Source organism: Ciconia boyciana, chromosome 7, assembly GCF_034638445.1.
Source record: "Ciconia boyciana chromosome 7, ASM3463844v1, whole genome shotgun sequence".
Lineage (NCBI taxonomy): Eukaryota > Metazoa > Chordata > Aves > Ciconiiformes > Ciconiidae > Ciconia > Ciconia boyciana.
Genome location: NC_132940.1, coordinates 46,287,325 through 46,575,682, shown reverse-complemented (window position 1 = coordinate 46,575,682; position 288,358 = coordinate 46,287,325). Strand labels below are relative to the sequence as shown.

General features: G+C 41.1%; 1 protein-coding gene across 2 annotated transcripts; it reads left to right on the top strand.

Annotated features, from left to right (window-relative positions):
- The first annotated feature begins 79,718 nt into the window (after positions 1-79,718).
- On the top strand, positions 79,719-197,974 carry EPHA4 (EPH receptor A4). 2 transcript variants are annotated; one of them, XM_072867810.1, is made up of 19 exons: positions 79,719-79,840; positions 80,841-80,908; positions 85,314-85,977; positions 122,507-122,662; positions 148,808-149,146; positions 169,669-169,793; positions 170,979-171,138; positions 172,201-172,312; positions 177,600-177,658; positions 178,446-178,559; positions 178,741-178,926; positions 182,975-183,036; positions 183,574-183,783; positions 186,331-186,480; positions 188,911-189,104; positions 191,656-191,811; positions 192,099-192,984; positions 195,558-196,161; positions 196,747-197,974. In XM_072867810.1, exons 1-17 carry the CDS (start codon positions 79,750-79,752, stop codon positions 192,211-192,213), a joined length of 2,961 nt encoding a protein of 986 aa, XP_072723911.1. In that variant the 5' UTR covers positions 79,719-79,749; the 3' UTR covers positions 192,214-192,984; positions 195,558-196,161; positions 196,747-197,974. The 2 variants fall into 2 exon arrangements, with proteins under 2 accessions (XP_072723911.1, XP_072723910.1); XM_072867809.1 differs by having other exon boundaries at positions 195,558-197,974.
- Positions 197,975-288,358: the final 90,384 nt, after the last annotated feature.

Genomic DNA, 288,358 nt, shown 5'->3' with positions numbered 1-288,358 from the left:
GCAAGCTGGGGTGTGATCAGCAAACACAGCGCTACAACAAAGCCCAAACCAAAAAAACAACCATGACAATAAAAGGAGATAGAAGAATAAAAAGTGTCTATGATTTGGCAGACAGCTAAATGCAGGGCAGCCATCATGCTGCCATGAGCATGGGAACAAATCTAATTCGCAGGGCACTGATAAACTCTAACTGTATGTTTGTCTCTAGAAGACAGTGGGGGCAATGGCCGTGATTAACTTAGAACTGCCTTAAAGCATTAGCATTTTTTATTTTTGTATCTAATGTTAATTGTGTTAAGGGTGCCAAGGGTTGATTTATGTTTTACGAGAATTGGAGGCACAAAGGGAATAAGAAACTTTTATTTCTCAGAGCCTAAAAGGAATCCTGTCACAGAACTGGAGGTCTCATGAGTATCATCCTCTTGCATTGACTATAAAGGATTTTTTTTTTTACATTTAATGCTTTGAAGGCAAGTATTGGAAATTAAATAATTAGCTTTCTTGTTGCAAATATCAGTGTTATTTTTAGGATGGGAACCTTTCTTTTATTTCATTGTGGGATAACCAGTATGTGTCAACAATCTTCCTGCTGAAACCCAAATGAAAACAAGGCACTGTCATTTTAGTGTAAAGAGGAGGGTGCAGAAAAGACACTGATGATATCACTTAACTATTTTGTTTTGTCTCCCCAAAAGCATCTTGCCGTACGTGCCTGTTTTAAATTAATCATCTCGTGCTAAAAACGTTCTACCATTGTAGTAAAGGCATTGATGTTCATCTGGTGTAAACCATACCTGGGATGGTGGTGGATCCGTGAATTGATGGGCATTTTTGGTACACTTTTTGGCCTATGATTTATCCAGCTGACAAGGAACATTGGGCACCCTGCAGTTGGAAGCAGCCTGCTAGGCATATATATGGAGATAGTGCTCAGTACCACACAACTCGGATCCCTGTGATCTCGGGCTCCTTTCCTAACTGAATTAGTGCAGTGCAAATCTCCCTTTCCTTCTTCTTGGTGGTTACCCTTTCTCTGCTATCCAAACAGTAATCCTTGTCCTCTCACTGAATCTGCAGTGACTGGTTTATTTGAAAAGGGTGTCTTTTGTTCTCTTTCCCTTTTGCTCTTCTCCCAGTATTTTTCAAGCAGATCTTATAACCTTGGACAGAGTTTGGGGGTGTCTAGTGTAATCCTTCTTTGACACATCCCATGATGGGTACAGGGTCTGGCAACAATTTGCTCTGCCTTTAACAACATTCACACTAGAGAAAGGTCCAAAGTCAACATGTGGCATTTCAGAAGGTAAAAGATGCTCTGAGTCCCCAAATCAAAAGCAATCTTTTTGCTTAAACTTCAGTTCTAAGTAGAAAATATTCTTTCCCACAGGTCTGACCTAAACTGCTGGACTTGTATGCAGCTGTGCAGATGTATTTCATTGCATTTTAACCATGCCCTTCCTTGTAATCAAAAAGAGGTCCCTTTAGTTTGAAAGAAAAATCTTAGAAGAGAAGCCAGAGGCAGCAGGTTTATAGCTGCAGAATCACTGTCTGTATCTCTGCTATTTAAAGCTCACCAAGCCCCATGCATGCAGAGGACGCTCTAGCCTGACCTTCCACTGGGGGAGACTCCAGTGTTTTCTGCTCTGTGTTTACATTTGTAAGCATTGCTCTGGAATAATTTATTTTGCTGGGTTTGTCTGGCCAAACCATACATTTGTGCCCTGTGGCATTGGAGTGTTGACATGAAGACACTGTTGCAAATTACACACCATGGGTCGAAGACTTCAGACTAGGCATGCTTTGACCTGAAGTAAATTACTGTAGAAATGAGGTGGGAATATACAAAATCTGTACATTTCTACTACTTCAGAAACATTTTGTTGATATAGGAAGACATGTGCTGAGCCTCCTAATGAAATGCTGTATTGCAGTTTATCACCTTTGGAGGAGGATGAGGAGGGCTAAACCTTCATATGTCTTTTCAGTCTGTGTGCAGGTATTTTCAATGTTATCTGATCTATGGATAGAAAAAAAAAAAGGACTAATCAGGATAAGGACTGCTTAGCATATGTGAAAGCTGATGTGCCTTTCAGACATGCCAGTCAAAAGGGAGTTCTTACTAAAGAGCAGCAGTGATTATTACAAAATATGTGCATGTAAGGGATTTTTTTGTGTATATAACTACAAGGGAGTTGTCAGTACCTGCAAAGGGAAAAGTGTGTTTGCTAGAGGAATCTTCATCTTTTTCTGCCTTTCTCTGTAATCTCATCTCCTGGGACAATCATGTGCTTAGCTGGGTAAATTCTGTGGGCACTGTATGGCCCGGTCAGACTTGGTGTAGTTTTTCCCCTTTGTTCAAACAGTTTTGTACCATGTGCTACTGTCAGCAGTGAAGGTCAGGTCCTACTGTCAGGAGGAGCAGTGGTGGCAATTCTCACCTCTAGTCGTGGGGTTCACGCTCCTGGCTCTGCTGGGATGCAAACCACGATGAAGTGCTCTGCATATGGGTTGTAGTTCAGGTCCTACAGCTTGGGAAGCCCTGCCGTACCCTGCAGAAGCTTTTGTTTTCTCTTTGGCCCTCTTTAAGCTGAGCGTAGGGCAAAGCTTCTGCAACCTCTTCAGATGGGGAATGGGAGATCAAATGCTCTACCTGCAGAAAAGAAAGGTGGGACCACTCATAGTGAGTCCAATACTGATTCAAATAATAGAGACTTTTATTAAAATGTAACTCTAGCCACTCTGGTGCTATTAACTACAATAAAAATGTTTTATTTATTCTATCTGCAATATTTCCACTTTATGATACATCCTAGGAACTCTGATAGGTTCATTTATTTGTCATTTGAGCAGTGAAATATGAAGGAAAGGTTGGAATCTGTAGTGTTATTATGTGGGAGTTATTTGTGCCTTGTGTTCAATATTGCAGATCATAATGACTCTTCTTTGGTTCCAGTCTTTCATCTGGCATGAAGGTTGCTGAGCTTCGCAGTCATTTTCTGAATGAAAGAAGGGAAAGGGAGGAGTGCTGGCGTGTCATGTTTAATGTGGCCATGAGATAATAATACCTGTGCTAAGCAAGTGTTACAAAGTAAAAATAAATGGTTAATTTCAGCTGCATAAGAACCTTTATTTTAGTTTCATGTGCCCCATTGTATAAGCTAGACTTCTTGCTCAGTCACAACTAGTTTAAACAGCTGACTATTGGGGACCAAACCACAGAGTTAAGGCAGCTTACAAAACTGTTAGCTGAATTCTCTCCTAGCAGGGAAAAAAATCCCAAAACTAAATTTGCTAGATAAATTATTCATTGTGAATCATTCACTTAATTCTCATAATAAATGGTTTCCTACCCTTGGTTCTATTGACTAATTACTGTGTTTAATGTTTTTACTGGCTTTTGTTTTCTATGCAATTTAATTTTGCTGGATGAGATAGTCTAGGAAAGTCAAAGTGAGGGAATGGAAGCTCTTTGTCTGTGCAGCTCCCACTGAGAACCAGGAATTCAGCCACAGGTTCTGCTGCAGCCATTCACAGCTAAATTATGCTCACTAAAGACAGAAGAAGAATTGTGTCCTGCGTAGTGCAGCCTCTCCTTAGGCTTCTTGCTATGGAGAAGACCATGTTACTATGCATTAGCTGGTACTATTTTCTGCTGTCTTTGATTGACCAGCTTCACTGGATTGCTGAAGCAGCTTAGAGCTGCAGCCCTGCTCCCTTTTTGCTTCTCTTTCAAAGCTCTGTAGTGCATATGCTAATGTATATGCAGAGCCTCTGCCTCCATGGGACTCCTGGCTACCTCTCTTCTGCTTCCAGACTCTGGCAGGGGTTGTCCTAGGGACTGCCCAAATAGATTGGTTTGGAGCTGAGAAGAGAGATGGCGGAGTGTGGCTGGAACAGCCTCTTACATGCTTCATGCCCCCTGCCTCCCATAACTGTTGTGTTCACTGTATAAAAGTTGCTATCTCTGAGGCTAACAGCAATACAGTTTTCTCAGCACAGACAAGGATTAGCAGATTGAGGTTAGTTTATGGTTACGAGAATATACTTTGGAATTTTTCTACAAGCTGTTTTATCAGAAGAACTTCAATTCTACTGATTTTTCGTTATCAAAATTATCACCAGGATTGGCATACCTGGGTAGCATCAAAATGCCCTAGTCAGGATCCTGGATATTTCCTCTGCCGTGCAGTCACAAAGCAGAGCCGTGTCCTGTCCCAGAGGCTATGGCAAAGCAGTTCTCAAGCGCAGCATTAGAGGTCTTTAAGGAGAGATTCAATCCTGAACTGGGTGCCTACACTCTGTAGTTGATAATATTGGCGAATGAGCTAAAAAAGCTTGAAGGAAACTCCTCAAGTGTGAACTCACAGTCTGACACTTGAACAGCTGAAGGTGATGCTACAGCAAAGTTATAGCTGTCTCCCTCAGGAGCCATAAGGAGGATGGGTAGAAGAGGAGGGTACGTATTACAGTTGCATTCAGTGTTGCGTTTGTGCCTATAGATACTGTACAGATGGATCTATTCAAATGAACACATGATGTGACTGATAATTGTCCAGTAATGAATATTAAAAAAGAATTCCTGTTTCTCTCTAAATGCTGATAATGCTGCTTTACATCACGAAGCAGTGAAGCTCTAACTGGTGTTACTGAAAGAATACTGAATTTGAAGAATTTAAAGGAATGTGAAACTGGAAGTGCAGTTTGAATAAACCTTATCAAGTGCTCTTCTCACAAAAACACCTTTGACTTTTGTTGCACACAGATTATTTGCATGACCTGAGGAAAAATCTGGAGATTATTTACTATCTAGGTTACAGAGTTTTGTTTGAGTTTCCAGCAACATGTGCCAAAATAAGGCAGATACAAAGTAACATAGTAACAGAGATTTTCTTTTTTAACTGATTAAAAGAAGCCTTTGTAGCTTGTTACAAGCCAACTCTAGCCCACTCCCATGAATTTTATTAGCTTTTTTGATAATTTATCATATTTTGATGATTTTTTTTGGTAAGGTTTTTTTTTATGCCAACCTTACAATTTGATGTTGAAATCTTCATTTTTGAAGTGTGGTGTTTCCTTTCTCCTTCTCCCTCTCCCTCTCCTCCTCCCTCTCTCTTTCTGTTTCGTCTCTAAATTGTAACATGATCCAAGTTAAACCTTTTAAATACCATTTTACACATTTTATGGCATGTGGACAAGCACTGAAGCTGGCCTTACCTTCTGGAAGTGTTTGAGGATGGGCTCTGGAGAGTAACCAACTCCTGCTTCTGCAGTAGTAGGGTTAGTTTGAGTAACTGTGTCCCCACATGGTGATGAGAGCAGGAGCTGGCAACACTGGACTATGCTCCCATCTGAACTGATGACTCCATGTCATGGGAACAAAGCTGACACTCTCTCTGTCCTTGGTAGTTTAGGCCTCAGGAGCTCTTTGGAACACCTGGAGAGCTGTCCACACTCCCTGGGGAGAAGAGACTTGAATTCTCCATTGTTAGCGGGGCCTGGTTTCTGGCATAGCTTTCTGTCCTCTGTGACCCAAAAAGCTAAATCCCAGCAGTGGTGCTGATTTACTTCATTTTTATGTTGATTTTAATAGATCTGTTTCCTGGGTGAAGTACTGCTTAACATCAGAATGGCAGCAGGATTGGGTGTTTCCAGTTTTTGGTGTTTATGAGGGTACAATGAAGCCAATAATAGTAATTTAACACAAGGGGGCATTGGGAAGCTCATCAGGTAGAGCACTTTCCAGCTGTTAGCAACAAGCTATTAGGAAATATCCATGTAGTTAACTCCTAAGACTGGAGGGTTTAGGCAAATTCCAAGAGAAAGAGTTACTGGTTAATTATAATAACAAGCAGAACAGTATTGCCAATATTGCACCAAATCAGAACTATTTTAAAAGCATGCTCTGGTATATCTATAAATCATGAAAAGAGAGAAAAGCAGTGCAAACCTTGCGAGAATTTTCCTAACATCCCTTTACTGTCTTCCCCTTCTTGTCTCAGGCTCTATTTGCAGTGATTCATGGAAAAAGCCCTGAAGAGCTGACATTCGGGCTTTGGTCCTTGGCACTTAAGTAAAATACTTTAAAGTGTAGTTTGGGAGCTTTAGACTCCTTCCTTCCACTCACTCTCTCAAACACTTTTGAAATGAAAAAAGCACTAACGGATGTTGGTTTTCAGTTTTCCTTTCTTCTGACTTAATCGGTTCTCTGGGGTGCTTGCGGAAAGTGAATCATTTCAAGGCAGCATTGCCAGCCCACTTGTAGGTTGTAAACCCGAGGGGTTCAGGACTGTGGCAAACACTGCAACTTTGTTTGTTCAGCTATTTGAGGAAAGTCAGCGAATACAAGGGCAGTGTGAAAAGCTATGTTACCATGAGGAAAAAACAGGAGTGAAGAGTTAACGTGCAGGAATGGAAAATAAAATTATTAGGGCTTTCTACTGCAGACCTGCCTAAGAAACTAATAAAGATAGCACTTAGCACCTATGCAGGCCTTTGTTTTCAAAGATCCCTGCAAACATTACCTAATTCCCTTCTGAAACAGCTGTGGGAGTAGTTCAAAATAATTCAAAGTCTTTGCGCTTCATATATGGGGAAGAAAAGCCTTTGAATCCATAAGCAAAGACTGTTATGCTATTTCCATGTGGCTCTACGCTGAATGAGTAGCAGAGCCAGAAGCTCCCAGGCTTTCATTCAGCCTTTCTGTTTGTTTCTGTGCTTCTCTGAGAGATCTAACTATGTGCACTGCACACAAAGTCAGAGCAAATAGAAAGCTGTGTTCAGTAATGTATTCATACACACAAACCAATCTTACTGGAAATAATTAATAATAATGGACCAGACCATGATCTTGGTTATACTGATGTAACTCTTTCGTAACTCTATTGACTGCACTATATACATTTCTCAATTAGCATATTTTTTCGTTTCACCATAAAATAGCATGATATGTTGTAAGGGTCAATAATGTCTCATGCTGACAAAGTACTTTTTCAGCCCATTTCATCCGTAAGGTTGTGGGTACCAAGTTTCAACATGTGCATACTTCAAAAACCTTTGGGAGGCTGCATCTCAGCAGGAGCTCTGGGGAATAGCCCTTGATCCTAAGAGCATTAAACAAGAAATACACAAGGGGTAATTAGGTGGCAGCAGCTCAAGTTTATATTAAGCAGCCTGCAGCTGTATCAACCAAATTCTCTTGTCAGTGTTGGCTACTGTAGCTGTCTAAGCTATTCACAATACAGCTTTTTACTGAAGTCATCTGTAGTTCTTGTGGAAATGACAAGTGGTCCATAGTGCTGAGATGCATCCAGCTCTGTCTTCTGCAGCCCAGCATGACTCGGGCTTCTCCCAGGGAGAAGGGATTTTTTGCTTATGATGATTCCTGAATTTCAACACTGAACAGTTGTAGGCAGAAAGAGAGAAGTGTCCTGTCTGATGCTTGGAATTAATGTTTTGTTAACGCCAAATCCACTTACCTTTCCCGGGCAGAACCCAGAACTTTATTCTCACTGATCTGTTTCTGCAGAGAAAATAACTTTTCATTGTAGATTTAAAGAGTTAGGAAGTAAAATTGAAGTCCCCTCAAAGGGCCATGAAGCTATTCAGAGGTGAAATGACTAGTCCTAGGTGAGGCAAGAAATGAAACCTGCTTTGTCAACATTTCTGAGGTGTCATTTTTGAGTGATATTGCTGAAAATAAGCTTAAGAGAATACATCAAAGTAAAGTGATCTGCTTGGATCACATCTGCTTGCATGCTTGCTTGCAGTCATTATCTTTCCATCAAAGATGTGAGTAATGTGAACCTCAAAAGAAATATCAGAACAGAATATTCCAAATACTTTTCAACCAAATTCTTCTGTTTTCTGCAGTTTCTTTCTGGTGTGACTTTCCTTTTGCTACTCAGAGGTTTTGTTTGGTTCATTTTGTTGCTAAAGACAGATGAGACAAAGATGTACATGGATTTTTCTATTTGTAAATGAGCACTACAAAGGAGAAGATATGACATAAAATAACATCTCTGTCTTACACTAAACAAAACAAGCTACTATACAATGAAGAGAATGACAGGAGCACGTTGTATGTGTCAAAATGAAATAGGACATCCGTGTAGTAAAAAGTGCTGCTAAGAAAGCCTTTCAAGTGTTTAATGAGGGAAAACAGATCGTTAAAGTATGGATTTGATTTTTGGAAAGAACAATGCCCGTTGCTTTTGACAATGGCTCTTGGATTGTTTATAATCAATATATTATCACACAGTTCTTTCAGGCCATTCTGCAGTGTGCTGTTGTGTCGGTACCTGATTCGGAAAGAAGCTGAACTGATTTATCAATTAACTGCATTGTAGTGAAATCATCACCTATCAAACTCCAGCATCTAGAGGTCATCAGATAAATAATGTGCTGGGAGACCTTGGCTATGCCTGGGGCCTGTTTGCAGGAGCGAAAAGAGAAAGGAGGGCCAATTCTCCAATACAGGATCCTGCAAGTGCCTCTTAGGACTAGTGTGAATGAGAAGAAATCTGCAGCCAGTGGTAAAGCAGAGACAGGACTGGAGTTTAATTTTTTTTAGTGTGTATATTTGGATGGGCAGGAGCTGCACATGTGTTTGAATTACTTAAATTTTAAGAGGGTGATGCCTCTTTTAAGTTCACTGTCTGTCTGCAAGCTGACACTGCTATTACAGCAGGAGAGTGGTGTATCTGGGAATGAATGCAGATAAATAAAGTTCACCCAGTTACAATCTGGGCAGCAGAGGATTTACCAGCATCTCCCCACTGAGCCCAGAAAACCAGGCTCTCGGCTGAGCTGTGCAGTCCAGCCCTCTCTGGCGGTCGGCCTCGCTGCCCAGCTCTGCGCCCAGTGACCTGCAGCTGCTTCCAGCTGATGCTGCAGACCGACATGGCCATTTTGCCACTTTGAAGGAAATTCTTCTTCCTTTTAAACAAGATTATTTTGTGCCTTTCAGTTGGTTTTTGTGGCATGCAGTACATCTCTAGCTAATACCCCTCATTATGGATTTCCTTAATTATTTGGTTTCCCAGCGGCTTAGTAATCTAATATGACTCTAGGGACAAATCCTTGCCTGAGATCACAGCCTGAATATCTAATGTTATATGGGATCCAGAGATTAGCAGAACTAAATCTTAAATCCTCTGGGGCTAGAGTGCCAGTGAAACTGATGGGGAACTGTCAGTATATGGCTGAAACCACAGGGAACAGAAGTCAAATAATGGTGTATCTGGGTAAGTGGGAATGCACCAGCTTGCCCACCACTCCAGCCTCCTCCATCCCCAAGTCTTATTTGTTATTATAGGGTCACAGGGATTTGAAACAGGGGACAAATCAGAGTGAGGTTTGTTAGAGCATCATCACAGGTCACTTGTAAAGGCTGGAAAGGGATGTCTGTTGCGATACACAAAGCATTAGTACTGAGGGTGTGGGAGAGGGGGAGGAAGAGCCTCTTTTTTGCTATGCTATGTTGCTATTCCCTCTGTTTTCTGGCTGCTGAAACACGCCCATTATCTCAGGAACTGTTACTGTTATTTGTCTGATACAGAGTAGTGAATCACATCCCAGTTGAAGGGAGGGTCCCAGGTTTTGATTGAATCCCAAACCAGACAGGTCCTATTATCCTTCTTTTTGTCTCTTATTCAAATGTGCCTGAATCATTATAGATTTTAACATAAGGTACTGAAGAATATGCAAATTTCTGTATCATTTCAGGCTTCTGAGATTTAAATTTTGCAAAACCAGCTAGTAGATTTCAACATCTTACCTTAATGCAAAACTGTACCTGGAAATCTGGTCACTAAAATGTGCCTTTTTTTTTTTCCTAGATCAGTTCCAATTATAGTTTTATTATTCCGGGTCTGCTAACCTTTATTTTTATTTGTACATATGCAGTCTATTTTATTTTTTTTATCCCATTCCATTTGATAATGTGGGAAAAAAATTGTTTATGGATTTCAAAATTTTCATCACAGTAGTTCTGAGGTTAGAGCTCTGTCACCCTGCGTGTATATGCAATAGTTACAGACGTGCACTGTATGTGTATACATGCTAATCCAGTACGGCCCTTGCCATGAATTTTACCATTTTAACCGTACCAACTATTGTTGGTTTTAGTGGTCACTTGGGTCCCTCCAACTCCTCGTAATACGGAGTCATCCTCACGTTGGTGCAGTGTGTATGCAGCTTTGTCCCATATAAATTGCTTTGTATTGGAATTATCATTATAGCAACACTATTATTTTTAGGAGTATAATAAGGTGCAAAAGAATGAAAAAAATAGTCTCCCTCCCACTTTGGTTATTAGTGTAACTTTTCACAGCTCATTCTAGCAAACTTTGCAGCTATCTTAAGGTTTCTTCTATGGCAAAAAGAGAATAAAGCATTAGGCACATCAAACAGTATAAGAGCTACTGAAGTGTTACCCTTTGCTCTTGCGTTAAAGGCTTGTTGTTACTACCTGTTTTGAGAAAATACAAGTGTTCAGTTCTTCAAACCTAATGAATACCAGCTGGGACACATTTCCGTTTATATAAAGGAAAGTAGATTTAACCTTTGTACAGTGGTGTTCACCCAAATTATTCAGCCTGGGGGATATTCTGCTGAGTGGCAGGATCTTGCCAAGCTGTGCATTGCTTATTTCTGCCCCATTTGTCATTGCAGCGCAAGGATGTCTCAATAAACAACATCTGGAAAGTGACTTGAGAAGTTCCTTGTTAATCATTTATTGGTTATAGGCTGAAGAGCATTTGGTAAACAGGGGCTGATGCCAATTACCTGGCAAGAGTTTTGGTTTGCTCAGAAGATCTAAAGGATGCTGTGATCATTAAATTCTTTCAGTCTCTGCACTGGGAAAATATTAACTTGAGAGAGGCAGAACTGTTAAGTGAGAAATTTTAACAATTGAAAAATGTATGTGGCAGCCTCTTCACAAACTTGTCTGCTGAATAAAATGTTTGCACTTTTTATCATTGGTATTGAAAGCCTACTTTGTAGAGTTGTTTGCTTACTTTCAATTCTTATATTGTACTCTGCGCACCACCTCAGAAATGTTACTGATGTCTAACCAGCGGTGTGGATAAGAATAAAAAATCTGGGTGACATTCTACAAAGGCTGTGTTCATACTGTGTTAGGAGCATTCCTCTTTGGCTTCCCATGATAACGCTAATGTTACATGTTGTTTTTAATAACAGTATGACATTACTCTCTGAATCTTAATATTTCTTAGAAAAAGCAATGATGCAAATGGATTTTCACTGTGTCACAGCAGCTACCTATGGCAGGGTGAACATCAGCTGGAAAGCTCTTAGATAACCGTAACAAAGTGGTTTCCTTTTGGGGTCTGCACTTGTCTGCTTGCTGCTGGGAGCTTGGGTGTGGTGGAGCACAGACACACTCGAACTAGGGGCAAACATTTTCTTACATGACAACTGTCCATGTTTTTTTAAAAAAGAGAAAATATTCAGAAAATATAAACAAAGCTGCAGAACTGCTGCAGTTTTAATTTGATAGAAGTGCAGACAGGATAATCCTGATAATGGTGAATTCATTTAAGCTCTTTGAATCGACAGTTTTCTTAATGTGTGATTTTTATCACAAGCAATGCTGTGTCTCCATTGGCCTCTAAGGACTACTGTAATACAAATAATCACTCAGAGTTAATTGATAACTTTCACCTTTTTGTAATCTTTGACCTTTACTCTTCTCCTTTATACCAGCGTATAAATTAGACATTTATACCACTGATTCTGGTGGACTAGCTCTTGATCTACACTGAGCAAAGACAGGTCACTGTTGATTTCTGAGAACTGCTCTGTCCTCTCTTTCCTAAAACTGGTAGGTGGGAAAATATCATCAGCAGGGCTTGTTAGTCCATTGCTGGGCTTAACAGAAGATCTCAGTGGAACTGATTGCAGAAAAACTGCATTAAAGGAAATAAGAAAATATTTAAAGATTACAGATGTTTTGGGGGGTTTTAGTGTTATGTTTATGAGTGTTCTGTAAGTCTTTACCATGGAACTATAATTATCCATTCAAAAAATAGCAAATTGATTAGTGTCTCTTTAAGATTAAATGAAGAATTGGGCTCAATAATTATTTAAATCCCTTCCCAGTCCTTTCTCTCTTCAGAAATTATATTCAACTGTATATGGATGCTCCAAGGTTATAGCTTAGGTCTTCAAATTACAGGAAGAGGAAAAGAGGGCGGGTGGCTAAAAACCAGGAACTTAAGATAGCCAGTTTAGCATGGAGTTAGTCCAGCTGAATACCCAAGTAACACAATTAGGACTCTATGCTGTCCACACTTAAGCTATGCAGATGTCTCATTTTTCTATAAATAGAATGAAATGCAAAGCTATGTGACTCTCTCACCTACATTATGCAAAGTCATTTTTTTTCTCTCTCCTATAATTAAGTGCACAGCTTAAGACACTGCCAAGTGGTGAGAGCAGCTTTAGCTTACATGGTAGTGCTTGCCAAGAAGATCACATGGACTTTGGTTTCAATTTGAAAGTATGTTGTGGAGATAGGAAGGTGATTTGGAAATCAAGCATAATTTAGAAGTTTTAGTGACAGCAGAAACTCTGAGAAATTTGCACACAGAACTTTTCTATTTCTATGGATTTTTCAAACAAGGAAAGGATTTTAAGTAAAACTGTAGAGATTCTACCAGTTCCTGAATTTAGCAGCAATTCAGGAGCTGACTTGGTAAGTCAGACTTTCCTAATGTTGTAGCACCATTCTAGCTGCTTTCATTTTTGTGGCTTGCTTTTGTAATTTCCCAGATAAATCATTTTGCAGTAAGACTCCACACAACAGTTTTGGAAGAATATCAGTTTAACCAGACCTGCCAAATCTACTGTTGTAAGCAACAGAGTATGGTTTTAATGGTGTCAGTTAATCATCTGCCTTTTCCCTACATTTCCACCAGCCTGGGATGTTCAGAGGACTAGATACCGCTCATGTGCACATTACTAATGCGTAAGTCATGAATCCATGGTGTGCTTTGAGCCCAGTGCACCCACCCCGTTGATCACTCCACCTGGGAGGTGGCTGTGCTGAAGTGAGGGGGGGGCTGTGTCTCTTTGGCCTCTGGGCGCCCAGTGGTGTATTTCTGGGGTGGGTGCAAAGAGGGGACGGAGAAGGCTGTGCATCCTTTGCCTTTGGTGGAGTTCATGCTGCCTTTGGAGTGTGCTGAAATGTTCTTGTCAGAGAGTGCTTATGGTACTTCCTTTCAGAAGCAACATGTTTGCCTTTGGAAAGGCCCAAAAGGCACCAAAAGGCACTTATTTTCAAAGCGTTCCTAGGGGAAGATATAACAATTCTTCTGTGTTTTCTTCCTTATTCAAGTCAGAGTCTCCATCCCACAAAAACAAACAGACAGACTGACTGACAAGTTGCCTGTATTCAGCATTTGGCAAAGCTTGATCAGTTTGCCAAATGGCAGTGGCTCTTTTCATAGATGACCTTGCAGGGGAGAGGGGTTTTTAGTTATTTCAAATGACTAGACCTCTTTATCCCTTGTGGCCCCAAACCTATGTAGCTATTTGCAGTAAATCACAAGATTTTCCACAGGAAATAGACACAAGATTTTGGTGTTTTTGATTTAAGCATTGGCTTCTTATAATAGCGTTTTACTCTATTTGACTGTGGTTTGAGGTGCTCTGCTCGGACATGGAGAGCACCCAGCTCTGGGAGAGGACACCTCTCAAAGGGACACCACTGCTCACGAAGGGAAAGTGAGTTCAGCTAACGGGGGGACGGGAAGCTTCAGGTTTGCATCCTGGTGATTCTTCCAGTGAGAGGAAGGTGTCCAGAAGAGGAATGCTCTTCTGTGCCTCAGTGTAAATACCGAGCGAAGGGAGAGATGAAGTGTAGATGTGGGCTTTTTAATAGAAAACTGGGAGAGGGGAGGCTGTAGTGACAGACCCCACTGGGCATCCTCTCCTTGACAGGCCCTGGCTGGAGCAGACAGGAGTTGCTTGTGTGTCACAGTCAGGCTGTGTTTGAGCGAAAGCAGCTCAGTCATTCGGGAGAACCTTGCCATGATGTGCAACGCGGGAGGTGCGAACGGAAAAGGGTAAGCTGGTTGACAAAGAACGGTGTGACAGGAGGCGCCTCCTGTTTCTAGCTGCAGTCTATATAGATGACTAGATTTCTCTTGTATGTCTTTGCTTGTAAGTCCTCACTGGGCAGTGACAAGGCCTATATGTCTTGGTTGTGCAAGGGAAAAAGCAAGAACCAGAACTCCCCGTGCTGTGTTCTCTCCCTACAAACAAGAATCATGTGTGTGGGTATATAAAGATTTCTCAGGCCTCTGGTAGCCACCTCTGCAATGAAAAATCTTCACGTGAGGTGCAACTAAACAAGATGTGTGTGTCTGTGACAGTGACCCAGCTGTCTACCAGCCAGAGCGAGTTTGCTGATTGAGATTTCACGGGTCTGCACAGCTTGCAACAGCTGCAAAATCGCTTTATGTGGTCAGCAGATGTTGCCTGCTAGAATTCAAGCCCCCTTTCCCTACTGTCTTACCTACTAAGGTGACTTGTATAGCTGAAGTACTGAATGTGAGTGCTGTATTGATGATCAAGGCTCAAGATCGTTATTGCCAGGCTGCAAACAGAATAGCCTATTGCCCTGGGTGCAGCACGTCCTCTGAGCCTGCTGCAGCTGGACAGACTTCCCAAGGACCAAAGTCAGATCAATAAAGTACCTGCCTTGATTCTGCCAATTCAAAGTGTCTTCCCATTTTGTGATTCAGGTTCTCTGTGCATGCTGTCCTTTTGCCTCTGTCAGGAAAGGGAAGAATTATGTCCTCTGTAAAGTTAAGGTTTTTCCACTGAGTTCAAGGGAACTGTAGTAAATTTGGACAATTAAGAGTCTGTCCTAAAACTTAATGTGTAATAAGATAGTGGCGGTAATTTAGTAATCTCAGAGAGCATAAACGTCCCCAGTATCATCATATTTGGGGCAATTTCAGTATCTCCAAAGCTCGGGATTCTGGAAACAGCTGATGTCCTTCTGCGTGGGGGAGAGGAGGGATACCAAAGTCTTTCTCTCTTATTTTTGAGTGCAAGGCACAGTCCCACAAAACCCAACGTGTTTCTTCCCCTGTGTGCCTAAACTTACCAGTAGCTTTCCAGTGCTTTTTTGTGGACATGTTATCTTGAGAAACCCACTGTGATCTGTGAGATTTACAGTGTCTGAGCCTGGTGGCTATCGCCACAAATGGTGGTGGTGATGAAGGAAGGGATGGGAGGTTTTATCCTGTTCATTTCTCTGAAGTCCTCCACAGGTTGTACGCTGATGGGAAGCTGCTCACAGGCACAGCCCATTCTTTAGGTAAACTAGTGTCAATCCAAAGTGAATCCAGCAAGCGGGAGTCAAGGGTGTTGTGGCAAACTCACATGGGAAGACCTGAGAGCAGAATCTGTCTCACAAGCAGATATCCAAAGGTAAATAAAGTTTACCTCTGCACTTCTTTATGGTAACGTAAGCCATTAGACAGAAAAGTGACAGTCTCTCCATCATTCCCGGGCAGACGCACCAGGTGCATCAGTGTTAGCGTGTTGAAAAACAATATCCAGTAATGCTTTCCTATAAAGGAGAGTCAGTCGTCAGAGTAAATGCGAGGAAATCATCAGACTCGGAGTGCGGTATTGTGTTTAACCACTGTAGGCAGGTACTGGAGGTGTGAAACTGAAAAAGTCATGAATGCTTCCTACCTTATTCTTTCTGGACAGGTTTCTTGTACTTACTTAAAGGCTGAGAGTCCCAAGGGACAGTGTTACTACCTTTATTACTTTCTTTCTAATGACATTTTTCAGATTCGTTGCAAAGCCACATCCCATATCACAAATGAGATACCAGCCTTTGCTGCATTGATCAACTTGCCTTACAGTGAAGAAGAAGCTGTAAGTCTTGCCATTCTATATTTTCTCAGCTTTCTTTAATGCATTTAAAACTTAACACAGAGATGCTGCCCCTTCTGAAGGGGAAAAATTAATCTTTGACAAAACTGTTACATCAGTCAGGTCCTCAGTAAGAGGGAATTTTGCTCAGAAATGGGTTTTAGATAAGACTTAGGACTAGTCTGGGCAAACAAAAGCAAACTCTGCTTGCAAACAAAAGCCCATTAAAATAAGCAGAACTACTCTTTTAAGTCAGTACTTACATCAGACTGCCCTTAAAGGCTTTAATTCACTATTACTTAATCTCCCAAACATTTATATATTACAGTACTTCACTTACAGCTTCATACAGTAGAACTTCATACACCTGCAGCCTTTGGTGCCACTGTTTTATTTTAAAGAAAAGTTTAACTTTTAAAGAAAAATTTTATTTTAAAGAAAAATAGAGTCAAGTGAAGCCAACTGGAACTTACTTCTACAAGGTACAATAAAGTTAGATGGGCATGACGGCCACTTAATATTCTTGGAGGTATTTAGCATGGGGTAGAATGACAACTTGAAATACTAGAGCCAGGAAAAACATAAATTTGGTAAGTCCATTTTTTTTCCTTTCAGAGCTGTGTATTTTAGGAATCAATGGTGACTTCTACAAAGCCAGCCTGGGTCATTTATATATTAAATCTACTTTAGTTTTTGAAGTCCAATTTTGCCTGGCAGATTTTCCCATGGAATATCCAAATGGCCAGTGGTTTATTTTCCTTGTGACTCTGTGTTTCTCAAGTGTATATGCCTCTCACTCTAGGAAATGTTACTGCATTAAAAAACCCATAATGACTTTTACCTCCTGGCATTATTCTGGACAATAGAACAGTCTTGCTGTTTTCCAAGACCCTCTTTGCCTTGCTGCTGGTGAAACTGTGAGAAATCAGATTGTCTAAGAGCTCAGTTATGGGGATCTCGAAGGCAGTGCTTCTATCCTGCAGTATATGCGAACACTGCAGAAGAAAAATTCCAGCCTAACAACCCTGAATAAACTTGCCCTGTCAGGTAGACAAACAACAAATGTGGGAGGGGAGGGGAGAGGAGGGAAGGAGAGTAAAATAATATGTGAGTGAAAATCCTGGAGGCAGTACAATTTGTCATTTTTTTGTCATATATGTCAGATGTGAGGTGGACTGATGAAGATTTTAGAGGGAACACTGCCACAGCACTTCCTGGGGTCTTGCAGAGGTGATTTTGGGAGTGAAGAGGGTTTTTTTTCCCCCACAAGATGTAAACATGACCGAAGTAGGTTGTAACTCACTTCCTCAGCCAGGGAAGATGCCTCTCTGGAAGTCAGTTGCTGCATCTGATGTTCCTTCTGTTCTCTGGCTTCCCTCGCTGGCACAAGAGCTGGCACCTCCATCACCCTGCTCCCACCAGGTGGGTCCACGGAGAACACTGGCTGCTTCTGGGGCCACATCTGTGAGGTCTGGGAGCCCCTGCCCCTGGGCTCCTCAGTCAGGGTTAGATCTTGTACTGACTTGGAGGTACTGTCAGTGTAACAGGGAGGCAGTTAGCAGACTGACTGCTTAATTGGTGCTGTAAATGCATGAGTAAGTCTTTTAGTGTCCATGAAATAAAAAAAAAAGCCACAAGAGGAACATTTGTTTTTAACAGCCACTTGACTGGGGAGACATCTTGCATTGATCCAGGGCTATTGGACTGCTAGACCTTTTTTCCAGTGTAGTTATCAGTAATGAACTCGTGGTAAGGAGGAGTTAGAAGGGCTGAAAAGACTGCAGCCCTCTAATGTTAACCTCCCCAACAGAGAGAAGGGATGACTCCATCACCCATAAATATAGGAAAAGCATGATCTGAAAACAAGGTCTTGTCGCTTGAAAGGCTGCTCTCAGAGACTTCATCTCTGTTTGTTCTGGCAAGGTCCCAGTACAGAAGTCTTGCTAGCAAGTGTCACACTGTAATCCTCTGAGCTGAGAGGGGAATCTTTCACAAGAAAGATGAAAAGTTAAAAAACCAGAAAGATTCCATGACTGAAAGAAGAGCAGACAATTGCAATTTGTCTCTCTGAGCTTTTGTGAGCAGATATTGAATAGAAAATGGTTCATATAATTGTATTTTTGGGAACTTAGTTGCAGCCAAAGATTTATAGTTTTTTTGCCTGCAAAACCCCTGCTCTTTTCTATTTTAAAAGAGGGACTATCACCAAGTGTCACCCTGAAGAATTGGACCCACTACAGTATTTTGTTACACATCAGAAAACAAAGTGCAAGGCTGGTACACTATTAAGCAACAGCAGTGGAGCTGCCACTCTCAACCTCATTATTCAAGTCTCTCTTTAGTTCAATTATACACCTCTACAGCTAAGGAAGATAGATGAAGGTCATTTGGGAGCTGTAAACCACAACGCATTGAATGCAGAACTATGTTCTTAAGCTGATTTACACCTTGTTCTCCAGTGTTGTACAGCATGGGGCTTCGATTGAAATGCAGAGGCAGTGATTGAAAAGCCTTCTTCCTCTTCTTAGCTCCAGATCCACTGCCTGTAATTATTACCTTGATTAGATGGTGAGAGAATGGCTTCTGCTTTCCGTACCTGGGTGGTGACTAAACCCAAAATCTCGGCACTTGGGCAGAGAACCCACTGGGGATGCACAATGGTGTTTACATCTGCAATAAGTTAATTCTTGGTTGTGTGTATTGGTCCAGCGAGGGAGAAAAACTGTAACTGAGAGAAGCAATTTGCCTTTCCAGGAGAGACAAAGAACTGCCATCTTGTACTGATTTACCTCCCATATATCTCACAGCATGAGGAATGTTGTGTATATTGAAGAAAGTTAATTAAACAATGCAAATGCACACAAAAAAGAACCCTTTCATGCTATTGACAGATGACTGTAGGCTTTACTCATAGGAAACAGAGACATTTTAAAAATAACTTAGTCCGAAGTATACCGTACAAAAACATCTGGGACCAGGTTCTTAAGGCAGTGAATCTGTGGGTACAAATGATAACCATCAAACATCTGGTTACCCAGTAATGCCCCAGGGGGAGACCAGTTTGGGTTCTCTGGTGTTTTGTTTAACTGTAAATCAGCCTCACCGTCTCTAAACATTGTTCCAGAGCTTACGCAATGCAAGCACCTTGCTTTGTATGTTAAGGTTAAATTGCACATTAGTTAGCACTTGTGCTAAAGTCAATGGAAGCAGATGCCATCTCTGATGGAGATAGATCTAACTAAATACCACCTTGTATTCCAGTGTTGTCTTGGGAAATGTTTTGTCAGTCTAAGCTAACTTAAGAGGGGAAAAAAGGCAATAAAACCGAAGTGATTTGAATTCTTTTCTGAAATGTGGTTTGCTGAGCATCCTGCATCTCTAGCAGCCTATCTTTATTTAGAAATAAATTCTAACAACAATCATGCTTTTGTTCGTTTAACAGGGAGAACAGGAATTAGCACAGAGCCACATGTATTTTTGATAGAGAAATGAAGACTACTTTAGCAAGATTGTGTTTTTATGGGTAGACCAGAACTTGCTTCATTAGCGTTTCCTCTCTTTTTAGATTAAGGTAGAACATTACGCACCATGAATGCATTTTTATTTATGATGTTTCAGAACTTGTTTCAGGTGGACACATTTTTTCTGGTATTTTTATTTAGTGGAAATAATCACAGAAGACTTTTTTAAACATTAATATTATATGAAAAGGTTTTACTCTGAAATATTTAAAGTTTTTTAATAATTGATACATACATTTAATTTTTAGAATTAGTTGTTTCAAGTTAAAAAACCCCAACTGTTTTCTACTTTGTTGTCATTTGACCCTCATTTTAGTTCCAGGGAGTCCATTCATGAGTCCTTCATGATTTCAGTATTGTGGCACTGTAAAAAAACCCAATTCTGTCCACAGATGTGCTCATGTGGTGCCCACTAGTTTCAGAGTACCTTCACCTGAAGGCCAGCATTCAGTCTGTGCTGTTTACCTGGGCTTTTATTATTTGCAACACCTGCTATCCTTAAGAAGAGCTTTCTGTCCACGTGCGCATGAGGTTCCCCCTGCTGAATTTGGGCTAGGGACAAACATGCAGCTCCCACTTCTAGCTGTTTTTTTCTGGCCCTGTTGCGTTGTTATATCTAATTATACGTGAATCCAGTCCTGCTGTTGTTAGAGTGAATGGAAGCACTGAAAGGGCTTGAGGTTGCTGGAAATTGGAATCTCTAAGAGTCCACCAGGGATAAATGTAATGATAGATATGTCCAAAGACAATAAAATTGTAATTATATATAATTTGCTACTAACTTAATTATAGATATTCTAAATGAAGATCTGGAATCCCCTTTTCTCACAGGAGAAATCCTACTTTTGTCAATAAGGCTGTTGTGTAAAAGCAAGAGGGACTTGGCCCTGATGCATGACTGCTATTTGCAGACCTTATCTGAGATTTTGCATTGATTCTTTCCCGCACTGAAGGTTTGTGCTCCATTATTTGTAATGTTTTATCTTCCTATTAAAACAAATGTCTTTTTAAAGGGGAAAACAAGTCTCCCAGAACTACCTCCTAACTTCAGTGTACTTTTGCTATGGAGATGCATGCTCTGGTTTTGGTGGATGTGCTTCCCAGTAATAATATCAAATGTAATGACCTGGAATTGTTAATATGAAACTTCTTTAGTATTCATTAAAAACTTTCAACATAAACATTTAATAAAAAATTTGGGCAGCAATTCCCTCACGTAAAACGAGGGTTGTTCCCTGGTATCTGTTTGTTTGTTTGTTTCCCCCACAAATAATAATTTAGTTGTCTTGTTTATCCCCCTTGATTGTACTGATGCAACTGTTTGCAGGGCTGCCTGGTGAAGCAGATGAGGGTATGATCTGGATTAAAAATATCTTGCCCTGTACTGCATCATCAAAGCGCTCCAAAACCTGTGGCAGTGTGGCAGCTGTGAGGATAGTGATGGGGTGGGAACGCCTGGCCAAGGACAAAGAGGAGAACTGCTTATGCCAGTACAGATGCTGACATTTTTTAACCTCAAACTATGTATCAGCTGACCCAAATGCCAGACCAGGTATTGGCATAGGCATTCTAATCGTGAGGGTGGAAACTACCCACATGTTTCAGGCTGATAATAATTGATTTTCTTTCACTCTGTTCTTCCCCTCCCCCAGTAATTAGTAATTGTACTCATGAGGCAAAATTAATAACGGTGAATAATCTTGTCTTTTTCATTTTTTCCTTCTTCTGGCAGTGAATTTCAAATCTACCATACGTCCTATTCTGGCTGAAATACTGTTCTGAGTCTGTACTGGCATCCTGCAAACTCTCTTGGAAAGGGCAAGGCATGGCTGTGCTCCTAAAAGAGGGGAGCAGGGAAGAGAAGAATTGCTCTTGGGTGCATGTTCTGTACCCTGCGTGTAGAAATTCCCTGCGGATAGCACTTCTGGGGGAACCTGGTCCACCTCATCTGCATGAGTTGGCTCATATTTCAGGTCCTTCCTTCAGAGGAACTTTGGAAACGCCAGGATGTTGCTCTGTCTCAGATGCTGCCATTCACATTTATGCTCTTAAAAGTAATTGCCATTTTTATTTGCCAGGTAAGATGACAAATAAAAGATGACAGGCCTTAATGTCAGGGATTGGGAATGCAAGATGTCATAGAGATTTCTACCATTTCTGCAAACTGTGGATAGACCAAGTCTTTTGCGTCTTATCTTCCTTTTTTTTTTTCCCTTCTTTTTTTACACACCATGAATCCCAGCAATGTCAGGTCCAGAAATTATTGCAAGCCTTGTAGAGAAGGCACTGAGTGCATTGCACAACTGGTAAGCAATGGTTTCTAGAAGACGTGCTGGTCCTAACAGCACCATATGTGGATCACTATAATGCTTTCACCTTCCTGCTGCACCTCTCTTACAAGTGCATTGTAGACAGGGCAAATTGTGTGTCCTGTCTTCTGCTCTGTCTTTTCCTTCTGTAAAAATCCTTGGGTTTTTTGTGTTGAGAAGGGACCAAAGACCAAAATCACCCTGCCAGTTTACTGGAACACATGGCAGGGAGGAGAACATTTTCCGCTTGTATATTTGGACCTTGAATACACTGTGCATGCCAAGATCATAGAATCATAGAATGGTTTGGGTTGGAAGGGACCTTAAAGATCATCTAGTTCCAACCCAACTGCCATAGGCAGGGACACCTTCCACTAGACCAAGTTGCTCAAAGCCCCATCCAGCTTGGCCTTGAAGATGGGATACCCACTAGCTCTTAGCTGGAACCTCCGAAGTAGATGATATGGCAGTATCAGCTAGTTCCAAGAACTATTGGAAATAACAATCTCATGCAGGTGTCTAAGCGCTTAAACAGAATAGTTAGGTTTTTATTTCATTTTTTTATGCAATAATCTTCTTCAGGAGCAACATCTGATGGCTTTATACAAAATCATAATAATGTACTCAAGCAGATTATCCAGGCGAACTCTCAATTAGCTAAGATGTCTTGACCTATGAATCTGAATAAAAGGTGCTGAGCTTATTGGTGTGACCTTTCTAATAAGCATGAAACTGCAATGGGTAGAGGAGTTACTGAAATAGCCATAATGTGGGGCAGTAATTCTGAAAGACGGTTACACCTACTCAGTTTTGTTTTTTGCTCCCTATACTCTCCTCTCAGAGAGTTTCTGAACTTTGTTTGTGATCCCAGCTGTTCCCAAGGAATTCAGAGACTCAGATGCAGATAGGCTTGGACTAAGGCATGTATCATAAACAAGGAGTAGCCCTGTGTATCTGTTCATTTCTTAATCAAACTGACTGTAAGGCATTTTATGAGCATATGCTGTACGCATCACTGAAATGCAGTGCCTTGTAGGCACTAAAAAAGCAGTGAATGAGCCCAATTAGTGAGAGACAACATATTATTAACCAAAGACATCAATGTAAACTTACTCTCTAATCAAAAGTACAGCAAGAGGTTAAGTTGAAAGGGTCTGCCTTTTGTAGTCTTCTCAGGTCTCATCCAAGAGATTTGTATGCACTGTATTGTTTGGTACTCCATTTATTTTTCTTGGAAGATGCTGAGCTGATCCTTCCAAGGCCTCAGTCTGTTCTCAACAACTACTCTGTACTAGTGAGGATCTGTTAACTTGAACATGTATGCCTCCTTGCAGACACCTCCATCCAAAACAGAGCCTGCTCTGATCAGAATACCTGGTGCTACCTAGTGTTTTTAATGTAAGGTAGACTAAGACTCAGACTTTTTCTGGCTTTTGGACTCCTGCTGTCCTGTCTAGAGCCAGTTATCTTAGAAATGACAGACTTCTGTGACAGAGATTTATTAGATGTCCTTGCAATAGAGCCAGAACAACCAGGGTTGTTTTTGCATGTGTCCTGGCCCTGGTTCCTCTTTCCTCTTTGTGCCAACCATTCACATCCAAGCATCAAAATGTGTGATTCTGCCCCAAGTAATTGAGGACCCTGATAACAGGACTCTGCTCCATCCTGCACATCCTCTAACACGATGAACTGCACCCTCTCCTTCTGCACAGTGCCGCAGCCTCTGGGGTGGGAATGAAGCCTTCTCAGCCTGTCATTCGGGGATTACAGTGCTCTCCTAGGAGACGTGAGATTTTGGCTTAACATCCCAGTCCTGCAAGTCCTCTAACTACTCACCTGCCGTATAAACTACAGATGGCAGCAATACTACCTCTCCTCTGACCATGTTTGTTTTTAAAACAAAGGCATTACAGATACATTTTGTGAAGGCTTCATTCCTTAGACTTGCTCCGTCTGTGGCTAGTGGAAGGGGCACCTTCTAGAGGACTGGCATGCTGCTGTTTGCCTTTGGATCTTGACCAGATTTTATCCGGGGATAAGTACTTAGCTGTTTGGGTTAGGTCAGTTTTGAAAAAAAGCAGAAGTAAAACTGTGGAGAGTGGTATCACTTTCAGGTGAAAAAGAGTAGTATATACTTCACTTAGCTGCTCCTGTGCTGAGGTGTCGGTTGATATATTTAGAAAAATGCAGGTGGAAGGAGCTCATCTAGTCCAATCCCCTGCACAAAGCAGGGCTAACATCAGAGGGTCCTGAGGTTAAGTGCTTATAGCCCACAGATCCTTGTATCAGTTTCCAGAGTCTTTGCTGGACCTTTATTTTAAGCAGCTGGGAGGTCCAAGCCCAGCTGTTGGGACCATTGTGTTACCTATGTACCAGCAAATAGATGGAGTGGGGTATTAACAATTCTGTAGGATGAGCTTTGTGTAACAGAGAAAAGGAAAAATCCTTACCGAGTTACATGAACACAGAACTGCAGCAGCATATAGTCTGAGTGGTTTTAATAAAGTCATAGGTTTTGAGGCCAGAAGGGAACATTATGATCATCTGTTTTGACCCTCTTCATGATGATACAGGGCCATTGGATAGTCCTAATGCTGGAATAAAAGTGTCTGCTTAGCACTACCTTTCTAAAATGATTTCTAACTATTATAACATTTTTCTGAGTTATTCTCTAACCCCTGAATTACTCTTTTTCATATAAGGCTGTCTGTCAATCTGTTCACTACTCCTTCTCTGACAGCCTCGTCCCCACCTTCCAGTGTCTTAGGTGCCTTTTTTTCTCCTGTCAAACTCAGGCTAATTCATTTTCAGCTCCCTTAAGAGACCTGTCTGAGCACTGAAAGATCTGGACTCTTGCTATTTCATTAACCCTCATTATTTTTCAGTTAATGGTTAGCTGGCAGCATTGGTTTTGATTTTTTGTAATAGAAATTAAGCAGGTTTGTATTTTATAGTCATTTCTCATCAGTCTCAGGGAGAAAAATATATCTGTCTGTAAAGACATTACAGTCTCCCTGAATGCAAGCTTTATTGTTATTTGCATCACTTTCAGTTATGCACAATTTTAGTGGGAAAAGTATATGAAGTTAGAGTGCACGCAGCTGTTCATGAGTGCTAGCAAATCCTGCCATTGATGGTCCCTTGCCTTCTTTGTTACAGGACCTTAATTTTATCAAGACACTGAAAGGGAGGCTACTGGCAGAGACAGAGAAACAGCACTTAGTTTTCTCACACTGCTGTATGTTTTCTGATACTTTAAAGATACAGCACAGCTTTTAGGAGTAACATGATTAATTTTGCTACTCTGGAATAGAGCACAGAGAGTTATCGACTTCAAAGTGTCATTGTTCAATCTGGCTCTGCAGTCAGCCAACGCTGAACTGCAATTTTCAGAGAGGGGAGGGGGAGTAGCATACTTCCCTGATTACCCTTTACTGGGGTTATTAATTAATCAAGCACAAGCTTGTTACAATGACTGACTCAAGAACAATCATACCAGCTTTTTTTGTGGAAGAAGGATGAGAGAGATGTAAAAAATGTAACAGTAGCATGTGAAAATATTTTCCTGAAGATGACAGATTCACGAGGAAGGAAAGATTTGAAATATTCAGGTCATTAGCCTGAAGTTTTCAAAATGAATTGGGGTGTTGGATCCCTACGTTTTCTCAGCAGCTTTGGTAATCTCAGCTCACACAAAGTCCATCAGAAAACCAGCTAAGCATATCTTAATTCAGAGCAGACTTAATAGTCCCGTTGAATTTACCTGCATAAAATTATGCATACAGGGTGACTTGCAGTTGCTGGTCCAGTGAGAAACAGAGCTTTGGAGTCTGAAATTTGAGAAGCGCAAGTGATAGCTGTGGTCTTGAGCAGCAATTGCATATGAGCAGCTCCACTCAGATCAAGGTGGTTGTCACTTGTGATCATTTTGTCAATAAACTGAGTGGTTTTCTGTAAAAATACATATTTTACTCTCTTCCATCCTGGCCTGTCCCAGAATGTATATGAACTCTCTATTTTTTATTCATTCTCTTATTATATATCATCTGTTAACCTACCATCGACAAACCATCTTCTCCATAACGGAGTTTACATGGAACGTAAAACCTATGCAATTAACATTAGTTATAATTATGCTTCAGTGCTGATGGAGGAAATGGCAATAAATTTATACTTAATGGAGAAAGGAGGAGATGGAGAAAGGATTACAAAAAGTAGTGTTTGGTAATGCAGTTAGCAACATAAAAGAGTTATCCAGAATTAGCAGCTGGATCAGCATTTGCTTTCCTGTTTTTCCCAGAAATGGTTCTGCTAATAAAACAAACACAGATGTGGAATGGTTTTATAGCTCATCCTTAAGTATCCTCGTGTAGTGTCTGAAACCTAATCATTACAATGTTTTGCATGAAAGCCAGAAAGTGAGCAGGTCATTATGTTGCTACGTGTTGACATGGTTCCTCAGTATCTTCTCCTGAAATAAATACAGCCTCTCTGTAGATTTGCTATAATTGGATTCTACTGCACTGTAATATGTAAATCATAAACTCCAATTACCAGTGCATTAAAATAGAAAATCATGTAAGTGTCTCAGGGAAAAGTATATAAGCAACTAAGAATGTTTAGGATAACCAAAAATATATGTTCTTTTGTTACAGTCATTGTCATGACCCTGAATCTTTAGGGTTTTTTGTTTGTTTGTTTCCAAACAATTTTACAGTTCTTGGTTGGGTCAACTGTGGTAGTTAGCTACGATTCACCCACCTTGTACCATACTGCCGACTGGAAGTGCATTGGCTCTTTAGTCTGTCTGGGATACTTTGATCATGAAATACCTACCTTAAAACAAATAAGCAAGAAGGTGTTTTAATTTGCTGTGTTTTAAATTGCACTTAGGGCACCGTTATAATCTGAGTGTTTAGCTTGCCTGTTGCTGTTCCTGTATAGTCTGTGATGAGTGACTTCAGCAGTTTGTAAGTCTTGCTTTTTAAAGGTATGAGAGTGAGGATGGCTAATGCAGCACCTCCTGAAAGGGACGTCGGTACAGTGAGGCAGATCCCCAAGAGGACACTCATGCTTATTTTTCCCAGAGGTGATATTCCACAGGTGGGTTCCCACAACAGAGCAGAGACAGTCACACGATGAGTAAGGGACCATGATGAGAAATAAGGAGACTGGTTTTCTTTCATATGGCATTTCATAGCCCAGAAGTGCTGGGTTTCACCACCACGCAGCGTGGTGGCTCTTGGCAGACCACTGCTTATGCCAGTGAAAAGGCTGTTGTCTCATGGACCCTTAGCAAGGAGCAGATGGGAACAAAACCTGCAGCAGCTGTGCTGGATCAAATGATGGAGCCTCATGCACAAGGCATGAGATTTGATTTGCTGACGTAATTTGTCAAGTACAGTTGTTTAGAGGCAGCCAGCAGGAAAATGGGAGAGGGGTGAGTTCATTGGTGCCAGCTGAGTTAATAGAACAAAAGAAGCAGTCTCTGCTTCTTTCCTCTTCTATTTGCTTTTGTCACTGAAGCTCACTTGCTTTGGTCCCTTAAATAAGGAAGACCAAACCTAAACTCCATTTTCATCTTTTGCACCAGCTCCACTCCCTTTATTTTCCTCAGGCCTTTCTGTTCCAAACTGTTCCTGCTGCCTGAAGCTAGCTACCGGTAGAAACGTGTTCCACATTTACATTGCGCTGACACTATATCAACATGCAGGATTTGAACAAATGGGCTGTTAGAATATGTCTTAAGGTGAGCTTTACAACTAGTGTCCATCACCATGTTCCAGAGAGATCGTTCCATTACTGTCAAAATGCATTTACTTTACTGATGTAAGTAACATCACCATTCATTAATATTATCACCAAGTCTTCTGTGGAATACATTATTCTACATGGAAATGTCTCAGAAACTTGCAATTTATTTTCTCACCTGCCTAAAGGATTTCAGTAACAAAGAGATCAAGGAGGAAATGTGAATTTCTTCTACCTGCTATTTAATTGTAGACTTGCTATTTTTATCTTAATGCAATTTAATGTTATGACAAAGAAATCCAGTATTCCCTTGGTATAGAAAATGTGTCAATTAAACTGTTGTCCTTCATTCACCTTATACTCAGTGTATAGGTCCAAGAAAGTATTAAGGCAGAAACTTCCAAAGATACCTTGAAAGTGTAATTGCTTAATTTTTGTTGAATTCTAGTGTGATATTGGTGTCTGGTTCTTAAAGACTCTATGAAGCCTATGAGCCTAAACAAACCTGTATTACATTCAGGGCAATGCAAGTTCAAATAACTTCAGCAAACTACTATATTTATCCATTATTCATTAATGTTAGATGGTACTGAAGTTTGCACTTGAGATGATGAAGTGCAATACTTTAAAAAAACCTCACACTACTAGAAACCTTGCATCCTCAGTAAGAAAACAGGCCAGAAAAGCTTTCTTAAAAACACTACTGATTTCAAGATACTTTTTTACTGAAGTGAAAGAATGAAAAGCCTGCAGCTAGCTTCAGCAGGGCTTACAGATATGTTTAAAGAGGAATGCTTTTATTGTTAAGAATTACATTTCCAGGGAAAGGCCTTTGATACTAAAAAAGTAAAAAAAAAATCGGTTGTGCAATGCTGGAAAAATCCCATCACTGCTCTCCAGCTAGACCTGAGCCTATAATACAATGGGATCCTATCATGATCTTTCATTCACTGAGCCCACTATATTTTTTCTTGACACAGCAATTACTACTTAATCTCATTAGGATAGATGGTAATGGAGCCTAGTTGTAAAATATCCCTTTGTATTTTTTCTTTTATTTTGTTTTGAATATAGTGCCTTGATTTTTATCACATTTATGTGCACATCAAAGCACAATTATTCATTGTTAAAGCCAATCCGCAATCAATGTCATTTTCTGTATTTTGTTTACCCAGATTAGTGGTTTGATCCTGCTCATTGACTTCAATAAGAGCTTGACTTACCCTCTCGTCCCTCTCCCCTTGGTCTCCATTTCACAAAGAAGCAGTTTGTCCTTGGCCCTGGCCTTGGTGCACAATGAAAAGAGCCCGTGATATGGACTCATACGTGCTCTGAGGAAAGACCGGTGATATTTACCTATGCAGTTGCTGGGGCAGGGCAAAGTGTTACCCCTTCAAGTCTCCCTGGCTTCCAGTAAAGGATAGCTGGAGGACAGGGGCTGGAAAAGGGTGGAAGAAGAAATGTAGGAAGGAGGAGGGTGGCAGAAAATCGCTAGCAAATGCATTAGAAAGAGACCAAGCCATGGCATCCCAGGGCAAAGGGTTTATCATGCAAAGAGCTGGGACTGGACTCCGCTCACCTGCGAGTATGAGGAATAACAGGGCTCCTCTGAGCTGTCCTCCTTCACCCAGGGAAGAGCCTGTGGCTAAAGGGTACAAGATTGTCCAGTGAGCTCTCAGGACAGAGGACTGTGCGTATGGGGAAGTTCAGTTAATGAAGACAACTAGATGGCGGAAAATGAAATGTTCTCAGTGCTTTGAGGTGCAGTCTAGAAGAAGGGGCAAAAGCAATCCTTTCTGACCTTCAGATATGTCTCTGCTTCAGAGTGGTTCCAGTTTCGAGCAATTTTCTATGCATTCACTAGAAACTTTCCTCTCTTCAATTGATGGGATATTTGTGCTCTCCACCCTTTCCTGTGACTTTACCACTTGTCATATATCCCCTTCCTTAAGTTACGAATAAGTAGTTTTTTCCCCTATGAGCTGCATTCCTGTTCTGATGAACAAGAAACTTAATGTAATATTAAGCAAAGAAAGAAACTCATTTTCCTCTCTCTCTAACTTGACTCAGGCTATCAGTTACCCTGGAGTAAAGTGGAGATTAATCTACCCTGTATGTACTTGCTGTATTTAACAATAACAGTCCGCTTGCCTTATCAGTCTCTCTGTGGAAGTTTTGATCACAGAACTGAAAGAAGAATAAGCCTGTGTTGACTCTTCCTGAGGATCTTGACATTTGGCAGAGTGTTTACTGTGCTGGTTCTGTGCCAAAGCATTATGGCCCCGGTTGACTGTGCAAGGGAGGGGGAAGACAAGTAGGAGAAAAGCCCCATTAGGGAATGCTGGAGAAAAACCTGTAGAGGTCTTAGTGTAGTTTTGCTACCCACATTTAGTAGGGATGTTAGCTGCATGGGCAAAGTAGGGTTATCCCTAAGACAGTGAACCATGCCTGCCACAGGGACCATGACACCTTAGTCACCATAACCAGGCTGTGATTTTTTTTTGTTAATAGAATTATGTTACTTTTACTGCTCTTGTTTTTCTCTAAAGACAGACTGCTTTCTGGTGCTCCAGGTGAAATCACATCCTCCCACCATGTATTTCAGTGTGAGGAATATCCAGTTAACTTGGTTCTTGCCAATCTGTCCATACCAAAAGGAATGCTCTTCCTTGGGTGATCTGAAAAGTCAGAATCGTCTCCATCTTTAAATCCTGCCTCAAGAAACCTCTGTAATGTGCTGTGCACAAGAGGTCAGCTGGTTAACTCTGTGTAGATTAGTGGCACTTGGGATAGAACATGTTTCATAGAGAGTTTTTGTTTAATAAATTATAGTGAGAAGTGTCCTAGAGTATTGCAACTGCTAACTTTGCACTTCCTCTATCATTGCCCCAATTTAATTTCCTTAAAAAATACATTTTAAACATTTCAAGGCACTGAAAGTGCCTGACTGCAGGTATGTGGAGTGTATAGCATTGTGGGGCCCTAATTTCGACCTGGACCTTGTAATATTATTTCACATAAATAACAGTTAATAACCTTTGGAGAGGAAGAGAATATTCTCAATCTCAGATGTATGACCAGAAATCTGGGCTCAGCCTGTCAGGTGTTACTGTGATTTTGCATACATAAAGGGAAACTATTCCCCCCACCCCCACTCTGCCTTCTGTACCAGTTCTGTGGTCAAGATAATCTCTTCTCCATGGATCATCTGTGGAGGGGCATGTACCATGTCCTGTTTGGGAAGGGAGGAGTGCAGTGCAGACCTGCCAGGCTCCTGGGTCTCATGGGACCCCAGTCTCATAACAAGAAGGGAAACAGGGTGACCAGCAGAGATGCTGCCTGCTGCTTTGGCACTTCCGGGAGGAACCCTCGTCTGACAACTCAAGTCAAAGAAGCTGCTTGCACTAGTTTGCAAAGTTGTTTTTTTTTTTTTAGGAGGATAAGGACAAAGGACACTTTTTAAAAAGAATATATTATTGTTCATACTTTTTCAATGCGTGACAGTAGATTTCTAATCCTTTTTTTAATTAATCCTTACCCTAAAATTCAACATTACAAATATATCATTTTCATTTCAAGCTCCAGCTATTTTGCCAAGTTCTACTTTTTCCCCCTATTGATTTTATTCCTGTCTAAAACCTCTTTCTGTCATTCTGTAATAGAATAAAAATGGGCTAAATCAAGCACTTTATCCAATCGATGACTCTTCATACTTGACCAAGAATCTCTGTGCCAGAAATAACATTCCACAGTCTGGAAGCGATAAGGATGAAAAGGTCCATTACAACATATTAATCATTGTTCTTTCATTTTTCTTTAGGCAGGAAAAGTTCCATTGCTGTTTATTCTGTGACTTGTGATGGGTATCTTTGAAGCTTGCTTTACAACAGCAATGACCTTAGGCTCTACGTGCTTTCTTTGACTTTTAAAACTACTGTGCCAAAATATATGCCCATCGGTATGCATAATTCACCCGTGCAATTGCTAGGACTGAACACAGTACTGACTGGAAGCCTGCCATAGGGAGCTTGGTAGTTTTTCTGTGCCTCATCTGAAAGAATAGATGTGGTAAGTGTGTGGTGAAATCCGGTGCGTAACTGTGCATGGAAATATTCAGATGGTAGATATTGCCCATACAGTGAGAGAAGTCAGGAGGCTAGCTCTGGGGCTGAGTAAGAAGGCTGCTAAAATCCATCTTCCTCTACTTGTTGTAGGAGAAAGGAAATAGGCAGAAAGGGTTAGAGGTCTAGGGGTGGTGAGAGCTCATCAAAGAAACATGGTCCATCTGCTTCTGTATCAGACAGGAGAAGTAAAACTTGTGCTTGATTTGGAGTAGGGGTGCTATAAAAGAAAATTACAAAGAAACAGTAAAAGAAAATATTTTTATTTTAAGCTGAGTGTTCATCTCCTACCATGCTACTTAGAACTCTTCATATCATGGTCTATGCTAACTAGGACCTGCAAAATCAAGTGTTTATAATACATGTTTGCAGCGGTCAGTTTGATTCTCACAAACACTGGCATAGCTTTGCTCAGCTCGGGAATAGACCTAGGAAAATGCTTCAGAGCGGCTACAATGACTTGGGCTCCCTGACAGTTCATGGGGAAAAGTATGGTGCTGCTTCAGAATGGGCTCTAAACCATGCAACATGTTGAGCATGGTTGTTTAAACCAGCCAGCAGGAAAATGGGAGAGAGGTGAGTCTTCAGTAATTTTCTTCAGTTGTAGAGAGGCTCTGTGCAATGTATTATCCAGAGCTTGGAAACCTCTCCTGAAGGTAGAGGCCTCTTCTCAGATAAGCAAGCAGGTCTCTCTCTCTCTCTTTGTCTTCTAAAAAAGCGATCAGAAGAGGAAAAGGAAGAGTGATGCTGCTCACTCTTTAGTAGTTTAACAGACTAACCATGATCAATTCCTTCTTCTGCCAGAATAACTTCAGCTGCACATCTTCTGGAAGGATGCTCTGTAGACAATTGTGGAGGAAGGTATGGTATCATGAAGAAAAGAAATTGAGGTTGCTGGGATCAGGGAGACAGGCTAGACAAGGTTCTGCAGCTGTGATCTGGTGTGGATTATGCAGGGTGGGATCCCTGCTCTCTGGATTTTCCCAGCTACTCTGATTCAGTGAACCCCCCAGTTTTTGCCCTTGAATTTATTTTTACAGGGAAGGGTGAGCAGTCCCATTTCTCTTGTCCCATCCCAATCATACACATTTGGGATACTTCCAGAAGTATAACCCTGACCCTGGGGGAAGGATGTTTACCCAGGGTTAGGAATTTCTGAGCAGAAGGCGGGTATGGCGTGGAATCCCCTCATGCAAAAGCAGATACGCAGTTGAGGCAAGGCTGTGGAAGAGGCACTTCCTATCCACGTCTGTCCTCAAAGTAACTACCATCAAGATTCATTTATATTTGAACAAAGGCTTTCAGGACAGAAATTTTGGCATCACCTGAAATGGAATTTTGGTACTGAAGTCCAAAGTCCTTTATTCAGTAGGTGGCTCATGATCAGTGCAGAATTAATGTGTCTTGCAACTGAAGTTGGATCTTTAGAAAAAGCAAAGTTCTGCTGCATGTGCTGAGTAGAGAATTTGGTCCACAATTATTTTTAAGCGTGCAGAACCTGGCACCTTACTTCAAATGTTCATTCTCTCCCTCTTTCCTCCTCAAAAATGGTTAGACTTAAAATAGCTTGCACTTGACTTCCTCTTTATGAAGCAGTACTTACAAAGTAGGTAAAATTGAAAATTACATGGTACATAACTGAGATCAATAATTAGAGCTACTTTACATAATCTCAGACTAAGTGCATGACTGTTGGGTGTTTCTCATTAGAAGTTTGTGGAATATTCTTGCTTCCTTTTGCTTTATGTTACCTGTTTCTTGGTGTTTCCTGCACAGACTTGTTGAAATAATTTTTTGTGTATTCTGCCATTTCCCCATTGATGTGGATCCACATTTCTTGTCCATTTAGTTAATCAGAAGTTTTGCAATGACATGCTGCACTCAAAATCCGGGTTGAAAATATTTTCAAGGGTTTGCCATTTTAAAATGGTATGGATTTTTTAAAAAGCCAACATTCTTGATATTGAATCACATGTTATGAAATGGAGATACATAATGTGGTGGCACTTCTATTATTCATGACAGATCAATTTTGTATGGAAGGTTATGGCAAAAAATGTAAAACAGACTGCCACAAGAGGTTATAACAGAGGTAGATCACAGGTGACATTGGTTTCTGTAGAAACTACAGGCAGATAAAAACAAATAAATTAGCAGGAGAATGTTTCTCTTCTGGTGTTGTTGGCAGAAGTTGGATAAGTTATTTACTTGTTATTTTACAAATAAAGGAACACACAAAGAAAATGTCGTCAGAAAATATTTTGGACTCTAGATCATGTCCAAGCACTTCTGTAATCCTTAGGAGGAAAACAAGCAGCAATATTCTTAGTTTAAAATTATGACTTATTAAAATAAAACATTCATGCCTGGATTCTTCCACACTTCTTGTGTTGAGCAGAATCTCTAAGGAGTCCTCATCCCTCCAAAACCAAGTCTATGTGTGGAGTATAGTGCTGATCAAAGACGGAAAAGTCGGAGATTCTGTCCCTTAAAAGCGAATCCCCCACCCCATCTGTCAGTCAGCCTCATGCAGGAACAAACCCGTGGATTCTTACAAATAAGCAGTTTGAGTCTGTCCATGCTTAGCATCAGCTACCTGCCAGGCTGGTGTTACAGCATCACTTTCACTGAGGCAAGGGGTTGGTACATGCTTTTCTTGACTGGGAAAAGAGAGAGTGAGGAAAGGGAAAGCAAGCCCCAGGTGAGGAGGTGAGTTGGGGTGCAGAGTTGTCGGGGAGAGCGATGCTGCTGGGAGGAGCAGTATCTGCACGGCAATCTCCCTGGCCTCCTCAGCCCCGGAGCACTTCCCACCTTCGCACCCTCACGCTTTCCCTGAAGACCGTGTGTAGTGGCTGGCTGGGGAGTGCCATGCCTGCAGGCTTTAGACGATAGCTGTGACTGTCCATTGTTGTTGGGGATGACAATCAACAATTTCTCCTCCACATTACTTTTGATTATCAGTTCTCCTATGACTAGAGGGTCCAGGTTTTGTGAAGGATGTTTCTTCACACATAGTAAAACAGATATCAAATTGACCTAAAGGTTATTTCCTCTAAATTTCCTTTGGGTTCTGTTTTCTTCGGCTGGCTGAAAACAGGTTCTTTCAAATGAAATTAGCCTACCATAAATCTTCTTTCACTTCCTTTTCTGCCACAGGCTCTTACTTCCATGTCAGTGGTCTTCGATTTTTTAAAAATATATTTATTTTAAGATAGACTTAGAGGAATTTTTGTAGATCTTAAGCTGGTCGCCACAAGAGTGTAAATTCAGCTTCACATTACTGAAGAATCTTTCCTGGAATGGCTAGCACCAGGGGTTGCAGCCTACACCTAAAAAGTATGTTTGCTGTGTTGCTTCTATTTTGGTGTGAATAGTCATTTTTAGGATGTCAGTATGGGGTACCTTTGCCACTATCAAATTTTCATGATCTTTCTGAAGTAAGTCAGAAGGAAATGATTAAGTTTTGTAATACAATGTCTTTTAAATGAGCCAGCTATCCATGAGTTAAGTGAAGATATTACAGCTGTTGCTTCATAGGTCATAAGTGCTTGGTTTTCATCAAAGCCTTAAATGTTAGCCTATTCCAAGGGGTCAACCTTTATATTAGGTATCATTTATCAAGGATTAACACAAAATTAAGTTTTAATTGTGCAGTATGATGGAAAGTTGGATTCGTTTAAAAGAGGTAATAAAAGGAAATTTATGTGTTTAACTGAATAGCAGAGTGGGATTGGGTGACTAGAGAACGCTGAATGTTTTTTCGAGGAAAAGTAAGGAGGTGAAGGCAGAGAGGGGAGACAGGCACTCTGCTTGCTGATAACCTTCCCAGCCAGTGGAATTGTGCTGGAGTCTCATGCTTGACTGTTGGAGGATGACACTGCCATACGTTTTCATTTAAGCCAAACCTCCCAAAGATTAAAGCCACTTAGGGAAAGGCCAGCTAGCCAGTCTCTTTTATATTTTCGTTCGGGAGTAAAGCTCACTCTTCACTTGTATTCTCAGCAATTTGGGGCTTGATTGAGATTGAGTTTGACAGTAAAAGAGACAAAACTTATCATTTGGTGTCATGATTCAGTACATAGCCCAGAAGATAAATGACTCATTTCAGAGGTTGATAAAAATGTATTTGTTCATTTGCCATTATATGATCTGTTATATTTTCAAGCAGTCTTACAATAGAAGTAACATCCATTAGCTCAAAACAGCTGTGTGCTGTCTGTAGAGTTAAAAGGAATTAAAGCACAGTTGTGTTTAAAAAACATATGTGTATTTTCAGATTTCAGCTACAGCTTGATGAAGTGCCATTAGATACTTGGGTGGCCAGAAGAATAGTCACCGCTGAAATGGACACCCAGGCTAATGACAGGGCGCTTAGTAAAGTTCCTCTGGGAAATTATTCAGCATGTGCCACTGGCAGGCCAGTGCCCAGCCCCACAGTGCAGGTTAGCAGCTAAAGCTCTGCCTTCAAGGAACACAACTGTAATCCTGCTGGAGCTGGCCGCTGCCTGCCAGCCTGCGCATCTGGTACTCAGCCCCTTGGGAAAGATGTCAAAAAGCCCATGCAAATATGCAGGGATTACATGAGGATGGATCTCTGTGAGTGACAGTTAAGTGATCTTAATGGGGCTATGCATTACAAACATCAAGGATTTGAAGCATAATTTTAAACCAAAGGGAAAATATTCCTTCCAACAGGGCTGGAGAAAATGGCATCTTTTCTGTCAAAGAGCTCTGGGCCAATTTCTTCATCTTTTATGCACTCCCTTTCTTCCTGTGCAGTTTCCCAGGCTACCTTCCTTAATGGGCTTTTGCAAATCCTGCCTTTGCAGAGGAAAGCAGTCTGGTACTCTGGCTCTTGTGCTGGTTTCCACAACTAATAGAATGGAGGATAAGCTGTTCTCTCTCTCTCTTACTGATTGACCAGCTTTAGCATCATTTGCACAGTTTCTGAATCGGGACCTAGCATTGCTCTGCTAAAACCAGCTCTGACCAGTAGTAACCCTGGCCGAAGGACCTACTTATATCTCTTTGGAGTTAGCGACATTGCACGGTTACAGAAGTGCTAACTTAAGTCATTGAGAGATTTATCACCAGTAAGACCTTGTGTTTCAGTCTGCAGAAGCAAAAGTTATCTTAAATCCAGAATGAATCTTGCATGCTTTACATAGGTCCCACAACAATATGCAATTCCTTCAACAAAGAAAGTTAAACTTAAAGTCCCAATTCAGAAACACAGTTAAGGCAGTGCTTACATTTTTTTCTGGTCCATGTCCAAACTCAGTATTTTCTTCCCCTTTCCAACGTACTTATGCTAGTAACGTGATGGGAGAATGTTTCACAGTATATATTTTTGTACCTGAAAATAATTTTCCTGTAGCCTGTGAGATGCAATATGATGCATTGTTCCTGTTGCAGAGAGGTTTTTCCTGAATGTGCTTAATGAAATTATTATTACAAATGTAACTCCTTGAAACAAAATGAGATGACAAATGAGTGGAAATTTTATAGGTTCCACAGAAAATAAAAACCAACATTTCCACGAGCACATTATTTATCAGTCCCATGTCTTTGTATTTATACAGTACTTCTCATCATGAGCTGCTTTAATTATCCTTTCAAATACTGTTCTCTAAGTCAGGAAGTACTGTATTTTTTCTTAGAAGAAATCTGCGGAGGATTCACTCTGTTTCAGTTAGTTCTTGAGACCATATATATTTTTGTTCATTTTAAATATCCTTTCCATAGCACAGAAGAATGTTCAATTTGTTTTTCTTGGTTTATTTACAAGTCAGCACTGTTTTCACTTTCTGATCAATGTTTTGTAATTTGATTTTTATCTTCTTCCTCTCCCTCTTATTCTTTCATAATCGACCCCCCAAATATATACAATTAATTATTGATGACAGCCCTCCATTCACCTGATTGTCACCTTTCTGTGCTAAGCAGTTCAGCCACTGTCTCATTACTAATATAATGAACAACTTTATTACAGAATATCATAATAAATAGTTTAAATTTTCTTGTACATAGGTCTCAGAGTTATACAGCATTATTTTCCCATAATGGTTGATTTAGACACTGGCAAATGATTGTTATTTGTCATTGGAATATGCAAAGTTGGGGAGAAAACACTGGTGTGTATTTGATGGTCATGTTTGCAGTCTGGAGTGTGTCCCCGGTGCAGCAATGCCTGAATCCTGCTAAGCAGGGACTGTGCATTTCTGGGCTGCTCTTCTGGCAAAAGCCCTGTCCGTACTCTCCCTCTTCCCTTAAAGCAGGCTGGCTGCAGTTTCCTGCCAGGATTTCTGATGCCTTTTCTCTTTTCATGCATTGTGCCACCTCTTTCTTTACGATACAAAACAGGGGTGACAGCACTGAGGTAAGATTGGCCTTTTGTTCAGCTGCGCTTCTCCTGGATGATTTCTAACCTATTTTTGGATGAAGAGGGATTTTCGTCTACCAGGAAAGGCCTCTTTCAAAACTGGAGAGAATTTTTCTGAGCCATCACCGAATGTTTAAATTAACTTTCCAATAGTTCTTAACTTTTCTGTCTGTCCCAGATTTATCCAGGCAATTACCTAGATGCATAATGAAGATCTGTACTTAATAAAAAGCAGATTTTTTGCTAGTGGGAGAGAGGCAAACCATTTACTGCAAACTCATTTTTTGTTATTTTTTCGGTTTACACCAATCTGCTGATTCCTGGTGGATATTCTGTAATATTCAGTACACAATACATTTGTGCCTTTCTCATCTATGCAAAACATGCTCTCTTGAATGCTTTGCCATCTAGCTCCCAGCCTGTTTGTTACGTTCACCTGCGGTACGTCTATTGGGGAGGGATCTACCGATTACAAGGTCATTTAGGCATTAGCACAGTTTAAATAATACTTAGCAGTCAGCTAGCTGTTTAATTAACTGTGAGCGTCTGACCTCGTCTTACCTGTATACTTCATAGAAGATGGACACAAGAAAGAGGATGTTAGTCAGATGAAGCTTTAATCAACAAAACCCCCATTAATTAAGGAAAACAGGACATGATTCCTGTGATGCATTTTCCCGTTATGTCTTATGTATCGTGCCTGATGAGACATAAGTCCCTGCAACACAGTTCACCTCCAGCACCTTACCAGAAAACCAGAACAAAACTTGTTAGGTGTACCACATCCATTAACCCAGGAAAAAATGTACTTTCATTGATTGTGGCTTGCTTACTGAGTTAAGGCATAGTATAGCCATCCTCGAGAAAGCACCTATAAATACCCCGTGCAGAGATTTGTGCTGTCAGGAGGGACAGTGCAGACAGAGGAAAAAGACAGATCAAGATTAAATCTGTCCAAGTGCAGCAGCTAATGTCTCAGTGACTTACTGGAATGATGGTGGGGTTGTTCGTTATTCAAAACACAAGCAGGTTCAGGAGCATTTCCCCCCAACAAGGTAACGATTCTCAATTAAAATTAGTATAGAGAGTTAGTAGTCTTGTGTCAGTCATCCAGTCTGGACCTAGCTACTTGTTTCATTAAAAGCCGTGGTTGACTGTCATAGATCTTATTCGTACCTCAATCTCTTCCCTGTTAAAATAAAATAAAAAATAAAGTAAAAACAGTTCCATGACATTTACAGACTACTACTTAGCATGTTGTGATTTCCTCCAGAGTACAACAAATTTCAGAAATATGTTTCAGTCCCAGTCTGTTGCTGTGCTTGGTACCGTTTCTGTCAGATTTTTCTGCAACTGTAAAATGTGGATTTGTGGCAAAAGGTTGAATCTATTTTGATAATGTGGAGACTGAAGAAATGGTTATTGTGATTCTGTTCCATTATATTATTTCTGAATAGGCAGCAATAATCCCCCCCTCTCAAAATATAGCATATAGACTCCATACTTTAATAAAAACATGCAATCCCCCCTTCTTAATTACTGTCTTCAAAAATTGAAAAGAAATGAAAAAGTAGATCACTCAGGAGCTCATGGTTATTTGCCATGGATTTGCTAACTAGATGCAGCAGGGCAAGCTCTTGGGTCATAGGCATCTGCCTGCTGTGTGCACGTAAGAGCTTCAGCAGCAACTGAAAACAGGGAAGCGCCCGCTCAGGATTATTTGCATCCCCCAAGCCTCCCTGGTCCTTTACTCTGCCCTCATTTTAACAATTTGTTTTTCTCTGTCATACTGTTGATTGCAGAGTCATTGATCAGAACTTATCAATAATTGGCAGCCTAGATTTTAGCATATACTCCAAATTTTAAAAAAGTAATTTTGGGCATCCACAAAGTGAAAAAATGTAATTTCAGAAAAGCCCCGCCTTCCCCCAGTCAGACCTTGGTTTTCACAAAAGGTCCACCTCAGACCCTCTTCTTGGCTGTGAGCCTCAAATTCCTGCTGAAGTTGATGGGAGCTGCAGATGCAACTTTCAGAAGCACATCCTTAAAAGAGACTTGGAGGGTCCCTCAGGGAAAAGTGCTTTTCCCTCTTCCTCCCCTGCCCCCTACTACTTCAACATGATGTACAAAGAGATCTTGAAAAGATGGAGCAGGGAAATTTTCAAACTTAAGCCTTCTGGGTCATCTTTTTGTATCCTAAAATAAGCTCAAGAGCAGAGACCTTTAAAGGCCTTTCTTTTTGTTAGAATGCTTTAATGAGAAGTGTATAAACTGACATTGATCTCTTCATGTTCGAGTTTATTACGCTGAGACACTAGAGGTGTTTTTAGGTGATAAAGTTCTGCTCAAGTACTCTGTAAATAAATGCAGTAATAGAGAGATTTGGCTTATGTCAAGAAGAGATGAGCTGAACAGAATAGACTATAATAGGCAACCTTTTCATGAAAACATTGGAGTATTACAAGAACAATGGGGTTTGTCGGTGTCCTTTGAACTCAATGAGAGTGAGTTGTGTGTGGTCTTACTTTACGGATGGGGGAAATTGGATCAGCTCTAAGAGTGGCTTTCTAAATTCTCCTCTTGGCTCTGCTGTCATCTTTACTAGATGCTGCTAACGCAGATCAATGTTTCTGTTGATGTAAAGTAATCTTGCCATTGGAAGAAGTCTAATTTAGACGCAGTTTAATTTAATTTGCTCTGTTTGGACATGCTGTATAATCTGGAGTTGAAAACCAAATCTTAGAACAGCTTTTCTTGACTGTACTGACAATTACACAAGTTAAGTGGTTGTGCCTTTTGGGACAGCATGTTCACATCTTTGTGGCAGGTTTATATTTGTTTTATTTAGGTGCTATTTCAAGTCAGGGTTTATGTGATAACCACTTGGGCAGATAAATTAGCTGTTTCTGTTCTAATTAATCTCAAATATCTTTTATTGGAAGCTTTCAGGAATATTACTAATGAACATATTCAAGATAGATTACTCATAAACAAATACTTATGTCTTTATTCCTAAACCATCATTTAAGTCTGAAAATATTATCACACGATTTCAGAAAGTTGTGCTCTATCCAGTGTAAATGCAATGATTACATTACCATCACATTCACAAGCTGTCAGCTGTCAGATTTTACTGGTAAATATATTGAAGTAAATAGCGAAGCAGCATTGCAATTTCTTATGTTAATATGGTTCTGTAGCTATTAAAACAGTCTAAATACATAATAAGTAAATAAAACTCAACTTTATATAAAATGCTGACATGGGAGATGATTTGTTTGCCTCTCCAGCAGTTTGTGGCATTAATGGAAGTGTGAGGTCAGGACACTCCACCGGTGGTTACGGGATTAGTCGTCCTCTGACGCGTTATGCACCAGCGGGGGATCCGCCTCGCTGGCTCACAGACCTTACATAATATTTTGGGTGCAATTTGCCTTACGCTTGCCTCTCAGAGGGGGTGCATTTCTCTCTTGCAGAGTTTCTTGGGAGAGATGGGAGATAGAAAAGCTTGCATTGCAGAAATGAGAGAACAAAAAGGCCATTGGTTTTGTGTTTGTCTAACAAAGAGGAGGGGAAAGTCAGGCTAGCAGGGTACTTGGGTGAACGTAACTCCTGGCTCTCTCTTTCAGTGCATAAGGAAAACGACCCGTCCTTCCCCCCCAGGCAGACCCTTTCCTTGCTACAGGGCTGAGAATAACACTGAAGTGAACAGTAAAATATAAAGTGCACTATCTTACAGTGTGACATATCATTTTTCCTTGACATCTCATAACTTACCCTTTTCTACAGCTTTTTGTTCTGAGCCAAATGTCACAAGTTAATGCATGAATAAATGAGGACGGTTCTCACCACTTTCATGATATGTTGCAAAATATACACAGGTGGTACTTTAAAGCTTGCCATTTGCCTCAATAACTAACTACCTTTTGCATTTTACTGGCTTCTATGTGTGTCAGATCCCGCACCTGTTCAAGACTGATTTCAGTAGGCATTATACCAGAGCCTGTATTTTACTTCTTTCCAGTGGTAAATAGGTCAGTATTTCAAGACAGAAATCTATTAAAGAGAAAGTAAGTGTTCTGTCTGAAAGGAAATATGGCATATATGAAGTTAAATTAAGAATAAATTGGGTAATAATCAGTCAAAAATGATAGAAGTGCTGAAGAAATCAGTCCAAACAGGAGGAGTAAAAAAACCCAAACAAACCCCAACCTCAAACTCTCCTGCATTAAATTAATGTTTCCATGAAGCCTTTAAGTATGTATGTACTTAAATATATTACTTGCCCAGCTGCAATCAGGGGTAAAGCACATATGCTTGAAGTTATACATGTTCTTATGTACCTTGCTGATCTCTGGCTAAAGTGGTCAAGCTTATTAAGTATCTCTGGAAAACATATTTCTGATTACATGTAGACAAAAACCAGTTATGTTCACAATATTTGTTACATTGGATATTCCTTAAAATACAGCAAGTTTGATCATTATTAGAGGCATTGTGACACTAGATGCTGTGACGCTTGATGAACAATACCAAGATTTGCTTAAGGGTTATTCTGAATGCATAAATGATGCAAAGGACTAGTGGCTTTGGGAAGAGGTGATTTTTAATATTCCTGTCAACACAAGATGCTGCACATAAGAAAAACTCCATGATCTTTCAAGTCATTATAACCTATCTGATTGCTGATGGTTTTCAGCTTGCTGTACTCTAGTAAGGTGCTAGGAGTGGTTCCAGTGCAAATTTGAGCAACCCCTGCCTAAAGCCGTCCATCATCATTTGCAGACATTTTATCTTGTGCCTCTCGGCCCCAGCTAAGAACTTTGAATCAGTCTGAATGAGAGTGTTCGTGATGTTTACAGTTTACATTAAGTGGCTTTTAGAAAGGAAGAAAAGCTTTTACTTCATGAATTAATCGTTCTGTATATATTATTATGATGGTACTAATAGAAGCTAGTATACACAATAAAAGCAGAATCAAAACACATCAGCTCTGGTTGTCAGGAAAATCAGAGTTTTTAAGAGTTGCATGTACGCAAATTAAATTGTGTTAAGAAATTTGTAATGCTATTAGGTGGCCTTTACAGGCTTTAGATTTATGAACCAGGGCTTCAGTTTTCCCATTTCTCATTGTCAGTGGATGTGCATATGCACTGAGAGCTGGAACAGGTGAGAGCTAGAGCCCAAGAACTTAAGAATGTACACGAGCCCAAGAACATAATTCGGCACATGGCTAGAAAAATGAACTACCAGGGGCTTGAATGGAAAAGTGCTTATGCTTGTGTATCCAGAATTAATTATAGGCGCCTGCCATATAGGCATTTAGATCTCCAACTGTCCTGTTCAGGGGGTGGTTCTGCACCCAAAGGAAGCAGTTAGCTGCGAGGGCAGATTCGATGTTGATCTCAGCGAAGCTGAGTGGGAGATGGAGTGCTGGCAACAGCAGGAGGGCTTGTGCTGTGTCAGCCCTGGAGGAGCTGTGGAGATCCCTCTAACCTTCTCTTCCTCCATAAAATGCTTGGCTGATTTGATGTATTTGTGTTTTTGATGACTTATTTTCCCCTGGCTGTTTTGGAGGGAGAAAAGGACTCAGACCCTCACTAGCAAAAGCCCTAGTGTAGAAGTGGGCATTTTGTCCAAACTGTGCTTTCCTGAAGTAGCTTGTACAGAGTTTCCTGGGGGAATCTTAATTTGCTGATATTCCTATCGCAGGGAGACAGGTTTCCCCAGAACCTGCTCTTACTGTGGATGTTGGTATGACCAGAGGCCCTTTAAATGAGTGTCAGAATACAAATGTTACAGAAAGGAATTTGTATATAGTGACCATGGAAAAATAGTTATTAACCTTGAAACTGAGGTGGACTACTCTGAGACCAATCCTTCACTTTCACCGATAGCTTTATAATAGATGTCCAGAAGAGTCCTCAGGAACATCTGAGCCATAGTGCTCTATCCATACTTGTCCTCAAGGCACAATAAGCCAATATATTTGTTCAGACAAAAAAGTGGAAACAATATGACTTTTGCTTGGATGTCTGCTGTTTGTTTTTCAGCACTAAAAAAATGTATTTTAGAAATTTGTAGCTTTTTCTGCAGCAAAGTGTGGAAGTTGTATCTCAATTAAAATGACAGTATTTATAAAGTAAAGGCAATGCGAGCACTTTCACAGTATAACATTTTGGCTTTTCTTTCCTAAGCCATTACAAGAAATACAAATATTCATCTGGGACTGTTGAAAAATACCATTTATTGAAATAAAATTACTCCATCTTGGCTGGCTGAAGCAACATCTTAACTGCTGAAGTACATTTACTCCTACTACAAGCGGAAGGGTGTTTTCTACCTGTAAAAAAAAAAATTGCCAGTGTAGAGTTAAACTACTTTTTTCCCATTTCCCTGTAGTAGGAGGCAGCACACAGCTACGCTGCCCCAAAAGCAGACCCAGGAGATGCATACTCCTAGAGAAAAATCAGGGTTATGTGAAAGTTGTGACCATTTTTGTCACTTAGTGGTGGTGATGTTTTAACAGGTGGGTTCCTGCTGCTGGTTGCTACTGGATGGCTATTAATGGCAGACATAGTTTCCCTCTGCTCTGGGTTAGCCCCTTTGGACTCACTGTGCGTGACCCTCTGTGTGTAAACTGTAGACGGAGGTCCCAACTCTGCCTTTCTCGCTGAGGTTGGTGCCCCAATGCAACCCTCACCATCACCTCCTTGGTACAATAAATTAATAAAGAAAAGCACCTATACAAATAAAATATGTGGCGCTGAGCTGTTATTCCGAAATATACTGTTTGCTAACCCAAGCCCACGTGCTGGCACCATCTAGATGGAGGTGTGTGGCTGAGGGTCACTGTGACCCATGGTGTGCCTTTTCAGTGGGTCTGAAAGAGTTGAGCTGTGTGTCTCCCGTTGCTGGTGATGGAAACGGCACAACTGATGCGCCAGTCACTCCAACAAAGTTTTTCCTTTAGAAATATCATAGAGCGAGCCACAAAGTGCACATCAATCACAGCTGCACCCTGGCTTGATGCCTGCCTGCTGCTCCATTCAGAGAGCTGCAGTGTGCAGTCTCTCTCAGAAAGTATCTGCTCTTATCTGGGTGGAGGAGTTACAGCCTGTGTTATACAGCATGTGGAGTTGTTGGTGGTGAGTCTTCCTGAGAGCCCAGGCTATGTGCAGTGTTTTCGAAACACTGGGAATGAGGTGGAAATGAATTCCCTCTTTGGGTGCTTTGAGTCGGGAAAAATGTGTCACTGCACAGCAGAAATTCCAGATAACTTTTCTGTCCATAGGCCATGTTACTGTGAAGTATGCATTGCTCATTGTAGCATCTTAAACCCACCATCCTGTGCTGTTCTTTGCTGGTTTATACCTCCAAAAGACACACCTCTTTGTGGAAAACAGCATGTGCCGCATTTCTGATTCAGCCGACTTGCATTCCTGCATGCACCCCTCAGGCCATCCCTGAGGAGTCAGTGCCTGCAAGTCACTGCTCAAACACAAGCATTTTCCAATCCATATTTCAGCAGCTTTAAAAACAACTGGCTTTTTGGCAAGTAAGCTCACCTGTAACTTCTGTTGGCTTTGAAAGGATGAGTTCTTGATGTTCCTTAATGGACTAGTTTTTGATTCCTGAGCTTTGGCCAATATTTTCAAACCTAATGTTGTGAAATGTTTCTCATGTCTGTTGACCATAAAATAGGAAAGCTATTGGGTAGAAGCTGAATTCTGACTACGTCTTGTTTTAATCATGGATATAACTGAGCCTGTTCGGAACTGTCCTCCTTTCTAAAAGAGCAAATTCTTTAAGTATTCTTTAAAAAGCAGCTAAAATTAATGTGTATTTTCCTTTGCAAAGTTTGGCTTTTGGTGACTTTCCATTTTCCAAATTAAGTCCTGTTTGACTCTTCCCCCTGCAGATTACGGTGTAAATTTTCCACGAGCATAATGATTCTTTGGGCTGCCATGTGTGCCTCCTCGTGTGTAATGATCATTTGGTGGTACCATCATGTGTACTAGACCTCAGCATCTTCAAAGATTCCTATCATACCAACATACCTGTTCGCACAAATGCTCTCAGAATTTGGAGGTGCTAAAATCCTTTTGGGTATTTTCCTATTCTTATATTTATGAGGCTTTTCACTAAACACACAACATTTCTTGTTTGTTTGTTTGTTTTGAACAGTAGCTATTGTTTTATAAACACTGAGTGCTACACCGTAAAGTATTGGCATGATTCCCATAGGACTTAAGTCATGGTTTTGCTACCAAGATTTATTATCTACATTTCTGCATCAGACTTGGAAACTATGTAACGATAAGCCCTTTTAGATTGGCTATTACAGACTCAGTATAGTGGAATGTGGAACAAACTTTTATATATGCCATTAATTGAGGATTTCTACAGAACTTCAGGCTAGCAGGCAGTTGATGGCTGGTGCGAGCACACTCAGCTCTGTGGATTGTGCTCAAAAGTGCCCTCCTGCTCCAGCCATGAATCTGGCTTGTAGACTTGTGTTTGTTTGAGTTGTGTGCTAAAGGAATGTGTAGGGATATGGGCATTGTTCTGTTGGCACGGAAGTTACCTAGACTTATGTATGTTTATTTTTCTGAACCTATGGAATGAAGTACTTGATATGGTTAATTTATTATGAGACATAAATTCAGTAACACGGTAAAGAACTTACTGTGAAATGATGGACAACTTGTATTAGAATTCCTTTACTAATGCTGTGCAACACTCATTTATTATTATTATACATCCAAAAGTGCTTTTGGCACAGTTTTGACACACTCTACTAACAGACATCCAGTCCAAATTTATTGCCAAAGATAGATCCCCATAGGAATGGCAAACTATCCACACTGTTCCTGTACTGTCAGATACCACGGTCTGCCAGCTATCCAAACAACTACAGGCAGGGGGCCAGGGAAAACATATAACATATTATAAAAGTCTATTTTGACTTGCACCTTTGTTAGAAAAATAAGAGGCTGAATTTTAAAGTAATAATAATAGAAGAAATGCTTTTGAATTTGGGACCTGGTAATCTGAAGGCAATTCAGTGACCCATCAGACTAATCACATATAAAGACTAGGCATAAGCATTCAGTACAATTCTGCAGTCAGTGCGGGGAAGTGAAGTGCTAACTCCTACACCTCACCATTCATTTTTTTCTTCCCTTTATGATTTAATATTGAACAACGATGAAATATGTCATCCATAATGGGAGAATTGGCTGAAGTTATTTTCCAGTAATTAAAAAAAATGTATGGAATCTGGGTCAGTCTCCCAGCAAAATACCCAATATAAATTGATTCAGAGAGTCTAATCCATGAAATATATGATTTCAGTTCATTATCTGATTTCTGAAATGTACCTGAGGATCTTGTTTTCATTATCTAGGTGGATGGAGAGTAATCCAAAGTTCCTTTAAAATCAGAGGGTGCATTGTAGCTTCCCCATGATGGAAAGCGTACTGGACATGATTGAAGTGAGTGTCAAAACTTCAGCAAGTTCAATATGTAGGTAGGGAAAAAGTGTGTTAAATCTCTTCCCTGCCCCTTCCCTTGGAGCAATTTTCTTAGTTGCTGTGGTGTTCCCTAGGTCTCTCCAGCAGTGATGGCCCAAATCATGCTTGCTGTAGCCATGCAGTTAGTTTGCTTGAAGCCAACAGAATTATTTTTCTAAGTAAGAAGAATAATCTTTAGCTGCATTAATTGCGCTCATTTTTTCTATATTCATCCAAAAGACTGCCCACTGGTTTCAGTGAGCATGAGATGTAGGTTTTATAGCTTATTTCTTTTTTGCTATGGTAAACTCCTCTTGGCTTCTGAGATGCTTTTCTGGCAGGAAGTCTGCAAGATCATCTAGACTGCAAGTAACTCTCTGGTAGGATATTTAGATCTTTTTTTTTTTTGGTGGCATCAGGAACTATAATCTTATTTGAGGCCAGACTGTTCCCCTGTTCCATCATCAGTAATTTCAGCAAAGTAGATTTTGAGATTTTGTTGTTTTAAAATTAGAACCTCTGTATTCCTATTTCATTAGAAGAAGTTCAACAGATTTGTAATAAAGGATTTGAAATCACTCTAATTTAATGGAAGCTCTTTCCTAATATGAATGATAGAACTGGTACATGACTAATCAAATATATTAGTGCACAGAATGGAGATTGCATAGGCTCGTTTGTCTTTTTGTCCATGTTTTATATTGTCTATATTTTACTTTTTTTTTTCCATTTTCCCTTTACCTTTTCTCTGAGCTTCAACTGGACAAATTCACTTAGGGTTCATTGTAAGATGGTCCTGGAGTAGATTACATAGTGCTTAATGGATTGTATTTCTGCAAGACCATTTAAATTATATTTATTAGGGAGTTTAGGTTTATAGAAAATTAATAAAAATATCAAAAGATTTGTAACATTATATATGTTTCTGGGTTCTGTAATTTTAACAATCTTGTATGGAGGTCTACCATCTTTGTAGACCTAGCAAGTGGTATGTAAAAGAAACACATTTGTCCCTTTCTGTAGAGTTTTGATGTTACACTCCGTTCACTTAAGATATTTTAAAAATCAAGGAGTCTTATAAAAGTTAATTAGGTCTTTAAAAACGTGAAGTGTAATCAAAGAGTTTTGCTTCATGTCTGGATTTCGGTGCTAGACTATTGGCATCATATTGCATGATTAAGAGTCACTCTCCTAATTTAGCTATTAGACAATCATTAGCCTGATTACTACATATTGACTGCTGTACTTAGCTCTCAGATCATACTACAGGAGGGAAAAAAAATACACCAGCAGAAAGGAATAATTTACTGATGACAGCTTTGCTTAACAGTTCTCAGAGCTGTTTTGGTTTTTAAAACGTTTTCCCTTTCAAAGTAAATGCTCACCTTGGCATATAGCAATGTAAAAGCTGTCAGGTTGTTACAGCAGACTGCGTGACCAGGGCCGGGTTTCATGCTCTGAATGAGCCCAAATGCTCCCTTTGTATCTCGGGCTCTGAAGGTCACTCCAAAGTCAAGCGGTATTTTCGTAGTAGGAGAAGATAGAGTGTTATTCTGCTTCTGAGACCCAGAAAGCTTGAAAGTCGTATTTTAGAAACGTTTAGGTTCCCAACTCCTGTTGAAATCCTTCTATGTCACAGCGTCCTATTTGGAAAGTAGGTCTGTTTAGTCTAGTTAGCCGTTAAACCGTCGGGGAGAGGGGCTGTCTCTAACCATATGCCTGTGCAGTGCCTGGCACAGTGGGGACCTGACTTCACCCAAGGCCTCTGAGGACAATGGCAATACAAACAGCAATGATATGAAGTCAAAGAGGAATTTTCAACTCATACAAAGTTAAAGTGATACTGTATGATCCGGAGCCCTCCGCTTTGCTTTCCACTAGAAGTGTCGTCACAAGCGGTCACAAGTGGTGTCAAGCGGTCACAAGCTGGTCACAAGCGGTGTTCCCCAGGGCTCTGTGTTGGGGCCAGTCCTGTTTAATATCTTTATCAATGATCTGGATGAAGGGATCGAGTGCACCCTCAGTAAGTTTGCAGATGACACCAAGTTGTGCGGGAGTGTTGATCTGCTTGAGGGTAGGAAGGCTCTACAGAGGGACCTGGACAGGTGGATCGATGGGCCGAGGTCAACTGTATGACGTTTAACAAGGCCAAGGGCAAGGTCCTGCACTTGGGCCACAGCAACCCCATGCAATGCTACAGGCTTGGGGAAGAGTGGCTGGAAAGCTGCCTGGCAGAAAAGGACCTGGGGGTGTTGGTTGACAGCCGCCTGAATATGAGCCAGCAGTGTGCCCAGGTGGCCAAGAAAGCCAACGGCATCCTGGCTTGTATCAGGAGTAGTGTGGCCAGCAGGACTAGGGAAGTGATCGTGCCCCTGTACTCAGCGCTGGTGAGGCCACACCTCGAATACTGTGTTCAGTTTTGGGCCCCCCACTACAAGAGAGACATTGAGGTGCTGGAGCGTGTCCAGAGAAGGGCAATGAGGCTGGTGAAGGGTCTAGAGCAGAAGTCTGATGAGGAGCGGCTGAGGAAACTGGGGTTGTTTAGCCTGGAGAGGCGGAGGCTGAGGGGAGACCTTATTGCTCTCTACAACTCCCTGAAAGGAGGCTGTAGAGAGGTGGGGGTCGGTCTCTTCTCCCAGGTAACTAGTGATAGGACAAGAGGAAATGGCCTCAAGTTGCACCAGGGGAGGTTTAGACTGGATATTAGGAGATTTTACTTCACTGAAAGGGTTGTCAAGCATTGGAACAGGCTGCCCAGGGAAGTGGTTGAGTCGCCATCCCTGGAGGTATTTAAAAGACGTTTGGATGAGGTGCTTAGGGACATGGTGTAGTGGTAGTCTTGGTAGTGTTAGGTTTGCAGTTGAACTCGATGATTTTAAAGGTCTTTTCCAACCTACACGATTCTGTGATTCTGTGATTCTGTGGTGGCAGTGGACAGCCAGCCTGCTCTCCTGAGCTGTAGACCCAGGGACTGGTGTCCTACCTGCCTGCTGCCTGGCATGAGGCTTCTCAGGGACTCCTCCTCTGCCCGAGTGTTTAAGGCATCTCCTCCCTGCGTATGAAGTCAGCCCGCACAGGACATGAGTGAAGGGGAGTCTTTGCTGAAAGGGAGGAGTGAGAAATCTTTTATTTCCCTTTTTCCTGTGTGCCTAAGCATCCTCCTCCAGGCTGCTCCAAGCTTATCAAAGTCCTCTCTTGCCTGGGACACCTCACCAGGGCACAGACATGGTTTGTCAGTGGGAACATGTGGTCTTCCTGGAGCTAGGGCAATCCTGGGAAGAGCTCTGCTGTCTTTGCATCCCTTAAAACTATTGTGGAAATGAGCCTTAACTGGGCCTAGTGATGGACAGCAAAACCAGGACTGTTGTTAGTGTAAAAATGGGTTCCAGTGAAATCTAATCAATGCCTTGATTTAATTTTGGGCAAATTTCTCCCTTCTGAGTTTGTTTTGGCATAACCATGCTTTTTGAAGATGAAGTCCTTGGAACATTGCTCTGTATCACCTGCATTAGGGCTGATAGCTGTTGGTAACGATACTTTCATTCTTCCTCAGCCCAGCCCCATGACCACCTTTTGTGCCAGCCTGTTTGGTGCTGAAATGGAGCTCATCACACCTAGGATGAGCACAGAAATCATTATCATCCACTGCTTCTGTGAGGCTTGCTCCGTGGCTGTGCTCAGCAGCATAGTGAATATCATCCATAGTAAGTAGCTAATTTAGCATCTCCTATCTGAAAATGTGGTAGTGATGAATAATCAGCGAAGATTTAAATGATCAGGAGCTTAGATACTTTTTGAAAGACTGAAAGATAAAACTGAGATCTTCTGTTATGATATTCTATGTGTATTATATAATGCTAAGTGCCTATACAGACACTTACGTTAAAAGATAACATGAACGTTGTTGGGACTTAACCCCATGTAATGCATTTTTATTCTCTCACCAAGTAATCTTAAATTATTTTCCTTGTCAGGATGATTGACTGATCTTGATTGAAGAAGCTTTCATTGTTAGAGAATACTTTTTTGTTTTATAATTTCCCTAATTAGCTCTAAATCCTGCTACTCCTCTCTGTAAAGAACTGACGTCTGCCAGAAGTAACTGCCCACATAAATGCAGACCCCTTTGAATATCGCCTCACAAAAGTTTCTTTTCCATATCAAAAGACATATGTGCCACACAATAAAGCTCAATCGCCTCAGCTAGAAAAATGAAATTAAGCATAGAAATGCTGCTTCAGATAAAATACCAACCTGTGCAAGCCTCCTTGGCATACACAAGCCAGCCCTGGACTGCTGGTGCTTGAATGCATTCTGCTGGCTTTTGAGGATGAACCCCAGCTGCAGGGACCCTGGTGTGCAGCCTCCCTCTATGGCTTTGGTGGGAAAATAGCCCTGATTTGCTTTCTGGCCTGCAGAGATTGTGGGTTAAGGCTGCTGGCTGCTACTGGTGCCTATTCTTACATCTCAATCCCAAAGCATCTCACTTCTTTTCTACTTCCTTCTAGTTCCCTTCAGCTTCCTACTGGGCTCCTGAAGGGGTTTTCCCTTTAGGTGTGCAGTTTATAGCTTCAGAGAAGGTGCACGCAAAAGAGAGGAAGAAAGCAGAAGCAGTTGGTGTTAAGAGGCAATGCCACAGTCAGACGTGGCTGGGCGCTGGAGCAAGCTGCCCGCAGAGCCCTGCCAGGCGGCAGGGTGCAGCTGAGCCACCCAGTCCCCCCTGGCACAGCGCTGGGCTTCTCTAGGTCATGTCACCAATTAGGACTGCTCCTGTGATGGGGAGGTGACCTGCCTGCAACCAGAAAATAGGACCAGTCTTGGTTTTCTGAGGCTTTCAGCTGTATAAAGGGTTTAGATCAGCTTTGGACAAGTTTCTGAGCTTAAGCTTTTGTGGAGCATGAATCTTTTTTCTACTCACGTCAATGTGTTTTGAATCAGGCCCCTTGTTGGGATAGGCTGACTCTTTTGATATATTAGCCTGTTGCTGATTAAATGTATATTTCACTTTTTAATTTTCACTTTTAGGGGTAGCCATTGCTCTAATGGAGACCCATTTAGCCATTGCTATAGATCAAAAAAGCCAAGCTTCCTCTGCACTGCTATGGATTTTCCATGGAGCTGCCCATAAGAGCCTTGAAGTTATTAAATCCTTTTGTTTTGCTGTCAATTAAAGACGGGTAAACATCAGTCAAGGAAGGGTGGGTTGGGTTTTTTTTGCTTGGTAATTAATCAGTGAGCCCCTTCTCTCTTTCCTCACCGCTTTCCCTCTCCTTTCTGTGCTTTATTTTATGTCTGTCCTGGTTTCTTTCTAATAGTAGCAGACAGCTGTACAGCGTGGACTTCAGTGCTTTAGTAGCAGAACTCTGTGCCTGGATCAGTCACAGCCTTACAAATTAGAACAATCCCTGGTACGCATGTCGAAGTATGAAAGAGAATGGTCCCTATTTAATTTTATTTTATTTTATTTTACAGTGCTGCTTTGCACACAGCATACACAATGTCCTTTTACATTAAGAAATTAGTTACATTTCCTTGATGGCTCACTTTCTTATTAGGTCACATTTGGCATAACTGTTCAGGGCTACTTCTAATTATTCGTATAATATCATCTTACGTATGAGGATGGCCCATTTTCCACTAATTTCTCAACCCTGTTTTTCTTTCTCTAATGGCATATGACCAGCTCCTAATGTAAAAAAGAAAGGAGGGTGAATAAAAGGATAGCAAAAGAAAAAGGACTCTGCTGTACAACCGAAACGGGTAATTATGCTCCTCTAAGCACATCGCTAGAGCCCAGCTGGCACAATTAAAGAAATAGCTGATCAGTTCCAGTTATTGATTCTGCTAACATGTTTGTTCACGGTTGCTTCTTGTCTAATTAGTTTTTTCTGCTTTCTTAGTCTGAAAGCATACCTTTTCAGTCAAATCTGTTTTCAGGCATCAGATAGCAATGCTTTATTTAGACCACTTGCTAGCCATTTATTTTAATGCAACAGTACTTCTGTTCACATTTTTTTTAACCCAATGTGGGGCTGATTCTTTGGAATGGTGTTGAATTTCCTAGAGCTGTTTGAGATAGTCTGAAATTTAAGATGATGCTTCGTAACAGTGAAATGAACAGATCTGAAAGTCGGGGGTAGGAGATCTCTTGGGAGCTCCTAAAAACATGAGGATATCTCTTGCAGGTTGTAAGAAGTTACTGGCCGTACTTGGCAATTAGGGAAAAGCGAATATTAAGGCCCTGTGCTTGCATTTTAATTGTGCAGATAAACAAATTTAACTGTTCAGAGACTCTTCTGTTTACCTGAATCTGGTCTCTTTTTTGCTCTTCTGAAAAAACAGCTCCTATGTAGAAAATAGTACTTTGACAAAATGGCCCTTCTTCACAAAATGGGGACTGGACAAAGAAAAAGGGAGTGGGAACTTAGTGGGAATCGAAGTGTACTGGGTTTTGTCATTTCTGAAGTGCAAATGTGTAGCTATAAAATGCTTTTGGTTTCAAATATGCATTTTACATAGAAATGAGGAGGATTGATATATCAAACAGAAAATAATTTCCCTCCCCTAGAATTGCACCAACATTTAGAAATGTAGCTTTTTGCCCTGATTCAGAACAGCAACAACAAAGAAGAAGAAATCTTGGACTGTTTGCAGGACAGAAAATCTATTTTCTAACCAGCTCTAGTTCTGGTGCCACTGAGCAGCTCTCTCACTGCACCTCAAACACGAATGCATTGCAGTAGCAGATAAAGCTTTATATATTTCAATAAAGAGTAAATAGATCATTGCAGTGCGAATAACTTTTATTTTATATTTAAAAACAGCAAACAGGAAAGAACGTGCTGCAGTCTCCGTGACACAATGTGTGTGTCTGCACACATGAATGAACACAATAAGTCTAAAATGGATAGTAGTAGTCTGACAGATTTAAAGGTGCAGAACATAGAAAAAACATCATAATTCTCTAACTTAAAAATGTTGTTCAGGCAATGATTTCTTCAGGAAAGAGAATTGCTTATTGCTTTGTTCAAAGAGATTTGAAGGAGTGCATTATCTGGACTGAGAGAATAAAAATTACTTTTATGTCTGTTTGAATCATGCTGTTCTTAAGATTTCTTTTTGGGTTGTTAGAGCTGTATAAATACAGGTTGCTATTAACTGCTTTCAGCACCCAAAGATGTATACATGTTTTAGATATTGCAGTAGTCCTTGTCTTTGTGATTGACATCACTCTTTCCTGATTTCCCATTTTCCACTGAGAGGGGGAAGCCAAGAAGTACTGCAGCTGTTAGCATATGAAACCTGTACCCTACAACCTGGTTATCATTCCAGGAGCATCCAGCACAAACATCCAAATGTTTTTGACACATCTGGGCTCCATCACTTCTTCCCTGGCCAGAATATTCAGTGCAGCTGAATCCCAGGTCTTGTCCCAGCCTCCCTCCCTCTGCTCCCTGGGACACTGTGTCCCTCCTGCTACCCAAGACTACCTTCTGTGGGTACAGCCCTGCAGCTACACTGCTCTCCAAATGTGGAGAAAGTGTGTGGAAGAGAGGAAGAGGTGTTAAATGTACCTCGGATAGGTGCTGGAAAAGTCTAGGGAGCCACTGCTGCCAACTGGGGATGTGCTGGTAAGGGACCTGGGGGATGTGGGGACCTGCAGAAGGTGGCTGAGCTGGGTACAGCATGTAGGACAGCATTACCCACCACTGGGGGATTTCCAAAATTTGGCCTGCCCGGGGCACAGGTGAGATGCTGGGGCAGACCAGCAGAGAGGCCGGGAATGCCCCCCTTGCCCCCCACCCCTCTTAAACAAGGGATTTGAGACGCTGAGGTTCAGCTCCCAGCCCTGTCATAGACTTCCTGGGTGACTTTGAGCAGGTAATCTTATTTCAGTCTGCCTCAGTTTACTGTCTGTAAAATACAGAAAGTAGAGCAAATGTGCTTCCCTCTGCCCAAGGGCGTTTACGACAGTGAAAGCTGTAGGGGTGCCATGGCGCGATGGGCAGCGCAGCTTGGGGAGGCGAGGAAGAAGGGGCTGCCTTTGGCAGAGGGCTCTGGTGCTGCCGTGGCTGCGACTGTGCGGCAGTGCACAGCCAGACGTGGGGGCTGTCTGATCTGTCTTTATTGAAGCTGCAGCTCATTGTGGTGAAGCTTTCTCCGCTTCCTACCATAAAAAAGATGTAAATTGGAAGGGTACAGCACTTCTCATAAAAACTCTGTGCATTTGTATTTAAACACTGAAGTCACACCACTCCCTATTGAAAAGCCCTCGGCTCTATTGTTGCACATGACTAGTGCAGAAAGAGACCATTATACTCGGCAAAAATGTATTTTCCTTGCTCATTTTCCTGGAAACAAAACCTTCCGAGCCCTGGTGGCACAAACCTCACCAAATGGTATTAATAAAGAGGGAGAAACTGCACATGGCACCGAATCACCGGCTCTGTCTGAGAGGGAAGGAATAAAGCTCCAAAATATGGCAACAGATGCCTGTGTGAAATGGTGAGATTGCCTTTGTGGCAATGCAGAACAGTTTACCAATAAAGCGCTCTCTGGCTGTTATAGTTGTGTTCAATAGCAATGACAGCTGTCAAGGAGCTCAGGGACTCGCTGTGATGCCTTCAACATTTTAATCACTCTAGCAAAGGCACGGAAAAACTGTTTGTGTTTGGAGCACTGTTATTGCCATATGATATTTAAAAGGAATCGGTAATTGTTATTTACTGAAAAATTAGAATGGGCTTTTGATTGTTGCGATACAGCTCTCATTTCTGTAAACAGAAAGGACAGGTCCTCTTGCATTTTAATTCTGAGCAGTTAATTGGTGATTTACATAGCCCCTTTTACCATCATGCTCTCAATCCTCAGACGATGAACTATTTTTCCCCGAGAAGCTCAACTGACAGATTTTAATATTCCATTAACCTTACAGTTTTACTATAACATTGCATCTTGAGACACTGGGGCACTTTGATTCAAACTACAGGAAATTAATTTTCTCTCTTTTATTATACGACCAGTAACTACCTTAAAAAAAGAAACTTTAAAACTACTGATGACATGAGTGTAATATGTAAAAATGACAGGAAGAATTATGAATTTTATTTCCGTAAGAAAAGGAAAGGGGGGGTAATTATAGTGCTGAACCATTGTATTCAATCTGAAATTAAGATACTTTTCTAAGACATGAAATTCGCATAGTGAAGAAATGATCGTGATGTAAATCTTTGCAGTTGAAAGGCATTAACAGTTGTTAACCCCTTTCGTTGCAGCCAAAATGTTTTGACTGAATATTTCTGCAAAGGAGAAAAAAATCACAAAATTTGGTATTGAGAAGACTGAACTTTTTAAACTTGTCTAAAATGACCACAACTCTTCCTGGGGAGAAAAAAAGTATAGCTTCTTCACTTAAATTTTCTCTCTCATTTGAATGAGTTCAGTTTCTTGGTAATATTCTCCTATGGCAACAGTCTAAAATTATGTTGAAATACTTGCAAGTTATGACAGTCTATTCATCAATATTTTATAGGTGAATATAGCATATAGAGCTGAATATAGATTCATCTATATTATACAGACAAATATATATTTTAATATATGAGTAATCTATATATTCCCTGAGCACAGACAAACAATGGTTAAAAGTTAAAATATGTTCAACTGGAAGAGCATGTTGTTCTTCACACACACAAAAAAGTAAAAAAAAAAATTAAATTGTGTTTTATGTAATTTCCCCAAACGGCAGAAATGCTATGAAGTCAAGAGGGTTTCTGGCAGTTTTCCACACTCCCAGCCGCTCTTATCTCTGCTGCCACGCTCCGACCCCCGTACCCTCCTGAAGCCGCCCGCTGTTCCCTGCCCCTGGCGCCAGGAATTCCCATCGGCATCACTTCTCCCTCGGTGCGACCCAGGCACGGACGCAGTGGTGCGTTATTTCCACTACTAGACCCAAAACGCCTCATTTTTCCACATCGAATGCTACTGACTTCAGGAAATGTTATAGCTGGGAGTTTTACGACCTGATTGTATTGTCTAAGCCCTTTCTCTAACCGTGATTATTGAGGCTGCCAAAGGCAGATTAAAAGAGGGGTTTAGGCCCAGCACCCCAGGCTGAAGAGGGTCCCTGGCGCTGGCAGCCCCTGCCCCACTCAGCCTGTGGGGAGCTGGGGGCACCCTGCACAGCTTCACCCCAGGGGACCGGGCACCCTGCCTGGGGGAGGCAGCTGCTTGGGTTATCTCTGCTGTCAAAGCCCCGATAAAAGAGTGGGGTCTGCAGAAAGGCAAGGAAAGCTCGTGTGGAGCTGGGAGGTGTTTTGTCCCAGCTGCTGGGGAGAGATGTGGGACGGAGGCCAGGTGGAGAATACGAACCCATACGCGATGGGCAGGTGTCAGTATGGAGGGGAGAGGAAATGGCAGGGGTATTAAAACAACACTTCACAAGGGTGGTGCAGCTCTTCTTGAGAAAAGATTAGCAAATGTCTGTCTGGAGTGATAGCCTGCTTTAGGACAGGGGTCTCAGTTTAGACCTCTTGAGATCCCATTTGTCCTATTTATTTTTAAAGATTCAGTAATTAAAATGGGGCAAGAGGGATGGATTTAGGGAAACCTGTCTGACCAAGCAATGACTGAGAATATGAAATAGTTTCTGAAATGTGGTAGTGTAACCCCTATTACTGGCATCGTGGAAGAACATGTATGGGAGGATTTAAAACACCTTTGTTCTATTTGTTTTTTAATTTCAACTCAAACAAAGGTTTGCAGGCTCCCATGCCATAGAATTATTTTTTAAATGGGATTACCCACATGGAGGTTTCTTTCCATTTATCTCAGATTTAAACAGAAAGGATTTTCCCGTAGAGTATTGTGTTGGGTTGCAAAAGACCTGGGATGTCTGCACATCATCAAAGACAGCGAATGATATAATTGCTGCACAATTCGCAGCTCAGGTTGAGAAGGCACATCAATTGCAGGGGGAGGGAGCCTGCCAGCAGAAAGGTGTTGGTTGCAAAGCATTCACTGGTTCTGCTTTAAAAAAAGATGAGAGTAGCCTGGAAAATGCTCGTCCACAATAAGAAAGTGAGATTTCTGATACGCTTTTGGAAGGCAGGAGAAAATAAGAGCACTGCTTCTGAGGTGGTCAGGATGAATTCCAGCACAAAGCAAACATGCACTTGCTCTGTGTTGCTGGAATTAAGGCAATCAAATAGACTGACATTACTTGAAGCTTCTGTCTTCTCTTTTTCAAAACAGTAATATTCTAATAACATTGTATCTTCTTAGCTCTATCCTTATGAAATTTTTGTCCACCATCTTAATCTTTTAATTAATTCCTATTTATATATAATTTTTAAAAATGAAGAACATTTTTTACTTATACTTTTTGTGACACTTGTATTGGATTAGGGATGACCTGGGAGTTACAGTTTCTGCCTGCTGTTTTCACAGGGCTTTTAGCAACCAAAACCTGCACCTTTGTATCCACGGGTGAAGGATTAGTCACATGGAGACGAACCTGTGCAAAGTAAGCAATGTGACACTATATTCCCTGCTGAGATAATAACTCCACTTTCACGACAGGATGAGTAGAGAGGTAATTGAGATCTCAAAGAAATTAATTACGTGTGCATTGCAAGCAGAGACTATGGCACTAGTAGCTTTATGTTACCATAACATAGTAGCTTTACCATAACTTCCATGTACTTCAGAGGAAGCCAAGCAGGGATTTATGAGCTTTTCAGTGCTAGAACATAGTATGAACATATGTGGCTGCTTGAGAATTGCACTGAGATTTGGTAAATAGACTTTGGCATTTAGAAACAACTTTTCCGATGAACTCTTCTGCCCCTCATCCACATGTTTCCCATAGCTTGAGAAATTCTAGTGCAAAAGCGTTGATTAATCTATATAAATTCTCAGATGGAAACTGTCATTCATCCTTAACCAGCCCTGTAGCCTCCTGTGATGATTCTGCATTTATTATTGATATAAGATTTTGTCTGTGAGGTGATAAAGGAGAGCAGAGGATACTCGTTATGGTTCTGTCACATAGATCTGCTCTGTCAGTCCTCTGCAGTTTTAGCCAAGCTAGCACAGTGGAGGGGAATGATAAATGCCAATTGTTTCACATTAGAGAAGTGCTTGTGAGTTTTGACTGAATGTGGGATTTGAGGCAGTTGTTTAATGTAGCTCTTACCTACCAATGCTTTTTCTCTCATAACTGGAGATCCCTCTAGTCTTTCAGCTTAATTCCCATGAAACACTGTAGAAATGTAGGTCATCTTACTATAGAGATTCTGAGCCCTGGAAATTTTACTCCTCTGTTCTGCTTTGATACCTTGAGAAGAATGAGTTTTAGCAAAACAGTATTACATTTTTACTCTCAACCATAAATCCAAATCCTGTTGACTTCAAGTGCTAGAGCTGGCACATGCTTATGTGCCCACTGAGGAGCTCCTTGCTAAGCACCAGCACCAGCACCACCCAGGATGCCAGCAGGGCAACTGTGATGCTTTTAGTATTTTAGTATTAACAGTACAAGCACCTGAGAAGTCGCAAATATTTATTGCTTCCTTTGATTTATTTGTAGATGCCTGTTGTGGGGCAAGTCTACTGTAAAGGTGCTTTGGACGCTGAAGCTTTCCATCATCGACACAGCTGTGAAGCCTGGCCGGGGCAGTGGGGAGGGCTGTGGGACGGTGTGCCCCTGCTCGGCACAGGGCTCCTGCCACGCTCTCCCCCTGCCACTTGCCTGTTGCCATGGAGAGCAGGTTTTGTCATGCACACTAGTGGGTCCCGCGCGTCTCCCCTCTGGAAGGGTAATCTGCTGTCACTGCGGTCATCATAATAACCGGGCTTTTTTTTTTTTTTTTTAATATACTCTTCTCAGTACCACATATTACTTTCAGCTGCCTAGGTGCATTCTTGACATCAGCAGCATGATGTGCTACTGCTCGTTTAAACTGAGAGACAAAACCCAGATGCGCTCTGCTCAAAAGATTGCTCAGTACTACTGTATATTCTGCAAGGTTACTCGGGATACATGCACCAATGTTTCACCTTTTGTCTTTAAAGTGATGTAGGATGAATGCCTTTCAAATGAAAAGACAGGCGACTGGAAAAAAAAAGGGGGAAAAACAAGTAACAAGATCAAAGACATAAATAGAACAAAATATGCACAAGAGATCTCATCTGAGATCAAAGATGTGAGCGTAATTACCATGAATAAGACGTGCAGAGCTCACCAGAACAGAATGGTTTGTGCGCCTGGAGAATTCTGCAGAAATAAACCATTCTGTGGGAAATCGAGCGCTCCACAGAGTGAGGAAAGGACATTTATTCTGCATTGGAGGGGGAATAGCGGAATGCCCACCATTACGGCAGGGTTGCTTATTGCTGGCTGACCCCGTGTAGGGCTGCAGCCATCGAAGTAGCTCAAAGAAAACCTCTGAACCTTTTATGTTAAGAAGATTCTGATCTGGGGGGAAAAAACCCCAAACCCAGCTCTTTAACCCTGGGAGACGTGTAGTTTTCAGGCAGACATTTTCAAGGGCGAATGTAGTGATTGTGTTACAGATGCAGTTGGAAGAAAAACAATTGCTTCTGTTAAAGTAGCTTAATGCATAGAGGAATGGTACAGAACATGAAGAATTTCTTTTCACTAACTCTGTTCAGTCAGGGATTGCGAATGTGTTTGTGATTTTTATGGCTGTTATGTACACGTGTCCGCAGGTCCTAACAGAACATCCTTGTAAATGGAATAAATAAATAAGTTGTCTAGAAGAGTATGTAAGGAAAGTTACAGTGACTGAGCTGAAATTGCAAAATGCTGATTCTTCCTAGGGAAAGATTTTATGATCTGTATGCCGGTCATATATACCATAATATTGTTTGATTTTTAGTGGAGTAACTCCAGATTTATTCTTCTTTCCCTGAGAACACACTCTGGACACTGATCAATCCTTGCTATGCTTCCAGATAAGATGTGCCTTTTCCATTAATATCTCAAATATGGCAGGAGTGTGGAAACCCAGGAAGTTTTAAGAGTGATTTTTATTTTAATACCTCTCCCTTTCTGTCAGCATGAACCAGAAATTCAGACACAGGTCCACATGTCAGGCTTATCTCCACTTGGAAGAGGGGACAGAAAGGAAAGCATGTATGCTCAGCCTACTGTCAAGGCTTATTTTCACAGAAACTTTACTAGAACTGTGTTTAGCATGTAGATTTTTTTTTTAACAGTAGCTTACTCCATCTTTGTGTAGAAACAGCAGCTGTAGGGAACCTGGAAAGCATGTGCAGTCTAGAAATGAATATTTCCACTCCCTTCATTCTTCTGACTGCTTTTTTCGGAAGAGCCCACCCCTGCCCATGGGTTCTGTTGACCGTGACTTTGAGTCAAACACTGAAAGTACAAGCGCTGTCTGTGTCAGATCTCATATTGATCTGCGAACTGTATGAACTGTATGACCTGTAGTGGCAATCCTGCTTTCCATGACAATAGACTGTCTCCATTGCAAAATCGCTATCAACAGTCATGGTGCAATACTATGCCAGATAATACCTCCAAAGAGTCATTTCTGCGTAAAGCACATTTCCTCATTTCATGATAAAGGTATAGATTGATTCTGCTGCATACAAGCATTTTGCAGGTACTGTAGAATTTTTATGGTATAATAATAAAATTTTAAATGTATAATTTTCAGCAGGCAAAAAATTAGTTTACTTAGAAAAAAAAGTTGCACAGTTTCTTCTGTTTGGAATAGTAGATCCCATTCTATCTTCTGTCATGTCCCCACAATCTTTCTGAAATAGAGGTATACAGATTAAATTGAGAGATTTTGTCCTTTTGCAGGAGATATTACTTCACAAAAAGAGCACTGTCAAGTCTTTAGGCCAAGATGATTTATGATTTATCATCTTAAGATCATCAGACACTATCATATTAGAGACTGGGGAGAGTTTATTCTGTGATACCCACTACTGTTTCTGTTCTGTGAGCCTTCGCTTGGACTTCAGTGCTATCAGGAATCTGTAAACTCACTCATAGAATGAATAATACCTTTTTTTAGCTTGAAGGTTTTGCTAGTATTCACAAATGCTTTCAAAATAACAAGTATGCCTATGGTCCTGGGCAGCCTGCTGTAGGTGACTCTGCCTGAGTAGGGGGATTGGATAAGATGATCTCCAGAGGTCCCTCCCAACCTCACCCAGTCTGGGACTCTGTATTTGTAACTCCTCAGTCTCTTCATTTTGATTCAGATGATATAACAATAGAAACCTCTGTCCCGTTTTATTCTATAAATGGGATCCATTCTACAAAGTGGGGTCCACAGCAATGGTGATCACAAATTTTGTATGTGTCTAATATAGTTAGTTATTTTCATTAGATAATGCTATGGGCTTTGGTTCAACTAAGTGCTTAAATGCCGAAGGCAGGCAAACGAATAATCCTGAGAAAGTCAAGAGAGGTGCTTTTATAGTGAATACATAAGCTTAAATGCTTGGCTGAATAGGAGCCATACTTGTGATTTTCATTAAAACAATACTGAGAAGAGCATGTAGTTTGTGCAGCAGAGAGAAGAAGGGCACTCATTGCATGTGAGTCTCTACCTTTTACGTAGTCTTTGAAATTTTGATGCTTAGCATTGGTGGAAGATTCAGAGTTGTCTTTGAAAACACAGTTCACCATTGCTTAGCAATGAAGTAAACTGGAATTTGGGCAAACATCGTCCTGCCCAATAACCAAACAGCTATTTGGTCTTTTTGCTGGTAAGAGTGGGCTGTCGAACCTATTTTCTGGGCCAATAGCAACTGAAGAAAGGCTCCCCTCCCCATCGCCTCATGCAGCTATGCAAGTATTCGGTCAGTTCAAATAATTTACCATTACCTGAGAGTTGCTGTAGCTCATGACAACTGTCAGAAGGCAGCTAAAAGGCAATAAGGCAAAAGAAAGCCATAGATATATTCTCTAAATACATCTCCTTTTTTCTTGATTCATTTAACCCAAGTTATATTGAATTTATCTAAATTGTAAGATTAAGATTATTGTGCCAAAGAGCTGGGTCACTACGGCATGTCGTGAGGCAATGAGGGCTTGTTCCTCCCCTGCAAAAGGGTGGCCAGGACTGCAACTGCTCACCATGGCAGGGTGCACGGGCTCATCTGCTTTCTTTTGGAAACACCTTCTCTGTCTTTACTTGCATTTGAGAAGTTCTACACATCCATAGCATTTAAGTAAAGTAATCCAATGAGAGCTGGGTTTCAGTACAGCAGGGTCAATGCAGGGCTTTGATACAAGATAGGGTCAAGCCTTTAATTTTGTGGGTGGCACTGCTGTCTCTGCAGCATGGTACCTCCCGTTTGAATTGGCAATGTCAAGTATGTTCCTCCCCTCTAAAAATATTTTGGTCTGCCTTCTCCCTAAGACTAAAGCCTTCCTTGCGATTACAGCAGTGAAAACAGTTTTACAGTGGGTGTAAAGATAATGCAAACCTTAGTTTAAGTCGGAATCAGGCCCAGAGTGTGTGTATCAAGGACTATTTGAATTACATTCAGCACTGCTTTCAGTTTCTGAGGAGTTGTAGAGCCTGTTAAAAATGAAATACTGCTTATGGAAAGGGGCTTATGTTTTCTATTCTGCTGAAAAAAGAAATAAGGAGGAAAACATATTTGTGCCTGTTCAAAAGCTGCCCAAGGACAGCTTTCATTCTTTGTGACCCACTTACATTAAATGCTTTCACAGGAACTCCTCAGATACTTACTAAAAAAAAAAAAAAGGAAAAAAAAAGGAAAAACACAGATCAGTGTTTCTAATCTTCACTCTGAGGACACATCCAGGCTTGGAGCCACTGATAGATATCTTGCATCCCTAGTTACCTGTACAAAAATTAAACAAAGCAAGAGATGAGCAGCACTGGAAATGAGAAATTAACTCTGTCCTTGTAAATATTAAATGACATAGTTTAAGATCATTTTGGTTTTAAGAAATAGGACAATCAGTTGTAACTTCAGCTGGCACAAGCTGACCTATTGCTCTTGTCCTCTTTCTCCAGTCAATTTTTTTTTTGGCACAATGTGAGTACTTTGAGTATTTTGTCTGGTATTACCAGACCTCCTGGAGTCCAGCTGGAAGCAGTGCTTTCACTGGCTTTTGATGCTCATGCTGTAGACACTGCCATGGTGCATGTATGGTGAAAGGGGTGCTTACTGGACTCTTATCAGACAGGAACCCAATAACTTTGAAACCCCTTTGCATGGCAGGTGAACAGCACTGATGGGCCTCAGCCAGCCCTACATCTTGAATCCTTACTAGATTTACATAGGAGCTGATCACTCTACATATTTGACTCAGAACAGATATTGTTGATAAATGAAATGTTACAGACTGTTATATCCTACTTAAAAACCAAATCAGTATGTGCTTTGAGGGAAGATAAACAAAGCTTTTTCTGATACTTCTTAATACTGTATCTGAGTAATGGTGTTTGATGCTGTTTGAGAAACGTGCAACTGGAAGGATTTCTTGGGGCTTGTAGTATATCCCTTTGTACCTCCCAGGGCTTCCAGAAGGGGAAGAGAGAGTGCACAGAGCTCCAGAGAGCACTGGGCAGCAGTACTGCATGTATGCAGGGACAGAAAAAGCCTTTTGTGGAAACTCAGAGAGTCAAAGGGATAAGTGTGGTAAAACATGTGCACTTGGAGTCCTTTTAGGTATCTTGTTGTCAGTGACTAAAGTAGTAGCCAATACGTTCTTCTTGGTGTTGTTGCTTCCTAATGAAGAAGAAAATAGAAACTAATAAAGTCTGTTGTGGTTGCTTGTTGTGATTTGAAAAGTTAAGATATTCACTATCCACTATACTGATTCCCCCGATACTATGTCATTTTAGATCCACCAAAATAAAAAAGATATTAAAAAAGTCAGTGTTTTCTTGATATGAGCCCTGAATACTTGTTTTTCCCATCATATGAATATTAAGTCATTGATATTTTAAGTGTCACACAGAATGGTTGAGATATCAGAGAAAACTGATGATTTGCATAAGCATCCCAGAGGCATTTTTGGCTTTCCAGCATGCAGAAGCCTTAGCCTGTTGCCTTTACACTGAGTCTGCTGTAATGCTGTATGCCAGAGATGATAATTCATTTTGTGAAACATGATCAGAAGAACCTTTATGGAGGTGTGACAGATGCAGCTGTAGCCATCACTTGAAGCACTTTCCCATAACCTGAAAAATGTATCTCCTCCTGATTTTCTTTCTTGATGCCTTTTTTAGGCATTGTTGAGTTGCAACTGTTGTACGCAATGAAATTCCTGAAAGAGCAAGGGGATAAAAAGGTTAAAGTGCCTGCAGCCACAGTTTCAGGACTTAATTGGACACTAGCTACTCCACTATGAGCATTCCCCCAAAGAATGGTGGAGTTCTTGTAGGCTTCAAACAATGGAGATGCGTGGGTTGATGCCATCTGCAGCCTAGGGCTTGTGGAACAAAAAGATGTTTGAAGAAGAGGGAAATTCTCAGAGATATGGTAGAATGGGAATGATCTGAAAGTAATCAATCATTATGGTGACATAAATCACAACACACAACAGCCCACAGCCAGAAGATGTCAAATACCGCCCGCAGCACGTCAGTCTCTCTGGCATCATCACTTTTGTGTGTTGTGCCACTGCCCTTTTGTGGACCATCAATTTTGTTGGGTGATGAAACTCAAGAATGCCGCTATTCCTCCTTCCTCGCTAATGCAAGCTTTATGATTGCGCACCCTAACGTGCACTTAAGGCGCATTCATCCTTTGACCCGAACTAACAATCGATTGTGAGCTGGGTGCCAAATCCACCAGATGTTGCTTGATCTCATAATTACGTTAGTGCTATTGCTCCAGCGCAACAGCATCAAAACAATACCAGCCAATCTGGGGCACAAAAAGAGTCTGCAACTCTCATGTGGTCATCTGGTCCACGCCTGACATTTTTGCCTAAAGCTCTCAGATGTTAAACTTAATTTCCCTTCCTTGATTATAAGCAAAGTGATCTGTGCACAATATTAAAAAAACATTTATCAGCTGGAAAACAGTAAAAGGCATGGCATAAACTCATATAAATGTTAATGAAAGGCAGACAAAATTAAGCAATAGTATAGTGTTCCTCAGGCTCTTACACACTTTTACTTAAAAGAAGATCTAGTAGGGGAGGTCAGAACAGGGTTGGAGTATAAGCACAAAAACCATTGTTTTGAAATTTACTCCAATTCTTCTTGTGGTTCAAAACACTGGTCTGGAAGTACTGTTAAATGGAGCAAGCATAATCCTCCTTTAACTTACTCCAATATTGATCATCAGATCAATATAAATCATAAATCCCTTAATTTCAATAGAAAGGCTCCATCTTTCTGCTGTTGCCTATAAAACGAAACATGAGCTACCGGCTGCATACCTTCTACCAAGAAACTGTGCAAAGTAGTAAAGCAATGACTGTGGTGGTTGTCTAATGGGGTCTATTCCTCTGAGTTAGAGTGATGCCATATCGATGATCTATAGGGCAGTCTGAGCGCAATGCTCCAAATCCCAGTACAGAAATACCTGAATGCAAACGACTCAAGCTACGTTATCCTTCATCTTGTCATACTGAGCTGTAATTTGCTAACCTAGAGCTGAAATATAGCAAGGACATTTTCATCCCATTTTTTTCAGCCCTCACACCCCCCAGATTGCCAATGGGCATAGTGCCCCTCTCTCCTTCACCTGCCTTCCAGTCTACAGAGCTCTGAGACCTATGCTGGAGTTCTTCAGTGCTGGTGGTGCACGTGGGAGCAGAGGTTCAGAGTGCACTAGGGCACTGCGTAGCCCACTGTAATTTTCTGCTTTTTAAAAAAAATGTGGGTGAGTTCTCATCAGCAGCAACTGCAAAATTACAGCATTTTCCTTCCTTCTTGATTGTGAGCTACAACACGTATCTCAAACTAGGCACAAGAAAAATTGTAGCACAGGACAGTAACTATCAGCTAAAAAGGATTTCTAAACAATACAAGTTGGCTTCAACATGCCCTACTACTATTCTCCATCTTACAGTATTTTCATTTCAAATAAGAATATAAAGTTGTACCACATATAACAGAAATTTTATTTCCTGTACTACTACAGTTTTTAAGCATAATGGCCCATGTAGACCAGTGGGCAAATATTATATCCTAAAGTTTCAAATAATTGCCATCTTTATGCTTCATATCTGATCTTTAACAAATGTTATTTTACACAGTGCAATTAGACTTCAGGATGTAAAACTCTGAGAGTAATCCTGAACCTTTTAGCAGAGCTGGGTATTTTCAGGGTGCACTGACGTCTAGATTCTGATATAACTAATGGCACAAATCTGAAGCAATTTCCTTTAAATCAGTACAATTACATCAGCATAAACCCCATAAAAGTGGGATGAGGGTCAGACCTTTATTTCTTTTCCAGTCAGCTCTAGAGATATAATATTTTCCATTTAGTCAACTGAAAAGAACTGTAAAGGGATAGAAAGAAATGATAGAACTAAATTTTATTATTTAACATATGGGAAACTTGGTTATTATTTTACCATAAGCATACACAGGAAAAAGAGCCTGCTGAAGTAAAATGGAAAAAATTCACCTCAGGTGTTGTATCATGAAATCCAAGGAAGTGACATCAAAGATTAAACCTGGTCCATTTATTTTTAAGCTATTTTGTTTAAGTATCAGATTTTCTGTCTGGAGTTTTTCTCTACTCTGTGAATTTTAAAGTCTTTTTTTTTTTTTTGTAAGCATAAAACTGAATAAGGATAAAAAAAAAATTGTTTTGTCACCTCAGTCCTGACATAAGACTCTCATATTGGGCACTCAAATTCTTTTGACAGTTTTGGGTGTTGTGCATGGAAAAGCTGCAAACTGGGGTCAGTGTACACACCAAATGTGGTGCACTGGTGGTTTTAGCCAAGCAGAAGGCAGTCATTTGCCCATGGAGAAGCCATGGCTCACCAACTGCCAGAGAAGCCTTTTTATTCAAAGGACAATCTTCTGGACTACTCGGTCACGCTGAGACAATCTTAATTTTGTGTTAGATAACACTACCCTCTTTCTTGAAAGAGGTCATTCCTCTTTCTTGAAAGGAGAAGTGGGAGTGCCAGCATCTCCCGGGCAGTCAGAGTTGCCGTTGTGTCTCGCCTTACCCCGTGAAGCTGCAGCCTGTTGCACTGGCTGGGGAAGAGGCATGATGGCCAGGGCTGCTGCGTTCTCCAGGCTGCTAGTCGTTTCATTTGATTCATTTCACGAGTTCAGAAGAGCGAGAGAAGACCACTTGGGAAACCACAGGAAAACTTCCAAACTCTTATGGGAAAAAGAATTAAATGGACACAAAAGGCCTTGTTTTGGTTAATGGGAGCCAATAGGGAAAACCTATCAGGAAGAGGCAAGGCAGTGACAGTGGGAGAGATGGCTCCAGGCTGACCCATTCCCTGCAGGCAGCAAGGTGCCCTGGAAGTCCTGGGCACACGGAGGTCTCTTTTGGGGCTCTCCGGCATGGGCCAGCTCTCATCCCTGGGCTGGTGTGCTCTGGAGTATTTACCTGGACTTTCTGGAGCCAGGGAAGTTCAGAAGAGTGGGGAAAGCTCGGTACGGCTAAGACGTCTATCCGTCCTGCTAAATTTTGTTCCAAGTCCAAAACTGAAAACCTTTTTGTGGGAAGAAGTTAACTGGAACTGCTGAAGTTTCTTTTCATGGATTATTTAAACAGTACAAGATGTTGTTAATTCTGAGTTTCTTCCATGTTATTCAGGAAAGTATGTCTGATTATGTAAATTAAAAGTTGCTGCTTAAAAATATTTTGCTTCAGAGATTGCAAAGGCAACACAGTAAATGAATTAAGATCAGAGAGTCTTGCTCAAGTGAGAAGATTGCATAAGTAACCACATGTGTTATTGAAAAATACATATTGTTTACAACGTATTCTTGCAAGATCCTTAAATATTTCACTTTGAGGTTTGCTTGATATAAAATATTGCATTTGTCCAAGTTGTCACACAGGCTGGGCTCTAAGCTGATTTGCAGCTACATGCAGATTAAAACCACTATGCTGTCCCACTGCAATTTTGATTTAATTTGGTTACTTTCCATCTTTTTAAGAGAAACAAGAGAGTTTTCAAACCAAAAGGCATTGACTGCATACCTAATTAAATATGTATCCATCTGCTGGTTTGGTGGCTGACTTGTTATTCAAAGCATGCAGATCTAAGTAGGTTGATTTATTTATGAAGACCTTATGACACTGAGAGATATGCACTCAAAAACATGTAAAAATAAATGTGGCTGCAGATGGGTAGGCACACACAGATCTTTATGGGGTTCGAAATAACAGATAGAGAGAATTTGGAAAATGCGCTTTTCAGGAAAGATCCTTTTACGTTGCTTCCACGTGTTTAACATTTAGAGCTCAAATAACAAAGCAGCCAGCTAACATGTTGTGAGATAATTCTAGTCTAAATATCCTATAGTGCCTTGAATTTGCAATGATTCTGAAAGCTTCATGTAAGTGATAGACTCTTAAGGAGATGCTACATTTTAAGCAATGTTTTATTTAGAGAACACTTCAAAGTGAGTTTTAATTAAAGGAGAAAAAATCATTATCACTCACAAACATCATGCGTTGGAATCAGGGTAAATGCTGTTTTCTTATGTTTAATTTCATTGATGTATTGGTAAATCTCTCCCGAATTAAGTTTCTTAGTAACTATGCTCAGGCTTTGGAAACATCAAGTTCTAATGGATTTGTTCTCAATGCTATAAATATTGTTGCAATCCTCAGGTAAAGTTTATTCATCAGTTTATGGGCTCTAGGAAATTCCCAGTGAAATGAAACCATCATGGTATTTCCACATGGGGTGTGGAGCCGCTGGTGTTAAACCTCACATCATTACTGGTGCAATTCCACTGGTGTGAGCTGGCTTCTTAAACTAATACAAATGGAATAATACCCATGTCTTGCATATAACGCTCTCCGTGAGACTGAGTTTGTAGGTGGTCTGCGTAGGCCACCTGAGAGGTATGAGGAAAATGGAGAATGACGTGGCTGGGAACAACTTTGGAGTAGCTTTATGGCCTCTGTTTCTGTTTACAGCACGGTTTCTAGTGGGTCCTTCTCGGTTTTTCTTCCATCCATGTGCCTGGCAGCATGTTTATTCAGGTTTTGTACACGTTTGCATGTGTGTTCATGTTCATAGGTAAAACAAGTCATTTTATCCAAAACAGACGGAAATTATACCTTTCTAGACCACCTGATCATGCTGGTATCCTCTTAAACTGAAACTGTCTTGCACCAAATGATAAAGTTGTTTTCAGCAGAAATGTATTTTTTACTGAACCATGCATTGACAATTGTGTTCAGCTTCACAAAAAGATATTTCTCTAATACCAAGGTCAGTTTAAATGGGTTCCCCAGTATATACATTTTCAGATTCCCTGTGAATCTCTTTTTATTTCCATGTCAAGACAAGTATGTGGGTTTCTTATGCCAACAAAATATAGAAACTCGGTTTGTATGTAGATTTAGCCAAGGAGGATATTAGACTGAGCTGCCTTTTGGTAGGAAGCCATCCTGGCATTTCTTTGGAAAACTCTAGAGATGTTTGAATAATCCTTATACTAACAGATGTCACCACTGGGAATCTGCTTTACTTTTACAGCTCTTTATTTGAGTATCTTGCTGGCATTTTTTGATATTTTGGAATGGTGGGGGAAACTCAAACAAATCTACATTGTCTTTTACTTTGATCTCCCCAAAAGATATATTTGATGACAGTTTCAGATAGTAATCAAGGGAAGAAAAACCATAAATTTTACTATGCATGTTCCTTTTGTGCAGAAGGGAGTGGACAAAAAAATGACCAGTAATCCTTTCCTTTTGTTTCCAACACACTGCAAATGGCTGTTTTCTGGTGCTGTGCAAGCCCTTGAAATGGGGGACAAGGGATCGCAATGGGTCAAGGCAAATAGTCACACTCTTCCTTAGAATTGAACCCATTGTTCAAGTAGGGTAAGCAAGTTTCACACTACTAATTTTAGTCCGTGTTAGAAACTGTGGCCAGTGTGGTAATGTGAATAAGGATTAGTAATGGTGATGGGCAGGGGAGATAGCTGAGGGGAAGGGTGGTATTTTTGTGCCCATAAAAGCTGTAGTGGTTGCACATTTCTCCCTGAACATAATATTTTTGCTGTTTACCTCAGGTTACTGCAAGAGGAAATGTTTGGGAAAGAATATTGTTGGAAATATCAGCTGCATATGTGTTAGGAAAGTCTTACAATTGACTGTCTCAGTAAAGAGACAGTCTCAATACCAATGAGTCATTTCTAATGGAAACCTTGCCTTAAGGTAGAATTCAGAGAGATGTGTTCCTGCTCTTTACTGCTGTTATGGACCTGTGTACAAGAAAATACACTCAGGGTTTGGGGCTGACTTCCATTAAAGGAATTAGATGGTTACTGCTGAAGGAAAACTCAGAGGGGAGTGGGACTTGACAAAGAGTGGTTGCAACCAAAGAAAAATTGTTTGTTGATGCCATCAGTGTATGAAATAAGAGGAACTAATTTGTATGTCATAAATTAAAAAAATTCTTAAATGAGGTTCATGCCCACGTAATGCAGGATGCAGGTACAGACCTGAGCACATCTTTTGTTCTAATGCTACAGTGATGCTCAGATCCTTGAGAGTGGATTTGAGATCTGGTTGTGCTAGAAGCTATACAAGAATATCTCAGTATATGACAAGACCCAGCAGATGCGTATAAATAAAAAGAGAACAAGGAAATATAGTGGCAGTGTTGCCCAGCAAAACAAACTACCTTATTCTCTAAACTCTTCCAAGATTAGTGACAGTACTGAGGAAAATAATGGCTGCCACTTTTCTAACATAAAAGCAAGGGGTGGTTTTTTGCCGTTGTCCTTCTTGCAGGTTTTCATTTCTGCACCTACTGTTTTGCTTATATGAAGTTAATCCAGAATTTGCAATATTCTGCTATAAAATCAGTGCAAATACTGAGCTAGAACACACGCATATGCATATGCTCACTTTCCGCAGTTAGTGGTTCCCCTAAAATAGGATGAATAATTTCTTCGATAATAAACAATCATTCTTTGGTATCTATAGCTTCTCTGAAATCAGGACAGAGAAACACAGGCAATGCTTCAGATTCTGAGGTAAGCTCATCATTATTACTTTAAGGCTGGCCAACCTATAGACCACAAGTCCCACGGTGCCTTATAGATGTTACCAAATGAAACTGTATGTCTCCATGTTCTTTGCAAGAATGGAGCAACAGGCACTGGATGCCTACAGATCTCTCCGACTTGGTATTTATTTAGCATCGCTGTTTTAAGGTGGGCGTTTAAGGTAATCACCTACATCCAACTTTGAAAGTTTTGCTGCAGTGGCTGTTTAAGGTCCCTAAGGAAGTCTGTGCAGAACTCAGAGCGGAGCCCTTCTCCCAGATGTAAATTCCCAGTCTTAATCTTTCTCCTGTCCTGTGAATGTATCGGTCCTGCCTGCATGCACAGAAAAAATGCACAAATGCTTTCCACTTTTTAGAAAAAAAGCAAGGATTTTATATTTAATTCTAAAGAAAGGCAAAGAGTCTTCCTCTGCCCTACTATTAAAAAAATAGCACACATGAAAAGAAAGGAGGGGTTGGTTTTGTTTCTTACTTTAAACACAAACAGTTTTTTTCTATATGGTTGCAAATATTTTGTTCATAATAATGGGTGGACTATCTCAGATAGGACAGTTTAATCTGAGTTAATTAGGATTTACACTCTATTAGAAGTGCCAGAAATCTTCAGTGCTCTGGTGCAGTTTGATTGGTACCATCATTGCATAAATAATAGCTGAAAAGATTGCTGTCTCTGAACACACAGAATAAAAATTAATTAGAGCTCTGACACTCTGTTCTTTCAATTATGTTACCAAAAAGAGAATTCGGAGACTTTGGACAAAAATTATCTTTATTTATACAGAACATTTAGTGGTGCTATAAAAGTAATCCCGTATCTTTTTTTTTTTTAAAATAATACCTGCAGTAAATTATGGTAGAAAACCTAAAATTCCAGTATGAAAACAAATCTGGGAAACTTTTTTTTTTCATTTATATTAATTTTAGTTTTATTCTATTTCACATGAAGGGCCCAATTCTGCCTACCTATTAAAGCGTAGTAGCTAATCTGCTACTAAAATTCAACTTTACCTTAGTACAGGCCAGAATCTAGTTCAGAAATCTTAAACTGTGACCCTGTTCTTGAAAGAGGAAAACTAAGTCTGTCTGACTAAATATTTTTTCCCACTGCAGAAAAATGTGTGTGTCCTTTTAAAGAAATCTGGATGTTGTTTGCAATTCTCTGCACTTAGACTTTAGCTTTACCCTTCAAATTCAACTAAGGCTTCTCTGAAATTGCTACAAACAGATTCCCTACAATTTTTGGCAGAGGGTATTTCACTTACATTTGTTTCGTTATTAATTGAGCACGCTCTCTCGCAGCCGCTCCAAGGTGCACTTAGGAGGAGCCTGCCTGTGCAGCCTCCCCTCTGGCTGGTGGCCCTGGCCGCTGCCAGCAGCAATCCTCCCACGAACACCGCTTGCCAGCGCGCGCCAGTCCTACATCTTCATCCCAGTAACTTTTATTTTCTGGAAGCTGACGCTACTCCCAAATGATCATGAATGAGTAAGAAGCACAGCTGCTAAGGACTGGCAGTACAAAGCCAGCGATACTCGAAAGCAGTTTGTAATAATTAAGGTGCCTGTTAACCTCCACAGCTTTAAATAACCTTTCAATGAAACGTAGGCAGGCACATTCCTCTCTGGGTTGCCAAGCATCTGTGCTAGCACCGCAAACAACCTGCAGCCTTATACAGTTATTTGCACTGGTTTATTGGTCACACTTTCACGTGAAAAAACCTGCAGGTTGCTGCTTACCCCCCAGTCTATATGAGGGTGAGAGCCGCAATGAGCTAAGCTGACACCTACGCTGCAGAAGTGGGCCCTTGTATTTATTGCATTTGATCTGCTTATTAGGTGAAAAGCGGTAGTTAATACCTGGTTTGACATCCTGGCGCATTTATTTCTCTTTTCTTTGCTCCATCTGTACTGCTTTTCAGATTTTACCTTTTGCCAGTGCCCTTCAATGCTTGTTTATTTTAGGAAGCATAAACTGCATCGTAAACGCTTCTGGCTTTGTAAATAGTTTTGGTGACAGGATTTCCTTTCAGGGACTTGCCAATGGCATATTATAAATTTTAGACTATCTATGAGATTTGAGTTGTGCTGTCAGGAGCAATGTAATAAAAGGTACTACTTCAATTGTCATTAAAACCCTGTTACATTTCACTTACGATTATCTAGTTTTCCTTAGCACTGTTGGTTAGAAAAGGCAAAAAATCTATGCATGTCTGTCTGTACATTGTCAAGTCGCCACATGTGCCTAGTCCGAATAAAGACACTGTCACAGGTCCTGTAATCAGCATCAAGGCAGTAATAATAAGAAACTCTTGTGATGATGATCACGATTAAGAAAAGGAAGTGTAAATAATCTGCAGTGCCTAAAGCTCACTTTTTTTGCAGAGTGGATTTGCAAATGAGCTCTAAACCTGATCCTTTTCTTATTGAGGTCAGCAGCAAAACTCCTGCTAATCCCAGTTGAAACAAAATCATTCTGCCAGCTTGATGTTTATAGAAATGCATATTAACTTCACATAGATGTTCTCCCACTATGGCTTTTCGTATTACAGACTGCAAGTTCATCTAATGTAAACATGACCTGAGGACCGAAATCTTACTCATATCAAATAAAAAGCTGTTATTCTCAAATAGCTAACAATAAATTTTGTCAAGTAATTTATTGGCAAATGTTTAATACTCACAGGTCCATTAAGAATCAGTAAATCCAGGGAGAGAAAGGCTAGGCACATCTGAGCAGTTGTACTGGGAAGGAGCCGGCAGTTACTCTGGTGCCAAGCCTGATAAAGGTGCACCTTTGGGGCATTATTCCCTTTGACAATGAGAGTCTGTGTGTGTGCGTTAAACTTCCTGGGGTTATTTTACACTCCTTTGCAAATAGCCAAGTAGTGTGGAAGTTGTGTGGGAGTGGAATAAGTGGGATTGCATTTTTGTGGGAAAAGGCTTTTCAGAGGAGCCGGGTGAATTTTTTCCTGCAGGCTGTGGAATTGCATACTAAAGGAAGAGCTTGTGCTTCCTCCCCCCCGCTTTCTTCTTTTCCCTTTTTTTTTTCCACCATCTAAATGTAGTGCTGGGCCTCAGGAGGCCCATGAACACATAGAGCTTCCTACTGAGGTTGTCACTTGACTGACAGCAAAAAGCTTCTGGGGAGATGGACGAGCACGAGTAGGTGGACGTAGAAAAATGGAGAATGGAAAGATAAAGTAAAAATAGAACAGAATGTTCATCCAAAATCATAGCCCTTTCAGGGTCTGTAATGTATTTAACTTATGAACGTTGTGTTTGTGATTGGGCAAAACGTAAAACAACTACATGTCTGTAAGTGTATGTGTGTGTGAGACACGCTTAATATCTATTCAGAAAGCTCTCTTAGAAATGGTATTAACTACAGAAATGCATCCAAGGCAAACCACATGTGCCAATGCCCAACTATTTGTACACTCATATATTCCCTTGGTGTTTTAAAATAAGAGGAAAACAAATTGTGAATGAGCAGGAAATACACAGTCTTCCAGCCCTTACCTTTCAAGATGATTTACAGTTTCTCAAAAACTCCGTGTTTGTGTGTTCATGTGCCTGTTTGTCTATACCGTTTGAGTCCTATAAACAGTTTCCTAAATAATTCAGCTGGGGTTGACCTCTGTGAAGCAGACAGGATCAAACATTTAACACATTGTCATAATTATTACAGTGTGTGCTGCAAGTGAATATAGTTTCACTAAGGAGCTGAGACAAATACAAGATCTGAGGCAAATGTAAGCGACTCTGGCTGTGCTTTTTCGAGCTGCATTAAATTGACTGTTTAAATGGTGTAAACTCGATTATGGTGCAAACATGATTAGTTCCCATCAAAGCCGAATCACTCCTGATAGTGAGTTACAATAATATAAGCCGGCAGGTTGGCAGCAGTGCAGGCTGCTCAGCTAATAGGCAGTTAAGAAAAATGTAACAGATCCAATGGCTGTAACAAAATTTTAAGGAATAAATTCTGATGTCAGGTACTTTGTTGTGAGGTGGAGTTACTTGCTGAAGCTGAGAATAGAATTTAGTCCAAGTATCGATGACATCTGTTAAAACCAAGCTGGGCTTTTACGATCCATTGAAATGACACAAAGTAAGGAAATTGTGATTATTTTGGCAAGGCTTCTTAAAAAAACTTTTCTTGGAGCCAAAATGTAGTGGATTTGGTAGAATTGCGAACATTTTAGTTTATGACATTTGCAGGCCCTTTTTACATTGTCTATGTTTATTTTATGTGAAATATTTTAACAAATTAAAATTGCATTAATATAAAAGAAATATTTTTAAGGTTTCGAAGTATTTAGTATTTTTTATGACAACTGACTTTTCTGGCATTGCAACAAAAATAACTTCAATTAAAAAAGAAGATGTTTTGATGCTCCACCATTCCCATAAAGTTTATCCTGACTTATAGTAGATCTGTCAGATGGATCAAAGATGTGAAAACAAGAACACTCAGATTGCTTCAATTGAGGACTGCCTATATTTTTGTGTAAATAATAAAAAAGGAACTAATCCTTTTCTTCCTTCTCATTAGGCCAAGAATTCTTGTAGATAATTAAAGTCAGGAAGTACAAGTTTTAACAGTTGCATTGACTGTGCTGCACTGTTTTCTAACTCCCATTATCCAAGCAGCTGCTTAAAAGATTTATTTTCTACAGAAAGAAAAAAATACACCAGCTATCTTTGCAGAGTTATCTTTAAGGTTCTGCCAGTGGGCGCTCCAAAATAAATGTTCAAGGCAAAGGAAAACAATCTGAGCCTCAGACTATAGAAACCTCATTGTAAAGACTGTGTTAATAAACCTTTTTAAAGCTGTTTTAAAAACCAAAAAATGCATCCTACGTAGATCTTGGCCTAAAGTTAAAACAGGTGAAAGATACTCTGTATTTTGAAGGAAGAAGTACTAGTAAGAGTGTGTTTATAAGTATTATGTTTTACAGATACTTGAATTTGGGAAAAAGTAGAGTGATTTGAAGAGAAAACAGCCGATTCACGACAGGCGTGTTTCCTGTTGCACAAAACTGTTAGTCAAACTTCAAGATGTATTCAAAATATTTTTTTAACTAATCGAGCTTCTGTAGGGGTTCTGTGCTTAAACTAAACTTAACGTGGCAATAATTCGTTTTACCCCAGACAGAAGAAAAATCTTTAGAGGGTCTGGGGCGATCCCCTGAAGCCGGGGTGCTGGGATGAAGCCGCGGTGTGGGGACGCAGGCGGGAGGGATTCGTGTCCTGCGCGGGGCGGAGGGAGCCCGCTCCGCCTGCGGGGCAGATCCGCGTCGCCGGGGGGCTACCGGCGCGTTGCCGGGGGGACACGGGGCGATGCCGCGGCTGCCCGGGCACACGCACCGCTCCCGGCTTTGCTCCAGCGGGGTTTTGTCCCCAGCCGAGGGCACAGCGTGCTCAGGCGCAGAGCGTGAGGGAGCTGCACCCGCAGGTGACGGGGTTTATCACTGCCCTGCTAATCCGGGGGAAACTGAGGCAGCGCCTCCGCCACGTACCTCAGGTGAAAACTAAGGGCGGCTTTGGCGCCCGGGAGCAGTAGGCGCCTCACCAACCGCCGCTTGTGAAGCTTCTCGAAGCAAAAGCAGCGCAGGCTGTTGCTAGCGGCGTTACCGGTAAAGGTAGTGCCGAACCGCCCGCAAGCCGTGGCCAGGCAGAGCTTCGGGGGGTCGGGCACCAGGGGCGGCTGCAGCTGGTCCCGCCGGCGCTCGGTCAGCCCTCGGTGCTGCTCTGGGAGGCGGCCGCTGACAGCCGGGCCTCGGGGCAGCTTCGTAAATACGGGCTGTTTAAGGGCAGCGTTTGCCACACTGACACTGCCTGATAGACCGAGGGCTTAGCGGACTCTTAAAAACTACGGATTTACTGTAAACACGCACTTGGAGAGTATTTTTAAAAAAAGCCTCATGGTCGAAGCGTCCAAAGCAAAGCAGGGATGTAGCTACGTACCTCCTGGTTAAAAGGAATATCCTCTGCATTGCCTTAAAGACATCAGCCAATACAGGTGTTCTTTGGTACACGGCTGCTTTGAACCGTGGGGATCTTTATGCCTTCCATATATAGGCGTGGAACAGGGGTGCATGCATGAGTGTATGCGTCCTTATGGGTCTCAGCGTTCAGAGGGAATCGCTCCTAACCCTGGCTTTTTCCTAAGCCCCCCGGCTGCTGCCCTTGTGCATAAAAGCAGTAACGATTTGCGTGTTCGCGGTAAACGGGGGGGCTCGTCCTCCGCCGCTGTGGCCGGGGAAGCTCCGCCGGGAGTTGCGGCGGGTCCGCCTGAGCTGCCCGCTTCTCCCCCGGCGTTGGTGGGAAAACCGTTTCCCGGCGGTGACCGCCGCCGCCCGCCGAGCGCAGCGGCCTCCCGCCCTCCCCGCCCCCGGGGCCCCGGGCACCGGGCACCGGGCACGGAGGGGCGCGCCGGCCGCGCCTCCGCCAGGTGGCGCTGTTGCTCAACGGTGGCCCCGGGCCGGGCCGGGCCGGGCCGGGGCGGGGCGGCGGGAGGCTCCCGGGACCCGGGGCCGGCGCGGGGAAGGTCCTCTGCGCGGCGCGCCTGCGGCTCCCCCCGCCGCTCCGCGGCACCGGGGGAGAGCGTGAGGGCTGCTCCTAACTTTGTTTTGCCTTTTTTTTCCTTTTTCTGTCATTGTTTTGTGTTCAGACACTGTCAATGTTAAAGACCCCCGCGGAGCGCCCTCCTCCCGGCGGGACCGCGGCCGCTCGCTACGCTCTGCCCAGCTCGGGGCAGCAAGCCCCTCAACCCCCGCCGCCGCCCGCCGGGCGCAGCGCCCGGCCCCGCTCCCCGGTCCGCGCCGCCGAGCGGCGGGGGCGGGGCGGGCGGCGCGGGGCGGACGGCGATTGGCGGCGGGGTCTGACGGGCAGGCGGCGCCCCGCCCCCTTGGCAATGTCTATCGCCCGCCGCGCGCCCCATGTAGGCAGTTATTCCACTGGGATAGAGCAGCCGGAGCGGCGGCGGCATGGCCGGGGTCCCGTTCTGCGCCCTCCTCCCGCTCCTCGTCGGCGTCTGCGGGGCCGTCACCGGCTCCCGGGTCTATCCCGCCAACGAAGGTGAGGCGCCGCGCGCGTCCCGCGGCCGGGCTCCGCGTTCCCTCGGCGGGGCGCCGGGGGAAAGTTCGGCGCCCCCCGGGCGGGCGGCGCGCGACGGTCCCCTCACCGCCTCGCCTCTCCCCTCGCCGCCAGGACCGCGCTGCCCCGGCCGGTGGGTGGGCGTCCGGCAGCCGCTGACCCGCCCGGGCGGCGCTCCGGGGGGCCGTCCGCGGCGGCGGCACAGGTGTCGGGGGGCGGAGCGGCCCCCGCCTTCCCCGCGCCGCCGCCGGTCCCCTCGGCCGGGCCGGCCCGCAGGGGCGCATCGCTCCCGCGAGCGGCGCCGCCGCGCCGGGGCGGCCCCGAGCCGGGAGGGCGGCTTATGAAACCGGTTCTCCCGGGAGCTCTCGGCGGCTCCGCGCCGTTCCCCGGGGCCGTGCCGCAGCCCGTCCCGCGGGAAGGTTCGGCGGCGCGGAGCGGGGGAAGCTCGCGGCCGTCCCGCGGTGCAGCCGAGGGGGCGCCGGGCGCTCGCCCCGTCGGGGAGCCCCCCCGTGAGGTCTCTCGGTGCCCGGCCGGGGCTGGGCGAGCTCCCGAGGTCCCCATAGGTACCAGTTTTCCACTCGTCGCTAGCGTGTACCAGGCGGCGGAAAACGCAGTGTACCCAGCGCTGCGCTGCGGGAGCGCTCCCTTTCCCGGCTAGCCGGCACGCTGCCGCTTCTTCCTTCAAAGTAGGAGCGCGCTTCTGCGTCTTCTACCAGATGTGTCGGGGGAATTCACTGTTCGCTCCGCGCCCTGTGAGCGGCTCTAACGCGCGGAGGCATAAACGTGCGATTCCTCAGATCTAAACCAAAGAGAGTTTCGAATTATTTATGGTATTGGCGCGCTCGGAAATAACATTTCATTTCAAGTTGAAGGTGGATGCGATCGTGCTCCACACATATGGAAACGCTCAGGTAAACGATTTATTTCAATATTGCCTTTTGGCAGCTGGAATTTAATCTGTTTTATTTGTACCTTTCTGCAGTTACCTTGCTGGATTCCAGATCAGTTCAGGGAGAACTGGGGTGGATAGCAAGTCCCCTGGAAGGAGGGGTAAGTTTTAAACCTCTATCTGATCAAAAGGGTAAAGGGGGTGATTAGTAACTTTCAGAGAGTCCTAATGGCTCGATTATTGTTGATTGTGGTGAGGAGTTCAGATTTCTTCCCTGGCTTATGAAGTGAATTACTCTTTGTTGGAGAAACTCTATACTCCCTTTGGATAGTTCTGTCATGGAAGAAGTGGAAACCAAAAGGGCAGAAAAGAGGTTTCAGAATTAGGAGATTCATTGAGGCATGGGTTTAGATGCCTATTTAAAACTGAAATACCAACACGAAATGTGATCTGTCGACTAAACTGGCATTCTTGACTGTAATTATTATATCTATGGGCTGTCTCGGCTGGTAGATGTGCAGGGCAATTGCTGTTCTATTTCTGGATGAAGGAGTACAGATCAATATACAAGATAGGACAACTGTCCCGTCACGCCAAAAAGTCTGTTTCAGGGTGTAAACATTGTATGTTTTGGTCTCTGAACAGATAAACTGAAGCACCCAGTGCTCGATGGTGATTCCTTGGAGTTTCTTTTTATGTACTTTTCAAAGAAGAGACAATTGTAAGAGAAGGCTGCTTGAATTCATTGCCCGATGGATGTGATGACATTAAAAGATTCACACATCCATTGCTGGGGCTTAGAGCCCCTTTGCTTAGTGAGCTGCAGGCAAGGTATCTCTACTAGGCTACACAGATGAGGCTCCCTCATCTGTGCCCTATCCTGCAGAGTGCCCAGGGCCTCTGTGGGAAACTTCTGAGAACTCTGGACTTTGCAGTTGGTGGGATCTGGTGGAGACTGTACTTCATGGGATCTCTTGGGATTTTTTTTAATAAGCAGTTAGAAGGGCTTTTTCTTTCTGAAAGTGAACAATTTAAGAAAAATGCCAGCAATGCACACTAAACATTGATATAAAAAACCCCACCTCAAATCCTTTTAATATTAAATGAGTAAAACAGCTTACTATGCTTAAGCAGAAGTAACTAAGTCAAGCTCATTGAAAACTAAAACTGCTGAAAGATCAGGACCTGTGCACAACAAAGCACTGGATTCTTCAGGAAACCTACAAATTTACTTTTTTTGTGTGCATTCCCACTTGTAATTAGAAGAAGCAGAGCTAAGGAAACAGCAGTGAGTGGAAGGAATCTGAGGTTGCGTTGGCTGGTGATGCATTATGCATAAGCTCTGAATAACCATAACATGGGAGAATGGGGGATTGTTTTGCTCCCCCACTGTTGTTCTGGGTGAACTTGACTACAGTCATGGCTTGTGCTCTGCCTGAGCACACTGTGCTGTCCCCGAACTCGGGTTTTTCAAAGAGTGGGGAAGTGATTGGCAGGCCTCTGGCAGTGCCGGTGCACATTCACTGCTGATTGCAGGCAATTGCCCTCATCTTTTGACAGCGTGGAAAGGTACAGCTCTGTCTCGGTGAGAGTCAGGCTTCCTTGTTAATCCTGTACCCGGGAAGGGTCAGTTAATGAGACGGGGTCTTTTATATGGCTCTCCAAGGGATATCTATGCTGTATGTTAAAACAGGACCTAAAATGCAAGTTTTAGTAAGTCGGTAGTAGAATTGATGATCAGAGGACAGCTCTATATTATTAACGGCTGTTGGATTCCCCCTTTCCCCCCATGTTTTCTCTGAAAGCGCCATGCAAGCTTGAGAAGGAAATGTGTGCTCTTATTGTGGACGTGACTTGTTTCACTAAACCTACATACGTGTGTTCTATTTTTAAGCCAGTAGTGAAAAATTTAAGAGTACATGGTCTGTCTCTGTATCTCAGAGATACAGTGCTTGGAAAGCATTTATTTTAAGTTCATATGCTGCAGATTTATTTCAAGCAGCAGAAATGAACTCCTCTATCTTCCTGGGAAGATTCTGTCCTTCAGTGCTAGTTTTTCTTTAACTGTGTGCACCTTATTGTCTATTACAAAAGATATTTTTCTAGATCTATACCACGCAGATCTATACCACACAGTTCCTGAGGTGTGAGGGTTGTGTGGGTAAGAAGGGCTGGAGATAAACATAGTCATTTAGCAGTGACTAGCAATAAGCAAATATATAGTAGCCCTGGAGGAATTAATGAATTGCATTATAAATGTAATTAATTATTTACTCTTGTATTTCACAGTTGAAAAGCAGGTTTTGTGCCCAGAATGTTTTACTCTGCATCATTAAACCGTGGGAAGAGTTAAATTATAAAAGTTAATTCCAGCTTGAAAGCAAAAAGTTACAACTTTGACCACATACTTAGAGTTACAAATCATTACAGTGTCTGGAAATTTGGGGCTGTAGTTATCTTCAGCTCTGTCAGCAAGACACCTTAGGTTTGTTTTGTGTACGTGTATTTATGAAATAAGAAACCCAGCTCTATATATTTGTGTGTCTGTCAAGAGCCAGAGGCGTGTTCAGAATCTGATCCGAAACTTGCTGAATTTAGTTGCAGTCTGTCCATTGACCTCAGCGGTCTCTTTATTGAATCCTGTAGCAGCATCCTCCATTGTATAAATGTACTAAAGGAAATCCCATCAACAAGTATTACTTCCTTCTGCTTCTTCCTTTCTCTTGTGCCACACACAATATAGGTAGCGTAGACAGTCTGAAGATAAGCAGAATGGAAAGTGATGGATCATAAAGACAATATTGTAACAGTAAACTAGCTCTGTGGCAGCTATAAATTAAAAAACTCTGTCTTCTTACCAATACCATATTACACTTTACATTGATAGATGACTTTTTAAGATTTATTTTTTCCTTTTCTGTGAAAAGGAGTGACATGCTGAGTATTGATTTCCTCCCCTCCTTCATTTTAATTTGCAGTTATCTCTAGGCAGCAAATAAAATATTATTCTTTCTGCTCCTAGTGACTCATGGTGCTAACTACTGTCATGCTGTAAACGGATTCAGCTAAGCTGGAATCTTTTTAAGTAAAAATCACTTGCATGAGAACAATCCTTGTGAGAAGAATGCGGGATATTATATAAGAAGCCCCTTAACGTTAAGAAGGCTTCTGTTTATCAAAGCCACAGCTTCAGTAGTTCTGAAAAGCACTTCTGGGAAGTCTCTTTAAAGTTATTACTGTTTTCCAAGGATAATTTTATATGCTTCATCATATCGCCTACAAACCCAGACAGCATATCATTATCTAATATATTATTTTTCAAGAATAATTTTTCTGATACTGAAGTGCTATGGGGCTTTTGCTGGAAAGATATCTCTCCCTAATGCCCCTACTTCCCCCTCTCTCCTTACCAGGAAAGCACTGTGATAAACTTTCTTCTGTCTATGATAATCCTTAAAACAATTTTTTTCAAAACTGTTGGTTATGCGTGCTTTCCTTTTATAAGTTCATCATGGTGAACTACTGAATTAGGGCCAAATCTCTTCTTTCCATACCTTCCTTGGATTGCACGTATTGTTGTTTTGTAATTATGGTGCCTGTTAGTTTGGCACTTCTGAAGATGCCTGAACTTTATTTGAGGGATGTAAGAGTTTTGGAGCATGTTGCTACCCTGATCTTTCAGCACTTACGCTCTCTGCTGACCTTTTTGGGTTTTTGAGAATATGAATTTAGTTATTTCGTGACATTTCTTCTAGGATAAGATGTGTGATATTCCTTCTTTTCCCACCTTCCCACTAATAAGAAACTTTGGATAGCAAAGTTGTGGCAGCGTTGCTGGTAGACTGATGTTGTCTCCTTCCATCTCTAAGTGCCACCCAAGTCAAGGACCCAGTTCTCTGTAGACACCTATTTCTGCCCAGCTCCAAAGCAAAGACTATTTGCTGAGTGTGACTGGGATATTGCTAGCCCAGGAGGGTCGTTGGCAGCTTAGAGAAATAATGAGGGGTGGTTTAAAAGTTTAAAATAGGTGGTAGTGATGCCCGAAATGTGGATGTTGCTCTGTCTCTGCCCTGTGCTTTTTGTGCGACTAAGTCATGCGATCTCACTGTTTGATATTCCCATGTACAAAGTGGGGTCCATGAGTTTCCTGCCCTGTCTGCTACAGGGGAAACACTGTAGTGTCAGTGATGTACTATGAGTTTGTAAAGTGCTGCGTGTAGCCCTGATCTAGGCAGGGTCCTGTGGGCTGAACTGTAGAGCAAATAAACATAGTCAGTTGACAGAGTATTCTCGAATTGGTTCAGAGGGCCTTTAAAACACATGCCTGCTCCTTGAGGTGTTACTTGATTTGGAGCTTTTTCTCCTGAACAGATTCTTCCTTTAATGTCCAAGTAGTTGAGGTCCTGGCTATGGCTTGGTCTGCTGGGGTTTTTTTTCGTTTATTTTCCTGTAATGGAAAAAATGCAATCTCCACATTTGTTGTGGAAGTGCAGATTGAGTTTGCTGTGAAGCTCTGTAGTTCCTTTTAATACTGATGCATTTTTCTCCCCGTTTCCCTTTTCACAGTGGGAGGAGGTAAGCATTATGGATGAGAAGAACACTCCGATCCGCACCTATCAAGTCTGCAATGTGATGGAGCCCAGTCAGAATAATTGGTTACGAACTGATTGGATTCCCCGTGAGGGGGCTCAAAGGGTATATATTGAAATCAAGTTCACGCTAAGAGACTGCAACAGCCTGCCAGGTGTCATGGGAACTTGCAAAGAGACTTTCAACCTTTATTACTATGAATCAAACAATGATAAGGAGCGTTTTATTCGAGAGAGCCAGTTTGCCAAGATTGACACCATTGCTGCTGATGAGAGCTTCACCCAGGTGGACATTGGTGACAGGATCATGAAGCTGAATACAGAGATACGGGATGTGGGACCGCTCAGCAAGAAAGGGTTTTACTTGGCTTTTCAGGATGTCGGTGCCTGCATTGCTTTGGTGTCTGTTCGTGTCTTCTATAAGAAGTGCCCATTGACAGTTCGAAACCTGGCACAGTTTCCAGACACCATTACCGGGGCTGATACATCCTCTCTGGTGGAGGTTCGCGGCTCCTGCGTCAACAACTCGGAAGAGAAGGATGTGCCAAAAATGTACTGTGGGGCAGATGGCGAATGGCTGGTGCCCATTGGCAACTGTCTGTGCAATGCTGGCTATGAAGAACGTAATGGTGAATGCCAAGGTAGGATGAGCCATATTGTACTCTTCATTAGGGCTTAGTGGAATGCATAATTGAATCGGAGATGAGAGTAAATGGAGTAAAGCCAGTAATTAGCAGCCCCTGTGGGATGCAGTGGGACAGAGGGGTTTAATGAAGAAGTCCAATAGCTCCAGGTGGCAAGGCTAAGAATTGTATAATGCAAAACAAATTATACTGCTGTAATAGGCAGAAGGCGAAACACATTTTCTAGCAGGCGCTTAAACTTGAATTGGCTCATGATAGCCACCAAAATGTGAATGACTGCAAAACAGTGCAGTTGAGCTACCATCGTTTAAAGAGACACATCTTTCGCGTTTTATCTGAAGTGAACTTTGTTAAGCACAGGAAATGCTGGCAAAGTCTCCTGGATAATGCGATGGGGTAAGAACCAGTTGGGGAGGTGGGGAGCAGGAGTTTTAACTGGATTACTTTCCCTCTTTGGGAAGGGGAAGTCTTTGGTGTTTTACTTGTTGCAAATTTTTAGCACTAAATAACCCTTTGATATTTGACACTGCTGCCTTTGTTAAATATTTTCATTTCTCAGAGGGTCTCTATTGTCAGCTTAATAATAGAGGTGCTAGGATACTCTTAGAAATGCTAGAAGTCTCCACCCCACCCTCCCACACACACCATCCTGTGTGCTGCAGAATTAGGGATTAAAGTTTGTATAAAAGAGAGATTATCCTAAAAAGAAAAAAACCTCAAAACCTGTGTTCTCTTCACCTCCCCTTTCTGGAAAAAGAAGTTGTAAAAGGTTAGGGAAGGAGAGAAGGGAGTTTATAAATAAAATATCTTTAGCCTCAGCTTCTAAACTCTTGCTCACATAAGCATAAACTAAGATCAAACTAGAATGGATTCTTGCACGGGTCAGTGGGCTTAATTTTACTAGGTGCTGAATTGAAGGTGCTCAACTCCTTAGTGGATTTGGACCCATGTTTTTGGAAAAGCTTCTTTGGAGCCAGATGACTTTGCTTCACATCTTCTTGGTGTGTTTTTCACTAGGTCATTTTTTTCATCTTGAGACTGAGAACAAGATAGCAGAGCAAGTAACTACTTTTGTGCTAGACTCCTTAGAGAGCAGTGTCTTTTGAATGTCCTACTTGATTTCTTTTAAATGATAATTTATAGTCAATATTAAGTTCATTATTATGCATTAAAATTATACTTAGTGCTTCTTTCCTGCCAAAGCTTAAACTTTGGCCTTAATTTCTAGTGTTTTTGCTATATGGAAAAAGCCTAAGTGTGCCGTGTTGGCAACAAAATCACCATGGGCTGTAGAGAGAACTGAAAGACGAGCAGCACGATGACAGGACATCCTGTCTGGGGTAAATTACACTGTTTTTTTGGAATCCTGTGAGAACTTGAAAACCTGTGTATCGTTAAACATGTGAACCTGTGGTTGTGGTACTGCCTAGGTGTTGCTGGGGAGAGCAGTTGGTGGATGGGGAGATGCTGTTACTTTGTAATAGCTCAATAACTTCTGGGCAAAGCTTCTTGACAGCTTTACAGCCTGGGTTGTGAGAGGAGGAAGTGAGTGGGGGGGAAAAAGCATCTTGGTTCATTGGAGGTTCTTCCGCCTTCTCCTAAAGGCTTATTAGGCCAATACTAGGTCACTCTGGATGCAGATCTACCATTTTTCGGTGTCAGTGGCCCAGACGTGATGAGCTAATTGCCTAACAAATCCTGTGTTGTTCAAGGGAAATCTTTTGAGGTTTTGCTGGTGGGCAGTGGTGATAGTGGGATGCTTTTTTTTTTTTTTATTTGTGGTGTTGGACTAGACCTTGGGGATGAATGTCAGCTTACCTACTAGCTTTTAGCTGCACCCAGGGAAGCTTGGGCTCAGGAAACCCAATTCTCTGTTTCCCAAGTAAAAGGAGGGTCAGGCAATCCATATTTACAAAGGAGATAGAAACGTTCTGTCTCTTGGGCTCTCCAAAGTGAAGTTGGCCTGTACTAGTAATTTTGAGAGGATTTGAGCCAGCATGTAATTTGAAAGTGCTAAACCCATTTCATCAGTAGTTATGTGTGGTTTCCTTTTCTCACATTTGCCATTCTCCTGCCAGAAGAGTTTACCGGGAGGCTCCTCTTCATGAATTCATGAAGTTTACCAGAACTGTGGAGCTTGCTTTCTGGTTTCCAGTGAGGCTGTTAAAGCAGTTTGGCCTTTGACACTGCTGAATGAGGTTTCCCCTTTTCTTACCCACTTCACTTCATAGTTCAGCAAATGTTCTGCTCCAGCAGGTTTTTGGAGGGGAGGAGGAGGATGAAGTGAGGAGGATTCCCATGGTTTTGGTACAGAGGACTGGGGGCAGGGGGAGAGACTTTGAGTTTGGGAAAGGCTGTAAAAGGGTGCTGGGCTGGGACTGGAGCTGGTGAGCAGGTTCCACCTCAATTGTTTTTCAATAGGTTGACTGTGGCAGGACAAATACAAGGAAAGGTCAGAGGTTGTCAGTTTCCTCATCCATCTTCCCCTGTGATCCTAGGGTCAGAGCTAGGATTGATTAAGATCTTAAATGTTTGACAAAAGCTCGGTAGGCAGAAATAGTTTAAGGCCAGTGGATTGGGGCTTTGCACTTGCAGGGAGATCCATGGGAGATGTCTGAGCTCTCTGTCCTCTCCTGGGACCTGTCCCCTGCCGCACAGTGCTAGGATGGACCAGCTGGCACTTGGGTTGCCCTAAAAGATGCTTCAGGTTCTCTCAACCTTCTGATTTTTAAATAATACATTTTCCTTGTGCTGCTTTTGCTTAATTTCTTATGTGTGTGTGGGAAGCGTGATGGGAAGCCACTTCACATCTAAAGTGGTTCCTGTAGTGGGAGTTAATGACTCCCTGACCTTGAACAGGATTTTTAAAAAATTGTGTTGGTGGTATGGAGGTGTCTGAATATGATGACAAAAAACTGTCCTTCCTCTGACTGCTATTTTTTTTCCAGCTGACTTTATTGATGTTAATTGTCTTACTGAACATCTGTATATGTGTGTGTATATATATGTGTGTGTATATGCAAAAACCCAGGGCAGAAAGGGAAAGGAGCCAAGTATTTAATCCATATTTATTTGGGAAGCTTCACAGGTGTGTCACAGGAGTGTTTCCACAAAACTGGTCCTGATTAGTAGAAATATTAGGTGAGCAATGATTCTTTTCTTACAGGTGAATTTGTAGCTGTGAACTTGATGATTAAAAAAACCCAAACAACTTGCTGTTGATTTTTTTTTTTCTTGTTATTATTTATTCTCCCCCAAACTTGTTGCATTAATGGCTGTCCATTTAGGAGAGCATAAATGTGCAATATTGTTGACGGAACTTGAAACTATCCTAACTAGTGGTGCATCTCAAGGCTAAGGTAATTAGTGCTTTAGGGCAAAGTTGAGACATAAAGTAATTTTAAACTTCGCTTGTGTGCATCATTGTTATGTAAATTGTTTTGTTACACATTAATATAATGTGGTTTCGATTTAGTTATGATTTCCTTATGATAAAATGCATATCTTTTTAACTCAAAGGAGGAGGGGGGAAAACAAGCAGGAAGGGAGAAAAGACAGATTAAAGAAGCAATAGACTGTAGCCATCTGTGATGATTTTGATGCTGTGAAATTGCAAATCTCAATTTTAGACCTGCCACTTAGTATAAATATGTGAGACAGTTGAGATTTTTACTGTGATATTGTAAAGGTTATGAGAGCCAACAGCTTTGTCTTCATCTACACTTGCTTTTTTGAGTTGTGAATTGGCCAATTGGCAGAAAATCCAGTGTCATTTAAAATACGGCTCAGTCCTGGTTTCATATCACTGCTGTTTTTAGAATTTTCCTTCGAACTTTGATAAGAGCATCCCTAAGAAGTAATAATTTGAATGATAAGATTCTTTTTATCTCGGAAGCTTTGAAGAGTGGCTGTGATCATTGAGAGCAGCAGTTCAGTTTACATCAGAAGGGTACAGTTTAATTATATTTTTTCTGTGATAAGATTTCTTGGATAGTAGGTTTTGTAGGGGCAGGAAAGTGAAGTAATTTGTGTGTACTTTTCCCATTTTAGTAGTCATAGACAACTTTTTTTTGTCAGAATAACACTGATGAACAGTCTGGCTGCACAAAAGGGTAATCAGAAGGGTGACTAAGACTGCGCAGATTTGAGATTTCAGAAGGATTTTTTTTCAGGTTGATTATTTTTGGCAGGGGAAAAATGCACAGACTCAACATGGTACGTTTTAAAAGGAGCTGAGAAGACGGAAGCTACCAGGAGGGGCAGGGGAACGATACCAAAACACAGTCTGTCTGAACCAAATTTAGTTGGTTTCTCTTCTCTGCTGAAGGAGTGATTTGGTTATGTTGTGTTCTTATGTAGCTCAATAGATCTTCCAAGGGTTGCTCCCTCTGATTTTTTTGTACCACCTAGTGCATTTCAAAATCTCCATTTAAACGTTATTGCAGGCTCTGTGTAATGCTTTCCTCCTCCCTGCCCCCCTCAGAAGTCAAGCTACAGTTGTCAAGCAATTGTCCCTTCATGTATCCCTTGAAGAAACGTTGGGATTGCTTCCTTCTGAATTCCTGACAAAATTTCTGCTGGTACACAGGGCAGCAATATCCGGTCCTTTTTCTGCATGTTACTAGTAAAAAGCACGGTCCTCAGAATCAAAGCCAGATGAGCTGTTGTGGTATGACTTTCATGGCAGGTCTGGGTAGTCTTTTGTGGGGCATATAGACTGTCTTCTGGGTTTTTGTGTGTTTTCACAAAAAACTTTCCAGACAACTCCTCTTGTGTGATGACTTCAGTATTTAGATCTTGGCTGGGTAAGTGTTATTATCTGTCTAATAACATGCTCCACTGAGCTTGGTCTTTATTGTGCTTGTGAGAAGTGATTAAAGAAATGCTCAGCAGTACACTTCAGTCTTTTGAGACTGCATCAAAAAGCCCCCCAAACTTGTGAGATAAATATCTTATCTGGTTTCATTCCATTATGCCACATCCTTTTGATATGTTTTGGGGAGCAGGTGAGGTCACACAGTTTTGTGAATCAGAGACAATTAACACTCCCATGACTAAATGGCCATTTTATGAATATTCAGAGCCTGCTTCACCTCCCTGGGAAGCAAACATGTTGGTTCCCTTCTCTTTCCTCCTGCTGGAGACTAAGGAAGCTCTCCCCGTGAATGGGGATTGGCAGCTGTCGGCAGCTTTGCCTTTTGCATGCAGCAAATTCCTCATTTACATCTTTTGTATACACCCTCATGCAAAGTAGCACACCCATTTCCCCATTTCACAAAGGAGATAAGAGCTTCCTTTGGAAACACCAGCCAAAATCTCCTTCTGTTTATGCTGAGCTCGAAGATTTGGATTTTATGCAAATAGCTTCTGTTTTGATTTTTTTGATCTCTTTGTTTAAGAGATAGTGTAATATTTGCACAGTGTGTTCCTTGTGTCTCAGGTCTCCTCTTGACTATGACTGAGTGTCACTCTTTCCCCAGTCTCTGCAGCCTGCTTGCTCGCTTCAAGCTGGTGTGTGGGAAAGTGCTATGCTCTGAAACCCTGGCCTTGTTTGTAGAACGATGGCTTGAGGTGCAGGGAGCACCATTTCTCGTGCCTGGTGGGGCTGCAGCCCTTGGGTGTCATCTACTCTAGATGTTCACTGGTGACCAGGAAGCCCTTCTGTAGCTATGTCCTCAACTGGGGGGATGACCAGTTTCAGGACGTGGGATCACCTGTATGCTGTAAGCATGCACACACACATGTGCATGAAAAAGCATTAAATTATATGACATTTTCTATGTGTTGAATCAAGGACCTGCTCAGCCCTGGTGTAGTGCCCCTCACTTTGCTGGCCTGGCCACAGAAATGGGCTTGGTGGCCCACAGTTATGGTTTGGTGCAAAGGGGAAAAGGGGCTGGTAGCACTTGGGTAAATATGCACAAATGAACTGCTGTCTTTATTTATCAAAATAAAATAATCTGTGAGAGAAGTTCTGCTTCTTAAGCCTCATGATTACACAAGAACCCATATTTTATTTTATTTTTGGTTTTAGTAGCTTTCTTTTCTTTTTAACTTTTCTTTATTTCAACTTTACTTAAAATTGCCTTTGGCTTGAAATAAAGCTGAGGCTCATTAAATGCTCCCAAAACACAGGCTTGCTCAGAACGGATTTGTTGAAAGGTTTATTGATATAAGTTAGAACACATGCTGCACAAATGTACTGTATTTCTTTAAAGTACTGTTTTTCACTTTGTGTCTTTATAAAACAGTGGTATGAAATTGGGACCCTGATCATGTTGGGGCTACATCCTATAAGAAACCAGAAGGAAAAACAAGGTTGGGGGGGGGTTTCGTTTTTGTTGGATGTCCAATTAGTGTTTAACTTGAAGGTAATTTCACAGGGGTAGTAAACTGCACAGTGTGAAACCTGGTGGCGTAATTAAATGGAGGAAAGGTTCTTTAAAACAACAAAGGAACGTGCAAAAACTTTGCTTTTGTCGTAATAGTCACCCAGAAGGGGAGGTCATGCTGTTTAAAGTACAATATGGATGGGCTATTAAGGTCGGGGGCGGGGGGAAGCTATACTGTACAGTTGGTATGTGCTTTGGCTCATTTAGTTTTCTCTAGGTATCTATGACTCAGTTTGCTGGTCTACTTTTTTTTTTTTCTTAGATGAATGGGTTTAAATCTCACTAAAGGAATCTGTAAAATTAAGTTCACGTATACAAACCCACTGAAAGAGGTGTGCTTGGAAACAGGCCTTGTATTTACTGGGGGCCTGGTGCAGCACTGCACAGGCTGCAGAGAGGCTGCTGTTTCAGCAGGCTGGGCAAAGGTGGGGCTCCTGGGCAGGAGGAGGAGGAGGGATGCTCTTGTGCTGCAGTGGCTGCTGGAGGGAGGAAGACTAGGTAACTTTCCCAGAGGCACACAGGATGTCTGTGGCTGAGATGAGACCAGAGGGAAGACAGTCTGGTGTCCTAGCTGCAAGATAGCTTCTACCCCCTCCATGCTTGTCAAAAGGCATCGGTCACCTTTCTCTAATGAGTCACCCATCTTTCATGCTGAAACTCCTTAAAACATCATTTGAACTAAGGAGATCGATAACTATTGCTTCTGCGTGTATATGTGAATACTTTGTACAGCCACAGTACAAAGCTGCAGTACAGTGTCTTAATTACCCAGATAATCCTGTTTGCTTGTATTTTTAAACTATGGAGCGCTGGGTAATTATTCAATTCTTAATAGAAGGCAAATGGCAATGTAAACAATAATTAGGATGTTAGACTAATGCGCTTCAAAGCAAATTGGATTTTTTTCATACTGTTCAGCATGAAGTCCCATAAAGCTAACAATTTAGTGGCAAGGAAACAAGTTCCATTTTGTTCATATTTTCTGGTGTTATCTCTTCATGCCTTGTTTCTGTGAATATATTTGCTCCGATGATGCTGCCTGCTCCAGAGCCAACGTCGGGTTGACAGTCAGCTCCCTACTGTTTGCCTGCGGTCTCCCACGGCTTCCGATGGGCTTTTTGTCTGCTGCGGCCAGGGGTTAGAGGCCAGCAGCATCCCCAATTCCCTCCTGCCATGTGGGCAGGTGAGCGTGGAGGGGGGTGGCTGGTGCTGCAGGTGCAGCCGGGGCTCAGCTCGGTGGGTCGCGGCTGCCCTGGCCTGGGGTCCGGAGGAGCAGGCTGAGCTCGGTGGCTGAGGCTCTTCCTTCATCTGGGTTCAGCTGTTCTTGCTTGCCAACCAAGGCTGACTTTAGCCTTGGAAATAGAGACGTACTTGAAGGGAAATTCAAGTTTTCGGTTCTTTAATCTTTGAAAGCAGGGTAATGTGCTGTGGGTCAGAGCTACAACTCATTATCTCCCTTAGCTTGGAGAGCACTCCTGGTTTTCACAGCTCATCTCCGGTTTTACTAGAAGCATGATGTGAGCCACAAACACAGATGCAAAACACTCTGATTTCTGTTCTGTCTGCAAATCTTGCGTATGTAACATATTTCAATACTTCCACAGACGGTTAATTAAATCCTGTCATTGTATCCGTTCCTCACATTGTATTTAGCCAGTGATCGCAGACCGTGTGTTGGTAGCAAAGGCGTTAGTCAATAATGCTGCTGCTTTCCAAAATATTTTAATAATGCCTCTGTCACACTGAGGGTTTTGTCTGGCCTTCACTGTGTGTTCTCAGCAGTCTGAAGGGATTGAACAATCGGCTTTATTTTCCCTGTTATCAATGCTAAGAAAGGCCAAAATGTTCTCCAGTGTTGATGCTGAATTACAGAAATTGAATTACAGAAATTTAATTTTAACTACATTTTACTTCTGAGAAGTGGTGGTGGGGGAAATCAGTGGAACACTTCAAGTGGTTATGGCTGAATTTTTTTGATACTAATACAGGCTATCTTTATATTAAAGTGTGCACTGAAAGGGTGTGGATTTTCTTATTTTAAATCCCAGAGGCTTCTTGCCAGGCCACATTTTAATAGCATTAATTAACAAGTCTGTCTTTCCGTACATCAAACATCTGTCTGGGGAGCAGAAGAATACCGACCAGTGCTTCTGTGAACTTGGTGCTTGAATTCATTTGTTTTCAGTTTTAAGTGTTTTCTGCAGTAGAAAAAGACATCGCTGCTTTGAAAACAGTTTCCTTTTGAAGTGTCCAGCCTGGCAGTGACTGAAGCAGCCACTGGGCAAATTAGCATGTTAAAAGGACCGGATCAATACCTTCCCCTCGCCTGCTCTCCTCCAGGGCTGGGGCTGGGTCCGGGCAACCCTTGCTCGGGTCGGCTGGCTGCACCCGTCCCGTTTCAGGGGAGCCATCAATAGCAGCGTGGGTTGCATCAAGCTGAGATAGCTTGATCCAGTACCCAGGCTCTTTCAAGGATGGCCATTTGAAAATGGACTCGGGGGAATTGACAGCTTTGGGAAGATCAGGCAGCTCATGTAATTATGGAGAGGATTAGAAGGAAAGTGTAGGGAGAAATAGGAGATGAATTGTAGGGCACAAGTTGCCTGAACTCCTCTTCAGATGCTGGAGTATTTGGTTTTGTTGTACTTAGCTGGTGTGTGTAAAAGATTTCTTTGGGCTTTTTCAAGAGACAAGTAAACACAAATTAAAAAGAAGGTGTGTGGGTAGTCCCTGCTGTTTCACAGAAATGCTTGGGGGCAGTGGTTGCTGTGTAAGTATAGGGGGAGATGTTTAGATACAACTGTGTTTGCCGACAAACTGAAGAAGATGGTTCTGGTTTCCCCAGTGCGCGGTCTGCAGCCCCAGCCTATGTGCCTTCAAACCTGCAGCGGCACCCTCCAGGAGCTCCGGGTGGGATGCTCTTCCATGCCCTTGACTTTCTGGTTGCCAAACTCCTGCACTCTGACAAAGGCCCCCCCTGGGGCCTTTGAGCAGTGCTCAATGTCTATGCCCTGGTGTGAGAGACAGCCCCTCCACCCCTCCTTGGGAGTGGGATGAGCATTGAAGGTTCCTCCTGTGTCCGTCAGTGTTAAAACAATGGACAAACAATTGCAGCAGTCAAAATTGCACTGCAGCCATTCTGAAGTAGAGACTATTTCTTGAGAGGCTTCCTGTGGTCTCACGCACCAGAGATGCTAGAAGATAGCTGAATTCTGTTGCTGTTTCTTTTTAGTGGCTTCTGTGTTTGCATCTTGCACATCTGCCAACCTCCCCTTAATCTCTGATGTACTGTAACACAGATATTAGGTTGACACATTTTGTCCACTCATAATTAGTTCTTGGATTTCCTCATTTATTTTTGTGGTGATCAGAAGTGTCCAGGGTAGAGCTAATAAGACAGCTGAAATCAGGACCAGGTCCCTATACGCACTCTACCTGCTCGTTAATCAAGGACTCTGAAGTTAATGAGAGTACTTTCCAGGTAATATTTAATCTCAGAGTACCAATAGTTACACTTAATGTGAAATAACTTTTTTTGCAGTTTGTTGCTGAAGTCATTCCCATGGTGCATTAGAAACTGTCCTCCTGTGCTAATTCCAGGCTCGGTTCTGTCACGCTGACCCAAATTTGGACTACTTCTGAAAATCCATACAAGATTAAAGTACTGGATCCAATACTTTAGGCTGGACATGACAATTTAGAGAGTGCTGGGTACACATGCATACATACAGACATCGCTGATAGTGTACATTGTTTTGTAATGCTTTGAGGTTCAAAGGCTTGTCTGTGTGGGGAGGAAAGTTGAAAAGAATCAACTGAAGAGTTGACATCAGTGTGTATAACTTAAGGTGCATTGCTGATCACCTGTTAGACTATTTTCATCTTTTTTGGCTGAATCTACCTATGTGCAGATCCTTTATCCATTTAGTTGACTCACCTTAAAGTTCTTGGTGGCTCTTTGAAGACATGCACTTGGTACCCAGTTTTAATGGACCCAGAATTAATGTACTTGGTAGCCTTGAATTCAACACACCCAATAGCTTGAAAGTGAGCTCAAAGGGTTGTGGGCACTGTGAAAGCACCCATTATAGCTTTAAGATATATAGAGCACATTAATCTGTGAGAGAAAGGAGAACAAAATCCACCTACAGTCACTTGGGAGAGCATGGAGTGGCAGCAGAAGGGCACGGAGCATTGAGCATGGCCACAGCATTGCCAAGGAGGGCAGCTGGCTGGTTCCAGAAAGGGGCAGGAGACCTTGTCCACTGTGAAAGAGCAGCGCTGGCTCTGACGGAGGGTGAAGGAGATGCACTGTGGGTCTGATCCAGCGCTGCAGGGAACTGCCCTTGCCTTAACAGGAATGGTACAGTCCCAAGAGCAGTATGAGATCTTATTAAGTATCGTGTCTCCTTCCCGTTAAACTGCACTGGAATCGTGACTGCAGAGCTGGTCCTTTTAGTTCAAGATGAACTGTAATTGGGGTATGAAAGTGTGAGAAAGGAGGTCTCTCTCTCTCCTGTTTGGTTGGATATTGGTTTGTCCTTCCATGCAATCAGAGGAAGCCTAACTCGCTCTGTAGTTCTAACTTGCACTGAGTTTTTAGCTCACTGTGGGGATACTGGGGAGAAGGAGCTCTGCTTCTTTAAAGGTCACTATTAACACCTCTTTCTTGTGGTTGTGCATTTTAGCTCGCCTTCTGCAGGGATCATGGTAATTTGACCTCTCCGTAGACCTGCATTAAAGTTTGAGTTAAAAATGCACTGTAGCAGAGTAAAGGAGAGACATTTTTCCGTGAGATTGTTGAGCTCTTTGAGAATGCCAAATGGCTAAGTTAACTCTTGTGCAAACCCTGCCTTTTATTTGACTTTGTAGTTTGCCCTTTGAAATACAAACATGTTTGTGTCAATCAGTAAGTCTCCCTTCCGGAGTTCTGGTTGACCCTGTGCAAAGAAATGTGACTGTGCAATTATTAAAGGTGAGGCCTTCGTTTTAACAAATGCTGAGTAATTGCTATTCACTTGTCTGTGCCTCCGTCATAAATGACAGTCAACTGCCCTTCAGCCCAGCTAAATAACAAGGAAGATACTTGTTTGGAAGGAATAACTCTTCAGAAATTTGCAATATGTGAGAAGTATTGTGTCACAGGGACTTGTGGGTAGGGCAAAGAAAAAAGTTGCCTGTCTCAGCTTAGAATGCAAGAACCTTATTTGGGCTTTAAAATGCAATTAGGTCAATAGTATATACCTATGTCACTCAGACAGTTGGTAGGGGTTGTCGAAGTCTAGTGGTGGGTGGAATTTGCCCATTATAAAACAATGTGAAGCGAATATGGAAATGTGATACTCTGGCAATTTACCTGGCGCTTTTTATGATGACAAAGATGAAAGATCCTCCTCTCCCCTGCCATAGTGTTGGCAGGTATTGGAAAAAGACGCTTAATGTTTCCCAGGAGTGTTTCCACAGTTTGGAGACTTGGACCTGGTTGGTGCCACTGCCCTGACTGATTCTGTACAGGGAAGTTGTCAGCCGTGGTAGTGAGGCTATGGATGAGTCGTGCCAAAGAAATAGAAAATTGGCCCTTACAACTGTTTGTGGAGAATAACCCCTGACCTCTTCCAGATACTTTTTTTTTTAATTGTTGTTTTTTAGTAAAAACCTTCTGAGGAACCAGAAGCCTGGTATAAAATTAATTTTATTAAGCATTACTGATGCTCTGTGGAGATGCTACCAAGATAGCCCAGTGCTGATTTGACTTGCTGCTTCTTTCTGTATTAGCTTGTAATTTCTATATCTTCATTCCATCTGTATGTGATTTCTCAAAATAAATTGTTTATTGCCCTGAACTCAGCATCATGAATCTTGCAAGCAGACCTTCGATAACAAATAAGTACATGTGATAAGGGGAAATAAATTTTGAGAGCACTCTTCAATTTGTTCCTCAAAGAGGTTTTTCAGAAAGTAGTGGATTCTGTTTTACCTACGCACATCAGCTAGTGTATTTTGGCCTTATTCCAGAAGGAAGTAATTGAAATACTAGGTGGTGTCTTTTTAACTAGTCCGGATCTTGATTGATGGATTTGTAGTCCTCATGCAGGCTTAAGAGACTAAGGCATCCCTTCTGCCTATGTTAGCACTTACTGTCTAGCTCACTTCAAGGAATTCAAAGTTTGCACTTGCTTAGAGTTGGAGATATATTTAAATGTCTTTCACCTTTCTTCTTTAAGCAGAGGTGTGTAGAAGTTGGCTGTAAAGATGGAGCTGGTAACAGAGCAGGAAATAATGGGCTTAAATCGCAAAAAGAGAAGGTTAGGCTAGACCCGAGGGGAAGAAAAAAATTCATAATCACATAGATCTGTAGTGCCAGTGCAGATTGCCTGGGGATGTGGGGGAATCTCTGCACTGGAGGATTTTCAGAATAAGTTAGTTAGACATCTAGTAGCATGGTTTAAGTACAGGTTATCCTCCTGTGGGGCAGGGGAATAGACTAACTGGGGTTGTCTCCAGCCTCATCTCTTGTGGTGAATGCTCTTGCACAGTTGCTGTGGGATCACCATCGTCTTACAGCTGAAAGGTAGCTCTCAAGGTCTGACCTAGAAATAGAGACTTGATCATGCTGTCTCCTGACCTCTTTCTCCCCAAGAGGTCTCTTGGCTGCTAGAGCTCTTTCCCTGCATTTGAGTTTTCCAGTTAACTAACCAGCCAATTTCAGCTAACCACAACCTTCTTTAGGCATCCTAGATACCTCGCTATCAGTTTGTTCCAGTCCCCTGCAGAGCCAGGGTGACACTGAACAGGCCCTGGCTTTTCCAAAGGATCGTGGCTTTACATATGAGGTTCATAGCTTGATTTTACTGGCCTTAGTCTCCCCTCCTTATCTGAGGCTGTGGTAATGATACGGTATGCCAGGGATGCTGCGAAGCAGCCACGAGGAGCTCTGCCTGTTACTGGCTCGTCTGGAAAGACAAGCAGAAATGTTGCTTCCGTCTGGGTCCTTCCTCCACCCCCGTTTGCAGCAGTACTGCTTTCATGGCTCCAAAACAACACGCCATCTCTTAACACTTCAAGAAGCCCAGAGTAGATGCGTGTAGCAGATGTGGTGCTGTGCGCCTTGCTTTGTGAGTCTGTGCTGTGTTTTGGCTTAATTCCGCATTCCCTCCCACACACCTCAGATATTTGGCAAATTTATGTCGGCTTGTTGAAAGATTACCTCCCTCATGCAGATGGAAACCTTCTCTTTGCATCCAGGTTGGTTTTAATGTGCAGCACATGTGCTCACTTACAAGTTGAATGAACAGGTACCTACTGAGGAGATATTGGCTGCTCAGGTGCAGTCCTATATCTGTTAGGATGTGGAGAAGGGATATTAAAATTGTTTACGAGGTCAGAGCTATAGCGAGCCTTGCACCACCTTTGAGTTACGATATCATTACCTGAGCTGCGGGAACCAAGGAATAAAACCTTTTACCATGAAATATGAGGAGTGCTTATGACTTTGAAGTATAGAGAGGAAGAAAAATGTACACTATGTCCTAGTACATTTTTTTTGTTCTATTGCAGTGGGTTTGATTTTGCTTACTGGTGACACATATAGAATAGATATGGCATTTGTTAATAATGTTTGTGCTAGAGAAATGCTCCTTTTACTAGCTCATTTCTTTTTGGGTCATGCCAGGAAAAATGTTCCTTTCCAAAAGGAATTATTCAAGCTTATTTAAATAAACTTGCCTTTATTTCTCTACCTGGTACCTGCACTGTTGCAAATCCAGATCACTTGTTTTCTTTTACCGCATTGTGCTTCCCTTACTTTACGTGAACATGTTTTTTCTGGTCTGTGTAGAAGGCATTATTATGTTTAGGCCAAATGAAGAGTTGCACTAAAACATTGATGGAATAGAACAGAGATTGCTGAAGCAATATTGATTGAGCTGATTATTCTCAAATAGATGAGAGCAGCTAGCAGTTTACTTCTGTTATGAGAACCACTAGCAGTTTTTTGAAGTCTGAAAGCAGTTGATCTCTGTATGCTCTATAGGTAACGATCTATCAAAACATATTTTGGCGGTTCTTATATTGTCCTTTATAGGTACTTGTCTCATAAGTCACTTTTGTGGAATTAAATAATACTATTACAAAATTAAGTATCTACAGAGTGAGAATTTAAAAGCCATCAACAAGAGAGAAGAATGTGTAGGTGTAAAAACTGGAATGAGTGTGGGGTATGGGAACAGACAGATGCACTGCAGACAGCGGGAGAGGCAGCAAACTGTCCCAGAGAAGCTGAGAGACAACCGCTATGACGAAAAGCAGTAAATCAGTATTTAGCGAAGTTAACTTCTGGTTTCTTCAGAAAGTGGATTTTGTGGTCTTGCTGGTCTACTGTTATGACAATAACTTGAATCAAAACTTCCTCGAGTCAGAACATCTGTTGCGGCCAATGGAAAGACTCCCCTTGACTTTAATGTGCTTTGGATCAGGCCCAAAATGCAAATAGTTTTTCTCTCATTCTTTGAAGTCTTTTAACATTTCATGGGCTCCCTTATGTTATTGGTAATTTGCACCAGGGGTATTTTGCATGCAAATGAAATTTTGGCAGTAACAACAACTGCATTTGTGAATATGCATGTAAGTGCGCACACACAAATATCAGTAAAGCAAATTTTACTTTTCAGTATACCAAACTAGAAATTTCTTTGTAATAGTAGGTTGATCATAGTAACTAGAACTGCCATCAAATGTATTTACAAATACATGTAAAGACTGTATAAAACTGCCAAAGTACATTTTGATACATCTGTATAGAGCCAATTGATTTTTCTTTTTTGTAGCTGGTGCATGTTAATGCATGTTTTCTATATGAAACTGGCATTTGTCACTAACCTGTTACAGCACTGTAGATGTCATAAATTTAAATACTGTATTTGAACCTGAATTCGCTATGGTTTTATTTACCAGATCAAAGAGTAAGTTCAACCTACAACACTCATTTTGTTTGCTAGTGTAAACTCATGAGCTTAGTGAAGTGCCAGAGAAGGATTATTCCTTTGAATTATGTGAGTGTTAGCAAATCACAGGGTTTTAATTTTTAATAAACGGGAAGTGTATTTTTTTTAGCTGAGAGATCCTACTGATTTTAGTATTAACATTTTAAAGTTTCCTAACTTTAAAGTTTCTTACTTATTGTAGTGCTCTCATGGGAGTCTGAATGTGTTATTCTGCAATACCATGGCAATAAAATATGACAAGTTTACTGTGACCCCATTTACCTGATGTTAGGACCTCACTCTATCAGATGAGGGGGGTGAAGGTGCGTTGCCCCCAGTCTGAAAAACACCCTGAAAAACCCTGTCTGAAAAACACCAAACACTTACGGGGACAGCACACTAACATCTCAAGTTGTCACTTGCCCTGACCCCTGGGATGCTCTTCTCCATTTAACAGTCAGTCTTTCTTGCTTATCTGTTTAGTTTCATCTTTTTTCTGATCCAGCCATTTCTGCCTGAGCTCTCATTTGCAGGGCAATCCTGCCGAATCCCAGCAGGTTCAGCTAAAGTCGCATCCCCTGGGGACTGCTGCAAGGTCCTTCAGCCCTTCCTGCTTCCTTGCTCCCCGGGGCAGCTGGCCCTACCTGTCCCGCTGCATGGCGGCTGGGTCGGCTTTACTTCAAGGGCACAGCCCTCTTGTGACCGGGAGGAGAAAGGGAAAAATAATTTGGGTTTCTTATTGCCCTAAGATACCATTAGGAACACCTTTGCACAGAAAAACGTCTGCTAAATAGAGTATTGCAGGAAGGGCTTGTCAGTGCCGTTGCCTGTTAGGAGATGGCCATGTATGACTGGAAATGTAAAGAATTAGTCACTCTTTTCGTACCCCAGGCTGTTATTTACAGCTCTTGCTGGGAATGTCATTGCAACAGGGAGGGAGTAGCAGGAAATAAGGGCTGGGGTCAACAGTGACAGTGCTGAGCGGTGAGAAAGGATGGGTCAGAGGAGCGGAGGTGCCAGGGCCGAAAGCCCTCACCTGAGCTGCGGCGGCAGTGCTCTCCCGCTGGGCGAGTGCCAGGCGAGCAGGGAGCTGGCGGCCCAACGAGGTGTCGGCTTTGATCGAGTGGGAGCTTCTGTCTGAATTTCTGTACATCTATTTCTGTGTATAGGAAAGAAGCACATAAATAATCAAAAACTGAAAGTGGTCTTTTGTAGACTGACATGTGATTGCTCAACTCTTAAAAAGATAAGTCACCAAAAACATTTGTCCGTTGTCAGTGGAAAGCATTTAAAGGAGTGAAGTGTCTTTCTGGTTCTCTGCATTTATTTTGTGGTGATTTAACAAAGTTTCATTTTGAGAAAGAGGAAAGACAACGTAAGGGTGAATATATGAGGGGAGGTAATGTTGCAAGCCATATTATGTAGCTGCTGGCAGTACTGGGACAAGAAAAGCTGGGCAAATTGAGGTATTTAAACTCTTAAGGATAGCAAAGGTATTTGACTAACATTGATCCTGGTCTGGAAAATACCGAAGGGAAGGAAAGGAGTGGGGCTGTGGACCAGGCTTTGCTAAAACATGGATTTGGAAGCACTATGAAACCCTGCCTCTTCTCACGAGTTTGCCCTCAGCCTGAAGCGCCCCGAGCCTTGCTGAGTCAACACCTGCAGTCCCAAGAGTAACGAAGGAGGCAGAGGGCCTCGGTAGGTTTTATGGTCCTGAGAAGCCAGTGCCAATGAGCACACATCAGAAGAAGCCTGAGGCTGCCTCGTTTAATCCTGGAGCCGTGGGCTCCTTGAGCAACCTCAGACTTCAGAGGGGTACCGCTCTGCTTCCTTCAGTTGCTTGTACTGCAGGGTGGTCCTTGAGCCATGCTCGACTTTCCCTCCTCAGCCTTCCTCCAGGCACTGCTCAGGGCACAGCCTCAGAGAGGGCTTCAGGTGAGCGGGAGGGAAGGGCGCAGTGGCATTCATGCAAATCCTCGGCTGCTTTGAGCTCCTCTCTTCAAACCCAAGCTGTGGAGGTTTCTGATTCATGGGCTGTTCCATTTGATTAAACCTCCTGCTTTCATTTTCTGAAGGCAGGTGGTGTCCCAAATTACTACATAGCGTGGACTCTTTAATATCATGAGTTCGAGGGCTAACTTTGATATGAGCTGCATAAGCAATGAATAATAGCTGCTTCATTCCTGGCAGAGGCTTGGTGACGGATATTGGCAGGGAGTATCTAGTTAATTTTTGAACTCTCTTCCTCCATCCTAACGATGATGACAGCTGATCCCAAACTATCGATGACATCTGGCACATAAACTAGATTGTTAAATCTCAGCCCATAAGATTTTGCGGCTCGGGGCACTGCTCAAGCCATACTGTGACACCTGAGCATGCTTGAAATTCACCTTGCAAACGTGCTGTGGTGTTCCTAATTCACTGCCACCCCTCTAGAGAGTCAGCAAGTGACCAGTCAGCGCATCGAGAGCCGGGGTCAGTCCGAATTAGCGTTCCAAAATAAGTGTGAGGTATTGCCCAATTAATATACTCTGCATTACCAAAGACCATGAACAGCCTCTTTTGTGAGGGCCAAAGTTGTCTTTATAAAGAAATGATACAAAGATGTCTTTAAATATGCATGGAATGCATATTGATTATTTTACACACTAAAAAAGCCTTGCTTGTTACGTGGGAGACCAAGGACAGTTGTTTTATTGTATTGAGTCTTACAACATCTTTGAAACTTTTCAGCTGGGTACAAGTCTAGAATGAGAATGATCTTCTAAGTCTGAATCACATACAAGTTGTAAGCAGTATTACTATTGCCAATGCAGAAGGGGGGGTGGAGGGAGGAGGTCTGACCTCCCAGTAATGAGACAGGTTTAAAATGCAGAAATTGGGAGTTTACATGCTGTTGTTTCCCTTCTGCGGTTTGGTTGTTTTTTTTTAAAACCACTGGACAATATTTAGGCTGTCATTCTAGGCTTTTTTCATTGCCAGCGAGGATGTGCTTTAACTGTAGGATGAGAGTGACAGTGCCCATTTAATTGTCTTTAGAGAATGAGATTTTTATAAAACAACATATACTGCGCTGCTCGTGCAGCAAACTGCTGATAACTGGCCTCTGGCCCATCAAGTGACACCTAACGTAACCGCACTGAGATTTAGTGCGGTGCACAAATCTGGTTTCTTGTGAGTCTTCTCAGTGCATAGCCCTTGGGTCTGCTTCTTCCGCCTTACAACTTTATATCGGTGAAACTCCACTAATGATGAGAATTTCAATTTGCTACTTAAATTTATGTTGATGTCAATGTGAGGAGACTCAGACCATGTGTTATTAGGCTGGTTTTATGAGCATAGTGATCCGGCTGTTGAGTCATTACATCTACTTTACACTTTGGATTTTAATTGCTTTATGGAGCTTGTTAATTTTTGTTTAGTTCACCAGTAGCTTATGAATGATAGTTGTCTCTATCAAAACCTGCCACCAGCTCTTTCTTCACTACTTCTATATAGTACCACAGTTCTTAGAAACATGCAGGTAGGATTTTATCGTAGGTAACTATTACATTGTAGCTTCAAAAATGCCATTATGTTTTGTTTTGGCTTGTTTTCTTCTCTTTGTTACTAGGAACAGATATAATGCTCAGAACAATGTAAGCGATAATCGGAACTTCTTAAAGATCAACTAATGTGGGAGATAAAACTACCCAGGTGACGTATTTGTAAGTGCAAGCAGTAATAAAGCCATATGAGAATTCCGTATCTCCACGTTTTTAAATAATTTGTTGAGAAGTATATTACTGTTTATTTAAAATATCCTTAGTATAACGATCCTGGGAATACACAGCTAGAACACGGTGTGCAAGTCTCTCTGCGTGGGGTTTTCCATAGACAGCTGTTCTTTGACCTTGCCCTACACGAGGAGTTTTAGACTTTCATTTCTGGATTACTGACTGCCCTCTCTTGGTATCACACATTCACCTTAGCTTTCTAAAAATGCAGTGGCAAATCAGATTGCATTAATGGAAAGTGCCGTGGCCTAGAAAACAGCTTTTACTGCTGACAGAATGGGCTGATGAAATCTGGGCTGGTAAGGTATGCTATTTTTGACTGTGAAAAGTAGCATTTTCTGAAGGTTTGCTGAACGCAGTAATGCGATTTCATGTTCTTTGTTAGTCATCTCTAGCTGCTGGTGATGGTAATGGATGTTGTTAATGTTAAACATTTAATCAGCTAAAGTATATGTCTGTCTACTTTTCTTTCTCAAAATTTGCGGGAATTGTTATCAGTTCCATATATTTTCTAAAAAGTCAAAAGCAGCTCAGAGAAGGTGAACAGAGATCTGATAAATCCATTTTAGAAGGCCGTGAGTGCAAATGAATGATTAAGTGAAAAGAATTCAGTCTCCTCACCAGCTAAAGAGCTGCTTGCAGTAACCATTGGCTTGTACTGTCTTTCTCCAACCTTGCTGTGACCATTTAATGAGGTCTGATTCAGACTAATTCCCACAATCTGTAGGTTTTATTCCCTGCTGAGGCTGGAATATTTGGATGTCTGTTCAGACATACAGTTTTCTTTTTAATTAGCACATCTGATTTTTTTTTTTTTTCTGAAGGCCACAACCTCTGTCCCAATCCGGGCAGGTGAAATTTCACAAGCACTTTATCATGGCTCATACCTCAAGCATCCGGACACACCTTTCTAATTGTCATTTGTATCTGCCTGTCATTGCCTCTGGCATTTGCTGAGTTCACATTTCCATGTGATTTACTGCACAACATTTTGTTTAACAAGTCGCTAACACACACTGACAGGGAAGTCCCCCTCAAGAAGCTGAAATAATGATTGCCTTCATCTTTGCTTTCTTGAGGTAGATGCTAAAAAAATCAATCTGTTGGTATCAGTGCTTTAGACTTTGCACATACGAAGAATTCTTGAAACTGGAAGACTCTGACCTTGAATCCGTGAGTGTTTTGAATTGCAAATGCTTTTTGTCATGGGCTCTGTGTGTAACAAGGAGGATGAGCTCTGAGGCAGCGCATTTAATCCCCAGTTGCAGAATTTCGAGTGCAGTTGGCTTATGAGTCAGCGGCAGCTCTGCAAGTGTTCAGGTAACTATTAAAGTATTTGGATGTTGAGGGTGCTCCTTTAACAGCAGTTCTGGGAAACTTCTTAATATACTAGGGCAGCTGCTCTGTCTTCTGGTCTTGGCTTCTTCGGTCCCTGTCCGAGGGTCCCGTGCGCAGTGGGGAAGGAGCCCTGCTGAGTGCCCCTTGCCCGTGGCCTCTCGCCGGGGCACGCTGCAGCAGCAGCGTGGTGCGGGCACAGCTGGGGCAGGGAGGCTCCTGTTTCACCTCCATGGACCCTGGAGGCCTTCAGCCAGGGGTCTTGGTGAGCTGGTTTTTAAGGCCATGGAAGAGAGCAGTGTAACTGTTCCCATGTGGGAGCGACTTTCCTTCTTTCCTTGTTGCTTTAAGGCAATCTGGGTAGGCGACATCTAATTTAGGCCTAGAATTTGCTTTCCTTTAGTTAAATATTCAAACCCCATACTCCTGGGGTTTGGAGCCCTAAAATTACTGTGTAGATGAACGGTTCTGTTTGTGTATTTCAGAATAAAGTCACTAAACATTTGCAATGTCAAAACCCACTTAATGTTGACAAAGGTGATTCATACAGGTCGTTCAGAAGATTGCCTATGGCCCAGGATGAGTTGGGTACCATCTAAAAAAATAGCTTTAAGTGGCACATTCACAAAATGTAAGTAAATGCATAAAAATAAAATATAGCGAAATAACCATCTCCCTTCTTCCCCCAGCTGGTTGCTGATCTCATGTATTTGGGGCTCTGCCTGGCACAGTGCAAATTTACTGACCCATTAGTGGCTGCTGTTTGGCTGCACCTTCACAAAGGAAAAATACGTCTAGAAAATAAACTTGACACATCAGATGCGCCGTAACTAATTCATTGCAGCCAGCACTTTTCCTCCTGCTCTGCTTAACTGCATCAAGTTTTGATTAGGTACAAATTTTGTGTTTTGGTTCTGCTAGAAAATCCTCGGTTTTGTTATTTGAGTGTATATTTCTTAATGAATGAATGCAGGCAAGAAAAAGTGGTAATTGCAAGTAAGGAACATGGAAAACTAATAATGCTGATCTGAGCATTAGTTTTCAAAAGAACAGGTTCTCCTATTTTTTTTTGATAGGCTAATAAAAATATTGGTAATCAAGTGATGAAGTGCTTGAAATTTCAAGCAAACGGTGGTCCTCGAAGGACTTCTGGCTGGGGCAACCTAACAAATTCACAGTGAACTTGGTTTTGGTGGTCAAAGGCAGAGTGCAAGTAACCCTTCTGTGGGGCAGGTGCAGGGGAGAAGTCTCTGGTGGCCATAGATGGCTGCTGGGGCTGCTCTTGAGGATCATCCATCTGTAGTTGTAAGGTGCCTTACTGTATGGAACTTTACAGTCACAGGAACACCAGGAAGGCAGTGAAGTTTTGCAGGGTGGTTTCCTCTAATTTGGGATGAATCCACTGATAGTTGACAAAGGCAGAGAGAGAAAGGGGAACATTTCTGCCTCAGGTCTGTTTGGCTGAAGTTTGGAAGTGGAGGTTACTCTGTGTGAATTTGGGATCTCTTGAAAAGTGAAAGATATGTGCTGAAAATATATGGTGTTGCATACCCAAGTATATTTATTTAACTGGTGTAAGACCACCTTGTTGACGGTACTTTAAAACCTCACTTTCCTAAGCTATCTTAGATGCAATTTGGATGCTGCTGATAGCGTTCTCTTAATGGTTGAGGCAAAATTAGGCCTTGATATGGTTTAGTGAGAGTAGATAAAAGTAGCGCTCATAAGAACTATGAACTGATAACTTATCGTATCAGGAAGAGCATGGGGCGATCGAGGCAGACGTGAGTCACACGCCAGCTCCACAGCGTGTGAAGCCTCGGTGAGACTTACTGCCAGGTTTCTTTGCTAGAGTAAATTTTTGTGGCCTGGACTGAAGTCAGTGGTGCTTTTGGCCATTTCTAAAGAGCTCCATGGTTACCACAATTAATTTCTCTGTTTATTATCTTGCACTAATTTACGTATCATGTAGATATTCGAATAAATAGCTCTATCATGTCAGCTATGAGGGCCTCTGAGCCAAAAATAGGATGTTATTGTTAGGTTTATTTGCCAATAGTGTTGTCGGAGAGGGATGCTTTTCTAGATTAGAAGCAAAATTGTGTTTGTTTTGTCACTTTCTCCTAATTAGAAGCTGTGCGACATCCAGCAGGAATTTGAAAGGAAGCTTTTCTTCTTGTGCGTTGCCACTGCCGGGGTAAAGGCTCTGCAGCCTGGGCTGTGTCCTGACCTGTATCCCAGCCCGCGGGCTGTGCCCTCTGGGTACCTGCTCTGGTGACCAGGGGTGCAGGAGGCTCAGGGCGATGTGGAAAAGCCCCACCGGGGATGGCTAATCAGCTGACCCCGCCGGGGATGGGATGGGGCGGGCCTCCAGTGATCTGCATGGAGAGAGGGAAGAAGCTGGTCATTTTTTCATCAGTGCTGGCTAGCATTAACCCAGCCACCTGAGAAGTCTTAATTTGCTTTAGCAATTGGGTCAGCTGTGGGCTTGTTCCTCATGCTGGAGTTAGTCTTGTCTTGAAACTGCATTATCATGCCTTAGTTTGTGTGCTTCCTGCAGCACCCAGAGTGCGAGCTCCATCTCCCACAGGAGCAGTACGCATCTCCACTGTGTAAGCTTTCAGACAGTGCAGTTTTGCTCCTGTACGAATGGCTTCATACTCTGGATGCTTCACCTGGAGTGAGCCAGAGGGCCCCTGCCACCCCTCTCCTAATTCATCACTTCCAGCGGCTCCCTGGTGTGTCCGCTGAGAGCCTCCCTGGAGTTGCCTGGCAAAAGCTAAGCTGAGGGAGAAGAGACCTATCACAACTATTTTTGTTCATGCCTAACATCAGTTTCTGCAATTATTTTCCCTAGGATTTTATTTAATTTTATATATTTTTTTATGTACCTTCTCACACAAAGGGAGACTTTCTGCAGAACTCTTGAAGAAAAGCTTGGCTGAAAGCATTCATGAAATGGCTGCCTGCATAAACAACCTACTTTCAAATTTTACCAGGTGATATGCCCATTGCACAACTGGGCCAAATCCTGTACTCTTAGAGCAGCAGCTGTGTTGTAAATCTGTGGGTTATCTGGACCTCGAAGATGGATGGGCAGAGCTGTGATGTAAAGATACCATACATCAGCTAAAAGGAATTAGTGCATGATGTGTCTTGTGAATTCAGGATAGGAGAGGATTTAAAAGCTAAGTCTGGCTCAAATTGTAATTCTTCTTATCCAGAACTCTCAGCAGCTACTCATAAAACTGGTATCTCTCTGGCTATTCTTTTTCTGAACCTCTTGCTTTCTGGGGCTGATAAAACAGGTCCCCCAAACCAGCCTTGGTACATCCCGTGCCTTTCCTTCACTCTGCAGGGAGGTGTGATGATGAGAAGAGGCACTGAGTGCAGGCTTGGGGGAGACATCTGCTCCCTAGGGAGCAAGCGCTGATGCACCAGCATGGTGGAAACCATTCTGAGCACACCCGAACAGGGTCAGCAGTGCAGCCTGGACAGCAAATGTGCTGCTTTCCTACTCCTTCTAGATTGGCACAGTGCCGCTGCTAGCATCTCCCTCAGGATGTCGTGATATGCAACTTAACAGGGGTTCTGCTGCACCTGTGTTTCCGTTCGTGACCCAACAGATTGTGCTTCAGTGCTACAAGCGATACGCTTCTCCCCAGATAATTCCCTCTCTTGCTTTTTATTGGTGATAAAAGACTGTCACAGATAAATAAGCGTGTTCTCACTTGACTTGATAATTTACATGGCATTGCTGAAGGTGATTTATAATTTATACATGGGTAGGATTTGCTGATCTCATTAATAACTTTCCAAACATCTAGATAAACATGCTATCGCTCAGAATCAAGTGAGCTTGAAACAGCCAGGGTATTCACCTGCAAGGGCTTCTGGCACTCCACTCTTTCCCAGACAACAGAAGTTTGACAAAAGAATGTGGGAACTGCCAAAACGCGTTTCTCCTCACAACCACCCAGATCACCCTAAGGTGGGAGATTTCATCTATTCTTGCTAAATTATTCTTCTCTGTTGAAAGGCTTGTTGACAGGAGCAGATTCCCAGCTCTTTGATTTTTAAACAGGGACTGTATTTCACAGCTCTGAGCGCTCAGCCCATGCAGGCATTTCTCTGCATCCTCTCGAACATCCTGCCAAAGCCTGTGATGCAAAAGAGCAGGTAAACAATCTCCGCAAGCTTCCTCTACCGAAGCTGTAAAAGGAGAGTTGAGACAGCCCTGGATATTCCCTGCTGAGTATGCCAGGTTGTTGCCATGAGGTTTTGTTTGTCAGAAGTAATCACCTCCTCTCTTGTAAGGCGCCTTGTTATCTGGAGATCTCCAAGTGCTTATATGCACTTATTGCTTAATTAAACCTCACAACAGCTTTTAGATGTATCTATTGTGAATTTTATTGCCACTTTGTAAGTGGATAAACTGAGGCAGGGATATTGGAGTTTATGCTCTGGGTGTCTGTGTAGTTACACCCTTGAAATTAGGGGGCCCAAAGGAAAAACCCTGCTTTCTCTTCCACTGCTCCCTGCTTCTTTCTTGCCATTAACTCCTGTGAGAAAGGGTTATCCACGCCCGGGAACCTCCTGTGATCTGCAGGAAGATGACCTGGAAGTTACTGAGCAGAAGGTGAGGCCAGACCAGCTGAGAAGGAATGAATGATTTTTCCTCTTAATACTGTGATACACACCATGTCTACACACCATGTCTGTGAATGCCAGAGGAAGCTCAGCTTCTGTGACAGAGCCAGGAATTAGACCTGGGTGACTGTCTGGGTCTCTCCTGTAGCCATGAGATCGCACCTCATTGTGAGGCATCAGGCTGTGAGAACAAATGTAGAAGGATGGCTTCCAGATGCCTCCCTTGCATGTTTGGGGTTTTGTAAGTTAGCCCAATGAAGAGCAAATTTTCAGCCTGATTATCACATCTAGGAATCAGGAAAAAAGTGTATCTAGAGAAATTCTGGGTGGTTTGAGTCTTTCTCTTCCACTTTCAGAATGTCTTTGTCTAAACAAGGGTGCACCTGCACGTGCCCCATGTCCGACACTTCTGAAAAGGTGTGATCCGTGTAGAATACAGCTTGAGCAAATTTAAGGAGAAAAGGACAAACAATTGAGCTGCTGTTTTCCTCTTGTTGAAATTTGTGCTAAACTTTGCATTGGTAATGAACGAAAAGTGGTCATGCGCTCCAAATAGCAAAGGGCAAAGAAGAGAGAAGCAACTCATCAATGTGTGACCCTCTCCAAAATGTCATGGGTAATCAAGTGTGAAGTACTTAATGGATCATGATTTGCACGCCACTATTTTGATTGATGTACTACTTAGTAGAGGATTGATAGTTTTTTACAGTGATGTTGATGGGAGTCTCTCAGAAGCACCTCCGTCTGTTTTCTGTAGTGCTGGGGAGAGCCAAAGCAGTGTTTGTTTGAAGCCATTGTGTTCCCAGCATCTTTGTTAAACGGTCAAAAATAGTGCAGAGTCGTTATCTTGCATAGACCCGGATCTCACCAGAACTGTCTATATTTAGGCATCTTCCAAAACCTTTGTGTCAAGCAATTCTCCGGGGAGACCAAAACAGCTTTTCTCTTTTTTTTTTTTTTTTTTTTTTTTTTTTAAAAATGTCATACAGGCATTTAGAGAGGATGTGATGATTAAACCATATTAAGGCATCTTGCTATAGCTCCGGAGATTAGAGCTTGAACTCTGTTCCGGGCTGTTCACAGTTAACCCAAAAATAAAAAAGCCCAGAAAAACACTGTAGTTTTCAGTTTGCTGGCATGATGTGGCTCCATCACAGCCATGATACAAGTTCAAACAGTAGCAGAAAACATTACAGCTATGCTGAGTTCTGCTGCGGAGTGAAATTCCACTTGCACAAAGGAGACAGCATTAAAGGATTTATGTGCAGGATCAATCCACAAATTCTTGACAATAGAAAATTCGTTAAAAGGGTATTATTGTAATAATTATTTCAGCCAACTTGCAATGTCTCATTAGCATGTATAAAATACAAGCAATTTTAAAATAACTGAAAATAACATGTTAGATGCTCTTTAATATCTTACAAGTACACTCTTTTTCTAAGTCCAAGACCCTCAGTTGATGTCAGCTGATGCTTGTGTGAGGAGCAAATAGACCTTTCAAACAGTAATGTCGGAGCTATGTTAGGCTTTCCATGTCAAACTGCTCAAGCTGCTACTGTGCTCTATCACAGGCTTCATCTAACTTTGGAAGTTTAATTGCCTTTCTACAGAGCTGTTAAGATTTAGAAGATGAGAGATAATCCCAGGCTGGCTGGACAGTGCTTTGAGATACAGATCTGTGTTCCCATCAGTGCTTTTACACTGACTGGGGAGAGAAGCTTGTAAGCAGGTCTCCTGACAAGAGGATTAGGGCTTGTTAATGTGGAGATTCAGGCCAATTAATCAGCTTTCGCTGGAGTATATTGTAAAACTTTAGTAATGATTTTTTTTCCTGTAAAATTTAGTTGCTTAAAGAACAAAAATCACATTTTTCTATGTTTGTTTTTATTTTATTTTATATTAAAAAACCCTTAACTTCTTAGGTTTGCTTAAAAATCTGTTAGTTTTGTGATTCTCGTCGTGCTGCTTCTGTTCAAGGGAAACCATCAACTTGTTTTTCTAATTGAGTAATTATTTGAAACTGATTAGTTGACTCATCTCTTAAATCTCACAGCTTGTATAAAGGTGATTAAACTTTCAAAGTTAGATGAAGTCTGTGATAGAACACAGTGACAGCTTGAGCACTCTGAAATGGAGAACATCCGAACACTTGACTCAGTAATATTTTAAAGATCCTCTTAGCACTTGCACAAGCGTGATAGCAATGTTAGTACTCTCTGCACTGAAAAAGGACACAGCCACTCAATTGCTGTTTCTGAGAAAAGGAGTCGTTACCATACCAGGATATCTGTTTATTGTTTAAATATTTAAAAAAAAAAAAAAAAAAAAAGGCAAACCATTGAGCCAAGTCCCCAGTTCAGCAGTATGTCCATCCCTCTTCATTAAGGCACTTAAATGTGAAGTTATGTGTACTTTTAATACTCTGCTGAATTGGATCCTACAGCTGCCTGGAAAGGAAGGGACCCCTCCTGCAGACATTGCAAGGACAAACAGTCCTTTCCATTTCCCGTTGGTGGAGTGCTGGCCACTTCACTTGCGATTGCCAGTCCTAGCAAATATCTTCCTGTAGAGAGCAGAGCAGGTTGGGATTTTCATTCCTTGTGGAAAGTGCTGACTTCTCACTGAGAAAGGTTTTTGGTCTGGGTTTTTTTCTTAGTCAGGAATTGTTTCACCCAGACCCTGAATTTTTAGCTTTCTAATTTTTGTTTTAATTTCAGGCAAAACCCCAATGCAGCAAATATTCTGTCCGGGGACTGTTTTTCCTTTTACAATGTCTTGATGAGACTTTTCAGCTGACTGTCCGAGCACGGGGCTAGAAGCAGCTTATGCAGGCGGTGTTGACAGTGCTAATGCAAGATCAGGGCACTACCAAAGATCAGTAGCAATCATGATGTGGAAAATGTTGAACTCACCCCCAACTATTTCCCCCCAATACCACAGCTATAGCAAAGATGTGTGTTGCATATGTAAGCTATTATTATTAATTCATAGAAATATGATTTTTTTTCATATTTCTAGTTTCTATATCTAAATAAAGTTTTTATATTTTTGAGAGGTTCTTTTTTAGCAGTTGTGATCTATCAGCTGTGTAGCAAAGTTCAGAATAATTCTTAATAGTTTTTAAGCATAAAAACTAATTTTTCAGTTTTTGGGCTTTTCCATGTATGTGCCTATTGAACTTATTTAACATATGAATTGTATATGTATTTAATTTTTTCTTTTATGCTTTTCACTGCCTAGTTTCCTTAGAAAAGGGCGATTGATAAAGTAGGTTTCAGCTTTTGAAATGATTGGGTTATCAGCATAATTATGTTTCTTTCATATGAGATAAAAGTTAGTTTGAAAAGTTTCTGTAGAAGACAAGCATAGCATTTCTCTGTGTAAAACCCAGGAGAACTGATACTGCTTAGGAGTGGCACTCCAAAAATACAAACTCTGTCCCTACAGAGAGGATTTGGAAGTGTAAGGATGCCAGCGGTGCTGTGGGTCTGTGCCCACAGTATGTGGTCTCCAAGTGCACGGCTGCTCGGTAAAAATGTCTGGCAATTGATTCTGAAGGCTGTATCAAGAAAATGATACCCGGGTGAACAAGACCTCCTTGGCTGGGATTAATAGGCCGTTCTGGTTCTTGTATCATACACCTGGCAGTTTTGTTTGTGCCTGTAGTGCTCTCTTGAACAGATTGCTGTATCAGATGTCCTGTCCTGTTGCTGAGCTAGTGACTTCGTCATTTCTCCTGTTTTATTTCACTGTATATTAAAAAAAAATTAAAGCCCTGGGCTTTGAGAGAGCAGATTTTGGCTTGTTCAAGAATTTGCTTGTCAGGAGGGCAGTGAAGAAGCCCACATGACCTGGTGGGTTGTAAAGGACAAGCTGCTGAAAGCACACAAACAGCCCATTGCAGCTGCAGAAGGCAAAGCAGGTGTAGCAGAAGGCTGGGGTGGATGGGCAGGGAGCCCCAGGCACAGCTCAGACACACAAGGGAAGGACTGGAGGACTGTGCCCAGGAGGACTGTATAACCTAGCCATTGCCTGAGGATGCAGTGGAGGATTTAGGAAAGCCAAAGCTTGGCTGGAATTGGACCTAGTGAGGGATATGAAGGACACCAAGGACACCTGCTTCTGCAGGTACCAAAAGGAAGGCTGAGGAAAATATGGTCCCACTGCTTGGTGGGGCAGGAGACCTAGTGACCAAGGACATGGAAAAGGCTGAGGTACTGAATGCTTTTTTGCCTTGGTTTTCACTGGTAAGGTTGGCCACCTGGCCTTCTGGGTCCAGCAGAGTCTGTGGAAGTGTTACAGGAGAGCACTGAGTTAAGGGGCAGTTAAGTGAAGTGGACATATACAAGTCTGTGCGACTTGATGGGATGCGTCTGAGGGTGCAGAGGGATTTGTCTGATGTCAGCGTATGGCCACTCCCAGCCGTCTTTGACAGGCTGTGGCAGTCAGTGCCTTGCAGTTAGCAGTGAGCGCCTCATCCCTTTACCTCCTGAGGATTCAAGAAGAGACTTTGGATGGTGACTGGGATTTATTTCCACACCAAAGATCTCTCTAGCTCCTTGGTCCTGACTCCTTTTAACTTCTGAAACGGAAGTAGACAGCTGACTTGTCTCTTAGGAACCAAAAAAAAAAAAAAAAAAAAAATCTAGCCACCTATCAGTGAGGTGATCATTATCTCACCATGGATGCACACCAGGCAGCGCACTGTTAGATTGCCAAAGGTTTCTGAGTACTGCTGTGACTATGTACAGCCACTGCCTTGGGATGCTATCCTCTTCTTCCTTGTCCTGCTGTCTGCAGCTGAGCCTTTCCTGATGGCTAAAAGGGCTGCAACAGTCATCCACAGAAGAGCCACCATCGTTTGGTCCGGCATGGCTGAGTCCTCCCACAGTGGCTGCTGTAGGTGCTTGGGTGGGTGCAGGTGGCTGATGGAGAGATGCCTCTGTGGTGCTGTGCAGCTGGAGACCACGTGCCTGGTGTCTGTCTTCTAACGTTTAGAATTATTGCATTGGGAAAAATCCGCCCAGATGAGGTCTCCTTTGGAGGATGTGGACCTTGGCCTTGCAAGGGTCACTCTCCTCTCACCGCGTTGGGTGCCTGGGGGATGGAGGAAGGTGAGCCTCTTGGCAGCTGAGCAGAAGCCGCCTGGTGCACAGGCTGGGCTTGTCCAGGGCGGTGGGGGAGAGGGACCGCACTCTGCTTGCAGCCAGCTCTGGGAGGGATGTGGGTGCGAGGTGAGCAGCAGCAGCAGGGTCACATCACCCACAGTGACTGGCTGCCAGACCTCTGGTCCCCGCTGTAGGAACCGTCAGAGGAAGCCCGGTGCAGCCCAGCAGAGGAGCGCGCCTGTGGGCTGTCTGGGATGGCTGCGCTTTCCTCTGCTTCTGCCAGGACTGCAGCTCTCCTGTCATCGCGGGGTCAGTCCCTGGTGTTTAAAAACAAACAAAAAAACCAAACCACAGTGCAAGCTGCAGCCTTGTAGCCAAGGTTGCTACACTGGGAAAAAAAATAACCAAAGATGAGGGGATTTTTTAAGGTTGTTTTTAAGGTTGGCTGTGTGAAAAGCTTCTCCACTCAGTTTATGCGGTAGCTTTGCGCAGGAGGTCTGTGTGTGTGCCTGCAAGTGTACCTGCGTGCACAGTCTGAGTGGCTTAAACAGAGTTTGGATTTTGCATCATAGTACATTTGTGCTCCAAGGTCCCTTTATTTCTGTTTTGAACTTCCCAGATTTGTACCCAATCATGGAGTAAAAGTACTCTGAAGTCAAACAGTCTAGGCTCTTTCCCTAGTGGGATTGTGTTTGTGTTTCCTTGTGTCATTCCTGCAACAGAAATATATGCTTAGTGTGTAGAAATAGTGGTTTTCTTATCAGAGATAGGAGTGAAAGATGAGGAACTTGTTTTCATTTGTAGCAATGGTACAGTCATTATTAACAGGAGGCAAAGATCTTACAATGTGAACATCAAAGGAATCTGACGTTATTTGGAAACAGCATTTGGTATATCGCATCAAATTCTACAACTTGACTGTTAAGAAAGGCTCAAGAGAAAGCTTTTCCTTCCCCCCCCCCAGCTTCTAAGGATCTTTATTTATCACCCTCAGGGGCATTACAGTGAGTAATTAGATTGGACCAGGAGAACGACTTAATTTTACAAGAAACTCATTAATTCATCCTATTTAAAATCTTCTCATTTCACCCAAAACCCAATTATGCTTGTAGTGGCAATGATCTGGAAAGGCATTGTCTTGTAGGTATTAGGGGGGCCACTGGGACTCCTGTGGTATTCATGTCGGGGAGGCAAGGGTGACTCTCTTTCTTTGACTTTTAGGTCAAAAGAACTAGTCGCTGGGACAGCTTGACAATTAGAAAACCCTGATGAGCATTTGGAAGTAAAACAGCTGTACAATAACGGAGGGGTTCATGGTGCAGGGCAGAAAGCTCATCAAAAGAGACTATCCAAACAATTGAGTTCTATAATTAACACACAAAAATCTGTTCAGAAATGGTAATAACAGTAAAAGAGAGCTGAGGAGATGCTGCCTACTTATGTGGCAGATGTGGTTTTGTTACAATCCGAGAGAGAAAATTCAGCCTCTTAAAGAATAAGAACAACATTAGAGGGGAAAAATAAAAGTAACTTTTTATTCCTAAGGGTGCAGTTAAAACATGAGCTTAAAATATTTCCAGACAGGGAAGAGCTGGAGAAAAAGTAACCAGTGATGAAAGACAAGAAAAAATACTTTGATAGCGTATTTCAAGTCTTTAAACACAAATTTATTTTCTCACTGAAATTTATAAGACTGACACTGCAATATCTTTTCTTAAATTATTTGCTTTGTCCTTCATTCCATCAATAATATTATTTTAGGGTTTTTCATTAAAGTTGGCTACAATCACTGACATAAAAAAAGTTTCCCCTCTTCTGTTGTGCGTGGAGGGAGATTTGATTCAAAATTGCATCTCAAGAAATTTCGAAATTTTCATGACTGTGTAGCTGATGCATTTTTCTGCTTCAGAAAATGGAAAGTATTAAATGCATCGCTTCTGAAATTTCAGCTAACCCACAGGTTTTTAGCTATATTACTCACTAGCCTGTGATAATAAATGTTCTTAGTGGTGCGCTGGTCCCTTTTGGGAAGGAGGGGTCCAGCGAGAGTGTGGTTTGTGTTCGGTTGCTGAGCCTGTCCCGGTTGAGGGCCGTTTCCTTGCAGAACTCATTTGGAGATCTCAGCCTTTAGCATGGTGATCTATAGGGTGATGGTTCTGCAGTCCTGCATTCCTGTGCCTCTTCAGCAGAGGCTGAGGCAGCAGGTAGAAACTGTTTCTTCTGGCATTGGGCCATGGTTGCTGCAGGAGCTCCTGCCCAGCGGCTGTCAGCTTAGGGCTGGCTTGCTTGGACCTTCCCCGCCCTGTCTTCTGCTCAGAGCTCAGCCAGCTCCACCTGGCTCTGGGGCCTCTTCCCTCCCCAGTTCAGAGTCCCACTTAGCCTTCTTGACCAGAGCGCTGCCTCCATGGCACTACCAAAGCCTTGAACTGGAGCTCGCTGAGATTTTTATGATATGCACTGCATTTTTAATGATTTAGGAACTTGCCAACAAAGAGATTGGGATAGTTTCTTTATCCAAGCCTTTGCAAGATATTATCGTCTTTTTTTTTTTTTTTTTTTTTAAAAGAACTATTAAGCATGTCAAGCCTTTTCCAAACTATGATGGAAATATTCATTGCCATTTCAACAAGGACAAAGGAATAATTTAAGAGCAAGCACTGGGGGAATTTTTTAACAATTTTAAATTTGCAAAAGTAATTTTTTAAAAGATTTTTCTTTCCCCCAAATAAAAAAAAGCATAGCTTATTTAAAAATAGTTTAAAAAAATTTAATACATATATTTTATTGTAGCTGTGACTAAAAAGAATGTGACTAGAACCCCATCCACTATAAGTTGAGTTTTTAAATTCTGAAATTGCTGGCTGAAATTTTCTGATAGAAGATTCAGCATTTGGAGAGACCAAGCAAGCAGACTTTCCAGCCCACACATGCATTCTTTTTTTTTTTTTTGAGAAAGCCATAAGAGTCTGAAAATCAGGTCTTAATGAGAAAATGGAGTTTGAAAAACAGATTGAGAAAATTTACATCTAGACTTGACTGAAGTTCCACAATTTTTCAGAGCAGTTTTTGCAGTTTTAACATGTAACACACTGGTAAATTAAAAAAAAAAAAAAAAAAAAGGGCACATAGTGATGACAGCAATGTTTGACAAATCCTGTCTCACTTTAAGAGAAATATAAATTAAAAAGATTTTAACATTGCAACTCAAAGATATCAACATAATTATTTCAAGCTGATGTCCATTTAAAAGTGATGTGATTTGTTCTGAGAAAAAACTGTGAGCTTTTTCATACTGAAAATATTTTTGTTTAAGAACTTTCCTTGGATCTAGTGCAGGTGATTGTAACCTTGTTATGTTTGTGGGTGATCTGAGTGCGAGAAAAGATTTTTCTCTTTAAAAAAAAAAAACAAAACAAAACCCACAACCTAACAGAAAGAAGTAATTAAGGCAAGGCTAAGGAATTGAATTCAAAGTTTGCATTGCACATGTGAACTAATCTTTTTACAATGGTATCTTTCGAAAGCTGTGTAAGAACGCCATTCATGCCGGGTCTCACCCAGCAAATCCTTCCTAGAAAAGCAGCCGCATGAAGATTTGTCATGAGCAAGCAATAAAGACTTTCAGGGAACAGGTTCTGTACAGGCTTCTTGTTTGCCTGCTAAATCATTAACCTTCAAAAAAAGCCCATCCGTAGCCTTAACATGCCCTGGTTTTAATAGGTGTGTCAGCAGTACTTCATGCTAAGAACAGCTTTTACAGGATTAGATTCAAGTTTTTAAGTGACGGTACCATGGAGCTCTTAGGGGCAAAGAACTACTGGTTTAATGCAACACGTTCTTTTAATGTCATTTTATGCCACGTGCTGAGACGTGGTGAATCTCTGAGCATGGTAAAATGAAGAAAACTTAACTGTTCAGGAGTAGGTGATTTTTGAAGCAAAATGGCTGTGTGTGCTTTAGGAGCAGCCACTGCGTTTGGAGAGCTTTCTTCGGGTCTTGCAATATTAATGATCTTGGCTTAATATAGTAGAAAACAAAATACACTGCATGAAACGGGGGAAAAAAATCCTTGAATTACAGACTGTTGACCTTGCAGTACCCACTGTATCCATCTATTCTGAGTCTGAAAAGACAGTGAGGAGGAGGAATGGTCGCAAAAACCTTTACCTGTGACATTTTCCTACCTTTCCAACAGCATGTTACAGCCCAAGCAGGATCTTCAGCCTTGTACTAGATTGTTTATCTTCTAAGTATTTTAATACTAGGAAGATGCAAAAGACAGCTCTTTATTTAATAATAACTTCTGTGAACTATGATGTTCATATTAACAGTAATGTTAGAGTTTACATGTTTTATTTTAACAACCTTGAATAATAGGGGGAATTTTGTGGATAAGAGCAGTCAGCCTGGTCTCCTCTTGTATTCTGTTTTTCCATGCCTTATCTTTATATATGGCAGCAAGATTCCTCCTGTTAGTGTCTGTCCTGGTCATATACAGGCTCAGGCCTATTTCTGATCTGAGCTGTGGCAGTGAAAACCGGGAATAATATCTCAGATGAGAATCTGCCACTTGACTGCTGCTGTTGTTAAACCAGGCACAAGAGGACATGTAGTGATAGTACAACTCACTCATCAGATATTGCAAATCACATCAAAAAATGAAACGTAATTTTCCATGGTGTTTTTTTTTTTTTCCTGGGCAATTCACATCACAAGCAGAATAAGCTATTTTGCATGAGTTGCCTTTGTGTACTGCAACTTCCTGGCTGATAGGCCGTACCCAGTGGGTTTGTATTTGTGCTCAGGGACTAATTGTGCCTGACGTTGGGAGGCTGGGTTTGACCCCCATGATTCTTCCTGCCAAAGCTGTGGTTTCTGATTTTAATCGAAACCCCAAGGCTGTTTGAAGCATGGCCAAAAAGCACCGTGCAAGTTGAACCTTATCTAATAACATGATGCATGTAAACTCTGAAAGCATAAATCTTAGCCACTTGAGCAATGTGTTTTTGTAAGATCCTCTGGTCCAGTGACAGCCACAGTGAGCGAAAGCGGACTGATCTCCCAGTGCTCTTACAGATGATGCACGGCACGTCGTAAAGTAAGGACTTGTTAAGGAAATTCCATAAATGGCTTTGGTTAATAAGAATGAAGTAACTTGCTGTTTTATAAATGTGTTACTAAAAGCCCTCTCCACTTCCCATTGGAGGGAGGGATTCATAAGAGAAAGAGGGAAAGAATGAGGGGGACTAGGGGAAGGGTAAAACAGAAAGAGCGAGCCCTGGCTGTGTGCGGGGCTGCGCCCTGTGTTCTGGAGCCTGAGCAGAGCAGAGGAACCCTAAAGGTAGTGTAGGTGATAAATGACGAGATGCGAGAGTGAGTCACATGGTAAATACTGGGAGCAACCTTTGCTTTTTACGCATTTGTGTGCCTGGGTATTTTCTCTTTTCTCTGTAGCGCTGAAAGACAGTGGTGATGGTGGGCTTTTATCTCTAGCCAAGGGAGAATTTTCTAGGATGACATACTTGTTAGCCACTATTAAAATGTGTTATTAATGATGCTAATGAGTTTTTTCCAAGTGATGTAAAAGTAGCCATCCGTGTAAGCATTGCATTTATGAAGATGATGTCACCGAAAGCTTGCCAACTGCACGTGGGACCTGGTGGCAGTGGAGCAGTTACTGCTGTGCCCTGGCTTCGAGGATGGGAGAGCATTGCTGATTTCCTCCCTTGGGGAGAAAGAGCAAAATGAATTCTGCCTTGCCAGGAGGGAGACGTGCCATTTCCGGGCATGTTAGGCTGAGGGCCTCGCTGCCGATCCCAGTGGGTTCTTGTCCCGCTCCCTCTTAAAAATTGGCAGTGTCTGACTGTCAGCTGCCATTCCTTAAGTGGTCACAGAATAAACCAATTGCACCCCTTTTGTCGTGCTCTCTGTGTGTGTGCGAATGCAGGTGGACATGGCTTAAGCAACATACAACTCCACAGTAAGCACAAAGAGGCAGCTGATTCTCTGGCAGTGTCAACAGAAGAGTATAATTTTGTTTTTTACCATCTCCAAGCCAGCGTTTAAAATGGCTCTTGTTGGAATTAGAAATCAGTGTCCCCTGACATAGGATTACTCATTAAGAGTGTGACAGTTGTTAATTCTTCACCTGGGCCTAAGAGGACATCATGAGATCTCTTTCAAATGTCTCCTGCCTTGATTTTGAATAAGTAAGCTAGCAATTTATGATCACAGCCTGGGCAAGTAACACTCTCCCTTCCTGTTCCTCCATCTAGCTTGCAAAATCGGATACTACAAGGCTCTCTCGACAGATGTTGCTTGTGCCAAATGCCCGCCTCACAGCTACTCCATCTGGGAAGGCTCTACCTCCTGCACCTGCGATCGGGGCTTTTTCCGAGCTGAAAATGATGCTGCCTCCATGCCCTGCACTCGTAAGTTGGTCTTTGAACAGTCTCTTCCCCTTTTATAATCTGTTTCTTCTCCTGTCTTTCTTTCACTCTGTATGTAGAAAATATTGCCCTGAGATCTGTGTCTAAGAAGTGTCCAGCTTCTGAGAGCAGCATGCAGTAGCTCTTACAGCCCTTTGCAGATGCAGTTTGCATTTTGGATCACAGTTCTGGGAGAGAAAGTGTTAGTTCTCAGCCCTGAATTCATAACAGTGACATGGTTGCACTGACCGTTGAGAGATTACAGTCTAAATAAATCAGGAGACTGGGAGGAGACAAAGCCGCAAAAGAGGAGTGACTTGTACACCTCAGTAACAGAGTTGGAAATGAAATACTGGTCTAAGTTCCAGTCTGAGGACCTGTCTGCAGTAGATCACATCACCTTTCATCTCTTTAAATATTGATATTTGTAGAAATTGTGGAAGCTTTTCTCATAATTGTGTGAGCTAGGGTAAATAGGTAATATTTATAATCTCATCATATATCTAATTTGCTCAAAATATAGCTGGTGACCCTTAGTAACATAAAAGTGTTCCTCTGAAAGGGGTGGTAATAATAAATCTTAAACCTTAATGAAACAAACACCCAAAATATGGTTTATTTTATCCTTTGTAGATAAATGCATCATGTACAGCAAATGGAATTTGCTTTAGTTCCACCAAAATGCCTTCAGCAGGGAGAACAAGAGGTGTAGTGCACTGAGCACACCCACAGAGTTGCTGGAACGACTCCTTGTCCTACATGTTGGTTAATGGCTCATGCAGCTAAAGACCTGGGATTCCAGGCATGCCCTGGTGTTAAATTGTGATCATCTAGTTCTTTGGTTTTCACTTCTATAGGAGCAGAGCAGTTTGAAACAATAAGTGAAAGGGCTGTATTTTACCAGGGGATATCCATGTGTGGCTTTCCCTGAACGCTATTGGAAATGCTTCCAGATTTTAGGAGTTCAGCTGTATATTTATGTAGAGAGTGTGTGTGTGTCTATGAGTGAGGGAAGGCTGAGATATTTCTTTTGTAGCATTTTAATATATTCCAAATTAATTTTGGAGAGATGACTCACATTTATTTAAATCTTAATTTCTCCCTTACAAGGCAGAAACAAAGTATGTCCGTAACTAAGCGAGCACTCATCCCTTCCCCACACCCCCTTGATTCCAGCTCTTCTTCAGTGATCTCCTTTTCAGCTGTGAGTTTTGCTGCGTGGTGGTTAAGCAGATCTGGGCACAGCCAGGAGCAGCTGCTTTTGCTTAGTAGGAAAGCAGAGAGGTCTGTATATCCTTTGCCAAATGTTGACTGGGGATGGAGGTCTTAACTGTATTGTGAAACCTTGCTGAAGTGGGTAGGAACATGCTTTTTATAATATAATATAATTTACACTAGGAGATATAAAGCTTGACCATTTTGATAGGAAAAATGTCTTTTTGCAACAATAAAACTATTGTTTGGAAGGTACACCCTAAATAACATTATACCAGCAAAAGTTTCTCATAAAGCCCTGGTCCTAGTGAGTGATATCCTGACCAAATTGAAATCAAATTAGTAATCAAATGGTTGAATTTAAATAGGCATGTGCAGTGAGTGAAGTATGAGGAGAGAGCAAAACACTTCCAGATGGGGGAATTATGAGCAAATGGTATGTATGTTTGCTTGTATTGCAAAATGTGCCCCTGCAAGCTTAATCCTTTTTTGTCAAGTCTTGGGCCTACTTCTGGCACCCTTCCCCAATCCTGTCTTCAGAGGTCAGTCAAAGTTGAAGTCCCTGATCTTGGTCTTTTACCCTGAAAATATGAAGAGGGAAGAAGAGCAGGCAAGGGCCATGGTGCTGGCCTCAGTCTTCATCTCTGCAGCAGTCTAGGGGGAGTTGGCATGCAGAGGCAAGCCAACACCACAATCCACGGACATCTGGTCTTGGGAAACAGGCCTGTCTCTGGAAGTCCCATTTCATAGCTTTGAATTTTCCTGTAGCTTAAGGGCTTCTTTTTCTGTGATCCAAGGTGAAGGAAGACACAGAGGTTATTTCTGAGCTGGCTTGTGAGGCAGCTTTGCTCCCCCTGCCCCCACTGCTGTGCTTGCTAATATCCCTGCTTTGAGGTCTGCCTTAGCAGTTTTTGAACATTGCTATGATGGTGGTACCTGCACAGGCACAAAATGCAGCCCTGTGTCTGTGGTGCACTGTTGCGCAAGGAGTGGGGTGCAAGGGGCTCCTGGGGGAGCAGTTCGTTTGCTGTGCTCCCCACACCGAGTAGCCTTCTGCCCACACGTTTGAGGCAAGTGACAGCATTTCAAGGGCCTCTGCTGAAGGAAGCCCCTCTGGAAGAAGCTCCCCATATGTCTGCCTTTCCTGACAAGATGTGGAGACAGAAGGGGGTGTAAACATCAAAGGTTCTTTCAGACAGAGTCAGACTCTAATCAGTTCTTACCAGTTGGTTAAACCAGGTGACAAACCCAATTCCCTTGTGCTGACAGCCATAATAATCAGGCACCTTCTTTGTTCATTATGCTCTCTTTAACCCTGGTATTCTCATTCAGCCCTGCATTTAGTAATCGCTCAGTGTGACGGCACGCTAATGAAGAAATAAAACACAGTATCTGAGATCCATTCTTCTAGCAAAAAGATAGACTCTGCTCCACTGGCTTGTAAAATCAGGTTTCTGTCCACTTGGAGAACTATTAGACCAGGTGAATAAAAGTAACATTGGGTAATTTGGAGAGAACACCTGGAATGGATTGATCCTTTCTTTGTTATTTCTAAACAGTTTTTAAGATTAAGAACTTCAGCCTTCTTAGGATGTGTTTTCGTAAAGCTTTGACCCTTGGCTATTGATTTCCTTTAGCAATAAACTGGCTGGCCTCGTCACTTATCTCACCTTCTAGGTTGGGGGAGGAAGACTGTTATGACTTTCCATTAGCCTGATTGTGCTAAATTGGAGAATTCCCCTTCCTTTTCCTTTCTTGCAATTCCCATGATAAGTAATAAAAGCAACACCTACTTCCTCATGCGCTGGTCAGCAGAGATGTTCCAGTTTTCTCATTCCATAACGCCACTGTCTGATATCTCCGTCCATTGTTGAGTTGTAAAAACTGTGCCTTCAGGTAAGCTAGGCATCCAATCTAAACAAATAACTCAAACTCTAGCTTTAGTATTCTGCTCTGTTTTAGGTCTGCTAGAGTGAATAGTTATGTCTGGCTTAAATCTCACACAAATCTCACGCAAGTAAGAGCAGAATGTGGAGGGACGTGAGCGTAGGAGACGGTGGAGTGGGCTGTATCGGAAGGCCAGGTGTAGACACCCTGACATACATGTGTTTACTGATGCATCTTTTCCCTCAAGCTTGCCTCATGGGGATAATCATCAACATGTCTGTCACTACTGAGGAGCAGAGCCGCCCTGGATCTGCCGCTTTGACCTAACTCAGGCTTTTAGAGTTTCAACTCTGAAGCACAGTGGGCTTGTCAGCTGTGTGCTTGGGCATGGAGATGGTGTGATTGACCTGTAATACTCTTGAGCACAAACTGTGGAAAACACGGACGCCTTTCCCTTTTGGAAGCATTGCAAAAATAATGTTAAGGCAACTATTCAGACCTTCATTATATTTCAGTACTTGCTGAGAGGATGGGTCTTTCATAAGGTTAGCAATCTAATGGAGAATAAATTGCCTTACTAAAACACAAATCCATGAGGCTGGAAAACAATCAGTTTCAATCATGGTCCTCATCCCTGAATTTCCTTCTCCATAAGGAGATACTCTGTGAATTGCAGTCTGGTGCAGGCAGGTGCAGTTCCCACCCAAGTTAATGGGCATTGGTCCTGCGTCCCTATCGTTAATGAATCGGGATCTCTAACTGTTTCTTAACAAACAATGCTCACATTATGAGTGAGTATGGAACGGTTTTGTATTGTTTATATTGTCTGTTCGATTCAGATTATTAATGATTTTTAATTGGGAGCCCTTTACAAAAGAGAGATTACCAGCATAGACTGTCCAGCTTGAAATTTGTCTCAGTAAATGACCCTGAATAATTTAGTCCGTTGTGCCACCCAAACAGTGACTGATTGATTGATATTTTGGCGTGGTCTCAAATATTTCTAAAACAGTTGCATTTGAGACAGTTTACACCAGAGAAGCTTAGAGATAATGAGAGCAAATTTAGTGAGATGCAAGAGGATAGTGCCTGCTTTAAAAGGGCTTTCTCCAGTTTAAGTTATCAAGAAATTGAAGAACCTGACTTCAAACAGCAAACATCACTTACTTGTCTTTACATTCGCCTCTTCTAATTGAATTTAGTGCACTGCTGTATTTCCTCCAGAAAGTATATTGTTTTTAAATTACCATTTCAGTGCTATTACTCAAGGCTCCTGCTTCTAATGCTTTCTGACAGTTATCAGCATAATGAACCATAATGAAATGATGAGCAATCTACAGTGGAAACTCAATGTGGATTCCACTAGAGCTGTGTGACTGTGTTGTTAAAATTTGAATGCACATTAAAATAACACTGTCCTTATTTGTTTCCAAGGTCAAGGCTTTAAAAAAGGTCTGAAAGGTCTAAACACTTCAATTTTGTAAATGCTACAGTTTAATACACACCCTTAGTGCAATCTTGTGTTGCTTTTAATATATCTCAGAGATAAATATTTGACCTGCATTTTCAAAAAAGAGTGAATTTACCTACCTAATAACTGTGCTTGCAAATGAGTAATTACAGAGGAGCTGATTATTAGAGGATATGTTTATTATGATTGCTTAGACTTCTAAATAAACAAATGCTCTCTTTTTCCTTCACCTTAACTTGTGCCTCTTCTAAATTTCCAGACAGACGCCGATTATCACTGTTCTAGCTTTTAGAAGAATAAGACAGTAGGGTACAACGCGCAGTCATGCTGGCTAGTGTGTTGTAGGTAGCTTTGCATTGGCTTTGCCATGCTCCTTCCCAGAGTTTGCATACTTGTTCTGGCACTACTTCAGTCTAACCTCTGCTGTTGGAGCCCGTTCTCTATAATATGAAGTATATGCCAATACAGCCTCTGATCTTCAGCAGTTAAATTTATGACATAATAATTCTTCCATGTCTTTATATGTGTCCATAGCTTAAGTAAATTATTTTGTTCTTAAAACATCATATAAGGTTGTTCATTATGTAAACAGTGTGTCAAAAAGCCTTTTAAGGTGCAGTATGGCAGTTGCAAGAGCAGAGGGAACAGTGGGTAGGCAGTTTGGAGAGGATGATTTTTCTTCTCCATGTGGGCTGGGAAAATAGACCATCAATTGCTGCCAGACTGAGAGAATGGGTTTGTGAGTGATGGGAATCTCAAAGGAGAAGGCTGTCTCCCCTTGTCTGTGGTGACGGGCTGAAGGAATTGAGAAAACGTTAAATAAGAAGGGGAGTGGTTATGGCTTGAAGAGAAGAGACAGGACTAATTTGACAATGTGTCTTTATAATCAGTAGACTTAAAATCATCACTCCTTTAAATACAGATACTGTTTATTAGCTGTCTTCTGATTTTCTGGCCAGAGCCTTAATTTAACAGAGACATTTACTCAGTTAAGTGGGGGCTTTGATTTGGTTAGTCAGGACCCAGTTCTGTAGAGTCGTTGAAGTAAATTAGAGGGCTAAGAGAATAAGAAATTCAGCAGTTGGGCCAATGACAGAACAACTTATTTTTCTGGTTGGATTTCTTTCCTGTCACACTGTCAGATAACTTTCTGGTTATCCGCAGTGGAATTCTTCTTTCTTCTTTTGAAAGATTTGAGTGAACACAGGTAGTATTGTCTGCAGCACAGCGTATTAGAGTAGATGTGATAACGTGTCTTAGCATACGTGGCAATGCAAAATGTTCTTATGTGGTGGTTTTTGGAAGAGAAACCCAGAGGCCACAGGGGTGGCACCTGCAAGCATCAGTTTTCCCACACCTCTGCTAGTGGTAACTGGACCTCTTTGCTTAACTCCCTTAGCTGGGAGAGAAGAGGAAATATCGGTTGGATTGTTCTCCAGGTGAAAGGAACAAAGTCTATTATGAAGGCGGTAACCAGGGTTCTTTTGGCAAGTCAATAGGAAATTGTACATGCCAGTAAAATGGGCATTTTATCATTGGCGCTGGTCCAAGATCCCTAGCTTGGCAGAACTCCCACTGAAGTCAAAGGAGTCTTGCCCGAGTAAATAAATTAAGAATTGTTTACCAAAACAATTGCCTTATTAAAACCCAGTTGTAATGCTAACTGTGCACAGAAAGGAGAAGGGGGTTGGAAATAGAGCACATGACCGATACTTCAAGTGGTTGCTGCATCTTGCGGACTGTTGACTTTGGTCTCACCAGTTGTAAAAACACATAATCTATAATGATAAATGGTCAGGAATAGCCAGGCAGACAAGAAGTGAGGGTTGTCCGAACTGTCAGTGCTGGTGTAAATTAGCCCACAGCAACAAGAGACCTGTCCACAACTGCTGAAAGAAGCTATTAGTGGCAGCAACATATACAACTGTCACAGGAAAGTGTGAGCTTTATTTCTGAGCCTAAACTTACGCCGCCCAGGTGTTTACTCTGCATTATAACTTGTCTTTCAGATGGTTAAAGATCAACAACAAAGGCTTATCTGAAGGGCTTCACAGGTCACATGCTGAAACATTATTGACAGCTCCACAGTTGTACATGTTTAATGAAGCTTTATGAGATGGGGAGAGGAGGCCAAGGTGCTTTTTCTTGATGGCTGTACCTGTCACCACTTTGCCAGACGTTTTAGTGAGGGAACTAAGAGTTTAAAGACATTGGTTATTTAATAATTACTTTCTTTGCATCCACTCTGAAAACTCGCTATTTCACACTCAGCCCTGCCTCCAGGGAGATGAATTTTAGGATCATGATTAAGTTAAAGAGTATTGATGAGAATTGTTAAAGGCTATCCATACAATAAGGGCATTGTGAGGCCTTGTTGAGAGAGTAGCAGTGTGGTCACACTGGCGAGGCTGGCAACACGACTAAAAGCCTTAGCAGAGTCGTGCTGCCTCTTAAGGCTTGAGCTAGCCCCTTCAAAGGTACTTGATGTACTTCCAGTGACATTTCATTGCTCTCTGTAGATACGCTCCAAAGATCTTTGGGGTTGTTCATTGTATGGATCTTTTCTTTTTTACACCTCTTTATTTGTTCTCTTTATTCTTGCTGTGTTGTACACAAAAGCTGGCTTTCGGGTCTTGTATAGCAGAAGATGTGCTAAACTTTCCACTGCTTCTGATACTGCCTTTCTAGTTACGTTTTCTTGCTATTAGACAGTTGGATGCTTACTTCCCAGGTGCCTGCTGCTCCTGTAACCTATCAAAGACTTAACTGCTCCTCTGTAGTATAGCCAAGGCCAAGTTGCCAATTCAAAACAGGCCGGTTCATACTAGGCTCCTTTTAAATGACAGTGATTCATAGCAACCTTCCCTGTCATATGAATCTTGTTTATTATGTAGCAAATTAGCTCAAGATTTCTGAATACCCTGAGTTTCCTTTGAAAACACTGGAGATGAAGAATGTCAGTGTCTCTGGAGCAGGCTCCTAAAGAGGATCCTTTTGTCGGTCCTGGTCCAAAGCCCATTGAAGCCTGCTAGTCTGCCTGATTGATTAACAAACACCCATAGTTGGCACTCTGCTGCATTTAACAGTATGTTTATAGGGTTTTCTCAGCTTGCAGGTGAAGTTAGAAAGCTTCGAACTGCAGCAGGTTATCATATTATTTTTACTGTTTGTTAGAACAATATTTAATACTTATCAAGCTAAGGTCTACTTTTTCTGCCTCAAAAAAGAGAGGTGATATTTTCCTCAAGGAGAGTACGGGAATGGTTAAAGAAGATTAAAGTCTTTTCTACATGCTTGAGGTTTTCTGATGTCTGGTGGGAATTGCCAATGAAGCTTCCTTCCGATTTCACACTGTCAGGCGAATGCAGACTGAATGCAGGGTGACAACCCACTTGAAAATAATTATCCATTGCCCTGGCTGCAGAGACATCTGTTACCTGATAGAGAAATGTGCTTTTACACACGTGCACATACAGACTGAGTAAATTATTTTTTCAATCATGTTCTCCTTCCAGGGCTCAAAAGCCTCATCCTGCTTGTTACTTAGCCACATACATATCTTTTGAAAGCATCTTTCTTTTAAAGGAAGGTACATTTTAAAAGCACTGATCTGGTGACTGACAGGATGCTCATAACGAAGGCTTGCCTTCTTGAGGGTATATGTTTGAAATATCTCCATAGCACTTCCATGGAGAGTGTGGGTTTCACCGTGCGTTTTTAATAGATCTCCTCCCACAGATAGATCTTTCAAGGTAATAAATATTAACCATACCATAGGTTAGTAGTAAACAGCTGCGGTTACAGTCCAAATACTGATAATATCAGTTTAGTCCTTGATGGGTAATATTGCTGCCAAAATAATCCACTACCACTGTTAATGGCTGAGGACTAAGCTGGCACAAAAAAAGGAGCTTCTGGTAAGGAGCCCTCTGCCAGGGGACACACTAAGACAGAGGAGTGTGGGCAGGTGGCTGTTCGTGGCTAGAGCGTGCTTTTTTTTGGGTGCCATCAGAGTGAGTTTCTCATAAGTGCTAAATTCACTTTAAAGGCATTAAGTGTCAGAACCTTGTGCTGAGGTGCTTTTTGGTTTGTTTTGTGATGTTTTTGTTTTTCAATCTAAGAAATAGTATAATGGCTACTCAAGTCTGATAAAATTGGCCAAGCCAAAGCCCAGAACTTTATCTTCAGTGCTTTGTCCATGGGACCGCTTAGAAAAGGAAAAAGAATTTTTTTACTCACCTACACAAAAGCTGCTTGCCCAAAATTTGGAGCTTCTAGTTGTCTAAAAGTGGGATTCTGGCATCCTATCAACCTGGGGCAGCAGAGAACCAAGCTGCAAGGTCCTACTTATTTCTTGTAAGTTTATGGGACAACAAAGACACTCAGGAGCTGTTTTGCTGGGAATAATTTCTTTCTCTTCTCCTTTCACTGTCCTTTAATTCATGCCTCCTAACCATACACTGTTGCTGAACTAAATGAACTGGTTTAGTGAAGGCAATATTCTTTATGTCCAACAAGTCTGTCTGGTCCAGTTGTAGAAAACTGTAATTGAATTTACTGCGTACACCCACAGAGACTTTCAGAGGAGCACCGTGCTGGGCAGATCAGTAATAAAAAAGGAAGATGTAAAACCAAGGATATTAAAACCTTTGTCATAACCATTTAAATACAGTTCCCCAGCACAGTACACTTACAGTTCTGTTGTAATAATCAAATGTACGTATACAGTTCGCATAATGGTTATGCTGCTATAGAAATCCATTGTAGAGCCCTACCCTATCTCCACAGGAACTTAGACAATGTACCTTTGTCTAATAAGCAGGATGTGGCTGTCAAAAGCAGAAGTTTAACTGATGTATTACTAGTCTAGTTAGTAAACCATGAAGAACTGCTTAGATCTGCCAAAAAAGTAGGAAACTAGGGGAAAGGTAGTTCCTTCGGGGGGAGATCGCAACCACCGACTCACGAACCACCTACCCCAATTAGACCACCAACTCAAATGATGAAGTTAAAGAAGAACAACTAAGCATGCGTACTAATTTACATGCTGGGCGAAGAGATTTTAACCAATCATTTAATAGAAGAATATTGCATATGTATTAGGAAGTTGAGTATGTTAATGCTTTGTGTATAAATAACTTAATTTGAAAGCTTGGTGTGCTGTTTTGAGACAGGCACCCATATCTGTGCAAATATGCAATAAAATACCTCTGCTCTGTGTGTATATTGGCATTTTGCACACTGGGTAAACGAACCCCAATTTTTGGGACAACATTTTGGCGACCCAGATGGGACTGTGCTGACAGCCTTGCCCAGTTCGTCTTGCCATACCTGCTGTGGGGAAGAGAACTGAGTGGACTCCAGCACGCACTGACCTGTTGATCAGGGACTCCATCGGCTCCTCTCCTGCAGTCGGGCATTAGGCGACAACAGTGCAACGCTATTGGAAAAGACGTATTTTCTGATCAAAGGAAAAGGGAGAAGTCTTTTTGGGAAGTAACATACTTATACTGCGTAAGGCGTATTAAAGAGAGATATGCAACAGAAGAATACTGCGTAAGATGTATGCGGCAGAAGAGTACCGCATAAGAGGTATCATGGAAAGATACACGGCAGTAGAATAGGCTTTTTCGGTACCGATATGGGTAGTGCTACTTCTCAGGAGACTCCCCCTTGTTCTCTCTTAGGATGCATCCTGAAAAATTGGAATAAGTTTGGAGGGGAGCCCATGACAAAAGACATATTAAAACAGTATTGTAATCAATGGTGGCCACAATATCAATTGGATGATGGTGAAAAATGGCCCAGAAATGGATCTATTAGGTACAATATTATATTACAATTAATGTTGTTTTGTCGAAGGACTGAAAAATGGAATTAAATACCTGATGTAGATTTGTTCTTTGCCTTAAGAAACAATTGGGAAGTTAGAAAAATTGTGGACTTGTGGGTTCTAAATATGAAAATGGTGTCTATTTGGTCAAGAAAAAGAATAGCAATTCCTGTTGTACAAGCTGTAAAACAAAAAGGAATGCTACAGAGGAAAATGATGAGGAATCCTAATTGGGTGGCATTCAAGCTCTTTTGAAGTATTTGTTTACTACAGAGGAAAGAACAGTTGTAGCAAAGGCTAAAGAAGGAGTAACCCAGGAACATGGGGGAGTGCCAAACATGGATACCTATCTCCCAAGGAGGGGATCCTGGATGGGATCCAAACACAGGTGGAGGGTTACAGTGAATAAAAGAATACAAAAAATTTATTCTATATGGAATCCAGCATGGAATCCAGAAACCACAGAATTGGGCAAAACTCTATGAAATACGACAGGGAGATAAAGAACCTCCATCGGTCTTTTACGAAAAATTATGTGAAGCAGCTCGGAAGTGGACTAATTTGGACCCCGAGGATGAGAATAATTCTAGACTTCTTAATGTGTTGTTCATGGGTCAGGCAGAACCCGACATTAGAAAGAAATTACAGAAAGTGGATGGTGCTGATGGTATGACAATATCTCAATTGTTATCAATTGCCTACAAAGTTTATAATAACTGGGATGAAGTAGAGAAAAAGGAAAAACAAAAGAAATCAAAGTTACAAGCTTCCTTGTTGGCCACCTTGTCAGAAGGACAAGGAAGAGGCAGAGGAAATTTTAGAGGAGGATTTTGACGTAGAGGCGGAAATTGTGGAAATACTGGAGAAAGTCATAGTAATATTCCTCTAGTAGCAAGTCAGTGTGCATATAGTAAGCAAGAGGGCCACTGAAAAAGGCTTGCCCACGCCTTTCAAATAATCAGGAAATAGGAACAGACACAGCTGCCGAGGTATTGGCAGAGATAGGATTAGATTGAAGGGGACTGGAGGAATTTATTAAAGTTTCCCCAGCTGGTCCTCTGGTGCCAGTAAAGCTGGGGAATGAAACAATAGATTTTTTAATAGATAGTGGAGCAACTCACTCGGTACTTACTGATTGTAAAGGACCTTTAAATAAAATTAAGATTAGTGTAATTGGTGCCACCGGGAAAAAAACCTCTAAGGTGATTCTTACAACCAATGGAGTGTACAATTGGAAATGCTACTGTAACTCATTCATTTCTTCATATGCCAGAGTGCCCCTTGCCATTGTTGGAGCGAGATTTGCTATGCAAATTAAATGCACAAATAACTTTTTCTGGAAATTCGGTACAGCTACACATTCCCCCAGAAAATGCCTTGAAAGCACAAACATGTCTGCTTACTCAAAGTGAAAAGGATGAAAATGCAGACATTCCAGAAGAAGTATTGAATGCAGTGATCCCACTAGTATGGGCATCAGGGAAACCAGGATGAGCAAAAAGCATTACGCCAGTCAAAATTGAGTTGAAATCTGGAGCCCAACTGGTAAGAAAGAAACAATACCCTATCAGATTAGAGGTGCAAAAAGGACTGGAACTGCTCATTAATTCCTTTTTAGAATATGGACTATTATGGGAATGTCAATTGGAATTTAATACTCTCATTTTGCCGGTAAAAAAGCCTAATTCTCAATAATATAGGTTGGAACAGGACTTGTGGGAAATTAACATTTGAACAGTCGATGTCCACCCTGTGGTGCCAAACCCGTATATTTTACTTGCTTCCATCCCTGAAAATAATATGTGTTTTACAGTTCTAGATTAAAAAGATGCTTTCTTTTGCATTCCGGTGGATGAACAGAGTCAGCTCATCTTTGCTTTCAAATGTGAAAGCCTGACCACCGGACGAAAGACTCAATTATGTTGGACTGTACTACCACAAGGATTCAAAAATAGCCCAATGTTATTTGGTAATGTATTGGCAAAAGAATTGGAACAATGGCAAGGTAATATTGGACACGTAACCTTGTTGCAATATGTTGATGATTTATTAATTGGCTCAAGCAATTACAGTGAATGTTTTGAAGCTACAATTAGTTTGCTGAATTTTTTAGGACTTGCAGGACATCACGTCTCCAAAAAAAAGGCACACACAGCAAAAGATAGAGTTCGATACCTGGGATTTGAAATCATGTAGGGACAGATGAAATTGAGCGCAGAGCGGAAGGAGGCAATTTGTAGAATTGCTGTACCTACATAAAAAAACCCCAAAAAACAACTAAGAGGATTCTTGAGTATGGCTGCATGGTGTTGGTTGTGGATTCCTAAGTTTGGACTGATCGCTAAACCACTATATGCTGCCAGCAAGGGTCCGGAGGGTCTATTTGAATGGACTGCTGAGTGTCGAAAGGGCTTTAATGAAATCAAGAAAAGACTTATGGAAGCTCCTGCATTAGGACTTCCAAATTTAGAAAAACCCTTTCAGCTATATGTGCATGAGAGGCCACAGGTGGCTTTAGGACTCCTAACTCAAATATTTGGAAGCTGGAAGAGACCTGTGGGGTATTTCTCTAAACAATTAGATGAAGTCAGTAAAGGATGGCCTGCTTGTCAGGGAGCTGTTGCTGCAGCAGTGATTTTAATTGAAGAGGCCAGGAAACTGACCTTGGGACAACCCATAACCGTGTTTGCACCCCATGCTGTGATCTCTCTCCTAGAAAACAAGGGACACCATTGGATTTCTCCTAGCAGACTGGCTAAATATAGGCTGTTTTGCTGGAGCAGGATGATGTTACCCTTTCAATATCTGCCACTTTAAATCCTGCGACTTTGCTGCCGATCTCAGGACAAGATTAATTACAACATGATTGTCTGACAGCAATTGAACAAGTTTATTCCAGCCGACTGGATTTACAAGACACTCCTCTTTCTGATTTTGATTTAGAATTATATACAAATGGAAGTAGTTTCATGTCCGGAGGAAAGCGATGTGCTGGATAAGCAATAGTGACCAGAGACCATGTTTTGGAAGCTGAATCTTTGCCTTATAATAAATACTTCAGCCCAGAAGGCGGAATTGATTGCTTTAACTCAAGCTCTAGAAATAAGTTCCGGGAAAAAGGTTAATATTTTCACAGATTCAAAATATGCTTTTGGAGTTGCCCATTATCACAGGGCAATTTGGAAAGAAAGGGGACTTTTCAACTCACAAGGAAATAAATTACACCAAGAAACGCCTATGTGCTCTGATGTATTGGTCCTTACTGCAAAAAAAAATGTTATGGGACCAAAAATGCAAAGCATTGCAGACATAGTGTTAAAAGATGTCCAATATGTTGTGCTAACAATCTAAAGGTGGAAAAGAAAACAATAGGAAGAAATGTAAAATGAGGAATAACGCCCGGGGAGCACTGGCAAATAGATTTTTCAGAGTTACCTAGATGTAACCAGTATAAATATTTATTAGTCCTGGTAGGTACTTTTTCTGGTTGGCCTGAAGCTTTCCCCTGTCGCACCAATAAGACAAGCGAGGTAATTAAAGCAATGTTAAAAGAAATAATTCCTAGATTTGGTATTCCAGAAGGAATATCTTCTGATAATAGCCCTCGTTTCATAGCAGACGTAGTACAGGGAGTATCAAAAATTTTGAAGGTAAAATGGGATCTCCATACGCCATGGAGACCTCAAACCAGTGGAAAGACAGACCGAATGAGTCAGGCTCTTAAGAGGCAAATTTCAAAATTATGTCAGGAAGCTCACCTCAAATGGGTAGAAGCCCTACCTTTGGCCCTATTGAGAGTTAGGGTAACCCCAAGAATCAGAGAAAGAGTAAGCCCTTTTGAGATAATGTGTGGAAAACCATGTCCTAATAATGCAGTCACAATAAAAGAGGATCAAATGTACATTAAAGGACAGGAACCAGTTAAAGAGTATTTAATCACTCTTTCACAGATCTTATCTTTGTTATGTAGGTACTTAAATCAGAGGACACCTTTGCCTTTGGATACCTCTGTCCATCCTTTTCAGCTTGGAGACCTTGTCTACATTTGAACTTGGAAAGATGAGCCACTAAAGGAAAAGTGGAAACAGGATGGCTTAATAAGATTTTACATGGTTTAGGATTCTCCCTGACAGGATGGTTACAAAGTCTATTACAGAATTTAATTATCTTCGTAATAATTATAATAATTGTTTGTGTCATGTTTGGATGTTTTAAAAAGTCTAATCATTAGACAAACATCTCAATCCTATGTGTTAGTTGTACAAAATGGAGGTGAGACTTGTTGAAAAATTGGATTTTGATAAGTCTCAAAGGGGGGAATTGTTGTAATAATCAAATGTAAGCATACAATTCACATGACTGTAGAGCCCTACCCTATCTCCATAGGAACTTAGACAATGTACCTTTGTCTAATAAGCAGGATGTGGCTGTTGAAAGCAGAAGTTTAACTGATGTATTACTAGTCTAGTTAGTAAACCATGAAGAACTGCTTAGATCTGCCAAAAAAGTAGGAAACTAGGGGAAAGGTAATTCCTTCGGGGGGAGATCGCAACCACCGACTCACGAACCACCTACCCCAATTAGACCACCAACTCAAATGATGAAGTTAAAGAAGAACAACTAAGCATGCGTACTAATTTACATGCTGGGCGAAGAGATTTTAACCAATCATTTAATAGAATAATATTGCATATGTATTAGGAAGTTGAGTATGTTAATGCTTTGTGTATAAATAACTGTTAATTTGAAAGCTTGGTGTGCTGTTTTGAGACAGGCACCCATATCTGTGCAAATATGCAATAAAATACCTCTGCTCTGTGTGTATATTGGCATTTTGCACACTGGGTAAACGAACCCCGATTTTTGGGACAACAGTTCTACCCTCAGATCCAAGGGTTAGTTTCCAGAGGTATTTTTGTGTAGATCGGTCACATTTACAGCTGTAGGGAGAAAGGGTGGGCTGATTTGGTTGGAGTCTATCTGCACGCCCAACAAATCATGCCTGTCTGCCTGTCTCGCTGGAGTCCCTCCAGCTCTGGGAGCCCAGCTACAGCACGCCCTTTGACATGGGTTTGTAGTGTGTGGAGTTTGTCAAGGGAGAGGTGCTCTCCTTGGGCTTGGCAGCGGTGCTGAACTTGCAGTCCTGGTGCAGCCTGCTTAGACCCCGTCCTTGGGCATGCCGAGGGTCCTGGTGTCTGTACTTCCCTTTGGCATGCATGAAGGGCTGGGTGCGATAGATCCCTGAGGGCAGCAGGAATATTCACTCAGTTGTAGCTAATCGTCTTTGTGCTATTTGCCTTTGAAATTGTTCATTGTGTTCAGAATAGACTTTCTGTTTCATTGGCGGAATGATTTTGCCAGTTCCACTAGGCTGAACTTCCTACAGTTGTACTGTTATCCTTTAGTGGCAGGAAGAAAGGGGCTTTGGGATAACTTTCTCAGCAGGATGGTATCCAAACAGCAGGCAAACTTTGAGCCAATACCTCTGCTGGTCCCTTAGTGTGTAGGGCAGCTGCTTTAAATGCAAAATATTATTTTCCTTGCAAATAAACAGTTTACTGATGAAATGTCGTTATGCCCAGTGTTAGTCTGCAGCCTGCTTCACTTCACAGCTGTGGCCCCTTGCCATCTGCACCCCACAGGTGCTAGTTCAGGCCCAGATAGCGAGTTCATCACAGAATCTTCACTGTGGAAGCTGTACGTGAGTCACTTTGGTGCTCAGAACCGACTTGATCCCTGGTATGAATCACAGAGGCTCCTTAACTATGCCCACAGAGACCTATAATCCACAGAGAGCTGGCACACAGGTAATGTAGCACACAGAGCTGTCCTGTGGTCTGGAAGGTAGGAGGGAGCCCGTCAGGTGTTGATACCATGCCCTTGTCATGGTTTTCATCAAGCCTCTTACCAGAATTGCAGTGGCGTGCGGGAGGATTCTGACTGGAGAGGGACTTGAGTATTTTGTAGGAAGGGAGGGAGAGAAATATTGAGGGATAAAAAGTTAAAATGCAGCCTGAGATTGTGGTAAGAGTGCTGAAATGCATCAGTCCTTTTAGTACAAGTAGTGCTCATGCTATTAACCCCTTCAACGCTCTAGTTTTCCTGAATATTCATTTGACATAGGATACAACCTTGTCCTTAAGATTGACAGATCTGCCTGTCTGTGTGTTAAAGAGACAGATAGATGTAATGGCTGTAGCTTATTGCAGCAAGAGAAAGCCAAACAATCTGCATTGCCCAATACATTTAAGTAAATCTAATAGGAGGGTTGAGGAAGATAGCAAGATTAGCTTGACAAAGATTATTTGTTGCTAAACAGACTCTTCAGCGTTGCCCTCAGTCCTGACACACACAATGAACTGCTCCACCCAGGGTCTTTCCATTTGCTTCATGGCTCAGTAGATTTTGATGGATTTATTGTGAAGCAAGATTTATGGAGCCCCAGGAAGGAATGAAATTAAAAACTTCCGTTCCCTGTGGTCCCACAGAGGAGTCCCCTGTGTCTGCTCATGGTGCTGGTAAATGGGCTGGGTGACGGATCTGGCTGTCAGGCCCCATGATCAAGTCGTGTCCTCTTTGCAGTCCCCTGACGGGAGATGTGCGAGTGGCTCTGCAGATCTGTCTCTCAGGCTCTGTTGTCTTAGGCAAGGAAAGCGAGAGCACTTGGCTTCCTAACATAATAAAATCAACTTTGAAATTAGTTGTTGTACAAAATAAAAATGTCTAGATTTTTTTTTCTTCTGTAGGGACTGTCACGTTTTTAAGCTCTTCTGGGCTGTGTGGCACTATTAGCTCTATGCTTCCAGAGCGCCGAATGGCTCATGCAATAGCATGCTTCCATTAGCAGGAGTTTTAAGAAAAATTGCTGTAAATCATGGGGTTTGGGACAAAATCACAGACGTTGGCACCAGTTTCAGTGGTGCAGCTTGTTGTCTCCCCTCTCATCTGCCCTGTAGCTAGATCTTTCTGCAGGAGGACAGAGGGTTTGTGTGAGGGCGGTGGTCTGGCCGGCAGGACACTGTTCCTGTGGGATCCTGCTAGCTGGGTTCATCTTGAAACAATGCTGGCTTTTCTAGCCTGCCAAGGCCCTGAAAGGGTTATCCTCTCATCTATCGGCAGCAGCTCCCTTGTCAGAAACAAAGCAAATCCTGATCACCATTGAAGGAGCAGATACGCCCTGTGTTGCAAAATCTGAAACCAGGCCCATCAATCTGAAACTCCCCCCACTCCCAGTGCCAACAGCTCCATTGATGACTATGCTCCAGAAAGAAAAGAAATTGCTTTTCCCCTCACTGCAATGTCAGCCCACCATTTGGAGACTCCCCCGCATCTTCCTTTTCATGCTGGAGGTGGTGCACTCATCTCTGTGACCTGCAAGCATCTGCTTCCCTGGTTTTCCGCTTCATTGCGTCTCTGTTTAGACACTGCAATGCCCTGTCCCACATACTAATTACTGACTTTTTGCTTCTGAGGAGCTTGATTCATTCTGGCACATTTTCCCACGTGAAAGTGGACCTAGAGCCTTGGAAAATGTCTTAATGGACATCAGAGTAAGTCTGAGTTTAACCCCAAACTGGCTGCTGTATCTGAGCTAAAAGGCACCTCTTTCAGACCGTAACTGTGGCAGTATGAACCTTCCTCATGTGGAGTACTTTGCTTCACGAATATCCCCCTGAAATGAGGGCAGCCCTGGCAGAGCCAGGTGTTGCTCAGGGCAGGGAGGTGTTTGCGCTGGCACCACCTTATCTCAGCTCTCCTGGCTGTGCTCCAAGACAATGCTCTCGCTTGTGTGATTGCAGCAAGTGAACGCTCTGTAAGAAAATGCCAGTTGTGGTTATTTGCTGTGATGCTCTTGCTGTTTCCCACAGGAGCAGTTTCTGTTCAGGGCTTGCTGCTGCCAGGTACTGAACGGCCTCTGGGAGGACAGACGTCCTGAGCTCCCACTGGCTCCAGCAGCTGCTCTGGCAAGGTCAGACCTTTGCTGCACAGCATGGACTTGGGTTTGCAGTCTACTGAGGCTGCTGGTTTCCTCCAGAGGCTTTTGTTTGTTCTCCTGCCTCCTTCACAGTGTAGAGGGACAAATGTTGTCACCCTGTGCGCCTGCCTGCCCTGAAGAGAGAGCCCTGGTGCGAGGCAGTTTGGGGAGTTTTGGGGTACATGGCGTTTAGATCCTGCTCAGCAGTTCTTGCTCTGCCGCTTGAGTTCATGATTTCAGGAGTGTCTTCCACCTCATTGCACTTGGAGTCTATATTTGAAAAGGAGGCTTGTGTACTTGCAGGCTAAGCAGAGGCCACTTGCTCCTGCCCAGGGAAGCTGGCAAACCCAGCTTTTTGGGGAAGGAGAGCTGGTTACGGGGCAGAGGCACCGGGCTGAGACTTGGGGGAGTTGCGACCGATGCCCAGATGTGCGAGGCACGTCTTGTGTGCCCTTGTTGTCTCACCATATCTCTCTCTACCTCAGTTTCCACATGATGAACAGCGATTAAAAACAGTTTCTTTCCTTTTCTTTCTCTGCTAGTTCCTAAGCATTTTTGGAGCAGGAAACGTCTCTTACTGTGTTTGGTAACTGATCCTTGAGTAAAAGGGTTTTGTCCTTAGGAGTCCTAAATGCTGCCAGTGTATAAATAAAAGTCATGAATGGCAGCCTGGTGGTGCAGCAGGCAGGAAGGCTCCCTGTCACAGGGGCTGGCATGGGCTTTCTCTTCTCCTTGCAGTAACTCTCCCTGTCAGCCCTGATTAACTTGGGAGACGGTTTCAAAGGTCTGGCAGGAAGGGAGGATTTCCCTTTTTTCAGCGAAGCCACTGAGGCGAGGGGCGCTGGGATAGAGGACCGCATCGGAGGACCATTGCTGAAACGGCTAAACCACGGCAAAACCGCGCAGGGAAGGGGAAGAAAAGGGCATGGAGAGAGAGGGTTACCTCAGCCACCCCCCGGCCCTGAGCAGGAAGGAGGGAGCTCCTGATGAGGGCCCGGCTCTGACTCAGTGTGGTCGGGGACAAGAGTGATGGCGGCAATTCCCCTCCCGTGCAAGAGCAGCCCGCAGGGAGCGCGAGCAACCAGGAGCGCAGCGACCAGGACGGGCAAACAGGGTGTGGTGCGTCAGAAGGGCGTGGCGCAGCAGTTTGCATGGCAGTTCGTGCAGGGAAGGCGAAGTCACCCTACCAGCTCAAGAGGTGAGTTCAGTCGGTAGTCCTCATCCTTTCAGAAGAAACTTAGCTATGGTACTCACTCAGCAGGAAGTGATGCCCTCTGTGCTCGCCAGAATGGATGTGGCTACCCAGACGGAGCTCCCACAAAAACATGCAGCCACCCAGGTCTCAGGCTGCAGGGAGTGCCAGAGCCTCTCACTGTTCACAGATGGCAGCCGTGAGGACAGCTGTGTGAGGTGTGACCAGGTGGATGATTTGCTCTGCATGGTGGCAGAGCTGCGGGAGGAGGTAGAAAGGTTAAGGAGCATCAGGGAGGCTGAGAAAGAGATAGACTGGTGGTGCCATGCTCTGCCCCCCCCCGAGACAGGAACAGGAGCAGCAGCAGCCACCAGTAAGAACCCATGATCAAGGGGATCTTGTATCCCCCCCACTGGGCTGAAGGCAGCAGCTCAAAGGAAAAGAGTGAATGGAGGCAAGTCCATGCTCGTGGCAGCAGGTGAACACCCTCCTTGCCCACCTCGCCTTCCCAGGTGCCTCTGTACAACAGGTATGAGGCCCTGGAGGTGGAAGGCCAGTCAATGGATGATGGGGATGATGGTCCATCTACACCAGAGGTGTTACCTAGGTCAGAAAAGTGTACCTCTCGTATCAACACCACCTCCACAAGGAAGAGAAGACAGGTTATAGTTGTGGACAACTCCCTTCTAAGGGGAACTGACGGTCCGACATGCCGGACAGACCCTCCTCTTAGGGAACTCTGCTACCTTCCTGGGGCCTGGGTGAAGGATATCACTAGGATACTCCCTAGCCTGGTACGGCCCTCGGACTATTACCCTCTACTGCTCTTCCATGCAGGGGGTGATGAAGCCGCAACACAAAGTCCTAGGGCAATCAGAAGAGACTTCAGGGCCTTGGGACAGCTAGTAAGGGACTCCGGAGCACACGTTATTTTCTCCTCTCTCCTTCCAGTTGTGGGCAGTGACACTAGAAGGAACAGAGGTACCCAATCTGTTAACTCATGGCTCCATGGCTGGTGTCATCACCACAAGTTTGTTTTTTTTTGATAACGGGATGGCCTACACAGCACCAGGCTTGCTGGCATCTGATGGGATTCATCTTTCTCAAAGGGGAAAGAGAATCTTTGCTCAGGAACTTGTGGGGCTCATCGACAGAGCTTTAAACTAGACTCGAAGGGGGAGGGGGATAATATCAGGCTTGCCCGTGAGAAACTGAGGGATGACGTGCCACAGTTAGAGGGAGCGGGTGCCAGTGAGGGCACTCAGCCTGTGTCTCTGAGATGTGTGGGTTACGCTGGTGCACAGCTGAAGTTGAACAGAGTTGAGCTAGGGGATACTGAGGCAATAGGAGCCAAGAGGGAAGCGCCAGTGAAACACCTCAAAGCACATAAGGGGTGTTCCTCTATGAAGGAGACATGGATAACAGCCCAGCTGAAGTGCCTCTACACCAATGCACGCAGCATGGGCAACAAGCAGGAGGAACTGGAAGCCATTGTACATCAGGAAAACTATGATATGGGTGCCATCACGGAAACATGGTGGGATGACTCGCACAACTGGATTGCGGCGATGGATGGCTATAAACTCTTCAGGAGGGATAGGTGAGGCAGGAGAGGTGGTGGGGTAGCCCTATACGTCAGGGAGTGTCTGGATAGTTTAGAGCTTAATGATGGCGACGATAGGGTTGAGTGTCTATGGGTAAGAATCAGGGGGAAGGCCAACAAGGCAGATATTGTGGTGGGAGTCTGTTACAGACCACCCAACCAGGATGATGAGGCAGACGAACTATTCTATAAGCAGCTGGGAGAAGCCTCACGATCGCTAGCCCTTGTTCTTGTGGGGGACTTCAACCTACCGGATGTCTGCTGGAAATACAATACAGCAGAGAGGAAACAGTCTAGGAGGTTCCTGGAGTGTGTGGCAGATAACTTCCTGACACAGCTGGTGAGTGAGCCAACTAGGGAAGGTGCCCCGCTGGACCTCTTGTTCACGAACAGAGAAGGACTTGTGAGCCATGTGATGGTTGGAGACCATCTTGGGCAGAGTGATCATGAAATGATAGAGGTTTTGGTTCTTGGAGAAGTGAGGAGGGGGGTCAGCAGGACTGCCACCTTAGACTTCCGGAGGGCAGACTTCGGCCTATTCAGGAGACTGGTTGACAGAGTCCCCTGGGAGGCAGCCCTAAAGGGCAAAGGAGTCCAGGAAGGCTGGACATTCTTTAAGGAGGAAGTCCTAAAGGCACAAGAGCAGGCTGTCCCCAGGTGTCAAAAGACGAGCTGGCAGGGAAGAAGACTGGCCTGGGAATAGGGAATAGGGAGAATAGGGAGAATAGAATAGAATAGGGAGCTTTGGCTAGAACTCAGGAAAAAGAGGAGAGTCTACGACCTCTGGACGAAGGGGCAGGCAACTCAGGAGGACTACAAAGGTGTAGTGAGGTTGTGCAGGGAGAAAATTAGAAGGGCCAAAGCCAAGCTAGAGCTCAATCTGGCTGCTGCTGTAAAAGACAACAAAAAATACTTCTTCAAATACATTAGCAGCAAAAGGAGAGCTAAGGAGAATCTCGAGCCCTTAGTAGATGGGGGAGGGAACACAGTGACTAAGGATGAGGAAAAGGCTGAGGTACTTGATGCCTTCTTTGCCTCAATCTTTGATAGCAGGGCCAATTGTTCTCTGGGTACCCAGCCCCCCAAGTCGGAAGATAGGGACAGGGACAGAATGGAGCCCCCATAATCCAGGGGGAAATGGTTAGTGACCTGCTGCACCACTTAGACACTCACAAGTCTATGGGGCCTGAGGAGATCCACCCGAGAGTACTGAAGGAACTGGCAGAAGTGCTCACCAAGCCCCTTTCCATCATTTACCAGCAGTCCTGGCTAACTGGGGAGGTCCCAGTTGACTGGAGATTAGCAAATGTGACACCCATCTACAAGAAGGGCTGGAAGGAGGACCTGGGGAACTACAGGCCTGTCAGCCTGGCCTCGGTACTGGGAACGCTGATGGAGCAGATCATCCTGAGTGCCATCAAATGGCATGTAGAGGATAACCAAGGGATCAAGCCCAGCCAGCGTGGGTTTAGGAAAGGCAGGTCCTGCTTGAGCAACCTGATCTCCTTCTACGACAAGGTGACCTGCCTAATGGATGAGGGAAAGGCTGTAGATGTTGTCTATCTAGACTTCAGTAAAGCCTTTGACATGGTTTCCCACAGCATTCTCCTGGAGAAACTGGCTGCTCATGGCTTGGACGGGTGTACTCTTCGCTGGGTAAAGAACTGGCTGGATGGCCAGGCCCAAAGAGTGGTGGTGAATGGAGTTGACTCCAGTTGGCGGCCGGTCACAAGCGGTGTTCCCCAGGGCTCTGTGTTGGGGCCAGTCCTGTTTAATATCTTTATCAATGTTCTGGACGAAGGGATTGAGTGCACCCTCAGTAAGTTTGCAGATGACACCAAGTTGTGCGGGAGTGTTGATCTGCTTGAGGGTAGGAAGGCTCTGCAGAGGGATCTGGACAGGTGGATCGATGGGCTGGGGACAGTTGTATGAGGTTCAATAAGGCTAAGTGCAAGGTCCTGCACTTGGGCCACAGCAACCCCATGCAATGCTACAGGCTTGGGGAAGAGTGGCTGGAAAGCTGCCAGGCAGAAAAGGACCTGGGGGTGTTGGTTGACAGCCGCCTGAATATGAGCCAGCAGTGTGCCCAGGTGGCCAAGAAAGCCAACGGCATCCTGGCTTGTATCAGGAATAGTGTGGCCAGCAGGACTAGGGAAGTGATCATCCCCCTGTACTTGGCACTGGTGAGGCCGCACCTCGAACACTGTGTTCAGTTTTGGGCCCCTCACTACAAGAGAGACATTGAGGTGCTGGAGCGTGTCCAGAGAAGGGCAACGAAGCTGGTGAAGGGTCTAGAGCAGAAGTCTGATGAGGAACGGCTGAGGGAACTGGGGTTGTTTAGCCTGGAGAGGCGGAGGCTGAGGGGAGACCTTATTGCTCTGTACAACTCCCTGAAAGGAGGTTGTAGAGAGGGGAGGGTTGGTCTCTTCTCCCAGGTAACTAGTGATAGGCAAGAGGCCTCAAGTTGCACCAGGGGAGGTTTAGACTGGATATTAGGAGATTTTACTTCACTGAAAGGGTTGTCAAGCATTGGAACAGGCTGCCCAGGGAAATGGTTGAGTCGCCATCCCTGGAGGTATTTAAAAGACATTTGGATGAGGTGCTTAGGGACATGGTGTAGTGGTGGTCTGGGTAGTGTTAGGTTTACGGTTGGACTGGATGATCTTAAAGGTCTTTTCCAACCTGTACGATTCTGCGATTCTGTGAAATGAATATATTAATTTTGTATTTCTGAAGTGAGCAGAGAGAAACAGTCCTTGCTCAGCTGCTCTTGCAGCAGAGGCCTTTCATTTAGCTACTGATGATAAGTAGATACATTTGATGTCTATGTAATTTAAGACTCTTTTCTTAACCTACCTGCCTTTCCTAAAATAAAAGTCCTGTCTCCTGTTGAACATGTGTTACATCCTGGCGGCTTCACGCACAGACCCAAGGACGTGATGCAGCCCTCAAAACCTTGTCCTCCACGTTATGCTCAGGTCTCAGGCTTCCTTTTAGATGCATCTGATGAATAGAGGCAGGCAGAATTAATCTTCACCATAGTCACCTCTTAACGGCTTAATCTCTTCGCTGCTACACTTGAGTCACTTTGTAATTTCAGCAGAATTTCACCATGATGTATTCAGTTCCCATCTTACCCTGATGGCTGTTTTTGTACCTTTGGCATATGAGAGATTATGATTGATTTATTTATACGCTTAATGAAACTATTGGTGCTGGCTGAGTTTTTTTCTGGTTTCATAACATTTGGCAAATAAGAGGAATGGAAAACCTGGAATTAAACTTGCCAGAGCTTTCTCTTTCTCTTCCTTTTCTGCCAGGAGATCTGGTTGAACTTTTTTTGAATTCAACCATCAAATGTATTTTGATAAAATTTAAGAAGCTTTCACAAGTTTTCCTGTGTCTTGAATAAAAATTGAATTTGTGACTTTCTACAAAATTATTTCCAGTATTTTTCTGGTAATAATATTTGTATTTAGAGCTCTAACTATGAGTAATTACTAACGCCTGCTATTTTTACTGTATTCCGGTTTGGATCATTACATGTAGCGAGCTTCATTCTCACTCTCTGTTTCATTTCTATTGGATACAGTATTTACCTTATGTCCTGTCCCAAAATATTGTGTGCGTAGTCAGAGCGCCCTCGTGCTCTACCCCAGAATAGGCTGCTTTTTGATGATCAGTGAAGCTTTTTGTGATGTATAAAATACCCATCTGTTTCATGGGGTTGCTCTGAATCATGCTTGTTAAATTTAAGGGTACAAAAAGTGTGTCTCACCTCAACTGTATTGAAATTAGATTAAGAGTCACAGGATTAGCTCTTCGGCATTTTCAGTGTGCTTATTGGTTTTGGGCCTGTGGGGATTTAGGCATATAAATAAGATTTCTGCCTGTGCGTTGGTTACAGAGCGAGGCAGGGCACTGCTGGAGGCAGTTTGCCCAGTTGGGCAGAACCGACCATTACAGTCCCAGCGGGTTGCTGAAGGTGCTGGGAGGAGCTGCTTCCTGCGGGCTCTGTGCTGCTCCTGCCGCCCCTTCCCTGCACCCGGCTCTGCCCCTCTCCTGCCCAGGGAGGTCCTCCCCAGCCTGCCTTTGGCTCTGTCCCCAAATCCCATAGTCCCCATGCTGGAACCAGATGGGAACTGTTTGGCTGCCTGTTTACGAGTCTTAAAGTTTCCTGTCCCTGTGGTGCAAGAGCTGACCTTATGTCTCTGATTCAGCCTTATTTCCAAGCTTTCTGTATGGTTTCTTGTTCCTGACCAGTTTTCTTGTATCGGCTCTTCTTTCAGGTGCTCACTGTATTTTCCTCCCCAATTCTTTCACATTCTCCAGCACTCTCCTATTGTAACCTTTTTTTTTCTGTCCTTCAAAGCCTTAGTTCTGTGTCCAGTTTTCTACTCAAATCTCCTTCCTGCATCCCAAAGTGTCATGTCTAGCTCGCTGCTTGATGGGCTTCAGTGAATGCGATCTGACATAAACTTTTCTGAAATATATTGCCCTTCTATTCTTAAGAAAAAAATATCGGGAGATCAATGATTTCAATGAGAGTCTGCCTGTAGGTAATGGAGAACCTTGAAAATTTCAAGTGAAGCAGGAGTTTGTGCATTTGATGCTTTGCTCGGGAGATCATGGAAAAATGAATGTAAAATATGTAATTTTTAAGTTTTTCATAACAAGTATAAATAGCGAAAGTGAAAAAAACCCACTCTTGTTTAGTTGCAATAATGGGCTTTCAGGCTCATTTAGAGCTGGAAAATAGTGTTAATTCATCAAATGAAGAGATCAGAGTTTGACTTACTGGTTAATTTTTCACCTTCATTAGGAACATGGAGAAGTAAAATTCTGTGTCGTCTCCGCTGTCCTTGACTTAACTGGGAGTTGCACACACACAGTATCACCCAGAATCCTAAGTCTGAAAATACTATGTAAGGTTTTTCCAGTTTCTAAAAACATGTGGACTTTTTCTTTCTAGGCCCTCCATCTGCTCCCCAGAACCTGATTTCCAATGTCAATGAGACGTCGGTGAACTTGGAGTGGAGCCCCCCCCAGAACAAAGGTGGTCGGGAAGACATCTCCTACAATGTGGTATGCAAGAGGTGCGGTGCTGGCGACCTCAGCCGCTGCCGGTCCTGTGGCAGTGGTGTGCACTTCAGCCCCCAGCAGAACAGCTTGAAAACCACCAAAGTCTCCATTACTGACCTCCTGGCACACACTAACTACACCTTTGAAGTCTGGGCGGTGAATGGAGTGTCCAAGCAAAATCCCAGCCAGGACCAAGCTGTGTCAGTCACTGTGACAACTAACCAAGCGGGTAGGAACCTAAACACAAATTCTCTTCCTCTCTCTTCTGCCTGTTTTTTAGGAAAGCTGTGATTTCCATTACATTTAGCATTAGCAAATGAATGCAAGGAGCCCTAAGATGCAGAACTGGGCCAAACCCTTATTTTCTGGTTATTTATATGGATAGTTTAAATTCTTTAGAGCTAGAAAAACAGAGGAGGGTTTGACTCCTGTAGCTGGGAGCAGAGCTCTGCTGCAGCACGCTGTGAAGACACTGGGAGGCATTCTGCAGAAGCAGAACAGCACAGCTGCCCTGGGTGATGTGAGGGGACAGAGCCAGGGCCGCCAGCAGCTCAGCCCTTTGTAGGGGAGAGCCTGCACATGGACACGAATATGCCCTTGGTGTTTACAGAGGGTAAAATACGCACTCAGGAAGCACAGGATTGTGCTTCTGCCTCCTTCCAAAAAGGGCTGTGTAAGAGTCAAAAAGAAGAATGGGCTGGTGCTCCCTTGCCTGCCTGCTCTCTCTTCTCTCCCTGCAAAGTCAATTAGATTCTGTCCTTTTGTTAAATAAATGCCTCCTTAACCTGCTGCTAACAATTGATCAGAGCTGGCATTACTTTAGAAATCCTAAATGAGCTTTTATCTTCATGCTGGCTGAGTTTTGCATTTCACTCATCTGGGAGAGTGAAGTACCATTTCTGTTTATACCTGATTGTTTCAGATACCATAGCCAGTTCTACTTTTTTCAGTCCCCTGCACTTGACCTAGTAAAGACTGCTGCAGCAGACTGTGGTTTAATTTTGATGATCATTCGTATGATTTTTTCTTTAATTACATGAAAACATTTGTTGTTTGCAGCTAGCTAGTGTTTCAAGCACAGGGTTCCAGTTGAATTTTTAATTTAATGCACCAAATTATATACATTTAAAGAGGATACTCTTCTATATGCAAATTAGATATTCAGACTGTCAGACTGGCTACAAGACCGTCAAACCTGTTACCTAGTTGCTCACAGCGCTGATTGCCTTCAAGTCCCACAGATGTTGCAGGCATTCAACACCTTAGAGCGTAGCTTACAGGGTTATCATTTATCATTAGACTTATGGTGTATGGGACAATATTAATGTTTTATATTTTGATAGTACTGGACTATAGAAATGTTTTGAATTCTATTTCCTAGTAGATGCATGTGAAAAATAGGTATGCATAGTCTAAATCTACAAATTTTAGCTGTAGTCCAGAACACTTCAATATTAACAGTGAGAGATACATTCAATTTTGCAGTGACAGTTACAAGCAAAATTGTCAAGTCCACACTGAAGCTCCTTTGAAAATGTGGTCCAGTGTTTTTTGTTCTTTACACATACAGTTGACAGCATCCCTTTCAAATTATGAGTCAAAAATTCAAACTATTGCTTCACCTAGTGAAAGACAACTAGTAGAGAACAGGGGCTATTAAAGAGTCTTGGGAGGAAGCTGCGGGAGAATGCTGTCATACGCTATACGAAAAGAGAAGGTTGAGAACAGCAGCAGGAACAGTGGTTTTGTGCTATGAATGCCTAGCAAAGAGAGTATTTCTGACTGATTTTGGCATGTGTAAGGATTAGTGGATGCATATATGCATGAATAAGTGAGTGGGATCCATCTACCGTGTGAAAACTCTACCATCTTATGCTTTAATATGCAAACCGAAATCTGATTGAATATGCAAATAAGAATTGATTTTGTTTATTATCCATGAGTAGCAGTTCTTCACATCAGGAAATTTGTATTTTTGCCAACATTTCCAATTATGAAACATGCCCAGTCTATCAAATGCTTCAGAGGGCCGGAGAAAACTGTACTGGTACAAATGAAAATTAACTCCAAGGTGCCAGTGTTCTCCTGTTCTTCATATGACTTTGTATATTCTGCTGTGTAGAAGACCTAAATAGAAATGTGTGGCCTAAACCTACAGATCTCAACTGAGATAAATAGTCCTTACATATGCAAATAATCCCATTGATTTCAGTGAAACTGCTTGCTTGAGTAAAGGTTTGTAAAGTTGGACCCTTGGGTTTTACAAGTACTGATCTGTTTAATCATTGTAAATGTGTGTCTGGGGTGCATTAAAATTCTTGTGCCACTCATTTTCTTCCACTATATTTCATTATAAAGAAATCATGTCATGATAGAGCACTGCCACAGGCTTGGTTTTGATCTTGCACCTTTCTCCCACTAATGTAAAGCTGCCTTGGTTTCTTTGCAGCAATTTCTAAATTCAGATTAGAGCCAAGCTCCTCCTTTAATAACACTCTTTCCCTGTTTTGCTAATAAAAATGAAACTACCAACACTGAAAATCTGTAAATGACTTTATTGTTTTTGCTATCTATGCTTGTGCTTTCCAACATTTGATAGGAAAAAAAAATGTTGTTAATGTGGTTCTTTAGTTCTTTAGATATGAGCAGTGCTTTTGGGCCGTATTCTGGGGAATTTGCTAGAATTGTTTGCAAGAGGTGCATCTTTGAGTTAAATTCAGTAAGGATGGTAAGTATGCAAGGGACCAGGAAATCCTTCCTCTTAACAGCAGTCTCAAATTGACCTTCCAAATGTGTAACCATATAATTTGAAGAAAATATACAGAAATTTTAGAACACAGTTTTTAATGTCAGAATCAGAAATCCTTGCATTGGTGCCAGCCCCTACAGAAGGTATGCATTTGGAGATGGACAGAAAGCAATGAGAAATCAGTTACTGGTATATTCAGTACAAAATTGAAGAAATGTGTTGCAATGACATAAAAGGTGCAGTTGAAAGGCACAGGTGTTTTTTTGTTTGCTTTTGCCATTTTACTCCTGGAGATAATGAAATGAGGCAGTTTACTTTCCCCCTTTGCTTAGAAACTCTTTTCAGTTTCCAATACTGTAGAAAAATGTTTAAATGAAAATAAGCTTTTGCCATTCAAAGTAGGATCAAAAAGCATTTGAAAAAGTATTTTTCCTGCTTCCTTCGAAAAGATCCTGTTTTTTATAGCTTTTTTTTTTAAAGAGAGAAGCTAAATTTCAGGCTTTGTACCAAGTAAAAATTTCTATGTCTTAGTCAAATACTTCAATGTTGTGACGTTTTAAGAATTTTGAATGGTGAATTCAGCTTGCTATTCTACATATTTAGTATATTTTTTTTTTTTTTAGTTTTTTTGAGATGGGAACCACCACTCTTTTCCCATAAAAGATTAAAAAGAAATTAAAAAAGCAAAGGATGGAACACTGAGCTGTTGAAATTTGGAGCCAGTGCCCTTAGCACAATGAGTACTGGGAAATGCTGATATTAAGGGTCTCCACCAGCAGTGGTGACTTTTGTGGCTGTTTTTGATCAAATGAAATCAGCACTTTGTCCATCTTTTAAAAATGTGAAATGACTTGTGGAAGAGATGCAAACCAGCAATTCTCATGCAATGCTGCTAGGAGAAGCTAATTTCAATGAGAAACCCTACCAGGCAGTTGACTGAATAGCTCAAAAATCTCCGGGCTCTTTTTTTTTCTGCTAAGGATAATGCTGCGAAGCTGTTCAAAATTAAAAGTAAATCTCTCAATAAAGAGACCTTGTTCACAGCAAGCAGGAAGCTTATTTTTTGAAGACGTGCTGAACAGTTTATATTTTTATTAAAGGTTACAGATGAGCTGTTCAGGTCTCCAACCTGGCAGCCGGGTTCACTGGTTAGTCTGTGTGCATGTCCGAGGGGGCAGCACTGCAAGGACAAGGTTTTGCACGGATGCTAAAGGCATTTATAAGGCAGGGGAGCAGTGGTGGGGGGAAGCCTACACAAGCTCTAAATGGGATTTAAAATCCAAACGCTTTATGCTCTGCTTGCTTCCCTCCCTTCTTTTTGTTCTTTTTTTATGAGGGATGGGTGTCCGTCTTGCTCCTTTGCTTGTTGGAGTTGAAACAGTTGATATTTCTGAATAAACAGACTGCGTGGTGATTTGTGACCTTGTTAGGTTACCTTGGGCTCTGTGCTTCCTTAAGTGGACCAGCACAGCTAGATGGAGGCAGGATGTGCCAATTAGGATGAAAATACAGTATAAAGAAATAAACTTACTCTTTCTCCCATTGCGTCAGAGTGGATGTATTCAAGCTGTCTGTGCTCAGGATCAAGAACTGATCTTTCTTATGAATCTCTCAGGCTCTCTGTCCCATTTTTCCCTCTTTCTGTTCTTGCTCCTCTCCCCGGCTCCTTTGTCTCTGCAATCCCCCACACCTTGCCTGTCCAGCTGTCTGTTTGCCTGTCTCAAAGCTGCTTCATCTCGGAGGCAGAGCGATGTGGCTGGCTATGCTGCAGTCCTTCCCCCCCTCTTCTGTATGCTTCCGCGGTCCCTCACCATCACGCAGAGCCCTGCGGTTGTTCAGTATCCATTTCCAGGCAGGAACTAAAATGGATCACGGTGCCACCAGGACTTGAGCACCACTGAGAAGACCCGCATGAATCAAGTGTTCTTCTGGGACAGGTTGCAGTTGCGGTGACTAAACTGTGCTGAACCCGAAATAATGACATTCAGTGCCAGGAAGGAAAATGTCAACTATTACTCAGGTTTATTTAGCCTTTAGGTTTGTTTGTTGTTTATGTTCTTAATTCCACTGCTAAAAGGAAAAAAAAATCTGAAAGATCCTGATCCTCTGAGGATGATTGTGTTTTAATGGGGGGGGGAAGTGGGAGTTATTTGCTTCCAGATGACTCACAAGTTCTACTGGACTTTTTGGTAGGGGAATATATATTCCCATTTTGCGTTTTGGTGGGTCTTCTTTGAAAGCCCACGTTTCCTTTCAAATGCTGATTAGCATTCCTCATGTGTTGTACAGAACAGCACAGAAAATGCATATAAGGTCTTACATTCTGCCAGTGTGGTTTAGCTGTGCAGAGCTAAATTTGCAGTCAGTATAAATTCATGGACATACATTGCCCTTGGTCCATGTGCAGGCCTTGTATCGACAAAGTAATAGGTGCTCAGGCAGATCAAAAGCAAAACATGCCAAGGCCAGGAAACCTAAGGTTTTCAGTATTTTCTTTTTAATGTGCTACTTTCCTGGATATTTATAACTTATCTATAAAGAATTGCTCTGTAGTGAAACATCAAAAGACATTGTTAAGTAGATTTCAGTCACAGAGCTTTCTTAGGTGACTGCATGAATACCCTTAAACTACTACTGGAAAATAAAATTAACAGATACTCTGAAGATCAATCGATCCATCTGATTCTCTAAACTCCATCATGTTCTCCGAGTATAGTCCTGGTTTCAGTATAAATAACAGTAAATCATTTCTGTTCGCTGAGAGGGAACATAACATTTTTTGATTTTGTATGTGGTGATATTTATGTGCATATTGAGAATCTTATTGATAGGGAGATGGTAAAAGAAGTTAATTTTTCTTTCCAAAATAGCAAGGGCTGTAGTTGTTCAGAGTGCTATAGTTTTATGCTCAGCTCTTGCAAAAATTTTCCTTTTTTTAATGCAGTCCTGGTGACGAGCTGTTTATTGTTGTGTTGAAACATAATTTTAAAGGGCCTCATAACCCCAAGGAAGACGTCATCTCCAAATAGTCAGGGAAGGAGCTCTGTGAACTTGAAGACAGGATTCATCATACAGTTGTGTCAGAGTTTCACAGACCCTCTGAAATAGTCTAAGCTGGCAAAATAAGTCATATTCTGTTCTGACATCACCCTTCCCTAGTGCCTGCTGAGGATATCGGGAAGCTCGTGCAGGTCAGCTCCCCTTTCATGGCTGGTGGGTTTGCCAGTCCCCCTCCCTGCCTGGCTCCCTTGGGTGGTGTGAGGACAGGGTAGTGCTGGTGAGGTTTAGGGTGTTATGGAGGGCAGGATTAAGGTGCTGGGACAGGCTGTTACTAGGTGAGCATTTTGGACTAGTTGGAAGGCATTGAATGGCCTAACCTGGAAGCTGCGAATGTGGGCAAGTTCATGTTTTTGCCTAAAGAGAGGAGCGTGTGGCACTCCAGATGCTGGGCACAGCAGTACCTGGCTGTAGCCTTCCCAGTAGTCCAGGAATTGATTCAATTTTTTTTTGTTGTTTTTTTTCCAAAGTACTTGCTACCAGCATGGTCCCACCCTTTCCAGTTACTTGTTCCCTGCGGCCAAAGGATACAAATAGCGTGTTCCAGGAGTCCTTTTACAGGCACACAAACCTGGGAGGAAACTAGTGCACGTAGCTGGGTGTGTGTAAACTAGAAAACACAAGTGTCACAGCACCCTGGCCACCCAGTTCCCCACAAACCTGATTTAAAATAATCTCTTCACAAACATCTGGATACATGCCAGATATCCAGAGCATAGGATGTTATGTGTGATACTTCTAGGTGTTGCATTCTTTTTTCTGCAAAATGTCAGGATAATGGAAAAGGGGAGTTGCAAAGGGGTGTTTTTATTTTGCTTTAAAGGTGTTTGTACTAAGGATGATGGATCAGCAGTCTCCTTGTTCCTCAAATTGAGCTGTGTCAAGCATGAATTCAATAGGGAAAGAGATTCAAAACTAGTAAGCAGGGACTTGAAAAAGGGGTGATCCATGAGCGTGACACTCCGAGTGATTTGTTGCAGCATCTTGCAGAATTCCAGGCTAATTGTATGCAACTTGCTCATTTTCAGTCTAAACCAGTGTGGTTTCTAAGGCTTCACATTTATCTGCTAGACATAAGCAGCAATATGCCCTGTACACACATTTTCAAGCAGAAGGGTTTGGACAAGATGTCAGCTGTTGTAGGGTTTCAGCTGCCATAATTGGTGAGGTTGTGCAGGACAACGACCTGCCTCGTTCTTCCCTCGCTTTGTTTCTCCGAGGGAGTTGTGTTTTGGCTTTTGCTGTCTGAAGATTTACATCGAAGGGAGTTACCGCGAGGACTTCTGAAGCAAACCAAATAATGTATTTTGGGAAACCACAGACCTTTCAAATATAAACGCAGTGGGAGATCCAGAAAGAAGATAAGTCATCCCAATGCAAGAAATTTGGGAATTGCATGGAAGCAAACAGTTAGGAATTCTTTTGGATGGGCAAATTTCAGTGTTGAGCATGAGATTTCTCAGAGCCTCAGAGATGTCATGTGTTGACCACTTCAGATTTCTTGTACTGCAGGTTTAGTTACGTGTGTAAGATAATGTGTCTGAGTAAGGAGCTTCTCCAGCTGGCAGATGCAAGTGGGAGTTTCTTATTAACAACTCTGTGTTCCTGCACAGGCTTTAACTGATGGCCTGTAATAAATGCGTAGTTATAAGCATACGTGCTCCCATCTTAAAAACAAAACCGGGAAAACTATTGTTGGGAGGGATTAAATTATTATTTTAAGGTAACTACAGCTTTCCACAAAGAAATAATAATTAAAATAACAACTGCCTGCTTGCTGGCAAAGCCGCCTGCACCACCCATTTCCATGAATTTGTATTCAAGGTGGGGGATACAAGTCTTGGTCGGAAGGAAAAAAAAAAAAAAGTGCTTTCTAAAGATCCTTAGTAAATAACGAGCTTCAGGGTTCAGTGAACAGCTTAGACAAGTTGCATGTCAGATAGAGCCAAGAAATAATTGCAGCATTTAAATGAAAGTTTGGTCACATTTTCAAAAAGATCTCATGGTTTACTATGGAAAATGGAGGTTAGTTACATATCCTCCTGGGGAAAAAGGCAGTTAATTTCAGGACTGGATAGCGTTGACCATATTTAAATTATATAAATTTACTTTTAGGAGGCATCAAATCAGATCAAATTCTGGTCGGTACAGATGAATAGTTACCAAACTGACAGAGATGAAGATACGGTCCTGGAGCTTTTATTTGCTGTGAACTATTTAACTGCACATTTCCTTTTGCTGGCAGTGCACTGACATTTCACATTCGTGAAGCTTGCCATCCAGTCTGAGCGCTTCCCTTAAACAATTGGCAAGGAAATATTTTCATGTGGAAGGAGATTTTGCCGAAGAATGTTTGTGGCTACCAAATGTTTAGGTGGGCTTCTAAATTTTCTAGTTGTTTTTGCAGCTGACTAAATTAATTGGAAAGCAGCCAGAGAGACAGCAGAGTCCGGTCTGTAGTTGAGCAACAATAAAAGGCTTCGGAGAACTTTATCAAAGCTTCCATTAACCCCCTGCTGATGTCCTCAAACAGGATTTTTTTGAGAGAGTGGAAACACAAAAGCTAGGCTGCACAACTGCCCCTGTGTGTCCATTCAAAGGTTTTAAGTCCGCACAGTTGCTAATTAAAATGCCATGCAGAGTAGCATAAATAAACATCGCTAGTCCCTGAAGCCCACAAAGTTTCTGCACTGGCTCATAGTTTGGAGGGCAGGATGCTGAACTGACCCCACAAGGGTGGGTAAAGCAGCCCCCTTTGGTTCAGATATCCTGTCCTTTATGGGGAGTTGCAAAATGTGCGTCGAGTCCATCCATGAAACCATGAAACCATACTCGCAGAATGCCATCCCAAGGCAGCCTGTTATTTATTTATTTTTTTGCATAGCATTGTGTTGAACCATGAGGACTAAATAGAGCTGTGGTATGCCTGCTGGAACTCTGTAATAATGTTTGCCAGATTTTGGCGGACATCAAAATGCTGAGCACACGAGTGAATACTGCTCCTTTCATTGAGAAACGTCACTTCAGATTTAGCCCCACGTGTGAACTGGTGTGCAGGGAGCGCTTTGTTATTATGGCAGGGCTCCAGTGGGCTTCCCCTCCCAAACAAAGCAGGCAAATGCGTAGCCTCTATCTGCATCTACTTGAAGGATTTCATGGCGTCTCCTTAGATTAAGATAATCTGCCTTCATTACTAAATTCAAGAACCAGAGTCCTAGAACTCTTAGTACTGCACTCCGAGAATGGATTCGGGGTCTCTGAAAGTTGTGATTTGTAATCTGATAATAAAAAAAGTTGATTGTGGTTTTGGATTTATTTTTTTAAATACAGTCTAGAGAGGAAGCTCAAGCATTTGTATTTTATTCCTCTGGTCATTTGTATTTCAAAACATCCCTTATGGAAAAGTCCTGCTGTTAATTTAAAAGGAAATAATAACTTTTCTCTCAGTCTTCTGAACTGTTCCTGCAGAATTTATTAGGATTTTTATCCCTGCTATCGAATTCTATCACCTAGTCTTAAAAAGACCATTGACTGATTCTGATATTTTATTAAATACTGCTACTGTTCCATAAAATCTCTTTAGTTTTGTCTGTATTAAAATCCATTGAAAGTATCCATGGATTATTACAGACAGAAAAAACCTTAAACTGTAATGTGCTTTGGATATAAATGTCTTTCAGTTCCATAGATTACTGAAGACTAAAAGGAAAGCACTGAAGTTTTTAATTAGCTTTTTATTATTTTTAATTTTCTATGTGCCATTAAATGGTCCCATCAATATATAACAGAATAAGACAGTTTTGGCTAAGCAAAAGAGGAAGGTATAGTGGGGCTGGAAGAGATGTCTCATATATGAATTGAGTTTTGTGTGGTGTCCATTTATTTTAGCAAACAAATAAAGGCATGATCTCAAGACAACCCACTACAACGGCTCCCTGGGAAGATTGCGGTTGTCTCGATAACATACTGCGTTCTTTAAATCTGTCCTCTGAATCAGCCTCAATTTATCTTTCTTAGCATAAAAGGGAATGCAGATGGAATGGCTGCAGCCTCCCTTCTAGTTTATCAGGATATTGTGCATGCACATAAATAAGACAGATAGTGACTGGAATATATAAGTGGCTGAGTGTTAAATCCCGTGTTTTTCAAGCTGCCTGGGCACCCTGGGACAGAGTGGCCAAGGGGAGTCCTGTAGGAGCTGCAGAGATTTGTGGGCTCTCCGTTGTATTTCAGACATGATATGCACATCCAGCAGTGCCTTTCCAAGAGCATTTCAGCTGTTTGCTTTCACTGCTGCCTATGCTGAGCGTTAAAACTGCAATTATGCAAGTACTGAGAAGAACTGATTTGAAGAGAGTGGACTTCTTTAGCACTGCTTACAGATGTGGCATTTTTCTTTAACCAGATAATTTTTTTTTAAATATTTGTTACACCAACAAGCTGCGGACATCACATGTTAGAGGGGCTCTGTAGCACAGGAGTTTCCTAGCTTATTTTCAGTCTGACTGATCCTTAAATGGAAGTTACCAGCTTCATCTGGACCAAATGAGAAGATAATCAAATTTTTGGACCTGTTGATGACAAAACTGAACTAAAACCAAAACCATGAACCTTACAGGGAGGAGAGACATAACATTGAAAAGTGCTTTGCATGCTGTTGGAAGAAGAAATTATTTTTGAACTGCAGGTTTTGAATGAAGATTATATTTTTCCTCGTAGTCCCAATCCTGTGCACTTCTCAGTTCCACCCTGTAAGTACCCTTTGGGGTCCTGGCCTTGGAGGGGAGGAGAGACCTGCTGCAGAGATCTTCTCATCAGGAGTCAGGGCAGGCTCTCAGTGTCCTCCTGTCTGCTACGAATCTGGGACTGAAAATGAAGGTCCAGACTCGGAATACAGACCCATCTATGCAATTGCTGAGCTAATTTAGGATTATTGTTTTAATGGGCTTTTATTTGCCCAGACTGTAGCTCAGTACTCCTCCAGGAAATAAACATGGCTGATTTCTTTGTACAACTCCAAATCTTCATAACCTCACGAGATTGATTTTTATTTATTTATTTATTTATTTATTTATTTTAGGATTGAAATTGTTCAGACTTTGTAATGGCACTTGCATTGCACAGGAAACTTTACCAATTATCTTTCTGACTGTTTTCCACGGAGGCAGCCACCTTTAATATTTAATTGCTTATTCCATTTGGGGTTTTTCTAATTGACACAATTTTTAAATGAATAATGCACTAGTTTTCAGTATCCGGCATAAAACCAAAATAATGAAACCCCTTTATAAATTTAATTATGTGCTACCTATGATGTAATCGGTTACTGACATCATGAACTAAGATTTTAATTTTAAGGTTTATGTGTTTCAGGAAGCTTAAGACTTCCCCAGTTTGTCCCTCATCACTTTTTTTTTTTTTTTTTTTTTAACTGAACAGCAAACTTCAGGTAGCTTTGCTTTTTGCAGCAACACTGTGTGCAGCATATAGTTTTCTCTCTCATCGGGTCTATTAATGATTTTTAATTTCCTGAAGAAATTTGCCTGTTGCAGATGAAGGAAAAGAGGCTTAATTCAGTTCCAGTGAGAGGACCTGGTAGAAAAGCTCTGAGTGTGAGAGTTAGATGTGCTGCAGTCTGATTCTCTGTGGTACTTTTCCAAAAGCACAGAGAATCTTTTTTCCCTGAAGAAGAGGAACTTCAATGGGGAGTATGGCAAGGTGTCTTGCAGCATCCTGGAAGAACTGAGGATCTCCAAGTGCTGTCAGACCAGTGTCCTTCACAAAGTGCTGTTAATGTGAGCCCAGAAAACCTAAACCTTGATTCAATCTCGAGAGTTTCTCAACAGCCCAGAGGCAGAGATTGTATCATGTCGAATCCCTCTAACGTTTGTACAGAAGGTACTTTACTGAGAGTTCCAGCTGAACGCTCTGAATATCAACTATAATTAAAATTTATAGGTCATTCAGCTGAAATGTAAATACATAAATGCAAACCTTCTGCACCAGCCTCCTCTGAGTGATGGAGCTTAAAGTAAATAAAGGTGAAGTTCCTTAACTTTGGTGACTTCGAAACAATTTATTACTCTTAAGTGGTAAGACAGGAATTGTGATTTTTATTGTCAGGTGAGTTCTGGGTTTTGATTCTTTTGGCTGCCGCAGGCTGAGGAGGGCATGTTTGAGACCGAGCCAGCAGTTGCTGTCGGAGCTGTGTATCACAGTTGAAGTAAAATGTTTATAATTTTATTATCTTTTCTTCCTCCAAGATTCTTGCCATTTCTAACTTTGGGCAATTGATCTGAGAAACCCAAATGGCAAAGCCTAACTCTCTGCTATTACCGTAGCACTTCAGAAGCCAGGATGAGACAATCTGGCCAAATCTATTTATTAAAATAGCGAATGCTGCTTTAGCAAAATTAGTCATAACATTTATTTATTTATTTATTTATTTATTTATTTTGTTTAGAAGATACTTCAGTATTTCCAAAGCATCTTAGTGGCATACAGGGCAGGGGCTTTTATTTGTCTGGATTTCAGAAAGGCTTTTAAGCAGCTCTTTTTATAAAATCTAATGTTCTTAATGATGAAAGTAAGTGACGAAGTTTTTTAGCACATATATGTATCATCTAGACATCCATGTTTCAAGTAAACAAAAAGTTACTGTGGGAGAACCAAGGAGAATGGCATTAGGAGATGTGCTGCCTTGGGTACCAAATCACCCATTTGCCCCATAGTGGGTTAAGCTTTACTCCATAACTGTTTGGGTAACCACATGCTCAGGTGGCCTGGTGGTAAGTATAAGAAAGGACCGAGGAGCAGAAATGAGGCTTTCTGTTAATAGATACAGACATGAGGCATCAGGTGAGAGGTGTCCTTTGCAACGTGAGTCAAAGGGTTGCCCCTTTGGGATATTAATAGAGCAGGGTCAATATTTTCAGTGTTGTTTTATGGATTGTTGATACGCTATTGTAAGTGGTTCAAAATCTGCACACAAGAAGTGGTTTGCAGGGCACAGATACAGTAAGTTATTTCGTTGGTCCTGTACAATTTAAGAGCAGCTCTTCCCCCTTGTCTGTTGACTCATGAAATATATACAGACATGTCTTAACTCCTCTGACTGTGGGCAGGAGGATGGGAAAATGGGAGGAGGAGTAGCTGGATGGTTGCTTGACTTGAGGAAGGGCTTAGAGAATGGGACAGGGGTCTCATTTGGGGGCATCTGATGTGTCTTTGAGGGTAGCTTTGATTTCCTTGTGGAAGGGGCTGGAGGGGGAGTAGAGGAGTTTGTTTTGAAAAGGCAGCTCAGCAGATCCTCCTCCTGTGCAGCAATACAAAGGTGAAGGACAGGCTATTTTGGGGGAGGAATTAGCTCTGGTGGCTACCTCTGGCTTCCCAGGAGAAACAGCAGTGTGTGTGGGTGAGGCAGAGTTGCCCTGAGGGAATGGTGGTAAGTGGGTCAGAGCTCCAGACTACTTATTTTGAGCGGTTGGGGAATGCCCCGTTTCCAACATTATTATCTGTTTTAATAACTAGAGGTTATGGTCTTTAATTTCTCATTCTGGCTCCCCCAGAGCCCTGTACCCTCGGGTGCTATACATTGTGTCCCAGCATCAGTGGTTTCTGGTGGTCTGTGCTTGCTGTACCGGCATCTGGGAAGTAAGAGGATGATTACAGCATGTCCTTCCCAGAAGTGTTCAACCCAAATTTGGGTCGTGGGATCCCACCTCTAAGTGTGGCTGGTCCAGGCCCTAGAGGAGGACTCTTGAGAGTTACAGCAATCTCTCTTTGTCTGGACTGCGTGGCCCATTTTCTCTGCTTCTCCCAATCCAATATAATGCAGTGGAGCATCAGTGTTGGCTTCTTTAGGCTACAGAATTTATTGTTGTTTATATTGGGTCAGATTCTAACCTCAACTAGAGGGAAGAGTAACTGCAACGTGACCTGCTTTGTGACCAGCGGCTCCAAACCTGCTCAGGTCAGACAGCTGCTGACTAATTCCCCATCTTAACAAATTGCTTACAGCTCTAGAGTTTCTTAGAGCAATTCACAGTGCTAAGTACGTTCACCCTTCTTGTGTTAATCATTCTAGTTAGCATTTAGAAATGTTTCAGTGCTGGTTTTTTTAAGTGGTTGTAATGTTCAGACAGATTTTTATAAATTGCCTTCCAACTGAAAGACTTGTTTTCCTGTTTGTTTTAAACTGGCATTCATACATACAGGAAATACACAGTATTCTGCCATGTTTCTGTTGGCAACTATTAAGTTATCCTTGTCAGAACATGCCAACAGGATTTCTTAGCAAGCTAGCAGAAAGAAAACAAGCAGTTCTCAGACTAAACAGACCCCATGCTTGAGTTGTAATACAGATCTCTTGCTAAATACTATGTAGATTCTATAGTCTTTTGGTTTAAGGCAATCTTTGGGATTGCAGGTTGCAGATTCAGATCTCTGGAGTTACTCCAGACCTGCATTGCATTAGCTGACATCATTATTTGGCCTTCAGAATTGGAGGGCCAGTACCTGAAAATAATGTATTGCTGTCAAGAGCTGGTCCTCAGAAATTAATAGCCAGAACGAGCCATCTCCTAGGTGTGCAAAATCTTCTTTGTCACCCCTGTCTCATTGCAGTTCCTGATGTAAACCACAGGGAACTGTGGTCAGACCTCAGCTCCCATAATTGGTCTGATCTAAATTAGAGCAATTCTGGTATGCTGAACTAGTCTGTGTTAAAACTGTCACAGAACTGGATGTGCAACCCAGATACAGGCTCTTCGTGAATCCTCAGCAGCTACTGCATGTCTCCAAGAACTGAAGCTGGAGTAGGGTGGTAAAAATACAGCACTCTAATAATCCTCAACTACTACTATTTGTTGCTGCTAACAGCCTGGGTTTTCCTTCAAGCTTTTGATTTGATGCAAGTCAGAGCCAGCTTTTGTGGTTTGGCAAGATTTGCAGCGCAGGTTCTTTTGGGAGAGGCAAGAAATGAAAACTTTAAAATGGAGGAAATGTTTAAAACATAATAATGCTGTGTTAACAGTCTTTAAAATCTCATTTTCTAGCCCCTTTCTTTATGAACACATCATTACAAACATAACTGGTGTGAGCTGGTCCCTAGGCTTGAGAGCTTGTCACTTGTTTTTCTCAGAGCTCTTTGGCAGTGACTGGGTTGCAGAGCCTGGAAAGAAAGGAAAGATCACTTGTGCCTGTCATTTTGGGATGAAGGCGTCCTACAAGAGTATCCTGTGGCCGAGCTGGTGCTTTTCCTGAGCAGTGTAATTTCTAGTAACGAGTGGGGAATGTTTAGTGCAGAAGTATTACGGCTGATTGAAGGGATTGAGAAAAAGAGGCCAAGCTCAGCTGTCACACTGCTTCACATTATGTCGGCCAGGATTTTCAAGTGTGGGTGGATAACCTGGGGCGCTTTACTCTAGTGGCGTAGATTTAAAGTCTTTGCTTTAAATGCTAAAGCTTGAAAATGCTGGCCTGAATCTTGGCGTGTCTCAGTTTCCAAGCTGGGAGGTGTTCCTCGCCAGTCGTCATTCCTGGGGGAGGGAGAGGCAGACGGTGGGAAGACAGAGGACTTGGGAATGTCTTGGGAGGCTTCCAGTGGCTCGGTTGAGCAATCAGGCCTCTAGATCCTTGTCCAAGTCCTCACCTGGCCCAATCATCACTAGTACAAATGTTTGCTCCACTTACACAGAGGGAATAATGAAAAAAAACCCCTATGTGGTTAGTTTTTGAAGTGCACATCCAGCCTGCAGACTCTTGCTGGTCCCTAGGAGAAAGGCGTAGCTGTCATACTGGCAGTGAAGAACGAGAATGCCAAACTCTAGCTCAGTTCTTCAGATGTGCACAGACATCTAATCTGTGTGTGCACATAGGTTCACATGTGCAAAAGCCTTTCATGTGCTTATTGTTATGTACGTATGTGGCTTATACACATGCTATGCATATGTTTGGAAATTTGGTCATGCTAAAATGCATTCTCCTTTGTTTGCAAAGCCATTTGGCAGGAGTACTTGGAGCACAGGGTTGGTGTTACTCAGAAACAGGAGCATTTCTGCCTGGACAAGAGAGAATAGTAGGTAAAAGGGTCCAAGGGACCAATGGGAAGCGGAACCGAACACCAACATTTTAGGAAAGATCAGAATTGCTTTCTTTTTAATTTATTCTGGTACATGTAACTAAATAGGGCTGGATACTTCTCCCTTTGCTTGATTTGAAGTCCGTGCGACAGCTAGTAGAGTAAGTTGCTCTCTTACATGAAAAAAATTACCAGAATCTGGCCCGCAGAATGTTGCCTTTCAAAATGATTAAAAACATATTTGATTCTCTGTGTTGTATATCCTTTTCCTGCTGTGAGATTATTTGATAATATAATTTACAAAATCCCATGTAAAACCCCACAATATTACAAGGTAAATATTCCAAGAGAAAACCTGAAATGTGACGGGTTCCCTTAAATGCGTTTTGTCCCACTTAAGAGAAGATCTTTTATTGTCTGGTTCTGATTTCTAAGAGGACTTTTTTCATTGTTAGATTCTCAGAAATCTTTTTTTTTTTTTTTTTTAAGTAATTAATAATGGAGCAGGCTTTTAGTATCTACCCTGGAAGGTAAAAACCCTTAATCACAGTAACATCATTAGTGCTTTCAAGCATTTAATTTTGATGCTTGACAAAGCGCATAGCCATTGATAAGAACAAACAAGTGTTGTTGTGTGCAATTGAGGGAAAAAAGAAAAGCATGAAAACCCCTAAGCTTCAAGTAATTAAATTTAAATATGTTATTTGAATTTAGCTGAGATAATGTACAAACTGTGGGTATATTTTTCAATCAGTGAAAGACCCCTTGAGTAAACATCCATTTAAATTCAAATCATGGGGAGTGGAAAGTAAACCCTGCTGTGGTTAAGAAGGAATCTTCACTAAAACACTGGGCATTGTGTATCTTTGATATCTGAGTACTCATGTGTTGTAGTTTTATAAAGGGCTGTTTTCACTCATGGATGCCTACATACCAGAGACTTTATTGCATCTATTTATTTCCTGTTTTTTTCCTCTCCCCCCCTTTCCTAATTTGAACCAGTAATGAAAAACTGACACTCTGCTTCTGCCATCCTTTAAAGTGCCTCAAAACTGTTACAATTCAGCACTTATTAGCCTTGGGATATGGCTTTATGGCGTTTGGGTGAAGTTTTTGTAGTACATCTGTGCTCTTTCTCTCTCTGTAGGCCGCAAGCTCAGAACCGCAGTAATAAAACTACTAGTAGGTGTTTAATGGCAGGTTATTGAGGAAGTAGATAAAAGAAAATTGCAACATTCACATCAGTACGGAGTGGGGTTTTTAAGGGAGAGGAACTGCTGAGCTTTGAACTAGGGACAGTTACCCTTGGTGCTTTTGTTCAAGGGGACCCCTTTTTAGACACCAAAATACCTCGTCATTCTTCCCTGTGAAATGGGCTGCTCTGGTAGAGTTGGTGCTTGGTATGTACAGTCTGTGCACATGTGGCGGAAAAACTTGCTATTGTAAGCAATGATGATTGGGAAACAAGTTTTTGCTTAGTATTCCTTTCCAAATATCAGGGAGTAGGGAGGAGGAAAGTGCGAAAAGTGAAAGAAAAAGTGATCTCCCACTCTCTTCCAAAAGTATTATGTGATCTTATTGTGAACATCTTAATTGTGTACACTAAGATGTACACAACTGTAATTGTGTCAAGCTGTCCTCAGTATGTTTTGTGTAGGAATGTGTGTATATAATGAATAGTTAGCCCACGCACATATAAGAGAAGATTCTGTCTTTTATTCTGCTCATGATCAAAGCATCATTTTACAACCTGGTACATGTTTGTCTTCACATCATCCCTAAGAGGCAATTGAAAGGCAAAAGAGAGAAGAACAAAGAATGTAAATATTCTGCAGAAGCTCACCCAGAAGGCTGTGACTGCTGCCTGGATTGCCATGATGAGCTGGCAGTGGTGATGTCCTCTTTGTCCTGTACCCTACTGACCAGACTCTTACGCCCTTTTGGGTCCCAGACCTGTTGTTCTTCCAGAAGCCCAGTCTTTCAACTATTCAGGTCAGCTAGTGGATCCTGGAAAACAAGGAAACAAATAAACCTGATTTGTAGGGCTATTTGCAGAAATAAGAGAGAACTGGTAATGGAGGACTTTATCCATGCAGTGGGATAACTGTAGTACTCCCTGTGGTTACTGAGCCCAGTCCCTCAAGGTCCACAGAGTTGCAGATCACCATTCTATTGCATAGACCATTGCAGGTCTGTGCTGCAGAGATGTCAAAGAGCTCCTGGACAGCCTCTTGCAATTCTGGTACTTCATCCTGTAGTTGGACTTCAGCACTCTTAGAATTTCTGTATAGCATATGGAGAGGCAGGATGTATAGTCGAAACAAAAACTCAGAAACAAATTGCTCATCTGCAGAATACAGGACAAAAGAAGAGATTAAAAGTTAGGTAGGGTGAATTTGCATATAGAGGACAGGAAGGAAAAAATAGGGCCATTCGTACAATTGTAATTGTAGGGAGTAACAAAGGAATTGATGTACAAGTCCTCTTTGTGTCCTGGAGGCCAGGAGCAGGTTGTTTATTCCAGTATGGTGTAGTGCCTAAGATCAGCTGTCCATTTTTGAGAGGCATGAGAAAGCACTTGTTAAACTATATAAAGCTAAGCATCTTTCACATGAAGGGGTAGTTAATATATATTCTTCTGCTGCAAATAGCCATTTTACAACAGAGAAGAAATGTGTTTTCATACAGCACTTACCAGCCCAATATTTAAGGACTCACTAAATTCCAATATAAATGCCTGCAGAAATGAAATGGGAAACCAAGGAGGTTAAAAAGAGGATAAAGGAAAGAAAGTGAACTTTCTCTCTGCAATTCTTGAGGTCAGACCAGCATAAGTGACAGATTCTCAGTAAAAAGAATTGCTTGTCTGCCCTGCATGAGGCACCGATTAACTAAGCAGATTTCTCTCCGATTGGTTTATCAGTAATGTTGCATGTGTGTATGTGTTTTAGGGTAACAAATCTGATTTCTAATTTATTAGTCGAACAGTATTCTTACTTACAAAGGGGAAGCAAAAAAAGCCTGATTCTCTGTTGAGGAACTGTGAGGTTATTAAGCAGGTTCTCAGGCGTGCCACAGATACAACTTGATGGAGCACACCTGGATCCTCCCTGTTGGCTGTATTTATAGTCTCCTCTGTCATCCAGTATTTGCCTTTGCATGTGAGAGACAGACAAGGAAAAAGAGAGAAAGGTTCTGGAGGCATTTCTAACAGAGATGCCAAACTGTCAAATAGTAAATCGGGAAGCAGCTCCCTGATGGCTTCACATCAAGAGGAGACACCCTTTTGTGACTGTGCGGCGTCTACTGGTTATTTTCACTTCCATCAGAACTGTCTGATATGGTCAAGTAGGTTTGAGGCTTTCAGCATTCAATTTTCCTTTCATTTATTGTGACTGTTTTATTTATTTGTCTTTCTTGGTAGTTTTCAAGGATACATGTTTCAAGGATACTTTTTACTCTCTAACATTTTCATGGATCGTCATCCCAAAGTTAAAGGTAGAAAAAGAAACAATAAGAAAGGGAAAGGGGGAAAAAAAGAGCAAGATGGCTACAGCTTCAGGGGACAAAAGAAGAAATATATTCAATTTAGGAAGACCTCTAATCTCTGGTTATACAGGACAGCTTTGTTAGATAAGATTAAAAATTTCATGAATGTCCCTTTTTATCCCTGGAGACTCCGCCATTTATACCAGCTATTGTCAGCATCAAAAGAGCTTGATAACAGCTGGCTAGAGATGTGACCACACAGCAACACAACAGCAAGAAAGGGGCAGCCGGGTTCATAAATCTTCAGAAAACCCGTTCTCCCAGCGCAGCCATGAATCTGCTGCTATCACAGTCAAAGGGAGAATGCATTGTCCTCCAGCCAGTCAAAAACCTGAACTTCAGCATTAGCAGGGGCTCTATTGAAAGTGTAGGGTGCACAATGAGATGTTTTCCATTATCTTCTTCATTGCAGCCCTTATTACTGCACACAGATACAGTTTAAAGGTTCTTTGAGTTTAGCTTGTTGCTAGGTAGAGGTTTTCCAAAAATCGCGCAGCCCTTACCCTTGGCAGTGTAATCCTGCTTTTTCTATTCGTCACATCAATCTAGCGCCACATGGGACAGGGTCAGATGATGCCAGTTTGGTACACAATGGACCAATCTCTGATATCTTCTGGCTGGGAAGGAGCTATCAAAGCCAGAATCTGGCCCTTGGGCGCTGAGCTTCCCCATTCTCCTGCTCACAGACTCGGGCGTAAGCAGGACAAGTTAGGAAGCACGAACTGGCTCAGGCTCTTGAAATACAAGTTTCCTGGGTTTTATGGGACGATCCAAATTCATACGTATTCAGCTTTATTCTGGTCTTACTTAATTCAATGGCAATATTTTCTCAGCTTTAGAGAAAACCTGATTGGTCCCTCAGGAATTTCATAGTTCCTGTAAAGTCAATAGCTAATGAAGTAAGTTAATTTTAGGAGATGGAAGAAGAGAATCACTGTGGACCAAACCAAAAGTACAAGTCTATGCACTGTGCCTAACAAAGGACAAAAACAAGGTAGAATCCTTTAGTACCTTGGCCTCTTATGGAGGTTTATACCTGGGTGTCATGAACGTTGCAGTGTTTAGACAACTGTATTGTTGCTTCAAAACTCACCTATCTAGTATTGCCCAAAATCCAATAACAAGCTTTATTAGAGAGGATTAAATGCAATTTTGTTAGAAAAAACAGGAACAATACTTAATGCTTTTAACCTCCCCACCTGCAAGAAAAACACAATTTCTGAAAGTGCTAATGTGGTGAAAGCTATGATTAAAAATATATGTTCCTCATGAAAACTAAATTATTGCTTATAATTTTTTTTTTTTCTTCTGGCAGCTCCGTCCCCAATTGCTTTGATCCAGGCTAAAGAGATAACAAGGCACAGCGTTGCCTTGGCTTGGCTGGAACCTGACAGGCCAAATGGAGTTATCCTGGAGTACGAAGTCAAATACTATGAAAAGGTACGTTAAAAAATGGACAAGCAAGGAGTTTTGTTTGGGTTTGGGGAGAGCTTTTTACTTCATTCCATTACAGTTTATTTCCAGATAGGATTCCATCACTTGAAACCAAATAGATTTAGTTTAATAAAATCCAATTAAGTATTTAATGCACTTGAATGGTTGCTTGAAAGAATAAGACTCAGGCTGTTCCAGCTGTATGGTACGAGTTTATTTTGTTATTTTTTCCTACCTAGGAACTGAGCTTTTGTAGCAAGCCTATTTATAATGAGAATCAATAATGTTGGGCAGAAGTGAAACATTAGCTTTACTTCATAGACAGAAGTATAATAATGAAGTATGTAACACAGTAATAATAATAAAATCTGTTTGCCAATAGCTTCTGCATAGAGTGATAGTGTGGGCTGGATGGCTTTTAACAGAGAATAAGGAAAGAAAATTACATTCTTCATACTTTCCAACTTAGAGGGAGATGTTATTCCTACAAATAACTTCTCAAGTATGGAACTATGAAAAGAGCTATTTTCTTTGAAGGTTCTCTGCAAAAATGAACAATTACCTGCTCTCGCTTGTGTGCGCTCTCTCTCACACACACGTGTATACGTCTAAATTTTTTTTATAACCACTTATTTGCTTCCCTAACACATACAGAAAAAGGCATGTGATTTGCAGGGAAGCTAGATTATTACATTTTCTGATGGATTTTCCAGGCAAAAATAGAACAGTTTTTAAGATTGGACTTTCTGGAAGACATTTTCTAAGTCTTTTCTTTCTTAAAATATTTTTATCTTTTTTTTTTTAATATGGCTCCTGGCTGGTAGGAAGAAAAAGAAAGTGCCAGCATGTGCAAGTAAAATGTTGCTTGTTCATCAAGAGGATCCTATTTGAAGGCTTGGCTAATTTCCAAAGGATTTAGTTGTGTGATTTCTTAAATAATCAGTGATATATGAGCATCATACCTACTGCCTCATCATCCTTTTCTGGCTTGCTTAGAGCTCCATGCAGCACGCAGTGCTAGGGGTATTGAGCAAGGCCGACAGCAGGAGCCCTCGGGACGTATTTTGAGAATTCCATCGTTGTTACTCATCTTCTTTCATCATGACAGTTTTGGCAAGGAAGTGGGGTTCCACGGTTCACAGTGCAACAAGGCATTTTTACTTGATCATCACTGTGTTCTTTTGTTCGTAGGACCAAAACGAGCGTAGCTATCGCATTGTGAAGACAGCCTCCAGGAATACTGACATCAAAGGCTTGAACCCCCTGACTTCATATGTATTTCACGTGCGGGCCAGGACAGCAGCAGGATATGGAGACTTCAGTGGACCATTTGAGTTCACAACTAACACAGGTAATGACATGCCCACTGATTTCTTTTTCTTTCCTTGAGCAAAGAGTGCAAACTGAGCTGTGTGTTGGGAGTTTCCTGTTGGTTGCCTGCACTGTGGTGTTGTCTGTTCTGTGAAAATGTTCTTCCATGGCCGCATGACTGTTAGTGATGCCATGAATCTGACCCAAGACATCTATTTGGATATGCTATATTCTAGATTCTACCAATGAAAATACTTCAGTGTGGCATAAGGAGACATGCATCCTATAAACACTTGGAAGCCATTGATGCTTGAGGGATTTATGTACCTATTTTGTTTACTGTAAATGTAGATGTTTGCACACGTTTTTGGAATATCTCAGTTGCAGAATGGAACCCTGTTATTCCCCTTTGCAGGCTATTGACATAGATCAGTTAGATGTCCTACATCAGCTCACATATTTGCACTTTTCCTTAAACAGTGATGTAAAGACAGAATGTTTGAATTATGTTGTCAGTAGAGCTTTTCACTTTGCTCAAGAAAACATGCAAATTTAGCCCCCAAAATGTTTGCTTTTTGGTGTCAGGAAGGCAATGTGACCAAGCCCATTTTATTTTGGACATACAGGTCTGTTTAAATCAATTTGAGGTCATGCCAGTTAGTGGCAACATCCTTCAGGATGTTAACAGCTGAAAATAATCAATCCAGCAGGAAGAGGGAAGACATTTTAAAATAACTTATTCTTTTTGTGTCAGTTGGGGAGTGATCATCTGTCCCCACTGAGAGAAAAAGGAGGAGGAAAGAAGAGTGGAAAGCAATTAGGCAAAAAAAATAGCCATCATACCCTCTGAGCAACACTGAAGGGGAGAAGGAGAGGGAGTCCTCATTCCCAGTGAACTGAAGTTCCCCAAATCATTATCAAACATCATGTCTTCAGCTAATTAGGGCCCTGTTGGAAAATTGTGTCAAATCACTATATAATAAAGGCCTGAAAGTAGATTTGAGTGCTAAACTGCCTTCACAAGCCAGAAAGCCTCATTGAGTGCTACCTAGGTTAATTTTTTGAGGGTGTCTGACACTAATGCTCCCTTTTCTGTTTCCAGTTCCTTCCCCCATCATTGGCGATGGTACCAATCCCACAGTGCTTCTTGTTTCAGTGGCTGGCAGTGTTGTTCTTGTGGTCATTCTCATTGCAGCCTTTGTCATCAGCAGGAGGTAAGAACTTAAGCTTCTCTCTCCCCCTCTCTTTCATGAGGGAGCTTTTTGTCTCCTCCAAACAAAGCTAAATTCTTTGATTAGCATCATAAACAGTACATTTGCATTACAAGCCTTCTCCCATGTAGCTTTGATCTTCTCAACATTAGTACCAAGCAGCATGTGATGTAATGGCAATAGTTCCAGCTCTATTTGCCCTTCAAATGCAAAGCTGATTCCAATAACTGGCATTGAGAAGCAAGCCAGCTAGAGATTTGTGGTTAGTGTAATTTGAAGTTAAGTTTAATGGGTATGGGTGCAGTAGATTTTCTTGGACTGACTCCTGATAGACAGGGAATAAACAACTGCACTGTTGTGAACTAAGCCATCAGACTGCTATGCTGGTGATTTTTGTGTCTGTATGAGTCTGCATTAGTCTTTTGGGTTAGTCCTTTGAGTGTGAGTGGATATGACTGTAAAACAGAAGCCACAGTCATTCAGCATCATATGCAGTAACACAGCAGACTGGATCGATGGTTATTTCATCAGAGCAGGACCATAATTGTCTACCAAGTACTTGTTCATTCTCCCAAATTCAACCCAGGCATCAGGAACAATCGTGCAAATGGGAGGACAGTGTAGCAGAAACACAGCGTGAGTGTTTCTATCTTCATCTTTATGTTCAGTAAAAAGATCAGCACGATTTTGCTTCAGTGTAATTCTGAGATAAAACTGGATGTATCATTACTGTATCTGAAGCCTGGGATCTGAGGGATGCACGTTTTGTCAGTCTCTGTTGATCAGTTTAATGGCATCAGCCATAAATGTGTACAAATTCCTCTTGATTTGCTCTCTTACTTTAAATTGTCTTAAAGAGCAGTTGAGTCGCTATGATTGTAATATTTGGAAAGTAGACATGCATTGTTATAGCTTTCTATGAGTGTTCAACTCAAAGCCTCCATGCTGGCAAGAAGAAAGAAGAGCAGAACACATGAAAATGTAATGTAGAGAGACAGGTTTATTAAAAGCCATTGCAACAGAAAATAGCATCACTGAGCTTGATGACTTAATCTCCTCTCCGCTTTTATTGATCTCTTTATTATTTAAGGCAGGATTGATAGCAGGATACATTGGATTTCTAATTATGAGTCGCCACCTTGGAGAATTGAGCCTGTCGAGCTGCTTTGAGATGATTCCTTCCCCTCCTCCCCTATAAAAAAATGTCGCTTCCCAAGGCTGATAAACACTGCTTGGTGATTGGCCCTCAATGGATCACTTTTTAGAAAATGAAATGTCAACCTCTTGCCCTCATATTGATTCTCTTTACTATTGGCCATAAAGCTGTCAAAGGAAAGGCTGCCTGGAGCCAGATAGCTGACAGACTCGCTGATGTGGGTGCGCACTCAGGCAGGTCTTCTTACCACTCAGGCTGTCTGTTCAGTTATCTCTGCCCACAAGTGTTCAACTTGGATGAAGACAAGACAAAGAGAAGGTGGACAGTAGGGACAAAAGGCTGGTCCAAGCACTAGTGGGAATGGAGATAAAAGTATCCTGGTGGCCATGTGTTCAGAGATGTCCCGTAGCTCTGCACTGGTAGGTCTCAGAGAGGCCGTGGAAGGGGAAAGACATAGCAAGATGAATGAAATACTAGGACAGTGGAACTGCTCTGTGCATACTAATGCATGGTGCCTTGCTAATTAATAGCCTTCCTCACTACACAGCTCTCCAGTAGCTGGAAGTAGCTCTCAATAAACAGAATCTACTTTAATATTCACTATTACTCTAACGATTTTAACCACTTTACCAATGTCATTTAGAGGTGTGGGCTTTGGGGATATTTCATGATATCCCTACACCAGCAGAAGTTAATAGCAAAATAATTATACTTTGTTCCAAAATGACTTCAGATGAGAAAAAGCTGTTCTGTCCATACAGTCCCCATGAGGAGGTTTTGTAATCTAGCCGTGACCTAAAAGTCATATTTGTACAATCAAAACCTGCAGACATGGCCTCGCTGCATTCGCAAGCCAAATGTGGGAACTGGGCATATGCTGTAGGTGCCCACTTTTGAACCCTGCGTTATTACTACTAATTTAGCATTATGTTTTTCAAGTCATTGCTCAAATCCCAAAATTCATCTTTACAACAGAATTTGTCAAAGGACTGTGCCTTCAGGCAGCTCAAGCTGTTTGGTTCTGTCCTGCAACCCCAGTGTTTGTGTTAACGTGAGAACTAATCTGCCTAAATGTTAGTTTAAACTTACTGAGGTTAAGATGAGCATATCCATAGAGCAGAGTGCAGGAGGAACCGTGAGTGTTTCTAAACTCTGCCCTGCAGGAAAGCTGAGTGAAATTAGAATATCTCAAATAGAGTTGTAAGGGACTTGGGAAAGTGTAAAACAGAAAGAGCCATTTCTAAAAGGACTTGGGTGGAGTAAGATGGCCCTACAGAGTCCGCTGGTCATCTAAAAGTTTCTGTCAGAAATTCTTCCCATTGATAGATTGATTTCTCTTCTGCTCCATAAACAGCTGAATGTGTTTGCCTGCCTTTTGCTGATGCTGTTGGATCAGCATGCTCCGCCAGCCCCCTGCCTGAGCCCTGCAGCACCCCCAGGCCCTCTTTTGTTTGGGGAGGAGGAGGTGGGAGCAGTGGTGCGACGCCGGGTCCGTGCTGTTTCACCTCAGTGCGTGCTGATACCCTCCGTTGTTACCTCCTCTGCATCACCAGCCCCCACCTGTAGATCTGCCTGTGTCTCTGACCCCCGCAGTTTCTGAAAGCTTCTGTGTTCTTTTTCTGAATGCTGGCTATTTAATCACCACCGCCAAAATCCCTGTAATTACGGGGTTCAAATCGGCGACAAAGGCTTCCTTCTGCCGCTCAGGTGAAGGAAGCCCCGTGTGCCCCGTGGTGCTGGGCTCCCGGGCTGCTCTCGGGGACAACGGCTGACGGGAGTGTCCTGCCCCAAGCCACGCAGGAGAGGTCAACAGGTGACACAGGGAGAAGTGGAAGTAGGTAGTTAGTTTGGAAGGTATTATTTAAAGTTAATAAGCTGCAATTATATTGCTTGAACAGTAATCCCTTTGTTTCCCTTCGCTTTTTGCATGTCTTTGGGTTTTAGTGGGGGAAGGTTATTTTTTTTATCTGTTGTATCTGTTTATCTTGTACTTTTAAAAAATAAGACAAAGAGCACTTTTTCATACTTAAAATCCTTTCATGTAAAACCCGTTTGTGTTTCATATTTCCCATCTGTGCCTGAACATTAATAAAATGAATTTCAAGGGGTCCTGCTTAAAATGCAGAATCTTTTTTTTTTTCTTTTCTTCCTTTTTTTCTTTCCTCTGAGAGAAGTTGTATAATACTTGAAGCCACCTCTGCAATCCCTTTAGCTGACTCGGTCCTGTATGGCACTGGGTGAGATTTGTGCAGCCTCTTCCTTCTTACTTAGTTCAGTAACTGGGAGCAGAACATAGTCCTTTTATTTAATTCAGCTCTGTTATACCAGTGCTGTAAGTCCTCAGGCAAATAAATGGTTTAAATTGATGTTTGGATCCAATGTGGTTTTTAATGATGGTCGTCTTGTGATTTGGAGCCATTTGCGTTTAATTTACTTTCATCAAGAAAAGAAGCTCCCAACCATTTATGGTTGGATGTGTACCTGCTTTTTGTGTCTGAACACAAGTCCTGTTGATGTTGTTGGGAGCTGTGAGGCTTGGTTCAAAGATCAGGTAGTCTTCACGTGTCAAACAGGATTTTTTTTTTTCCTCCTGTTTCATGGTTAATTTATAGTTTTTATTATTGGCATAGTGTGTTTAACACCCAGCACTAAAAGATTGCAAAGACAAAGGCTGGGAAATGGCCTTTCAGCTGACAGCAATGGGAAGCTGCCATTCCCCTCAGGCCAGGCACAGAGTGGAAAGTGAGAAGCTTTTTGCTAATCGGCAGAAGGGTTTTGCTGGAGGGAGGGGAATGGTGAGACTCCTGCAAGCGAGGCTCTCAGTCATGTGTTTTCTTCCTGTTATCTGCGAGTTTTTGACCCCTTTTAACTCACATCTCCCAATAGGTCTTTCGCTCACCCACTCCCGTTTTCCTCTTCTACCTATTCACCGTTTTCAGACTTTTAACCCAGTCTCACCCCAGTGTCCCTGGCAGGCCTGGTCGTCTCCGGCCCCACTCCAGGCAGCAGGTTGCACATCGCAGGCAGTGCCAGTCTTGCCTCCTGTTCTGCAGGCTTGGTTTCTCCTTCTGCCTTCCCTTGTCTTTGCACCAACCGAGACTCTCGCCAGTTAGCTAACCTGGGTCTGACATGCTGGGAGACTTGCACTTCCATAGGAACAGGCAAACTGAGGAGAAAGCAACAATAAGCCCTTCTCTTTGGCAATGTCTTTTCTTATGCCTGGTTCTGAACTTTCAGTGAATGATGGGTAAAAGCCCAAATCAGATCTCTACATCTACACACCAATAGATGCTGGGGAACTTCAAATCCCAGTACACATTTGGCTGAGCTGACTCCTCAGTATCTTCCCTAACAGACTAAACTCTTGTATTAACTTCTCTTAATGCCACTTATCCATCGAGGTTTAAAGCTGAACTAGTTAAATACATAACTGGATACAGTATCACGTGTGTAGGTGTAGAAATAGTAATCTATAGAATTAACGTACTATACTACATTATTGTCTCTAACTCAGAGGGTTAGTAGAGGAGCTCTGCCATCAGGAGTTCTTTGCCCCCTTCAATTATACAGTGATTAAAAGAAAAAACAAAGTCCTTGGGATCTGCATTTTTGATGGTCAGGGTTTTTTTTTGCTGCCATCCTGATTTCTGCATTAATAGACCCGTTTCCAGTTTTAAATTTGCAGTTAAATAAGTGTGTTGGTATTGGCATTTGCCTAATTATGTTTGAAAATCAATCTACCAAAACACCTCTGTTGTAGCATTTAAATCCATGTATGATTGGGCTAAAAAGCAATTTGGCCCCTTTTTGCACAGAATTGCAAATATACGTTTGAAGAAAAAGTAGCCAAAGCACAAGCTTTCTTTTCTTTCTTTAAATGCCAAGATGCAAACACAGAGTTTTGTGTTTCCCTTGATGCTTTGTTGATGCCAATAACACTTAGAGCAGTTTGAGGAGAGGAGTCTCCTACCCTGCTGGTAAGTGTATGTTATATCATGGGGTGTTGTAGGGGAGCTGCCGAGCACAGGTTGTGGCAGGTGCAAACAGCTCAAGTCTCAGCAGGTCAGGAAGACTGAGCTTGTCTCAAAGTAAGACGCTTATTTTCAACTGTAACGCTCTTTTTTGTTCTGACAGGCGCAGTAAGTACAGTAAGGCTAAGCAAGAGGCAGATGAGGAGAAACATTTGAACCAAGGTAAAAGGCAGTGGTGCTCGGGTTTTTTGATTTGGTTCGTAAAACATGTCCCATGTTCTGATGCTAGGGAAATAAGGGATGACATTCCTCTTGAGATTAATATGTTTCTGTTTTCCCCTCTTGCAAACATCCTCCTTCAAAACTATGCACTTTAATAACAGGGAAAATATAAGTATGTGGGTAAAAATTTTTGAGGAGACAGACAGGAGAAAGGTTCATCAATTTTTTCCATTGTTCCATTCCACTGAAAGGCATTTGTTCTTGGCTAGTGATAGCATGATTTTTCCCCACAATACTCTGCTAAGGCAGCTTCTGGATGGGCCAGAGGCAATCCTGCAGGAAAGAAAATGTGAACTTTGCTGCCTTTTTTCCAGGAATGAATCCTACTGTTACTTCCATCTCAGTCATCCAGGTACCAAACCTAGGACCTGAGCTCAGAATTTCTTGGCTCCCAAAAGGGAAATGTGATGTTTTTTAGTCTCACAGGTCCATAGACAGGCTATTGGCCTCTTAGTGATGGCAGTGATTTGTGAAGCTCATTTATTGGCAAAAGCCTGATTCCTCACTTCAATATTGGGAAATATTAAATGTGTACATTAAAAAAAAATCACATTTGGGGAAAAATACATTAAGTCCTTCCTTCCTTCATTAGTCATTCCTGGCTTACAGTACATTTTTATTGTACACTCTCTTTGCTGTTGTCTATCATTAAGGCTTCAGTCTCATATGTTCTGTGTTCAGCAGCATGTAGATCAGTGACTTCAAATAAAACATTTTTGCCTTGCAGGTGTTAGAACATATGTGGATCCTTTTACATATGAGGATCCAAACCAAGCTGTGAGGGAATTTGCCAAAGAAATTGATGCCTCCTGCATAAAGATTGAAAAAGTTATTGGTGTGGGTAAGTGCCAGAACTTTTGCATTTTTTTCCTGTAAATATAGTTTTAAATTTGCTTTTAGGAAACATGGGATCCTATGATTTTTGTGTGACACTTCCCTCAAATGAACTGACATAACAGTTTGACAACACAAGTGCGTGCTTTGTGTTCATGACCATGGATTTTTGTGCCTTTTTTCTTAAGGAGAATTTGGTGAAGTATGCAGTGGACGTCTCAAAGTACCAGGAAAAAGAGAGATCTGTGTTGCTATCAAGACTCTAAAAGCTGGTTACACTGATAAACAAAGGAGAGACTTCCTGAGTGAAGCCAGCATCATGGGACAATTTGACCACCCCAATATCATCCACTTGGAAGGTGTAGTTACTAAATGTAAGTAGGTCATTTTCATGACAAGGCCAATTTGGAAGTCACTGAGAAATTAAGCCTGTGGTGGTGTGTGCTGTTTTGTTTTTTTTTTTTACCCTCTTTCCTGTGAAATGACAGATGGAACAGATCCACTGATAGCTAATAGGAGGAAATCAGTGCAGGACAAGTCATTAACCTTGTTGTCAGCTATAAATGGGTTTATGGTTTCAACTGATACTCTATCTGTAGGCAGCTTGTACAAGATTTTGTAGGGGGAATGAATACTGCAGGAATTGGCTTTTTTCCCCCCCTTCTTGCTATGCCAAGCAGGCATCTTTCACATCTTTGCTAGACTGAGCTGATTGTTACAGGATAGGCAAAAGCAGATGGTGAGCAAAGAATTTAAAATGGTTGGGGGAAAAATACCAAAACAAAACTACAGAGTCATATGTTTAAGGTACAAAGCACAGATGTAAGGAGCAAGCCTTTGAAATGAAGTAGGCTATTTTAGTGTGAAACTTGCTTATTTGTTTTCTTTGATTTACAGGTGTGATAATTTCACTCTGCAGAATTTACCTGGCCAGTCTTTTTGTTTGGTTGGTTTGGGGTTTTTTAAAGTCTGTTAGCATTCACTGTGCCATGAACCCTGCCTTAGAAAGAGAATGACAGTGCTCGCTGGATGCGGTTTGTTGTAGGCTAGAACTGAAAATACACCTGTGAGACAAGACAGGCTTGGGTCTGACTTGATAAGGTGCCACTGCGATGGTGTAGTTATTGTCCATGCTCCAACTGCCCTAGGTAGCATGTTGGAAAAGCCTGGCAGTGATCACTAATCCTAAAAGACCCTTTGGATGTAGGGGCTCGTGCTAAGTGTAGCAAAGAAAGCAGACAGTGATCTTGTGAGCTGCTGTTAAAGGGTGGAAATTGTGAAGCTTACCTTCTGCAGCTGATGGCGTGCACGATGAACATGGATGCAGGGTATTAATAGTGTAAGGAATTAAAATTAGATATAGATGAAAAGTTAAAAAGTAAAATATTACTAGAAGAACAAAGTATCTCCCTTAGAGGGTTGTTGTCAAAGCCATCAATACCACTGAAAAATCCTGTCCCTCTTGCATGTCGGTGGGAGCTGGATGCTTACTCTACCACTTGTGTTTCTGGAAATCTTACCCTTACTCATTTGTGTTTCCCTCTCCTAGTTTGCCTAGTTTGTTCACAGTTGTTGAAATGGCTCATACAGTGTGATGCTGTTTGCTTTTCAATACAAATTCCGCTAGGGAAAATAGGGATTTGGACTAATTTTGACCGTTGTTTACTGAGGGCCTCCCTGGAAACTGAAATTAAAAGATAATACTCTGTTTAAATTTTGCAGGTCTGATTCTCTCTTTCTCTTTTTGTTGTTCTTGTAACAAAGGGCAGGGAGGGGTTGTGGTCAGGCCACAGTGTTTGCTGCAGACAGTGATTTTTCTAGCACCTCTGTAAAAGAAAGGCAACAGGGGAATCTTTGTGCTGAAATCCCACTGAGGCTGGAAACCCCTGAGCTATTACAGCTCTAGCAGTTATAAATGACTGTATGCATTTGCATAATGCAGTTGTCACTGAATTAAAATGATTTGAAATTTTCACTGAGGAGGTGGTAGCCCGATCCAAGAACGTTTCATTGCCTGACTCGCAGTAAGCGATGCTTCCACAGCAAGCTGGCTTGGTTACCTCAGAGCTGGTGTGTTTGGTAAATAGGGCTACGTAAGAAGACATTTATCTCAATTTCTCCATAGGTTTTCTGAATGCTGTGATAAATGAATGCATTTAATAAACTGAAAATTAAAATGTGAGATAAATAGTGGTGTAGATGGGGGTTGAGAGAGGCAGCAAAAAACCTTGAATACATTATTGGCTGCTAGTCAAGTACTTTAATAATTGACTTGCTGATGGTAACTTCTCCTCTCTCTGTCCCCCTCCCCTGCTAAAGAAGTGCCTGAGTAATGAAATTACATGTTAATGCACTGAAAGAGTCTCCTTTTCTTCCTTTCTACGTTGACATAGTATCTTTTGATTGAGGAAGGTTAATTAAAACTCATTTAGCTGTATTTGTTCAGTGGAAGGGTTCCGGTCACAGTTGCAAAGGATAAATGAAACAGTGACATATGCAGATTTGGTTGGAGTTTTTTCTCTTTCTACCAAAGAATGCTTGCAAAAGTGAATTAGAGGGAGAATAATGTTTTATCACATCCCTTTCCTTAAGAGTGCAAGTACTCAGCCAAGGTCACTAAGCCCTTCATCCAGAGCAGTTTGCTTTATGCAATACCATCGCTTCTCTGCTGCATTCATGCAAATCAGAAAGGGTTCAGCTGCCAGACTGGCATTTCACAGGCATGCCAGTTTGCATGGGACCAAAACAGTAAGAGTTTTGATATCAGTAGGGAAGGGAAGGAGAAGCAGGAATAGTAAAAGGCCTGCAAAGGAAAGATTGGAACTGAAAAGGTGAAATAAGTAATAATGAGTGAAATAAGCGGTGTATTGCACATACATGTTGGCCTACGTGAAATGATGTAAAATTTTCAGTACAGTGAGTCCTTATAGCATATTGTTTTCTAACCAAAAAAAGGGGTTACTTCAAAAACAGAAATCCCTGACAAATGAAGAGAAAAGCATCTTGGTGAAAAATGCACTGAGGTAGAAATGATTAGGGGAACTTTCAATGCTGCAACATTTCACAGTAGGGTAATTTTCATAGCTGGTTGTTCTGGAGCAGATATTTGCTGGTGACAGAAGCAAGGAAAAGTTGAGTAGTTCTGATACCTCTGATTCCAAGACAGAATTGAGCTATCTACAGTCTAGGTGATGTGTCCATTGAACCCTTCTTTCCCCACAATGTTCCCTTATTCAGAGCTGCTCCAGGAAGTACAAAAGCAGAGTTTCTCTGGGACACTGTCTTTTATTTAGGAAGAAACTCAATAGTTCCTGTAGCTAAAGCAGAACTGGGGGGAAGGGTTGCCATGCCAGCCTGGTGCTGAGTGTCAGGTGCTCCCTTGACTTCAGGTGGGCTTAACAGTGCTCATCTTGGGACCAGGCTTTTGCCATTCAACCTTTGATAAGTTACTTCTCTACATCTCCCATTGCTGACTTTTAGAATGGTGATGATATTGGACTCATTTCTGCAAATATCTAGATGCTGAATATCCAGCATGATTTAACCCTGTGGAATAACTAGTGTTACTTGTATGTACCTAAATGTTTTCAGTTTCAGAGTTGTATGACTTTGTAAAGCTCTTAAAGACAGCATCAAGCATTATTTATGTATTTGCAGTTGTTTTAGGCAGGAGAGTGCCTAGAAAGCATCCCCATGTCACTCACATTACATTACATTTCTCTTCATATTGCCCAGCTTGGCTCTCTGTATTGCAGCATGGAAAGCTGAGTGCTGCTGAAGCACTGTACCCCACATGTGACACAATTCATTGAATCATTTATCCTGTGGTTGACTTCATGAGGCAAATGGCTTTGGCTCATTTATAAATAACGAGAGACACGGGATACAAATTCAGGACAGAGAAAGTTGAGAAGAACAGCTTGTATTTTGCATTCTTAAATCCAGTTGTCTTGGAATACCTCGTAGCTGCTGACAGCTTCTAACTCGCCTAAAGCGTTGATCTTTTGAAAGAGGCAGAGAGACCAAAGCATTCACGAATTCCATTTTGAAAGAGGAAGGCTTTCTAGTCTGCAAGCAATTTAATTACGCTAAAGATTTTTGTCAAGTTTGAACAGATCTTTGTTTCTTAGCTCTCAGTTATCAATTCATATATTCCTTAGAGAACAGGAGCCACTTTAGCTAAAGACCTTGTCAATGAGTCAACCAAAGGGTTAACCTTCCAGATGGGGCCCTTTAAATGTTTCTGTCCTATAATATTTCTTCTCTTGCTCCCCACAGCTGAGGCATAAGCTTGGTGCTTTTCAAATTAGATTAGATTGTGTAAGCCAGGTGTCTTGGCAGTAAAATCATGTGCAACACATTTTTATCCCATTAACATTGGTGTTCATCAAGGAATTGTGTTTTTCTTTCTGCAAACTCTAGGTAAACCAGTAATGATCATAACTGAGTACATGGAGAATGGCTCCTTGGATGCCTTCCTCAGGGTAGGTGATTTTCTTCATAATAAGCTAAGGAGATTTTACACTGGGAAACATTTTCTGGTTTACATTCTGGTTCTTTTTTGCAGAAGGATACTGAAAATTCAGCATTTTTAAAGAAATTATGTTTGTAGTTGGGAAATTCTGTTTTCTGTGTTGCTCCTATTGAAAACCAGAATAAATGTAATGTGGAAGGATATAGACTAAATGTAATGTTTAAAGTAGCAGGGTCTTAAATAACCCATGTTTAATGGGAACAGTTCTGATTTGCTCCATTTTTGAAAGCATCACAATGCTATAGACTCATTAAAACCAGATTAATTGCAAACTGGATACTGCACCACTGGAAGCTGTGACAGAACCTCTGGGTTTGTACTTTACTGGTGAATTATAGACACTAGTCAGGAGAGTGAGGAAATAACATTGCATTTTATTTGAGAGAAGATGGGAATCCAGAGATATGCTCTTTGCCAATTTCAGCAATGGCAATAATGTAGCTTTTAGCTTAATGCGCTGTGATTTTCTTCCTTTCCCTGTATGCAGAAGAATGATGGCAGATTTACAGTCATCCAGTTGGTGGGGATGCTTCGTGGCATTGGCTCAGGAATGAAGTATCTGTCTGATATGAGCTATGTGCATCGGGATTTAGCTGCTCGGAACATACTAGTCAACAGCAACTTGGTCTGCAAAGTGTCTGACTTTGGCATGTCCCGTGTCCTGGAAGACGACCCTGAAGCAGCTTATACCACACGGGTAAGGAGGGAAAGAAAATGTCCAGTGGGTTTTCTTGCCTACATATTGGTTTTGTCTGACTGTGTGGGAGGTAACAATGGTTTGTTTTAAAATAATCTCAGTCATAAGTGAAAACCTATATCACAACCTAAAAATAAACATTGGCCCAGACTCCATAGCTAGTATAAATTGATATAGTGTTATTGCTACATCAGTGCCTACATCAGTATTTCGTCTCTGAGGATGTGACCCATGTATTCCTCTGGTTCCTTCAGTGTGCTAGAGTGCGTGACAGGAATCTGATGCCATAAATTAGAGCCTGGGCTTCTATTCCTTCTGATATCTACAGACATGCATAATTATTTGCAAGTGGCTAGTCCCACTGAGGCTTGATTCAGCAAGTGTAGATATGCCACCAAAAAAAAAAAAAGATAAATTCACTTTTGCCCATCACAAAGCTAGTAATAAATTTGACCCTAAGTAATTTGGACTGTGAATTGGGAAAAGCGTGGGGCCTGCATTCCCATTTTTTGTTTCTTTCCCATTTTATCTATATTTCAGCATCCCACTGTTAACTAATTTTGCTAAAGTTTTAATATGCTGCATGTGGAATAGTACTAATGGAAGTACTTCTGGCCACAGAACAACATCCCAACCATTACCAGCCTTTGTACCAATACCTCTGTAATTAACATGCGCATGAAGAAAAAAAAGTCAGAGTTTATAAAGTCTCCTTTTTTAATTGCTTATTTTCTTCGTTTTTAAATATCTGCCATTCTCCATCTGTTCTCCCTAGTGCAGAGTTTGTTTGCAGCACTCAGATTTTGCAGTTTAATCTCAACACTCATCCTTTAATGGATTCAGAGTTCATTACAGGGAAGGATAGACTCATGTAGTATTAAATGCTGGCCAGCCTTGGTGTTTCTCACTCATAAGGGTGGCAAGTGGAAGAAGCAGAAGCAGAGGTCTGAAAAGCTGTATTCAGGGAAATCAAAGTTTAGACAAACACACAAGGGCAAGACAGAAATGATTGAAAATCCTCCCTTTGAATTTAGTGAGTGGAGATATAGTATTATGTTTGCTCTCAAGAGTAAACTACAGGGAATCAATGTCATTTGCATTACAGTGCATTGTTTTCATTTAGTATCAGTAATGAAGGATCAGGAAAATTTGGATGAACTCCACTGTACTCGAGCAGCTAAATAAAAAGAGCTTATTGACAATTTTTAGAATGACAACCATGTATAAACAATGTCCATGCATCTGTGTCTGAAAGGAGGAATAGAGCATTTTCATAACTGGAGATGATGCAATAGAATGCAATTTTTAAAGCATCCTTTTTTAAGAGAATGGTGCATTCTGCTCCCCATTAGTAGTATAACTCATTAAAGTGAAAGCATGCTATAGCCACACAAGGCATATACTGCTACAACCTGATTCACAAAGGTCCTGATGCAAAGGCCAAAGAAGCCAGGAGAAGGACCTCTTTTGATTTCACTTGGCTTTGGAACAAGTCCCTGTCAAACACTTGAGAGAGATATTAGAACAATAAACCATTAAGTATGCACATGCTGCACTCAGTTATGGATAAAAACTATCTAGAAGATTGCTGAGAAAAAACCTACCAAAATAATCAAAAAAGCATAAAAACAAATGAAAAAAACCTAAAACCTTTGTTCAGCTTAAGTCATTCCCCAGGTGGAACTGCAGGAAACCAAAAGCTCAATTAAAAACACCTTGCATATTAGCATAAACAAAAGGAGAAATCTCTGGCCTGGGATCACTCAGCTAAGGCAAAATCAGATAAACAGGATGGAGTGAGTTCCTTCTAAAACAGTGCAGGACCTCAGTGGCCCAAATCAGATGCCTGAGTGTTTTTATTTGTTTAAAAAGAAGTATTGTAACAAGAGGCAGCTCTCTCCAACAGGTATCAAAAGCAGCCTTGTACCGTGTCCTGGTGTTAAACTCCTCCCACAGGGACTGGGAGAGCCCAGAGGCTTGCTTGCAGTCTCACATCTCTGGTAGGAGTTGGGATATTGCCTATGGGAAACACCACAGTATTCATAAATCTTCCAAGTTTATCCTCTCTTTATTTTACCTTTTTGAAAAGCAAAACGTTTATAATCCCATTTTTCTGAAACAGGCCAAACAGGTCAGACAGGCAAGCAAGGAAATAGTAATTAACAGTATGTACTTATTTGTTTTGTCAACTAGATCTCTAATATATACTTTGTAAAACCCCTTGCTTGTTCTCATGCTTCAGCATAGCCCTAAGCAGAGATCTCTTAGAGGGCCGATAAAAATGCATTTAACAATTTACTGGTTCGCCTCCTTGTGACTGAAGAAAACAGATGGGCAGCATTGCCTCCTGGTTGGATCTGACAGTTTTATGGCAAGAAAAAGAGAAAGTGGAGGCCTTTTTAAGAAGGATTCTGGAATTGCGTACAGAAAACCATTTTGTATGTTTAATGGCAGCGTAGAACAGTGTCAGCCACACACATTACTGGGTCAGTGATTCTCTAGCCTGTGGTTTCTTTTATTTGTGATGGTTTCTTTTATTTGTGACAGGGTGGTAAGATCCCCATCAGGTGGACTGCACCAGAGGCAATTGCCTACCGTAAATTTACATCAGCTAGTGATGTGTGGAGCTATGGCATCGTCATGTGGGAAGTGATGTCCTACGGAGAAAGACCTTACTGGGATATGTCCAATCAAGATGTGAGTCTCCTGAGCTTCCTCTTCCTTTTCTCTCCCTTTCCCCTCGCACCTTTATCTTTGTCCTTAGATGTCTGCTGATGTGTTTCTGTGTCAATTCCTGTATGGTTATATGACATTTGCTCCAGGTTTTTAAAAGGATATCATGGGTGGTAGATTCCTGTTTTCTCAGGGAACCTCTCTGGAACTGAGACTTCCTTGAATACTTCAAGCCTGGCCTATGGTCAGGGAATAGGGGATTCTCAAGTTAGGGTCTATAACTTGTGAATGAATCTTTTTTCCTTTCTTTTTTTTGTTTTTCCTTTTTTTAAAAAAAAATTTAGGAAAAATATTATAAGCAATTAAAGTAAGAAGAATGGAGGAAAGGAAATTAATATATTTAAATTGTCAGATCGTAATACTGTCAAGAGAGGGAAGATTTGAATGTTGACATTAAATCTCAACTTTATTGAAAGTCTTTAAGAAAAAACAGTTGAATTTAATGGGGCTTCCTATTAGTAGTTAATTCTTCAAGCCCCAGTGTGCTTGTAATTCTTCCAGATGATTTTATTTCTTGTAGGAAACAATACATATGAAATCCAATTCTGATTATCAGTCAGAGCATCCTTGCGACAATTGCATAGCTGCCCCCTGAGGACATTAAAAAGCAGCTTTCCTAAATGACCATTCTTAAATTATGCATGTCCTGTTTAACCATACCATCTGGACTACTTCAGTGTATTCCAAGAGGGAGCATGCACAACGGCTGCTATTCCAGAAGAGTATTTAATAATAATGCTAATAAGAGCTTTTGCTAATAGAATTTTTATTAAATGAAAAAAAAAAAATCCCAGTGAAAATGAGGCATAGATTATCCATAATTCTTTTCCCAGGGGATTTGCAAACATATAAAGGAAGAAGAAAATGTTGATCTGAATATATGGTCATGGGAGTGGTTAAGTCATTTTACAAGTCATCTGCTTTCTTATGTAGAGCTGAACATTTTCAAAGAGTGTGTGGATGTGGATGGCATTTAATCTAAATGGGGGATATAATTTTAATTTCCTTCTGATGTGAAATGTCTCTTCTGGCACCCAATCTTGCCTTCCTTTGCTAACAGGAAGTCATCAAGACTTAGCAAGAAAATAAAACAACAGATGTGTCTCAGTTATATCAGGCATGTCTACAGAGCACAGTGGAGCTCAATGCAACAAACGCAGAGCTAGCATATTAGGCTGGTATACACTGCTAATGTGCGGTTCTAGACCATGTCGAAAAGCTGCCTTGAACAGGACAGTGAAAGCCAATATTACTGTCTTTGCATCTTCTTTTTAGCACATGGCACAGACATACCATTTTTTTCTCCTTAACGATGGTGAGAGCAGTGCTTTTCACAACAAAGCAGAAGTGGATTGCAAATTATTCTCAGTGTCTGTTGAATCAAGAGAAATCAAAAGGGTCTTTATACTTTCTGGAGTAGTGAGAGCCACTTTGTTTGTGGTCACTGAATAGCTGCTAATAGTGCAAGCATATCCCTCGCCCTGTCCTCCCAGTGGATTTTAGCCACTAATTGGACAAGACCAGAACGAGGGAATTTAGCACAATTCAATCTATGTGCGTTCCTGGTCTCTAGTCTCATGGTGAATCCTGCCAGCAAAGTCATATCGATTAATTAAGATTTGAAGGCTTCTTGGTCATGTCCCTGTCATATCAGAATTGAGTCCTGGTCATGTCCCATTCTCTTGAGAGAGCTAAGAAGCCATCAGAGTACTGAGCTCTGGAGCCCTTTCTGGAGGGTTTGAAATGACTTCAGCTTGTGAGTTTTTCTGGTTTCTATTAAATATGAAATGCGTACTTAAGCTGCTGCGTTGGACTTCTGTAACTTCATTGATAAAGCTGCACAAAAGGGTTCCCATCTCTGCACTTCTTGGTTCAGAGCATACAGTGGTGAGAGAACAGGTTCTCTACAAGGTCTGTATTACTGACAGAGATGAGCTAGCCCAGGAGGAGAGGGAGGAGGGGGTGATCTGCTGTACCCTAAAAATGATGGGGAAAATTTCATCTTCAACATATTGCACCCAAAACTGACAGATTTTAAAGATTTGCTGTAGAGCTGTTGCTTCTCCCACCCTCTGTCCAACAAGGATAGTTGCTTAGTTCTAACCTAGGCTGTTTTGTCATCCCTGTATCCCATGTGCTCTTTTGTGATACATTGTCCTGCTGTATCTGATGTCTGCTTTGGATGCTGTACCCTTTTAGTTTTGAATTGCTGAAGAGAAATGACAGTTCTGAGACCACCAACTGCCTGAGTCTGAGTGCAATTTTCCATGTTGTTTCACTTAATTGTGGATTTGTTTCCATACTTCGGATTGCCCTAGGATAAATGATACTCAGCTGGTAGATGTGAGTGGTGTCTGATGTTCTCTAATGTCTTCCTAATTGTGCCATTTATAGGTTATTAAAGCCATTGAAGAAGGGTATCGGCTGCCACCTCCGATGGACTGCCCCATTGCTCTCCATCAGCTGATGTTAGACTGCTGGCAGAAGGAACGCAGTGACAGGCCTAAATTTGGACAGATCGTCAACATGCTGGACAAACTCATCCGCAATCCCAACAGCCTGAAGAGGACAGGCAGCGAGAGCTCCAGGTCAGCTGTGCTTTTGTAATGGTGATGTATGAGGGAGCACAGTGGAGATGACAGGCAAAGCCGCAAGTCACCTAAACCTCTGCGCTGGGATTAAAGCGTGCTCTGTAGCCCTGCAGAGCCAGACTGCACAGCAGACATTGCACCGTGCAGGAGAGTAGAGTGGCCGTGCTGGCACACTGCTGAACCCCACTGGGCACCCCAGCCTCTCCCTAGCTCTGTGAGAAGGAAAATCAAATGAGCAGAGCTGTTTCTGTATAACACCAGCGCTGACCAGTTTTATAGCACAGTCTTAAGCATGTCCTGAAAAAGTTCTGATGCAGGCAAACTCTGTTTGAAGACAAAGTTTGCTGCGTCTTTTCCTTCTCCCCCTCTAGTGAAAGGGGCTTGAACGGGTAGCCTTAATGCAGTGTAGCTAACAGGAGTGATGTGGTTTTCTGCAGGAAAAGTACATCATCAAGTTTTATAAACCCTAGATTTGTGTAGGATTTGCAAATGAGCGTTACGGCATTACAGCCAATGCCTTGCGGGCATTGGGAAGGTGTGGATTAATTTTTATGTGAATTTGAATTTAATTTTGTGGAAAGCCTGTTTCATGTCTCCACCGATCCCACATTACATTTGTGTTTTGTTTTGTTTGCTAAGCATGGTATACCTGGTACGTGCAAAAGAAGCGCAGTAGGAAGGAAACTCCCAGAGTTGTAGGGTAAAACCAAAATATCTTTGTTGGGACAGATCAGCAGTTTGTTTAAGCTGGTGAAACACTGCTGAAGTAATAGGAGCTTTACTAGTTTACACCAGGTTTGTTCTGTTTTTTTCAAATGTCTTTGCTTTGTAAGGTAAACTTGCTTACAGCAAATATGGACAAAAGCTTAAAAGAAAAGACACAAGAGGAAGGTAATGGGAAAATATTTTTCAGTAGAGAGGAAGGTACAAAAATATCCATTGGGCAATACAAAATTAAGTTTCTTGAATCAGTGAAGGAGTAACAGACATTCTGATTTAGCCTCCAACAGAACAACATCCTGGAAAAAGCTATTTTAATTTTTAAACTTGTAGATCCCTTTGTGACTCTTGCTTACAAAGTACATTATCAGAAGAGGGATTATTAACCCTGTGAGGCCACTGTCACCACGTGTCTTCCAGATTGCCCTAATCACATTGGTAGCCTGGCAAAAAGGTATCCACCCTTGAGGCTTAAATAATTTACATGGTGAGAATCACAATGTGATCTGCTGTGATAATCTGATTTGAGAATCACAGTATAAACTCCTCCATTTTGCTTTCTTTCCAATTTACAGATGCTCTTTGAAAATACATAGATTTTACAAAAGTTAATAGCCTGTTCAAGGTCATTTTGTGTGTGTGTGTATGTATATATGTGTGTGTATATATATATAAAAAACGGAAGTTAGTAGCCTATTCAAGGTCATTTCATGTTCATGGCTATTTATAGATCTTTATATTTCTTCTCTTTGGAATATGAATTTCAAATATGCGTATAACATTATTAATATGACTTTATAAGTGAAGCATAATTGTATATAATTAGGTTGCCATCATTGGTCTTATGTTAGATAGTACAGTAAAAGAGTTGTACCAAGTATTACCAGCACGTACTCGGTGCCTTAGGCAAGACATAACTATGCTATTGCACACCTAATGTTTGATGATGTGCATTTTCAAATAAATTGCTAAATGATAATTGTTTTAGTTAGATAGATAGTAGTAATTTATAATGATTTAATGAAACTGTGATTTACAATATAAATGAAATAATAAATGAGATATGAATAAGAGAAGCAAATTTTGTAAAAATAGTTATTCACAAATCTGTGCAAGGGAAAATGAGAAAATGAGATCTTTGTGCAAACAAAGATCAAAGCTCACGTGATTCCCACCACTCCTGGCACACGCGCTGGTCAGGAATGGACTGATTAAAGAGGGGATTAACTCCCTGCTGTCCTGAGTTTGATTGACTGCACTGAGCTTCCCCACAAACCTGGCTAGAAGCAGGACTTATCTGAACCCGCCTTGAATTTTGCCCTCCAAACCAGTCTGGCAGGTTGTGAGCTGCCAGTTCCTTTGCGCATACTTCAGTAGTGTCTCTATAGTTGCTGAGCTGAGGTCTGACACATGCAGGTTTGGCAAGGTCTTGCATTGCTGCGTGTGAGATACAGACCCAGCAGGCTGAACGCCTTCCAGCACTGCCATCTTCTTTGTTTTTTGAAGTAAAAGCATTTTCTATGAACTTGGTTGCATCTGAGGTGGAAATTGTAAGCAGCATAGTGGTTCAAATTAGATCTGGAAGCAAAAATAGAAACCTAAGGTCAAATTCATTCTTAGCAGAAATTGGCCTATTACTTTGCATTTTGTTAAGTTTCTTGCATTGATCTATGTTGCTGTGGAGAGAGCCACCAGTTTCGCTGGGCGCAATGTCTTGCCCTTACTTTCCCTAATCATTGAGGATAATTGTTGCAGAGACCAAACTTTGGTTTGCGATTCATGATCCAGCTGACACCATTTCTCTGTCCTTTCACTGTTTGGCATCCAGACCTAGCACAACCCTGCTGGATCCCAGCTCCCCTGAGTTCTCGGCGGTTGTTTCTGTCAGTGACTGGCTCCAAGCCATTAAAATGGAGCGATACAAGGATAACTTCACAGCTGCTGGCTATACCACCCTAGAGGCTGTGGTGCATATGAACCAGGAGTAAGTACTCAGCGATATAACAAAAAACCTGGTAAATCTGGATTTAATCGGCCTCTTTTGCTTTGTGCTACATATCATTACAGTCATTAAAGGAATGGAATGCCTTTCATTTGGACGGAGGATAACTTTAAAATGCCTCCACAATGCCTGCACTTATTTAATTAAACATTTCTGTACATCTGCCTTGCTTTTGCTGTGTTGCTTGCGGTTGGCTTTTAATATTTTTCTCTGCACCGGCATCTGATCCACGGTTCTGAGCCCCCTGCTTCTTCTCTTGCTTTCCACAGTGACCTGGCAAGGATTGGGATCACTGCCATCGTGCACCAGAACAAGATCTTGAGCAGCGTTCAAGCAATGCGCACCCAAATGCAACAGATGCACGGCAGGATGGTTCCCGTCTGAGCCAGTACTGAATAAACTCAAAACTCTTGAAATTAGTTTACCTCATCCATGCACTTTAATTGAAGAACTGCACTTTTTTTACTTCGTCTCCTCGCCCGTCGAAATAAAGATCTGCAGCATTGCTTGATGTACAGATTGTGGAAACCGAGCGTGTGTGTTGGGAGGGGGGCCTCCAGAAATGACAAGCCGTCATTTTAAACCAGACCTGGAACAAATTGTTTCTTGGAACATACTTCTCTGTTGATCAACGATATGTAAAATACATGTATCTATATAAATATAAAGTCACATTCAAGTTTTGATGCTATGTTTGCTGCCAGATACTGTGCTTAAAAAAACAAAAACAAAATTACTTTCCTTCTCCCTATGACCCATAGGAATACAACCATAGTATTTTATTTGTGGGTGAAACCACCGTTGTGCATCTTTCACTGGAATGAAGAATCTGCCCTAGGATATTTTTTGCAGACTTGATGCATCACTAATACCTTGCAGAAGCCTCAGTGAGAATATCATTTGGCTAATCAGTGCCTATCGGTTAGTGATCTACCCATTTACGGGTTTGAGACATGAAATGACCCACCTCGTGGATTACTGGGCAAAACTGGACTTCTGAGGAGATTATTGGCTGTTGTTGTGCTGTGCTGAATCCTACCACTTAAAAACATTTTGTGAACATCTTGCCAGTAGTCAGCTGTGACAATCGTGGCTGTGGAGCTTTCAGACTTCTTTTCTCTTTCAAGAAGTGATTCCCTTTGCCATGTGGAGAAGGTCAGTGGAAATACAGTGTCCAACACATTCATGGTGCTTTATTTCTTAAACTGTGCTAGGATTTCATCACTGTTGGGGGGGTGGAAAGTGCTGTAGTATGTATTACTTGGGGTTTCCAACTGGTTTGTATGAACCTGTGCTGGTTTCCCAGACTAATTGCTTAGTGTTTCCCATTGTTTGCTCTATTTAATGATGGTTAAAATTGCTCTGTTTCAAAACCTGGTCTTGCTCTCAAGTGTGTTAGGATGTGCAGACAAGGTGTAAGAGTGTGTCTTGGTGCTCACTCAGTTCAGTGCTAAGAGCCTGACCCCACTTCGCACTGAGAGCAGTAGGGATGCCCTTATTTTTCGTGTGGAAGAACCACACATATGGATCCCATAGAAAGTAAGAATAACCTTGTAAAGTGCAGATACTCATACATGCACCAAGAAGAACGAAGGATTTTTCCTGCCCTCTCATGAACAAGAGTAGAACCAATATTTGTGTTTTAGAAAGATCAGTTTCAGTTGCTGTGTCAGTGGTTTTAAGGGAGAGGGAGCAGAAGGAAATGGGATTGTGCATGCAGCCTTCCTGGTTTTGCACAGTTTGGGTGTCGGGTATGGTGATAGCTCTATGTTATGCAGCAGTGTTACACTTCGGACATGCTGATCCAGTCTCATCACCTGTGGGAACCAAATTCACTTCTGAAACCAGCCCCATAGGCTGGATTATCAAGGCAACCGTGGGTGTGAGTGCCAGGTGTAGGCTGCATGGCTAAGGTCTAAGCACCCCTCTGCAAGTATGTCAAACAAGATGGAGCATGACCTGCTTGAAAAGCTGCCCTCCAACTCCTCTTAAGAAATAGAAGGAGAGTTGAGTAAATGAAAGCATCCCCTGGGTTGCTAGGTGGAGGTGACTGCTATAGGAATGTAGTTGTCCTCATTAGGTCACATTGGATAAAGCTTTATCCAGTAAAGCTCTGAACACATTTAGGCTTGTATTTTATTTATATTAAAGCTTTTATTACTCTTTTTGAACAGAGTGTATAAATTAGATTCCTTTTAAAGTCCTTTCGAGGACCAAAGTGATGAGATGACCTTAGAAGAGAGACAGGATTGGGCCCACTTATGCTGTGCTGGGTAGGAGGAGGATTTTCATGACACATCCTCTAGAATAGACATTGCATTTCAGCTGTGCCAGGCACAATGTCAGAAAGGTGAGATTTATATTTTGATGGCACTAAGACTTGTTCTTTGGTCTATAATATTTTGGTCCCACTCCTCACCTGACCGCAAATTCAGAAATTATTTTGTGGTTTTATATGTCAAGTTTTTTTAATAATTGCATTTATTCTGAATCCAAAACAGCTCACTCAGTTGGACAACTCATACTTACTGTATCGTCACTCACATCACTTTTTGTCACTTTTAGCAATAACTTGCTGATTTTAACCACTAATTCTCCCTCACCCCCAATTTTCTCAGAAAACAACTTGTTCAGAATATGAGATGCTAAATTTAGATCTTGTCAAGTCATGACAGCTTAGTAAAAACTGTTCTGCAGTATTACTTATAAAAGCTTTTCCATTTCAAGAAATTTAAGATTTCTTTTAAAAAACTACTTAAACCAGCATGTGTTAATGTCATTTTGCCAGGCAACGTAAGAAGTGGTTACTCATTTTAAAGACCTGGCACTTGTACTTTCAGCAGCAAAAATTCTTTTGCTTCTTTAAGTGCAGAGATACTTTAAGTTTCTGCTTGCTGTAAATCTGTTGCGTTCTGTTGAGATTGTCTTTTTACGTAAAAACAAAATACAGCCAATTTTCTGGCCAGTTTGTAAAATTGCTTTATTGGAGTCTAGTAACGGTAATTCAAAACACTCCAATATTTTCCACCCAGAATGAAACCTGTGTCTCTATAGAATGAAAACTGTGAAGGCAGCTCAGATGCCAGGTTTTCAGAACTGCCATTGGTGGTTGTGTTCCCTGTGATAAAATAAGGCCAAGTGAGGGTGCATCCATTTGAATGCGATTTTAGCTGGAGGAGAGCAGATTAAAAAAAGATAGGTGGCACGCATAAAGATATATATATAGATAGATTACATATGTGTTTACAAGATATGTCATGGAGGCAAGACTTTGAAATAGCATGAGGGAAAGAAAAGGCACAAGGAAGGCAAAGGGTTCTCACCCTTTTGAGAACTGCTGGTTGTATTTGTCTCGCTGGCCCAAGACAGCTGAAGCAGCCAGCGAGACCATGGCAATGTGCTGCAGCCTCCTGCCTTTGCCGTTCAGCCACCCTTTTGTGCAAGAATTGCGTCTCTTCCTACTTTCTCCTCTGTCCTTTAGGAAGTCCTTCTCCTCTCTCTGGGGAGAGGTTTAATTCCATGAACCAGCTGCCGTGTTACCTCTTCACCGGGGCAGAGATGAGTTCAGGTCTTTTCCTTTGATGCGAATCAGCAATTGCACCAGCTGAGGAGGGGCTGGCTACATGCAGCAGTGCTTCTGCTGGGAAACCTAAGAGGAGGCATTCGGGCAGGTGTGCGTCTGTTTTGTTGCATGTTGTTTAATATATTTGTGTTTTCTTTTTGTGCAGGGAAATTTAGATTTTGTTTTCACGGCCTCATAGCCCATCCTATTGATCATATTGACCATGGAGGAACATAGACTAGACATGAAGCCTTCTGGATCCACAGTTGCGTCTTCCCTAGCACTGATTCTGGAAAACATGCTGAACAGTCATCAGTCTCTGAAGAGAGCGTGACTTTTACTTTCTCTTTTTTTTTTCCCTTGCCATCCACCCTGTTTTTTTTCTTCATTGAGAGATAACTAATTCGATAAGACTCAGCATCCAGTTGTCACCTGAGGAATGTACTGTGTCAAAGCCCTGCAGACTTCTGGATTTTTTTTCCTTCCTCCCCTTCTGCTTTCTCTTCCTACCTTTGGTTTTATTTATATATTTTGTTATTTTCTCTCCTCATCCCCCTGGCTGTCACTGCTGCATCTCGGACAAATGCAGGTGACAGATCACTACGCATCTTACCATGGACACCAGGCCAGGTGCCGCAGCAAAGAACCCAGTTCCTGTGAGCTGCCTATATACGTTGCTGAAGTGACATTTTACACAAAATGTGCCATTGCAGTGATATAAATATATTTTTTTCCTTGAATGGATAATGGATTATTATCTCCTCTGAAAGGTGCGTATGTGTGCTTGTGTGCGTGTGTTTGCGTGCGAGTCACCTCGTGTGTAGAACTGCCTGTGAATGTGCCGAAAACATCTCTGGAAGCGCAGGAGCCCCCTGTCATATGAGAGCAGGCCAATAGCTCATGTCTGCAATGGTAGCAAGAACACATACATTTAAAATGTTTAAATTTCTGTATCTATAAGTGTATTTTTTAGCTGCCACATTAACCTTAATGAGTAGTTCTGCAGCCTGAAACAGGGGCAAGTTCAAGTTAGTTTTGGAGTTGTGGATTACAGGATCCATAAGGGTGCTAAAGATTTTCATAAGTGTTGTTTATTCGTACTAATGCCCTGTTCATGATCAAAATCAACCAGTTTCTCAATGGCAAAGTGATGCAGGCAACACTTGCGTATCCATCCACTGGTAACCCTGAACTGAATTCTTAAGTAGCCTTTTTTATCTGCAAAAATAGGATTTTAAAGACTTGCTGAATGCGAACAAATATATGCAATTCTTCCATTCACAGAGGCACCTTGCTCTGTGTGCAAGCTGTGAAATCTTGTAACGTAATAATCTAAACACTTCATTTGCTCCCAGCACCGTTAAGGAACAAAACCGCAACAAGACCTGTGAGGTTACAGTGGTTAGCAAGAGAGTTGTGAAATGTGTCCTGTTCCTCGTGCGGGTGAAGAAGAGCTGGTGAAGTGCAGTAGAAGGCACTCTTCCGTGGCCTGAGGAACAGTGCTGTGACTTACTGGTACTACCTAGAAAAGCTTTCTGTGTTTGGAGAATTCACTGTTAATGTAGTGTAAGCTAGTTTCTGAGTGGAGCTGTGCGCTAGAGCCCAGGGAACGTACGGCCGCTGGGTATTTGGAGTGGGGCAGGTGATGCTCCCCGCTTGCTTCCTGGCCGCAGGGGGCTGGCATCTGCTGCGGTACCCCGTGCAGCACAGCAAACTGCCACAGGACAGGGGATCGCTCCAACAGACGTGGGGGAAGCAGGATGTGCTGCGTTAAAAGAGGGCGCAGCCTTGACCAGAGCCGTAAAGTGGTGTCCCAAAGCTGCTGCTGCTTCCTCCTCTTTTCCCTCCTCATGGACCCTCCGAGTTCGTCATTAACCGTAATTCTGCCTGCTCTGGTGGAGGGGCAGCTGCAGGTCTGGGGAAGGGAAGCGAGGGCAGCCGCACTGTCGGCAGAGGCCGGGCATGGTCAGGGTGCCGGGAGGTGCCAGCTGTGCCGCCCGACACGGGCCACCTGCGGCGGCTGCTCCGGTCGGAGCTGGGGGCAAAAGGAGAGAGTGAGTGCGCGGCGCTGGTTCCCCTTAGGGAAGAGGTCATCGCCAGGACTGTCTCGCATGATAAGCCTCTGTTTGTTAAGAAATTGTCCTGCTCACACACCGCTGGTTGATGTTCGTCCGGGTTTCTTGCTGTACTAATTTTGTGATGGATCTTATTGTATTAAAAATATATATGTATAAAATACAAAAGGCTGGTAAGTAACCAGTAAACAGGACTTAAAAAGCAGTATTTTTCTTTTAAGTGACATTTTCATAACCAGAAAAAAAATCTGAAATACTAATCAGACAAATAAAAAGAAAGTGCATTTATTTTTTTGTATCACTGCAAGTATGTTGGAATATGCAAGGACTGTGGTTAAAATTAGAATGTATGAGGCATATTATAATTTAGTTCATACTGAAAAAATCTAACAGCATTTCTTGGTTCGTGCATTCGAACAATCTCTGGGTTAGATATAGAGATTTTTCTATTTTGTTTTAATTTGTAATTTTTTCCCCCTCCATGAATTTTAGGTACACATAACTTATGTCATTTATTTATGGTCTTTTATACCTAGTTTGTAAAATTGTAAAATAGCAAACAATGCAAACATTTGCATTTGAAAATAATAAAGTAGTTGCTGTACAAACCTGAAATGGACTATTTCTAATTATTGCATTTTTTTAAACACTAAGTTTATCCCCAAGAGATACGAATAGAGAACTCAGAGTAATAATCCTGGCGTTTGCCCCAAAGGGATTAATTCTCTTCAGTAGATTTCACAGGAACACACTCCCGAAGTTCATTTAAACTGCGTAACTCCCACGTGTACCTTAAAGCATGTTACTTTTTCTTGTTACTGTCACAAATTGTGTGGTATGCTGAGTATTTGTAATGTGGGGAGGATGCTGCAGTGAGGCTGACCTTGTTAACCATCTCAATGATTATTTTCTTGGAGACCAGGTAGTATCCATGGGCACCAGGCCTGAGAAAAACCTGCAGGATCATAATGTTGTTTCATTTGCACTCCTGGGATCGGCTGGGAATAGTCTCCCTCTCCTGTCTCCCGCTGTCTGGACCTTGCCGGGGGCCAGACGTCACCTTGGCAGAAATCCTACAGTTTTCGCAGCTTCCTTTGGGCCAGGATTTTGCTTCTAATGTGGGAACCGTGACCTTGTTGCTGAGTTACTGCACTTGCTGCTTTGCTTGTGGGCTACGTTTGCATGAGTTGGTGGGCTCGTGCTGGAGACTTGTGGCCAGAGAGGGAGAAGGTGAAAGGAGCAGGAGGAGGGAGAATCTGAGGGTTGAAATGCACACCAGAGGCATGAGGGTGTCGGGAGCAGCAGAAAATGGAGAGGGATGGTTTCTGTGACAAGGGCTCCAAGCCAGAGACCGAGAGTGGATATTGTGTAAAGGATATTGCTGTGTAATGGTAACACACGTATGGGCACGTGCTGTGTAGTTTGAGTGCCAATGTCCTTAACTGTCACTTCCGCTGCTTAGTTTAGGATATACAGACTTTCTGGCACTTTAACTACCTGAATTATATATTTACACAGTCCAGAGGCACTGCAGAAAGGGTGGTAGCTCTTCTAGAAATTTGCTTAAGCTTTTGACTTGCCTATTTGAAGAATATTTTGAACCAAATTCTTCTTGGGAAAGATTCCAGTGAAGCCAGCAGAACCATATCATAACAGCATTGGTCCCAAGAAAGTCCCACGGATGGCACTGGGTTCATTTATTTTAAAAACAAGTTCATTGTGTCCTTTTGTACCTGAGAGAGCAAGCCAGCCAACTGGGTGTTTCTCTGGCGCCTTTATTCGGCCAGTCAGTGTATTAAGAGAGAACATGTCATGGCTGGAAAAACAGATTCCATTTCACACGCACAAAGAAAAGGTTTTATGGATGATTGAGTTTTATTGTGAAATGAAAGCAAAACCTTTACATCTTTTTAAGAAACAACTGTTTCAAAATGTCCAGGGAGGATTGAAGACTCGGGTACTCTCTCTTTCTGATTCTCTGCTCTTTTTCCCTGTTAGCTTCCAAATATATGAAATCATCCTATCAAAACTTTTTACCCCAATGGTTTCATTTTCTTCCAAGTATATGGATTTTACTGAAATATTTCCTTACCAAAAAGACACTTGTTTTCTCTCTGCCCCTCACTCTTTCCACATATTTATATGGTAGCATGCAGCAAGTGATTCTACTTACATATAAAGCCTATATATTTGCATCTCAGTGGCAATGTACGTAGCTGCCCATGGGCTGGGCATGGAGTAGCGTGAGGAACAGGCATGGTTTATCTAGAGACATTGGGGCTGTTCTAGACATGTCAAGAAAAACAAAATGGATTTTGACAATTGGGAAGAAAAAAACAAAAAAAGCATGTTATGCTCTAAATCAATAGCATGATTAAAACTAGAGCTGCATTTGAGGCCTTGACCTCAGTTATTTTACCCTTTCCCTTGCAAGGAAGTACCCTTGGGCCATTGACTGATTCTCTATTGAATGGGTTACAGACCTCTGACATATCTTATTTCTGGCAGTGGCCCTGAACATAATTCTTTGTTTACAGGAGCCTCTGAGAAAGTTACATGAATATGTAGATGTTTTCTTTAAAAAATAAAATTAAAACCTAAAGCATTCCATTCCAATCAGCTTAGTAAAATGTATTCTCCATGGGTGGATGGAGAGAGTAGCCACAGGAACATGCTACACTAACTTACTTCTGTATATATACATACATACATATAGGGCAATTATATTCCAGTAATCTGCTGTGGATTACTAGCCTGTAAGCAGACCAACAAAAGATGATGAAATCCTTGTTTTTATAGCGTTCTTGAAGTTACTCATGATTCTGTTCTATAAAATCTTGTATTAAATGGGCTAAGGCATTTTGGTATTCATTTTTTGAAGACTGTTTTTAAAATAAAAAACCCCACACTGGTCGGCAGAACAAAACCAACGTCAGTTGCCCTGCTCTCCTCCCATTTCTGCCACGGTAACTTGCCTCCCCTGGGGTCAATAACTAAAATCTCAGGGCTGGGCAGTCTAGGGCTGTTAGGCAATTACAGGTGCAGGTAGGTGCCTACTGCCAACTTTTTAATGATGCTTTGGAGCTGCCTAGCCGAGGGGTGCAGCAGCTCATGTAATGAGCTCCTGCTTCCCAGTTGGATTGTCAGCCTCGCATTAAGTGTCTTGCTGACGAAGTTCCCGAAACGTCTCCATCATAATCACCTGGCGGAGGGATTTTTCAGAAGCCGACCGTCACAGCAAGAAGCCACGTAAGCTGAGAGAGGTCAGAATGCTATGGAGGGACCTGCTATGCTGCTCTGGTGCCTCTCACTCCCCAGAGCCTGCTGCAAACCCTGCCCTGAGCCAGTCTCCGTGAGAGACCTGCCCGAGGCAGGTCCTGCCCCTGCAGGCCCTTCTTCCTGCCTGCCCCTCGTGGCCTTCACAATCAGCCCTTCTCTCCATTTGTTACTGGGATGGTGGCTTTCACGAAAGGTGTCGTCTTGCCTCCTCCTCACCAGCAGCCGGTGGTCTAACCTGGGCCTCCTGTCACCTGGCCTGAGCAGCATCAAAGGTGCAGGAGGGTCCTGGGGCAGGTGTGTGTCCCCTGTCCTGGGAGATGCTCTCTGAGCTGCTGCTCATTTGAAGGCTGGGGGAAGGTCGTTAGCTCTGGGACAGCATCAGTGTTTAGGCTGTTCAGCAGCTGTGGCTGGCCAAGTCATACATGCTTTGAAAATGGAAGCATCTGGGAGGTGAGCAGGCATCAGAGATAGAGTTTTCAGTAGATTTAAATCCAAAAGTCCTTTAAAAACTCTGGCCTCAAATTTTCTGAAGTGCTGTGGAGCTCGGTGCCATCTCATTGCCCTGTGACAATGGCATCACCTGGAAACTCAAAAATTCAGCACGAGAATCCCCAGGGGAGTGCCCGGCTCATCTGCTTACCTGATTAATCTGTGTCTGAGAGCTTACCTGGGACTTTCCGGCCAGCAGATTCACAATATATGACAAGCATTAAAGAACATTTACTTTCACCTTTTTGAAAAATTGGTTAAAACTCCCTTGGAAAAAAATGCTTCTGGAAAAAAATGTGAGGTTAAAATTGAATTATTGTGTTCTTCCACACTTAAAGAGGCTGCTGGGCTGACTGAAGCAGCATAATGTGAAAGGCCTAGGAAAGGTGACTGACAATAATAAGGAAATAAGGATAAGTGAGTTGATCTGGTCCTGCAGGTGGTATGAACTGATTTCACTGGGACTGCCCTGATTTGCATCATCTTAAGGATCTAGCCCTTAGCTACATGAAACTTTAAGGTAATTTTTATTTATATTTTTCACCAGAAAATAAAGTGTGTCTTGGGAATGACTCAAGCAGCGATGGCACATTCAGGTTGGTTGTTTTGTCTACTGTATTTTTTTAATGTGGCCATTACTCGTGCAAATATTTGAAGTACATGTTTAACAATACAAAATAATGGTATCTAACAACAGACAGGAAGGTTTCTGTGGAGTCCCGCAACTCCTCTCTTTGTCAGCTTTGTTTTCAGGTTCATATTATGATGGCAGATTGGTTTTGTTTGGCCAAATGGTTAGGATTGCAACACAGTGTCCTCGGAGACTTTTTTGTCAATTTTGCAGACTCTCTCAGAGTGCTGTACCATGGTTGTTGAAGAGGCAGGATATCTATGTATCATTCACTGACTTTTGATCTCTAGTATCCACAGGTGGAGGAAAGAAATTGGAAACTAAGCAGCCCCCTCTGCCATTAAATGAGTTTCAGGCTTGGGCAGGCACACACAGACACAACATGCTCCCAATTATCCAACAGGCCAAGCAGGCAGCAGTGGCTCAGCTTTGCCTGGAGGAGCCAGGGGAATGGCAGAGCCAGGATTCAGGGTCTTTTGCTGATCACTCACAGAGGAGAAAGCAACCTAATAAGCTGGCTGTTGTTTTTTCAGAAGTACCAGCAGTGCAGTTTCTGTTGTTTCAGGTTTTGAAGATTCACCCACAATGACACCATTTCAGACTGTGTGCACTTCTGTGGTGGCTTCCTACTGCGCTGGGTGAGGCAGGGAGGAGAGCCTAAGCCAGTGGCAGCTACTGAATATTTGCAGGCAGCATCTCCACTCTTCCCATGCCCAAGGATACTGCTTTCCTAAGTGTTACTGGCTTCAAAAACTGATGTCTAGAAACTTTTCTTACACAGGTGTTGCTTCACTTTTCACCTGCCTTTGTCTTCACAGCAGGCTGCAGCCTGCTAAGAGCTACTTTTGACTTACCCAGGCTTTTGGAGGTGATTTGTTTTGGAGCTGATTAGTTTTGGAGCCAGGTTATCATCCTGAACAGGTGGAAGAGATCATCAAAAATTTTTAATCAGCTTTGAAAGTGGGTGTAGTTGATCCAAGAACAAAAAGCATTCACCAACTGCTAAATCCAATCAACCGTGGGTGACTGATTACTTTTAGCTTTCTTAATTGATTGACTGTGACATTTCTATGAAGGAGCTATTCTGAAACCCAAGGAAGTCCACACAACTGTTTCAATTCTGGGAATAACTTGTAAGTTATGTATTAAACCTGTGTTTGAATTCAGCAGTACTGAGTATTATGAGCAAAATATACAGATGGGTGTGCAAGAGCTGTACTGGATTAGAGTGGGTGGTTTTTTTCTCTTGCTTAGTAACAAGTTAAATGGTGGGAGGAATAAGTTTATGGATCCTTTGAAAAGAGTTTGAGTTTTTCCTGGTAAAAAGTTGGTGTAATCTTGCCTGGTAGCATCCAGCAGTGGAGTTTTCAAAAAGAGGCTCCTTTCATCCCAACAAGGTGTAGTACAAAATCTATCTGTATCTATCTATGTGTATATGAAATTGCCTTGTATACACACATGTGCATGAAAAGAGCTTTGTTCTGGCTGACTGTCATGGTGCAGCTCTGAGCACCGCAGCTCTGCTCTCACCCCCGTCCAGCTGTGTCTCTCTGGCAGAATTACTGCTGAAGACGGCTGCTGAGGTTACGTTTGACATTGTGTTGACACGTCAAGTGTGCCGGTGTGCGAGAGTTTGCTCTGGAGGATGTGACAGTAAGGTCACTCTGTGCATGGGCTTCCCTGTCCCAGGAACACCCTTAGGAGACAATTTAGATGCCCTTTGTAATACCAGTGTCAGTTTTTTAAACACGCTCAATTACTTGCACAACTGAAAATGAACCTGTCAAGTGCTGAAGTACCAGTTCTGCGGCAATGCTGCTCCCAGTGTGTGTTCTAGGGCAAATCGTTAATGCCATTATTGTTTATTTTCAACACAATAAGACAACTCCAGCTGGCAAAGAATGTGCGTAATACATGGGGATGCTTTTGTACAATACAGAGCAACCTGTCAGAAGGTGACTCAGATCCAAACAAGCCCTCATTCAGCAGGACTCACTCATCACTCTCAGCTTTCAAATGTGTCTGGTGATGCTGGGACCAGGGCTCTTGTGGGATCGATGGAGAACATTTTAAAAAATGCTTCTGAACCTGTGGGAATTTTTGCCACAAGCAATCAGGATCCCTGGGAGCAATCACTTTCTCCATAAAGCACAGACTTCTTCCTTGTTCAGCCTCTTTTCTCCATTAACAATAAGAAATATCTTGGGAACATTTTATTAAAAAAAATAAACTCTTTGTTCTTATAAAAGAACATAAGTAAGTCACACCAATCTGTCCCTGAGCTTGACTTGAATTTGGGTGGGACTGATGACATATTAAAGTGATAGAGATTTGGCTGGTAAAATTCTTCCTCTGGGGCTACTTTTTACCTGTGCATAGGGGTAGTCTGGTTAAGATGACAGACAAATACACTGTTGACATTGCATCTTTTTGTTACCCTGACTTTAGCTACATTATTTTTGCTTCTATCTGAGGTAAATGCAACTGGTTGTCTTCAGCATGACCTTTGCAAGGTGTATAAAACCACCAGTGGTCAATGCGTATCTAGCCTTTGCCAGCTGTGGAAATTATCCAAGGTGTATCCAGCTGCTGGGCATCTCTTTTAATTGAAGCCACAATTACAGTGCTCCCGTGCTCTTGGCTCCCTAGCTAGCCAGCAGCCACTTGGAAGGGGAGAAGGAACTCACAAGGAGCCAGTTCCCTGAGGATACAAGGTCATTTTTTCCTCTCTGGGCTGGGTAGCAGGGCTGGGAGTTGTTTACGGTATCAGGAGATGCAAATGCTGTCTCTATGTGAATTAATTGTGGAAGTGGTGCAAGTCCTTCCTGACCACAGTGTGCTTCCAGGCTCAGCCAGGGTTGCACCTGAGCCCCATGCGTCTTGGGGCATCCTGAGGGACAGTGTTTCTGGGCTCAGAAGCTGGAGAGCAACAGATCTGATGCCCTGGCTGGTGCTTTTGTGGTGGGTATGTTTTGTACCACAGCAAGCATTTAGCTTGTCATTTGCTCACTAAAGGGGTGGGGGAAAGCCACAAACAATAAACAAGTGTGGCTTAAATCAGAAACACCTGCAAAATCATGCTAAGTTTGTGTGTGTCTGTATCTTAACTGAAAGCAGGGGCATTTTGTTTTTTTAGATTGTAGTTCTGCAGTTTGTTGAAAAATGATATGGTCTCCATTCCCTCCTCCCAAAGTTAATTGTTGTCAAACACTGAGCCAACTGAAATAAGCTTTTGTTATTCACAGTGGAGGAAAAAAAGCTGAACAAAATTGGTTTGTGTTCCAGGAGCGCACGCGGCCAGTTCTGGGCCTGAGCTTAGATTTGTATTGCATTGATCAAAGAAACCAGATAGAGCAATAAATAAAACAAGGGCCTTGTCTGGACTGTCAGCAGAATAACTAGGTCTACTTGGCAGGTTTTACCTGAAATTCTTCTCTCTCAAGAAACCTGTATGTTTTCATTTGAAAAATTACACTAACTGATAATTACTCCACACACTGTTATCAGCAGTGCCAGTACTGGGTTTCTTCACCTGTGCTTGGGTCTTCAGTCCCTCAGTGCACTTACTCTTGATGCAGACAACCTCAAGTCAAAGTTTGTCTGATAAAGTACTGGTTTATTGGGTTTTTTTGATTGATTCCTTCCTATGCTTATTCCAAATTATTCATATTTCCTATTTTCCAGCTCCCATTTATGTCAGTTCTTTTCCTTTTCCATTATTGAACCTCCCTCATCCCTCACTTAAATTGCCACTGGTGAGGATTTTCCATTTTCCCAAGTCCTGGATGCACTGTGATTTCCTGGCAGCCCCACTCTCGTTACAGGACTGGACGGGCTCGTGCTTGTCATAATGGCACACATCCAGAGAGCATCACTGTAGTATCTAATGCAGATACAAACATATTTCAGGAATAAATGAAAAGCAGCTCTACTTAAATTATTGAGGAAATAAAGACAATGTGCTGTCGGGTACTGGAACGCTTCCTCCCTTTGTTCACAAAGAAAGCAGTTGTTAAACATCCTGCACGTTCCTATATATGTGCTTCGTGTTCTGAGGACGAATTTGTTCCTCATGTGTGACTGAGAAGCTGTATGTGGTATTGTCAACAGGCACAGGACTGCTCAGGCAATTCCAAGTGTTCATGTAATCAAACAGCTTCCCAGCACAGGACAAGTCACCAGATGATTTTTGTAACACTAAGTCTTATTTTCTTGCTGGAATATAAATCTTTTGTTCATCCACCCTTTTCCTTATTGGTTCTAATTTTTATTGACTGTTGAACAAACTTGTACTAATGCTAAGCCCTTTCTGCTTGTATTAGAAAGGGATTTCCATGGACTTATAAGCTTACCTTTTTTAATCAGTGACATGTTGGTTTATCTCATAATCTTTAATATCTCCTTATCAGCAGGAACAGCATATGGAATCTTAAATTGAGCAACTGGAGGTCTTATTTGTGAACAAATTGTGTTCATTCTAAAGTCTGAGTCTGTGGAAAAAAAGCATACCTCTTCCATACGTAATTGCATGAACTAGCATTTATCCCTGTAGATGAGGTGACTTGCAGTTGAGTATTTACCTAGGGCAGTATCGGACTGGTGGGATCGGAACTGTGTTGCTTCATTTGTTTCATTTTGCAGCTTTTTCTTTTCTCTTCAGCCTCAGTGTTGCATTCTGGGGCTTTGGTTCAAGTGAAGCCCACTTAAAGCAGCTGCATTTCAGCTGTAGATGGTATCTCATTTGCAGATGATATTTGATATATATGGTGTTGCTCTTTTTGTTTATATATCATTTTGTAAACCAAACCGGATTGTTTTAATGGATTTGCTGAAGAGCACAGCCAAGCATTCAGCTCATGAATTGCCCTCCTTGATTCATCGCTATTTGAAATTCAGTGTGTGACTGGGCAACTGGGTTGCATGGGATTTTTTTTTATGTTGCCTGAATCAATCAAACTTTCTCAGTGAGAAATCATAATTTAAAAGAAAAACACACAAAACTGAAAAAGCCTGTTCATATTCTAAGGCCCAGATTTCTAGAAGTGCAAAGCAGCCTTAAAGATGGCTTAAGAAGTCAGCTGGGGGTTTCCTGGCATGAAATAGCACAGAGCTAGTGCAGTTTGTCTTGCAGCACTTTAGTTCAGGCCAAGCATTGTAAGCAGGTATAAATCTGCGCAGCCCCAGTGAGTTAGGAGGTTGTCTTTGCTTCAGTCTGGGCTCCAGGCTGTGAAAAGTTTGTCTGAAAGTAGGAGGAGGTAGCTGGAGTAGAGCTGTAGCCAGGCTGAGAAACAAAAGGGAAGCCAAGAAAGAGGAGGGGAAAAGGAGGAGAGGACCAACTTATAACACAAAATGTGGAAAAGACCATGTTGCAAAGTTTTTCAAAGAGGAGAATTTGCTCATTTTTAGAGTTGTCATAATGAAAAGTGAAGTCACAAATCAGCAACATTCACTCTGTTCTGATGAATTAAAAATGTATAACTATATTTACTAATTATCAAAACAAAATATAATCTAAGAGTGTGAAGTCTGTTTTGTGTTAGGGCTCAGAATGTGTTTGATGGACCCGAGATGTCCCTGGACATGGCCTGAGATGTCGAGCGGATATTTGTAATGCATTGCAAACGTCCCTCCATGCACATCTGATTTGGGGCTGGCACTCTGTGCTGTTATTTCACTTGATTTGTATATTTTAAAAACCCCAGCTCCTTCCTCACTGAAGATGAGGAGATTACTTTTTATTTTTGTTTTAATTGGACATGAGTAAAGCAGATTCCTGACAAAGCTAAAATCCAAACATTTTTCTTTCTATTACTTTTTAGAGAGCAAATATTTTTTAAGGGTTCAGAGGGCTCTTCAAGCCAAGTGTCAGAACTAGGAAACAAGAAAAACTGGGAGGTGGAGGGGAAATTGTGGTGAAGAAGAATGGCAGAGTGCTGGCTGCGAAAAACAATAATGGATATTATTGCTTTCTGGGTAGAATGAAAGGGCTGTGCCATTGACTGGTGTTAATTGGCCTAACTCCTCTAAAGGTGGTAGTGGATCGATTCACAGCAGCTGTAATCCTCAAGTTAAATCCCAGCCCCACTGGGAGTTTTATCATTGTCTTCAAAAGAAGAAAGATTTTAACCTGTGTGTTATTTTATTCAGTCACCTAGTGATTCTCTTAACAGTAAAAGAACTCCCCTACGGGAGGGATGGGGTTCAGACTGCTTTATGAACCAGAAATGTGGAACTAGCTTTCTGGAAAAATTGTCAAAAACCTTCTAAACAAGCTTTGTCTAATTTTAGTAGTTCATGTTTTTTTCACAGATACTATACAGAACTGCTGAATTGCCAAATTTTCAAATCCAAGCCAGGTGAAAACTTCAGGTTTTGGCTTGTTTCCTAAGAAGAGTTTGGGTTTACATCCAACCTACGGCAATGAATAATGTGTTTTCACATAGTCATGGTAGACAACTGAGCTACTGTTAACCAGACACAGGAGCACATGCATAGATCTCATTTTTACTATGTGGCATGCATAGGAAGCAAGAGTTGATCTTTGCTTATCACAAGATAAGTTCAAGGAAGCCAAATATTGCTGTAAGGTGTGAACCAGGCCAGCTGATGGGCATGATGACAGTTAATGACAGGAATGACAAAAAAATACAGTCCTTGGCTGGACTAAATCTCTGCCTGATGGAGTCAATGTGGGATTGGCCTTTAGCTGTCCCTATGCACGCTGATGTGATTTCAGAGCTACCACAGGCCACGCAAACCCTAAGGGACAGGAAAACAGCATAAAGCTCCACTTTTGCATCTTTTATGTTTTTTCCGCGGTTTCTAACTTTTGAACCATCAGAAAGCTGCATTTAGGTTGCTATTCAGGCTTGCTTTTGCAGTTTCAAACATGGCCTCCTCTTTTATTTAACTATGTGGAGTTGTAACCTGTGTATACAGAATATTGACACGTTCCTAATTATTATTGACACATTCCTAATTATCTTACTCATGCATGGTGAATTTAAGATACTAAATTCAACTTCCCTTAGGAATAAACTGGGCTCTGCTCCTCAAGCTCTGAATGAAATACTGTAAGAAACATCAAAATCCCCCTGTCAACACCATACAGATGTACACAAAGGCAAGACAAACTCCCCTCACAACACAGCAAACATCTGTACACTACTGCATGGGAAGTAGACACGGAAAAGCAGTATATATATAGCTCAAAGATGAGGATATTCATGGTGAGGACCAACTTGCTTGCTATGAGTCTTTTTTTCCTGAAAAATTGTTTATTTTTTGTTGTTGAAAAGAAGTGACTGGGTAAAAACTATCTCCTTTTTGTCACAGAAATGTGATCTCTTTAGGTGCTGTTGTCAAAATGTCTAACTTTTGGGGATGTCCTTTTCAAAAGTTGATTTAAAATTAGAATAGTAGTTTTTGGCAGGACTTCACTTGCTTTTATTTCTTGAAAATAAGCCAGAAGAGTAACTGCTATGCCAGAATACTGATGTTTTAAGGGCTTTCATAAGGCAAAAGATAATGTAGAATCTGTGTGTTTTTGCTTTCTTCATGGTTTCTCTGTATTTTTTTCCTCTGCTGGTGAACCTTTCTGCTGAAATTGTTTCTAAGCTTCTACTTCATGCCATTGTGGCCTTCTCAGCTTCACTTTTAGTTTCTGTTTTATTTTCCTTTTATTCCTGTACTGACTTTGTAACTAAATTTTTATTCCTTTCTTCGTCAGATAGCTGCCAATCGCTGTAGTATCCAAGAGCTGTAATACTTCATTCTATGATTGTTTTCTGGAAATGTATAGCAAATACAGGCTGCTGTTTTATTTTATGAGAAATGAACAGTGGTCCACAGCCATCATTATCTGAAAGCTTGCTATAGACTTCATAATATTGTCAATGCTCTTGCAGAAGTGCTGTTAGCAGAGAGGAGGGTAAGGCTCATGTCTCCAGCTGTAGCTTTGCAGCTCTAGCCACCTTTGTGGGCAAGGGAAGGACTGGCACTAGGCTCTAGCAGGAGAGTAAAATGAATAATTATGGTGGGGAGAGCTTGGTTGGGGGTGTGTGTGGAGGGCGACTTTCATTTTGGTCAGCTTGAAATTAAAGCCTGTTTTCTCTGTCAAGACACATCCCTTCTCCTTAAAGCTCTTAACTGCTTAGTCTGTTCTCAAACAAGCAATTGTTTTTCTGTTTGGATATTAAAATAAAAAATAATCAGAGACATCAAAATTATATATGCAGATCCCACTTTTTTCCTTTTACATGCGTGGTCAAAGTCACAGCAACCCTAAGTTTGTGAATAGATGGGCTGAGACCCCAAAGCTCTCTTATTTGCAAATTTTAACTGGGAATTTAATTTAGGAGTTATTAGTGAAGGGCAGTTTGGGGGCTTTGGCTGTGTAACAGAAGTGTCTGAGCATCAGATTAACTTGGTATGGGGATGGGAGGGTTGAGGAGAGAACAGTTCCTTGTAACACCCTGTCCTTCCTCTCTCTTTTTTGTCATTCCACCAAACTACCCATCTGCGTGGGGCTAGCCACAGTCTGGTAGAGAAGCAATTACTTAGGGTCTTTTTCTTGTAATTTAACACAAATTAGCACCATAGCCCTTGGCAGTAAACGTGGGCAACTGTAGATGTTGCAACCAACAATAAGACACAGTTCAGGCTACAAATGCAAAGAGTGGAAGGCATTCAATATCAAATTGCCACAGACTTTAGTAAGGACAAGCAAAGAGCTGGAGTCAAGAGGCTGTAACAGGAGAATAGCTGGGCACACTGATACTTCTCATGGCTCTCCTACTTAGCTGGCTCTCGAGAAATGGGTCACGAAATGCTGTGAAGACTGCTGCAGCTATCAATGCTAGTAAATAGCTGAAGCCCATTTAATTCCGGCCAGCTTAGGGGAGTTAAAAATTCCATCACATCACGCCACGGCTTCCTCTTCGCGCTGCACAGGCACTCCATAAATCCACACGGCGCTCTCCCTCTTATCTGAATCACAGTGCAGTTATTAAACAAATTGTAAGTCTATTTCATATCCTTTTTAATACTTCGAAAACTGCACAATATAAGGCTTAATAAAAGCTGAATGCTCCAAAACTGCTCTTAGAACTGAAAATATGACTACATCAAAAGACTTTACAAGGGCAGGATTTTAATGGCTGAATAATACGCTGGAACGGAGCAGTAATTTCTTCTCGAATGCTGGGATGAATTATTTATGCTTTGACAACATTATGTGTCTCTAAAGCAGCTTTTAGTTATTCGCCTATTCGAGGACACAGCTGATCCTGCTGCCCGCTCTTGTAATTACATTAACCTCTTGACACAACATGACAAGCTTTTCCTGTGAACTGCGATCAATAGCCTATAACTGCTACCTATTTAATAGGGCCATGGTTACACTTCAGTTCAGATATAATTAGCTCTTTTCCCCCTTCCTCTTTTAACAGAGCGTGGAAAAAACCCCATGTTGTTTAAATTAAAAAAAAAAAATACACCAAAATAAAGGCTGTTAAGGAAAAGGATAAAAGCATTCAGATCACTGAATAGGCAAGTAATATGTTCCCTGAGTTTCTGTTCAGAAATGTGCAGCCCTTCCATTAGTCTACATCTGCATTTAAATGGAATGGGAAGCCATAGCGTATGAGGACATGTAGGAATCAATTACAGAAGCGTTGGTACAGGTGGGCAAGGCTGTGACCTGATGCAGTTGAAGCACACACTGATAATGAGATAAACTAGGTTCATTTCCTCTCTGTTTTCACCTAGCTTTAATAGAAGCATAGCATTTTGTTGCGTACCATTGGAGCTACTTTGTCTCAGGGATATATTTAGATTCAGATAAATACATACAGGGTTTGAAATGAAGAAGTTTGACTAATTGTGTTAACACTTTTAAAAAAGTAATGCTTTCTTGCAGCTAATCTTCTTGCTGTTTGGGCTGTATTATGCACTATCTGAACAGACTGATGAATACCGTATGAAAGATAAAGGTTGATCTTTGCCTTGATGTAACAGAAATTACCTGTCCAGTAGCCTGTAAAAACAACTTTCCATTCCTTGATCTGTAGATAGATGGCCATGCTCATGGCATTGGCCCAAACAACATTGCCCTAGTTGTAATTTAGAAGTTTATATTCCCTACTCCAAATAATTCTTCACATTTTCATGTGTTACTTTGCAAAATGGCCTTTGGGAACTAAAGAGGTTTTGTGGGGCTTTTTGATTTTGTTTTTTGGTTGGGGTTTGAGTACTTCATGCTGCTGCTCATTTTGAAAGGATGGGATAAGCGCTTGTAATTAAGTTTAATAACTTTTTCTAAATAGGCTGTTTGCAAGAGTTGTATTCTTTCACTCAAGATCCAAAGAAATCAAGTCCATGAGGCCCTTCAAGGGATTTCCAACCAGTTCTGCACCAAGAACAATTAATGCTATCAAAGCATTACAAAGCAATATGGGTAGTGACAGAACCTAAATGGCTTCTGTCATCAGGAACATGTCCTTTTAGATCTATGAACACTTCAGGTTGGGTGCCTCTATGATTTTTAGGAACCTCACTTGAATTTCAAACTTTTGGGGATTAGATGCTTCAATTCATGTAAGATCTGGGTTTTAGGTATGCTTCCCCTTCTCTGAAATTACTGGAAAATATTATTTACTTGCTTGACTCCACTGTCAGGAAATGGTCTTTTGTGAGCATACCTGTTGTGACAAGTTTTTTAAAATGCAAAAATTACAGACTCCACCTTCAGCTTATAAGTAGTTATTATCTAAAGAAAATACATTCGCTTGTAGTAAAAATAATAGCTTTTGTTTACTTGTGTTTGTACCTTTTACTTAGATGATGCTACAGACTGTAGAAGTTGCTGAGGCTATAGGAGGCCTCGTGAACCCGGTAATGCCTTGCTCTCACTGAAACAGAACTTCAACTGCTCTGTGACATTGATTCTCTGGAGTAAGGGTGAGGTTTGTTTAACAATGTGTATTCCCAGGAAGGCTTACCTTTGCTTAGTAAATATTTTATTTCCTATTTCAAGACTATAACAAAGTCACAGTTTTACCCTGCCCTCAAAAGCTCAGAATAGAATAATAGATATGAAACCACATTTCTGCTATAAAAACTTCCTTAGCAGCGTGTGCAGTTACTATCTGGACACATTTTTTTGCAGCATAGATGGATTAACAGAATTGTTAATGCCATTCTAAATTAGAGTAATAACCCTGTTTGAGATGGTAACTAGACGCTCCTGGGGATAGCACTGAAGTAATCAACCATAAGGCATAGGTTCCAAGGAAGCTCTGAAACGCCTTCCCATTTCTCCCAAGAGACAAAAGACAAGAAAGAGAAGAGCTGAATTAGCAGTTAATAATATATAATGAGTTAGAAGTTTGAAGTTTATGATGATTCATAATTATTATAAGAAACCAGTTTGTCGATTCATGAATTCAAGACAAGCTTGTTTTCCTGCATGCTACCTATTGTCACTCGCTGTAGTTGTGAGGTGGTGTACTGCCTTTCAACAGAGCTTCATTTTTGAAGATATTTTTTCTTTCCTACAGCATGTCTGTCAAGTAAGCAAAGGGTTTGGCTAGGTTTTCTGTTCCTCCTCCTTAAATAAATAAAAAAAAAAAAAAAGGAGGCCAGTCAGATTTTCAAAGATATTTTTAGTAACAGCATTTCCCTCTCACGGAGTTGTTGATCCCAGTAGCTGACAAGCTGTGTTAAAGCAAGTTCTTATAAAACTGCTGTCCTAAGAAAAACGAAAGATTATCTGCTTCCCTGCAGAAGGCAGACATCCTCTTTTTATGACTTCTGAGTGCGTCAGAGGTTCTCAAACGTGAACCTCTTGTAGCCTTGACAGTCTTGAAAATAGAGCGAAGGAGACAGAGGTAAAAGACCTGAGGGGAGGGCAGGGAAAGGAGGAGGAGGAAGGCTGGTTCTCAGAGCAGGGCAGAAGCGAACACTGCAGCTGCAGAATGGATCAGTCTGCCTGAGACACTGACATTTGGGAATGCATCAAATAAAAAAAAGTTATTTAGCAGCTTGCTAACTTCCACAGTTAGCAACCTCTCCGCCCCAGATGAAAACAGTGATAATTTTCTTACTATTTTTGTAGGTTAGTTCTATTAAGATGTCAGAAGATCTCAGTCTTTCTTTGAGGCTCCCCTTGTGTTATTTAAACGTCAGTTACAGTTTCTCTACCAAAGATACTCTTGTCTATTTATAAAAAAGGGGATGTTTCATTATCCCCAGTTTACAAAGTAGGAATTGAGGCACGCTGAGAGGTAGCTATTTCATTAAAGGTCACCCAGACAGTATGTGACAAAGCCAGGAACAGAAGTCAGATCTTTAGGATCACAAACCTGTTCCTTAATCACAAGGATATCTTTCCTCCTGCATTTTTACTGTTTGAAATGGGCTGAGAAACCCTTTATGACTGTGAATTTGTTTAATGGTATTACAAGACTAACACTACTCATCTGGCTGGAATTTTCACTAGCAAGTCATATCACTATGTATTTATTTAATATGAGATAACCTTTCATTTTCCTGCTGGCAAATATTTTATTTCAGAGATACTAAGCTGACTAAACTTACAACTTGCATGAGTGATATGGAATTTCAAGTTAAGCAGCAGACTGTTTGTTATATTTATAACTGATAGCAAAAGGGATTTCAGTTTGTAATTAAAAATAAAAAAATCAACAGCTTGTCAGCATTCAAGTGAAGGAAGTCTGCATTGGGAAATGCATAGCAAAGCTAAAGAATTTATGCACCTACTTATTTTCTTGCACACCCATGTGATTAATCTGTGTGCTATCAGCTAGGCTTCCAAGCAAGGATTTCCTCAGCTCTGTATTGCACAGAGCAAGGCAGGTCCTGAAACGAGTTGAGAGCTGCTTCAGTTTTCCTGGGCTTTTCTTTTTGCTACAGTAACTGGCAGATTCTGGGTTGTTATGAGCAGGGTGTTTCTCATCCTGCCAGGCCTTTTCCTAGAGCCCCTGCCAATTTGACCTCATAGCGGGGTACACTGGTCTTTTAAGGCTGACTGAGCTGAGAATGTGGTTGGGAGTGAGAATGTGGTTTCGATTACTATCTTTAAGCAGATTTGGCACCTTCATCTGACATGGGGAAATGGAAATGAAAATCAAACCTGGAATCACCTGTATGGCAATGCAAAGCACTCCCACTAGGCTGGCAAGACAGAAGACTGCAGGACACACCTTGAACGTAGGCACAACTCCATTAAAGCCAATATTACTCTAGTTCAGGAACTTCTTTTCCAGAGGACACTGGTTCATTCTTTTCTCAGCTGGGGCGGTTCTGTTGCTTTCTAAAAGCACCTAAATAAATAAGGTCTTTGAGTGTTTCACTGAGGTAACACTGGAAGTCATAGAAAAAGATATTTTTTCCCCCTTGTATGGCAATCCACCCATTTGCCTATACATTATTTAACAATGGTCACCTAAGAATGGCAAGAAAGTGATATCTCATGTCCCCTTTGAGATGTTACAGGAATAGTATTCTATTACAGCATATAGTATCCATAATGGCTTGAGAGATATGTTCTCCGTATCCAGTGTCCATTTTAAACAGGGAAGGAGAACAATAGTAACAATCACACTATCCATGCACTGGGACTCGGGATACAGCTGGGCTGCTTCTGTTGAAAGAAAAGCCTTGAATCCGACAGAACAATTTTCTTCTGAATTTGTTTTTCTATTGCATTATTCCAGAATGAATTGTTGCTTTAAAACAGTATTTCAGCTACTGCAGAGCAGCTGTCTGCAACAAGCAAGATATGAAGTCCACCAGCTTATTGAGGTAAGCAGAACACAGGCATCCTGAAGAGAAGACATTTGGAAATCTGGGCCCTGCATCTAGAAATAAGTTTGAGCTGCCTTCATCCAGAGCAGGGTTCACCCCTGCTCCTGTGTCCCAGGCAGGAAGCAAGGTCAAAGGGAGGGAGCTGCAGGATCCCTTCAATGTCAGCGAGGTCAGACTCTCTGCTGAGCATCTCTGTGCTCCTTGGCATGATGACGCTTGGCTGGGCATCTCCTATGGTTAGAAAGCTCCCTGTGGGACTGCTTGTCCAGACTTCCAGTAGGATTTTCCTCCCATTTATATCTCCTCATGTGTCTCATACAAATCAAGTAGATCAAATTATTATTCCCCAGTCTTATCCTTTCATACCTCACAAGCCTTCTCACCTGATTGTTGTCTAGCACTGTGTAGCCCAACTTAACCTCCCACAGAAGAAAGTATGTAAATCTCCAGGGATGGTATCTTTCCAATGTCTTTTATTTTCCTTTTCACAGTGTTTGGATATAGTTTCTGATTATTTTTGAAGTTCATTTGTATTTTAAAATGATTTGATTAAATGTTTCATGAATTTTTCTTGCACTTTAGTTAACTATTTCCATACTTAGCAGTCCCTATCAAGCTGTTTGTTCACTTCATATTTAGTCCTGCAGTCAAGGGAATTGACTGCCATACTGCTCTGCGTAGGTCTATGGCACAGATTGCCACAAAGTGTATGGTATTATTTTTACTTCTTAACTAGATGAACATAACCCTCCTAATCAGATTCCTGCGTGAATGATCATGTATAGAAAGTCAAGATTTGCTTTCCTAAGCATTCAGAGAAAATCTTATAAAACTCAGTTTCAGTGGTATTTGTAGAAAGCAAAGGTATCATGGATGCTAATATAACTGGAGCAGCTTTGTTTTTAAATTTGAATGAATATTCTTATGACATTTCTTTATTTCTTGAGTGTGTTTGCATTATCCACCCCACTCCACTTTTGTCTATGGACCAAATCTGATTTAGGTAGTGAAAAATATTAATTCCACAGGTAGATTTGACTCTTGAGCTGAAAATGAAATGAAATATACTGTGGAAAAATGCAAACTAATATATATAAGAACATAACCTATCTACAGCATGCTCCAAATTGGCAGGGATATAGCAAGAAATGATGTAGTAAAAAGACTTGGGATTGATTCTTTTCATAAAATTAGCTTTGATCTGCAATGTGATATAGTGGGAAGAAAGACTAGCACAATTTGAGGCTGCATTCATTGGAACATGTCCTGGGGCAAATAAACCATAGATTGGGTCTGGTTTTAACTCCCTGGGTTTTTAATGCCATCTATTTTTCCCCAGATTAGCTGCTCTCAGTCTTTTGTAGTGGTATCTTGGGGCCTTGATGTCTCCACATACATCCTCATGTACTTGTGTTTGGGATATCTTGTAAAGATATCAGTGACCTGAAAAATATTGGTAACAGAGGAATAAAGTGGACTGGAACGACTGCGGTATAGAGGTAAAGATAAGGCGTTCTGGTAAATATTACATGCTTAGCAGGATACCAGCTAAGGAGCAAAATAATGCAAAATAATGTAATCGATGTATATAGAAGAAAAACAAGGATTCAGTCACACCATAGAAGCTATGGTATAATTAGGAGCAGTAGAATGAACATAAAAAGAAAAAAGTAATTTTAATATTAGGGAAAATATTCTGGACTGCCTTTAGCCTTTCAAATAACATCCCAAGTGAGGTTGTGGGGCATTCTTGAAAATTGATCCTATAGGTATTAATTAAAGAACCAAGAAACCTGCAATAGACAGCGATCTTATCTCTCCTGGACGGATTGCCCAAACGACCTCTGCAGTATTTTTTTTCTCTACCACCTCTGACTTATGCAGATGAAAGAGCAAAAGCAGTAGCAGTGTCTCCAGTGCAGGTGGTAACCTGGCTGTCGGTCAAACATCGAGTCAGCTGTCCCCGCAGATGCCAAATTGAAAAGGGAAAAGAAAAGAGGCATCTGGAGGGGAGAAGAGCAGAAGGTACAAATGCAGTGCTCTTCCAAGAGGTGTGTCAAGGAAAGAGAGAGTGAAGTGGAGCAGAGGCTTTTACAAGGGGAGGAGCAACGCGAAGAAAAGTGACAGAAACTTGCTTGGAAGTAAATGAACAAACATGTGCTCCCATACCTGTCCCCACCGGCGCCGCCTGGAAGCCCCTGGGGAGCGGCATAGAGGACTGAGCCCTGGCGACCATCCCTCCCTCCACACGCACCCCATGGCTCCTGCTCCTGTCTACTCCCTTGTTTAACCCATCCCTTCTAGCAGAAGTGAATCACAGATTTAGGAGACCTTATTTTACTCTTAGTCAGCCTGCTGCTGACAAGATTGCCCCTGGGGAATGCATTGCCAAGAAAGCTTCCACAGGGCTGGGGTGGTGGGGTTGGGCTGTGCAGGGTGTCCCGTCCTGGGGAGCCAAGCCGGGGGCCCTGCCACAGCCCCCAGGTGCTCACCTGAGCCTGGCAGCTGCTCCCCTGCAAGCCCAGTGTCCCCACAGCAGCCTCACCTGGCTGGAGCAGCGCTGGCTGGGCCATGGAAGGCAGCGACAAAAAGACTGATTTGACAGGAAAAAGCAGGAGAATTTGGTGGAATTGAGAGACTTTTTTTCTACCCCAAATAAACAAAGCTGAAGGCAGAAAGTTTCCAGTCAGAAAGGCAATGGTGGGTGCTCTGGGCAGGGCTGCCCAGGCTGGCCATGGCTGCTGACCCATGCCTGAGGTGCAGCAGCACACTGCAGGTCCGGCCCAGTAGTGAGGGGACCCAGTGTCTCCTGCAGTGCTATGTTCTTTTCTGTGAGCTGTATTTTAACTGACAGTGGGTGAATTTCTTTGGTTTGGGGTTAACAAGCACAGTGAGCACTCCTGTTAAAAAGCCTTTGGGGGGCAGGAGGGTGCTTCTCTCCAAAACCCATTGCCCACCCTTTTGGAAGGGTTTGTCCATGCTGCTGACGGGGTGTGAAACACAAAGAAAAGGTAAGCAGTGATTTCACCTGCACAAAGCATCTTTTTTTCCAAGCCTAGTAATTATTTTTTTCCTCTTTCTTTCTTTCTTTCTTTTTTTTTTTTTTTTAACCATATTGGCTGTTTGGGAGGTTGTATTAATGCCACAAAACTGACCCAACTCATGGAAATCTCACAGCAGCCCTATAGCAAAACAAACCGCAGTGCTTGGGAGCAAATGGTGTTCAGCAAAGTGCTTGGGTAGTAACTGAAGGCAAAGGGGATACTTTTCTTCCCTTGTTTCAGCTGTTTTTGCTGAGTGGGTGCGCGGGCTGCCGTGGAGGAGCGCTGGATCCCCATACTGCTCTGGGGCTGCCTGTCCGCCTCTGCCGGGGCGCCGGGTCTTTCCCAGCAGTGGGTGCCTCTCCTCAGGCTGGGCGGACTTGCTCTTGTTTATATTCCTCCTAGTATTTGATGAGATCTGTGTTGAAAGTGAAGAGCTATTTTACAGACACGCATACAAAATGTATCCGTGGATATTACATGTGCATATATTTGAGGGAGCCAAGCTTGAGAGGACTGAGGATAAAAAGTGTTTTCTGAGTGTGTAACAGTAAATCCAACAAATATATTCCCAAATGTTATGTTAGGTAAAAATCAACAGCTAAAGTAGTCATTGTATCAAATGTTGGTTGATATGCGCCTTGGGCTTCAGTGTTCCCGATATCGTTGTAAAGGAAAATGTCTGTTTAGCCAGAAACTGCATGCAGCGGCTAAGGTGGCTGCCCTGATTCCCTGTCTGTGTGTTGCATGTTCACATCTGTCTCAGCAAACGCAGAAGGCTGCAAGATGTTTGTCTCATAACGTGCAGCAAATCTTTTTCCTGTTTAGAACTGGGATTTTTCTCTCCCTTAAGAAACACCAGGTCCAACTCCTGGCTCGCATATTGAAAGAAAGTGACTGGGGAAGGGATTGCTGTCTGTGTGTGCAGATGAGCCTGCTCATGTAAATTACTTGAAACTGCAAGGGCATAGGCATAATTTTGTGTAATAAAGAAGCAGTTCATTTTGTGAAATGATGAGTCCCTGTTTTCATATCTGTTCAAGACTGTATTTTTTGCAAAAATCTATGTGATTTAATCTAATTTTAACAATATGTAAAGGAATTTAAAATGTAACACTCACCATTGACTGTTTGGAAGCACACAGAGAATTGGAGCTGTTGGTTTACTGCTTGATTAATGTTGTTGCCATTTTCATTCCCCCCCCCATTTTTTTTTATGGTCTATTTAACGTATCTTTACTTGTGTGCAGGTAACTTAAGTGTTACACCGTTTTCATGTACCAGAGCTCCTGTTAAATGGATGAATAATACAAAAATGCTACTACTAATGCAACACTTCCCCCCCCCCCCCCAACTTTCTTCTGAGAGATGGACTCCTATTGATATCACTTTCCCTTATAATCACATTGGCAAGTGTTCGAAAGTGTGATGGGAAAGCTTTTAAACATGTGAATGCTCAAATTGACTATGAGTATCAGTAGTGGAAGTGCTTTTGAGGTCATGCAATGATAGATCAGCAGTAGTACAAGGCAACTTTTCTGACCAGACAGCAACTAATTAATGTTACTTGTACAATGAGAAATGACTTTCCACAGCAACTGATAGGAATCAACCCATAATATTAAATCAAAGAATTCTGGGAATTTGCCAAGCAAGTGAAGATCACACTCTCTACAGATATTTTGCAACAGAAAAGGAAGATTCAATTTCTCGGATAAATGACCTTTGTGGGTTATTCATCTAGCTCTCATCAGAGTGGGTGCTCTAGGTTTCCTCTCTTGATATTCCCCAGAAGAAATTTGCTTTGTTTTTCCCTACCTGATTGCTATATTCCTTTAGAGGATATTTATTGTTAAGCCACGGCCTCTGTTATTTTCTTTGCTGCCTGAGCTTAGTCAGAACTCTGTGCCTCAGATATGCAATAAAGCCCAGTAGCAGAGGAAATAACAGTGCAGTTAACCTCCTTAACATTGATAATAAATAAGCACTAATAAGATATGTACCAGGGTAGCAATTGCCCTGACATAATGAAATGCACTAGTTTAAATAAGTGGTAGCTGGTGTCATCGTGCCTTTCAGTAAGGAACCTATGCAGGCACTATATTATCTGGGTAATTTATGTGTCAGATTTTCTAGGCAGCTCAGCTGCTCTTAAGACATTTAGTCCAAGTGGCCCGGTTTTCATAAATTCTTGACACCGAGCAAAACCCTTTGTTTTTACAGGTGTCTATCTCGGATCCGAGCTGTTTCTTTAAAAATATTACCCCAGCTGGGGGTGCTGAGCATTCTTGGAAATCTGGTCTCTGTCTCCTCCCTCTTTGTTTAAACTCCATTTCACTGGATTAAAGCCAGCTCGATTGAGAATTTTGCTTTCCAATTGCTACTGTGACTCTTGATTGAACATGGTATCTCTGCTATCAATTTACGTCCCTGCAGATCAAATAGCTCTCTTCATCTCACCCTACTGACAAGCTATCATGACAACTCCATGGTGAATATACACACTCTGAAACTGGAGGGGAGGTTTGCTTTATTGTAAAGCAATTCTTCAGGGTGGCTTAGTGACATGTTTTGAAGGAAAGACTAAGGTTCTCTTTGCAGCAGGCCTAAACCAGGAAAATGCAAAATGGACACCCCCCCATCTCGAATACATTTAACAGTCTCACAGCTTGGGCACTGCTTAAAACAACTCATGTTCTGTAATTGAATTTCAATATGTACCAAAAAAATATAGTAGTACTGAATAACCAGGAGATGTTTATAACTACCAATATTAATCAGACAATCATAGTTTATAAAAGCCACATGAGGATATGATTTGTGAATCGTAACTAAGTCTGAGTGATTGTGCTAATTTAATATGGTTTGGAAACAGAAATGTAAATCTGTAAGCCTTTTGCCTCATTACTATGATTTTTTTTTTTCTCCACAGTTCCCCTGACACTTACTGTGTTACTAAAGACGAGAATAATAATACCAGAAAATGGTTGTGTTTTATCTCTGTAATATTGCTGGCAAATTGAGATAGCACGGTAGCAAAATCACAGAGGAAGTTTTCTCTGAAGTGCCCACGTCTTTGGTTTATGGAACTTGTCAGATTTTTGTCATTGCTTGGTTGCAAAAAAACATCTGTTCCCGCTTTTGAGAAATATTTGTAGCAGTTTTACAGCAGGATTTAATTACTGCCAGTGAATGGTGGTTGGGTGCCATACAGTACTAACAGCTTTTTATCTATACTTTATATGTATGAAGTGTAAATGACAAATAGGAACACTATTTAACTGTGACTTCTGTAACAAAGGCTATTTGCTGAAGAACTATGTGGTGACAGAGTTCAAACGATGGGCAATACTCAAAGGATTTGGTTTCAGAGCTGCTCACAGAGTGATGTGATTTGTTTCTTCTTGAGCTCCATATCAGAATGCAGTTCGCTAAATCCTGAAACTGCGTTAGCCACAGGAGAATCTCTAATATGAACCTTGAGTGAATCTGAAATACTGGGAACCTTCTGAGCAGCTGCAGTTACTGTTGCTTACGCTTTTTTAAAGGGCTGATCATTGTTGGCTCTGAATGCTATGCTTTTGATGAAGCTTTGTTTTTGTTAGGTTTTAGTCATCCATCTGCTGTTTGGGAAACATCATCTTAGACATCTGTATTATCATGAAGATACAATCTGATTTTTATAGTGTCCAGAAAGGGGGGCATCTCACTTATCTAGAAATATCAATGCATAAATATGACTGATGACATTGAATGATAACAATTTCTCTGGTAATTAGAGAGAAGCACAATACCTGAGGCAGCAGTAATGCCAGCTTTGGCTCCCTCCCTTTTCTCCAAAAGCTTACACCATTCTGATTTTTGAAAGTCTGCTTTCTTCCTGTTCTACTAGAAGAATAAGCCTTTTCCACATCTGATGACTTCCCTCATTTGAGTTGCCCATGAATTCTCTGAACTCTTCATCCTTGTCTATTGTATTAGCTCTGGAGAGAGAACGAACAGCAGGTCCTGTATTCTCTTACACAGTGTGCGTCTTCAGCTGAATAACAAAGAGGATGGCTTTACAGGAATAAAGCCAGGGGTTGTCACAGATGTTAGCAAAGTTCCAGTTTGGCCTGGGGAATCTTCCTACTGCGGCTCCCTGTTCTGGTCACGCCCCTTTTGTACAGTATTTGCATGAGAAGGAAAGAGCCCAGCTTGGCTGGTAGGGGCAGGCCTGGGAATTTGTGTAGAAACTCTTCAGTGCTTGTATATGGGACATTACGTATGGAAATCAGGATGTTATTATAGCTTATAAGAAACATTTATATTAAGGTGGCACCCACATGCTCTGCTCTACATTTATGCATGCAAATAAGTGACAAAGCATTGCAGTCTGCAACTGAGAAACATTTTTTTTCTTTAATCTGAGTCCTCATTCTGTTCCTGCAATGATCTAGCTGTGGCAAAGGTTCAGACTGTGGTATTTGAAAATAGTTTCAAGCGCCTTCGATGTTTTTTAGCAATACTGACATGCCTGCACAGGCAAACAGACATAGTCTGGACTCTCTTTATACCAGCAAAAAAAGTGCATTTGCCAGTTTAACTTGTGTATGGTTCTGGGATTGAAACAACCTATAGCCCTAGGGATATCTTACATTGTGTTTGTATGGGGCTTTTCTCAGCACAGAAACTTAGAACCCCAGCAGATACTGTTAAGCAAAAGCTTCATGTGTCAACCTTTATTTTCTTTAAAAATTATTGGAATTCAGAAAACAGTCATCCTGCCCTTTCCCTTGCTTTTGGCTGCTAATGCTTTACAGAAGGTTTGGTGATGGATCGGTTTGTCTAGGTGTTTGTTACACACTGACATGCAATAGCGTATGCGGGGTTAATGCTATGAGTTTCAGAGAGACTGAGAAATCCTCCTTCAGCTTTCTCCTGAGCCCTAGGAACTCATTTCACATCTCATTCATTAGACAAACTAGCTGGTCTGAAAACAGCATGCAAAACATTCTAGATTACTCTGATGCAAAAGTTTAGTAGCCTGTTCCCCCGAGGAGTGCCAATAACTCAACCTTTAAACCTCAAAGAAAACCTGATTTTGAGGGTCCAATTTATGATAGCTTGAAAAATGAATGTAGGGTAGTATTTGTGAAGAACTGTAAGCTAAAGACAACATGCATTTTGTTAGTTTAAGATGGCAGGCCTGCCCCCTCATCTGTAGTCTCTGAAGATTACCGGCTCCTACTACACTCACAACACTGACAATGCACTGCTCATAGCGTACTGGCTTGGGGCAGATTCATAACAACACATGTTTCTGCTCAAGGTATATAATTTCATTGCTTTGACACAGGCAGTATTTATTATGGCAAAGGATGACGTTTTTTCCCTATCTCAAATGAGTGACAACTCTCTCTCTGTTGGGCCTGTTGCTGTCAATTCTAATGTGATTTTCAGTCTCGCATATATCTATTTGCAAAGTTAAATGAGATATTTCCTTGTAGGGATGTAGGCGACTGATGAGGAGGTTTACTAAGGTGGTGTTCAGCGTAAGCACCCTAAATTCAGATAGTTATACTAAATGTGAGGCACTGTCAATCTACGAAGTTGACTGGAAACTTTTTGATAGCATATTTTCCTACTTGGTCTCTGGAACATCACTCAGGAATTTATTAGGAAATTCCTAGTTTCTGAAGTAAGAAGAGATCTTTAACGTGTACCTGGCATTGTGCTGATGTAGGTCAGAGCACCCGAACTAGCAATTTTGGCATCAAGATTACAACTTCAGTTTGAGTGATACTGCATCTGAAAAGATTTGTACATGGCGAAATGTACTGGAAACATATTCAAATGTAAAGAGTTCAAGGGCCTAAGTGACTGAGAAACTAAACCTTTCTTCTGGTAATGTCTTCTAATGACTTAATTAGCTTCTCTATTTAAAAATATGCTTTTTAGTTCTCGTCTAAATTAATGGAATTACTAATTTCTAGCTGTTGCATTTCACTATGGCTTTTTTTTCTGCTGTTATTGCCACTAGATCTTTTTTTCCCGTAGGTGCTAGCTCAGGTATGTCCATGCATGCTTGAAACTCATACCTGTTTGTAGTGTAGACAAACACTGTTTCCTCTCTGAAGAAGTACTAATCTCAGTAAGGAAACCCAGTATAAGGCAGGTGGGGATCCAGGTGCAGAGAGGTTAGTGACTGCACAGGTATATCTGAAAAAACCTGGAGCCAAACCAAACTCCGTGCTCTTACCCGGAGGGCTCTAGGCATTGCTTTTGCCCAAGTCATTTTGATCTGTTCCTAATGTAGCAGTCTTTTACAGATGAGATTATCCTCTGTGAAACCCTGCGCAATAAAAGACTCCTTTCAGTACCCATAACAACATAGGTTTAGGAAAATGCCAGAAGTAATAGATTTTATTCTGCATTCTCTAAATGGGCCAAACTCTCCCATTGATTTTTAATAGCTCTTTTGCCTGAGTAATTGTTATGTGAGCAGGTCATGATTGAAATGGCCTAATCCCCATTTACAGGAAATGTGTATGAAATAAAATAGAAATATCCAGAGAATGCAGCCAAGTGATCATTGTGTGTGTGGTAAAAAGGGTTTGAGTGCGGTGGAAAGTAATTTTAGCTTTAAAGGTAAAGCTACCACACTGAATTCCTTGCCTCTCCTTTTCATTTCCTTCCACCATTGCCTCTGCTGCTTTTTACAGGTCTTTTCCTTCCTTTTCTTGTCAAGTTTTTCCAGAGACTTGGAAGCTGAATGGTGATTCTGCCTACAGCTCTGTCCAGCTCAGATTATGATTCTGAGCTAGTCAAAAGTAGTTACACAAATTCCTAAATACACTAAGCAATTTCCTTTTCTAATTAGAAAAATACCCTGAAAAACAAACTAGCCAAGAATCTCAGGTCCCCCTAGTCCCCCCCAAAGCTCTTGTCTTCTCCAACAGACTGAAAGAAAGAGATTTAAAAAGTATGGTAAGTGACCTTTTACCCCTTTGGTCTCTCAACTTAAGCAAATCCTTTTAAGATTCTTGAGTTGGGTTCCATCCACACCCCCCCCCCCCCCCCCCCGGGCATTTGAACCAATTTTAATAGAGCAAACAATCTAAAGTTCTTGACCAAAGTGACAGATAATATTAGCAGATGTCTGTAGTATTCAACAGCCTCATCCTGCACTTGCAAGAACTAGACATATTGGTAAAAAGGTCTTTCTGGTTCTGTGATACAAGGTGGCACTTGTATCAATCAAGAAAGCACTTAGCCAACTGAAGATAATGCTGTAGCTGAAGGATTTTTCCCTGAAATTCTTGCTGCAGAAACAAGTACATTAAGATAAATATTCCAGTGTCAGATGCACACAAGGAGGCCTCTGTCTTTGTCGAACAATGTCATTAGATTAAAAAAATAAAAACACATGGTGCAGTCTGCCCACTGTTACTCCAGTGTAAATCTGGTGTCCTTCACCTGGTTGTACAGAGAACCATTCCAGCTTTTTACCAAGGCACACGACAGGAGAGTTCGCATCCTGATTTCTTAGTATTACTTAGGATTTTTTTTTATGCCTATATATTTATTGCAAGAAACTTTTTTTTGTGGGCAGAATGAGAGCTCTTTTATTCCCTTGAAAGCTATTATTTGAAGTTAGGGTAATCAAATTCCAAACTACTGATTTGCATGAGTCCAGGTATCACATAGATACTTGGGTGTGTGACCTGTGTGTGAACTTGAAGGAGAGAAAGGGAGGAGGGGAGAAACGCATGTGAGAGAGATGGTTAAGGGAGGAGATGATCATGTAAATGGAGTAACCTTGCTTGATCATCACGAGAGAACAAATTCTCCAGGGGCCAAAGGCTTACCGTGTCTACAAAGGCCTAATAAAGGGGAAGGCTGAGCTACTCATAGTGTCATCATAGCTGTAATTCTCAAGCCATAATAAAGCCCTGGTATGTTATTAATTCAGCTGTTCTGGTTGCTGTAGAGATGATATTCGAGTACTGCCATTAATTCATCTTTTACCCACTAATATATTATTTTCTACAGGGATTCATTGTTTTAACCCTCGAAGTGAATTAGCCTGTGGCATATTTCAAAGGTTTCCGCCCAATTAAATCAGTCCAAGGACATCCACATTGCATCAGAGCCACTAGCATTACATTAGCAAAGATAAAAACCCCAGTCAAGAGGGTAAGATATCTTTAATGGGACTTTATCACTGAGACTTGAAGTTATATATACGAGAAGCAAAATGTGCTTGGCTATTCCAACAGAGATCATGCACTCTAAAATTGCCTTAAAATGTACAATCACTAACAGCAGTATTTGTCACACTCATTGCTCATTAGTTTAGACCAGAAAATTACTTCTGAATGAATGCTGATTTGCCACAGAAAATATATAAAGCAGTAACATGTAACTAAAAATGATCATCAAACTCCAGCATTGATGGGACTTGTTTTTTACACTTGTGGGTGATGAAGGGTTTTAAGCTAAAAAGAAAATGAGTGTGCATAGTGCTGAGAGAGAGAATGGGAAAAAGCAACGACGAATGAACATGATATGAGAACTAGCTGAGCAGAAGCTAAGCAGCTTCGGTGGACCTGAGCTTGTCTGGGGTCTCAGCACCATGTTCTGCAGAATATAGCACCTATATTGTTCATGCTTTTGCATTATCTACCATATCCAGGCTTCCTGCTACTCTGGATTATGGAGAGCTGTCTGTGTGCAGCCCTACCACTTAATTTTTCTGTTCCTTGAACAGCAGGCTGGAGAAGATAGCAGATAGAAATAGCCATCTCAGATCAAACCCTCTTCTTTTCTCCCCTGCACTCTGGGTGGAGTAAGAACAACTGTGTGTTTAATTTTTGCTTATTATTACTTGCAGAAACTGGGATGAGAGTAGGTGTGAGCTTTGTATACCTACACTATTTGAATGTCTGCCCCCAAATTCTTAGTATACGTCTCTGTCTCCTACAGTTCAGGTGCTTACCACTAGTGGTGGTTTACGCAGAATACCACCTATTCTTATTGGCACAGTTTGTTCTAGAAATTAAGGAAAAACATTTCAGAGTATTATTTGTTTTCATGGTATTAGTACCTGTTTTTATGATACTGTCATTTACAAGGACCTGATGCTGCTCAGATGCAGAATTCACTGGTATCAGAAAACAACAATGCAGAGCATAAAGACAGGACAGATTTTTACTAGGTATTATACCACACTAGGGAAGGCCTTTAAAACACAAATAGACAACATGTAGCACATGTACTATTAAGCTTTTACAGGGCATTATTCCACTCAAGGGATGCTTGTGGTGTGAAAAGAGAGAAAAACAACACAGGACACAGAGAGCAAGACAGATTTTATAGGGAATTATCCCACACCGGGGAGGCTGCTATTGTGAACAGAGGAAAGAAAAACAAGGCAGGAGATAAAGACGAGATATTTTAGTGGCTTTAACGTTTGCCTCTGTGCGATCTAAAGCAAAACTGGTAGCACTGGATGAAGAATGCACACTGCAAAGCTCATCCTAAGATCTCGTTCTGTTTTCCTGTTTGCTAATTGCAAAGGTCGAACTTGGCAATTTTTTCACCCACAGAAGTTGTTCTGTGGATATTTTTTTTGTCTCAGTCTATAGGATAAAATGGCCAGTGAGGCACTAGTGAATGTACTGAGAACAGTTCTTTTCAGAATTGAGGTTTTTCAAACGCCGTGAAATAGAGCTGTACAAAAAATAAAGACTAGTGGGATTTTGCTGAAAAAGGGAGTTCAAGGAGAACAAAAACAATTACTGAGTTAGGGTCAAAATAGGCAAATGGTTTCAGACAAAAGAAAGTACAATTTCAAGATGCCACTTCTGTTATGAATTTAGATGTGAATAAGAAAGTGTGTTCTCTTAAATGTCTTAAAATAAAAAAGTTTATTTTAAGCTTGACACAAAATGTTTTGATCTTAAATGGAATTTTTTAATTTGTCAGTGAGAACCTCATAAGCTACAATTTTAATTTTGAGTCATTCTGAACTAAATTTGTTTTTTAAACTTTACTTGTTCAGATACCAGTTGCAATCATGCAATTATTTGACTACTGACACTAGTAAAGCCTCATTCTTTATGGAGTATGATCCTACAGTTTCCTGCACAAGTATCTTATGTTGCTCTTCCTTCAGTATCTGAGAAGCATGAATCCTTCCTATGGCTGGACATTTATAAAGTTTCTGTGCATTCCCTGGTGTCTAATAAGGAGATACCATGACATAGCCCTTCTCAGAATCGGGTCTCATGACATCCTTCTTTGCTCAACTTGACTGAAATCTGCAGGAAATGCTCTTTTGAGATACCTTTCTGCTATAACAAATTTAGTTAAAATGAGATGTCTGTCATAAAAGCTACAACAGGGAATAGAGCAGACACAGTATGTTCCTATAGCCCTTTCTCCCAGAGCAAACCAGATAAAGGCTGATCATTGAGTCCGCTTCACCAAGTAGCATTCCCTATACGCCACTCTCCAGTGGTCCATTACACAGTCTGCAGGGAGATGCAGGTGTCTTAGGAGCCCTGTCAGAAAAGAGGCTGTCTGCCAGTGGGGACATAGGCCTGGCGAATAGGGTCACTGATCCACTGCCACAAGACCCAGAGTGACAAATAGCCTGCCCTGCATTCTTAACAGCTGCTGCATCCTCTTTTATGCATATAGAGCTGTATCTCTCTTAGCTGTAAAAAAGGGCTATTCACTTGCTATATGCCATGCTGCTTGCTACAAGTACAGCTGTAATATTGATTATAAGATGCTCAGATATTACAGCAAAGAAGGTGATATAAACTGCTTTATATTATATAGTAGAAAATGTGAATGTTTAAATAGGTTTTCCAGGTTATTCTGTAGCATTTAATAGGCTACTATGTCCTTGTAAGTCTACAATTAAAAAACCCCAACAAAACAACAGGACTATACCCAAACAACTCAACCATATAAAAAGCAGAGCTCAGTTTTTCATACTAAATTCTGTGGTCTAACAAATAACTGTTTTGGTGCAATGTCATGGCTGATAAACTCTAGGAAGCTTTTCCAAAGAAAGGGCGATTGCGGAAACAACAGTTTTCTGAAAAAGAGGAGGAAAAAAAATCACGTATGTGAAAGTCACCAGGATAGGAAGAGTTGACAATTAAATTAAGATCAAAACAAAGGGAGGAGATACAGAAGGTGGCTTTTCCAAAGAAGTTGGACAAAGCCCTCAATAGTTAAGAGACTAGCAGCAATAGGATAAAGAAATACTGAGGAGGGTGGAAATGAGAAGGAAACCCGGAATGTGGAAAACATCCAGTGGGTGGGGAAAGAACAATTGTTTTGATTTATGCGCTTTGGCTGGCACAAACTCACCAGTATTCAGTTGCTAGTTTCTAAGACTCCTGTGATTCAGTAACTTGTTTACCTTTTCTTGGGTTTTGGGGGGAAAAAGCCCCAAACCACCACACCTGCACCTTGAACAGTGTGGCTGATCAAGGGGAACTGGAATATACGAATATACTATATATAGAAATGAGCCAAGAACTGTATTTCGGTATTTATTTTTATCAGCATAGCATCCCTCTTCCCAAGTGTTTACATGCTGCTGATCAAGAATGTTCAGGGCATGTTAATGTATGTACATATAATTTGTTCTGCTCTAAATGGACCTTGTTTGCCTTTAAGTATTTTTTCTTTTCTTTTTTTTTTTTCCCCTGTGATCCATGCATGGATTCCAGGAAGAAGACACATAATCTCTTTTCCTTCATACGGGCCAGTACCACTTCCTAAAGCGGGCTAGTCCTGAGAGGTCATCAACCAAGAGAATATGCCATTGTCCTAGCTAATAAAATTAGGGGAAACTAGGAGCTGCATCTTGCATTATACCTTGTAAGTAGTACAATTTAAGCTTTGTCAGGATTTTTCTGGGGTCAAAGTCCAAGGGACTGCTACTGACAAAGAGAAGCCTTCCTTAGCCATGCCTGGCACTGCTCAGGGCCCGGGTGAGGTCAGTTAGAACATTCCCACCTGACTTGGCGATGCTACAGGATTTACCGACACTGGTAAATCCAAACTGCTGAGTGCTTTAGCTTGAGCCCTGGAATGATACAAAATGAATTAAATGCAGAGCTTTCCCCTAACTGTTTTGTTACTAACTTCCAAATGTAAGTAGATATTTGTCAAATTTTGCAACTGAGTAAATAACTCTACTCTTTTGAGTAGACGCGTTGTCTGCGCTGGGACTACTCACAAAAGCACCTGCATTAATACTTTCATGGTCATGCTCTGTGAGTTACATTTGCCCATGAGAATGCCAGAGGTATCTGGTAGCCTTGTTTGTGTTCATCCATGTGCTTTCACCTCGAGACAGAGGGAGAGGCTGTCAGTAACCTCTGGGGGCAGCTGAAGGCAAACAGACAAAAGACACTGGAAAAGTCATGGTGGTGAAAGCCCCTACAGTTTTCTTCTGCTGTTGCACAAAAGTGCTTTATGCTGGAAGGTGTGTTTGCTAGTGACAGTGAGATGTATACAGAAGCTTATGGCCGTGTAGTGGCAAATCTTCTGTTGGTGTGTAACTTGTTCATTCAGCAGCTGGTATTACTTCTGTCCTCAAATCCATGCTCATTGTACGTATCACAGCTAGATTAAGACTCAAACATATTAGGCATAGCCCTAAAAAGTCTGAAAATCATGGCCCTAACAACCTTATTTTACCAAGAATAATTCTTCATGGTTGTGAAAAAATATTTCTGACCCAAGTCACATGTGACTCAAGGATACCTGATGTATCCTTGGATATCCAAGGATACTTGATGGATCCCGACATCTTTCTGGGTCTGCAACTGGCACAAACCAAGTTTTGGTTGTGCGAACCATTCACTGTAATGGGTGACAACCTCTCTGAAGTGCTGTAAAGTGTGGATCTGCTGTGTCCCCTTTCTTTGGTGAAGCAGATACAAGTAGTCTTTCACTCAAGATAATTTCATTCCTTCCTTGAGAGAAAGGGTAGAAGCTGCCCAGCCTCTCCCTTATTTCGACTTGCCTGGAAGAAAGTGGTACTGTGTACCTTGAGAAGCAGTGATTGCAAGCCGTGTGACTGACCAGTACACACCTGAAATGGAAGAAGGCTCAGAGGAGATGGGCCAGGGTGATGTGCCCGTGAAGCTCTGGGAATAATGCAGGATATGACTGACCACAGCTGTTGCAATGAGCTGACTTTATCTCAGCACTGAAGGGGTCCAGAGGGTGGCCTTTTTTTTTCTGATAAACTCCCTGAGCTCATTAAAAGAGTGTGACTGTCTGCCCGAGTTAGCCAGACCAGCATGGGGGGAGTGAATATGTTGCTCAGCCCAACATATAGTATAAAAACTGAAGAGAGCAATGCCTTTGAGCTGTCTTCAACCCACGTATTCATTCCTGGTGACTGGGGATGTCCAGCGTTGTGATGGTGAGCCTATTCTAGAGACTGGTAATGGGAATCACATTAGAATTGTGATTGAACTGTGTATTGCAGTTGCTATATAATTTGCTAAGTGTAACTTATGTTTGCATTGTTATCCAACGTATTTTTTTGTCAGTCTGCTAAATCAGAAATCTTGTGTAACATCAGCTATCTTTAAATAAGTAAATTTGATATTAAACATCCTCCAAGTATGGAATGCCTAAAAGAACCTGGTCAGAGAATATTGGACGCTGGTACCACCAGAGAAATGGGATGTGGAAGAGACCCTCAAATTCTATGCTGCACTGTGGCATACAATAATTATCCTGTCTGTTATATTCTACTTCCTAACAGGCGTTTTCTGTGTCCAGATTAGATTGAGCTGTGTGATTTTGTGTGAGTGTGGTTTTATTTAACAAATTCAGGATTTAGGCTTCTGGCTCTCACACTGGTGGTGGGAGAGAGAGGAAAGAACTCATTTTAATATCTGAATTATCTAGTTATACCTTTCAGTTTGTGGCTTACTGGGTATTTGCATGTTCTCTTACTAGTAATTACAATCATTTTTCTACTCTGGTAGGAATAAATTTTATTTGCATTGTTTTATTTTCCTGATTTTTTTTCTTTTCCCTTCATTTCTGCTTACTGCTGGGCTCAAAAGTAAATCTCCTTAAATAGCAAATGAGCACCTGAAGGTAACCTGCATGCAAGGAAGAATAGGACTAGGCTGTGTGCACCCTCCCCTCGCTCACTTCTATGCTGTATTCAGTGGAGAGGGTGTCTGCATCTCTTTATAGCACCACTTCTCAGTACATCTGTTCAAGTGGAAGATCTGTGAGCTAAAAGCAGGAGGCCATCTAATATTTCTTTTCACTTGCAGATTTTCTGTGCTTACAAATATCAATTACAAGGTTTGTGTAAATTACAAAGATGATGAACTTGGAGCAGCTACAGTATGTTTAAAACATCTGTCCAGGGATAATAAGGAAATTGTGAAAATCTGCTCTAGGAAGTCTCAGAGATAGTTCCAGATAATTAATGCAATGTGTGGAAACCTGAAATCAGCACTGGTTGGTGGTTTTTTGTTTTTTTTTTTTTTTTTTTTTTATAAACTAGTAATTTAGGAGTGCATTACAGGAGCACATTAACCATTATTAGATGAGGAAATGTTAAGATTATTAAGATAATAAAAACCAATTAGGGTAGGTTTTTTGTGTATAACACGGCTCTCATATAGAAAACCTACTGTATAGGAGGGACTACAAACATTTGGGGGATATTTCAGGTAGAAGCCAGGGCTTAAGGGTCTTGAGCATTTTTGCAGCAGGAAAAGAGTGCTTTATGAACAATGTACTCTTTGAAACACAGTGATGTGATGCTAAGGATTGAAAAAGCAGTTACGCCAAGAGGATTTCAGGTAGTGTGTAAGAAGTTTGTCCATTAGTCTTAAATACTTGGGGAGAAAGTTGTGGCAGCTTGAAGAATATAAATTTGTTTATTTGCTCATGTAATGACGGAAACAACTTGTCTGCTTGCCCATGTTAGAAAAGCTTAGATATCATTCCTGGAAGGTTAATGCATCTGATTTTCTTCTGGTTAAGCAGTAAATTAGAACTATTTCCATTGACATTAAAAGGTTGACATCACTCTAAGGATACTGAAAAGGAGATGAGAATCACTCCCAATCAGTATCTTGGTAAAGGACAGCATAATTCTGTGAAACTATTTACAGTGAGGGATGGAAGATGTCTTTAATATCAAGGCAATGCATTTTCATAGTCGTACCAAGCTTCTCAGACAGCTTATATTCTCACATTGTTTTAATTTTGCTCCTGTGGCTGTGACAAATGATTAGAAGTTTATCACCACTTCAGGCAGAAATTACACAAGGTCAATAATTTCCCCATTATAACTTTATGACATCAGACACCCTTATAATCCTTGCATCACATTCATTTAGCTGTTTCCTGGGCTGTTATCTGAGTCACTGCTATTGATTCTTGTTGGTTAGTTTGTTGCTGTGTCCAAACCCATTTTTTCAGATTAGCCTCAAGCTGGAGCCAATTAAGGGGACCTTCATGACAAGTGTGTTTCCCATCTGGTAGTTTATTCAAATGATCTCTCTTCATTTACTAATCCCAAATGCCAGTTCTTCATATGACAAATTCTTGTCCTTCAGAATGACTTCCATCCCACAAAGCATATCCGTCAACCTAAATTTCACTTGATTCTTCCATGTGATAGATCTCTTGGAGATGCTATATCTAGCCAGCATGGCATGGCCTTCACTCACCTCCTACTTCAGGAAGAAGTAGTGTTTGTTTTGACGTGACCTATGGGCTCAAAATATGATAACTTCAGCTTTGCACAGAAATACATAATTGCACATCCTTTGTATGTGTCAGGTTGCCTGACTGTTGTTGAGTCAGAGGCATTTCTATAGCATGTCTCACTTAACTGTTGTTGTAAATGATCACCTTTTTTCAAAGAGAAAAGTAAATTCCTGGTCCCCATACAGTATCTGTCTGCTGTTTTCTATCTTCCCTGGACTAGAGGTTGTCATTTTGAAATACCTTCTTTGGAAAGACTATAAGCAATACCTGTTGGTTTGTGTTTTTTCAAACATTCATAGGTTTTGTATATGTCAGGGCCCTGAGCGCACCAATAAGCCTTAATTATCCTGACCAGCCTCACCTGAGACCTCCACCCCTCACTTGTGCATCCAGGAGACTTATTTAAGCTCAAACCTGGGCCTTCAGTCCTGGTCTGAGCTGGAAGAGCAGAGCAGAGTAGGGTGGTGACAGGGGCAGTCCAGCCATCATCGGGTGAAAGTAAGGCAACAGGTCTGGTCTGTGGTCAGTGTGGGAAGTCTAAACAACAGCAGCTCAGGTGCAGGAATGGGAACAGGTACACCTGTGACGTAGCTCAGGCCAGGACTGCGGACCTACACCTGAGTTTAAATTACATTCCTGGATGTATGGGCAGAGGGCATGAGTGCAGGTCCTGGGCAAGGCTGGCCGGGGCAGGTAGGATCTATTGGTGCACTCAGGGCCCTGACTGTATGTAGTTAAAATGCATGTTCATGTGAGTTTCTGTGGGACTCTATATGCTAAAAGGGCACGTCTGTCAGCTCTAAAGGCAATCCATGCAGGTGTGTTTGAGTTCCAGTTTTTGTGGTGTCCAGTTTTGTCTTTTACTTTCAGCCAGATCATTTCCAAAAATGAATGTGACAGTTCAGGAAAAACCTGTGAGTTTTATCCAGGAGAAAATGATTCAGTACAAATACATTAATCAACCTTTGTCTTATTTAAAAATTGGGCCAAATTCTCTTGAATGTACTAATCTTATGTCCATCTTTGAGCAAACTGGGTCTGAGCTTCATGCTTTAACAAAACGTGAAATGAGGCCAGGGCTCTCAGCATTTGGTTTCATTGCTGACATCTCGCACTGCACCATTACATATCTGTGTATAGAATATCTATAGTAGTCATTAACGTGGGCTCATTACAGCCTGCCATCTGTAGTGGTGACAAAATGAGCTACATTATTGCCTCAAAACACTGTGATCTTGAAACGATTTTGCCCTGCATCCTCCTCAAAGCATGTGCAAAGCAGTCAGGGAAATTAACACTACAAGGAACTTTTCTTTCTTTGCATTTTCTGTTTTGTTCCTTTCACTCATTCCAAAACTTGCTGTAGTCTTAAATTCCCCTCCAGGTAAATATAAGGAGATGTGCTGATCCCTGTCTCTTCATAATTTTATTTTATTTGGAGTTTGTCTTATTTTTTGCTTTTGGGGTTTTTTTGGCCATGGGTGACAGATTTTACTGCCATCCTTTTTTAAGTGACGCTAAACATTGCTCAGACTTTGAGTGAAGGGTGTACTATGTGCCTTTGGGTCAATACCACTCACAAGAGAAAGAACATTGTAAACCTCTGCTCAGACACAAAACAATGCATTTGTTCAGAAAGGAGAAGACATGAAAGAAAACTAGGATAAGGATAGAGACAGTTTCTGGGTATAAACAGGTAACCTGATCTTGTAAGATTATGGAAGATTAGTGTTCTATCAAGGAGCAGAGAATTCCTTTTGGGAGAATAAAACCCATGGATTAAGCACAAGAGGTATCTGTCTCTGGTTGTGCATAGCAACAGTGTTAAGGTTCTGCTTAATAGGGGAATTATATAAAGAGACAGCTTACACTTTAAGTGTTCCATATTTGGCAGCATTGCAAGCCTCAACAAAATCCTGGATACCTCAGAGAAGTTTACATCCCCATTGGTCTGGGGGAGTGCCTCACTCTCTGTCACAGTTTTACAAAGTTTTTTTACAAAAGTTTTAAATGCAAACTTTTTCCAACCATTGTTCAGAAATGATGAGAGAAGGAAACCCCAGAAAACTTCACCAGACCTATTAGTGTCCCAACCTGTCTCCTTCCATCTTCCTCCTTTCTTTCTGGGGGAAAAAAATTCCTAAACTTCTTGTTTCTTCAGTTCTAGATTTCTTTTTTTCTTTCTTTTAAGGAGTCAAATGCTCATTTTTGTCCTCTTCCCAGTGCTGTACTGTCCTGTTTGACTTTTCTCCAAGAAGATGCCTCTCAGTCCTGGCAGCGCTGCTGCTTTTCCTGAAAACTGCTCTGCACTTTGCTACCTCTCTGCAATTTCTGTCTTAGAGCTGACTGCTAGCCATAAATTCAATACCCAAAGTTTTTGATGGTGCCGTGATAAATTGCAAAAAAGGTAAATTCACTTTGCTTGAGGTACACAGGAAGAGGTTAAGCTTTGTATTGCCACAGTCAGAAACTGGTACACTCCAATATCTATGCTAACATATACCCCCATGGAAAAGTATTATGTTATTATCAGCATAAGTGGCCCTATTTACTACTGCTGCTACTTTTTTTTTCAAAGACTTTATAGATTGGTTTCCAAAACTTTATCTCAATAAAAAGTAAAAATTAAGTGTAAGTTGTCCTTTGGCTATCACCTGAATACTGTAAACTCCCTTCTAAGTTGCTTCTAAGCAACTAATGCTCCTAAGAAAAGTATTGAAATTGTAAGGTCTCTTATAAAAAAGCAGTTGAGTACTGTGTTGTCCTTCATGGCTCTGCTTACCATGCAGTAATGAAGCACTGGGAACTGAATCAAAATATATATTGAATATATGATTGCACTGCTTCCTGTGTACCTATTCCACAATTCCTGGAAAACTTTACTGAGATACATGTGATTGGAAGATGTATTGGCAAAGGAGACAAAGTCAATGTGTAGAAAGGTTAGAAGGTACCTATTCTTGATTACAATTGGATCATATCCTACTTTAACAGCCTAGACTTCACTGTAGAGGCTGTCAAGATCTGGATGTAGTAGATACATCATTACCACAATGACCTTGATTTGATAAGGTTGATTTTTATTCTTTATTATTTACATGAGAAATAACTGAGGCTTTAGGAATGCTTCTCGTAGTTAGTTCTGAAGACAACTAGAGTTACCTTCCTTGGAGTGCTTACTTCTCTCTGTTAATCACAAGCAATTTATTCAGAAGATGAAAGAAATTAAAAGGGACATGAAAAGCTAACTCAGAACTAATTTTGAACCTTTTAAGTAAAGCTTAAAGAGGGATTTACTTTAAAAATCTCCTTCCCCCCTTTCCTCTGGCAGGATTATAATGACAACTGGAATGTATTTTTCAGTATAGTTAGTGGGGGGTGGCAAAGGTGAAGATATGGCTTGTATACTTGTGGGAAAGCACTTCAATCTCATAGATTGAGATGAGACATGGGAGATGAGACAATTTTCTAAACTTCAAAACAAGCTAAATGTGGAACTTCCATATGACACTGGTTCTTTGTGCTTCTAACAGAAGTGAGGGGTACCCCCCAGGCAGAGCAGTAACAAGATCCACTGACTTTTACTGTAGTCTGAATAATCTTTGTTGATTGACCATATGCTTTTAAAATTCGTGTCTTTTGACTGTATTTGAATGTCATTAAACCTGTCTCATTGTCTTGAATCTAGAGACAGCTAATGGCTGAATTGTCATGGGGGGATGCGATACGCTTTCAAGACACATACGTGCAAGCATGCTGTCAATCTGTCCATCTTTCAGTTCTTAGTAGCTTTGGAACTCACTGGACATCTTCAGCCAAATTTGATAGAGGGATATTAGTTTCAGAGGTGTTATGCAGTGCCTATTGGTGGCTCAGAAGAGGCTAGAGTGCATGTCCCCCCCTGAAGCGGAATGATTATAACTTGGCATCTTTGCCATTCCAGAAAGCAGCAGCCAGCTGGACAATCATCACACATGCAACTTAAGTCTGACAGCAGCAACTACTAATCACGCTGGTTTAAAAAGTTGCCTGTAACTTCTTCAGTTTATAAGGGTATGTGGCTCTGGGAACTAAGAGAGAAAGTAGGAGTGATATGGAAAGGGTGTGGAGGAGAGGAGGAGCTGTTAAAGGATGGAGGACACAAATGGGTAGGACACTTGCTTTACTTAGTTGTGGTACCCACAGGACAACTTGCTTAGCTTTTTTACTTTCATTTGTTAAAAAAATGTGAAAAATTGCCTAAGGAATTATTATAACCTTGAAAGGGTCTGGTGCGATCTAAGAAGAAAATAATGCACTGCAAATGCCTATACTGGATAGTAATATCTTTAACAGCAAAGGCAGAGTTTGAATAGAATAAATTGCAGTAAAACCTGAAAGAAAGGATTAAATAGAGGATTACAGTATATAATTGAGATGAAACCAACACTCCCTCCTAAATTGGATAGTACAAGTGTAAAAACTGCTTATGGGGCTATTGATGGGAGTGCTTAGCCTGCTACAAATGCAAGTGTCCAACAGAACACTTTTCAGTACAATGGTGAATGGTCTTAGTCGTGACAGGATACTTTTTTTAAGTTAAGTTGCCATAACTACAGAATGCCCCAAGCTCGAGGGTTGTCTTTTCTTATAAGTCTGTATTGAGGCTGGCAAATTTTATACAAAACCAGGTTCTTGCATGTTTGATTTAGTTCTTAGTGAAATGATAAACTGATGGCAAAGAAGACAGATGTTCGGAGAGGCTGAAGGGGTATTCATCTCTGTTCCCAGGCCTTCTGTGGCTGGGGGAACCTTTAGCTGGGTTGAGGGATGCATGTTACAGGAAATTATTGTATTCACAGACCTGCTGAACTGGTAGTAACATCTCCTTCTGTGACACAGAACCATTTATTTCTCCTGCCCACAAAATAAGGAGTTTCTAGACAAGTGCCCAATATGTGACGCTCCTATCCATCAAAACTAGAAAAGAAAGAGGGTGATGGGGAGGGAGCAAGTAAGTTCCCGTGCTTCTGTGCTGCCTGGTTTTGGAAGAGATAAGAGCCCTGGCTTGCAAAGGGAGCACTGAAATCTTGCCTTTACCACTGACCTTGTGAATGCTTCAGCAAGTTATACAGGCTCTTTGTGCCTCCTGTTAGTACAGTAGAGATTATGCCACTGCTTTACCTCAGGAGTGTGGTGAGGGTAACTGCAATTAAGGGTTGCTGGGTGCTCAGCTGTTCTGATAGTAAGAGCCGATTAATAGCCCAGATAGGTAGAACCTCTCAGCTGCTCTTAGGGGAAGTGAGGGGTGAAAGTTAGGAAGCAAGTTTCAGGCTTTTATGGTTTCATAGGAGAATTTTCTTTCTGTGATAGAATGGTAAATGTCTTCTGTAAGAACGGGTAAAGGAACTGGACTGCCATCACAGTTTACAGACTGGATTAATGATCTGTTTAGTCATGATTACTGGCACTGCAAGATAAAGCTATACAGAGAAATAAGGAAAAAATCAGTGACATTTCTTTCTGACTGAAACAATAGAAATTTGGTGAAAAGATAAAGTATATAAAACAGAAAGAGAAAAGAAGACTAGAAACATCTTTATTTAAACTGTGATACTACTGTCATGCTTAAGAGAAATATCTAAAGTAGTTTTTTGTTTGCTGGATCTAGCCTTGTGGATATATAAAAGAGACTGATGGATAAAACAACCCACTCGTTGCAAGCCTCCAAGCTGACAAGAAGAGAGTAGGGAATATAGTTCAGACAAAGACTCTACATGCCAGTTCTGTCATCTATATTATTAATGTGCTGTGTTTGGTCCCTGTGGAGAGCTTAAACTGAACCAGAGACAGGCTGTGCATCCAGTGAACATTTCCTATGATACCGGATTCATAAAGTTTTTTTTAATAGTCTTGAAAGTTAACTCCCCTCTCCTCTTTATCTGTCTTCCCTTCCAGAGATGCCCCAAATGTTAGATTTGCCTTGAATTGGTTCCAGCACCAGTCACTGAATGTTTTACTTGTACTGAAAGAAGAAAGAGAAAAGCCAGGCTCCCGAGGAAAAGGTAGAGGAAAATATGAATTATCAGAGCTATTGCTGGCTAAAGATTTGTGAATAGTTTGGGAGTTTGTTTTGAAGAAAGAAAGGGAAAATGTAGGCTTAATGGGAAGGGACTCAGGAATGAGTCCTCTTAAGTTCTCTGCTTGGTGTTTTATTTTGTAATCTTGTTTCCAACTTTGCAGTCCACCTTCAGTATTCAACCTTCTTTTGCTAGGATAAGCTTCTAATATTTCCAGCCTTGAACTGATGTTTAAATGAACTTACTTAATGCTGACAAACCCAGAATGCTGTCTTGTTTGGAGTAATAACACTGTGCTGCTTGTGACCTTTTGGAAAACTTGAGTGGATCTGAGCCACTGGCCACCTGACAAGCTGAAAGTGTAACTCCAAATTCCTATGCAGCATGGTGTTCGATGCCAAATTCTGGAAAGACAGGGAAAGATCAGCCCTACTCCAGCCAGGAAAAGCAGCAAAGTGACAACTCTTTTCCTCTCTGGTTTGTCACACCCTATTAGCATTTGTACCTCTCAGTCCCACTTAGGAGCACAGTCTCTTCTAAGATCCTGTAGCCAGGATTATTCAGTTTGTGTAGTCCAGAAAACTGATTAGGAGTTGGGTGCGCACTTCATACTTTGAAAATGTGGACTAGGTGTTAGAGAGCAGAGTAGCTACTTGCACTGCATCCCTGCTGTATACTGGACTTTGTATGTTTGGATATTGTTGTCTTTTTTTTTTTAATTTTTTTTTCTCCTGTTGTTGTTGCTGCTGCTCACCTCTGACAATCACTTCCCTTCCCTCCTTACTAATATTTTTTTCTAGTGTTAATATGATATGGCAACAGAGGAAAACTTCAGTTCAACCAACAAAACATGGTTGTTTTGGGTATAAAAGGGGTATAAAAGGTTTTTGAAAGGTCTCTGATATAAGTCAGATCTCTTCAAACAGTACTTTGATCTTCTAGGCTTATGTTTCAGTATTTCTGTGCCCTTAGGTATGGCTAGGTTATCTCTGTATAAATTCCATCATATGAACTCTGCTTTGTGGCAAGAGATTGGATCTTTCCAGTTTAATGCCAGAGCTTCCTGCTTTATATGTTTTTGGCTAAAGACAAGCACTACTGTAGACATCGATCCTTCTCTGGCTGCAGTGCAGACAAGCTGGAAGAAGAGACCAGCCTCCAGGTGGCTGTCTTTGTCACCCTGAAAGAATACACTATCCTCTGGGATCTAGCTGCTGAGCTGCTTGTGACATTTTCCCTAACCTTGTTCCAGTCAACATGGACTGGATTAGTGTTAGCAAAGACCTGTTATTAAGCTGTTTATGCTAATCAGATTTACTTTGGCTGAAACAAGCACTCAGAGAAGTAGCTTAGCTGGGAAGGCTGAGAGAGCGGTAGCCAGAGGGTGGAGGGAAGCTGTGATAGGGACATAGGCCGATGGGACCTCTTCTGCTGACACCGCTGAAGTTGAGAAAGAACTTGTAGCCACAGCACCGAGTTAAAGCTATCCAAAGTCTGATGAGAGTATGGCTCCACAACTGCAAACACAATCTGTGTTTTTATATGGCAGTGAACTCTTTCCCCTTCTAGGTTGGAACATTCTCCTACTTAGAGAGGTGCAACATATTGTTTCAAATTTGCTATTCCCGGCTTTGGCTCATCTCTTAAGTTTACTCAGCACTTTTAATTGAGGAGCATCTCAAGTGGGTGGGATGCTGTCTCCCCAGCCAGCCTGACCCTGGGGAGGTAAGGCTTGTTCTGCAGCCATCCTCAGAGAGGAACATGGTAGTCATTCTTTATCATCAGCACTAGGCAATGTTTTATAACTGGGGAAATGAGTAATTTATTAAAATGAAATTAAAGAGTGGAGAGAAATAGAGGGTGTTTAGGGTAGAGAGGATGTAGTTATCCAAGCTGGAACATAGCCAGGATACTTAGATTAATTTCCGTGTTCTTTCACAATATTCCTTGGGATCAGTAATGAGAACAAATGGCCACTTATGTCTAGGTTGTCTCTTTCAGCCTGTACAGGGGGTGAACAAAGAATCCCTATTGCACGTGGGCTCCAGAGTTTTACTGTATTTGGAACATTTCAGCTCAGCTCTCAAAACAACGATCTGGCTATTCAAAAGTGTTTGCAGCTCTGATTAAAACTATTACTACTAACCGGTAAAAGTTAGTAATGGAGCAGCTCATTAGTCAACACTACCTCTCTCTGTATATTAAATGAAGAATGTTTTTCAAGTAACAGGAAGCACCTAACAGTATCTAATTACAGAGAGTAGTTGGTAACTATGTCACTTCTAATGGCACAATCAATTTTATAGATGAAAGTTTGAATTAAAACTTAAAGAAACTGTAGTTTTAGGCAGACAGCCAAAGCTTGAATTACTGTACTTAGTAACTTGAGGGGAAAAAAAAAAATTATGGAAGTTTACACATGTCTGTATTTTTTAAAAGGAGCTCTTGATTGCTTTTGTTTTATGTCTCTTTTGAAATATTGACTAGAAATCAGATGAGAAATAATAATAAACTAGATGGCTCAAACTCAAGTGGCCAACACCGGGAACATACATGTATGGTCTCAGAATATATATTAATCAGGACTGTGGCTGGATTTTGGAATGAAGCTATGGTTTCATGTGATGGAAACCATTCAGACCTGCCTCTTAGCAAGAATGATGTTTAGGTTTTCCTCTCATTTATTCTGAAGCTGTTTATATTTTTCTATTATTTATTCTGAAGATATACTTTTCCCTAGCTGAAGAGTTCATTTAGACAGGACAGAGTTTTGAAAAGCTATGTGAAATTGTAGACACAAAACCCCCTTAACCTAATACTGGGTGTAGGACTCAAATCTCTCTGAACTTAGAATTTTGTACATGGTACAAAATAGATCCTTCACTAGCGTGGGGAGTGGTAAAATTATATCTGAGGGGTTTTATGTCAAATAGTGCTTGAGCTGGTTATGGACCAAAATATTAGAAGAAATTTCCATATGCTAAAATCTGTCAAAAACCCCTCTCTTCTTAAAAAGTCTCATAATTCAGAATTGGCTTATCCAGCTGACCTAAACATTTTTTTTGCTGTTTTTTTTTGTTTGTTTTTTTTAGAGGAAATTCATCTTCAAACAAGCTAAATGTCAGGGTACTCTACAAAGATTTGATTTTGGAGAATGTTGAACTGTCTAAATTGTATTTAAAACAAAACCCATTGAGGACTAACTCTTATAATGAGTACTGTGGGAAACAGGGTAAACATTCTGAATTAAAGTTTTCTAGAAAATAGATAGTTAATGCAGTACCTGGAGGAAAGCATGGAGATGATTCTCTCCTCTTCTATGCACTGGTTCTTCTAGCTACATACCTAAATAAAGGACCGAGGCTGTCTCTCCCAGGCTCCACAAAATTATCTTCAGTCAGTCAAAACAAAAATCAGGGATTTCTAGTTTTGCCCAGTGGTCAAACCAGGGAAATACAATACTGAGCTGGTGGCGCTTGAATTAGGCTGTGCTTAAATGCATCAAAGGGACTCAAAGGTCTGCATGTATATTCTATAATATATGTATGCTATAGTTGTAGTGACTAAAGGGTTAATACACCTTTAAACATATGCTATTCCATCCCTGCTAGTTTAATAATATTTTAGGATTACTAGTAATGATTTTAAAATATGTTCAAAGCTTGCAAGCTGTGCATTCCAGGCTTTCTGGTAACAGCTGGAAATCCCTAATTATAGTTCACAGGTTACACATCCATCTGGCAAAATCTGTAAATAAACCCTGAAAGGCAAGAATTCCACTTTCATAGTTAAATTCTGAATGCTGCAGACTCAATCACCAGGGACTGGGCAAATAACTCTCCAATAATATTACCTTTCAGTACACCAAAGGATGAAAACATCCACCCCTTGCCAGATTAAGAAGGGATTATGATGTTAGTATTTATGAAATGCACAGGACCTTGTTGATTGCTTGTAAAGTGACAATATTTTAAGTACTTAGACAAACTGTACGTAGATGCTTGCTGACTTCACAACACGGATAAAAGATAAAAGAAACTAAGTCAAGCTTCCACCTAGCAGTAGATCTGTCTCTAAACCTATCTGTCTTTTTTGCACTTATTTCATGAGGGCTGAAACCTTGTTCGTCCAAAAGACAAGGCAGTGGATCCAGAGTGATTGTAGACTGAAGATATCTGTGGTCTCTGCTTCCCACAGTACAGTGGAGACATATGCTCAATTTGAGCTTAAAGGTGGTCTGGCAGCTGAGCAGTTGCCTGATTTCTTGCTCGGGCTTGCTAGAGGACTGGTATCACTAAGGTTCCTCAGAGTCCAAGCACTTAGGCTGGAAAATGTGATTAGGGAATCACATTTTAGTGAGAGGCAATAATTCAGCATCCATTTGTTGAGTCCTTGACCTGGACTAGAGGTAAACCAATAGCTGATTACCAATCTCTGGAGCCATCTACTCTCCCAAACCACACTTAATTAAAGTAACAAGAATGGTTACAATATTAAGGGTTAGGAATAATTTCCCTAAGCAATTATATTTCTTCTTAGGATTTTCAGTTTATTCAGTTAAAGGAGGTTTGCTCAGATTTCTCAGTAGTTTTCAGAGGTAGATATATGAATATATAGAGCCAAGTGACATAATTGTACCACTCGGTGACAATTAAAATGGCTTAACTTGCAAGCTTCCATGGAGATACACCCACCAGTTAGAGGACTCCATGACTGTCAGTGCTTTTGCAGGAGAACTTCTCTATTTGTTTGGACAGAATACATTTAAGCTATTTATTTAGATGCTTAACACAGTTTAAACAAAATAAACCAACCAGAAAAAAATGTAACTTCCCTATGATTGTCACACATCAGCCTTACCGGCATTAGTCAGTCTGAATGTCCTGAGGCACTAGCAGATGTAATGTCTCATAGAAAACTGTTTTACCGACTTTCTGTTCCAGAAAATATAGGTCTTATTGCTGTGTAACACATGTCATTTAGTTGGATATAAAGACAACGCGAGGATGTTAACATTTATAAAAGCATGATTTAAACTGCATCAATTTCTTTCCTTTTCTCTTGGATTTTTGGAAAAGATTGTTCTTTCTTGCCTTCAGAATTTGTCCTTGATTAACGACACTGAAAAAATCATATGTTCTGTCTGTATTTCTGATCTCTCCTATGCCACTGTAACCCCACTGATTACAAGGGGTGGGGAGGGTGTGGGGGTGTTATGTGCTTAGAACTTCTGAAACTGAAACAGTACCTATACCTCTAAAATAGTGCATCCAACGATTAAACCACTTCAAATTAAAACTGCTTATGGAAATACATTTGTCTTTTCTGGGTAAACTCACTTCTGTGCAGAGGACCTGGACAATGTCTGCGCAGTGCTGATGTCTTTCATGTGTTTGCTCTAATGTGAATGCATTACTCTACCTATTTCAAAAAACAATATCCATATTTACAGTGTGTCCTTTTGTCTCCTGTTGTTAATGGGGTTGCATCTTCAAAGACAGCCTGCTTTTCCTTTGTGCAAATGTTGCATGTGCCCTTAGCAATCACTGATTATAGCAGGGAACATGGGCAGCTGGCTTGGCTAAGTTGGGGCCAGCAGTAAGGCAAAAATTCCCATGTTCCCAGATCCTGATATGGAGCATAACTGTGCAGCCTAGGGAACTCAGCTGGCTGCAGAGATGTCTTCCCCACCTACTGGGATGCACTGGCAGAAATTTCTAGTGAAATTTTTTAATGACCTGAGAGCCCTATAAACTGGACAGGCTGCTTAAAGGTTAATTTCCTTTCCATAGCTTTGAGGTTTGTTGGTTTTTTTTTTTTTATACAGCACTCTGATGTTGCATATGTTCAGCGCAGCATCCTAACCGGACACAGTGAAGAAGAATGGAGTTCAGGTGAATATGGGAGGAGAACAGTATATTCACAGTACCTAACCTTGTTAGTGCCTAGTTTAGGAGTTGGCTGATCTCCCTACACTCCTCACAGTGAATGGGAATGTGATTCAGATCTAGTGTAGGTAATATAAATACCTGAAGCTAATCAATATGGTTCACTCTGTATCTATCTGCCTGTTCTTTGGGACATGTCTTCTGCTTGTATAGACTCCACATGGGTCCAGTCAGTCGAACCTCTGGTTATCCTTCTTACTACCGATAGACTGCAAACCTTAGTCTGTGTGTTAATAGTCTAATGAAATCCATCCAAGGATGTATGCAGAGGTATTCACAGCACAGAACTGCCCTCTTCACCTCACAACCACAGACCAGACTGCAATCATCATTTTCCCAGTTAAACCCACAGCACAGGCAGATTAAGAGATCATCCTAAAACCTGAATAACCGTTTCCTAAAAGGGAGGAAAGAAGCTTACCGCTGCCTTGAGCTGTGCATGAGAAATATTACAACAGAGAATGAGGAGCTATTGTTTTAGAAAACAAAGGGTTTACTTCATTCTGTCAATCACCTTCATGCATTTCCTATTTACTCATGCAAGAATACATCCTGCTGTATTAGCCTCATGCAACTGAACAAAAGACAACATCTTCAACTGATGGAAGTATTTATCATTTGTTGTTTCTAAGGCTGTGCCCCAGTTACAAACCAGTTTCTGTAACCATTCCAAGCAGTGTGCTGAACAACATTCAGTGCTTCAGATGTATGTGTTTTTAACTATTTTTATTGCACATTATATATCATATGTGTTACACAAAATTAGGAAAAGTGTAAACTTATTTTTGTTACAGATATAGTTTTTCTTACTTATGCATATGCATATTGATACTGAGTGGAAATTTCTTGATTTGTTGTGGTCAGATATTGTTCAGAATATTGAAGTGTGCCTTACTGTGTGTGATCCATTTGCTGCAATTTGTTTTGTTGCTACAAGGGATTTACTGAGTAATCAAGAGGAATGAGAGAAATGTGACATTTAATTATTCTATGATGAAGGAATGCTTTATCACAGGACAAAGGTATATGCCCACATAATGAGAACAGGTGTATCATGTGAAAGCACATGGGAAAGTTCTGTAAGGGAGAGGAAAAATGATTTTGTGAATGGAATTTATTAGCATCTGCACAAAAGCCTTTAAATCCCTTTAATTTACAGCTGTAAAACTAGTTTACAAGTGGAGGTACTGAAGACTTACAGTTTTAGTGCATGCCACTTTATGTTTTTATGTTTGAGCCAAACATTTCCACACACATAGAAAATCAAAGCAATATGGTTTGTAGCACATGCTCTGGTGTGCAGTAAGCTGTGGAGACCTTCCTAGCTGGTACTCGATGAGACTTGTTCCCGTGAAACTGGCATATTCTCTTAATTATTTATAGAGTTACAGGAAGGAGTAATGGATTGGGAAATGGTACTTGCTTTAGGAAAGCAACCCACCTGTGTCTTCTAGGTAGTAACCCTGATGCTGATTTTATGTTGCTCATGTACATGTGAGTTCAAAAATATTAAACAGAGTGTTACATAGAATGCTGAAACCCCAAAACAAAAAATTACGCTTCTATTAGAGAACTACCTTTAAAGCAAATTGATTTTTGCTTTTTTTCACCCCGTATTCAAGTTTCAACAACCTCTGATGACATTAGCAAGCAAATTGCAATGAGGACAGCTGGGAAGCACAATCTCTGAGCAAATACTTGTAAAAATGACCTTAAATATCAGGGCTAACAGAACAAATTCTACTTTCTGTTACAGTGGTAGAAAAAAAAAAACAAAACAAAACCAAACAACAAAACCAAACTGATATCAGTGCAATGCCTATCTTTGTGCAGGGCTTTAAACAATGTTGTTATTCTTTGGGGGGAGAGTGTGTGTTTAAAAAGTTAAAAAGCATTAAGACCCTTGGATATTGCTATATATAGTCTGTAATGTCTTAAATAATTCATTTTAATACTTGATTCTTACATGGCTGTGCCCAACTGAACTGAGAATATGAAGAATTGCTGTGCTGTAGAGATAGCAATTTCCCTTCTATTCAGGAGCACAAAAGTGCTGAAAGAAGCAGAGAGGGAATGAGGGGCATAGGTACATTTAATATTTGTTCCTGTCCTAGTGAGAAACCCTGTTTTGAGCTAAATTGCTTTAATTTAAATGTAGTTTAAAATGGGAGAAAGGGCAATGCGCTCTAAACTTAAGAGCTCATATACTTATGGTTTTATAATTTATTCTCTGAAATAGAGGTGCACATGAATCCAGCCTCTGCCATTGTCCAGGCTTTCCTCTGCTGCTGTGAGATATCCTTATTGCCATTCAACTGCAAAATCGCTATTTCTTGAGAGGTGTAAATGTATCTTACCTGTTAATATCACTGCTCTAGGGGCAAAGGAGAATGAGTCTATCAATGTCTACATGCAGCATGATTGAAAAAAAAAAATTTACGTGTGCACTCATAGGCGTATACATGTGTGTAGCTGCAGCATTACAAACGGAAGATACCTGCTGTTGAAAGGGAATTCCTCAAAGTACCACGGGGGTATAAACATTCACCTGGGCAGGAAAGGAGAAGAAATGAGAATTTCACTGCTTCAGCTTAGATCCTGCAAATAACTGAAGTTATTTTTGTCCATGAAGGTGATTTATTCCTGTCTGCTTTCCTACCCAAATACCCCTTGTTGCAGGCAAGAAACAGACCTGTTACAATGTTGTACTTTTAAACCTTAAAAGACCTGGCAGGGGTGGGGTTTTTTTTCTTTTTTTTTTTTTTTTCCTGAAAACAGAACAAAGCATAGTAATTCTTAGCCTGTATGTTGAGCTTGTGTGTTGTAAATGATAAGCCATTAAAAAAGCCCTTGGATTACCTGCTGCTCTGTGGTGAGGTATGGTCAGTGACTAATGAAAGCTCTTCTCCCGGATGTCCTCAGACACCAATGGTTTAGTTCCCCATCTACTGTGCTTCTTTTAACCACAGGAGGTGGTTGGTTGTACAGGAAATGGCAGAATACCCTGATCAACATAGGCATGATTATTTTTTATTTTCAGCACCCAATGGACAGTCATTAATACAGTGGAATGTCCACAAGGAAATAAGTGAACCTTTAAAAAAATAAATATATATATATATTCACATGATATTTCTAGCAAATCCTCCTGGATTTCTGCATTTTTATTCTTCTTTTGCTATGTGGCAACTTTTGAATCAAAGTATTGTTGCACCAATGAGGTAATGTGGTACCATCACCAGAGACAGTATAGCAGTCTGGGTTAGTGAATCTCCACAGCTTTGAAATTTTAAATTTGTCTCACTTGTTAATGAGGCAAATTTGTAAAATTTTCAGGTCTGTTTCCTCCTCTTTTTTATGTGGAAAACTGGAGGTTAGAAGACTTGTTTGTTAAATAGATAAGCTCAGGGACTGTCCCCTTATTGTGACCCATACATATGCTAACTTACTGGGTACTTCATAGAGAGAGGTGGGCACTTCTAGGAGGTGAATTCAGCTTACTGCAATCTGACTCTCCTTCCATAGGGGTGTCCTGAAAGTGCTGAAGATTATTAGACTCCTAAATTAAGTTTTAGTTAGTTTTTGAGTCATCCCTCCTTGTTTTAGACACCTGTGTGTGTGTACAGCACCTAATTACATGGAGTCTTGCTTTCTTTTATACAGTCTTTTAAGTTCTTCTGTAATACAAACAATAAACTTGCATGGTGTAACTCTAAGACATAGTGCAGAGTTTCTCCTGGTCTCCTGTACAGTATTTTTCAAAATCAAACACCTGGAATTTGGGCTAAGACTGCTGACAATCTACTAATTGTGCTAGCAGCTCTGTGTAAACACCTTCATTTCTAACTAACTGTTAGGAAATACATTCATTTTATATAGGCTACCAAGCAACCTTCAAATAGGAATTATTTTTAGCCAGACTGGTCTTGCCAGGTTTTGATATGGCTTTGTGCCATGTGTTCGATTTAAACTGGTAACTTAAGTACCCGTATCTCATTTCCAAACACCTGAGCTATGCAAAAAGCTGGTTTTACTTTAAACTTAAATCATTTTGCAAAGTTCTGTAGCAGAGTATCCACACATCAGAAATGATGTAACCTGACAGACATAAAGTGGAATTAAAGTGAAATACATGTATTGGTTAAAACAAATTCATCTATGTCATGAATGAGAAAAACAAAACAGATGGAACTATGTCCTTGGTCATGCATCAGAGGATTTTCAGACTCTTCTAATATAGTGTAATTTAATAAAGGGGAAAACCCTTCAATATTCAAAATGTAATAAAGTGAAAAATGTGATTTTGTAATCATGTTGGAATTTAGTATCAATAACTGCAAAATAAGGAGTGCATTGACGAAATGACATTAGAGCTTAGGAAGAATATACATGTTGATTTATGAATGATTGAACTGATATGTACTTCAATTGTGGTGTCACCAGCATGCTGACAAAGTGGCTTTATATTAGCATACTCCATGGTAAAAGGAAGATTATATTGCTTAGTGAGTAGAGTTGTGGTTAAAAGAAAGGGAAATGTCACAAGGACTTTGAACAGCCTGCTAGCCCCATCTGCAAAACTGCTCAGTGCTCAGAAATGGTTCCAAGCATGTAATTCTTCACATACACTTTGTCCTCCAACACCGCGAAAGATGAAGCAGTTTGGTATAAGGATTTTGCTAGAGTGAGTTGGAGCCACAGGGAAGTGAGCAGTCTTCATGTTTGGAGTGCAAAAGCTTGAGGTCACCAGGAAAGCCTCATGCTGCCAGAGGCAGGGAGAGGTGCACATGTACAATAGTACTGGTTGGCAACTGGATGTGGAGAAAGTACATAAGAATTTATTCACTGTGAGGTGCAGATTAAGCAAGGTAAGGTTATAGACTTTACACTTATGTGTAACAAACGATGCTGAGTTTCAGATAATTTGCACAGAGAGATGATTGTATCAGACAACACCTACTTACCGATGATTACAGAATCTGACTCATTTCTGTGCTCTGTGTAGTCTGCCTTACTCCATTACTTGGCTGGGTAGTCAAAGCCTATACTGTGTGTAGTATACCAGTACCCCTCTCAGATCAGAGTAACAAAGCAACATGTAGAGAGGATAAACACCTTTGAACTTAAACTATGGCTTGCAGAGTCACTTCAGGCGCATCAGTGACAATATTATCCAGCATTTAATATACAAATGTTTTTGTGCTCTTTTCCTCTTACAATAATAAATACAAATAATAACAATATTTTCTGTAATAGACAGTTTAATCACAGTAATGTGGTCAGGATCCAGGAAGAGAAGGTCTTAGGTGCCAGAAGTCCTTGGGGACTTCTATTACTGGAAATGGGATCTTTGCCAGAATCTGCAAACTATCTTTATAGAAAAGACAAGATAAATGGACTCTTAGTATAGGATTGTGCCAGACTTTTAATTTTCAGGATTCTGGTTTTTTTTCAACCTAGCAGAGGGTCAACTTAATTTGTGAATCAGTTGAAAAAAGAAGAAAGAAAGAGGGGATGGGTAAAACAGTTGACATTTTAAGCTATAGAAGCCTCCACAGAAAACAAATTTCTCTTGACAATCAAGATAACTTAACAACCATAAACATGTTGTCAGAGGGAAAAATTACATTTTGCTGTAACACAGATCATATACAGATGACTGATTTCTCTTTCAAGTTCAAGCACAAACGGGCTGTTTATATATATTCAGCATCTGACCTAGCTCTTGAAGAGCTGAAGAATGGTGGCTAAAGGGCTCTCAAAATGCTTCTTGGCAAGGAGTACCGGATAACAATCAGTGTAAGTATAAATAGCTCAGAATGTTGATAACAAGAGTGAAGTTGTTGCTTCAGATAATTTGCAATGCTTGCCCACTTACATAGATGCAATCAGAAAGTTTTTGTTACGGTACATTATATATCAGTTGTGAAGCTGCTTGGGATACCTGCTGCTTTTCCTTTGCTGGGGATATGCTAGAAGTACCTGTGTCTATAGAAATCTAGAGAGTGCATGTTTGTGTAAATAAGGAATGTCCTGCAGTGTGAGCTTGGTTTCTTTAATGCATCGGATCCTTGTGCAGATAACTGTCCTCTGTAGATGGTGCTGGAAATCATGCTGATGTAAATAAAAGCTTCAGAGTGTGATGTATTAGTTTAAATAGCTTCTTCCAAATCTAGAGACCATAAGCAGAAAGTAGATCCTCTTTTCTCCAATTAATTAGTACAGATAAGACCAAAGGGGCTCTTTCAGCATATTCAGTTTCAGTGGTCTAGTGCTCAGCTGTGGCAGCTTGGTTTTTACTTGCAATACCTACCATTTCCAGGGGGTTTGTATCCTGTACTGCATTTGCCTAGGATTGTTTAACTTTCAAGATCATGCAAAATCTTGATGTGTTCAACACAGTACTATTTATACTAAGAGGAAGGTAATTATGTGAAACGAAACGTATAAGAAGATCCTCCTACCGCTATTTTCCCCAAAGCTTTGTACTTTCAGTGGTGCTACAATGACAGGGTGTTTCCCTAACTTTGACTTTCCCTTTGAATCTCCTTTTAGTTGTGTCATTTGCTAAACTGATGTAATGTTCTGCCTTAAATGGACTTTTCTGCTTAATTTTCATATAAGTAGAAAAGAGACAGTTGTCCTTGATCTGTCCTGCTGCTGCTCATACACCTTGCTTTGCAGGATTGTGAGTTTCTTGGAGAGTCATATATAGATGAACCCCATAATAGCACAGGAAACAGCGGTTGTGTGAATTCAACACGTCTCCTGCAGAAGGGTCTAACCAATGGGTTCTTCAGCTCTAAAACCAGTATCACAATATCGCTCTAACCTTATTATAACCCTACTGATTTGATACAAGCATTAGGGACGGTATGGATATGTGACTGCTAATATTGCTCAACTGCATGTAAATAAATATATAATTAGAAATTTAATGTAACACCTTGATTTAATTTTTTTTTTAATTGGGAAACCTGAATTCTACCTTCTGATATTTCTCTTTAGCTTTTAAAATAGCATAATTCAGCAGCCTAGTCTTACTGGTTACTGCATTACAGAGCTAACAAGGAAGGTGACAGACGGAAAGTTTGAAAAGTGTAGCATGGTCTGGAAACTCCCTGTATTATCCAAGTGGGATGAACAGACATGCACCAGTTAAGGAATATGCAGGACTGTAAACATAATTCTTTTTCTTAACTGAGGAAGCCCATTTCAAAGGGAGTGTTCATTTGACTGTTTTCTTGTGTGTTTAATGTTATGTGATGAAGGAGCCTAGGTCTTACTTGGTTGACACCAAGACTTTTAAAACAAGCTTGTGATTTTCTGGTGCCTTGATCAAATTATGTGGCTTCATGTGTCTGTCTGATAGCTACACTGCAATAACTATGTGCATGCTCTTTGCAAAAAGGCAAAAGAAATTTTAGAATATCTAACCAGAGATGTCTTGAAAAATTCAGCTTTTCAGAAAGTTTGTAGAATGCTCTCTGAAAGCTGTCATTCAAGCTGAATACTGGAAAATGCAGGTTTCCTTCCCAGAACAGTTGAAGCAAAATGGCGAGAGAGCTTATTGGTGTCCTCTTGGAAAATATTACTTTGTAGGAGTTGGACAATGTAATGGATGTGTTTCTGAAGAAAGGTCAAAACAGGAAGACTTCTGAGCTCCATAGAGTTAATCTTCAGGCACTTCTGAAGATTTGTGTTTTCAACGCAACTCTGTTTTGTAAAATATGGAATATAGAACAAATAAACAATTTTGAAGCTTAAGGCACGCACAACTGGGCTTCTTTCTCCAGGCTACTTCCTAACTTATATTTTCTGTTAAAAATACTTACACCTTGTTTTTAGCTTGCTAGATTAGAATGTTCTCTCCTGAAGCACTTCATTAAATGCTGGTTTTCCCCCACCCCCTCAGATTGATTTTACTGTTAGTTTAATACCATGCCTATTAAAGATTTAATAATGGAGACAGAAGATTGAACAACACCTCAAAAACTGGAAAAGTTTGTCACAGCTTAACAAGACACTGAAGTAAATAATTTTTTTTTTAAGTGTATATTCATTTTCTCCTCTTCTCCTCTTCATCAGTACATATTTAAAAGTCTAAGTTTTACTGTGTACCACCATTTAATTTTTTTTTTATTTTTTAAAAAATCTCATTATTTCAGAGTGATCTTACCTGAAAAAAAAAAATCTCAAGCCTGTGGCATGAGGAATGGTACATAGACATTAGAAATCTTAAGAACATGTTAAGCTGCTTGATCTTTTTTTTCTGTCAGTACAGGATTTCTTTATTTATGATTTGGTCAGTGTACTGCTGGATGAGTCAGCTACAGATTTCCAATGGATAAAAAGTAAAGGAATGCACTTTATTGATAAGACAAAGAATTAAACCCACCAGCAATAGAAGCTGGGAGAACTTAAAACAAGTGTGAGTTAAATGAATATGTAGTGTAGTCTTGCTGATGAGACATAAAACCAAGGGCCTGATTGCTTATGGTTATTAACAGTCCAATGGCTCTTTTTGTAGGATAGGGTGTAGTAGCCCCAGTGTCCTGGCCTAATTCCAAATATGCATTCATTCTCTTTCAAATCTCCCTGAAGTATCAATTGGATATGGTATTCTCTTCTATTTCCTCTCATAAACCAACATGTACTGCTTACGAACCCAGGAGCAGAACTTGGGGATTCTCCATAAGAAAACCTCTTATATAAATGTTAAAAGTTGTTATTGTTATTATAATGCAAGTTATTTTTTTTTTCAGAGAAGAATGAGGCCAGTTCAGCCCTTCCCAACATACCTTTTCCTCACATCTATGTGAGGAAATGTAATCACTTCAGAGCTCATCCCATTTATTCTCAATATATACTGGAGAAGGTTGACTTGTTCTGAATCATATCCTTTTGTTTGTTCCGCCTTCCCTTTCCTGGCAGCTAGACTTATGAACTTATGACCACCCTTTAATTCAGCATAAAATACTCTGTTTGCGTGTGGTGATATCCCTCCTTCCATTCTTGCTGTACAGATATTCATTACTGAGGAAAACCCCCGGACCTCTCTTTTAAACCTGGAGATTGGTGTGTATAATTTTAGGGTCTATCTCATGTCTTGAGATGCAAAGAAAGTGTTTATCTTGGTGTCTATCTCTTCCTTGAGATGCAAGGCAAGTTTCCTCTGTTTGTATTGAGCCAGTCACTTTTCTGTCAGCCATCAGCAAGTGCTGTGAAGGGGGAGAGAGCAGGAGAAATCTTTCAAGGAATAAATGAAATTGGAAAGAGAAAGAAAATGGGAAGTTGAGAATAGGAGCAAACAGCTCTACAATAGTGTTAATGACTCTCCATGGGAATGCCTACACTGCAGAGGGCAACCTAGAGTAACTGCCAGGTTGCTCTGCATAGGCCTGACCCACCATGTAACTCAGCTCTGATGCTTAGGCACACTGGGTCTGCACATGACATTTGCTCTGGGTGAGGATGTCTGCTGTTGAATTTGGTCAGAGATATAAGGAGAACATGGTGCACTCTCTTATGTCCAATAATGATGGAGTGCCTCTTCAGTTTGCAGGTAAGAGGAGGAAAGACGGTGCAGCATGAAGACAACTGTAGTAAATAGAGAACCTGGTTCAGTATCTTTAAATACACCTAATCTCAAGAAGACTTGTGTACTGCTTTCAGAAACTTAAATGCTGTGTTTTTCTGCCAAAGTGGTGAAGTTTCTACTTGTACCCAGATCTAAATCAGTCTTCCTGAACTTAATGACCTCTAAGTAAGCACAAGTTAATGCCTTATGAACTATTCAGAAAGTACTGTATGACTATTTATTTATAGACTTGTTGCAAAGAGTAGTTTTTAAAATTAAAAATTAAGATTATAGGTCCTATAAGCATTACTCTTAACTTCTTGGAAAAAAATCTGATTTTGAGTTCATTCAAACAAACTTGAGCTTGCTTTATTTTTTAAATGATTCCAGCTTTTTAGCACTGTTGCCGTTTCAAATGTCATTGTCCTGGATAGCGAGCATTAATTGACTCTGGAAGACTGTTGCATCATTCTTTCTAAACTGAGCTTCCTCCCTGATAATAAGATTATTTTCTTGATTAATTTCCCCAGAAAACTCAATACAGCCATCATTTCTAGCACTAAATGAAAAATAGATTTAGTCTGGTTTCTAGACACACAGAGAACTCACAGCTTCCATTAAAATGTGAGAAATCTGGAAAAGTATCCCACTCTGGTAAAAGTGAACAACCCTATCTCTTTCACAAGCTAACAATGATATAAGACTTCATAAGAATTTCTGCTCATTACTTTCTTTGGAAGCAAATGTTATTCTCAGGAAGGTACAGAACTTCCAAAAGAGAATCCTGCTTTCTGCAACCTGATCCTTCAAGAAATTTACCCTGCAAACTGCTTTGGAAAAGACTTGTACAATTTTTACCTGTATAGTATGGGATGTGATCTGTTGTGGTTTAGCCCCAGCCGGCAACTAAGCACCACACAGCCACTCGCTCACTCCCCCCTGGTTGGGATGGGGGAGAGAATCAGAAGAGTAAGAGTGAGAAAACTCGTGGGTTGAGTTAAAGACAGTTTAATAGGGAAAGCAAAAGCCGTGCACACAAGCAAAACAAAGCAAGGAATTCATTCACTCCTTCCCATGGGCAGACAGGTGTTCAGCCATCTCCAGGAAAGCAGGGCTCCATCATGCGTAACGGTTACTTGGGAAGACAAATGCCATCACTCCAAATGTCCCCCCTTCCTCCTTTTTCCCTAGCTTTATATACTGAGCATGATGTCATATGGTATGGAATGTCCCTTTGGTCAGTTTGGGTCAACTATCCTGGCTGTGCCCCCTCCCAGCTTCTTCTGCACCTGGCAGAGCACGGGAAGCTGAAAAGTCCTTGGCTAGTGCAGCAACAACTAAAACATCCCTGTGTTATCAACACTGTTTTCAGCACAAATGCAAAACATAGCTCCATACCAGCCACTATAAAGAAAATTATCTCAGCTGAAACCAGGACAGTATCCACCCCTTATTCTATACCATTTACATCATGCTCAGGTCTCACACTATCCAATACATCCTCATTACCCACCATCACCCTTCCCATCCTTTGATATAATACACAGATATCATTCCCTTAGTCTATGGACCACCCCTGTAAAATGTCCATAGATGTCCACAAGATGTCCACTGATTTCATTTAGTCCATGACTTTGGGCTCCATCTCTTATGGTGGTCACTCAGGACAGGAGAGGTGGTGTGTTGCATGGAGTTACTGGGCACCAAAGCCAGCTCAGGTCAGGTTACTGCTGCACTTGCACTGCTTCTTGTAAGGCTTCTCCTCCATTGGTTCAGGTGGTTCCGGCTATAGTAATTCCCATAACATGCAACTCAAATCCTGGGTTACAACAATTTAAAGGTATTTCCATTACAATCTCTGCCCCTGGTCCCTTTGTGCCAGGATAGAGGATTTAACATTGCAATGAACTCCTCCCCTTGCTCCTAGCGTGGCTAGCAACAAGGGGTTTCTGCTATAGTAATTCCCATAACATGCAACTCAAATCCTGGGTTACAACAATTTAAAGGTATTTTCATGACAATCTCTACCCCTGGTCCCTTTGGACCAGACCATCGGGTTTAACATTGCAATGAACTCCTCCCCTTGCCCCTGCTCCAGCTTGGACTTATCCACAGACTGTAGTCCCTTCAGAAGTAAACTTGCTCCAACATGGGCTCATGCACAGCCACAGATGCTTCAAGGTGTACCTGCTGCAGCATGGACTTATCCTTGGGCCACAATCCCTTCAGAGGTACACCTGTTGTGGCACAGACATAACCATGGCCACAGATGTTTCAAGATACACTGCTCTGGCATGGGCTTATCCATGGGCACAGATGCTTCGGGGTGTCCTGCTCCCATGTGGATTCATCCACAGGTCACAGTCCCTTCGACTTGAATTCACACTGGAGTTCCAGCCTGTCCAGTACAGCAGCACAGAAAGAACAGCGATGCCCTGGCCACCTGCCAGCCCAGGCACATGGCCATTGCTGTTATCAAAATGGTCCCAGGCACAGCACAGTAAGATGATCAGCAATACAGCAGCATGGCAAGCAGCAAAAGCAAAAAAAACAGCCACTAACGAGCACTAGATTCTAATATACAGTAAGGCAAGCAAGCCCTATGGCAAGCACAGAAGCCTACTGATTAATAGCTAAACAGCAATAACAGCTATAAATTCTATCTAGTACATTCCAATCAAATCTGTCATTATCTCGAATCCTTCAAGCCCCACGTTGGGCGCCAATAAGGACTGTTGTGGTTTAGCCCCAGCCGGCAGCTAAGCACCACCCAGCCACTCGCTCACTCCCCCGTGGTGGGATGGGGGAGAGAATCAGAAGAGTAAGAGTGAGAAAACTCGTGAGTTGAGTTAAAGACAGTTTAATAGGTAAAGCAAAAGCCGTGCACACAAGCAAAACAAAGCAAGGAATTCATTCACTCCTTCCCATGGACAGGCAGGTGTTCAGCCATCTCCAGCAAAGCAGGGCTCCATCATGCGTAACGGTTACTTGGGAAGACAAACGCCATCACTCCAAACGTACCCCCTTCCTTCTTCCCCAGCTTTATGTGCTGAGCATGACGTCATATGGTATGGAATGTCCCTTTGGTCAGTTTGCGTCAACTATCCTGGCTGTGTCCCCTCTCAACTTCTTCTGCGCCTGGCAGAGCACGGGAAGCTGAAAAGTCCTTGACTAGTGCAGCAACAACTAAAACATCCCTGTGTTATCAACACTGTTTTCAGCACAAATGCAAAACATAACCCCATACCAGCCACTATAAAGAAAATTAACTCTATCTCAGCTGACACCAGGACAGATCTTTGGTATGTAGTCTTTGTGAAACTTGACAGCATAGCTGAATGGAAAGGATGATTCCTTTTAAATGTGCATCTTTATTAAAAATATTTGTATATAAAGATATGTAAGTTACATATAAATATCATAATGCATATTTTTCTGTTAGGAATGCCATGAGATCTGTTAGGCTGGGGCTGTCAGCAGACATGTACAACAGTATCTGTTTAAGGCACCATCAATCTGGGATGTCCAATGGGAGATATCTTGGGCTCAGTTCAGTGATCTAATAGTAGTGCTTAGTGCTATTTGAGGTGTCCCAGTCATCCAAGGGTTCCCCGTAAGGCTGGCAGTTACAGTAATGGGATGTACAGGAAACTCAAGCACTGCTAGCCTGTCAGCTGGAGCCAGGTGGAGTCCCCCAGGGCTTCTCACATGGCACTAACAGCTATGTTTAGGCAATGGATTCAGTCTTCTGTTTCACTCATGTCAGAGGCAAAATTTTTACAGACTTTCCTGGGACCTCATTTTTACTTTATAATGAGAATTAAATAGTACCAAATTAAATCTCACAATTTTTGCACAGCAGTTTCTGAAAACTCATCATCCTGGGATTATTCCGAGGTACTGCTGACTGGGGTTGAATTAGCAGAGGTACATGAGAAATCCCCTGAACCTTTCAGTATTCTCACTATTTGTTTCGTTGGTTTTTTAGTGTAATAACCTAACTTCAACTTTTTATCAAAAATAAGTAAAAAATCTCTGAGTAATGAAAATGAAAAACAGTCCCATGGTTCTTGTTTCTAATGGCTGGGGAAAATGTATTACTGGACTTTGTGAACTGCTATACTCAGTAAGCAGCAAACACAATTAAAGCCAGAATATACTGCATCACAACATGTACTAAATTAATTTATCTTGACAAGTTTCATTTAGTTTAAATAATTCATACTGTACTTTTATTAAAATCTGAAAGGAAAAATAATGAATTATTGGTGGCATGGTATCTTACTGTAAAACTCTTACATTATTAAAATTATAAATGTAATCACTTGAAACTATTGCTTTTTTTGCAAAAAAGCTGTTTGAAGTGAGTTTTTGTAGAGAATGATGGTATCAGAAGAGCTGGAATTGGAAGGAACTGCTTAAATGTGATATTGCTAGTTATCTATTAACCATACTTTGTTCTTCATAGATCTCAATGCAATTTGCAAGGGCAGTTAATATTGTCTCCACTGTGCACAAACCAGGGAGTAGAGAAGTGTAGAGGGGTGAAAGAACTTGCACACAGACATCCAGGAAACCAGTGGCACAAGTGGAAACGACTTTAAAACTCTGTTCAAAGGCAAATTTTCTCTTTCTTCCCCACCCCCCTACAGTTCAGTAAAGTGATTTTGTCAGTACATTATATTTTTTTCCATTATGATTTCTTTATGGCTTTGTCTCCAGTGGCTTTGTTGACCACCATTGTTCATGTCTGTGATGAATGTCTTAATCCTGCTTTTTAATCTAGTTCTAGTTTATAGTTCATGGAAAAAATAGGTATTTTCTGTGAGAAGAGATTTGAACTCTCTTGCTGCATGAAAACTTTACCCCCTCCTCTATACAGTCTCCTGAGCATAATGATGTGAACAGAAGATCATAAACCCAAGTGCAATAAAAAGCAGCTGGAGAAGATGATTCCTAACAAAGAAAGATTTGGTTTTGTGCAAATGGTAAAAAAGAGTGATACAATATAAATTGAAAATATGTCTTATAGCAACAAAACAACATCTGAAGAGTATGTTTGACAGCAATCCTTGAGCTTAGATTTCCTGAAAAAGGCATTCTTTCTTCTTACAAGTTCTTGTTTCTTATTTAAAGAGTGTGATAATGAAATAGGTGAGCCATGATAATAATAACGTAAAACATTTTTCTCTGCTTAAACTGTTCTGAGAACTATGTTTTTGGTAAGCAAGCTCTGAATGGGAGGGGAGACTTCACATTTGCTCTGGACTCCTGATGCTGTAGCTCTGCTCCTTCCCGAGGCCCTTCTCAGTAGTTTAACATGTTTTTTTTGCTATTAACTGTGACAGCACGGTCTGTCATGAAATGTTTTGGATAAGTGAGGATAGATAAATGAGGTTGTGCAGCGTACTGAGAACGTAGCATTCAGTGACTGAAACTTCAGCTTCTAATAGTGTGCAATAGAATAAAACGTTATTGTTTGTATTCTTCCCCAGTTTAGGACTTTGGACATGCTGAAGCTAACTGCTTTTTTTTTAAACCAAAAAGAATGTTTCATGCTACTGTCAATTTGTGCAAGCTGCAGAGCAGGACGGTGCCATCAGACCATTTCTCTTCTAGCTGCTGATTGTGAGTTCTCACAAAAGTGACCAGTGTGCGCTTGACATGACACTGAGTGCCAGGGAGGGAAAGGAGGAAAAAAAAATCTTCTTTACTCTGTTTATATCATATAGTTCTCTCATTCTTCCTTCTAATTTTTCTAGTCTCTTTCCTTTTTTCTCTTCTGACCTTCTAAATGACTTTGCCCTCACCGTATTTCCTCTCACCATGTCCCAGTTCCCTTTTCTTTGTCTTCTTCCCATTTAGTTTAGAGGTGTTGATTTTAGCCTCATTACAAAACCATTACAGGATCCAGTGTCATTGGCAGGAATTCAAGAAAGGCTCCACAATGCAATAGTTGGCCATTTGCAGAGGAGGAGTGTCATAAAGAGACGTTTCCCCAAAGACCAGTGGGTTCTAGTCTTTTTAATAGTCTGTTCATTTTCATGAACACAAAACTCAGATACATTTATGTAGTGTTAAAACCATAATAATAACGTACATATAAAGTATTACTAAAAGATTTGTAAAATGTTGCAGACTCTATGTTTAACAATGTGAGCAAGCTGTGCTGTAGCTGTCCACTAAAATATAAAATGTAGTTTACCTATTTTAACCTAATACAGAAGACTTTATTTAGGATTGGCCTATAAGTATGTGAGAGATTTTTCTTTCTCTCAGGTCTCCCCCTGAGAGGTTGACATCCATAGGACCCCTAAAAATCAGCTGGTATGACTCCCACCACCAGTATCGGGACATTCTGGTGAGGCAAAACCTCACTAAGAAGGTCACGTCTGTAAGAGCTGACAAGCAATGACAGACCCTGCAGATTTCAGGTAAGTGGAAAAACTCTTCTTTTCAGCTTTTGCTCTTATTAAGGAAGAAAACCAACTAGAAAAACCTTTACCTATCCTTAGGTGCTTGGTCACGTGCACACATACAGAAACACAAAGTCATTTGTTATACAAGTGTTACTCCAAGAAGCAATTAAAGAAAAGGGATTCAGGTTGTTACTCTTGCTACTCTTGCTGTTGTTACTGCTTAAATACTATACTGCTAAGAATATAGACTTTAGCTAGATCAGCAGGCTGGCAGAAATGAGGTAGTAATGCCATTGGGGAAGGCAAAAAATCAAACAAATCAAGAATAGGAGTTTTCTTTTTTCCTACTTTTTTTACCAAACATCTTTCAGGATTCACTGTATTTAATATTTGTTTTTCTTAATGACCCTGATGAGTTATAATATCTCTACTGTATGCTACCAGTAGTGAAATGACTGACCTCTGATCTTCCAAGTGTTTCACCACTGACATAGACAACTCCAGGAGAGACAACCTGAGGTTGTTGTTTAGGTTCTATAGATATATTGCTGTAGCAGCTGACAGGTTGGACAGTTTCTTTCTGAGGTCATGTATTGATGATATTATCTCCAGTCTGGGAACTTCCATTAGATTTGTGTGATGCTGGCTCATCTCTGACTACTAATCAGAATCTCATCAACTTGTTAATGCATTTCTTCAGATGTTTAGATACAGTGCACTTCTTCCAAGTTTGGGTTTTGGTTTTTTTCCTTAAACTCTCCATTAATTTTCTTACATACAGTTTTAGAAATGTTCAGATCATACAATGAGTGTGCCTTTGAATGAGTTATAGCCCCTCCTTGAGAGACTTCTACTGCTTTAAATCACAGGAAGTCCAGGTGGCCACAGAAATGTCCATATGGTTTGCAACATGTGGACTAGATAATGATTTTCCTCTGAGAATGTAGACACCATTATTCTTTGGGATGCATGTTTCTTAAATTTGCCACTAATATCCTAATTCTCTTTTTAGCTGTGTGGAGAAGCAAAAGAACGAAGAATCCATGTATTCACTGTGGACAGAAACATGTTGTTGTTAAAGCTGTATTCATATTACTTTCTTGGTTGGACGGAAAACTATCTAAATCCCCATTGTATCAGTCACCAAGCTGCATTCGACCTTAAGCACTTCACACAAGAAAAATCATTGTGAAGTATTTTAGTCATTCATGTATGAGTGTTTTAACTATAGACAAAATTTTCCACTGGAAAGCAGTCATGGCTTGGGCAAGTTAATCAGAACTGATTTACAGCTAACTTGATAATTTCAGTTTGTAATCCCATACACTAAAGATCTGAATGAAGTAGCAGAGTGGGGATAGACCATCTAAAACAATCTTGTTTGCCTGTTGGTTGAACTATTGCAATTCATTTTTCAAGATAGCATGCTTTTACTAACCTAGGTTTGTCTCAAGTTAGCTTTTAAACATGTGAAATATTACATATTTATTTATGAAATATCCTTTTTATTTTATCCCTAATGGATTTTCTAAAGCATGTCACCAGTGTGTAGGGATTTGATCTTCTCTTACAAGTGGAATTCATTCTCATCTGCAAACAGGAACACCTAGCAACAATATCAGCCTCATAACTGCCGATATTGTAGGATGTTTCAGAACATTATTAGGAAACCTGCATAAATGTGAAAATAAATGAAAGCACTTTACTTGATCTTATAGAATAAATATATTTTCCTACTGTAATGTGATCTGGAAACTATTTCAGAACAAATGACTTGTTCAAACATTTGCCCAACTGCAGGTTCTTCATGGCTGTGAATCACACTATATGTAATGCTGATAAAGGCAGTAGAGTTAGCAGGAGTTTTTTCAAAAACTCCTCTGGCTTTTATTCAACACATTTATGAACAGTTTCTTCCATTCAAACCTTCCTGGTTCTAATTAACTTATTCCCACATATTTTCCAGCAACATTTTGTTAGTTAAAAATTAAATGATGCATTTTGATAAGCTGTTACATGATTTTGAAGTACCTGTCTCTGACAAGAAGGCTATAAACTAATATTCAGGCCTTCTGTTTCAGTAGCAATTAAATGCATTTTGTAGCATAGATTGGTTTTCCAGAAATAATGTTGGAGAGAAATCGACTATGTTACCCAATGTACCTATTAAGGAGTATCTAGCTAAAGTATCCATTACTTTTTCAAAAACAACTATGACCTCTTGATATGTGTGTATTAGAAAAGTTAAACTGAAACTTAATCTATTGGAATTTAATGTGGATTGCTTAAATGACATCAGTTCCTTCTCCCAACCCTCATTCAAAATTAAAATGGCTTTAATTTAGGTTAGACATGGAAGTAAATTAAAATATATTTGGTTTAGTTTCTATTAATTCTGAAGGAGAGCTTCTACATAGTAGTTTAACCTAACTGATTTCGAAAATTCTTTCAAAAATGAAAACATGACAAAATCCAAAGAATTTGAGTTACTGTACTTCATGATTTAAAAAAGCACATGGATGTACCCTTTGTTTTCTAGAAAAATAAAACAAGCAAGCCTGAACAACATTCATGCTTCACCTAGCTCAAAAAGTTGGCTTTTTTTCAAAAAGCATCTGATTTTTGTTGCTGATGATCTAAACAGAAGATAAATTTGACAGCCCTCTTTGCCGATAAAACTGGAAAGGTGATGCTATGAAAAAGAATTATGGCAACATCTGCTACTGCAAAAATTAGGAGAGTGAGCTGAGAGCCAAGCATAGCCTGAGCTATCATTTCCTGTAGTAAATATGGCACCAATGTGTAGGCATGTAGGTAGCTGTTTTGGAGGAGGAAAATAATCTACATGGTGACATATGGAAAACTGGTATATTGCCTTGGTACGCATTATTCATATGCTATCCTTTGATCAATATATTTTTTTTATATTAAAGAATCACTTCTCTGAATAACAGTGAATCCCATCCTCAGTCGTAATGGTTATTATCTTGCCTGCATCACATAATGGTCCTCGTTCATATGCAAGGCTCAGAAGCAGTACAGATCCATCCCTGACATTATATCAGCATGTATCTTGCAACTCAATATCAAAGTAATAACTAACTGCAGGGGACAAGCATTTTTTTTCTTGAGGTCAAAGTATATACATAGCCTGTTTATAGTTAAATTGAGATAGAAATATTAAACGTATTTTTAATAAGCCATGATTATCCAAATGTTGTCTGATCTGAACAGACTATACAGTTGCAAATTGGGATGCGTTTGCCTTGATAATGTAGACACAAAAAAGCATCTAGAAAAGCCAATTTAGAAACTTTTGTTATATGTTGTCAAAAGTCTTACATAAAGAAGATGGAACTTACAGGTAGACTTTTTTGCATTCTCACTAGAGTTAGTGAATAGGAAAAAGAACCTTGCCCCATAGGCTTAGCCGAAGGTCAGCTAGGCCAATAACCTCTTCCTCTGATGGTACCCTCTAGCAGATTTTTTTTTTCTTTTTTTTTTTTTTTTGGGAGTGGGGGTAAGTCAAGAGTGGAATGATATTGCCCCCTATTTACTCTGCCAAATTCCAGTATTCTGTGGTTTGGGGAATTCCGGAGCTGCAGGTTATATTTGCCCTATTTATATAATAGGCCTTGGTGAAACTCTGTTCTCTAAATTATGCTTTTTTTCTTTAACTGGCCTATGACTTTGGCACACAAAACATCCTGTGGCAAGGAATTCAACAATTAAATTATGCATTGTGTGAAAAAGTACTTCCTTTTGTTTGTTTTAAACCTGCTGCCTGATAATTTCATTTGGCGCCTGCTGGTGTTTTCATGCTTAAGAATTAGTGAATAAGAAGCCTGAAACTTCACAGAAATCTAGCATAAAACAAGACATTAAAGATTATTGATATGACCTGTGCATAGCTGGCTTCCAAATTCACTGTCAATGACTTAGTCTTGCAATAAAAAGTATATGATATATTATTCTCATTTTTATAGGAGTCTGTTGTGCTTGATACTGTCCAATGTAAAAAGGTAATATCTGTCTTCAAGGTCTTTCATGTGGAGCCTTTTTTATGTCCTTTTTTTTTTTTTCTTAAATTTAGGGTATATTTGAGTTGCACATTCTCTGCATCTTAAGAGAAAGAACAGATCTACATTTTCTTCAGGATGATTATAAAACATCTATGGTATCACGTTTGTAGTTTTAGAAGAATGCAAATGGCAAACTTAAAAACATTTTATTTGAAAATTCTAAGGTTGTAGGAGTTTATTTGCATTTCCAGCAGTTATCAGATTTCAGGAACCCAACTTGTATAGTTAGGTTTTGCAGTGGTCTGAAAATTTCCATCCTTCTTGGCTTACTATTATATACGCACAGGCAGAGGAGTGTATATGGATATATTTGAATGAGTGAAGCAGATTACTTTTGAGTCCTGTGCTGACCTTTGCTCTGCAAAATTTATTGACTGGAATTATGCCAAGATAGTGCCCAAGTGCAGCATACTCCTGCATCATGGACAATTTGGTACAGAGGAGTAAAACTCTGAATTGATTGTTTTACTTTAAAAGATGAAGGCCTCAAAATGCACATCCAGCTATTAATTGCAAATTGTCTCCATAATATTTTGTTTGTTTGTTTTCTTAACAAATCACTTCTCTGTATGTAAATGTATTTCATTGAGAGCTTTCAACCAAAGATTGCCATCAGTAGCCTTCAAGCTAAGGCTCAAATACAGTAATGCACTCTCTGCGATAGCTAGAATGGCAACAAACCTGGTTTTGGCATATGGTCAAGATGAAGCATGCTGCAGAGAGAGGGCCTCTGCTGACTAGGCTTCAGTTGTCTAGGCTTCAGCTTTGGATCCTTTGGGGTCCTGAGGGCAAAGTAGCGATTTTAGTATTTGCCTCTGTCTGTATCTGCCGTTTCGATAAGTATATTACTAGATGGAGCTGAGCTTGACATGAACAGATTATGATACTTCAACCAATGTAATACTCAGTTTGGTTAATTAGTTGAAGCAGCTTAACGATGGGTAGTTTCTGAACATAAACTGGAACCGACTGCATAGCCAAAGGTAGCGAGCTGAAGAAAGTGCTGTGCTCAAAAGGCTCATAGCAAGCTTTCATTTAGTATTGCATGCAGTGCTAATATTATTTCAGTTCCAAGAATTAAGAGATGCATACAATTTCCATTAACTTTAATTTGTCATGGGAGTCCTGCCTACGATATTTAGACATACAAATATGTGCTTGTGGAAATTAACTAACAAATGACAGGCTTTGGTTTAAAAATGCTGCTTCTAATGTTACTTTGTCATAAATCTACAGCTGTAAAGCAGGAATTGCTCACCACTTGTGAGCATGATAAATAGGGGTTATTATTACTCAGTTGGTTAAATATTTTGGTAAAACATAGTAACAATTGACAAGGTTTGCCAACATGCTTCCTGAGATGCAAAGCCTCTCCCATGATGGTTTTAATGTGCAAAAAGCAGTACTTAAAAGCAACTTAAAGCATAATTGAGCCTGGAATTTTTGTGTTCATAAAACATGAGACGCACGTTCCCTACCATTATAGATCCAGTGGAGGGTTTAGGTTTTTTTCCTCTCCTCTTTTGTGAGGAAATGCAAGCAATGGTGTTTGAGTAGAACTTTCTGAAGTGCTGAGCTGGAAATCATGTCAGTGGCTCATGGCTAGCACAGCAGGCTTGTCTTCAGGGAAGCATGTAGTAATGTTTCTTTGCATGCAGCCAGATGGTGTTGATATGTACACCTTTGCCAAAGAACTGGAAAACTTGTAAAAGGAAGTGCAGTGAGGTTCAAGGGGAGAGAAGATCAAAGAAATAAATAATAATGAGTAAAAGGCCTGCTGGTTCCCTGTGAGCCGGGTGGAAATAAGAGGAATTGTTATTTTAGTGGCATGGATTGCCCAGATAGGAAGTGCTTAACTCTTTATTGACTGGAGCTTTCTCAGAAAACTATGTAAGGTAGAGTTTGTATTTTATGATTTTGGGGGTAGTTGCAGACCACCCTGTAATGTTAGTTGCTAACTGTAAATTTGGTTAGGATTGGATTTTGCAGGAAATTTGTATATTTCTAGGCATTTTTAGTTTCTTGGCTCAAGATTAGGCAATAGCGCATTTTGGGGTGACTAAGGCCACAAAAACCATCTGTTCAACTTTGTTTTCTTAGCACAAAAGTATTTCTAGACTGCAGCATCTATCAGCCATATCCAGAAAGGCAGTGAAGAAATGGATTGTTGTTTCAGTCACAGTAAAACAAGTATTTTTGAAAATGTTAGAATTGCAAAATTTCCTTTAAAAATATGGAAGTAGTTTTGGGTGAGAGTATCTTATTTTATTCAAACTAGTTCACCTTCTGCCATAAAAATGACTCATAAAGTTGACACAGGAAAAAACTTCTTACTGTGATGAGGAGTTTGAAGTATGAGGATAACTTCAACATATTTAAAGATGTCACTGGAAGCATGATAAGAAGCCTTTTTCAGTCTCTTATAGTATAGAAATTGTTCCTTCAGAGTAGTAAAAAAATGCCTGATATGAGCATTAAAACTACTCCTATATAACTGAGAATAAAATTTGGCACATAGCTTTGTATTTCTTACAGAGTTCAGAAAAATCCTCTTAATTGTGGGAAGTGCAGCAACAGCTTGCTAAATACAATCAAACTTACAATGTGCGTTCACAAAACGTGCCATGGATGCTGGAAGGCTAGAGCAGGACTGACTGACAGCAACTGCCTCTATTTTTTCATAAGTCCCAGTATTACCTGAATAATACTGGTGGAGTATTCAACAGACACAAATTCTTATGTGAGAGGCGTATTTGCGACTGAAGGGAGTTCTTAGAAAAGTGGTAATCCTGGAGCTTGAGCAGCTTTTTGTAATAATTTCTGAGGGCTTTCCAACATTTTATTCTTCACGGAAAATGCCTGCAGAGTTGAATAGAGTATCATAACCAGTCTCTGAGATTTCCAAGTCCTCTTAGGGAATTGTGGCCTCGATTCCAATAACAGAAGCTTTGTTGTCAACTTTAATGGGCCTGCATGTCTTCTATAGCATACTTCCTTAAATTTAATAATACTAGCATAAAATGAAATAAATCATTCTCAATTTAATTCTTCTATTTTGGAGGGTAATTTTTATAGATCCCTATTAAATTCTAGGCAATATTTCAATGATGGAGGTTTATCTTGTCTTTCAATAATATTAGAGATAAAAGATCTCAGGAGGTGTCTCCAATGAATAATGGTTGCTCGCCCTAGTTCCATAAGAAGGATGAGTATAGCAGAAAAGCATGTAATTAGCATGAGTGCAGTGCCACACTACTGCTGCCATACTGCTTCTGGCAGGAGAGTTAATGCGTCTTTTTTGGTGCTGTGTTGAACTGTGTGGACAATACAGCTCACACAGAACTAGGTGAGGTGTTTCTAGGGTGACATCGGATTGTGCAATATAGAAATGTCCTGACAACTTACCAGTAGCCCTTTTTATGGAATTCTACTGGAAAGAAAGAAAGATGCTATAGTAAGAATGCCAGTTCTCAAGTACTGTTGTTTTAATAGGATTACTACTGAATCACCAGTCTGTTTAATTAGACCTATAAAAGTTATTTAGCAAGGTGTGGATTGGGACTTGGGGGAGGAATATCAGGAGAACAGCATGTCTGGAAAAGTATCTATAAAAGTCTGTCTATAAAAGTCTCTTACTATGTGGTCTAATTAAGGTCTGGATACAGCACATACATTACTTTAAAAAACAAACAGGTTGGTTTCTGTTTGCCGCACTTTATTTTTATTACCTGATTACAAACTGAAAGAGTTTGTTAATTTAGTCTTAGTTTAGGTATACAGCAGAAAGCAGTGCTTGTCACTGGTTTAGATCAAGCCTACTCAAAGCATTCTTTGGAAATAAACATAACTGAATCAAGTTGTATCAAATAACTGCTTTTTCAAATCGTTAATTTGCTTTTTCTTGTTGGTAGAAGGTTAGATTATAAACACATCAATGATATCATGTTTTTGCCTAAGGGAAGTTAGCATATGCCCATGTCTGGAAGAGGGAAAATAGTTTCTAAAATGTGGAAAACTGAACTGTAGAAGCTTGATGGTGAAACTATCACAAGAATATTTTGAGTTGCATCTTCGATGAAGAGAAGTGTGGGATGGTCCAGCTGAGAATGGGAGAATGGTGACACCTCATTAGTGCTGTAGCAATGTATATTTCAGCATGAGCTTGCCGCAACTATCGTGTTTTGTTCAGTTACAGCAGGGCAAACGTAAAGTAACCCTGAAGTCATACTACTGCCACCACTTACAAGCAGACTCTTTACCATATATCACAAAATTATTCAATCTTTTTAACACGGTTTGTTGCTCTCTTTTAGGTCTTGTTGTCACTAGGATATTTCTTAAGAATGGTCATAAGAAATGTTTCTTTGTATTTCACAATGAGGGTGGTCAAACACTGGAACAGAGCCCTGAGAGGCTGTTGAATCACCGTCCTTGGAGCCATTCAGAACTCACCTGGACAAGGCCCTGAGCAATCTAACTTTGAAGTTAGTTCTGCTTTAAGGATGATGTTGGGCTTCAGGGCCCTTTCCAATTTAAACTATTGTATTATTCTTTATGGTAGGGCCAATGTACATGGCCAGCCTGCCAGGCATAAGATAGGTCACTTAGTGTGGCTGATAAAAAGACATAGCACAGAGCAGCACTGATTTCTTCTATGTACAAGTGGTGACTGCAGTCAATTCCAATAGAAGAGGCAGACTCTGGAGCTATTTTGGCATTGTAGTCCTTGTTCAGTAATCTTTAAGGGTCGTACGGTGATAGTGGCCACACCATTCCACCTTGGCTTCCCAAATGAGTAACCAGCTGCTTGTATTGAAGGTAAACTATCTGGTGTATGTCTAGTGTACAGAATGTAAACAGCATCTCAAGTACCATTAAATGTCAATATTAATGCCTGATGGTATTGCAGAAATTCATTTTAAGTCAAGCAAGTCTAAATCTAACACAACTGATTTGTTTATATTCTCCAGCACTGAGGAACAGGTTATACCTCAGACCTCTAGACTTGTTATAGTGAGATCTTTGCTTTATCTCCTATAGGAAACTCCTGTGCTGCCCTGCTCTTATCTGCTAGAGAAAAGTCTAAAAGAAACACCTCAGTGAGATAGCTGTCTCAATAGCTTCTCAGAGAGAATGAGCAATGCATTATACAGGTATGACATGGTAGTCCGGCTTCATGGAATAGAAAAAAAAAGAAAGAATTGTAACTAAATCTATCTGTAACAAGCTTCGGAAATAATGGGATCAGAGGGTGGTAGGTTACTGGGTGAGAACAAATTTATGGCCTATGAAAAAATAATCTTGGTGGGATATAGTAGGATTATTGAAAATGACAAGATACAAGGTTCTGCTGTATATTTTTTCACTATGGTAAATGCTGGCTCTGGTTAAAAAGATTGTCTATCTGGCTCTAGATCAAAAACCTGAGCTTTGATGGTTGCAAACTTGTAAAATTCAAAGCAGAAGAAGAAATAAAGAAAAAGTATGTCTGTTTATTCTGTTTGCCTGTCTTCCCCCACTCTTACTACTTCCCACACAAACATAATCAGTTGCAGAAGTCTGTTCTTTAGAGTAGAACTGTTTTACACCAATCAAGTTTCTAAATCCGAGTAATTGAAATTTTTATCAGTCTTTTCCAGCAGTTGCCATGTCGCTTTTCTCCTTGTGCTGGAGAAATAGCTGGAGAAGCTTAATAAGAGTGAACTAATGCTATTGCCACATGACTTCCTGAATGCCCGAGGGGGCTACAGAAGATAAGTGTAACTTACATTCTGACTGATGTTGGTGCTGGAATTTGGGATTGCTAAAGAGGAGTTTAATGGAGCTATGCTGATCTATATATGTGGAGTACAGGGCCTTTTATATGCCTAGTTTTTACTCTTTCATAGCTACTCTTTATTTTATTGCTGACCAGCAACCAAAGTGATTTCCTTCATCTTTTTCCGGCCAAAGTCTGAGACCAGTGCTGCAGGTTGCTGGAGAGGAACATGCACACTGTCAGAGGATGAGCAAAGCCCTGAAGGCCATGGCGGGGGCACATGCAATTTCTAGTAAAGGTGTACTCAGGGAGTGATGGGCTCTCTGGGCGTTGTACCGCAGCCCTTGCTCAGAAAGCCTGTCTAACGGGGTGATGAACAGCAGAGCAGGCTGAGCAGCTGCCTGTGGTACCGATGTTGTGGGTCATGGGGAAAGGTTGCAGCACTCAGCTTAGACTGGGTTTCGTGGGGGTGGTAATGCTCACTCTGGATGCTGTGGGAGGTTTCCCAGGTCTGCTGATTCTCTTCGCTCTCACTCTGGTTTAAACCTATCTTAACTCTCTTGGCTCCCACAGAGCCTACTTCTGCTGCTGAGAGAAGTGGCTGGAGACTTGGGACCCTTCTGGCTCCAGCATTTCAGTCCCATTTTCTCTTGTTATTTTTCCAGCCTTCTGTTTAACCCTCCTTGACAAAAGCACTCTTTGGTGACTAGCAAACTAATTGACCGGAGGAGGTGTCATCAAAAATTCATCTTGGATAATTAGACATTGAGCTATCATTATCCTTGAGGTTCAGATAATTTTTGTTTTCATTAGCTGGGTAGTTCCCTGTGGTAGATATTTCTGATAATTTCTTGACACTGAGGGGGTCATGAGTCCTGGCATTCTCTCAGAGGTGCTTCTTTTACATGTCCTTGCTTACCTAGCCGGAGTGGGGGAAGAGCTGTATTAGTCATGCTGCATGTTCATGATTTTATCTGTTATATAGGGCACCTTATTTAAGAAACAGAGGTTTCACTAGACTTTGCTAGATAGCTGGCAAATTCAGTGCCACATAGTTTTTGAAGGAGCATTTCTGTTTTTCCAATGTTTTCAGATAAATGTCATTTCAAACAGCTGTTGATAGTGTTAAGAAATCCCATTTGCATTTTATGTAATTCTAATTACATAGTAATTAATTTCTGATACAATGGCAGATTAATATTAGAATTAGGTCCTTGAAACTTTATTGCTTTATGTGAAGCAGCACTCTTTTTGTTATGAGTCCTTACACGTGAAAAGAATATAACCAGATTTCTGCCAGCAGAGCCTTAGCACTTTTAAATTTTTTAATGCAACAGTGAAATTTGGAAAAAAAAAAAAAAAGGGTAATTCCATACTGAGGAATAATCTGCCATTGTCTATGACACGAAGAAAAGCTTTACTTTTTTTTTTTTTTTTAAGCTGCTGTTCTATATGTTACAGTAGTAAATAATTCTGAGTATTGGAGCCAGCAAAACATGGAATTTGTATTTTTTGAAAATCCTGATATTTGGGAATTTGTTTTCATTCTTAATGAAAATCCAGACACAAGAAAATATTTCCCCAAAATACGTACCTAAAAAAAATTCTTGGATCAACTGAAATAGTCATTGGAAAGCCATTTTCAAAGGAAAGTTGAAAATACTCTGTATGGTTGTAAGTTAATTCAGGATCAATATGCTTTTACAGAAAATACAGATGCTGCTGAAAATGAATATTTTAATTGAAGGAGTTTTCATTGTACGTATTTGTTATATTTTATTATACACATTATATGCTGGAAGTGTAATGTTGTTGGACAACATTTACATATTTAAAATTTAAAAATATTTTGAACGCATTTTAAAAATGCATTCATATTTGCTAAACACCTGCACATTCAGCCTTTTATAAGACACAGAAAATTATATCACCTGTCTTTAGCAACTTAGAATAAACAGTCAACAGTTTATGATGCTATCGATTAAAGTGTTTCATGGTTTTTCTCTCTGGCTGTTGCAGGCTTCCTGTTGAGAAAGGAACCGCGATGCTGTTCATACCTTAGAGATGTGGAAATTTCTTGCAGAGAACAGTTGATTTACAGCTCTTGTCTGTCCTGTATATGTACCTATTACAAATTCAACTTTGTATTCAAAATGCAATGGTATACAAGTGAGTTGTGATCAGGTTTCACCCTGTGCTTGTCAGGAATAGCTCACATTTTGAATACACTAGGAAGGCTGTATGATAGCCTGTAACAAAGCGTGGACTGAAGCAAAGTTAAGTAAACAAAACCCTGCAATAACTACAGTTCCCATTGGTTTATAATCAAAGCTGGTTTAGTTTCTTGGGTAGAGTTCTGCAATTTAGTTTTACACAAACATTTTGATGAACAGAGAGTTGGTAGGAAAGATAGGTGGCATCATTAAAAACAAACCCAGCTCAGTGTTACACATCTCAAGTTCATCCCACCTTTAGCGAATCTCTGTTGAGCTTAGTACTAGGTTTCTGCTGGCACACGTGTTGCCTTTGACTTCAGGGGAGCTCTGCTGGTGCACACCAGCTGGAAATGTGGCTGAGGAAGCTAGTAGCTTTCTAAAGCTGTCTTTATTAAGATTACTTATCTTCCTGTTGTCTCTGGCTTTTACTTCTGAGTTATGAACAACAAAACCATACACTGTCTGGGCACCTAGATTTCCCAGTGGTTTTATTTCGTATTTTTCAAGGACATCTCATTTTTTCTCTAAAACTTGTAGGCTCTCTTCTCCACGATGTGCTGCTTTATCATATCCCCTACTGGGGGCAAGCATGCTCTTCTGCACACTAAAACTGGATGGAAAGATGAGTGAAGGTCCCCTTGACTAAGGAAGCAGAGTTCCCCTTTTACTGGTGACTTTGAACCTAGTTGAAATTTCATTCTAGTGTACTAGCAGGTAGGTTGATAATTTGAAATGTCAAATTCCTTCATCAGCATTAGCATATACATTTGCAAGCCAACTAATGATGTGAAAATATTTTAAGAAACAACAAAGCAAACTAGTGTGAAGGTTGTATATTTTCATTCCCATTTTGAAACCAGGACTCAATTAATAAAAATAAATAAAAATCACCAAATAAGTAACATCTCTATTTTTAAAATGTGGTATCTGCTTTGTATCTTGTGAGCAATGCAGTCATTAGAGTGAAACAATGTTGAAGAATTCATGGGCATGTTCAGTGTTAAATAACATGGTAGGAGGACATTGAGACCTTCATCTTTCTTTGATAAGGTAAAGTATTTTTGAAATTAACATCTTATCAGATCAGAAAAGCTGGTAATATTGGCAGATCAGCACAACTCAGTCATGTCAATCTGACATTTGATCATAAGTAATGTACTTTTGGTAAGAGAGAAAGTCAAAATGAAGGACAACACAACTTTCATATGCAGTGTTCCAAACTCAGAAAGGTGGTATTTTTAAAATATTTTCTCTTCCCATTTCAAGTACCAATCCTACTTTTAGATCCTCATAAAAGGAATTTTGTACTTGCCTCAACCTCTTTCCTAGATCCAAACATTTGACTCTGTCTCTGTTAGCTCAGAAATATATAGCACAAAAGAAGTTTGGGTTTTTTTCAGGATATTGCTGTAAAGAATGTTGTATCTAAGCTGCTGAGTTGACTGCAAACTTTTACTAATTCATTATCTTGGTCAGCTGCAATTTAATTCTTTTGAAGCAATACTTGTCTTTGAGTGTCTCATCATCATTAGTTAAACTTTCATGTCTGATATCAACACATGTTGATTGATAAATGAGTGAACCCCTTCCCAGATATTAATTTCACTATTGTTTTCTTACATTACAATCAAGTTTCCTAACCTGGTATTCCCTGCAGCTTGCTAGACAATTATCCTTGTAAGGGTGTTATCTATGTGAAATATACAGCATATCAGTTTTCTGTCCCTACTTATATCCTGTGGGACATGAGTCAGCTCCAGACCAAGTACTTGTATAGTGGAATAGATTAGACATAAATTAATATATTAGGCAAAGCAGTTGGGCTCTACTAATTGTACCTAATCAGTGACTAATTTATGACTTCTGGCTTTTGGTTGGCTTGCAGCATAGGTGAGGCAAGGTTGCAGTTGCCCACAGTATACATCGTAGACCTGCTTTAATTAACATGCATCACTGCAAGTGAATTCAGTATAATTTCTTATTTCATAGAGACTTCTACTGAAAAGGTAGTATTTTGTCAGAAAACATGAACCCCTGCCCTTTAACTAGGGGCCAGTTTATATATGCTGCATCCACAGGTATTTATAATGAGCTCATTTATCAATATACCTTGAATACAAAGAGTATTTATGTGATTTTATAAATTATAAATAAAATGCACAGGTATCTTCTGGTAAGACCAATCCATTAGATAACATTCTTGTTTCAATGACAATGACTTGATCAGCTTTTAAAACAATTTATACACATACATCTCGAGATTTTGAATAGCACTTGGACACAGTCTAGAAGCCCTATGAAACGAAGTCCCCTGTGAGATTTCTGCTTCTATATGGGAAAAATGGTCTTTTTCTCATATTTGCTTCAGGCTGAAACCAACAAGAACAGAAAGATGGAGTCGTATTATTTTCAACTTTAAAGGGATATTGTTAATTTTATTGTGTTTATTTTTTGTGTGCTGTATTAAGGTGAATGCACTGGTATACTGAGCCTTTGAAAATGAGAATAACATTCTCATTTTCAAAGGAGCTAGACTTTATAAATTCTCGTGTTTCTGTAGTTACCAAAGGAGCTAGACTTTATAAGTTCTCGTGTTTCTGTAGTTACCAAAAACCCCTCAAAATTTCAAAATCACCTACAGCATCTCTGCATCTTTAAGAGATCATCCATTTGCGAAATGGGTGTTTCCTTTGGTCATTTCTCAAGTCTTGTAGGGCTAATACATGGATTGCCCTTGTGGCATATGAGATCCATCACTGCTTTCTGCTGTGCTCTGGTACCTGAAGAGAAATACAGAAGCCCTCATGACTGACATCTAAGTTACATGCTTGAGCATTTCACTGAGCTGGCTTAGGATGGTCTGAAAGTTGCAGGTTCTTCCCAAGATCACTAAGTAGCTTGTTTTAAATGGACTGTTAAAAAGCAAAAGCAGAAAGTATTGTGGAAAGAATAACTACTTGTCTTTCTACCAGGATACATAGGTGTTGAGATGAAAACAGTAGTAACTGCCTGTGAAATGTTTCTAAATACTCTTGTGTACCATGTCAAGCAGGAAAAGATATGGTGCTTGATTAGATAGAAAAAAAAAGTTGTTTATTATTAATGAGTCATAGGCACTGCAAAATCAGGATAAAGCATGAGAAATGTCTGAACAATTATATTTGCTTCAGTGTTCCAATTACCTAATGTGTTTATTTTCAAAATGCAGAGAAATGAGTATGGGATCAATTATCTGTGACATTCAGTGATGGCAAGGTGTAGGGCAGGATGGGCTTCAAATAGTCTCATCAGGCCACTTTCTGAAGGCTGTTGGGAACCTTTAGCCCAAAATCTGGTGCTACTTCTCAATAAGCTGGAAGCACACACACAAAATAGCATAAAACCTGAAATTTGGGATGTTTTTTTTCCTCTTGAAAAGAGAAATAATCTGACCTTTACAGTAGAGTGAGAATGTTTCCCTGGTCATTGCTTGACCATCTGGTATGGGGTAGTAACACACAGATCAGCTTTTCCAAATACTGATGTTGAAACCAAAGGAGTAATTTTTCAAGGATTAGGCCATTGTCATCAGAGTTTACCATGTTAGCAGAAAAACAGGGCAATATTTATTATTAGGAGCAATTCTACTGCTATCTGCTAATCTAGCCAAATAATTTAAGGTGTATTATATAATTCTTGCCAACAGGTTTTATTACATGCTAATTATTTTGTATTTATACCTACCTTAGGAACTGTATTATTCTAAACAGAGATCCCTGGAGCCTTTATCCTGGTTGCCATTTTTAGCAATACAAGTATATTTTGTTTTCTTGGCTGATATTTGGGGTTTCTGCTGTTACCTCCTCCTTTCTCTGTCTTCTAGGCACAGCCTGCTGCTTCTCTGCAGTTAGCAGTTACTTCCCTTCCTTTCAGCCATATGGTCGGGAGACACAGGAAGGCAGTGCCTTTACCCATGACCATGGTGGGAAGGGGGAAGTCAATTAACCATAACTGTGAAGAGGTGGAAAGATTTATTTTCCCTGTTTTCCTTAGTGTACTAGGGGAAGAGAGAAACTGCCACCAACCTCTCTTCCTTTAAGAGAGATTAAACTGTCTGAATCAACTGGAATGAAAACTCACAGCCAGTTTGGTCCTGCTAGATAAATACCCGTATTTCCTCAAGTAGCAAAAGAAAACTCCTGCAAAAAATAGGCCAGTAAGCAGACTGGATGGAAACAGGGTTAAGGTGTGAGAGAAGGTAAGCAGTAGACACAAAATAATATTTGGAGTCTAGCTACACTGAAATTTTAGCTTAGGCATATCAGAAGCTTTTGATCTAAAAGTCAGGAGCTAACATATTTAGTGTAACCGCGGGCTTGTTTACCTACTGCAGATCAACATCAAAATTACATTTGTTTTGTGAATATATTTACTGTATTTGTTAGAATGACAAATATTTAGTTCCAGAATAGGTTTTAAAATGGAAAAAAAAGAAAATTATATCCCTCTCCCTGAGAAAATGGTATCTGATAGTTCCAATATATCTTTTTTAATTGAACCAGTGAGGTTCTTATATATGAAACAAATGATCTTGTGGCCGTACTTATAATAACATTGACTTCAATTTTTTTGGCCCCATATAATTTAGTAAATTTAGTATCTCACTATTACTGTTTATCAAGACATGTGCTTGTCCTGAGCTAAATCACACTAATCTGCCAGACCTTAGTCCATGGTTGCACGTTTGCAGTCACCTGTTTGCAGTTCAGCATTCCTAGTCTGTTTCTGCTGTTTTTCAGTGTCCTGGCATTAGAATATGTCCTCAAGGATATAATGTTTCCCTAAAATATTGTATTCTACATGTACATTCTCTCTTTATGTATCTTCCAATTATTTTTAAGATAAAATAAAATGGGATTGGCAAGAAATTATTTTTCTTGATTCTACTGAATTTTTTTGTTTTGGATGGGTTCTCTTAAGGAACAGATGGAGTCATTTCATAAATAACATGGAGGACTGAGAAAGGAGATTATTTCTAAAATCAAAGGCAATGGGTTTTTTAAGTTTTTTTTATAATAAAGGCTGGCCTGGATATGAAATGAGTCAGAGACTTGAAATTAATAAAAAGGAAACTTGAAAATAAGGGTCACAAGCAATTAGTGAGATAAACAATTTGGGAATTATTTTTATTTATCATTGTATCTCTCAAATGTCCACTGGATAATGATTCTTATACACTGTTATTCAAAAATGAAAGAATGAATCTGAGGTAGATGTTAAAACGTTTTTAAAAGCAACACTTAAGATCTATTGTGGGGAAAGAAGGTGGTAGTTATTTTTTTTTTGTCCAGTCTGATGGTAAATACAAATACTATTCTTAAAGAAGGCTGGAGTCCTTCCTATTCAGTAGAATAGCAATGTTTTCAATTTTGTATCTTCTGTCAGCCTACAATTTGCTATTTACAAGGCATATTTAAAAGTAGTGTTGTTTCCATTCTTCCTAGGGAACATTAAACCTGCATCTTACAAAGGACTCTTGCTAGTATAAACAGAATTCAGAGACAGAAGGTTTTTCTAGGCCACGTACAGCCTAGAAATCCCATCCTACAAAATGGCTCCTATATAGTATACAGCCCAGTGTTGCAAAATGCAGAGATGGTCCTGGAAGGAGCTCTTGCAGATCTCAGCAGGAAGTGAAGTTGCTCAGCACCCAGAATGATGCTGAGATCTCTGTTGTTGCAGTCCCCAGCTTACAGCACATGAAGCTGTAAATAGTGCCAGTGCTTTGAAAGTGCCTATTCCATTGTTTGCAGTAGAGCAGAGCTGTTTCTTTTGGATGACTACGAGTATTTGACTTGGCCCTGGAAGTCTTAACTCATCGCTTCTTTGGATATCAGGTTATTATGAGGAGAAAACGTATCCTGCAGAGCAAGCAACTACAAGAGACGGATAGTTTAGTGTAATCCCTTGGCCTACAGGCATGGCAATGCTTTCAATTTAAATGATCAAACATATTGTGTGTGTTGAGGATTTTTTTAGCTGATTAAAAACTAACGGGGAATCTGAATACAAAATATTACTTGTCACTTGCATCAGTAATTAATTTAATAATCACAGACTGAGCTGTCTTTGAATAGCTAGTTCTAAATAAACTGGGTTGATATGATGTCAACTTGAAAAATCAGCCAGATTTGAAATGGATATCAAGGATGCTTTCAAAAAGTCTATTGCAGTAGTAACTGTGTAAGATAGAACTAGGTGGATGCATTAATATTTGAGCTGTCAGATTTACTATACAATTTGCATGTCAAGTGTCAACCTGATGGGCTATCTTGATAAATGCCTACAAACTATACTGCTACTTAGTGCAAAAACTTTCTTGTTTGACAGTTCAGATTTAGAAACTTCTAGCTAGCTTTTTTCCTTTGAAACTAAACACTAGGTAACATTTTAGGACATGAAAAAGTACTCCTTACACTTACAGATGGACTCTGGCAGTCAACAGCTGAATTGTAATATACGATAATACTGCACCAGTCAGGGATGTGGGCCAAGGGAGGAAGTGCAATGGCACTGAGTATCCTGTGGTATGAACCCCTTGCTCCTGTTAAGGAGATCATTATCTCTTTTGTTGCATGCATTGGCTTTAATGGGAGTCTTTTCCATCAGCTTCAATAATTGCACTGGGCCCTAGCAAAGTAGATGAGTGTGAATTTTAAGACATTTTACTCAGCAAGGGATTATTATTTAAATTTTAGTCATCAAGTATAAGTGTCTATGGGGCATTTTCTCTTTGCAGACAAGATTCTATCCAAATTCTTGTACTGTTGCATAGAAGCAAAATTGCTGTTGTCATGCTGAATAAAATCCTAAGAGGAAGTTAGATATGTCTCTCCACTGGTTGAAGCTGCAGGTGCATTAGTAATATTTTTCGATTATTTAGTTCATATTACCAGCAATATGAAGGACAACTCTTTGTCCTAGATCAAAAGACTATGGCTATACTTTGTATTTCTTTTATGTCACAGGGTGTTGCTCTGTCAGACTGTAAAATCTGAAATACTGCATCTTGCATTTACAGAATTATTCTCTTTTTAATCTTAAGGTGACCTCCTTATTAAATATTCAACTTCAAATATCAACATCTCTTTCTCCTAAATATTTCTGCTGTGATGGGTTTAAAAAGTTAAAAAAAAAAAGATGAAAAGAGCCTATGGTTTAATGTTTAGTATGGGTTCTTAGCCTTTTTTTATTTTTGACTGGTATTTTAGAATATCAAATAAATGTCTAGGGAAGGTTTATTATTTTATGCAGGAATTTATATAATAAATTTCTGCTTTACGTGTCAATATGTAGATGCATGCATGGCACCCTTGTTAACATATCTTGTGAATGTATGGTTGCTTTTTTCATGCATCCAGTTGAACCCCACGTACACTTTCTAAACTAAAGAGATTAATTATTACTACCAAACATTATTATTATTAGCAGCGATAAAAGGAGAAGGTGTAGCTCATGTCCTTTTGGAAAGAGAGGTAGGTTTTGTTTGATAACAGTGGCAAGTTTAGTTCCCTGCTTGGTCAGAGAATTCCTAATGGACTAAATCAGAAAAGGAAGGGAAGGGAAAGGAAAGAAAAGGAAAAACAGAAAGAAAGCAAAAAGGAAAGAAAAAAGGAGAGAAAATAGGAAAAATGATCTAGGCACTGAAAGTGAACTTGACATCTTAATCCTGACTAAGTCCATAAGTTAGTTTAACTCCTCCTATCCTCCATACATGCCTCTAGCCATGAAAATGATTCTGCTTAACTGAAATCCCACAGGCTCCTACAATTTCTGCTTTTGTGCATGACCGTGACTGCCTTGCTCTTGCCAGAGCTTAGCACCTTGGAAACGTCCTGTACTTTAGGCATATCTGGAGCTTTGTTCTAAGCATTTCTCTACCTGTGTCCCCTAAGGAGCTTGTTGTGTTTGCAACGTGTAACAAAGAGTCCAGGATTGGAGACCACACAAAAGACGTTGACAATGATCCCTTCCATCCAAAGATATTTCCAGAGCATGAGTTAGATGTAACTTTTAGGTATTTCACCTAGTATACATAAAACAAACTTTTTTCAGACTAAGAATCAGAACCCAGGTTTTTCAATATTAGGTTAATGCCCTTATGGTCCTAGCTGCAGAAGCAATGCTCACTGTGCTTTATAATACAAAATGGCGTTACTTTAGAAAGGAGTGTGGAGACAGGATCCAGTATGGTGTTCTGGCTTAATTCTCTTCAAAGGAAAAGGAGATAGGCATTGGAGCTCTTTTGGGAGGACAGAACTGAACTGGAGTCTGTAATGTTTAGGTGAGCGCTATAACTCCTAAAGCTCTGCTGTGACCTCTTGGTGCTATTCTAATACTGATGATGACAGATTAAGTGATAGATGATTGTGTGACAGGGACTCTGCCTACACTTATATCTAAAGAAACTTTATACCTGCAAACACAGAGACAAGTGGGACTGTAGAACTCTTTTAACTGTAGTTTCTACTGTACCAAGTTGGGCAGAGACTGTTCCTCTACAAGGGAAAGGATAGCGCATCAGCCACTATATTACTTTGGTGTCTCCGTCTGCCAGCTGGTTTTATGAACTATGGGAGATGATGGCATATCCTTAATATTCTTTGACAGTACAATATTTTTACTTAGACTGTCTATTCTCGAATGATGCTTCTCTGATAGAATGGCCAGTCAATCTCACAGCATGATAGAAAACAGATGTAAGATTAGGATGCAAAGTAGTTTTCCAGATACTTGGTCCCAGCATGCTGTACAACCCAGCCCTAGAGTTAACCAGCCAAGTGCTGACACATGTCTTATAGCAAAATATCACTCACAGCCACAGTTCAAAGGCCTTGCTACCCTCCAGGGCAATTAATACAGCATCACGTTCAATGGTGCTTGAACCAGATCCATCGAACTCTCAGGGGAGGAATAATGAAGTAATCTCAGAGCTCAGACATGAGCAGCATGCTGCTGCAGCTGAAGTTTCAGTCCCTAAGAACACAATCCTGCCTTAAGAATGCTTGTGTGACAATGCATTATAAAAAGTAGAATCTTCTGCCATTAAAATTTGTGACAACGCTCTCATTAGTGTCACAAAATAAAAGTTCAGACTTCAGATGTGGATCTCTACTTTTCAAATTATTTATCACAAAGGTAGCTCTAAATGTCTTTACCTAAGTATTTATAAGTTGGGTTTTTGAATGAAAATTTTAAAGACAGTTTAGAACAAATAAATGAAAGATTCATACTGTACATATACTTTTTTTGTATGAAGTTGTATGTATACATTTAGTGATTGTGTTAGTAATACTAATAGCTAACCATAATGCCTTTTGCTTCCAGTAAGTACCCAAAGTGATCACATTTCATTTTAGAAATTATGGTCAGATTTGAATACTAATGCTTGTATTATGCAGCATTTATTCAACTAATGGTGCTATTGAAAGTACTGAGGAATCTCATAGTATAATTTAGTACTTGGTGTGAACACAATTTGATAGCCACCTTGTACCTGGGATGTCTGAAATTAACTATGTCTATTATATAATTGTGTCACGCTATAGAGTGCAGGGAATAACAAGTGGCTTTTAACTCCTGATTTCATTTCAGCAGTTCCCACTTCGATTTCTATTTATTAGTGTATGAATGATGTGCTCCCAGTGATCCTCCTATTGTGGTTATGGTAGTTCAGACAGAAGTAAAAGCTATGTTGTTTACACTCTGCTGAACTTAACTTGGATATTGAATTGAATATTTTTATTCAGGCAATTCTTGGGAATTCACAGACTGGTCATATCCAACAGAAACCAAGAAGTAGTCCAAGTTCCATTGTAATTAAAAGTAGCATATGAAAATGAATAAATAAAATAGTAACATTTTAGTGCTTTTACTGTTTAAGAAAATATTTTAGTGGTGGCTCCATGCTCCATATTTTTTTCTTTAAGGAAAATCTGCACAATTCTTAGGAAGGCATGTTTACATCCTGTCCCACAGATAAGTGCTTATGGCGGCCAGTTTATTACCAATCTGCATGCCTGCATTTATTCATTTATGTATCCTTTTTTTTTTTTTTTAACTGGATAAAACATTTATAGATGAGAAAGATGAATCTCACCAACCCTTTTTTTCTTGTTTCAGATCTGCGTGGTCACTCCACATCATATTCTTCATACCTGTTGTCCTCCTCTATTGATTCCTCTTAGGTATTTAAGTTTCAAAATTCTCTTGTAATCATGCTTGATTTCGCACACTCACATGTAGATGTTGTAGATGTGGACAAAGATGGCTGTTTCAGACCTCTTCTTACAACATAGGTTCTGGGATTTCAGAAACCAAATTCAATAATACATATAACAGTACTTAGCCTTGATAGGCAGGGAATGATGGTGATGTGAAATCATAGCTAAAAAGACAGGGGTTTTTTTGGACCAGTTTAATTAGCCCCTTGAATATATATTGGTATTGGGAAGATTTGTCTTTATATTTGCAGATTATGTGATTCTGTAAAGCTAGGAGTATTGCATATAAATGATTGCTTTGGTTGCTCTAAATATTGTAAGGTGTCTTGTCTAGTGAGTGTAGCCAAGGTTGTTGGATAAAAATCCTTCTAAATAAATTATATTTTCTTCTATTTTTTACTGAACATACTTGTTTTTTTCCAGTGGGATATTTTCTGGGTTTTTTACTGAGCATACTTGTTTTTTTCCAGTGGGATATTTTCTAGGTTTTTTTGGTTTTTTGTTTTTTTTTTAATGACACCAGCTTGTCAAAAAGATACTGATGCTTGCCAAAATTCTGTCCTGATAGAAAAATTGTATAAAAATGTATGAAGATGGAATCAAAACAATGTAAACTTACTTGGGATCACTATTAAAAATTTGTTTTCAACTGTCTTTTTACTTCAAACTTTAGAAATAATACAAAGTGAAAAAAACCAGAACAAGTCAAAAGGCAGAGCAAAATGCTGAAACAGATGGCTTCAATATTTTGAAACTTTGCCGTAAATTTCAAAACAGAATTTTCCTATTTTAAAATGGAAAAGTATTTGAAACAAAAGAATCTCTTATGAAGCGAGCAAACACAATATTCCTGGGTGGTTTTAAGTCTTTCTTTTTGGCCTGTTTGCTACCTCAGCTTAATAGTGACAGAAATGGCATTTGTCCCATGTGAGGGGAAGTGAACTTTGCATATTTTCTATCTCTTTCATCAAAAAGCCTATACGTTGCTTTGTTTGTCTCACCTCTCAAAGTACTTCCTCCAGATCAGAGTGGGAGTACAGTGAAGAAGCAGTTTGGGGGAGATAAGGTGCTGGTTGCCATCTGTAGTGAATCTTTCCTGTAAATGATTATTTTGATCATTTGTGCTGTCAGTTAAGCAAATTCATCCCTGCCTAATCCCTCTAAAACAATACTTTGAGGACCTGTAATCAAGTACTTATTTATTTGTCTTTCACTATTAGAAGTTAAATGCAAAGCAATGCAAAAAGAATTTTTGTAATGACTATTTAGAACAAATAGTTGATGGGCTAGAAACTGCTTGGTAAAAGTCTTTGTGCAGTATTAAAACTTATCAAGATAGAACGTGTAGCAAGGCCTATAAATGGTCAAAAAGATTATAGGAAACCACAGTTGTTCTAAAGAAACTAGCCTGAAATTATATATATTAAAAAGTCATGATTAAAAATCCAAAATTGTGCTTTTTTTTCTTTGCTCATGTATTGTCCTTCATTCCCTGTAACTGACTGCGTTTAATGGGCCTCCGATGCTTCCCTTTTATATGATTTTCCTTTCATAGCTCATATTACTTTTATTGCCTCTGTCTAGATCAAAGGCATAGGAAGAAGACAAGAAAAATGGTGACTGAGAATGATGACTGCAATCTTCCACATTTTAGCATTATTTTTCTAAATGTTCTTACCTTGATTTAATGCAGCTTTTGCTCATTATAATTCTAGGAGTCACTGTAGATAATTCTTCACCATCCTGCGTATCCCAACCTTTCATACATTTATTGAAGTTAGTGCTTTGCCAGCCCTAGTGATAAAAATTCAAGCCCAATATAATTAGAGATTCTAAATACATTTCAGTTGCTTTCTTTAAATTTTATTTGCCATCTGGCTATACAAGCTAGGATAGCTTATATTTTTTTTGAATTTTCTTTTGAAACTTTGAAAGCTAGAGGCATGACTTCTAAAAGAATGCCAAATTATCAGATGGCTACAGGTACTGATGATTTTAGAAAACCACCAAACATTGTGAGGAAATAGTAGCCCACTTCCATATATTCATATGTTGAATTTCAGAAGCCTAGTGCTTGGTGTCTCTTTGCCTGGGATGAAATGTAACTCCTGGGCAGTGTGGGGATTTGTATCTTGTAAGCACTTAAAACTACCCTCTGAATTTCTTTCACTATTATTGGGAAAAGTTTATTGCCCTTCGTTATAGAGTTGTAGAGGTAGGCAACATATGTATATTTGCAGGAAATGATCTCTCAGACGGTGCAATATTTGCCAGAGTACATTAACTCTTAAGGGAAACTGAGAGAGCTCCTGCCTTCTATATGAATTTCCACAGCCTGCTGGTAGATGTGGCTGTTGTTCTCACAAGGAGTGGCTTTTCTTTGTTGTAGGTATTAGCGTGAACTTCTCCACAGTGCTGTGATGTCTTTGTCTTCCCTCTCTTCCCATGCCAAGGCTTTCCCTCATCCACAGGTTTGGTCTCTTTCAATAGCAATATCCTTACTAATGCAGTGTAAGTAACACTTTTGATGGTTTAATTCTTTTTGGTAATGACTGCGTAGCTGAATATCATCTTCCATTAATCTGCCAGTAATTATCCTTGTGTTTAGAAATAATAATAGTAAAAGGGTATTTAAAAGTTGGATGGGCCTGGAAGATGCAATTTTGAAGTGAAATTGTACATCACCTAAATTCTGTTTGAAGGTACAAACTCTATAGACCAAAGGAAAAAAAAAATTCAATGGGAGACTTGGTTTAGATTTTATAAAATCTTGAAAAACATGACTGTTGTGTTTTCCTCTAATTTTCAGCATATGCTTTGTCACAGGTACTTGTAGCAGCAAAAAATGGATAAATTTATGTAATTCTACAGCACTGCATCTTTTCCAATGAAATGTGAAAAACTTTCAGAAGTGCTATTTCAATGGAGCAGTTAATTCCTGTAATTGGTCAGACCTATGAAAAGTCATGGATTTTGATGTTTAGTAACAGCCTGAGTTATCTTCTAACTAAACAAAGCAACCTGTTTCAGGCTTGACCTCATTTTCATATATACATTAGGAAAGCCAGTGATTGTAAACACAGATGGTCTAACACATCATGTCATGCTGCTGCCCTTGTGTTGGAACAGGGCTAGATCTTGCATTGAGAATGAGGATTTTTATGTCAAACAAAGCACTTAATTAAGAACAGATTTCAATATTTAATGACTACACAGTAGCTTATTAAAATGTTTGCACTAGTGTTTACGATGTTTGGTGGATTAAATACCAATATATTTGTTAACTGTAGAACAACTTGCATTGCTATTGCATCAAATCCAAGCCTTACCCCTGTGATGCTACAGAGGCTCCCTAGCCTAGAAAAACAGATTTAATCTTTGTGCATCTGAGACAATGTCTGGAGAACTCAGCATGATTTGGGAAGCAGGTTACAGTTAGAAGGTACAAGGAGAATCTGAATGGACGATTTGGTAATCTTTCTTGTAGGACTGCTACATCCCTAAATCAGAAACAACTAGATAAAATCTCT

Coding starts and splice junctions, on each gene's coding strand:
- EPHA4 (XM_072867810.1), top strand. CDS start 79,750: ATGGCCGGGGTCCCGTTCTGCGCCCTCCTCCCGCTCCTCGTCGGCGTC. Junction 171,139..172,200: donor TGAGTTCACAACTAACACAG/GTAATGACATGC, acceptor TTCTGTTTCCAG/TTCCTTCCCCCATCATTGGC. Junction 189,105..191,655: donor ACAGGCAGCGAGAGCTCCAG/GTCAGCTGTGCT, acceptor TTTGGCATCCAG/ACCTAGCACAACCCTGCTGG.